General features: G+C 39.1%; 7 protein-coding genes and 2 non-coding genes across 12 annotated transcripts; 4 read left to right on the top strand and 5 right to left on the bottom strand.

The window, feature by feature from the left end:
- The first annotated feature begins 32,482 nt into the window (after positions 1–32,482).
- On the top strand, positions 32,483–66,505 carry LOC134755362 (pro-resilin). Of its 2 annotated transcripts, none has more exons than XM_063691902.1 (4): positions 32,483–32,570; positions 35,631–35,670; positions 62,080–62,143; positions 64,414–66,505. In XM_063691902.1, exons 2-4 carry the CDS (start codon positions 35,650–35,652, stop codon positions 65,691–65,693), a joined length of 1,365 nt encoding a protein of 454 aa, XP_063547972.1. In that variant the 5' UTR covers positions 32,483–32,570; positions 35,631–35,649; the 3' UTR covers positions 65,694–66,505. The 2 variants fall into 2 exon arrangements, with proteins under 2 accessions (XP_063547972.1, XP_063547973.1); XM_063691903.1 differs by having other exon boundaries at positions 32,484–32,570; positions 64,435–66,505.
- Positions 66,506–73,905: 7,400 nt separating this feature from the next.
- Positions 73,906–136,081, bottom strand: LOC134755345 (high-affinity choline transporter 1). Its single transcript, XM_063691870.1, has 10 exons — positions 135,410–136,081; positions 134,655–134,840; positions 116,440–116,547; positions 114,837–114,992; positions 96,658–96,956; positions 95,971–96,100; positions 94,143–94,341; positions 93,732–93,866; positions 81,871–82,143; positions 73,906–74,409 (listed from the first exon to the last, which is right to left on the bottom strand). Exons 2-10 carry the CDS (start codon positions 134,818–134,820, stop codon positions 74,094–74,096), a joined length of 1,782 nt encoding a protein of 593 aa, XP_063547940.1. The 5' UTR covers positions 134,821–134,840; positions 135,410–136,081; the 3' UTR covers positions 73,906–74,093.
- Positions 136,082–136,814: 733 nt separating this feature from the next.
- Positions 136,815–157,515, top strand: LOC134755342 (uncharacterized). The gene is made up of 13 exons (XM_063691866.1): positions 136,815–137,005; positions 139,173–139,296; positions 142,153–142,299; positions 152,237–152,412; positions 152,753–152,947; positions 153,239–153,454; positions 153,703–153,883; positions 154,019–154,232; positions 154,671–154,944; positions 155,306–155,454; positions 155,979–156,219; positions 156,305–156,451; positions 157,329–157,515. Exons 1-13 carry the CDS (start codon positions 136,994–136,996, stop codon positions 157,395–157,397), a joined length of 2,145 nt encoding a protein of 714 aa, XP_063547936.1. The 5' UTR covers positions 136,815–136,993; the 3' UTR covers positions 157,398–157,515.
- Positions 157,516–160,567: 3,052 nt separating this feature from the next.
- LOC134755397 (peritrophin-1-like) lies at positions 160,568–168,767 on the bottom strand. Its single transcript, XM_063691952.1, has 2 exons — positions 168,653–168,767; positions 160,568–161,399 (listed from the first exon to the last, which is right to left on the bottom strand). The coding sequence occupies exons 1-2, from the start codon at positions 168,718–168,720 to the stop codon at positions 161,183–161,185; spliced, it is 285 nt and encodes a 94-aa protein (XP_063548022.1). The 5' UTR covers positions 168,721–168,767; the 3' UTR covers positions 160,568–161,182.
- Positions 168,768–169,281: 514 nt separating this feature from the next.
- Positions 169,282–174,998, bottom strand: LOC134749828 (RNA-binding protein squid). Of its 2 annotated transcripts, XM_063684828.1 has the most exons (8): positions 174,768–174,998; positions 173,708–173,748; positions 173,248–173,522; positions 172,903–173,034; positions 171,969–172,242; positions 170,795–170,857; positions 170,130–170,248; positions 169,282–169,869 (listed from the first exon to the last, which is right to left on the bottom strand). In XM_063684828.1, the coding sequence occupies exons 1-7, from the start codon at positions 174,887–174,889 to the stop codon at positions 170,178–170,180; spliced, it is 978 nt and encodes a 325-aa protein (XP_063540898.1). In that variant the 5' UTR covers positions 174,890–174,998; the 3' UTR covers positions 169,282–169,869; positions 170,130–170,177. The 2 variants fall into 2 exon arrangements, with proteins under 2 accessions (XP_063540898.1, XP_063540906.1); XM_063684836.1 differs by lacking the exon at positions 170,795–170,857 and having other exon boundaries at positions 174,768–174,996.
- On the bottom strand, positions 172,321–172,393 carry LOC134755518 (small nucleolar RNA snR61/Z1/Z11). Its single transcript, XR_010129064.1, has one exon. It is a non-coding gene; the product is annotated as a small nucleolar RNA snR61/Z1/Z11 (small nucleolar RNA).
- On the bottom strand, positions 173,593–173,665 carry LOC134755516 (small nucleolar RNA snR61/Z1/Z11). Its single transcript, XR_010129062.1, has one exon. It is a non-coding gene; the product is annotated as a small nucleolar RNA snR61/Z1/Z11 (small nucleolar RNA).
- Positions 174,999–178,247: 3,249 nt separating the features above from the next.
- On the top strand, positions 178,248–207,843 carry LOC134749083 (ras GTPase-activating protein-binding protein 1). The gene is made up of 12 exons (XM_063683990.1): positions 178,248–178,411; positions 180,671–180,816; positions 193,166–193,307; positions 193,417–193,575; positions 194,353–194,497; positions 194,624–194,864; positions 194,966–195,102; positions 195,414–195,563; positions 195,723–195,893; positions 196,139–196,428; positions 196,851–197,017; positions 203,493–207,843. The coding sequence occupies exons 2-11, from the start codon at positions 180,713–180,715 to the stop codon at positions 197,013–197,015; spliced, it is 1,704 nt and encodes a 567-aa protein (XP_063540060.1). The 5' UTR covers positions 178,248–178,411; positions 180,671–180,712; the 3' UTR covers positions 197,016–197,017; positions 203,493–207,843.
- A 9,369-nt stretch (positions 207,844–217,212) lies between these two features.
- LOC134755366 (SPARC) lies at positions 217,213–248,764 on the top strand. Of its 2 annotated transcripts, XM_063691908.1 has the most exons (9): positions 217,213–217,319; positions 234,451–234,519; positions 235,589–235,747; positions 237,874–237,934; positions 238,286–238,407; positions 239,799–239,945; positions 245,094–245,296; positions 246,324–246,471; positions 248,093–248,764. In XM_063691908.1, the coding sequence occupies exons 2-9, from the start codon at positions 234,457–234,459 to the stop codon at positions 248,153–248,155; spliced, it is 966 nt and encodes a 321-aa protein (XP_063547978.1). In that variant the 5' UTR covers positions 217,213–217,319; positions 234,451–234,456; the 3' UTR covers positions 248,156–248,764. The 2 variants fall into 2 exon arrangements, with proteins under 2 accessions (XP_063547978.1, XP_063547980.1); XM_063691910.1 differs by lacking the exons at positions 217,213–217,319; positions 234,451–234,519; positions 235,589–235,747 and adding an exon at positions 235,975–236,139.
- Positions 248,765–256,812: the final 8,048 nt, after the last annotated feature.

Below are 256,812 nucleotides of genomic sequence, written 5' to 3'. Positions count from 1 at the left end.
ATTATTTCGGTTAATAACATCGTAATAACTCTTTAAAACAAGAGTGAATGGGCTGTTACTGAACCGGTGAGCTCCATCTTAGGCGCTGTCTTCACTTTCCATCAGGTGTGACTAGGGCCAATCGCCGATCAGTTTATAATAAATAAAAAATAAAAAAAACATCGAACCATAATATGTTAAATTGAACAGCAATAAATTGTATTTACATACATACATACATACATATATATAATCACGCCTATTTCCCGGAGGGTTAGGCAGAGACCACGCGAATTTCCACTTGCTACGATCCTGACATATCTCTTTCGCTTCCTTCACTTTCATAACATTCCTCATACACGCTCGCCGGTGTAGAGTGCTCTTGACCTGGCCTTTCTTCAGGATTTCCCCGATCTGATCAGAGAAAGTCCGCTGAGGTCTGCCCCTTCCAACTCCCGTAATAAATTCCCGCAAATTTATCCCGTGTCAAACTGTATTTAACAGCGTTTTACTTGAAGTTAACATACCGAATCATTACAGCACTGTGGGACAGAGGTCAAACGAAAACATCAGGCCTCGAAACGGTATTATAATTATCCCTAGACCCTGACATATCATATCATCAGTAAGACCGACATAGTGAGCGCATTAACATTTACGTACGATTTATTATGGGTGACTCGCGCTCCGAGCGTTCCGTACCATAAACATCAGGCCTCAAAACAGTATTACAATTATCCCTAGACCCTGACATATCATATCATCAGTGAAGCCGACACACTGAGCGCATTAACATTTACGTACGATTTATAATGGGTGAACAGATAAACAGGCCAAGTGCGAGTCTGACTCGCGCTCTGAGGGTTCCGTGGCATGAGAATTATGTATAATCGAGCTAATATCAGGTAAAAAAACCACTCCACCCGCCCAAGCCACAAAATTCACCTTATAAAGTTATATTAAATGTATTAATAACGGGTCACTCACGTATTTTAAGTCGAAGAACGCTCGACATGTTTCACTCCGTACCGAGGAGTGTCATCAGCTGTCATACGTGAGTGACCCGTTATTTAATATGTCTGTGTCTCACGGTCAGTTTTGTTAATAAAGTTATTTCTACTATAAATTGTTTTTTGTACATATTGCACAATCTATTTTGAATTTTTATTGTATTTTGCTTCTGGGGTCTCAGGAGGTTGGAGGCCTCGTAATCATTTCTTTATTTTACTTTTACCATAGAGTAACTTATACTAGAGCGGTACTGTCATAGTAAATTTTGTAACCCCAGTAAATTCACTGCCATCTGTCCACACACTTTAAAACTAAAAATAAATATTTATAAAAATACGATAAAATGTATTTAAATACGGATAAATTTTTTTTTTATTTGCATTAATTATTTTTATATGATTTTGACCCATGTTCTTTCACTGGTATGCGTTAAAATTATAAATAACAAACGAAACAGTCAACGCCCTCTATACGAGTGTAGGCCAAAACTAGTGGCGCCATCTGGTCGAGAATCAAATTTTCGTGATTTTCGAGGCACGTTTTTTTCTTAGACTGTATCCATCTATTACGGAGTTATATCTATCTTTGCTTTTACTTATTAGACAATGCATACAATAAATTTTAACCGTCTACCTATTAACGGACGATTAACTTACTTAAGCTTATTATTAGAGTGCAGATTGTCAACCTACTGGTATACGGAACCCTAAAAGCGGCACCATGTAAAAACGTCAATTGTTGTTAAACTTGTTCCGGACGTTCCGGTGGCCATGTGTCGAATAAAATGGAGTCCGTTTAAGATTCACAGTAAAATTTAATGGTTGGGATGTTGATTGTTGTTAATTTTAACGACTATTATTAACTATAATGATATAATTCCTTACCTTATAATCATTAACATCATACTCGTAAGTTTGGTGCCTGTTAAGGCGGGTCCCTGAGCCAGAAGACGAAAAATCTCCTTATATGATCATGTTTTTCTAAGAGGCGTTGATATTCGTAGACGTGGAAAAAATATGTGTAGTTCCTGACTACAGATGATCTTTAATAACATAGCTTCCGATACACGAATTATGACACTTCGCTCTATACAATTAATTCCCAAAGTAACCTCTAACTCGGACTTTTAATCAAACTTTACTCGGTTATTTATTATGTGACACTATAAACAAAAAAAGAAGAAAAAACAATCTTAACTTAAATAGTAATTTCATAGCTTTCGAATTTCGATATTGTAAGGTCACATTTTTAAAATAAATAAAAATCGATAATATTCGATCTAAATTGACACTTGGCGCATGATCTTTCCCGTTCTTTCTTGCGAAATGTGACAGTGACAGCGGCAAACCGATGGAACGGCCTTAAACCGAACCAGGCCTCATAGACAACATAACATAATAACTCCGTAATAGATGGATACAGTCTTAAGGAAAAAACGTGCTACGAAAATCAAGAAAATTTGATTCTCGATCAGATGCCACTACCTTTGGCCTACTGTCGTATAGATGGCGTTGACGGTTTCGTTTGTTATTTAACATTTTTATCGCATATCAGTGAAAGAACATGAGTCAAAATAATATAAAAATAATTAATGCAAATATTGCAAATAAAAAAAATCATTTATCAATATATAAATACATTTTTTGATATTTATATTTTTAGTTTTAATCGTGTGTCGATAGATAGCAGTGAATTTACTGTGGTTACAAAATTTACTTTGACAGTACCTCTCTATCCTATTATATCCTCTTTGCTATGTGCAAGATCGTCAACAAATATTCATAAATATATTTATTCATATTTGTTTATTCATCCTACCAACACTCAACCTCCCAATAGACCCATTATAAGATAATTTGACACCTGACACCATTGAATTCCGCTGTTATGCAAAAGGTCGCCATGCTTTTGACCCCGCCTTTGTTGACCACCATACATTGCACCATATACCATTGTGTAATGATGTGCGAATAGAGTTAATGATAATTCTCTGTTACTTAAGAACCATTATTATTGAACGATAGTTCTACTTGTACAGCCAAGGGCATAAATATATATACATTCCCAAAGTTTCAAAAATGTGTGTACGCTCTACAACCTTAGACAATAAAGTCGTGTTCAGATATTTTTGAGCCATTTGTCTGGTTCGATATTTTTGCCTTTGACTAAAGCTTTACACACATCAATCAATATCTAGGTATATGTAGGTACCTATAAGTATTTATTAAAATTGTATGGGATGTCTGCTTAGATGAGAATGAATACCTAATGAACGGTAGACATGTAAGCCTAATAGCATAGAGTAACTTATACTAGAGCGGTACTGTCATAGTAAATTTTGTAACCCCAGTAAATTCACTGCCATCTGTCGACACACTTTAAAACTAAAAATAAAGATTTATAAAAATACGATAGAATGTATTTAAATATAGATAAATGATTTTTTTTATTTGCATTAATTATTTTTATGATTTTGACCCATGTTCTTTCACTGTTATGCGTTAAAATTGTTAAATAACAAACGAAACCGTCAACGCCATCTGTACGACTGTAGGCCAAAACTAGTAGCGCCCTCTGAACGAGAATCAAATTTTCTTGATTTTCGAGGCACGTTTTTTCCTTAGACTGTATCCATCTATTACGGAGTTATATCTATCTTTGCTAATAGACTACAAGGAAAGTCACTATGTCAAGTATGGAGCTTATAGGCATATATAGGTAATTAATGTCATTATCGGGTCTAACGCGAATAAATTTCATCATTTAACCTTTTCTTCGACGTTTCAACTAGGTTGCACTAGCTGTGGTCACGGAAGAAAGGAACGGAAGGAAAGGGAAGGTAAAATAATAAAATTTAATCGCGTTAGACCCGGTAATGACATTCATTATGACATAATTCATGTCATGTGTACAAATCGCGAAAGTGTTATAGGGATATGTTAATTCCTTAAGATAAGAGGATATACACTTCGGCCGCTTCTCCATACAAACATAGTCCCCATTTTCCTCTCTGGATATTGGCAATTGACATAGCTATGACCCTTATGTTTGAATTAATTTATGTATCTAATAATGCCCGTGTAAACAAAAAAGTAAAATAATCACCATGGTTTTTGAAATATCGATTTTTCTTTGCTACGGAGTCTAAAACACGAAATCAGTGTTCTAAAAGTTGATTCACTCTTAAGACTTATCCATACTATAATATTATAAATGCGAAAGTCTGTCTGTCTGTCTGTCTGTCTGTCTGTCTGTCTGTCTGTCTGTCTGTGTGTTCCCTCTTCACGCTTAAACCGCTGAATCGATTTAGATGAAATTTGGCATAGAGATAGGTTGAGTCCCTGAGAAGGACATAGGATAGTTTTTATCCCGAAAATCATCCCTTAAGAAAGTAAAAAGCGGGGTGGAATTGAGATAATTAATGAAGTGTCTGCTAATTTGTGTGCATAATATGCTCAAATTGAATAATTGCTATAAAATTTTCTCCAGGCGCTATTCATACTCTAGTTAGTTAGTTATGCGCCTATTTTGCGTGAAACGAGGTAGCGCTACTCTAACCACCCCAGCTTCTCCACGAAGCCTAGCAAGGTCTTCAGGTTGCTAGTTGCCTCTTTTAGTGTGCATGGAATACCTAGGTATTTACTCCTATACACTTCTACCTGTTTACAGTCTAGGAGAATATGTTTTGTTGTTTCTTCTTCTTCCAATCACGCTCTGCACATGGGGCTATCAGTTTTACTCATATTATGTAGGTGTTTGTTTAGTGTGTTATGTCCTGTTATTAATCCTACTATTTTACGTAGTTGGCTTCTTGGTGTTTTCAGTAATATTTTATTATTCTTACTCTAGCTGGGGTTACAAAGTCCACGCAGACGAAGTCGCGGGCAAAAGCTAGTTACTTATAAATGGGTTTTAATCTATGTATGGAGTGAGGAATGAGTACTCTAAGCTTACTTATTTATCTATGGTTATGGCTTAGTAAGAACAGAGCATGCAAGTGTACATCATAAACGCAGCACGTACTAATAGATCATCCGCGATCGACGATGATGACATCGTCGTTAAGAATTTTACTGACTGTTGCTTCAATTGGCGAGAACGTTGAGGTGTTGAGGTCAAGGGAGTTTATTTTCTTGTTGGCTAATATGGTTTATAGTTTCCCTTAAGGAGCCCACTCACTATCAGTCCGCCGGACGATATCGGCCTGTCAGTTAGAACAAAAAAAAATCCCCTCACTAGCTCGTAAAGTTGTCTTTTATCCTTTAAAACAAGCGGGGAAAAACGCATTTTATCCACTAGTGGGGAAAGTAATTTGACCTTGGATGGAGCGTGTTTAAGTAGCTTGACAGATAACAAAACGTAAAACGCTCGTAATAATGATTCGTTTGATATTAATTATCATTAAACAAATGGTTTGAGAATCTAATAAAAAATACCAAATTTAGCTTTATTTAATGATTTTATGTCATAAACCTTAAAGTTCCATAAGAAATGTTTGTTTTTTAATAATGATATTAAATATAATTCTGAACGCACAAGTTGAGTCGATGCAATTTCAAAACGCATCATTGACATTTCATACGTCAGAAATGTCAACATTGTCAACAAAATTTTTACTTAAAAACTTCTTACGTAAAAATACAGAATTTCCAGAGTTTTTTGTTATAATATCGTAAAAAAATGAGTGATTTCAATGTTGAAGATGATCTAACGCCTGTGGATGTTGCACTTTCCTCGCTATAGTGAGGTGAAAAGTTTTGTGTTACACACGGGTGCAAATGTATTTTACTTCTCGTGTGTTGAAACACTTGCTACGCTCAGGATTCTATTTTAGAACCACTCGCTTCGCTCGTAGTTCAACTATAGAATCCTTTCGCTTGCTCGTGTTTCAATTCCACACTCGCGGGTAAAATACAACTTTGCACCCTTGTATAACAAATAACTATTACAGTTCCGAACAACTGACAGGCCGATATCGTCCGGCGGACTGATAGTCAGTGGGCCCCTTTATAGTTTCGTTAATTCATAATAATAATTCATAATTTATTGCTTATTATCATGTGGTACACAACAGATGTTACATTAGGGTACGTTCACACATGAACCCTGTTAGGGCACAGCAAGTATTTCTTAAAACTAAACTATAACTAGGTACATGAATTAAAATTAACGCATTTTCATCAAGGCATAAGATTAAAAGCTAATACTTATTATTTTATACTTATTTTATTATATTAATTACTTATTATTTTATTATAATTTTTTTATTTTATTATATTCAATTAGGTACTTATTTGGGTACATATAAGTTTTGATTTATTTTATCTTTATTACATTATTTGCATAATTTGTTGTTATGTTCGTCTGCCCGTCCGTCCGTCCATCCGTTTGTCTGGACAGATAGACGGAGATGTCACAGCCATTTTATTACCAGATATTTAAATCGAAATAGGTGTATTTCGTGAGCTGCTACTTAGTTTTAAAGTAAAAATTACATAATATGTAAATATCAAAATACGCAATAATCCAATAGGTCTTTAAAAACACACACACACACGACACATTTTAATTTTCATGTAATATTTAAATTTTATTGTTTGTGTTTTATTGTTTTTTGTTGTTTGTAATGTAACTTCCTAATAATAGATATCATCGGGTAAAATGTTCGTGTAAAACCGACTCGGTGCGTCCCAAGATACAGGCTCAGCCTAGTTCGGGACACACAGGACAACATTTGTGCAACTTATATCATGTTTCTGTTAAAATAATAAATTATTCTTATTCTTAAAACAGTTTAAAGGATCCTAAAAAAAGTATGATCAGCCGGGCTAGCACATGATTGGCGCGAGAGTATCTCGCCGCGACATAGACTACCCGTCCCCGTTTAATTCATACAGTTAGTAAAAGACAGGTAGTCTATCACTCGGCGAGATACTGTCGCGTCAATCATGTGCTCGGCCTACAGTAAATACTTTTGAAAATAATCGCTTCCAAAGCTCACGATAATGTGGAGTACGAGTAAATAATACTTTATATGGCAAAAAGTATAAGCACATTGTAAGAATTCCTCCTCTACTTTACTGGTCTAATAAATGTGACGTAATGTTATGGTTGTGTTTTTAAACTGTTTATCACGTACTCGCTAAAAGCTAATCGACACAGCGGCCGTAGCACAGTCGCATTATTATCACCTGTCAGCATGCCTGTCACGTTCTAACCAGTATGTAAGTGCGAAAGTGACAGGCGATAAAAATGGAACCATGCTGCCACCGCAGAAACCCTTAAACACTGTCAACCGGTTACGCGGGTAAACATAACGGTAGTAAAGGCCGGATCACACCGCATGCGTAATCCGGCATGGTTCCGGCTCCCTACGTTACTCGGCTATAACACTAATGCGAATACGCACGTCGCTCCGGTGTATGAACGTGACAGGGCTATATAGCGATGTCCTGCTCGCATACCGGAGGTTCTGCGAATCTGCATCCAATGTTCTGCATGTAATGTTTCGTGGCACTTTAATTTTAATTTTATGTTTTCTTTTATATTATGTAATGTCTTGTTTGTTTGTGCTTACGAATAAAATCTTATTCTATTCTTTTCTATTCTATTCTATGTGAAGACCGCCTAATGATACGTAAGTACCTACTATCAAAGATATCCTCTGGTACTATTTGGTACTATGGACGAATGTGTAAAACACGCAACGCAGAGCAGCTGTACTCACACATAGAGTGTGATTCAGGCTTAAGGCGTCTAGGTGATTTACGCTCGTCAATTGATCCGTCAATTAACAAAGAACTTTCTACGGCTGCGCAGTATGGCCATTATAAAGTAAACCCCGATTCTGCATATACAAGAGTTGGTACAAACTTGAGTGTTACGCAGCGTACTACCACAGGGCGGACACGCTATACATTAAAAATCACTTGCGTTTCTATGTGTGAACAGCACGTCTGTACACGCGTCATGTGTCATTGTGTAAGTTGCTTAAAAACAGTACTGAACGGCCGGCAAACGGCCGTCAATCTGCTGTCGCGGGGCGAGGTAATTCGAATCGGGGCGGGGCGGTGCGTGGCCGTTCTGTATGATAATACTATTACTTATTCTGTGGTACTACGTAGGCGAACAACACGCGAACGCGAAGCAAAGCGATGCAGCGCGGGGTGAATCAATCCTTTGATACCTATAGGTGTTCATTTTTAGTAAGTACCTACCTATTTACGAGTATAGGTTTGCATTTTTCTTCACATCGACATTTCTATGGCATCTATCGTTATCTCTCAGCGTCTCTGTATGTTTCTAGCAGTTCAATCATACTGAGCATAAATTTGAAGTCGATGTTAACCCATAAATTAATATTTATAAATAATAGCACACATCATCTTCTTAGTCGTTTTACTCTTTTCAGTGTCATGGCCAACTGCTGACATCAGGCACAGATGTCAGATGTTGCTTGCCGTACGATTTCTCGCCATTTTCCGCGGTTGGAGGTCATTATGGCAAATGCGTTCCATGCCAGATCTGATCATAGTGAATGTGTAAATTCTATTCGTAAAATACGTACAATCGGAGACAAAAATATCGATCCAGACAAATTGCTCAAAAATATGTGAACACGACTTTCTTTGTTATTTGCCTTACGATTTCTCGCCATTTTCCGCGGTTGGAGGTCATTATGGCAAATGCGTTCCATGGCATATCTGATCATAGTAAATGTGTAAATTCTATTCGTAAAATACGTACAATCGAAGACGAAAATATCGATCCAGACAAATTGCTCAAAAATATGTGAACACGACTTTCTTTGTTTCTTGCCGTACGATTTCTCGTCATTTTCCACGGTTGGAGGTCATTATGGCAAATGCGTTCCATGGCAGATTTGATCATAGTGAATGTGTAAATTCTATTCGTAAAATACGTACAATCGAAGACGAAAATATCGATCCAGACAAATTGCTCAAAAATATGTGAACACGACTTTATTGTCTAAGGTAAGAGCGTACACATACTTTTGAAACTTTGGGAATGTATATATATGTATGCCCTTGACTGTACATTGCGTATGTGTTTGTGTGCTGGTGCAACGTTTATCATCATCCTCACAATGTAAATAGAATCTGGGTAGTTGTGTGCATTTTTTTTTATTTGCCTATTTTTCAACATACTTTCGGCTTTGTCCTACTTAAGAACGTGTTATTACTTGTGATATTGTATTTGTTTTACCTATGTAAGCTGCATGTGTAATATGGCTAACACATCTGTGTTTCTTAATATCAGGAAATGGACATCAAAAACTGAACTAGACTCATAGACTATATATGCCTATATAGGCATTGTACGGAACCACACAGTCGCTTAAAGTGTCCTTAACGTCAGACATAATTGTGGCTTTCTATCAGAGAAGGGTCCTTATGTACATGAAGCATAAGGACCCTAGGTCTCAATGGAAAGGCACTTTTAACTACCTACCTATATAATACATATGTAAAAAAAGTGTATAAGGGAGAGGTAGAAACGGGAGTTGAAAGGGGCAGACCTCGGCGGACTTTCTCTGATCAGATCGGGGAAATCCTGAAGAAAGGCCAGGTCAACAGCACCCTAAACCGGCGATCGTGTATGAGGAATGTTATGAAAGTGAAGAAAGCGAAAGAGGTATGTCGGGATCGTAGCAAGTGGAAATCCGTGGTCTCTGCCTACCCCTCCGGGAAATGTAACGGGTGTGTGTGTATGTATGTAAAAAATGTGCAAGATCAAATCCTCTTGACCTCCTCTTGTCCTCGAGAAAGGCTCAAAAAATGTTATTTCCGCATGGTCTAAGAAATTGCACATGTTTAACAACCACAAGCACCACCATTTTTTCGTAGAATAGCTGTTGTTTGCTGTTTTTTGTAGCATTTTATTACTTCTAGTAAATCATCTTCCACCGTTGTTGCGGTCAGATAATGGCGGAATGAAGTGGCAATTGGGCTAGGATCTTGATCGACATTAAGATTAACTTAGATAATTTTTGTGGTGACCCTTCACTGCACAGTGAACGTCAAAGATTTATGTTAACATTTTTACAACTTACTTCTTTGTAAATGTAAGATCGTTTTCACATTATCCGATTCGATATCGGATGTCGGAAGGAAGTAAAATGTAAGATATGTGTTTCTCTGTATTTATGCATCTAATAAATCATTATTACTAAAAAACGATAAATAACGCAAAAAGGCGGACAATGTCAATGGTACTCTCCTTCAGCTATTTTTGCCATAAACGCCTTCCGACATCCGATATCGAAAAGGCGCTTCCGATAAATTGAGCCATCGGAGCCCCCCGTCAGTTGTCGGACCGATGATATTTGTTTGTGTGCGTATGTGTAGTCATAATGCGAGGTGAATCGGATTGTGCCGAACTGGTGGCGCAATTACTGCGTCTTTTTGTCCCTACGCCGACCAGAATCAACTTCCGGCCTCGGGACCGTGGTCTACTAGTAGGCCCGATATCGCGAACCGTGTCTCGCAGAAAATCCCCACTTGTTCGCCCTTTACCCCTCCTGAATGCGCTCTTAGCATCAGCGCCTGAGTGTGATTTATTTGCTGGCAGGTGGAGCGAAGTGCGAGAGGAATTGTTGAGGTTCTGTGAGAAGATGGATGAGCGTCCTTCAACAGTTTGAATGTGCTTATTGTATAATAATATTATTAGTTTGCCTGTTTTTGTTTTTAATTTGTTTGTAGTTTTGCAGTGACTTTGTATATTTCTACTGTTATGCTGTACAACTATTAAAAAAAATAAAAATAAAAAAAAATAAAAAAAAATAAAAAAATAAAAATGCTTGTTGTAGTGTGCGTGACCGCTAAAGATGGCTCCCGGGCGCGCCCCCGTTAAGCATAGTAAAGTTATTCTATAACAGCAATTTGTATGTGGCGAATTAGTTTATGTGACAAGATACGAACATTACCTACTTTATTATTACAAGTTGGAGGTTTACCATAATTACCATACATTTAACTGTTTAGCGAGAATGACATTGTCCTTGTTCTAAGAAAATAACGTCTTCTAAATCACCTTTATCTACTGTAGAAGACGTACTCGTACCTATCTAACCTATCTTATATAATTTTAATGTTCCTTTTATTTTTATGCGGAACGCGAACTATAATTTTGCTGGCAACAGTCCAGCGATGTGTAATAGTTACTCGCGTCATAAAAACTAATCAATTGACTCAAAAAGTTGGCTCATTAGGCTCATATTAGTACTACGAAAAGTCGAATTCAAAAACAATAAATCGACTTTTAGATTTATTTTTCACATCACTCCCGGGCAACTGGCGGTAGTTATAAGTTCAAATGTCACATTTAATGAATCGCATAACCGGAATAGCGTGAGCGCAACGAGCAACTTTACAAATTGCATTGTTTTTTAATGCATGCATCACGAAAAAGCTTCGGCGGGTTTAATGGTGCGTTTTGTTTATTTAAGACAGTAAATGCTATTATTTTTGGTAAATCACCTAACACCTTACATGCTGCCTTACTCTCGAATAAATGATTTAATATCTTTTCGTCAACATTAATTAGTTTAGACCGCGGGCCAGGAACAGATTTCCATGACCAATTGCCTCCCGGGCGAAAACTCGTATAGTGGTTACCGGCTATGTATAATGAATCCTCGTGAACGTCATCTGCCGCTCCGTTGGTGGGTTGAGGAATGGCAGCAAAAAAAGTCTATAATTTTTTTTTTGTCATCGCCTCCCGCTTAATACTTTTTCAGATGATAGTTTAGATGCTGTTGTGAATAAACAAAATCGTCAGCCAATTGTATCGCTGTGGAAAAACCGTCAGCTGGTCACATGAACATGTAAAAAAGAAAATTCTTTTTAGTCATCGGCGTCATCGCCTCCCGTTTGATACTTTGTCAGATGATAGTTTAGATGCTATTGTTAATAAAACAAATCGTCAGCCGGTTGTATCGCCGTGGAAAGACCGTGTTACGCGTTTCGGTGGCTGCCATTCCTCAACCCACCAACGGAGCGGCAGCTGACGTTCACGAGGGTTTATCATACAGAGCCGTTAACCGCTATACGAGTTTTTGCCCGGGACGCGATGACTGACGAAATTTACGCCTGGCTCGCGGTCTATTTGTTTAAAATACTGGATTTCTTTATTTAAAGTTATACTTAAATATTAAATGTAGGTAAACACTTTACAGTTTCGAGAAGTTAACTACTGACAATGATCTGAGCTATAGAATAAACACGTGAAACACATATTATCTGCTCTCGATTAAATCATACTAATTATCAGTGGCTACCTCTGCACATCGTGAGCATACTCCGTGACTATGATTCGATTGTAATTTTGTACAACCTTGTCATGTCATAAAGTGTAATCGCTTTTGACCATAAACCGATCTTCTATAAATAATATACGAATTTCCATTTTAAACGATAATGCTGTACCTATAAGGAGCCCGTATCATATCATTTTATTCACTCTAAATCGAACCTTAATTTTGTTTAATATCTCTGACATATCGATTGGTTACGATATACCAATAGATGGATACAGTCTAAGGAAAAAACGTGCCTAGAAAATTAAAAAAAATTGATTCTCGTTCAGAGGGCGCTACTAGCTTTGGCCTAATGTCGTATAGATGGCGTTGACGGTTTCGTTTGTTATTTAACAATTTTAACGCATATCAATGTCACTGCTGATGCTAGTGAATCGGACTTTGTCATATCATGCGTTACTTTCGCACTTACATACTTGTTAGAGCGTGACAGGTATGGTGACAAATGAGCAGCGGGGCTAAGATGGACGGCTGTCTATCATTTGTCACCATACCTGTCACGCTCTAAGTATTACGTAAGTGCGAAAGTGACGCATGATATGACAAGTGACAAAAACGCGACCATCATACCGGTGCAGGGAATCGTTCACAGTATCTTTATTAAGTATCCATATTGAGAATGCGGAGTTTCTCATATCGTATAACGTCCATATTACGTTAAAAACGCATAAATAATATAATCTCTAATGTATCGTAAAAAATTGGTACTTGTACTATACTGTTATGGATTCTCATTATTATAATTTAATAGTATTGGGTGCAATCATGCCATAAACGGCGCGCATGCGTCTCCTTGAGTGTGTCGCAACCGAACATCATACCATAGCACTGCACCATTATCAACAGTGTACTGACCATTCGTCAATTTTGTTACAAAGCTATAAGTTACACTACACCATGTGGTTCAGAGTGCTGCAGTTATACTCCATTACAGATAGCATTAGACAGATGTAAGAATGGTTTTTATAGTGAACTTAATTCTTAGGATGTAATTCAATAATAATATCTGACATCAAAGATAGATATAACTCCGTAATAGATGGATACAGTCTAAGGAAAAAACGTGCCTCGAAAATCAAGAAAATTTGATTTCGTTCAGAGGGCGCTACTAGTTTTGGCCTACAGTCGTATAGATGGCGTTGACGGTTTCGTTTGTTATTTAACAATTTTAACGCATATCAGTGAAAGAACATGGGTCAAAATCATAAAAATAATTAATGCAAATAAAAAAAATCATTTATCTATATTTAAATACATTTTATAGTATTTTTATAAATCTTCATTTTTAGTTTTAAAGTATGTCGATAGATGGCAGTGAATTTACTGGGGTTACAAAATTTACTATGATAGTACCGCTCTAGTATAAGTTACTCTATGCTGACATTAAATCATTTTACGGTTTAGACTCACTTGTTTTAGTCACTCGCGCGACATGCAGCAGCGGCAGCGGCAGTACGCAATACACGGTCGTCGTGAACGCTGCTCGCACTATTAGTGCTTGAGAAAGGAGACCTAGGCTCTCCGAAACATGTCGCGCGAGTGACTAAAACAAGTGAGTCTAAACCGTAAAATGATTTAATGTTAGTATGTCTCACAACAGTTTAAATTCAAATAATATCTGAATCATACGCTGCAAACCTAGTTCTAAATAAAATATCGGGGGCATGACCCGTCATTCCGACGACCCAAATAGGCCCATAGAGGCGCAATACCATAGACATAGTATAGTAGTTATAGACATGAAACCGGGCGACCAGGGGTAAGAGAAAGACATATTCATGTATTGACAGGTTAATGTATGGCAGCATAATCCTTTTTCTCTTTCACTTTTATAAATTTCGGTATTTCGCCATCGCCTCCTACCTATGCTGCCATAACTCGACCATGAAAAAAAAAACCGGTCGATGATAAGGACAAAGCATGGCACTATTTTCTCTTTCCTCTTAGAGGAATCGCAATAAGACTATCTTTCTCTATCATAGAGTGTCAGGCCCTTGCGCAATACAAACTTGATGTTGTACAACATATCACTAGCACTACTGATGATCATATATTGATGATGATGAAAAAGGCGGTCTATCGATCACTTTTTATATTCATTTAACTTTCCTGGCGGCCATTACACGGCTAATACAATGCATATAATATGGGGCCCATTTCTCGAACTATATTAGACTAATATTTAGTCCACGAACAGTCAAATCAAATGGGTTGCCGTGACAACACACTAATAATATTAGACTAATATCGTTCGAGAAATGAGCCCCTGGTCAACTATATTACACAGATAAATTTAAGAGTTAGGGATATTAGAAAGAAAGCTCTAACAATCATTTCACCGTCACGTGTCACAAAATTGTTCGCCTAATAGGAATTAAAAAAAAGTAAAATAGTTATTTACCTCAATCGAATTTAAACTGCTGTGAGACATACTAACAACCACAACATACATACTATTGTGATACTATGTATGTCGCGCGAGTGACTAAAACAAGTGCGTCTAAACCGTGAAATTATTTAGTTATTTACCTCTTAGCAATGTCTTAGAACACAGACACATCATTGACTTTATCCGTGTTGGCTTATTTTATTATTTAAACTACATATTCTACGAGTACCTTATCCAAGATAAGTGGTTTTCCTCCAAAGTTCCTCGGTCTACTTATCAACTTTTTTTAAATATTCCATCGTATTTTTTATTGCTAGTTAAGGTTTTTTCCCACTTGTGCTGACCAGAATCTAAATGGATTAATTTTGACCTTTCCTTTACTCTTGTGACATCATTAACCTCTCATCTATTTCACAAATTCGCAATTCCCAGTCCATGGCTATAGAATCTCAATGCCATGACAAGGCGGAACATGTAACGCACTTTTGAAAATTCTTCACATTAAAAAGGCATTCAACTATGAACTCAAGTCTTTTGCCACACGGTTGGCTGTTCTTTGCCAAAGACTTTAATATGAAGCACTTTTTACATTTTGAATCTCCTAAGATTAATAGGTAGCGCATTCAATTTTGAACTCACGCTTTTCGCAATACGGTTGAATTCTCATTGACTTGTGTTAAGAGATAAGTGCTCGTTCGTTCTTAACCTTTTTTTTTTTCAACATTTTGTGCGTAATTAGGGTCCGTGAAGTTCGCGTGAGAGGAATATAAGCTTAATCTGCGATAATGCGTTTAATTTGATTATCTATAATGAATGGATGATTTCACAAATTATAGTTTACCTAATGCTTAGTGTAAACATTGATTATAAATTGTATGTTAGTGTAGATTTTTTTATTAGTTACTGTAGTTACGTTGATAATGAGCTCAAATTATTTTTCAAGCAACTCGGAAGTTAAAATAAGCCCACGGGCATCAATTTGCAATACGTTACCGGCATTTAAGTACTTCGACTTCAAAAACAGATTCTCAATTCGTCGTAATATTTGTTTTACAAGTAACCGCTGGGGCCTATTTCTCGAACAGTATTAGACTAATATTATTAGTCCACGATCTGTCAAATCGTATGAGTTGCCATGACAACACACTAATAATTTAGACTAATATCGTTCGAGAAATTGGCCCCTGTTATCATTACGTGGGCGTGATTCTAGGTGAATAGCAGGAAAAACTAACAAACAATAGTTTAAGTATAAGCTACGTAGGCAACATAATTATAGGTGAGACGAGACCAATAAAGAAGCCATACAATCACGTTGGGTATCAGGTGATCCCTCGTATTGTATGCGATTCTGAAAACTCTATGGACTTAATTTGCATTAATTTTTATTTACGCAATTTGATTCGGAAAATACAAATGTAGCTTGGGTTTCACCATAAATCACTTGGTTTTTCGTTGTTCTATACAAATTGACTAGGTATACTTTTGAAATAAAACTATGAAAACGGATTATATCGCGTACATTGAATTTATAATACATCCCGACGTTTCGAACCCTTTGCAGCGTTCGTGGTCAACGGGTGACTGAGGAAAAACTACAAAGTGCAAAAATACCCACGTACTAAAGTAGTTTCATAGTTTTATTTCATGAGTAACTATCGCGGTAACCGAAGACAATATTAGGTATACTTTATTAGTATACGGTAGATACTTTTGACTTTTCATTTGATCAAATCATATTTCGTACGTAAGTTTCGAAAACTCATTGATCAAAAGTCAAAACCCTGGCTCGTACCAATGAGTTTTTCGGAATGTACGAAATATCATTTGATATTTTACCAGTCGCTTTTGGGTGAAGGAAAACATCGTGAGGAAACCGGACTAATCCCGATAAGGCCTAGTTTATCCTGGGTTGGAAGGTCAGATGGCAGCCGCTTTCGTAAAAACTAGTACCTACGCCAATTTTTGGTATTAGTTGCCAAGCGGACCCCAGGCTCCCATGAGCCGTGGCAAAAATGCCGCGACAACGCGAGAAAGATGATGTGTACTCGTACTTTTCACGCATAGGCCCGTCTACCTCTAGTCCGTTTGCTATGGGGAAACAGTATGACATTTTGGGGTACAGCAATGCCATTTGGCACGAATGTTATACACGTCCACCTAAGCCCAAAACGCCCGGTAGCCAGCTTGAACTCCGCGTCTGGTGGGGGGAGGGAGGGGTCAAAGTGCAGAGCTCCCGGCGCTCAGTAAAAAAAATCTGGCGAATCCGCCGCTTGTTTGGACCTTTGGGTCAAGTTTGGTGTCGTTTTTGGGTAACTAGGTGGTTGATAGGTATGGTATTCCCCATACCAGTTTTCTAGGGTTCCTTAGTAAAATATGACACAATACTTAAAATAATATAAATGCAAAGGACTACTCAACCTATGCTACTTTTGATGCTAAAACTGTACATGTTGACATGTTACAGTATTATATCTCTCACTAAATCTCTGTATGATGAACAGATAAATAACACAGACTTACATGTTTTAGTTGTTATCACAATGGCCATGACTTTACGTCACGCAGAATTCTCACTGTTTCCTCGAAACAAGGGCGAAGTGTGTCATCTCGAGGCTAGAGTCGGACCAAGATAACTCTGCGTGACATTTGCAATGAGAAAGTGTGGCAATGTCATCATTAATGACAAATTCCTATGCAAATAGGGTAAGTATAGTATAGTCCCACAGAAATAAATATACCATAGAAGATGCAAATGCATCTACTTCGCGTGTCCGAACCCCGACCAAGCGTCGAGGTTAGCCGTCGCTCTTTACAGTCCACGCCGCCGGTTGTTGCAGCCGGACGTCCGTGAAAACTTCAAAAATGCTTCGTTGCGTGATAATTAACTGCAACAGCCCAAAAATTGCGAGCACCCAAAGGCAAGAACATATTTCCTATCACAGATAAGTAATTTTAAAATTATATTTGTATTATGCGTAAATTTTGTATGAAAAAGTCGGCACGCTTGGTTTCAATACAAATCGTGGTATTTGCGTCATCTAGCGTATATATTAAATCCGTGGTCCCTACTTACTAGTAGGATAGTATTTATCAGTCATCGTCATCATTATCCACGCTGGCAGCGCGTTAGAGGCTAGTTTTTTTAAATTTGTCTATATCGTTAGTCAGCGACTGAATTCAGAGATTAGTATAATGGCAAAGTAATTAAACTCACATCTTGAGTTATTTTTCAAGTAAGTGTATAAGTAAGAAGAACACTTCAAGTAACAGCACGCTTCACACATAAAGTGGTGAAAAATATACTTAAACATTCAAGAAAGCAACACAGTGAAGAAGGTAATATAATAACATACATTATCTGCTAGTTACTTAAGTTACTCCCTGTAAAGCTCTAGACACCTCTAGCAGACAACCTTCAGCGGCATTCGAACATAAAAATCAAATTTTGATATGTTATTGCACGCAGCTAGCGCATCTCGTTCGCACCAATATATGTATAGGTACGAGCGTGAAGCACAGAAGAATTATAACAAAATGAGATGAAAATGACATCAGTTTGTAAGTTTGAATCGCCCGTAGAGGATAGTATTTTTCCAGCTTCAGACAACGTTTACAATGACTCACGAACTATAATAAAAAAAAAAATATAATTTATTGTTAGGCAACTAAGGCCCATATATACATTCTTTAAAAACTAACATATACATACAATAGTAAAATTCTTACAAGCTTAACATTATTTGTCCGATAATCGAACTACGTCGAAAATTTAAAGGGCCATATGTACTGTAAAACGTTGTACGATACACGTGCGAATTTACTTTTTTCGCACTTGTATCGTAAATGTAACTATTAGTCAGTATTAGTAACATGGATTAGAGGGTAAGTGATCCGTGACGCTGTAGCCATCGTAAAGTTGCCAGAGCAACTTTATTCGCAACCAACACGTTCCCTCGGGAATACCTAATGCATCACTTGGCATCTAAAGCATCATTAAATTGTTAACTAAAGACGTACTTTTTAACCGACTTCAATTTCATAGAAGGAGGAGGTTCTGTATTCGGTTGTGGCTATTTTTTTTATTTTTTTTTTAATTTTATATACTAATACAAAACTCCTCTGAGACTTGCATTCTATAGATTAGATTAGATTAGATTAATTTATTTCTCATTGGGAATTACATGATATTAACAATGTCACAATGTATCTAAATAACATGAACTCACAAAAAGATCGTCAAATTGTAAAAAATAATAATTCAGTAAAATAATTAAAAAATAAATAAAAACAAACAAATCATAACAAAATAAAAAATTGAAAGTCAAATACAGTGAGATAAAATGTCAGAAAGTAATGATAGTTATACTAAACACAATGTCAAAAATTATCTCTTCAGAGTATAAATAAGCGGTCAAAATATATATATTGCTAGGGCACCCTAATTAATATAATGTCAGAATTAATAATAGTATTGCAAAGTCAAATTAAAATAAAATTCTAATTAACAAAGTAACTAAAACAATAAGAAATAAAAAACAACAATAGAACATAAAAATAACAATGTCAGATTAAATTATTATAGAAAAAATATTATACATTTTAATCGCGTTTCAAGTTTGTGTATTCTTTAACAGAATACAGCGATTTTGTTAATAACATTAATAATTATAATAATTATATTACTTGCATAGGCTAATAGTGCTAATACACACCATATGCGTATACAGGGGCCCATTTCTCGAACGATATTAGTCTAATATTATTAGTGTGTTGTCATGGCAACTAATAATATTAGTCTAATATAGTTCGAGAAATGGGCCCCTGTAAGACTCCCGTAGCGTACTCACAACGCTCGTTCACCCGCTGGTTTTAATTTATGAAATTATATTTCACCTATCACATCGGTTTCGTTTCGCGCTACGCGTAAAGGTGACATTCCAATGGCAACTCAGGCTGCATTACTGCTGCGATCCTGTGACTGTCAATTACCATAATCAATGAGTGCGGCTGTGAACGTAACTCATTTTATCGAGGATAATGACAGTAATCTTTTCAGTTAGTTAAAATGCAAGAATTGCCAGACTACCGCAAAAGACCACCACCACCAGATACCAGGTATCGCTGGGGCGATGCTGTTGGAATAGACTTGAGCGATCTCCATCCCGATAACTGGCGGGAGATGGCACAGGATCGAGACGACTGGCGTATACTCGTGTCGGAGGCCAACACTCATTTTGGGTCGCTGCGCCATTAAGTAAGTAATTAGTACCACAAAAGAGGAGAAAAGTCCCTTCTCTAGAAGTTCCTTCTAAGAGTTCGCTAGTAGCAGCTGACCCTGAGGTCTGATGAGATGAAGAGCAGTAGGGAATATTACGCGAAACTCTGCGCAGGGGGCGCCACTACCACAATCTGAGGGTCTATCGCAAAACAAGAAAAACGAAATTTCGTTATCTAACATCTCTGTCACTGTTGCATATTCGAGCGATAAAGAGGCAGATAGCGAAATTTCGGTTTCACATTTCCCGGTGGGTTCTCTGTAAACAAACCGCCTTGGTGCATCAATGTCATATTTTATTATCTCTGAAAACTTGTCAAAAAACTGTACAAGGCACTCTGTATAAGTTACTCTATGGTTTACTAAACGGGCTAGTGTTGCACTCTGGTGGCAGAACATCGCAGTAATACGCCCTATTATAAACATCGTGATATTTTCATTGTGAATCGACCTTTATATTGCCACTTTCACACTTCGTCACTGCAAAGTCTTTGCATTTACCTAATTCCGACTCTACCGCAATAAAATAAACCAAATTAGAAACTTCACTGATGTGCAATTAAATCGGACCATTTTATACGGAGACTTAATGCTTAATGCTAATAATGTATGACTCGCGTATATTATTTCATTTCCGCATACATTAAGTGTGAAATTTCTATTAAAATACATCTCATTATTGTGTTTTATCGTCATATAACGGCAGCGCATCAACTTATGTATTAAAATTAATGGATAAATGCGACTTAATTAAGATTGCATACTCCTTCCTACCTTTCTCCGTCTTAAATGTGTCAAAATTGTAAAGGTTTAAATGAAAATTAAACACAGAAAAAACTGAAAAACATGTCTTAGTAAAATGGTGCACTGTTCTTGCAGCATTACTTCTGGCCGAACTATTGCTATTAATACTTTCAATGCTAAGCGCTTCTTTTCAATACAAAATGGCAGTAAATATGACGCGAGGTTTGAACCATGGGTCCGAAAAATATAAAAACAGTAAACGTAAAGCTAAGTAGACTCAATAAAAACTATAGCGAACATGATCGGTAAAGAATTTTTTTAAGCTGTCGTAAAAAGTTCCCATCTTAGTAAAAAGACGTACAAAACTTAAAAGTACGTGACACTTACTTATGTACCTGAACGGGTAACTACGGAACCCTACACTGAGCATGGCCCGGCATGCTCTTGGCCGGCTTTCTTTACACACGCAAACCTATTATAATTTTATTCTTATGACTTACTCGTACGCGTGTATATCTCAACTACTAATTACTGTAGAATTTAGTATGTAAATTAATATTACTTACGAGTATAAAGGGCTTAATTAGTGGTTACATAACTAAAACAATGGCATTCGACGTTACTTCTATTGAAAGTTTAATTATGTAAAAGTACTTACTTAATTTATTGACATAACGTACAAACAGAGATGAACCAGGACAGCCTAACTACGCAGACAAGCCAGAACAGAGCTCTCTGGCGCAAACGTACAAGGAGACCCGACCCCAAAAGAGCTGGGAAGAGGGTTGACCCAAAGAAGAAGAAGAAGAATTAAACATAACGTAGGTGCGTCTTTTTAGAACGTGAAACATATGGTAAACGCCTAAATAATAAGTTATATTATAAATATGAAATTTGAAATGCTTCAATACATTTGCTTACATTTTACAAGTGAAGTCAAAAGTAAACATACAATGTTATTATAGTAAATATTGTTTCATCACAATCACAGAACTTAAAAGGGAAGTAAAATAGGTACTGTAAATATTTAATTTGTTACATTTTATAGAAATTTTATCAAGACAAAAAAAAATAGTTTTTTTTTTTAATATCTGTTACCAATGTAACAGATATTGCAACACTGGAGCAATCTCCAGTTCCATCATTTTAACAAAAACTTACAGGTTATTTCACATGACATCGTGTCACTCCTACACATCTGTCATTATAGGGGATATTACTGCAATGTTCTGCCACCAGAGTGCAGGACTAGCCTTTTTAGTAAACCATAGAGTAACTTATACATACTGTACCTTTAACAGGTTTTTGACAAGTTTTCAGAGATAATAAAATATGACATTGATGCATCAAGGCGGTTTGCTTACAGAGGGCCTACCGGGAAACGCGAATCCGAAAATTCGCTATCTGCCTCTTTATCGCTCGAATATGCAAGAGTGACAGTGATGTTAGATAAAGAAATATATTTTAAATTAGACCCTCAGATTGTGGTAGTGGCGCCCTGGCGCCCCCTACGCAGAGTTTCGCGTAATATTCCCTATTGGCACGAGTCGATTCATATTACTTTTCTACAAAGTGACAACAAGCTTTGAACACGAAACTGTTGTATGGTTACATTGTATTATGTCATACAAGTGTTTGAATGGTCAATGCTCTATTGATACGCGAATATGTAAGGTGTTGTAGTTTCCCTAATATTTTCGGATTTTTGAATAAAAATTTTATCAATGACTTAAGTATTTTAAGTGCCAGCCAATTGAATCGATTGTCATAATTAGCAATATCAAAATTAATTCAAAATGTTTTTTTTTACTAACATACAAAAACAATTATTTTTATTATACCTACTCCGATAGTTACATAAACGTTTTTATCAATAAAACGAGCACTCTTGAATACAAATTAATTTTGAAATTGCTGATTATGAAACTATGAACTATTGAGTGTATGTCAATTGAAACTAATGTCGGGTAGTTTAGTGTTGGTTACCCTGCTTACCTATATCTCCAATGACATTTTGCTGGGACGTCAGTCTTCCGTGACCACAGCTAGTGCAACCTGGCTGAAACGTCGGAAAAAGGTAAAATAATGAAATTTAATCGCCTTAGACCCGCTCGTAACATTATTTATAGGACAATCGATACAATTGGCCTGGACTTAAAATACCTAAGTACTTATTAATAAAATAATCATTGATAAAAAGTTAACTGTTAAAAATCTAATAGTACCTAGTTATGATAAAAAGGCCACACTTTTATGTGTAATGTGTCGCAAATTTTACGATTGTGTAGTGATAGCATTGAAATATTTATTTATATTATAAATCGTTATTTCAACAAAATAAAAGAAAAGGTTCAGGTCGTGTTATACCAGAAGGTTAAGGAGTTGGCAGAGGACCGGACGAGTTGGAGATTGCTCCACCGACAAAAGCACAGCTCTTAAATATAAAGAAGTAGAGTTATAAGATTATCTACATATATTTAAAACACAGTTACGTCCATTACGTACATAATTATAATTACATCAAAAACAACCACATATATTAGACGAAATGCGTAAATCTTCTCAATAGCTCTTACCCCATCTACCCACCAACTACTTTTCCACGTTAAATGAAAAGTAGCGATCAACGGTAATCAAACTATTACGTGGGCATACATCACTGTGCCAAATACCTAGTTACATACAAGCCCAAATTGTGTGTGGACGACCTTCAATTTGCTAACATCTCGTCATGCATGGCACTTTTGATTTGACTGGAAGATCGCAGTGTCGTGTTGATCAGAGCAGGGGCCCATTTCTCAAACGGTATTAGTCTAATATTATTAGTGTGTTGCCATAGTAACCCATACGACTTGACAGTTCGTTAACTATTAGAGCGTTTTCACATTGTACGATCCGATATCGGATGTAGGATCCTACATCCGCGTAGTCAGGCCGCAGGGGTGCGACCGGGCGCCGTCTTTAGCGATCACGCACACTCCTCCTTGCATCGGTTTCCTCGTCACTGAGGGTCGTGGTCACTTCTAGGGAGCAGCTTCTCTTGGACAATTTGCCGCCACCTCTTTCTACAAGCACACTTCAACAAGCATTATGCCTACACATACGCACACAAAGAAATATTATCGGTCCAAAAGCTGACGGGGAGCTCCGACATGGCTAAATTATCGGAAGCGTTTTTCCGATATCGCATGTAGACACAAACAGCTGCAGGAGAGTGCCATTGGCATTAAGTCCGCCTTTTTGCGTTATTTATCGTTTTTTAGTAATAATGATTGATTAAATGCATAAATAAATACAGAGAAACACATATGTATACGAGTATCTTACATTTTACTTACTTCCGACTTCCGATATCCGATATCGGGTCGGATAATGTGAAAACGCTCTTAGTCTAATACCGTTCGAGAAATAGACCAAATTAAACTTACATTGCATGAAAATTATATTTAAATTATGTCAGTCGCTTGTGTATTGATGTAACACCACAGCAAAAATTATGTCTACATATCTTCGCACACTAACAAAGATTTATCGGGCCGATAGTTGGCATGCCTATCCGATATCGGATGTCGGAGGGTCTCTATGGGAAAAACAGTTTAGGGAGTGCCCTGTGGCATGAAGTTAACCTTTCTTGCGTTGACCTTTTTTTAACAATAAAGATTTCTTAAACTATCGTGAGACATATTTCAAAATATGTATCAGTACGGTTTTTACTCACTATTATTTTTAGTCGCTTTTGGCGACATGTTTCGGATTCTTTGGGAATCCATCCTCAGGCACGAGTGTCCGCGGCGGTTGTACGTCGTGCACTGCCCGCGCCGCCCGCCTAAAAAGCGACTAAAAATAATAGTGAGTAAAAACCGTACTGATAAATATTTCTTAAATGAATAAATAAAGTACAAGACTTAAGTAATACTGGGTGGCCAAAAAATAAGTGCATTCCCGTTGCCAGGGAGGTTTTGGGATTATACTGAGCAACTTTTACTATGGGACCAACACTTTAAAGTGATCAATTTTAAATAACAAATCTCCGCTTATTTGGATGTCGAATCTTGCAACCGAGATGTTACTTACGCATAGCCGTTATTCTAACATATACACATACATGCAGTTCATTTACTTCACATCAACTTGTGAAATTTGAAATAATTAATATCCTTTAAGGATGACTCACGTTAGACCGGACCGTGTCCGGGCCGGAGCTTCCGGCGCTTCGTTTTCTACGGAAAGCACCACGTAATCACCTGTCATGTCATAGAAAAGTAAGCGCCGGAAGCTCCGGCCCGGACACGGCCCGGTCTAACGTGAGTCATCCTTAAACAATCCTAAGAGATGCAGTCACTAACTAGAGATTTGTAACGAATAGGTACATTAATTGCCCTTTACACATTTTTTCGTACCTGGAAGTCCTAGAACCAAACCAAACAAATAGAAAATTGGGTCAAAGGGGGTCAATTAGGTCCAACTAATGGGGTCATGCTATATTAGTTTCCAAACATTGTTAATTGGGGCATTTTCTACGAAAAGGGACGTTATTGTCGATGGCGCTTACGCCGCACAGCGTCGCGCGGTATTGTATTTATATCGGAGCATCGTTTATAATGGCGTAAGCGCCATCGACAATAAGGTCCCTTTTTATAGAAAATACCACAATTTGTGTTGTATATAACTCCCCTCACTTTAGTGATCAGACAGACAGAACTGAAGATTTCCGTTTCTTGCTTAAAAACTTATAATTGAACAGTACAACCCGCTTAATCGGATCACATTTAACATGATTGACTGTATCTATTTGAATTTTTAATATTTATAAAATACACGGGATAAAATTTACCCAGAATATCACGCGACAATCTTACACGACTAACTATTCGCTCCCAAATAAGCTATGTAAGAACTATTTTTAGAAAAACTACTTTTAAAATACATGCTGTTGGACGCAACGTTGGCGCAACTGCGCAGTGACGCCATTTTCCATAGCGCTGACTTGGCGCCGACGCTCAAAAGACGCTAAAGGGCTTATTACACTTTGCTAAATTTAGTGACTAACAAGAGGGACGCCGCTATACATGAGACGCGATTAGAGATACATCCTATCGTTTCTCACGTACAGCGGCGTCCCTCTTGTTAGTCACTAAATTAGGATAGTGTAATAACCTCTTAATGTGGCGTGGCCTTTAGACTTCAATGTACTGAACATCATATTTATATTGTGATCCGATTGCGGGCCAAATTATGTCTAATTTGCCGAAATACGTTCGACTATAAACGACTAGGTATCTTTGTGGGCCCATTTCCACACAATGTATTCATTTTCATTGATGATGGATCAAGTGGGTTAACATAATTTGGATAAGTACTGCTAGTTATCTATAAATTGTGTCTGTCAATTTCCTGAGGTATAAAATATTCATGAATATGACTGGCTATAGTGGCTATATGTAACTATTAATAAGGAAACATTTTTCTCTATATTTCTGATATGGTCATTTATTGTTGTTTTTTATTAAACATCACACTCAGTACTTATATCTATATAAATTCAAAAATTTTAGTTTTTTCATAATTCGTAAATTCTTGTAATTGAAAACTATCCACGTATTTTTTTACATGATAAAAGTATCTGCCACCCTGGAATACTTTTACAACTAGAGATAAATCTTTACGGTTTGCAATCTAAAGTACCGTCAACCGAGGTGAATAGAGATGGTTGGGGTGAATAGGGACAAAACCTAAAAGGTGATATACCTGACCATATCTTCAAAAATACCCACACAAATTGTATCATACAAAATCTACGATTATTTTCAATCGAATAATACAATTTGTCTAAGTATTTTTAGGGTTCCGTACCCAAAGGGTGAAAACGGGACCCTATTACTAAGACTCCGCTGTCCGTCTGTCTGTCCGTCCGTCCGTCTGTCACCAGGCTGTATCTCATAAACCGTGATAGCTAGACAGTTGAAATTTTCACAGATGGTGTATTTCTGTTGCCGCTATAACAGCAAATACTAAAAACAGAATAAAATGAATATTTAAAGCCCCCCTTAAATATTCATTTTATTCTGTTTTGCCATGCAACAAACGTGATTTTTTTGCCGTTTTTTGCGTAATGGTACGGAACCCTTCGTGCGCGAGCCCGACTCGCACTTGGCCGGTTTTTTTAAGTAATTGTCAGGTAGATCATTTTTTATTTTTTATTTTTTATTTTAAAAAATCATATTTTAAGTTGTGTCCCTATTCACCCCAGCCATCCCTATTCACCTCGGTTGACGGTACTTTTGATTGCAAACCGTAGAGATTTATCACTAGTTGGAAAAGTATTCCAGGGTGGCAGATACTTTTAGCATGTAAAGAAATACGTGGATGGTTTTCAATTACAAAAATTGTATTATTTACGAATTATGAAAATGCAACAATTTTTGAATTCATATAGATATAAGTAGATAGACAGATAGATAAAAACTTTATTCATTTCCACAACATACATGGTACATAGAAAACATGCAGCTTAGAATTACACTTAAAAACTAGTTTACAATTCTTGAAATAAGTAAAAGAAAACAATACAAAATACAATAAAATACAAAACCACGTGTCGTCGTGGCAGAGAATAGGCGCTGGCTCAGCATGATGATGCTTACAAAAATGAAGAGACTGTACAACGCTCAATTCTTATAAATCTTATAAATCTCAACTTAGGTATAATGATGCTCATAAATGCTAATATATTTTTCCTTTTTTTTATTGTGGGACGTACCACATTATTACAATCTATAAATTGTTGTTCAAGGTTGTGAACCTTAATATGCAGATGTCGCTAGTGACGTCGTCACAGTTGCAATGAATAAATTCGCGTCGATTGACGGATGGTCAGCTGGCGAAATTGGTAACGCATTGGACCGGCAATCCAAGGATGTGGGTTCGAGTCCCACGTTGGCCAGAGTTGATCATCGTTGATTTTTTCATTGTGATTGACATCTGTATATACAATTTATAGAATGATGCTCATGTTGTGTGTGTAGTTGTGTACTTGCATATGCTTTTGTGGATGAGATGTAGCAGTGTATCTTTTCCCGTACTTGTTTTATAAGTAATGAGTGTGATGTTTAACAAAAAACAATGGTATCAGTTACAGTCTAATCGTTCTACATATAGACATATCTCTTTTTATTAAGTTGTTAGAGAATGATAAGTATATTATACTTTTGACGCGTAGTCTCATCCGCTATTGATTTATCATAATGCCAACGAAATACAAAAAGACTGACCTGTCCAAATCCTAGCCCCGTTATTCGTTTCTTAACTTCGCACTTCAATTGAATATGTAGGATAATATGGCACAGCAAACATACCAAACAAAGCCGCGAGTCAAACTAGTCCAGCTGTGTCGCTTCGTTAGGCCGAATGCGAAATATTTGATCATCGTTGTTTGCCGCGGATTTACATATATGCCGTTATGTCATTTATTACGTGCTGCAGTCTACCTGGGGCTCATTTCTCGTGTGATAACACACATATTTGTTTGTGAGTCGTGGTTGTTTTCTATGTATTCAAGTATTTATATATAAGCTTTTGCCCGCCATTTCGTCTGCGTGGACTTAGTAACAGCAGCTAAAGTAAGTAAGCGCTTGGCAAAATTCTCATAGCAATCATTTAATTTGAGCATATTATGTACACAAATTAGCAGGCACTTCATTAATTATCTCAATTCCACCCCGCTTTTTACTTTCTTAAAGGATTATTTTCGGGATAAAAACTATCCTATGTCCTTCTCAGGGACTCAACCTATCTCTATGCCAAATTTCATCTAAATCGATTCAGCGGTTTAAGCGTGAAGAGGGAACACACAGACAGACAGACAGACGTTCGCATTTATAATATTAGTATGGATATACTTCGTTGTCTGCGTACCCTTAACACAAGGCACAAAAAAAAACCTTGTTGAGCTTACCGTAGGGCTTAGTCAATTTGTGTAAAAATATCCTATAATATTTATTTATTTATGTTTGTATGAAGTTGCCACCTGACGCCAAAACCGTAACTTGTTTCTCAAAGGCTAAATCGCGACGCTGATCTCGAGATTCTTCCTCCGCCGATCCTTCTGTCCATTCCAGCCTGAACGCACAGCACGCCTACAGCCTCTACAAGGGGGTCGCCAGGGGATAGCAGGAGGGGGGCAGTTGCATAGATAATAAAATTTGGAACTAACTATGCCCCTCCCCTTGGCCATCAACTGAAAGCCCATCAACTGGCGACGCCCTTGAGCATCTACTCTGAAGAATCCTGCAGACAGTATTTGTACGGAGTAACCTTCGGCCTGTGTGGTTCCAGTATCCAGTTACCACTTTCATGGTGACTGGTGACCCGGAATCTGCGCTGTGAAAGCTATTTTTACCCCGGTAAGGGAAAACGAGTAGACTTAAGAGTAATTAGATACCGTAAAATGGGGTGAGTAGGGTTCGCGGGGAGAGTAGGGTTATGAATGGGGAGAGAAGGGATGAAAGGGGGTGAGATGGGATTGTAAGGCTACTGCTACAAAAACAATGTATTCCAATTTAAAATAGAGCTATAGTAATACTCATAATGAAAAAAATCGATCCAACAATCTTCCATAATCACCTTTGTATGAAAATCCATCTCACCCCAATTACGAGGGAGGTGGAATTTTCTGTTTATCGTCAAAGTTATGAAATGTAACTACCCAAAATAAAATAAAAACTAAAATACAACCGTCTGGAACATTTATTATACCTATATATACCATTCAGTTTGAATATGTAAAAATAAAATGTTATCGAGGTTTGAATGTCAGTTTTGCTCCTACTCACCCCATTTTACGGTAATTATCACACTAGACTAGCCCCGCATCCAGAAATCACATAATTGTGAAAAATACGTGTACATGCTCTTATTGCCTAGACATTAAGCATAGACATAGACATTATATTATTACCCTTTACCCGTATCCCTATTTTAGACCTTGACCATACAAATCGAATGGCGATCATCCTTTCCAAAGTCGGTTAAGAATGTAGGCCACAGCCACTAATTCGCAGCTTCATAAAACAATACTCGTCATTAAAATCATTGCACATTCCTAGGCCTTCGATCTCCATATGCCATAAGTGTATTCCAATAGCTAGAACGGACGAACTCGAAGTGGTTCTCTTTAAAACCAAAGTAAAGTGACCTCCGTGCAATCACAAACCATAGAACAAACTACCTGTCCTTCGTTATATGACAAGCTTGGTTCACTGCCTTTTCGCCGAAAATTGTATTGCAGAATTTCACTTGGCAACCAACTTTTCGCCAAAGTTTCATTTGGCCGAATTTCATTTCCCAACTTTACATAATCCAACCTAACCTAACCCAACCTAGTACGTCATTTTCATTTCCCAACTAAGGGGTTGGGAAATGAAATGGTTGCGAAATAATTATTTGGTAACGATTGGTTTGTCAAATGAAACTTTGGCGAAAAGTTGGTTGCCAAGTGAAATTCGGCAATACAATTTTCGCCAAAAAGGGAGTACAGCGACAAGCTTGTCGTCAAGGAAAAACAGTGGTTGAAAAAATTGTGACTGGTTCAATTCTAGTATTAATACCTAATGTCTATCATTTGAAAGAAAAGGAACCAAAATAAAGACATGATTACACAGAAATACAAATACAAATTTTTAACTCACACTAATATGATTTCTTCAACCAAAAATGTCACTTTTAACACCTGATAGATCAGTACAAAAATAAATCAAGATCAAATTCATAACTGGTTAATTACAATCAGGATTCTGTAAGCATTTGTATTCATACCGTAGCCATAGCACTTCGCGCACTTGGATGCAAATTACGAAAGGTCCAGATCCGGTAACCGACCGATCGCATTCCACAAGGACATAGTGAATCATCGAATTTAAACTGTTGTGAGACATACTTACTATTACTACATTTAATTAACATGTCGCGCGAGTGACTAAAACAAGTGAGTTTAAACCGTGAAATTATTTAATTATAGTAAATCATAATCAAAATTAAACTATCGTGAGACATATTTCAAAATATTTAGATCAGTACGGTTTACGGATAGTGAATTATCTTTTAAATTAAATCATTTATTCATTTGCAAGAATGTAGTACTTACACAAAACAGGTTCTTACAATATAAAGATGTCCAATACATTCTTACTATATAAAGATGTCCAACAAAGCATGCAAAGAAGGTTTAGATTAAACTTGAATAAATGACAAATATTTATAGTAGTTAACACACATGTCAACTATCAGAATTCCAGAAAGAGAAAAAATTAAGTAATTTTGAATCACACATAATAGAAATATTATGTGATTTTTTTTTTACTTTATATTACGACTGTCTATTGTTCAATATGCAATTGTTAATTTGTGGGCTTTTTAGGGTTCCGTACCCAAAGGGTAAAAACGGGACCCTATTACTAAGACTGCTGTCCGTCTGCCTGTCCGTCTGTCACCAGGCTGTATCTCGTGATCTGTGATAGCTAGACAGCTGAAATTTTCACAGATGATGATTTCGGTTGCCGCTATAACAACAAATACTAAAAACAAAATAAAATAGAGATTTAATTGGGGCTCCCATACAACAAATGTGATTTTTGACCGAAGTTAAGCAACGTCGGGCGGGGTCAGTACTCGGATGGGTGACCGTTTTTATAGTTAATTGTACGGAACCCTTCGTGTGTGTCCGACTCGCACTACTGTTAACTGTACATCTGTGGACATTATGCCTTATGCCTTTTGTAATATGGTCCACCGATGTACAGCTAGGAGTGTTGCTGTTTCTACTATCCGCAAATCAAAATAATGACCGCCGGGTTCTTAAAACTTCTTATTTCAATAATATATGGCAGTGACAGTTAAGTTTGCAGATTTTTTAATGACACCTCATGACATCGTCAAGAGACGTTGACAACGTCGATAACTTCATGAAAACATACATAGTCAAAGTAAAAGTCAAAATATTTTTTATTTAAATAGGCCTAGCAACAAGCATTTTTAAATTGTCAAGTTTTACAAATATTACCTTAGTCTAAATATCAGAGCAATTTATATATGCAGTTATTATTGTTTTTAAAAACATTGAATTATTATAGATATGTCAAACTTAATAATAAGAATTTCACAAAAGGATCGTCAAACACCAAAATTGTATAAAAAAATACTAGTCTAGAAACTTTCTAGAATAAAAATCTAAATGTCAAAAAATACGGATTACCTAATATAGGTATTCATTGAATTATCAATTTCTAAATTGCGTGTTTTCTATACACAATGTAAGAACGATTTTTTTTAAATCCTGAATATAATTACGGTACCTATTTGCACTTCTTTTGATTTCAGGTTATTCTAAAAAAAAATCTGCGGTCTAATTGCCTTGACCCATAATGTTCATACAAAATGTATGAAAAGAGTTGTGGCAATTAGACGCAACTGCAGACAATTTCTCAGAGAATGACCCTTCAATTAAATCAAATATCATTCATCGTAATCATAATAATATTGACTATGATGGTAACAGAACGGTAGTTAAATCCGCATTTCAATTTGGAGAAAAGCCATAAGCCACTTAATATTTTCGACACGTCGCCAATAACATTGTACTTCATAAAATTACCAATAACACAATCTTTAATCTTCAAAAAATATATGACAATCTGTCAAAACCATCTTGGCCCTGTCGGTAAAGTAAAGACGAGAGGGGGCGACGTATATAGAGAGATGCGCCTGCGTCTCGCGCAGTGCGTGCGTGCGCGCAGAATTGACAGCCAAGTTTGAGCGGGTTTCGCTCTGTGACGCCGGTGAGTAAATAGTGCGGTGGATCGGACATGTGGATCGGAGTTTAAATTTAAGATTTTCGTGAAATATTTATTAGTTTTACCAAGAAATGTATTTAGAGAATTCAATCCATATCCTGAAATTCTGAAAAAAAAAACATTTTTTTAAATAACGACGGTTAAAATGATGCGTAACTGTGTTAAGCGCGACCTGCATTGTGTTATAAAAAATTGACAATAAAAAACTTGCTAAGTATATCAATGAATAACCTAAAATAACTGTAATAACTTAAAAAAAATTTTGGTGTAAGCACTAAGTCCAAACTGCGCGATAAAGGTTAATAAAAAAATACTGAGAAGTTACAAAAGAAAAATGTGAGCACCCATGAGACAATAAAACAATATATTTCTAATTTTATAGAAAACAAGATACTTCAACTCATTGGAAATTCATCAAACAATGACAGCTAAAGTGAAAGTGATCTAATGTAGATAATGTTTTCCCGTAAAACATACGATTATGATCTAGAAGACAATAGGGAGTTTCGTGCGTGTCTGCTAAAACGAATAATATAAAAGATAAGATAAATTTAAAGTTCATCAAAATCAAGGAGTTGTCAATTTATACAAAATCACTTAAGAACTATATGCTTAATATACATGGGATTCATTATTTAAAAGTGTTTTGCTGATACTTAAAATAGTTTTAACCTGTGATAATTACATGAGTGTTATAGTAGATTTAAATTCAGTAAAGAAATAACACAAAACCGGAAAAAATGAACCATATCGAAAAGTTGTCTTAATCTTGATACAATGTACATTTTCCTTTAATTAAGTCAAATTATTATAGTTGAATAACTATGTTTGTTGGTTAATAAGCAAGTCGTGCAGAGAAACCTCGGATTCCTCGCAAATAATTTGCGGCGAGGAAATTATTGTTGTAATATTACTGATGTCATTGTAGCTCTCCAATTCAAAAAGATTTTGTCTCAAATCCCATGACAACTTTAAAATACAGACTACCATATCTCTCATCATGTCTATAAAGATGAACTATAACGAAAGGCGTACTTCATCATCTTCCTCGCGTTGTCCCGGCATTTTTGCCACGGCTCATGGGAGCCTGGGGTCCGCTTGGCAACTAATCCCAAGAAGGCACTAGTTTTTACGAAAGCGACTGCCATCTGACCTTCCAACCCAGAGGGGAAACTAGGCCTTGTTGAGATTAGTCCGGTTTCTCACGATGTTTTCCTTCACCGAAAAGCGACTGGTAAATATCAGATGATATTTCGGACATAAGTTCAGAAAAACTCATTGGTACGAGCCGGGGTTTGAACCCGCGACCTCCGGATTGCAAGTCGCACGCTCTTACCGCTAGGCCTTTATTAACAAAAGGCGTACTTACCAATATTAAAAATAAAATTGATCAATCTTATTAGGGTATTATTTTCTGTAATTATCTTGCTCTCACGGACTCAATGAATTTATGTCAAATTGAGAGTTTTGAATACTAAATACGCCTATGAATTTTTGTAGTGTCATAAAAACGCAAAATGCAAGCGTATCAAAAAAGTCCCACCAAAACTTCAGGCACAAAGATTACGACTAAATGCATTTGTTACCAAGCAAAAAGAATTTTACTTGTTTAAAAAAAATCTAAAGATTACATTGTAATTAATGCACCAGTCATACCAGTAATTTATTATATTAGACATGTTTAGTGTGATTAAACGGTTTAAATTAAAAGTTGCCAAGTTTTATGTTTTCACAGAACAATTCAAAGGCATAATAAATTAATATCGTAAAATATTTAGTGTACCTATAAATATTATAGTAATTAAAAAAATATTAATTCACAGTGGTTATAAGTACTCCCAATGGTTATGACTTAATTTAAAAGTACTTTTACCCAGGTAGCAAAATGACGTAAAATGACGTCAGCGACGTCATAATGACGGCATTATTACGTCATTATGACGTCGCTGTAGTCATTTGACGTCATTTTGCTACCTGGGTAGCGTATCAGACTACGCGTCAAATGTATATAAAAGAGATACATGTATGTCTATTTTGAAAAATATTCCAGGATAACAGATATTTTGCACGTTTCATCCATTACTGTTGATGCTGACTGAACTATGTAACAATTTAATCAATTACATTAGTTAATTATAAAATTAATTGATGTAATAATACAATTAACAATTTGTATCTCAAAGTTTTTATCAACAGAATAAAATAATCAAGGTAGAACCCAGAAAATAAACTTTAATTTAATTCCATGCCACTGAGGGCCTTCCGCGTAAATCGAAGTTTCACGGTCACCCTCTGTCAATGTTTACTCGATCCAATTCTGATGTTAAGAGTCCCCGGCAAGCTCGGCCGAATTTCACCTTTCCACACAAACGGAGTTTCGTCCTCATTTTAAAACTACGTGTTGGATTATTATGAAACTTTGTACATACAATGACATGAGGTATATCTAGGTATGTAATTAGTTTATATAGGTCCAGTTTATAAAACAAACGAAATAGAGTAAAAACAAGTCTTGTATAAAAAACTAAATTTCGCTGTAATTTTTTAACTGTGGTATCTGAAGCTAAACTAATTACAGCCATAGATATACCTTATCCTATTGTAAGTACAAAGTTTCAGAGCAAACTTGTTTTAAAATGAGAGCGTAACTACGTTTGTATGGAGAACCGAGCTTACCGGGGACCCTTAAGTTTGTCTTGACTTAATTAAAGTCATTGATTGTTAAAATCATTAAAATGATACATCCCGACGTTTCGAACCCTTTACAAACCAACCAGCCTTAAAGTTTATAGTCTATGATGGTTCATTATTTTTAGTATGTGGGTATTTTTTCACTTTGTAGTTTTTCCTCAGTCACCCGTTGACCACGAACGCTGTAAAGGGTTCGAAACGTCGGGATGTATTATAAATTCAATATACGCGATATAATCCGTTTTCATCGTTTTATTTCATCATTAAAATGAGTTCATTATAAATGTAAGAAAATTCGATAAATGAAACATACAAATAAAGCGTTTAAACTTAAACTTTGTTTATCTTTCGCAGACGCCGTCCGCTCTTCAAGATGGTGCATATAAAGACAATCGTAAGTACAAACATAAACTTATAAGAATCATATTATTATATCATACAAGTAATATATATGTAAATAATATTGTCTTCGGTTACCGCGATAGTTACTCATGAAATAAAACTATGAAAACGGATTATATCGCGTATATTGAATTTATAATACATCCCGACGTTTCGAACTCTTTACAGCGTCACCCGTTGACCACGAACGCTGTAAAGAATTCGAAACGTCGGGATGTATTATAAATTCAATATACGCGATATAATCCGTTTTCATAGTTTTATTTCAATATATATGTAAGTTTATTTAATTATAGTATGTATAGTATGTATATGTAAGTTTATTTTCGGTAGTGTGTATTATTTATCGCTATATTTTTTGTTTTAAGTTACCTATTCTGCTTTTTTTTGTTCAATGCCTGCACCTATCACTGTTTCTGTTTAGCCTGGTGGTTGACTGGTAGAGAATGCCTTTAGGCATTAAGTCCGCCATTTGTACTTTATTTGTTATATTGTGCAATAAAGTTTAAAATAAATAAATAAATAAGTAGTATACTCGTAAAAGTCCTTAATTACAGACTATAATACCGACCTCGTACCTAGATACCTAGGTACCTACTTACACAATTATAGGTACAATAAAGTTAAGGTCTTAAAGGATCAGGAACAACACAAAGATATCTATCTAAAAATACATTTATTAACTGAAATAAATGTCATATACTAAAAAAAAGTGACCAAGGCCTCCAGTGCCCCAGGCTGGAGTCGAACCAGCGTCCTCTGCTATCGCAGCAACAACAACATACAACATTAATTGGTCGTTACCTATCTAATCCTCATTAATTGGTCTAATTTCTGTATTACTAAACAGGCAAACAAAAACTTCACGTTGATCAAACAAGATACTTATCATTATCTTCCTAGTTTGGTGTCGAGACCCACGGTTCGTTAAGGTTGCTTGGGGTCTGATCGGCAACGTAATCCCAAGATTGACGCGGGCACTAGTTTTTACGATGGTGACAACATCCTAATAGGAAGGACGTGTCTCTTCATCGAAAAGCATTGGTACTTAACCTTTGACCGCCAAAGATGGCAACTGACACGCCCGGCTACAGCCCAATATAGCGTAATGTAAGTGCATTTCGACAAGGCTCACGACCCCGTCAAAATGACGTCATAATGATGTCTTTATGACGTAACGGACGTCATAATGACGTCTAAATGCGACCTGGGACGACGACAGGTGTGACGTTCAAAGAGTTAAATATTAATTTAATATTTCGTACGTAAGTTCCGAGAAACCCCACAGAATCACATAAAGTCTTCTACTTTGCCGAGATACCTAGGCATTTGATGCAACATCTTGTTTAAAACTTAATTTCACAATAATATGAATATATATGTATATTATGTATTTATATGTATTTGCGATAATGCGAAAACGTGTCGCGTCCCTGCTGAGACGAATCGCCGGTAGGCCCAACAGTCTCCTGGAAACAGTGGCAGGACGGAAAGATGGTCCCTTCCATTATTACTGGAACCAGATGCACATGTTGGTCACCTAGTTTCTAAGTGTAGGGTTTTTCTTTATGTGATATATAGATTTTATGTTTTAAGTGTATATGGAACAATGTAATTCTGAAATAAAAAATTATATTATAATATTATTATATTAACGCTTTGAACGCCACAAGCGTTAAATATTAAGTTAATATCTCGTACGTAAGTCCAAGAAACCCACAGAATCCCACAAAGTCTTCTACCTTCCAAAATATATGGTATTTGATGCAACATTTTGTTTAAAACTTAATATTTAACGCTTTGAACGCCGCAAGCGTTAAATATTAAGTTAATGTTTCGTACGTAAGTTCAGAGAAGCCCACAGAATTCCATAAAGCCTTCTACCTTGCCATGATACCTAGGCATTTGATGCAACATCTTGTTTAAAACCGTTTAGAGCTTCCTCGCTCACGTAACAATGGCGCCTAATATCCACATTCACCTAGCTATAAGATGATTCAGTCGCTCCCAATTCTCTCATTGTCAGAATTCGACACAGCTTGTCACTTTTCACATGCAAAATAGAGGCAACATTATAGCGTATATGACCCCATTTTGTGCAATCTGCAGATACAGAAAGGCATTTCAGTAAGAGCGTTTTGCGATTGTCTTTTGAGCGTGAATTCGGTTTATGATATCTCCTCTCCCTTCTTCTCAAAGAGGATCGGAATAGCATAATTATAAGTATTTAATTCAAAATTTAAAACAACCCTACGTTAATCATAAGATTTTAAACCATTTTATGCCTAAAACCATTTTAGAAATGAGCTGATACTCCTCAAACTGCGGGGACGATTTTATTCAAAGATAGCTAAAAACTACCGCAAGGACTGCTTTCACGTAAAAAAACTGTATCGAAATCTGTCCTTCCGTTTGAGAGCTAAGATGCCACGAACAGACACACAGACAGACTTCTTTCTGCGACCTTCTTTTTGCGTCGGGGTTAAAAGTATAAAGTACATTAAGTATTTATAGTATGAGATTTGTACACAATATAAAGGTACCCACTGATTACCAGTCCGCCGGACGATATCAGCCTGTCAGATACAACAAAAAGTTGACAGTTCTGAACAACTGACAGGTCAAACTGCTGGCAGACTGGTAATCAGTGGGCCCCTTAAGGTTTACCCACGCCTCAAGATATGCTCAAAACTGCTGGAACATTTATATTTTTTTCTGCTTTACTGCCTAGATGCCCAGATGTCTGTGAACTCAAATTATTCCCTTTGAAAATTTAAACACAATCCGCTCCGCTCAACGCTCCGTTTATTAAACCACTGTAGCTTTACCCTAAACTATTACTGTATTGTCATTTATTTCGTAATATTGCGGTGTTCTCGTTAGAGATGTGATAAAATCGAGTGACACCGCGACATAAAGTGATAATGGATATTACATTAGACTGTATGTTACGATAGTTGTATCATCTGATATTTTGAGATTAGTTTGGTACATCGTAGGTTCAACTATGCTACTATTTCAAGATACATATAATAGGTACTTCCTCTCTTTCCGATCTTCATTTTAAGCATGTTCCTGAAGCGATATTTGTTCTTTATAAATATAAAATACTAAAGGGGCCCACTGTTTACCAGTCCGCCGGACGATATCGACCTGTCAGTTGTTCGGAACTGTAAAATTTTTGTTCTAGTCTGCCACTACTTTTTACGAAACCTACTGCCATCTGACCTTCCAACCCAGACGGTAAACTGGGCCTTATTGGGATTAGTCCGGTTTCCCCACGATGTTTTCCTTCACCGAAAAGCGACTGGTAAATATCAAATGATATTTCGTACATAAGTTCCGAAAAACTAATTGGTACGAGCCAGGATTTCAACCCGCGACCTCCGGATTGCAAGTCGCACGCTCTTACCACTAGGCCACCAGCGCTTTTAAATCAAAATTCCATTATTAGAGTGTAATGACAACATTGTTACTACGTTTGAAGTTGACAGGCTTTTACAATTAATTTTTCACATCACCTATTCGAAAAAGGGCATTTTTCTTCCCCGCTAGGAGGGATCAGTGGCACTTTTCTTCCCTGCTAAGAGAGATCAAAGTGGCACTTATCTGTTCTAGGACATTTTTTTTTTCTTTTTTGCATACAATTTTTTTTAAATTAATATTTTGGAACATAACCATTTCCTCATTGGTGATGTGAAAAACAGTATGTGTCACATGGTAGCAAAATTATTTCAACCTTGGGCGTTAACACTTGAATCCCTCACTATGCTCAGGATTCAATGTACGCCCTCGCCGTAAACATGTCAGTTTGCTCCCTTGTGATACAATCTACTATTTCCATCGGTATGCTTTCACAGCTTCCCGTCACATGATGTAACGTTCACTCAATGCGTGTGTCGTGGACATTAGGTCTAAAATGTAATAACAAAACACGAGATCCTCGATGGATATGCAAATCATAACAACATTAATGCATTTTCTACATTAATTGTGTGAGCGAGATGGGTTTTGACATTATCTTAATGATACTTATGATACTATAAATAAGTTTATGCTTTACGTATGCCTTTTTAGGATTTTGTAGCTAGTAAATGGCAAAAACCCTTAATAGTTTCATCATGTCCGTGTGTTATTCGACCGTCTGTCTTGGTCCGCTTCGCCCAAAAACCTTGTATTCTTATCAAAAAGATGTAAGTGCCATAGTGAATTTTTTAAATAGAATTTTTTTATAGTACTTAATACTTAAATAAATACGAGCAAAATCTTCGCGGCGGTCAAACGCGAAATTTACAAAATTCTTTGATTCAGTAAAAGCACACTGCGTCAACATTTTACAGCGTCCATTTTAGAAACTTATTTTAAAATTAAACTTTAGTTAAAAAGCTTTCCCTCTGACATAATGTGCTTGTCTGGAAAGAAAAAGAAACTAGTTGGAAGTTTGTAAACCCAGTTTAAAGTTTGCCTCTTTTCTCTAGGCTGTAGAATAAAACGAATATTTTACGTGTGCTTTTAATTTAGTTTTGAACTCTTAAGAAATGGCGCACTAAGTAATGATTTCGAATGTAGCTATTTTATTATACAATAGCCGCATAAAAGTCCTTCTTAAGTTGTGTCTTGGTAAACTCTCCCGTACTCCTAGACAACGGATTTAATGTCATAAGACCATTTCCACCACTTAACTATTGCGGTTAACAGAAACTTAATTAAGATAATAAACTGAAATAGATGCCAACTAATGAAAACTAAACTAAGCCCTCCAGTGGCTAGAGGCTGAACTAATTCGCACCGTCTTCAGCTTACGCGGCTAACGCTGATACCTCTAGGCTGCCCCGTCGCGGCGATACCCGTCCCAATTTCTCGAGTAAATATATGCAATCTTAGAGAGACAATGCATCTTTGACCAACTCTAAGGGCGAGCAGATAATTTGATTTGTTCCCAAAGTTGTATAATTAGGATGGTGAAGGGTTTTTCTTTTATTTTCTAAAGGTTTTTTTTTAATTATTTACTTTTAACATAAAGGAAACTATTAACTGTTTCATAAGTCGGCAAACATAAGTCACTAGAACGCGTTACCAGGCGAAAGTCCGCAACAAAGAGCTTACGGCAAAGTTCCGTAAGTCGCTAAGAGCGTCACAAAAGCGTCACAAGCGTTACGTATACGGGTTGCGTCACAATAATGTTTGAAGATGTTACTCTCACACTTTGTAAAGGGATAAATGTAATAACAATAGGTTAAGTTTATTTAAAGTACTTCTGCCCGCCACTTATCGGCGTGGAATGATAATTATGACTGGTAAAAACTGAAACCTGACACTATCCCCATACCAAATTTCATCTAAATTGGTGCAGTGGTTTAAGCGATGAAGAGGTAACTGACAGACAGACACTTACTTTCGCATTTAGGGATAAGTTTACTGTCCTCAAGATTACATTAAACTTGTAAGTTAACTGTGGCATTCAATAAAGATATTAAGATATTTGTTTTTTGTTTGGAACAACCTAAGTTTTTTTTTTATAATACCAAGACTTTCTGCATACAGTAGCGTCCGTATGCAGAAAGTCTAGATTTAATTTAAGAATCATCTCGTTTTTAAAAGTCGATAAATTAAGTCATATTTAATTTTAGCTCCTATTCAAAGGAGCTATAAAATCGCTAACCTACAACAACTACCTCACAATATTAATTTGTGTACGAATCCTTTCCGATATGATGTTCGAAATGCATTGTGAAGAAATTGATAAGACATACGAACTTTCATTGGTCTATTTTCATATTATTTAACAGATGTCAAATATTTAATGTCTCATAGGCGCCAGGACGGCGCCGCATCAACCCAACCCCATGTCCCACTTTTCCAAAACCTGCCAAAGGTCAAGGTCCTTCCGCTTACGTCACCGCGCGCGCGTGCGGAACTAACCGACCGGTCCCGAAGCGCACACGCACCGGCTTTCTTCGCCATTGGCTGCGCCTGCGCCTGTGCCTAGTGATGCGCGGACAATAAAACAAATAGCGTGCGTATTGTTCGTAACCTCGCGTAACATACATGCTTATAGGGACAAAACAGAAACGAAATTATTTTATAAAAAATTTTTTTTAATCTTATTATTTTATTGAACATTATATTATAAGGAATTATTTTATTTGCATTAGCCTGAGCCGGCTGAACACGCCGGTTCGAATCCGGCCTCTGCCACTGGAGGGCTTGGTAATTTTTTCATTAGTATACACTATACATATGACCTTTTTTTTATTCGTAAGCACAAACAAACAAGACATTACATAATACAAAAGAAAACATAAAATAAGATTAAAGTGCCACGAAATGGCCTCATCTCAGCATGTTGCTGATGACTTCCAGCGCTGAGCTTCCGATGAGACCATCAGGTGAGAAGAATCACGGAAGGTAACAGACATGAAGAAAAGATACATAAAATATCATACAATGAACAAATAGTTAAATACAACAAGCAAGTTTTCAGTTTATAATGTAAAAAATATATTTGAGGTTTCGACAATGCATATAAACCTATCTCGGATCCCTTTGTTTGACATAATTATTGAAAGTCATAATGTAATGATTGTCAGATTATCATTAGTCATAATTCGGAAACCGTTAACTTTTCAGGATTTTCGTAAGGTTATCCTATAGATAGGTTAGGTGGTTTGTTTTATGGCAATCCTGAAACGTTACGCGTTTCTGAAAAAAAAAACAAATTATGACATTTATGACTTAAAACTTTATGGGAAACAATAGAGACCCAAACTATGTACTAGTAAATGACCGTTGCTAATTTGATTTAGTATGCTAATGCCTAAGCCTTGTTTTTTTGATGTAAAACCGATCGGTCATTTTGGTACATAATTGGTATAAAAGCAAACTGATTGAGTAGATTGGTCAAATACAGCTAAAAGTAACAGATGTCCGTTCTCTCACTATATGTAGAAGTAGAAAGCATATGTACCCAGTGACCGGGTGGCCTAGAGGTTGTGGCCTTAGCCTTTGAAAGCTGAAGACGCCGCCAGTTCCAATCCGGTCTCGGGCACTGGAGGGCTTGGTCACTCTTTATCATATTACATATGTTTCAGTTTATATGTTACCATCCAGTTATCTATGACTTGTAAAATTTACAGATTGTTGTTTTTTTTTTAACACCCACGCTATGATATTCAAAATGTGCCATTCTCAACCAAAAGGGTTGTATATAGCTTCAATTTGAAACAAACCTTATCGACTAGCGACAATGTGGTACCTTTTAGTTGAAAACGTCACAGATTGAGATATTTGTAAATTTTACAGTATTGTCTAAAATTAAATTAAATAATTTATCACCAATTAATTCATTATTCTAATGTTTCTGTACAAATAGGTAGGTTTTGATCTTGACTTTTTGTGTGGGTTTACCACTCCTACAAAGTCTATTACGTTATATTTAACAGTTCACAAGTATTTTAAGTTTTTTATAAATATTGTAGGTACCTATCCCTATTATTTCTGCTGGGAATGAGTTATTTCTAAAGATAAATATGATCAATGCCACTCTCAACAAGAACGTCGCTTTTCAACAAGATTTATATCTGTTCTTTACAATCAAATTGGCGTAAATATCAGCTGTACGCAGAAATCTGACGAAGAAGTGCTCTCATTGCAAAATTGGGTGACACGCCGTGAGAATAGTTAGTCTTGTGATTAATTCACTTTTTTGGTATATATCGTTTGTCACTTTGTGTTCATATGTATTTTATTAGTGCTTTGTAGTACCTATATTTCTATTAGTTAGTGCTATGAAGCATTGGTAGCCTAGCGGTAAGGGCATGCGACTTTCCATCCGGAGGTCGCGGGTTCAAACCCTGGCTCGTACTAATGAATGTTCGGAACTTATATACGATATATCATTTAATATTTACCAATCGCTTTTCGGTGGAGGAAAATATCGTGTGAAAATCGGACTAAATCGGTCCCTCCCCTCCCCCCACCCCTTCTGGGTTGGGTTGGGTTAGGTTAGAAGACAATATTAGGTATACTTTATTAGTATATGGTAGATACTTTTGACTTTTCATTTGATCAAATCATATTTCGTACGTAAGTTCCGAAAACTCATTGGTCAAAACCCTGGCTCGTACCAATGAGTTTTTCGGAACTTATGTACGAAATATCATTTGATATTTTACCAGTCGCTTTTCGGTGAAGGAAAACATCGCGAGGAAACCGGACTAATCCCGATAAGGCCTAGTTTACCCTCTGGGTTGGGAGGTCAGATGGCAGTCGCTTTCGTATAAACTAGCGCCTACGCCAATTCTTGAGATTAGTTGCCAAGCGAACCCTATACTCCCATAATAAACCGTTTCAAAAGGCCGAGACAACGCAAGAAAGATGATGTAGCACATGTGTCTTATTGCCTTAGTTTGGTTGCACAAACAGAAAAAAATTACCCTCTTTTATTTTCTCTTTTCCGTAATCCACTTGCTTCCTCCCTGTTTAGTTTTTCTTTAAATAAATAAAACAATAAAATTAAATAAAATAAAATAAAAATGAAGCTCTCTTTAAGCGTAAAACAGAAATTCCAAACCTAGCGTAACATAATGTAGCGTAAATAAACAAACTACTGACTCAGAATAATACTCGTTCTAACATAATATTACACATGTTTGCTAATCCCTTAAAGCATTAGAAAGTTTAACAAATTCAGCCGCGACATGTAAATGTGTCGGCAATTTACCCAAATCTTAAGTAGAGCGCTAAACAGGCTTACTATACCACTCTTAAATCGAAAATGTTCAAAAATAAACAAACTATAGAGGGATTTAGTACCTTTTTCGTCTGAGGACGGTCATTCCACGGTTACGTCGCTTCCAAACACCGTAATGTCCGCTAATAGTTATTACTGAACACTTACAGTTTATCTTAAGCTAACAGAGTTGACACTAAAGTCATTAATCATATTTGGAGTTTCTTAAACGAAATTCAAGTGTACTTAAAAGCATTATTTGTGGTTAAAATGGCAAAACGCAAAACATGAAATCTCCGGTTCAGTAATAAATGTTCGTTAATAAAAGTTCAGATTATTTGATAATGTTGCTCCCATTTTCTCAATCCGATAATTGTGTTGGTACCTACCTACAACTGAAATAGGACTTCGAACAACGATCTGGAAACTTGAAAACCGGCCAAGTGCGAGTCGGACTCGCGCACGAAGGGTCCCGTACCATTACGCAAAAAAAACAGCAAAAAAATCACGTTTGTTGTATGGGAGCCCCCCTTAATTATTTATTTTATTCTGTTTTTATTATTTGTTGTTATAGCGTCAATAGAAATACATCATCTGTGAAAATTTCAACTGTCTAGCTATCACGGTTCGTGAGATACAGCCTGGTGACAGACGGACAGACAGACAGCGAAGTCTTAGTAATAAGGTCCCGTTTTTTACCCTTTGGGTACGGAACCCTAAAAATGAATTCCTTCGAAATAACTTATATAAACTCAATTCCAGTAAAAGGTCTACAAAGATAAAATATTCATTGAATTTAATATTTCTCACTTATAATATTAAAACTGAGTTTATTTCGATCTCTGGTAATTTCAAATCTCAAAATTATAATGCTTATAGGTATAAAATTACCTTCTCATAAAAAATGCAAATGGTTTAATGTTTGAAATTTCGCTAATCACATTAAGAGAAAAGGGGGCGGCCGTTTTTCCATACAAAGATAGTCCTCATTTTCCTCTCTGGATATTTATATTATGGAAAATATTTTTGCATAATTTGATGTATAGATATTATGGCCCCTACGTTTGACTTTTTTCGATTTTTTGATTACTATAAAAATTTGGAGCGAAGAATAGTTTTCATACAATTATTTAAATACTCCTAACTCATATTATAATATTAAAACTGAGTTTTTTTCGATCTCTGGTAATTTCAAATCTCAAAATTATAATGCTTACAGTATAGGTACAGAGGGAGACCAAATACCAGGTGGATAGATGATATTGTCCCAATAGCTGGACAAAGTTGGATGAAGAAAGCACAAAACAGAACACATTGGAAAAAGTTGGAGGAGGCCTATACCCAGAAGGGGTCCTTAAATTAAAAAATAAATATAAGTAAAATGAATTGTATACTTAAGGAATAAAAGGCTCTATTATTATTATATAGGTATAAAATTACCTTCTCATAAAAAATTTAAATGGGGCAGGCCGACCTGTTGGATGGGGCATTCTTTTTATGATTGGATTATTTATAGGTTAGTTTAATTTTTATACTTACTGTATATTTAGGTACTTTATTTATTTAATTTTAAATACTTTTATTATTTATTATAATTAAAAATTCGAAAAAAGTATATATATAAGCATGGCTGTGGTTGATATACAACAGATTGTCAAAATATTTCCAATAATGTTAAATCCAGAGAGTAAAATGAAGGACTATGTTTCTATAAAAAGGCGATTTCGCGCGGGTCCTGCACTCGTCATAAATACACGCATTCTCTATAATTCTGGATTTGACTGTACTTTTTATCAATACTTTTCTAATTTCCTGCTAACAAGAGCACTTCCAAACAGATTATTTCCTCCACTTCACTCAGTGCCTTCCAATTTCCGCTTTTCTACCTAAAACTCTGGGAAAGTACAGAAAACCCGTGGGATTCATTGTCGTCAGGTCTATTAATGAACATTTCTACTTTCTTGTACATGATACGAGTAATCAGTTACTGTCTTAACGAGTTGTTCCCGACTTCTTTTGTTTGTGGGTAATCAAGCTGGTATGAAGTAGGGCTCGCGGTCGAATCCGTGTTTCGTTTACACGTTTCGAATACCCGTGTCCGAATAATACGTAAACGGTTTTCTGGCCCGTTCCGCACGTTTAATTAAGAAACGTGTAGTTAAGACCCGTGTACACGGATAAACGGGTATTCGAAGAAACGTATCTTATTTATCCGTGGCTCCGGGACACGTCCTTGACGATAGTAGAGAAGGAACGAACGCCAGCTACAAATGAGTAGACAAAAGATTCATGACGAGTTTCTGTCATATTTAACCTTATTCCGTGGGACATAGAGTCGAAATTCAATAAACGGTTTAGAAAACCCTTTCGTGTGGTAGTTTTTGCTTGCAATAGGTATTATATACGAGTATTCACGCTTCTTATCAAAGTAGTATTTTATATAGCACTTTAAATAGCTCCTTTTTTTACGTTGCAGGTTACCAATATAGTAAAAAAACCTGCTAGTACCTATTTAAAAAAAAAATTAGAACCGTCGAGTTCAGTATGTAGACAGGAAGTCAAACTAATGTTCGAAATTGGCATTAAGTAAGTATTTATAAAAAAAAATACATTTTTAACTTGCTTCTTTATTTTTAGTTTAATTTGAGAACATGATATGAAATTGTATTTCTTGTCTTGTAGGTACACCTTATAAAACAAAGTCCCCCGCCGCGTCTGTATGTTCGCAATAACCAAACCTCACCTATGAATGAAGTGTTTCTTTGGGAATGTTTATGTGTATATTTTGTTAAGGTTTTATTTAAATTGGTAGAAATATGACGATGTTTGCTAATGAAGTTACAATAAATCACGCTGGCTAGGAGCCTAATCGAAAACGCTGCCCAATCTATTTGAGATATAAGCACAATGTATGGTGGAATTGTCTATCTTTCATTGGTCTACAAAAAAGTGCGCGATGGCTGTCTGTCTATATTTTAAGAATAATTAACCCATTATTAACTTCTAAAAAAACCGGAGAAGTGCGTGTCGGACTCGCCCACCGAAGGTTCCGTACAAAATTTTTTTTTTTTTTTTTTTTGTTATGGCGGCAACAGAAATACATCTGTAAAAATTTCAACTGTCTAGATATCACGGTTCATGAGATAAAGCCTAGTGAGTGGTGACAGACTGATGGATAGTGAAGTCTTAGTATTATTAGGCTTCCGAAGTGAATACTTGTTACAGAATGTATTTTATTATGCTTGACTCTCCATGCGAAGCCGGGGCGGGTCGCTAGTTATTAATAAACACTTTAAATCAACTTGTTAAAATTGCACCTTCTCAATAAATTCTAATTGTTTTTGCTCTAGGTACCTCTTACCATAGTAAAACGCTTTTTAGTGGGGTGCGGCTACAAAACAATGGAAAACATTTTCTTGTGCAGATGTTTTGACCTTATTACAACGACATAAAGCTTATAATTGTCGGTGACACTTGTGATAATAGTTTGGGAACCTACATGTTTTCGACGATGATAAACAAAAGGATATTGGAAAACAATGGATGGATGGACCACCGGTCGGCAACGTGCGCATTTAAGTTTATTACCTGAACTCTAGTGAGAAAGTGACCAAAGTGAATTATGAATGATTACCAATTTAAAGATCTATCTTAATGTAATTAGCAATATTATCGCAAGTTATCCAAGGTAGTATGGGTTTTTATGGTTCTTGGGTAAAATTCTGCCTTTCATTTGAGCATGATTACTCGATAATCCCGCTTTTGTGGTCCTAAGTTTTTTGCGCCGTTGGCAGGTTTGTTGTTTTCGCAAAGCAGTAATAGACCCGAGATAAAAATAACCACGAAATCATTAAACTGTTATTTTTATTTAATATTGTATTCTGTCTGCACACCTATTATTAACGAAAATACTATACCATTATGTAATTATAAAAAAAAAACTATGATCGATATCAAATTTATGTCATTAGCTTAGAAGCAATCGGTTTTATTAAATGATATAAATAGTTTAAAATAAAAATTATGTATACCTACTATTAAACACAGGAAGATGGCTCAGTACCTATGTTTTATCAATACGGTTAAAAACAATTTAAAAAAAAGTAATTGTGCGGTTTTATGAAACCACGATGCAAGTGAAACTTTTTTCGGATTGTAGGTATTTAACTAAAAAAATTCGGAAATTAATTCGAATTACGGTATTAAAATCGCGGTTTTAATGTTAACTTAATAAATGGGGGCGATAGAATAAAAGTTTCACTTTAAAAATCGTACGACAAACGAATTCATCTGAAGTCATCATAATAATAGTGGAAAGTGGACCTTGTTACTATTGTACATTGGCTCAAACTGGTTCGGAGAATTCGGACCCGTTCGGAACGGTCTTAAGTACCCGTGTAAACGGAGATACGTGTCTGAGATACGTTTCTTGGGAACGTTCCTTCGAAACGTTTTCGAATCCCGGCGGTTCCGTGTAAACCGGGTTCTTAGTACCGCCGGGCTTAAGAACACGGGTATACGTTTCGGCGTGTAACACGGATACCGGGAGCCCTAGTATGAAGCTGATTACAATTATTATGGCGGGTAAAAACTGGCATTATTAATTCACAGGCAAATGTATAAACACTGTCATCGAAGCTGACAACTTCGTTTACACAAACGTTGTTAGATGATATACATATAGAGTACGGTATATACGTTAGATTTTTATTTTTTATGTAAGTATCTGTGTTTTTTTAAATATTGTTACTTATAACAGTTTTTATGTAAGTAATTCGACATTAAAAGACCTTATACATCTCTAAGTAATTGTAATACGTTAGTTTGAATTCGTAGTTGCAGTTAGTTGTATATTATAGTTATAATTGTTGATGTATTATATTTGCTGAATAAATGTTGAAGTTTGAAATTTTAAAGTTTGACATAATTGTGCAGAAAAGATGATAAATAAAATTTACATTAATTGTATAAAACAAAATTAAGACTTCTTATAAAATAAAACGATTAAAACTAAACCTACCTAAAAAAAATAAAAATCCCTGTAACAAACTTGGCAAAGTGCCCATCACGCAGGCAGCATTCCCGCGCTGTATCGCGATATAATTGTGCAAGTTTGTCGTACAAATAAAAATTGAATAATAGGTAGGTATTGGTACGTGCCTTAAACTAACATAGCTAAGTAAATGACTAAACTTGGATTTATTGATCTAAGTATTAGGTAGGTACATCTTCCTTTTAAATAATTCCTACACTTCTTCAAACCTCCTCAACACTATCGAATTGACCTTTTAGCAACCTAACTCCCTAATCAATAACTATCGACATTAAAATGGAATTATTCAGAACTTGACCTATAGTATCCATTACGTACCTAGTCTTTTATTATAGTAACATACTCGTAGCTACAGAATACCGTCGGTATCCAGGCCACCTCTGGGTCATAGTTCACGTCACCTCATTTGCACTGATTACGACTATTACGTAACCGCAATCCTATCGCAATGTATCACTTGCATTGCTGCTTTACTTGGTCAAACACTTGAGCGTTTGCTTAAAGATTAGTAATGGACATAGCGTTGGGTACGCCATCGTCGCGTTGATAGTAAGTGGAACATGCTTTTACTTTCGCCGTGGGAAATGGCGGTCACGTGGTGTTATGTCACTTATTATTTAAATGTTTTTGCAACTACTTCAATGGGTTTAGGTGTTCTAGAATTTATTAGATTTTAGACGACGAAGTAGACCAGACAAAATTTTAAATAACCCGCGTGGTAAAACTTTTAACAACTTTATCATATAAAACTCTCTTTGCCTTTTGCGCTAAACAGTAGACCGTTGTTTAACTAATACCTATACATATAGGTACAATACATTACTGTGCCTAAAGTCGGACTTGTCATAGAGCAGAGTTTATTCCAGTTATTAATCGTTATCTTCTGAGAGTCACTCAAATCTATTTATATTTGTAGAAATTTTGATCTAGGTACAAGTTTATTTTTACGTATTTAATTAAAATCTTTTTAAGTGTCTACACCATCTGGTAAAAAATCAAAAGCAACGCAATTCTTAAAGTTTCGTCCAAGGCCTGAATGTGGCTAAGACGATCGTATTAAATAGTTATCATCAAGGACTTTCTCGACATAACATTGACCGCAAACTAAAAGGTTTTAAAATTATGGTTACACAACGTAAAATTTTGACACGAAACTATAATAAATGGCAAACCTAAATTAAAACAATTTGAAGATAAACTACGTTTTTAACTTTATTCAAGAGTAAATTGACAGTGGATACACGTTGTATATAAATTTATATAAATTGACTACAAGAATTTAAGTAAATTTGTACATTTATTGTTGTTCTGTATTCGAGAGATTATAATAAGTACCTATATAAAATTTAAGCATTTCGACCTAATATTTCGAATTAATTCTGCCAGTGCCAACTTTGATGTAGATATCAGATACAGAGAAAAAAAAACAAAAAAATTGTTAACGGGTTCTGTGGTTTCGAAAATGTTGTTTTCCATTCAACATGCCACAATGTTTTATGAAATCGAAACAAAGCCAAAATAACGAATAAACTTACACAAAGCTCTGATTTATTGAGAGATTATGAGATGTTGGTCTCTTTGTAGTGAGTAAAATCTTTTGGTCTATTAGGTAAGTAAAAGACGCAACAAATTCAATTGCGAGAAGCAAACCCTTCACACAATAATTTAATATCAGAGTAGATATAGCTAAAAGTAAGGCTTTGTTCGCTAAAAAAGTGAAAATGGCGGGGAAATACGCCATTTCGTAATTAAAAAAAAAATTAAAATTTAATCTGTTTATTTTTTGGAGTTAAGGAGTCTAGGTTGAATTATACAATACTATTACATTTTTTTTTAAATATGTTGTTAATAGGGAAAAAATTATTCTCTCATTTTAAGCATATGTTTCTTTATAATGTATGGATCTAGCTTGCCCACATATTTTACCTTCTAGTGAGCTTATTAGTTCATTTGGAAATCTATTCAATATACACGGTACAATGCATTTCCATATTCTTCGACCGTATTCATAATGGAAAGTGCCATAGCGTCGCTCTAGATGTGTTCTCTCTAGAAGTCAACAGACTTCCGAGAGGACATCATTACGTATGAATTGCAATACCTATAATTACGATAATACTCATTACTCAGATTATTTTAAGAATTAAATATATTCGGGGCCTACGCGAGCTGTCTAATTTTCTTATAATCCATACTAATATTATAAATGCGAAAGACTGTCTGTCTGTTCCCTCATCACGCTTAAACCGCTGAATCGATTTAAATGAAATTTGGCATAGAGATAGGTTAAGTCTCTGAGAAGGACATAGGATAGTTTTTATCCCGAATATCATCCCTTAAGAAAGTAAAAAGCGGGATGGAATTGAGATAATTAATGAAGTGCCTGCTAATTTGTGTGCATAATATGCTTAAATTGAATAATTGCTATGAGAATTTTTCCAGGCGCTATACTTACTTTAGCTGCTGTTACTAAGTCCACGCAGACGAAGTCGCGGGCAAAAGCTAGTTTATTATATACGAGATTTGATACAAAAAAGATCCTCTGATATGTCTGATGATTATGTTTTATGTAAAAATCTTGTATGTAGTTTTCAACATTAAAATCGCCAAATTAGTAGATGTCGATAACGACATCTCTTATATGTGACGTTTTTAACCAAAAGGTACCACATTGTCGGTTGTCGATAAGGTTGATTTTAAATTGAAACTATCTGGAAATGGCGCCTTATTGACAACCGACAAATAAGTACCCTTTTGATTGACAATGGCACATATTATCTTTTTTCACAAGAGTATAAATTGTTCCATTAAGTCGTGTTTCCAAACAGTAATCATAATTATATGTTGTCTGAATAAGCTTGCAAAGTTTTTATAATTACATGTTAGCAAAATTAAAAATGCATTGTAAATGCGCAGGTACACTGTAGTCTTTTCATTGATAATATTGTATTTTTATTCTCACGTGTTTGAAATCATACATGTTATAAATTAACTCTGAATTCACCACTATATCTTTTTTTAATCAGATTCTTTTTTCTGTAGCCTGGGAACTATAGGTCTACCACGTATCTCAGACGGTTGGCAAAGAAGTTGTGCGATGATTTTCTGGTAAAAGGTACAGCTAGCAGCTGACCATAATAACTTCTTACAAACCGTCGCGATTAAACGTTAAACCTATACTTACATTAAATCAATCCTCCTGCACCCAATGAACGGTTCTACTGCCTTGTTCAAACCAAATTGTCAATATAGGTAAATAAGAACAAAAAAAACTATACCTTTTCTTTTGAGTGCTAGTACTAGTGTAAGACAAATATAGTATGATTCTCTCTGTCTATGTTTGAAATGAGATTTCATTTCATTTCATTTATTTATTTCTTTAACAATAATGCATTGTGTTAGAAATCTTACGAACTAATTACATACATGCTTATAACTTAATTAAATTAAACTGAGTAATTATGGGACATGTCAGCAAATAAATATATTTTTAATAATAAAATTAAATAACAAGTGAAGACAAGTGAAAAACAAATAAAATAAAATTCATAATTTGTAATAACTACATACAATTTAATTAATTATTTGATAACATGTCAATCCATACAAAAAAACAAATACTTAACTAAAAAAAAAAACAACGACTCATTTACGATGCACATGTCAAACTTAAATAGATTCTAGAGACAGTCCTTTGACCAACTATAATTATATTATAAGGATAGTTTTCACGTGAACGCTCCGTAACGAACGAAACGCAACTGTCACTGTCGCACTAATATAGAAGAGAAACAGACAGTGTTTCGTTATCGTAGCGTAAACGATTGTCACCTTGGCTAGGTACCCAGATGATCGCAATGGTCAAGCCTGAATGAACAATACCGGATGGTTGCGCAGACGCAGACGGTTCCCATGACAACGGTTCCCGTGAGACGCGCATCTAGCTTTTATACAGATTGTCATCTCTTACGCAATCTGTCAATTTAACTGTTTTATTACATACATAATGTGTTGGTTTAGTTTAACTAGTTTCGTTCATCTCATTTATTTATTTGGTGCATCTAGATTGCCTAGATTTTATTTTAATTGTATGTTACTAACCTTAATTAATTTTAAGTTTTGTTGTACTTACTAATACTTTATGGATCAAAATGATTCGAAATAAATAATTTAATTTAATTGATTATGCAAATTTCACACAGGCAAAAACAATATAATAGGTACTGTAGCAATTTTGGTAATAAATAAAAAATATAAATGCCACAAGATATATATATTGATATTTACAAGCCACGGAAATCAACCTTATTAAATAAAATGCCACGGAAATCAATTTTATAAAAATGCCACGGAAATCAATCTTATTAAATAAAAAATGGCTAAAGCCTACTGGTACCAGTGGGGATCAGCCAGGAGTGAAGGCTGCGAGTAATAAATATTTAACAGTGGTTTAAATTATAAAAGATATAAAAACTGAAATTACTTTTTCACCATCACATCCAATTCCTTCTCACATTGACAGTTTTCACACCTTCCATCTTTTTTTCATTCTTTTGGCAGTTGTCAAAGCAAATCAAAGAATTCACTTGTAAAGAAAAAAGGTTTCTCCTAAAGCGTTATGCTGCAGTACCTATATTTCAGCTTATATTACTTTTCGTATAATGATCATTTGTATTAATAACAACAATTAAAAACAAAATTACAATTAAAATAAGCAACATGAATAAGGTGTATAAATATAGACTTGATAACACGGTTCCTTTTGTCCATAAGTTAGTTACCCTTAGAAAGCTAGCAATACTAGCACAGTCTATAATATTTCTGGCTACTTTCCCTCAAAGTTTTCGGCTAAAGAAACTCTCTACATAAAGCCTGCATTTTGGTTTTTTTTTTTTTGGATTATAACGTCTACTTTCAATGTTCGAATTATTTACCAGATTCAGTTACCTATAAAATTATCCGTAATGCGTGGTAATGCTAATTTGATGAATACATTTTAGAAATTAAAATTCAGTTTTAGAAATCTATAAAAATATTTCCATAGATTGTTTTAATCTGCGATCCACGAGCCATAATCCTTGTCGGGTTGTCTATGGTGAAGTATGGTGTATATGTATAATATAGTTTGTCAAAGGACTGTCTCATTTCAAACATAGACAGAGAGACTCATACTATATTTGTCTTACACTAGTACTAGCACCGTAGCACCAAAAAGAAAAGGATGAGTATAGTTTTTTATATTCTTATTTACTGCCAATTTGGTTTGACCAACTATACTTTCAGTGCTTTACTTACATGTTTGCTGCCTACCTTATGACAAGGCTTTCCCTGTAATCATGTCTCCATACATAAACGTCACAAACGCCAATCAAACGTGAAGTTTATCACCTTCGAGACACGAGCCGACCGCAGCATCAACAAGGAAGAGTTGCATCATACGCTGAAAACCGCGTTTTATAACCAGACAACGATTATATACACTAATGTTTATTCTATTAGGCATCCGTAACACAAACACTACTTGCTTAGCATAATTATACATGATAGCAGATTTAAACACGCTTAAAAGGTGTCGAGTATGACCACGCTAAGTGCACAGACTTGACACTCCGGGCAGTGACAATGTATGGCCGATACATCATGTAAAACTATGTAGTGACTTAATAGCTTGGTAATTTTATACAATGATTATGGCACTTCGAAAGTCTACAATTTTATACATTTCCCGGCAATATACCTGCAAAAAACTGACTTTAAAAAAGATAAAATTAAAATATCATTCCTTTTATATGCTCTAGCAACTGATACCTATGTTTGAACACTTGAAGTCTGTCAACTAAGTTTACATAACTAGGTACATTAATTAAATAATCACGTACTAAATGACCAATTCAAACTGCAAAATATGCAGTTATGGTAACAGTCGTAACAAGTAATTTTTGTTACGACTGTTACCGTACTGTCATAAACACTTACGTTGTTGAATTCTTAATGACCAACGTGTGATACCCATTCAGCAAATTGCATAGACATTTAACCGCTATAGGTAGATAAACACATAATTTTCGCGAACAATAGTTCAGCTCATTATTTATATCTCTGATTATCAGCATCACTGATAAAAACAATGATACGAAGATACGCGCTACAAACCGAACAATGCCAACAAATCCACGCAACTCGATTATCGCACAAACATTACCAGAGAAAGTGTGAGGGTAATCCTTAAACAAAACATTTCATAAACAATAACAAGCATTTAACTTAATGAACTTAGACCCTACAAGTAAGTGTTAAGGCCGCAAATACTACTTGCAAGTTATTGAAGATATTACATGTAAGCCGTAACGAAGTAATAAATTAGTGTCTCACGATAATTAGAAGTTAACATTGTTAGTTCATGAGCATTATGAGCAAGTAGCAACTGAACGAATCAGCCGTGAAACATTCATTCAATTTATACTTTCTATGAGTCACAACAACACAATATATAATACTTTTTCTTAAACGATCATATCATATCAATCTTCTTTAGGTGAGAAGTGAGAATATAATTTTTACAGTGTAAAAAACGCTTTAGATACTTAGGTACTCTCCCTCATTTGTGTCAAGTGTGAATACAGATTGTTCAAGTATTTTGCAATTATTATTATTATTTAATAAGCAGGCAGGCAGTTATGGCAACTGATATGGCCTGTATCCAGTAATCATAAAGATATATAGTTATCATGAACGAGTATTAGATGTTGTGTTATGCTTGTCTAATTTATTTTTAAACTGGTTCACATTTTGTGCTGAAACTACGTCTTCTGGGAGTTTGTTCCAAGCCCTTACTACTCGGTTGCTCAGAAAGTGTTTGTAAGTGTTACTGTGAGACCTATGCCTTTCTAGCTTTAAATGATGACCTCTCAGACGGTCGATGTTGCACTTGAACATCTCTTGAAAATCCTTGAGGTCATATTTGCGATAAATTATTAATCAATTAGAACCGTTTTCCGTGTTTGAATCTATAGGATGTCCCATGTAGGATCCTACATCCGATATCAGATCGGAGTTCGGACAATGTGAAAACGCTAAGTCTGTTGGTAAATTCCTTTTACGAAACTACTTTTGTCCCGAGATGGGCCCTGTGAACGGACCGTAAGAGCTCTGGGAATCCGAATTTAAATAAATTTGCATGTTTTAATGGTTGTCATTGTTTCGTTCACTGCGCAACTCGCGTCTTTATCTGTGGGTTTTTGTAGAATCATTAAGTGCTTGAGCAAGAGCAGAGTACAAGACTAGACAAACATTGAAACAAAGGGGACGATTAGGTGCGTGAGGTGTTAAAGTATTTACGGCTGTTATGGACCTTTGCCGCTTATAAGGTTGGTTATTATGCCTGTCGTTGATGATTTGCCTGCGTGCGACTGGTTTCGAATCTTTCGATACGTTGTTTGTGTGTGCCAAATTTTTAGTCATTTTTGCTTTTTTTAAGTTTTATTTTCTGTTCTATACAGCACAACCGAGGTTCGAACCCGCGATATTTGAACACCAATCATCCATTTGTCGTTATTTTTTTTTCCTATTAGTCATAGTCATAGTCATAGTCATTTATTTTATAAAGCCAATTTACAAGTCAGTTGCTAAATAACATCAAATTACTATACAGTAAAGTTCATCGATTACGTTACATCATATTAAAATAACAGTAAAATAACTTACATTAAAAATTACAATAATTCATTAAGTATATAAATAGTAAAGTCACAAATTCATTGAAATTATTATAACATCCATAATAGCAATATAAAAATAATAAAGTTCCTCTAAGTAACCGCATAATCCTTACATTGTATGTAATTTCAAGTCGCGACAGACATTAAGTATTCGAAAAGCTAAAGTTATTAATTTGTATGTAAATATAAATTAATTTGGTACGCAATAAAGCAGTGTCAAGTTCACCAAAACTATAAATAAATATAAAAATAAAATAAAATCGTTTAATTCAGACTTCTTCATAATGGTCCATACATGTTAGTACTTATTGTACTTAATACTGTCTTAAGCAACTAAAATAAATTATTATAATATCCCGTTAAACGTTTTTGGTAAGTTAAGTGCACTTATTACTACTAAGGCCATTTGCGATAAAATCTGCCATGAATCCCTTTGTCCTCACAAATCTGTTGCGGTGCTTCCAAAATCAGCCCAAGGTCAACCAAGGTCGTACTCATTACCCGTACCCACGCAATGACGAAAGTCTTCTGTTTTGTTTAACAAGTCATCAAGACTATCATGATGACTCAGTGACCTTAGAATCTAGGTTTTAATAATGACATTTGGGACCTAAATGCCATTAGCCCTGTTGTGGTCAAGTTGGATTCAGGTCCCTAATTGGGTTAGCTCATTAGCTATGCTTATTATAATAACAACAGTAAAAGTTACAAAGTCAGTTTAAATTACAGCGCCTTGAAATTTTATATTATATATAATTTTAGCCGCAAAGCCCACAAATAACAAAATTCCTAATATAGATATTTATTTATATAAAAAATATTAAAAATTAGGTATGGGGGTTTTCAGAAAAAAAATACCATTTACTTTTTTTCCAAATAACAAAAATGAAACACCTGTATATATACGCTTGTTTGATACAAATAAACATTCATTCATTCATTCATTCGAAAAACCATCAACTTTTGGGTTATTTAGGTTCGGAATCACGAGTATTGAATGAGACAGAGAATATAGTGTCCCCAGTTTTTCATACAAATTTTGCGTGTCAATTCTGTAACGGTCCATACAAAATGTATGTGAAAAAGCGTGTATGTTTAAGAGCGATACATGAAGGTATAGCCTTATCGTAGCTGTTTTCTATTGTTTGTTTCCGTTGTAGTTCGGCAGTAAGTTTTCCCGCTGTTTCCATTAGGGCCACTATCGCGTTCCAGGGTTAGCCAACTAACTCGATGTTAACCGTTTATACAGTACAGTTTAACCCTGTATAACCGGATAAAACTCCGAATTAGTTGGCTAACCTTGGAACGCGCTAGTGACCCTGAGGTAGGTGAGGTTCAAATCAAATATTACGTAACGCAATTTGGGGAGTAAGGGGGAATCTTGTAAAACGTTACGCTGACTTACAGGGGTGGGAGGGGGTTTCGAACAAGGCGTTACGCAAGATATTTTTATTTATAAAATAAATTACAAGAAATTTAAATCTCCCAAGTTGGCATACTTTTCGTTTATGTTTTACAGGGAATCCATAAAGAGCTTATTAGGACAAAAAGCTAAAATAGGAGAATGCATGAGCAGAACAAGTAGGATGATGCCAAAAATTTATAAAATAAGATATTTTTCCCCTCACTAGCTCGGAAAGCCGTCTTTTATCCTTTAAAACAAGCGGGGAAAAACGCATTTTGTCCACTAGTTGGGAAAGTAATTTGACCTTGGATGGAGCGTGTTTAAGTAGCTTGACAGATAACAAAACGTAAAACGCTCATAATAATGGTTCGTTCGATATTAATTATCATTAAATAAATGGTTTGAGAATTTAATAAAAAAATACCTGATTTAGCTTTATTTAATGATTTTAAGTCATAAACCTTAAAATTCCATAATAAACGTTTGTTTTTTAATAATTATGTTAAATATAATTCTGAACGCACAAGTTAAGTCGACGCAATTTCAAAACGCATCATTGACATTTCATACGTCAGAAATGTCAACATTGTCAACAAAAATTTTACTTAAAAACTTCTCACGTAAAAGTACAGAATTTCCGAGTTTTTTGTTATATCGTAAAAAAATTAGATGTGGATGTTGCACTTTCCTCGCTATAGTGAGGGGAAAAGTTTTGTGTTACACACGGGTGCAAATGTATTTTACTTCTCGTGTGTTAAAACACTCGCGGGTAAAATACAACTTTGCACCCTTGTATAACAAATAACTATATTTTAAAATATTTATGTGTTATTTTTCGAAGAAAAGTAATAGTAAGCATCAAAATGATAAAACAAAACGTATTAAAAGGCGGTTGACCACAATACAGGATGTTTTGAATAATGTGAATATATAGGTCATATAGAGCCATTTTTTTCTATAGTACCAACCCCGAAATCACAAAAAAATCTGATGTTGACATTTTCTATAATGGGAGAGTTAATTAAATTAAATACAGTACAACTCGAGTTTGTCGTTCAATATATTCTGGTAGATTGCCGTTGGCAGCTGTTGGAGGACGTTATATACGCATCCGATCGTTGCCGATCTTCGAATTTCGGACGCAATCGGCCGTTCCGTGACGTCACTTAAGATGCGTTCTGAACAAGTATCATGACGTCATGACATGAGTTGCCTGTTGAAGCTCAGTGGCGCCCTCAAATAAATTTCTTCAATTTTATGTACTACTTTGCGGAACATAATTGTGACCTTAAGGTTAAAATGGTCACTTGGGTGTTACGTAACTTTTAGGTAGGGGGAGGGGGGTACAGAAAAACGTTACGGCGCGTTACACACGGGTGTCAAAAATCTTCAAAATTGCTTTACGTAATATTTGAACGCCCCCTAGTCATTGGCATTTGTTATCAATATAAACCATAATCTAGCTACTTGCCGACATACTTGTCTACTAACTACTACTACCTCCCAGTAACCTACCAGAGCACTGGAAGCCAATTGAACCAGCGTACGTGCTTCATGCTGCGTGGGTTGCGCAAGAGCATGAATATTGCCACCGCGCAGGAGTAATGGCAGATGGACGATAAAAGCTAGGTCGTGCGTACTTTACGATGGCAATACTTTCATTGAAATAGATACTTTATCCTGTATGTAGACCAGAGGTTCTTTTACATGCTTCAAATATATTAAGCGCTTAAATATACCCACTTCCCATTATTCGCTTGAGCTGAAATTTCTTTCGTAAGTTTGGTGACAAAGCAATATTATGGTACCATCAAGTTGACCTGGATAAACACGGGGAGTGGTCATAGGAACTCTGGGATAAAACAATGCAATCTTATCGTGTTTGGGTTTGTAAAAATTTTTTTCACCAAAAAATGTTTGTTCTATACAGTGGCAACTTTCTTGTCGAGACAACTCAAAATAACATCCTACTCCCAACTCCTCGGTTAACCATTAGGCAATTTTACACAATCGTTTTAAATTCTCAAAGCCTGCGATTTAAATATGTTAATACAAACTTTCCATATGCGAGATCGACGTAAAAACCAAAATATGTAGTGTTTTGTCACTGGCGTTTGCACGCGACGCACGCGCCAATTTCACTTTGTTTACTTTATTATCTACTGACTGTTTTGTAAACCGCGTACGCACTGGGGTCACTTTCGCGGAAGACACTTTGATCGTTATCTTAAATTTATAGCTATTATTAAAAGCATGTTAAAGCTTCCAAAAAAAAACACTCTATTGTTTGACATAATTATTGAAAGTCATAATGTTATGATTGACACAATAGTCATAACTTGGTTTTTCTCAGAAACGCGTATAACTTTTCAGGATTGCCATAAAACAAACCTAACCTAACCTATCTATAGGATAACCCGAGGAAAATCCTGAAAAGTTAACGGTTTCAGGATTATGACTAATGATAATCTGACAATCATTACTTTCAATAATTATGTCAAACAAAGGGACCCCTACATTGTCTACCATGCAATTTCCCGTCTATCGAGTACCTAGATGTCCTAGATAATCTGCCTCTGCTAGAATCTAACGGTATTCAAAATGTATAGAATCTGTCATGGTTTAGATTTTTTTTAATTTGCTCACTATTGTACTGCACAGCAGGTTGTGTCATAGGGTATTTCGATGACACTTATTGATGCACTCTGCGAGTCATATTGTAAAATGAAACAACCGTTTCTGGGGCCCATTTCTCTAACGGTATGAGTCTAATATTATTAGTGTGTTGCCATGGTAAGCCATACGATTTGACAGTTCGTTCACGTATAATATTAGTCTAATAACCTTCGCGAAATGCGCCCCAAGGGCCCATTTCGCGAACGATATTAGACTAATATTATTAGTATGGATGGTATAGAAAGGATGCCAATCTCTTATGGCAGAATTGTTGCAAAAGTGACCGCTTTCAGCTTTAAATAATAGTTCCTAATCTCTCCGGTGGCGCTAGGTAGGCTCTGAGACCAAAGAGTATTGTAATATATAGGAGACTCTATATCATGAACCATAGAGGTATAATAATGTAGAGATGAAAGGAGGGGAGGGGCATCAAATAACCCGACCAAATTACGTAGGTTGTTTCTGGTATGTTGTCAGGAATGTTAAAACGTGTTTTTAATTTTGTCGCATTGCGTATGTTCTGTCCCTCACGGTCGCACATCTATATAAATACTAGGTGTATGGTCTAGGTACTTCAGTGTATGGTGGCGCCGCCTATTTACTGTTTTTTGCGGTCACTTTTTGATACATGAAGATTCATTTCCTTACCTCTACCTTCCATAATTATTAGTCCACGAACTGTCAAATCGTATGGGTTGTCATGACAACACACTAATAATATTAGACTAATATCGTTCGAGAAATGGGCCCCTGGCCTTTTATTCCACCGTAGCCGTATTTTGTTTGTTTCTCTAACGCCTCATTTTATTTGTTTCCAGGTGTTCGCGGCGCTGCTGGTGGCCGTCGCAGCCAAGCCCCGCCGGAACCACTACAAGCGGGAAGGTAACGTCGGTTTGAAATACTAAGGGCCTGCGTGAGAGTCGATGTTCACATATATTCGACGACCGGACCGGTCTGGCCTAGTGGGTAGTGACTGCCTGTGAAGCCGATGGTCCTGGGTTCGAATCCCGGTAAAGGCATTTATTTGTGTGTATATCGTCGCCTAGCACCCATAGTACAAGCTTTGCTTAGTTTTGGGCTAGGTTGATAGGGACATGATAGCGGACAGGGTTGGCTGTCCCTACTTGTCGCAGTGTGAAGGATTGCATTCCCCCATCAGTGTTGTTTTATTTTAAATTTAAGTTCGATGTACATACTAACCCCTTATTTTGTAAGTTCTACTAATAAAAATATGTATCCACGTGTTACACGAAATGCCTGGTGACAGACAGACGGACAGACGGCGAGCAGTCTTAGTAATAGAGTCCCGTTTTTACCCTTTGAGTACGGAACCCTAAAAAATTAACTATTAGGACAATTTCTAACAGCTATTTCGCCATAAACACATTATTTCTATTGAAAATTAAACTATACGTAAGCTGTATACTTTCCGCTATTAAACATGAATAGTATTCACTATTAGCCAAGTGAATTTACGTAATTTCTCTTACTCAATTTCTGTAATCTCTCAAGTATTGAGTACGTACTCAAGGATGAGTGTACATAAGAAAGCGCTTCTGTTCTGTGTTTGCAATATTACCTCAAAGATGAACAAATTTATTTGCTAAACCAGAAAACAAACTTAGTTTGTGTGCAAGCGCTATTAGGAGCATTTCATGTTTGAGTGTTAGCTTTATGATTTGTCAATCTCGATATGCCGGATCTTAGAGTATGTAACCAAACGGAGACTGTAATTTTCTGTACAAAAGTCTGCCGATCTTTGCGGGGGAGGGGAACGTCAAATGTATACGTAACGTAAAAATAGCCATGTCAGATAAACGTCAGTCCATACATTGTGTATGACCAATATGACCATTGGCCGACTATTTTCGACAGAGGGGAACGCCTTTTAATGGCTACTCCGTGTGGTCCTTTAAGATTAGTCCCCACATTATCGACATAAGAATACTTTCTTAGTTACTACTAAAGCTTAACTCAAATTACAATAAAAATCATAGCATTTCCACGATTAAAAAAATAAAATGTCCTTAGTTTAGTAACTGTGGTAACTAAACGCTGTCTGCTCCGCCCCTCCCTCTCTTGGGTTAAAGACATTGAACTGGTAAGATGTGCTCTTGTCATTTATTACAATAAAATAGTACATTTTACAACTAGTGTGAAAAGACATTTCACACGTGTTGTAAACGACGTTTCTTAATACAATTGCGAAAAAATAATAAATTAATATATCATTAGTAGAATCATACCACCAAATCAAACCAAAACCAAAAGTACCTATACAGCCCGCGATACGCGAGCTGCCGCAGCCCGCGATACCTTCATACTCGTGCGCGCCCCGGCCGCGGCCGCCGCGGGCCCGGCGCGGGTTGGTCAACGACACCTCCTCATAACTCATGAGGCCCTGGTACCTGCTCCGCGCTAAATTACATTTTAACTGCGTTTCGAAAGTATAGTTTGGAACTAAAAAGTAAAAAGCACTAGTTCGAGAAATTGAGCTTCTCGCACGCTACGCAGCCACAAAAAGTACCACTTTTTGAGCAACTGTATTAAAAAATAGTTAAACAGTCTTAGTATTGGTAATAATTAATTACCGGATACAAATAAACCCATTCGAGCATCCCGACATCACAGTAACCAATTTTGAATTTTCATACTGAAGAAAAGAAAACTCGACGATTGTGTAGAGAAGGCCGTTATCATCATCATTGCCTGAGGACGTAGGTAATTAGAGTGAAAGATGCCCGCACTTTCCGAAGTTCGGTTTTTGCGGTACCTAGGCCCTCTGCTCTAAAAATATAATAACCCACATTCCTTTAACGAGCCCTAACATTATGTGATGATGGGACATAAAATAACATATGAGTTTATAAAGTGTGTATTCTTCTAATGGCAGTTCAAAAATGTACCTTTTTTAGGGTTCTGTACCTAAAAACCTTTAAAATGTACATGTAAGGTTTCCATGCAGTCAAATAATTACTTTATGGCCCTTTTTCAGTCAATTTTCTCCTTCAACTCGTAAAGGTTCTACTGTTTCACTTTTACGTAACTAGGTACGAGATAATGTGCAATTGTGCATGGAGTACCGGCTCAAAACGCAGGCTCTAACACTAAATCTAAGTTGATATAAACAATTTACAATATTTTAAATAAAGCCCCTATCCCTCTCCATATAGCGCCGCTGAGCTCATCCTACCTGCCACCATCGGGCGGCCGACCTTCTAGTAGCTACGGAGCCCCTGCGCCTTCGTCCAGTTATGGGGCCCCTCCACCCTCATCCAGCTATGGCGCCCCTGCGCCGTCGTCAAGCTACGGAGCCCCGGCGCCAAGACCCTCAAGCACTTATGGAGCCCCAGCACCTAGACCATCGTCTAGCTATGGCGCCCCTGCCCCAAGGCCGTCTAGCAGCTATGGTGCCCCAGCACCTAGACCGTCGTCCAGTTATGGTGCCCCCGCGCCAAGCAGGCCCTCGAGCAATTACGGCGCCCCGCCTCCGTCTTCCAGCTATGGCGCTCCCGCTCCAAAGCCCTCTAGCAGCTACGGAGCACCCGCCCCGTCTTCCAGCTATGGCGCTCCCGCTCCAAAACCCTCTAGCAGCTACGGAGCACCCGCCCCGTCTTCCAGCTATGGCGCTCCCGCTCCGCGCCCATCTTCAAGCTACGGTGCGCCCGCGCGTCCTCCAGCGACCAGCTATGGCGTTCCCACCGGTCCTTCCACGACCTACAACGCTCCAGCTCCTAGACCTTCCAGCAGCTATGGAGCTCCCGCACCTAAACCTTCCAGCAGCTATGGTGCTCCTGCCCCTTCTAGCTCCTATGGAGCTCCATCTCCTCCCTCAAGCTCTTACGGCGTTCCGGCTCAGCCCGCCTCAGTCCCGTCTAGCTCCTACGGCGCGCCTTCAAGCTCTTACGGCGCTCCAGCCCCGTCATCGACGTACGGCGCTCCCGGCGGCAGCAGCGGTAGTATCGGTGGAAGCAGTAGCTTCGGCGGCAGCAGTGGCAGCTTCGGCGGACATGGAAGCAGTGGTGGAAGCGGTTTCGGCGGCACCGGCTTCGGAGGTGGCAGCGGTTTTGGAAGCAGCGGACCTTCTTCAAGCTATGGCGCGCCTTCAGCACCTTCGTCCAGCTACGGGGCCCCGGCTCAGACCCCGTCTAGCAGCTATGGAGCTCCAAGCTCTGGCGGATTCTCTGGTGGACATTCCAGCGGTGGTTTCTCGTCTAGCGGCTCAAGCGGCTTCTCATCTAGCGGCAGCGGCTATTCCTCAGGAGGCTCTGGAGGATTCGGTGGTTCTTCTGGAGGCCACAGCTCAGGAGGCTACAGCTCAGGAGGTTCTGGTGGTTTCGGCGGTGGATCTGGTGGTTATTCTTCAGGCCCCGCCAGTGTACCTGATACCATCCAACAAAGCTACGACTCTAATGGCGGCTACTCTTATTAGGCGGCGTAAATGTGCTGATCAGTGCTGTGTGTGATGCTAGGCGGTCAAGTGTTACCTGATACTTTAAAGTAGCGGCAAACTTGAAATAACTTGCTAGGAATATAGTACGAGTCAAGTCAGCAGGTGTAAACGGGTGAGGTATTCAAAATGCTCTTATTTTCTTAGCAAAAAATGTGCTCAGATCATTTCGAACACTTTTTCCTTTTACCGTATTCTGCAAGTATAGTTTTTGCCTGCGAACTAGGTCAAGATTCTTTATTTATAATACATAAAATTAGGTACATCAATGTCAAAAAAAACAACAGGCTTTAGAAAAAATCTTATGACATTAATAATTATCAACTTAAATATGTAAATTACTTAAGTCTGCCATTGATATAGAAATATTAAACAGGTATCTAATTAATAAACCAGAAGGCTAGCAGAATGACCAAAATGTATTTCAACTTCTTATTAATTTTGTAAAACGAGGGCATTTGTTTTAATTCTTCGGAGATTTAATGTATATGTCATATGCAATTTAAGTTTAATGTCAGCCTAAAGTCCGATATCAGAGATTTTTCACTCGATTGAAATTGTATATTAAAAAACTTTGTTTTTAGTCCTGAGATTTCCAACTTTAGGTTTAGGTTCAGGCCCTTCCACCGCCGTTCCGTGGCCGTGTCGTGTCGTGTCGGTCTCGTCTCGTTATACTCACTGTGTATGTATCGTAGCAACGAAAAGTATTAATTATTTAATTTTAATAAGCAATTGTACAAAATTTAGTTTAAGTACAAAATATTTTGTAAAAGTAAAGTTTTGTAAATACCTAAGTGTTTATTTTTCCATCTTTATTGCAAAAGTATCCTTTTTTACCATTAATTCCAAAATATACTTTCTGCAAGTGAATGCCTTGAGTCTGTAGTGTGGTTACTAATCTGGTTCAAAATTTTACAGACTACTTTAGACTAGTTAAGTCAGTATGGTAGGTAAGTCAAAAGACAGGCGCGGACGCGGTAGGTCCAGACGAAGATGGCGGGACGACTTCCTCAACAACTGGCTGGAAGAGACACTAGGTCGTGAGTCGTGGAGATCAAGGGGAGAGGCATTTGCGCAGCAGTGGGACACTAGAATAGGCTAGCAAAAAAAGTCAGGATGGCAAACCCTGACCACCACTAATTGAAATTTAATAGAGCTATATGCTCTATTAAATGTCGATTAGTAGATTACATTGACGGAGCTGAGGATAAGACATACAAAAAGTAGGCAATGTAGCTTCAAATAGATAGTGACGGACGGCCAAAGTGGCCAAATATACATAACACACCTTTGTTCCTGTAGAAATAAAGATGTGTACCAATATATATGGCTACGTGTAAGTATGTATAAAACAGTGGAGAATGCCTATTTCACCCCAACTATTTAATACGGACAAGGAATTTAAATTCAGTACCATTTCGTATCTTGTCACAGTGACAATAGTATGAGTTTCCTGTGAATTTCATATTAATAGTCTCTGTGACAAGGTATGTACGAAATAGTACGGAAATTAAATACTTAATTTAAATTAAATACTGTACAAGAAGAAAAATAAAAACCGGCCAAATGCGAGTCAGACTCGCCTACCGAGAGTTCGGTACTTTTTAGTATTTGTTGTTAAAGCGGCAACAGAAATACATCATCTGTGAAAATGTTAACTGTCTAGCTATCACGGCTCATGAGATACAGTCTGGTGACAGACAGACATCCAGACAGACTGATAGAGCTGAGTAATAGGGTCCCGTTTTTAACCTTTGGGTACAGAACCCTAAAAATTAAGGAGGCATATACAAAAATTTAAGTAGGTAGTTTAAGTATTCCACAATCACAACTCATCATCATCATCTTCCTCGCCTCGCGTTATCCCGGCATTTTGCCACAGCTCATGGGAGCCTGGTGTCCGCTTGACAACTAATCCTAAGAATTGCCGTATGCACTAGTTTTTACGATAGCGACTGCCATCTGACCTTCCAACCTAGGGGGGGAAACTAGGCCTTATTGAGATTAGTCCGGTTTCCTCACGATGTTTTCCTTCACCGAAAAGCGACTGGTAAATATTATCAAATGATATTTCGCACATAAGTTCCGAAAAACTCATTGGACCAGGATTAGAACTCGCGACCTCCGAATTGAAAGTCGGACGTGAAATACGCTCAGCCACCACCGCTTATAATCCTACCCTGAAAATCCTAATTTTGATCACCAAGTCAAAACAGCGATATTTCATTTTGTCAATTAGATCAGGGGTTCCCAATCTTTTCAGTTCACAATCACAACTGGATATATGTAAATCATTAAATCGAGTTCTACGAGCCCCTCACCCCGTAGAGGAAGAAGAGTACAGCGAAGACGAGGAAGAGTTTCATGAGGCAGAATCCGACAATAGGCCGCCAACAGGCGAGACACGGAGAGTGATGCGTCCCCGTCCCAAAATAGATTTAAAAAAATATTACTAATGTTAATTTGAAATTAGGTTAAAATATTAATAGTTTAATATATAGGTGGAGGGATGATATATATGCGTCTAGCGTATGCTTGCATGTGTGCGTGGCTGCGCCCACCACGATACCTATACGACAATAAAGCAGTGCATAACTAGCTACCGGATGTTTCACTTGTGTCCTCGTCTACGTATCTAACAGTGGCATACTTCACATTGGGTGTAATCTGCAGGAAATGTAATAAGTAGACAAAATCTCGACATACTATGTTTATTGCGCCTGTCGGCGATCCACAACGGTACACATTTCACAGTTTCAATATTCAACAAGAACTAGGAATAAGTCAATAGTATATCTAGAATCTAACAGTGGACCGGTCGCTTCCTAACCTAAACGCGCCAACTTAATTTACATATATATTTTTCGATAAATTCAATTTCCTGATATGTAGAGGTCAGTCATATAATTATTTATAGAGAACGATATAGATATTGATTTTTGTCACACATTTTTTTTTCACAATACTTGATAAGAAATAAAATATAAATAATCATAAATATAATAAAAACAATACTGCTTTGTAAAAATTAACAGAAGCTTTTTTACTGCTAAATATGTCGGTCAATTCAACCACTGAAAATGGACGAACAAAAAATATCGATTTATAAAAAAATATCGATTTATAAGATTTGATTACAGTTTTGCATTCGTTAGATTTATATAGATTTTTTCTAGCTGTTATAAATTATAATGATAGCCATTACGGAGTTTTAATACGAGGATGTGATAACACTCACCTGTTTTTCAATTCAAAAATGACTGAGGTAAACCTTAATTATAGCCGGTCAAACAACTTTGTTACTAGAAAAAGGCGCGAAATTCAAATTTTCTATGGGACGATTTTCCTTTACGCCTACATTTTTTAAATTTGCCGCTTTTTTCTAGTGACGGAAATGGCTTGACAGACTATATTTTCAATTATTATCTAGAGCGCTTTATTTCTCGCATCTAACCAAATCAAGCGATTATCAGATAAAAACTTTGTAAAAGTAAGCTACTTTTGACCACCAAACCAAGTTTCATCGCCGCCAAAGGCTAATGCTACATAAACCTAGTTATGGTTAAATCAGGTCGAATAACCATTCAAGGAAGATTTAACCATTCAAGGAAGATTTAACCATTCAAGGAAGATTTAACCATTCAAGAACTTAAGATGTAGGGTATATTTGTAACTATTTATTGCTTCTTAGGATATTTTTTATTAAAATTTTATATACCCTAAATCGAAAGGCTAAGAATGGTCAGGGACATAAAAACCTCAGTAGGATATAATTGGTTTTATGTCCACTGGTACTGGTATGGTATATTCTTGGCAATTATATTTTAAGTTACACTAAGGAAACAATTTCAAAAGTTATAAGGTTAGGTTATAAGGTTAGGTTAGGGTAAATATTTTTTGTATATTTTGGCTTAAAAATAAATATTTCACTTAAATTATAAATATTATAATCATATTTTCTAAACAGGATATAATTTCAAATAAAATATCTTAATACATATTTTGAATCTGATATGTATAATTCGACTATTCTAGTTAGAAAGCGCGGCCGAAAAACAACAACGATCCTATAACTACTTACAATTACTGATATGTATCCGTCTCTATACTAAAGTTAAAAAGTTAAGATATGTTCAATAAGCGGAGCCCGGAATTTTCGCGGCAAAACAAAAATATTTTTTTATCGATATCGATAGTTGAGTAATGGAAGAAAAAAACGGTCCTCCAAATAAAAAAATATTTAATAAGAAAATTTACGTGAGGTTTTTATAAACAGATGCAATTTCTTCTTTGAAATCTACGTCAGTACACATAGCAGCACATAACATGTGTTTGTGATAGTGATAGGAGTAGACATCATCATTAATCATTAATTTCCTTCCAACCTTCTCTGGGTTTCGCTTATCACTATAAAGCCATTTATGTACACTATTACATTACGTATAATAATCGTATCTGTTTATATAATTTTATACAAACCTCACAATTAGTTTTTTTTTATATTGTTTTTATTTGGTTGACTGTCTTTTTCATCTATTACACAACTATCGATATCGATCAAATGTTTCTAACTCTAGCAAAATTGCGACAGTCTTTTGTTTAGCCGCGAAAATTCCGAGCTCTGTCGATAAGTTAACATTAAGTCACATTTATTTGATATGTTTCGTGTCGAAGTCTTAGCAAACTCTATTATTTATACCTACATTATAGGCAGGTGACTTGTATATCACATTAAAAATATACTTTGATATATTGCAACGCAGGTCCTAAACTTCCATATACTATGATATAGCTTTACAGCGTTATATAATTTAGTAGTATAATAACAATTTAAAACAGGTATAGGATACACTTTCGTGAAAAGCGTGAACGAGTATATTAATTTGGACATTTGGTCGGGTAGGGAGGGGACCAAGCCTATAATATTGAACACCGATACACACATAGTTAAAACGTATCCTACGGGGTCGCACATGTAAATCCTGTGTTCAGTCACATGTACTGATGTGCCGTTGGAAAGTTTACAAAATTGCAAAATTTCCACATGAAATATTTCGGAAATTTCTCATAATTTTCTACTCGGATTTCGGATTTTTTTCCGAAATTTTAATTGTTTAATTTTTTGTAAATTTTTTAGAAAATATCCGGAAACTTTTTGGAAATTTTCCACAACTTGCACATCAGTAGCCACATGGCCCTAGTGCGCAGCTATATACCGTGCACACATACAAACATATCAATGTGCAGACTTGAAACAAATACCTTTCAATAAAATTCAATATTCCTAAGTTTCGTTCAGTTTCCATTACTCGTTTCTGAGCTAAATAAATATTTGGAAACTTCTGCAACTTTGCTTCGTTAACTTTTAATATTTATATTTATAATTTTCATAAAAACTAACGCTAATTTAGTGAGAAGCAATCGATATTAGCGATACAAAACAAATATATACAAATAAATTTTCTACTAAGCTAAACATTATAAAACAACAACATCTATATTGCGTCAATTTTTAATAAAAATAATATTGCATCGTAATTTTTTCTATACAGCGTTCATGTTGACAATCATCTATGTGGGTATTTGAAATTGATACAATTTCATGAATACTGTTTGAATCGATTCATATCCCACTCGCTCCACACTACACACTCTATAACAATGCGAGTCATTATACTGTATCGCAATTTAAGTTGAGTACTACGATTACACACTTTTGTTTGTGTATTATGGCGGTCAGCAAAATATTATCGGCGCGCGTCGATAACTTAATATAGGTTAGAGCACGCGCTGATTCGGTTAAGATAATGTCTGTACCGCCGTGTAGAGATGTATAAAACACTTGATTATGGTTTAATAAATCAGTAAGTCTACCCGTCAACGGTACCTTTTACTCACCCAACTAAGTTCCTCTAAATGTATAATAAGTGATAAGGAGATCCTGATCGAAAAATTTTCCTGCTCTATACAGCACAAACGAACGAACGATTTTTGACCACCACACACAGAAATGTTAAAAATTCTTATTCGACTTCAACCGATCCCGCGCAATATTACCTACCAATTATTTCGTAGAGATCCTAATCGTCGTGAAATAAACAGATCTAGCACCAAAATATACCGGCACTTCCAGAAAAACGAGCCAACAAAAGGAGTCTAAACGTGAGCACATGTTACATACGTTAACACAATACGAGATACGAGTCGCGTGTGAAACACCAACTTTTTTTATTTTTTTATACTACGTCGGTGGCAAACAAGCATACGGCCCGCCTCATGTTAAGCGGCCCGCCTGATGTTGAGAGGAGTGTTAGGGTCAGCAACGCGCATGTAACTCCAAAGGACCCTAACACTCCTCTCTCTCGAGCTCTACTTGCCCGACGACAGACAAAAATTCAAAACTCCAAAAGTTTCAGCAAAATCACGTTTTTATTCTTCTTCAGAAGCTTATTTATTGTTGAAAAAGTGAAACTATTTGCTGGATACCCCTGAAGCAAAAAGTGTTTTTTCTCCGAACCGCAACCCTGTGTGAGTAGCCCCAACTTAAAGTGCGATACCTTTAGCTCCCCGCCACTATTAAGCACGCAACACATATGTGCTCCCATCTCTACATTAATTGACTTAAATAAGGAATCTTCTTTAATATAAATAATGTATACAATATCTCTCTAACAATTAAAGTTCATTCTGATATGTATGAGTTGCATTACACGCGATTTCGCGCTACTAGCATTAAGTATAAGTACATACAAACATACTCTATAGACTGCGATCGTATTACCATGAAGAACCTGGTCTATATGCTGTCCCTAGGCTGATATATCTTCGGCTTTTACTCTATGTCCAAAATAAATCCTATAGCATAGATATATGCTAAATTCTCTGTATCAAAATTTCTTCGGTTTAAATTCTTCAGGCCATCATTTTCTCGAAAATCTCCAGCCTAGGGTGGACCAGACCGGTCTACATCGCCTAAGTGCTGGCACTTACAACTATGTCAAAAACGTCGTTGGTTACAAAAGAATCGGAAGAAGACACGTCCTTGATTTGAGCATCATTCCAGTCAATATAGCGTTACCCTAGTTCACAATCGTACTAATTACGATTTGTTTGTTGTAATTTACTAATTACAACAAAACAATTAATTACTTTATGTCTGTGCACTATGGAGTACCATAATAAAGTTGTTATTACAACCAAATTTTCCGCGTAATTAGTACGACTGTGAACTAGGGTATCGATAGGGTGCTTTACGACACTGCAACTTCGCACTCCGAAATACAATTTTAGCCCTGTTATTCATAAAACTTACAAAGCTCTGTTAAATGACAGGAAAAACATTTAATAGCCTGTTAGACTCGACAGACGGTTATAAATAACGCCATTAAAATCTGATGAATCTGAAATACAAGGTAGGAAATTTGGGTCAGTACAAAATCAATATTAACTGTTCATAATGCATGATTATGTTCTGCCCTATAGGGTTCACACACTTATTAATAAGTCTTATGCCTCCTTTACACTATGGGGGATGATCGTTGATAGTATCATCGTTCGAAGTATTTTACAGATGGCGCAAGCATAGGTTTTACGTTTTACCTGTCAATCCTGTGAATAACGTTTTTGTTTTTGGAAAGTTTACGGCCTAGGTGCTAACTCTACCCTTTACCAGGCTGACAGTTCAAAAATGACAATCGAATGTCAGTCTAACTCATCGGAAATAGAACACATGTTTGAAGTGTCGTATGTGGGAAAATGGGAAATATATTAAAGGCTTAAACCAAATCTCATATAACAAAACTAGAGTCATGTAAAACCTACGCTGGCGACAACTGTAAAAACCTTTCTCTTGCCAACCCCATTGATGCTTTAAATTTGGAGTTTTTGAAATTTTTTAGTCGACGCTAAAGACATGTGCCTTATTCCTTTGTAATAAGGCGAAAAATATAAATATATCATTGACGTCCAGTGTAGTTTCAACCAAAATCCAATTATATTGATTTCATATTAAATATATTAATAACGGGTCACTCACGTGTTTTAAGTCGAAAACGCTCGACATGTCTGCGCCGGTCCGTCACCGTCGACGCAAGCAAGTACGGAGTGAAACATGTCGAGCGTTTTCGACTTAAAACACGTGAGTGACCCGTTATTAATATATTTAATATGTCTGTGTCTCACGGAAGTTTTGTTATATTGATTTCAACCATATGGTTTTATAAATAGGCACAAGGCCACTTTTACACGTGAAAATCAATATATCAAATTAACAAACTCCATTCAAAGACTAACAACTAATCAATCAGTAATTTACATCGAAATGCAGTTGCAGTGATATACAGCCAGCCCATCCGTGCTTCTTTAATAGAAGTATGCATCGTCTCAGAAAGCTGTCTGTTTGCCAAGCGGCTGAACGGGTGGGGGGGCAGAGCTCGAGCCAAAGAGGGGGGTGGGTCCGTCGTTGGGGTCATCTAAGTCATCATCAGGTTCCAAGGCGGGGTTGATGCGTCCAGCACGCTCGTCTGGCCCGACCAGTGTGGACGCGGCTCCGTACAGCCGGCCCGGCACGCCGCCGAGCACTGACATCTGCTCGCCGGCTTCGGACGGCTCGTCCACACGGCCCATGTCCTCGGGGATGTTGACTACGCAGTTGAAGTAGTCGGATTCGGGGCTGAGGTAGCCGGAGTTGAAGAGGTACCTGCGGGAGAGAGATGAGGTTGAACAATGGGGGTGGAAGTTGAGCCTTCCACGAAGAGTTGATTTTTTAGCAGCAGTGTTATACCAGGACGTACAGCAGTACCTACGTCCATTTTTTTGTGCAAAAGAAATAGTGGTAAAAAACAATCTTCAACAAATTTTCAAAACACGACCACATTTGGATGCACATTTTATCAAAATATAAAAGTTTCCTTTTTCCAAAATTAACTATTTCAACCATTAATGCTGATTCGCTTAGCAGGGCCCAATAAAACGTCAACCATGCCAGAACTTAACGCGTCGTATGCGTTCCGTTTTGTCATACATTATTTTCGTCGGTATATAGGCGGTGTGACCGATCCTTAACTTCCACTTTGTATACAAATAATACTCGTTTAACAGGGATGTTGCAATCCACCATCAAACATCAAAGTCTTATCTAACCGTCTATATAGTCTGAGGGCCCATTTAGTTGTCATCTCTGATATTAGCGACGGATAATGGTTCAAGCTGCCGGTCGTGATGCGCCGCTTACGTCACGGCGTCACGCGACGCACGTCACGACAATGTCGTCACGACACTGGATCGGTTGCACCAAACCGTCTATCACCGTTAAAGCGTTCGATAAATTTTGGACTAGAGTTGAAGTCAAGCACACAACAATAAAATCGTGTTATATAATAACAGCGAGATTTTCAATTCAATTGAAGAGACTTTATGGTCCATCTTGCAGTTTGCGGTTCAACTTGCTATCGGTACGAAAAAAAATTATAGCAAGGTGAACCGCAAATTGCAAGATGGACCATAAAGTCTCTTCAAGATTTTTTATTATCTTTTAACTTAATATCGGGCCCTTTACTTATTCATTCCTACAATACTGTATTTGCGATTAATACTCTGAGTACCTATGTCTGTAATCATTCACCTCAACTCTCCTGCCGATACCTATACGTCTATGCTGAGTGGTGTTGTCCACCGTCCATCAATTGTGGTTGGTGCAACTGATCCTATAGGGTCTCCCCACGTCTATCGACGCGGAATCAGCAAAAGCTGGTACAAAAAAGCTTTATGTCCACATTGTCCACGCCATAAAAGCTAAAAAGGCGTCGTTTGGCTCGGTCGACGCCTGCCGACGCGTCGACGTATTTTTCGAAAATAGGTATTAATATTTTCCTTCTAAGTGGAGCAAAGTAAAGGTACTCGACTGGCGAATTGTAAGGTCTGGAAGATTCGTGTGATATACATGGATATACAAACTTGATACTTAATTAACTAGTATACTGTACGTTCGTGTCCTATTTTCATACAGAATATCAAAACTTGTTAAATATTTTAGTATCAATAAAACATACTCATATTCCCATCATATTTGGCGTATTCCCATCTTAAAGGCCGGCAACGCACTTACAACCCCTCTGGTGTTGCGGGTGTCCATGGGCGGCGGTAATCGCTTTCCATCAGGTGATCCGTCTGCTCGTTTGCCTCCTATTTCATAAAAAAAAAAAAAAAAAAAAAAAAAAAAAAAAAAAAAAAAAAAAAAAAAAAAAAAAAATAACATAAACGTATCTATAAATTTTAGTCCAACAATTTGAAAGAAATATACGAGAGACATGAATATTTCATTGTTTCGGTCCTTCAATCAAAAAGCGTAGCTAAACCCTTCTGGAAAAAAGTATCTCTCGGAATATACCCAAATAATTCATATTCAAACTTTTGTCAGATGTTGGTATAAATTACATTAATGTCAATATTTGTGTTTTCTTTTAATTCTTTGTGATCTCTTGATAATTTAATTTAGAGTAGTACACTTTGCTTTGTCGGTAGGTATACGACATTTACTATAAGTACTAAATGCTTATGCTTTGGTTAGCTGGAAGACAATTTTTTTTGTACAATAAAGTGATTTACTACTACTACTACTAATAAATGAGGGTCGAGTAGTATGTCAAGAACAATCTGAGAAAGGCGTGTGTTTACTTAGCAGTTTTTGCTCCGCTCTTTTATATTTTATTCTTCGGGCATTTTTGATTTTTAACTTTATTTCAATTTTTTTGAATTGCGAGGTGTTTCTAAACGAATGTCCCCTCAACCCCCTCAACAAGTGCACCCTCTTTAACCTTTCGTATGCTTAGGAGCACATCTGCTCCATATATATTCAACTTAAACATGAAGTTGTCACGATTGCTATTTATATGGCAATTTTTGACATGCGCATACTAAAGGTTAAAAACTTACTCCACTAACACCATAGGCGCCATATTGCAACCTTGAATGCCATAGCAATCAAAATAGAACTTGGTGCAAGAAGAAGATAAAAGCACACAAACAAATCACACAAAACCTTGAGGATAAACTCTACACGATTATTTAGGACTAATCCCGCCATTTATTACCCATAATATTAGAAGGGAATCGTGTATCGTTCTAATGTTTAATCAAAATTATCAAGCGATCAACCGTCATGAGACGTTATATAAATTATGAAAGGTACATTACCAATTTAACAGTAATTTGGTACAAAGGAAAAGGTAAGATCTTTTATAAAATGGACGCATATACCTAGAAAGTATTCTTGGCATTATGAAACGTAGCAATGTGAAGATGAACGCAATATTTCTAGGTTAGTGTGGTGTAAGCAAAAGTTTTAATTTAATTACAGTGGAACCTAACACGAATAGTAAGGTAAAAGATAAAAAGTTTCGTCTAACGGGGAGCATCAACTAAGAAAGCATTGAAAAGCTCTTCTTATTCTTAAAGAGGTCTCAAACTGATAAAAAAATTCGCTGTGATAACCTTGTAACCTTGTGTAATTTCGGAGTCAGATTAAATAAGTGATATAACTTTTGTATAATACATCGCCAACCGGTCCTACACCTAAAAAACTATTAAAAACGCCTAAGGTACAAAGATTTAAAAATAGGTAAAGTAGTAGTCATTTTCATGATTCGTAGTTATTATGGGACATTGACATTCATTTACATACAAGATATATACAGTGGTACTACGTAAACGAAATTAATAACTAGCTTAAATCTAAAATAGGCCCTTGAGGCATTGTACCAAGGATGCTGGCGGCATTTCCCCGCTGTATCGCAATGCTGATACGTTGTGCGAGAAAGCCGCCAGCTCTTCGGTCACCAGTTACGTCAACCAGACGCTTCGCGATTTCTGCAAACAACTTATGCGCGCTGGGACCCCATGGACCTAGAGTTTCAACTCCAAATGGAACGAAATGATACTCTCTACCGAGGCTCTTATATTTATTACGTTTTAAAATTTGGGCGCTTTCCGCCGCTCCGCCCGCTTTTACATTAGTCAATAGTTATTATTAGTTAATAGGTTCAAGGCATTATCGAAATACGTGGGTAAATCATTTTTTTTTTGTTAAGAAAGCTTACTGGATTACAGGAAATCATCGGTTACGTCGCCTTAACGAGGTTACATTATTAGAGTTATGTTGGTTTTAGGCTCAGAACAAGTTATAGGCTGTAATTTGATGCGACATTTAACATGCTAACGAGTATTTCACCTTATCAATTAAGTATTAAACTTTCACCGGCATTCGAGTTATCGAGGTTCCATTACACTGTATTATAGTAACGGGTTACTGCTTCTATAAAAGGCATCGAATACGTCGCTCTGTGAATAAGCAAAGACGATCGTCTCGTTTGATGAGATCCAACTAACAAGTATCATTTCGTTCCATTTGGAGTTGAAACTCTAGGTCCATGGGGTCCCAGCGCGCACAAGTTGTTTGCAGAAATCGCGAAGCGTCTGGTTGACGTAACTGGTGACCGAAGAGCTGGCGGCTTCCTCGCACAACGTATCAGCATTGCGATACAGCGAGAAAATGCCGCCAGCATCCTCTCAGGGGACTATTTTAGATTTAAGCTAGTTTTTAATTTCGTTTACGTAGTACCACTGTATATATCTTGTATTTAAATAAAGAGTTTTAACTAACAAGGTATTACTGGCGCGTTTAGAACGACGCCAACAGCGGCGATGGAGGTACTACTAGACCTCCCGCCGTTGCACCTAGTGATACAATCTGAGGCGCGGAAATCGTTACACAGGCTGGCTTTGACAGGCCTCTGGAGCGATAACAAGCCAAAGACTAAACACACAAACATGGAATGTGACAATTTCATGAAAAGGATTACGAATATGGGCTGCGATAAGATGCAACCCAAGTTTGTGTTCCGTAAGAATTTTAATGTTAAAGTTCCAACAAGGGCTGAATGGACCGAAGGTCTTGAAGCACCAATGTCTGATGAAAATGACATCATATGGTACACAGACGGTCCAAGACAGATTCTGGTACTGGGGCAGGCATTTATGGAAATGACTTTAGTAGTAGCATAAGCATGGGCAATTACGCCACTGTCTTCCAAGCCGAGACATACGCTATAATTGCCTGTGCACATGAGAATATAGTTAGGCAAACCCAAGGGAAGAATATCTATATTCTCAGCGACAGTCAAGCTGCACTCAAAGCGCTTAAGGCGCCTAGAGTGGACTCTAGACTGGTATACAATGGCATCCAAGCTCTGAACAAGCTTGGAAGGCAAAACAAAGTGCAACTGGTGTGGATCCCAGGGCACGAGGGATTCATGGGCAATGAAAATGCAGATGAACTTGCCAGAGCCGGATCTGCAAACAACCTTATAGGTCCGGAACCATTCGTGGGGCTCTCACAGGGAACCATCACAACGGCTATCAAAGACCTGACTAAGACCAAACACCAGGAAATTCTGGTGGGACAGTCTGACGGGTCTAAAGCACTCAAAGCTCTTTATACAAGGGGTAGACTCTGGTTGGAGCAAAAAGCTTTGGAAACTTAGCAAACGGCAACTCCAAATAATAACGGGGGTGTTTACTGGCCATTACGGGGTCAAGGGAATCCTGGCCAAGATGGGGCACGCTGACAACACCGATTGTCGTATGTGTGGCGAAGAGGAAGAGACAATAGAACACCTTATGTGTGAATGTCACGCCCTCGCCAGACAAAGAATGAAGGACTCTGGAACAGGCTACCTGGTACCAAAGGAATTCAAAAAGCTACCCATAAGGTCCATCATCCGGCATATGGAGATGGTGGGGAAGGCTCTTGAGTAGCGGACGGATCTTTCCTAGGGGGTAACTGCACAAAAGATCCCTATGGGTCGAAGTGTATCCGTAAGGGCCCCCGAAACTATAAGATAAGATAAGATAACTAACAAGGTAAATCTTAAAATTTAAAGAGTCAAGTGACACTATTTGACTAATGATGTGTGATCGGAATCACACACAAGTAAAGATAGGAATTCCAAATGTAAAATGACTGACAGTTGCAAGTGGTTGCAAGTCTATACACGATTGTGTATCATATTTTTGTAGGGGGTACGAAATTACCCATTTCCAAAATTAAAGTTTCCTTTGCGTCAAGTAAAATTTTCTTAAAATTTTCGAGAACATTTTCAATTGTTTTTTAACTTTCCTCAACTTGGCCATACACACATCTATATAAAAATATGATGACAATGTCAATTACAATAACTAAAACTATGAAAACGGATTATATCGCGTATATTGAATTTATAATACATCCCGACGTTTCGAACTCTTTACAGCGTTCGTGGTCAACGGGTGAGTCACCCGTGGATGTATTATAAATTCAATATACGCGATATAATCCGTATTCATAGTTTTATTTCATGAGTAACTATCGCGGTAACCGAAGACAATATTATACAATAACAAGCTAAAAATTAAAAATACTTATCAAAATGTTGTGCCCTTGGTAGGGTGCCCATCACGCAGGCTTATATATATATATGTATGTGGCCTCTCTCCACAGCTCAATTCATATAGAACACGCGAAAAAAACTTCACAATAGTTTAATAAACATTAGTAAGTACCACAAACGTAATCCCCCTTTTCCTCCTCCATCAAACTATAAGATTTTCGAAAAATATGTAAAAAACAAATATAGATTTCTTCCTGTGATTACACATGTATAAACATTTAAATTCAAATACACAATTTAACTAATTTCGAATGCCTCATCAAGGTTTAACAATTACGTCCATTAAAAGAAAGTGAATTTGAAAAAGGGAGGATAAAATAAATATCACAAATGCCCCAAATGGCTTCCTGAATTCGAAATAATTATTTGAATGAAAAGGTCGAAATAATATAATCATTCGTTGAATAGGTATCCTCGGAAATTGTTAGTTATTCCCTTTTCAAGTTCCCTTTTGCTAGGTAATTTGTGTCAAAGGTTCTGAATTTTAAATATCTACTTTAGTAAATAATTAGTCAAAATGTTGAGTAAAATGTACGAGAGTATTGTTATAACTGTATTCAGTTATTTTGTTGCAATTATCAGGCCCATAAAAATTAACATACATATTAACATTTTAGGTTATTCTTTTATAAAAAAGATTATTAGGGACGTATTTTTTTTAGGGAATGTTGCAAACATTTATATGTTAAAAAAAAATTTACTTTTTTTATCTGTTACCGTGTGTAGCCATGGACGTTTGCAACTCTCCCTAAAAAAATACGCCCTAAAAATATCAACGACCCTAAAACATACGCCATTGTTAAACAACATACAGTAATTAATGTTTGTCCAAGTAATTACACCCATTTGTGCTCTGAATATTAATTCATTACTGTATATGGCATTGAAATGTGAAGGGAATAAATGAGCGATATTTAGGTACAACCTGAATAATTAAGTTATAGCCCTCTGAATTGTTTGTCCTCTTTTAATGGATTCACATACGACTTCAAAGTGAGCGATGCTAATGCGCCCACCAACCCCCAAAGTAAATTCTGGTAGGTACATTATTATTATTTATTCCTAAAACATGCTAACAAGCACCGTAATTTATTGAAAAAAAAAACGTGAGAACCCAGGAACATACAACCTACCTTTCACCTCTCATAATATGTATCGGTTCCATGTAACGTTATTTAAAGAACACAGTTAAAAGAAAATACTTATCATGTACACCCAGTCAAAAATTGCATGAATATTTTATAGATGAATTTTCTTGTTCACTGTAGGGATATAGAAAATAATATCAAGAGTTGTTTCCAACTAAACCGCCGTAAGAGATACGTGGTTATAATCTTTTAATTTCCTCTCAACCATCCTGTATAATAATTAAACGAGAATCCTAACGTCAAATAATCCTAAAAGGGAATAACTGTTACGCAGTTTCCGGATATCATCCAGGGTAGTGTATCACCGGGGCCAGTCATCTTCCTTAGGGTCACCATATACGCTAAGGAGATTGTAAAAGAGAATATCACACAGACATTACCACAGCCACAGTCCTGAAGGGGAAGACATGTTGTTTATTCTCTGGATCCCATCCATCGGGGCCAAACATCTTTCTTTTCTTCTTCCATCAACTTGTAGGGTCACTACCACCTTTACGCTAGAGAGGTTGTACAAGACAATGTACTTACACGGACAGCCAGGATATGAACGCCAATGTGAATAGCGACATCACCATCGCCATAGTCCTGAAGGGGAACAGCTGCTGTTCAGTGTCCGGATCCCATCCAGGGTAGTGTATCAACGGGGCCAATCCCAGCATCTTTTCGCCTCCCGTCAGCCGCACGAGGAGGGCCACTATATACGCGGAGAGCGAGCCATAAGTGTTGCAGTATTTCTTGAAATGGACCACCATGAGCAGTTGCGGGAAGAGGATCACGTAAACCAAGTCCGAGCACATCGACCTGGGGAAGAAAGGGCGGTGTGAATGGCTGATTTCAATTAGCTACTTAAACTCAAAGACGCCAAAAATCAAAAGAAGCTAAAGACGCCGGTTCGAATCCGGCCCACCACTGGAGGGCTTCGTCACTTTTTCTTTAATATATGACATCTATTACAGTTTTATGGTACTTAACACTTACTGTCCATGCATTACATGTAATGCACCGTCCAATTAACTCTGTCACGTCTACGTGACATCAGAAATATAGCTCTGTAAGCTTATGCATCACATATAATATAGTAGTATAATAGAAAATAGGCTGTGACAGACGGACAGACAGACAGACAGACGCACGAGTGATCCTATAAGGGTTCCGTTTTTTTCTAAAAAGGTTAAAAAGATTTCTGGTTCCCATTTCCGAGTACCGTAATCACAGTATAACGTAAACTAAGCCTGGCTTACAACGTCGTACAAGTTTCTTTAACAGACGCTCATTTAGCAGCGACACGGGGCGAAAAGGTACGCTAATGAGAATAGATTGCCGCAATATAAAAAGAGTAAAGTAAAGTAAGGTAAAGTAAAGTAAAGTAAATACACTTTTCACCATCCCAGCTGGTAAAGGCTCCCTTGATTGTTCAAAAACTGATGAGAAAGTTGCATTTTATCCACATGTGGGGCAAAGTAATCAAATGTAAATTTTGAGTAGTTTCCTTGTGTGGGCTGGTAGATTTGACTTTCAAATTATGATTTTGAATTATAAATATTTAATAACATTCATTTCGAATGGATTTGGTATGATTTTGTTTTATATTTTACAGTTAGTATTTTCCTTGCGTTGGTGTGGTGAAAAATGTTAATGTGTTTCACTCGGGGGCAAAATTTGTTCAGCCCTCGTGCCTTAAAACCCTCGCAACGCTCAAGATTCCACTTTTCGAACCACTCGCTACGCTCGTGGTTTAATTTTAGAATCTTTCTCTTGCTCGGGAATCAATATTAGCACGAGAGGTTAAACAACCACTTTGCCCCCTTGTAAAAAAAAATAACAATTATTGCACCACAAAAGAAACATTCAAAAACAGATTTACAATGTAAACAAGATAGCAACAGGCGGTCTTATCGCTGTACGCGATCTCTTCCAGATAACCTTAGAGAGTGAGGTAAGCGGGACTTTGTTAGGGTTCCGTACCCAAAGGGTAAAAACGGGACCCTATTACTAAGACTCCACTGTCTGTCTGTCTGTCTGTCACCAGGCTGTATCTCATGAACCGTGATAGCTAGACAGTTGAAATTTTTTACAGATGATGTATTTCTGTTGCCGCTATAACAACAGAATAAAATAAATATTTAAGTGGGGCTCCCATACAACAAACGTGATTTTTTTGCCGTTTTTTGCGTAATGACACGGAACCCTTCGTGCGCGAGTCCGACTCGCACTTGGCCGGTTTTCATACGTCATCTGATTGAGCGATGATGGTCATTGGTTTTCAATATACCTGCGAATAAATACATTCAATACCATAAAGCAATTCATATGTGTTTGTGGATTTCAAGAAGTTATTGTTTTCGAAAAATATTTTATAATAAATAAAGGCATCTATTCTGCCTCTACACTTAATCGTGTGTCTGTTATTGTAAATGGTTTTCTTATTTGAATTCCGCAATAAGGAATATGAAAAAGAAAACCTTTTTGTAAAAATATATGAGAAATACCATAGTGTGCTATAAAAGAAATATTTAACAAAAATATAAATGCATCACGTTTTCACACATGAAATAAAATCGTTAACAAATTTTAGAAATCTGCAGGACATTCAGAGAAGTAAATTCAACTCGTCGCCATTGGGAAATCGATATAATACCATGTCACAACGATAAATGGATCCGCTCATGTGCGCACTATAAACACTATAACGTCGCTATACTTACTCAACCTCATATCTGCAACAATCATTTGATGGAAATGTCGCTTTTCTTTCATTCGGAATACGGGTGTTTTTGTCATCAAATGAGTGTTGCAGATACGAGGTTAAGTAAGTATAGCGGCGATAATTAACCTTTGGGGATCCTATGTCAATACGAAACCTACAGACGGCCTAAGCCTTGCTTACGCGCGAAGTGCTAAAAGGTCTTATGTCTCAATGATTTACCAATGGCTTTAAGACTATTTGATTGTGCTTTTAAGTTAAAGATGATCACATACTACAGTACTTCAAAAACGTAGTAAATGCGTTGTACTATTTTAGGCTAGCAGATGTTTTAGAAATATAGATGTAATATGATGTAGATGGTCACCGGTTGTTCAATTTTATTCAAGTGCAGTTTGAAAATAATAATAATAATAAATCCGTTTATTAAAAGACAACATAGGTCCACACGTTACAATGTAAAAAAGCATAATTAAAATTAAAACAGAATAGCAATTTATAAAGAATATTTGGACGTTAATGACATTTAAAAAATCATTAAAATATAAACTATAAAAATTTGTACCTATAAAATAATGTTGTTAAAAAAATAAAAATTATTGTAAAATTATTGTCTTATAAAAATTAAAATATAAATAAGTTAATAATTAAAAATGTCAGCAATTTCAAAACATACAATCAAATCAAAAAATAAATCAGTAATAAAAATCTAGAATAAAAATATACATTTTCTTTAAACCTAATAATCGGATCATGTCGGGGTTAGTGTTTAGACTAATGCGTACTAACACAATTATTGTGTCGCAACGCAACCAAGGTCTGTAAGTGTCACTATGATAGCAATTACTGGCTTATGAAACTAAGGAGCCTAGAAACTGAAAATTGGTTACTGGACCTGGGTGTGTAGCCAACGTGCAATCGTTAACGCTCAGTAGCGAACGAAACGCAACTGTCACTGTCGCACTAGTGTGAAAGTGTGAATTGATAGAGAGAGATGACTACTATACGCTACGGAACGTTAAGTTAAGAACAGATGGTTGGTAACAAAAATAATTATGGAAATAATAATTTTGAGTGGCGCTGAAGTCTTTGATATGTGCGTACTCAGGGTGGCTATGCCAGTCCGTAATTTCTCCACGTTGTAACATTTTATTTTATTTATTATTTATTTTATTATATTTTATTTTATTGGGAAACAAACAGCTTACAATCTTACACAATATGAATTAATATTAATAAAACACAAGCCAAAACAGTTTCCACTAATTAATTAAGGCAGATAATTAATTAAATTAATTTTGGTGGAAAATTTACAATGTTAATATAAGCGCACCGAAATTATTTTCTTTTCTCAAACATGCTATGTAATATTGATATTACGTTCTTTATATTAGGCTGGGAAGTATCACGACTCCGGCGCGGCTAGACGAGGGGCCTGTAATGAAATTTCATACAAAGTTGCAGGCCTAGGCCGGGAAGTGGCTCTTTTTTAATTTCCATATCACATATATTTGTGACACAGCATCATGGCATTCAGCCAAAAAAAAACTATAACCAATATTTGCTTATGGTTCGGAATGACATTCTGCCAATACCCCTTAAAAAAACAATAAACGATAATTAATATATTTTGCAGTTTTATTTGTATCGAATTTACAAAAAATATATAAATAAAACATTATTAACAAATTCCAATAATATTGAATTGCAAATTTACCTACAAATATAGATTTAAAATATAGTTGGTCAAACCAGTTTGTCAGTAAATAAGAACAAAAAAACTATACTCATCCTTTTCTTTTGGGTGCTAGTACCAGTGTAAGACAAAGATAGTATGATTATCTCTGTCTATGTTTGAAATGAGACAGTCCTTTGACAAACTATATTTCATTTAAATATTAGCGGTAAAAATGTCTACTCAAACACGCGTTGGTGTTTTTTTAATCGTTTTGGAGGTAAAGTTGAACATTTTTCATTGTGTATCTGTAATTCTATTTTATTGGATTTATTGTGCGTTGTTTATTGTGTTATTTAATATGAGTTCCGACGAAAATATTAAATGAATACCTGTTAATTATACTCCATGTTTAAGGCAACGATGTATGTAAAGCATAATATCAACATAAAAAACTATGTAATCTTAGTTATGTGGCTAAAACTACAGTCAGAAGGATGCAAGGCGAAAAATCAAAGATACATAAATATACCTTTGAACATTTGTGTAATAAATAGATTAACTACATGTGTACAATATACGACACGTGTGATAAAGATAGGTACAGGTGGTAGTTATATTTTGTGCCTAGTTTACTTTTAGTTTCTTTAGAATTAAAACTTTGATTTCGTGGAGATTTCTTTATTTATTTCATTGCATGTTTGAGAAAAGCACTATACATACATCGGCGTGAAAAGGGGTTGTCGGCCTCATAACTATCCGGCCTCACTACGTTCGGCCGTATATATGCATTCGGCCGGCAACCCCTTACTTCCCGGCCTCTGTAGTAATGTACTATTTCGTTTACGAAACCGTTTCCATTAACCTCTTACTGCATGTAATAAAAATATTAATTGAAATTTGAACTTTAATAATTCTCAATTCAATTGAGTATCATATCGGCCATATATGACTTCGTATGCGGTAAGGGGGTAATTAATTTGATAGACAGCAAAAGCGCCGACACTGTTATATAAAAGCGCGCTTCTGTAATAGTTTTCGCACTGCCGCAACTTACCTGAACCGAAAACGGCGGCGGCTTTTTTTATCGTACGCCGTAAAAGGTGCTAATTGACACTGACCATCACACTAATGGACTTTGACACGTCCGGTACAGTCGGTGACAGGTGAAACCTTGTTTTTATCTTTATTTACTTTCAGGCAACTAAAGCCCATAAATATATCCCGGACCCGGGTATGTCCATAAACTACGTCCGGACCCGGGTATGTCCTTAAACTATGTCCAAAAGAGAGGTATGGGCACTGCGAATGACATCTCGCTTTGTGTGGTAGGGCACAGGACAGCGGATGTCATTCCAGATCTAGAGCAGAGCCCAACTGGGGAAGTACCTCCACCTTACAGAAAACCGCAGCCAAATAACACTAGACCCTACTCATAGTGTTGTGTTCCTGCCGGTGAGTAAGGTTGCCAGAGCTCAACGAGGGAGAGGAGTGTTAGGGTCGGCAACGCACATGTAACTCCTCTGGAGTTGCAGGCGTACATAGGCTACGGAGACTGCTTAACATCAGGCGGGCCGTATGCTTGTTTGCCACCGACGTAGTATTAAAAAAAAAATTCTTCTCCGTCGTTATACCCTTTGCAGTGTTGTGGTAAACTGCTAATATTAAGCAGAAGTTGCTTGCAGTACAATATCTTGCCATTTTCCACAGTTGGAGGATGATTATACAAACAATACACACACAGTCTGTCATACCAAATCAATAAATAAATAAATATATTAAATATATTGAATATATTAAATATATTAAATACATTAAATATATTAAATATATAACATATATTAAATATATTAAATATATTAAATATTAAATAACTTAATCGTATTGTTATAATGTTTGACTTTAATTTGTTAGTATAGACACAAATAAAAAAATCTTCCAAATAGCTTAAGTACGAGTAATGACGGAGTTGTGAGGTACAACAGTGCCACTAGTGAGTTAAAACGTGTCTAAGAACCGTGTCAGCAGAGTAATTTTCAAAACCGCACTTAAATCGATTCATCAGTGGATCTGCGACGCCACAGGCACACAAACTTATTAGCCCCTCTGTCTCCCTCGGAAGTTAAAAAAATATATTTTTCAATAAATCTTCTTGAATTATAATAGGAAAATTGAGATGCACAAAGCTGAACATCCAATTACAGATCTTTTTATAGCAGCTTCCGGAATACGTGATGAAAAAGGGGGGTAATCAGGGTGAGAGGGGGTGAACGGGGTGATCGAATTTCAATTAGCGAGCCCCGCAGACTACATCCGGTTTTGCATGCACGAGGATTGTCTATTATTTGCTCACAGATTAAATGGGAAAATTGCAGATTTATTAAAAAATGTAAAGGCATTTTTCGTTCTATTACAATTGGAATACGACTACATAACTACTGTAATCCGCTGCTTCTTTGCATTAACTTCAGCTGAAAATCTTGTTTGCGATTTGCGAAGTCGTGCTTCGTGCTTTCGAGCTTGACATTCCATTACATTTTAAAATTGGCTGGCTTGGAGCTTAGGGATTTAATTTAAGATTTTCTTTTCAAGCTAACATTTTTATTAAGCTCTTTAGCTGCTTTTTAGAGGGATTCCCTCAGACACTTTTACAAGGTTTCAAGTTTATTAAATTAGAAAGCACATTAAGAACAAGTTTGGGAACAAATCAAATTATTTTATTAAATATTTTTGATTTGTGTTTTTTAAGTAGTCACACTACTATATATAAATTAAAAACTGTAATAGATGTCATAAAGAAAAAGTGACGAAGCCCTCCAGTGGTGAAGGCCGGATTCGAACCGGCGTCTTTAGCTATCGCGGCTAACGCCATGAACCCCTAGGCCATCCCGCCAAAGCGGTGCCCGTCCGAATTTCTCGACTATATGCCATCTTAGTAAGACTAGGCGTCTTTGACCAGCTCTAAGGGCAAGCACTTCACTCACTTTCACTCACTCACCACTTCACTCACTCACTCACTCACTTTCACTCACTTACTCACTTTTTCACTTTTTTTTGTCACTTTTTCTTTAATATATGACATCTATTACAGTTTTTAAGCACATTAAGATTAAAATATAAGTAAATAGGGATTCCACTGCAGCGAAACCAACTGTAAAGAACGTCAAGTTAACTAGGTAGTTTGTGTAAACGAAAAACTTGAGCCAACACATAGCAATGTAAATAGTTAATGAACCACATTTTTGACGATGAATGAAACGCATGCGTAATTTATAAAAGTACAATAAGCGCCACTTGCACCATCACTAACCCTGGGTTAAGAGGTTAAACCGTTAACCCAGTGTCTAATTATACTGTTAACCAGGTTAACTCCAGGTTTAATCAGTTAACCCCGGGTTAGTGGAATCGTGTAAGTGGCCCTAAGTTTGCAAACTTATGAAAGTAGGTATAGAATTATCACGAAAAGTAACCCTTTTCCATTTGAAATCGATTGCAGAGCGGGCAGCCTGGAATAGACCCAAAGAAATTTCAATACCGACCCTTATCAATGCCAATATGGTAAGATATGTTATCCTCACAGGGTTTGAGAGCTAGCCCCGGAAAAAGTTATACAATTAATAGAGCAACGAAAAATTATTTTAGAAAAATCTCATGAAAAAGAATCTCACTTTAGACAAACTACCTAGTTAACTTTACCGTTCTTTACAGTTGGTTTCGCTGCAGTGGAATCCCTATTTACTTATATTTTAATCTTAATGTGCTTAAAAACTGTAATAGATGTCATATATTAAAGAAAAAGTGACAAAAAAAAAAGTGAAAAAGTGAGTAAGTGAGTGAAAGTGAGTGAGTGAGTGAGTGAGTGAAGTGGTGAGTGAGTGAGTGAAAGTGAGTAAATCTCACTCATACGGACAAAATGGAAATTCTTTAGCATTCATACAAAACGTTATATCGCCCTTTACTCGATTATTATATAGGAAATGGCAACAAAATGGAGATAAATTTATAATTTAGGTTTCTGTGCTTTAATATTCTTAGTTCAGCAGCTCCAATTTGGGAGACGCCTGTTCGATTCAAGTCAGATTATATCCGCCGATATTATCTGACTAATTAGGACAGACATAGCTTTTCAATGAAGTCAGTTGGGACAAATGAAGCAAGTGCATCCGTGGGAAACTGTGCCTATTCTATAATGTGTAATAGCGTAACGTTAGATACTAAAGCCACTCCTTTACACTTTCACTTCACCTTTGGAAGATGTTTGAATCATTATATGTGACATTTTCAACCAAAAGGTACCACATTGTCGCTTGTTGATAAGGTTGATTTCTAATTGAAGCTATATGGAAATAGCGCCTTACTGACAAGCGACAATAAGTACCCTTTTGGTTGAAAATGGAACTGTCCGTGAATAGATACTGTCCGCAATTTTGTACGCGTAAATAAAGTTTAACTGAATGCTAAAGTATTTTATCCTGCCCTTTAGTTATTTAAATGTATTGAGGTCTACCTTTAATAATGAACTAGGAATCCGAGTCGTCCTCGAGTTTGGTCCTGTCACCGACCCAATCAGGTCAATCATCATAGGAGTGGCATTAGAACTTTAAAAACCGGATCTTGTTTGTTATTGATTTGACACTACTCGCAGTCTCGTTCGCACTAATATTAGACCGAAAGCCAACAACAGATGTTGACCAAACCTCTCAGGCCCTAGCCATAGCCCTCAAATTAGTTAAGTGTGTATCAAAAAGACTCGAATACGTCAGCTGCTACATTGATGGATTGAGAGTAGCCACCAAATTAAAATAACTTGTTGTTTCTTCCCAATTCATAATTTATAAAATGGTTGCTAATATTATTTAATATTTAAAAGAATAAAAATCCGGCCAAGTGCGAGTCGGACTCGGGTACGAAGGGTTCCGTACCATTACGCAAAAAACGGCAAAAAAAACACGTTTGTTGTATTGGGGCGCCCCTTAAATATTTATTTTATTCTGTTTTTAGTATTTGTTGTTATAGCGGCAATAGAAATACATCTTCTGTAAAAAATTTCAACTGTCTAGCTATCACGGTTCATGAGATACAGCCTGGTGACAGACGGACAGACAGACAGACAGCGAAGTCCTAACCGTAAAAATAGCGTAGTTTGCCCTCTGGGTTGGAAGGTCAGATGGCAGTCGCTTTCGTAAAAACTAGTGCCTATTCCAATGCTTGGGATTAGTTGCCAAGCGCACCCTAGGCTCCCATGAGCCGTGGCAAAATGCCGGGACAACGCGAGAAAGAGATTTAAAAGAATAGAAAAATATCTGCTGATTCTAAGATTACATTAGTTAGTTAATTACAATAATTTAAGATTTAATATATACGCTAGATGACGCAAATACCACGATTTGTATTGAAACCAAGCGTGCCGACTTTTACATACAAAATTTACGCATAATATAATTTTAAAATTATTTATCTGTGATAGGAAATATGTTCTTGCCTTTGGGTGCTCGCAATTTTTGGGCTGTTGCAGTTAATTATCACGCAACGAAGCATTTTTTAAGTTTTCACGGACGTCCGGCTGCAACAACTGACGCGCGTGGACTGTAAAGAGCGACGGTCAACCTCGACGCTTGGTCAGGGTTCGGACACGGGAAGTAGATGCATTTGCTTCTTCTATGGTATTTATTTCTGTGGCTTAGCTCGAAGTCTTTATATTAAATATGTATTAGAGTAACATCGGATCAATATTCTATTTAAAGATTTCGAACGCCACTCATAGAGCACGTGCCATCACGGACCCATTAAGTTTGCGACATCCGAGGTAATGGCGACCGCCGGGGACGCACGATCAGCTTCAGCTAATATGACTAAATTATTGTTATTGTCGGTAAGCAAGGCTGGATTAGATATTTGTAAGTCTAACCAAAAACTAGAAATTTAGTTATTTGATCATGCGTTTTTTTATTTATTTTTTAAATGAATTTGTCATTCTGCAATCTATCCATCTCCATCAACATCATATTCACGTACTAGGGTCAGATGACCATGCATAAAATAAAGCACCAAAAGATTAATAGAGAAATGTAGACAGCAGTTATTTTTAGATACAATTTCTATTTTAAAACCTGTATAAAACTATAAAGAGTAGGTAATATGATTGTGACGTCACATGCTAGTGTTTCATATAAATTTTAAAGTAGAAAAATCGTTTTGACAGTTCGAAATAGGAAACTAATTTTTTAACATTTCCTTTTATATGTATGCTATTTAGTTTTTAGGGTTCCGTACCCAAAGGGTAAAAACGGGTTACTAAGACTCCGCTGTCCGTCTGTCTGTCCGTCTGTTGGTATGGGTATTATCCTTTTCGAAAACGAAATTTTCCTGAAAATCTGTCCTATTTTTGGAAACTTTCTGTTACTTGCACATTTGTAGTTTTTACTTGTTTTCCCTGCACAGTCGGCTATTTTAAATATTCCCCGCACGTTCGAATTCAAACAGATCGAAGCTCCCAGAATAATCCAGACATCCTGACGTCACTTTAAACTGAGAGAAAGGCAACAGCAAATTCGATTGCGCTTATTGGCTTGGGAGTCTGAAGTGCTTCTGCGGAGTAACTTTTTCTTGAGATACTGAACGAAAACGAAGCTTTTGCATGTAATTTAAAACTTTGGTTTTACTGGAAAATGTCAGGAGAACGATTCAAATTAAGCAACTTGTTACGGTTTTGATACGACCTTGACGATTCGCTGGCTCAATATTACAAGGTTCTATGTTACATTTTCGAGATAGTTGAAAATCGACTTAATGTCACAATGATAATGTTCAAATTTCAGTTCGATAAAAGCACAGAATAAGTAATAGTATTATCATATAGAACGGCCACGCACCGCCCCGCCCCGACTCGAATTACCTCGCCCCGCGACAGCAGATTGACGGCCGTTTGCCGGCCGCTCAGTACTATTTTTAAGCAACTTACACTATGACGCATGTCGCGTGTACAGACGTGCCGTTCACACATAGAAACGCAAGTGATTTTTGATGTATAGCGTGTCCGCCCTGTGATAAAAGTTAAACATGACCCTGTAATATTGGGACAGCGGATAGTCTTGGTGATTGGCGCGCACGACTTTCACTTCATGTATGCACAAATCAGTGTGAGTAATATTCAAGGTCGTATCAAACTAAGATCAAATTCGTAACAAGTTGACGTTCACGTTAAACGTTAATGAATCACAGAAGGTTCACAGACGGATAAAAAAAAGTAAATTTAATAGAATATTTCAGCCGTGTTCTGATAATAGAAACACTTTCGCATCTATTACATTAATACATTTAATACATTTTTTTATCTTATCGTCGAGAGGATGGAACCTGGAGACTCCGCAATAACCAGGAGATTGAAGATCTGGTGTCCGAGCCGAACAACATTAGAGAAACGAAAGCCGCCAGGCTCCGATAGCTCGGGCACGTAGTCCGGATGGGAGAAGATCGCGCAGTCTGGAGGACGTACTCTGGAGTACCAAGTGGCAGAAGACCGTCTGGACGCCCTAGGTACCGCTGGAGAGACGAAGTGCAGAAAGACCTCAACGAACTCGGCGCCGTCGACTGGACAGAAACGGCTTTGGACAGAGTAGCATGGCGGTCTTTGGTGTCGGAGGTCAAGATCCACTTCGGGTCGTCGCGCCACAGCAGTAAGTAAGTAAGTTATCGCTTATAACAACTTGTACTGACGATGGTGACTCACTACAGCTCGTAGATAAATGAGATGGCCAGGGCCATCAGCATGAAGGGAAATCCCAGGATCATGAAAGACCAGCTGGTTTTGATGATGGTCACTCATCACAACCTACGAGTTAAGCTACGGCCATCTATGGATGGAAGGGATTGGCAACGCCATCGGCGTCGAGAGGAAGACAGCTTGAGATGATGTTCAGTCACCTCGAGGGAATGGTCCTCATGAATCTAGAGGATCCCACCAGGAGGATACTAATAAAAGACCATCTAGCACTGATGATGATCACTTACCACAAGCCGTAGATGGAGGGGATGGTGAGAGCCATCAGGGTGGAAAGAAAGCCGACCACCAGGATGCTCGCCCGCATCACCCAGATGATCTCCATTTCGGATGCGTTTTGACGGAAGATCAGCTTGTAAACGTTCCTGGCAACAAATTACACCATTAGTAATAAATAAGTACTTAATATGTAGTTATTAGACATTATAAAAACGACTGACAAAATATAGAGAAAAGCACGAATACAAACCTTAAATCTTTGGACAACAAGAAAGTCGATATACTTATCGTACGGGTAAGTTAACTGAACATAACCTTCATGCTTTCATCTCATCGGCTACGCTTGCGCCCGTCATGATCTTGGACAGTGAGTGTCATAGTTGACAGAGATTTAAGGAAATCGTCGACATACTATGACTCACCTGGCAAACATACTAGAAGCGCTCAGCACACTAGAGTCAGCCGAGGACATGACGGCAGCCGAAACGGCTCCTAGTCCGAAGAAGGACACGATGTCCGGCGTCAGATACTGCAGGACAAGAGGTAAGATCATGGACGTCTGGTCTGATGTCAGCTCGCCGTCGGCGGTCAGGTCCCCCTTGAAACCGGTCTCGTTCCATGCTGAAAGGAAGGTTTTTGTTGAACAAACTGTCAATATATACCAAAAAAATTGCAACTATGTATGTAATTATGTAAGTATGATCTTACATCTTAGAAGTGTCAAAGAAAAATAATGCATTGAAGCACAATCATTTATATCTCGGCAAATCATTATTTTGTGAATATTTAATTTATGATGAGCTGAATAAGAGCAAATGGTACGCGTCGGAAAAAAAAATACAAACCAGTTTTCTGAAACAAGAGAATAATAAATAAGGCGGTACATAACTAAATGATAAAGCTCACATAGGCTTTACAAGGGACTCATCATAATAATGGACTAGTATCCAGGCTTCGTTAGAAAGATAACACCGCCTGCCTCGCGGCTATACAAAAAGGCTGTATTCCATAAAATAAACTGTATTTTACGTATAGTTTTTAAGCCATTTACCGACATTAATAAATGCCCTTCATGTCCAGACTTGTTCGAAAAAAGAAATGTTACAACGGAGAACATTTTTCAGCGTGTATCTAGGGCACCTAAATATTCGGCTTGCGCACAAATAGGTTAGTTGTTATTTTTACTAAAAGCAAAATATTTTGGTGGAGGCTTTGGAGATAGCTGCGAGCACTCAGGATTCGTTTGACCTGTTGTTGTCCAATGATTATGTTCTGTTCAAGCAAACTCTTATTTAGTATTTGCAACAGCAAGAAACCCACATATTTGCATGATAAGATGGTCTTCTACCAGCGTCGTATTAGACGTGTACCCCGACTGGTTTGCCCAAGGCACAATACCGCTGCATTTCGTGGCAGTTTTCGTTATGCTGCCACGAAATGCTGGAACAACCTTCCACCTCCTATTTGGGAGAGCATGACTGTTAGTAGGTTCAAGTCTAAACTGAAAACACACCTAATAGCTCAACAAGGTATTGCTGCCTAAGGGCATCATTCTACATAGCTCCAGTTTCTAAATATTACTAACCCCCAAGTCTATTTCTAGTTACCGCAATATAATGAATTTATATGTATAATACGTGTACCTTTGCTGTAATATACAAGTATTTATATTTCATATTTACTATTGACAAATGTTTATTTATTTATTATTACCTGACACACAAGTCGCGCAGTATGCCGTTCCGCACACCTCCTCTCCTCCTGGCTCCACAGAAAACCAGCGCCGTTGACAACGCTTAGTCGTGCCAACTGCATTGCTGAGTGGAGACCATTTCAGCCTCACATCCTTATCTGTTAGTTTTGTATTTTTCACCTTTGTTTTTTTTCTTTCTTGTTGTTGTTAATGTATCTTTGTAATGTAATAATGATGTGTTGCCTGAATAAATATTATTCTATTCTATTCTATTCTATTCAAACTTACTTTGGCGATGGCTCCAATGAGGACGGACGGAATGGCCATAAAGACGCAATGTATAGTTTCCAAGTAGGAGATCGACTTGCTGGACTAGGAGAAGTAGATAAGTGCCTTGGGCAATCTGCTACTCAACATGACTAACCTGTAGTGACGGCTACAATGAGAACGGACAGCATGGCCATGAAGATACAACCTTTAGCTTCCCCTTAGCTTTAGAATATTCTCAGAAAGGCGGATCAGTGGCCCGATCAATGTTACTTCTCAACAAGACTAACCTGTAGCTTTGGCGATGGCTCCAATGAGAACGGGTGGGATTGCCATGAAGATGCAACCGATGGCCGCCACGTAGGAGAGGATCTGCGCTCGCCCCGCCGTCTTACTGCTCAGCACGCGTTGGAAATATACCTGTCACAGGATATTAAAACATATTTATACCATATATACTACTTTATTTTCGACAATTTTTTTATCAAGCCGAAATGTCTGCGAGCGATACTACAAATTTTTATATTAAAGGAAAAAGGACGACGTTCACATGATCATAGTCATGGTCATGGTCGACATATATTACCGACGTTTCACAGTATTCTCGGTAATCTATAATCATTTTATTTTTCTCTTTTTGGACTTTAGACGGTAGTTTTCGTAATTTTGGATAAGTTTAAGAGTATTTGATGGTCAACACAAGGATAAAATAGTGTAGGTGTAGGTGGACAAATTCTAAAGTCATTTTGTGTCCAAAATATAAATGTGTGATGCAAATTGTAATATTTTATTAGGGTTTTAAATACCGCAATATTATTACTTAGATTACTAGCATCAGTAGATTTTCGAGTTTTATTAAATGCCATTTAGGCTAGAAAACTGCAAATGACATCTGCGTCATTCGTAAGCCATAATGTACCTACCGATACACAAATAAAAGGAAAAAGGAAATAATTTGAACAAACAGAACAGCTCACCTGCCACGGAATCCCTCCAAAAATCAGCAACAGCCCGTAATCTATATAAAACCAGTAGTATTTCTTGTCAATATGCCCTATCCAGTCCACGTCCATTCCCCCCAGTGGTTTGACGTAGTCGTTGGCCCAGGCGAAGGGGATGCACATCCACAGGCCTAGGAAGATGCAGAACAGCTGGATGACGTCCGTGTAGGCGACGGAGTAGAGGCCGCCGAAGAGGGTGTAGAAGACGGCCACGCACGCGCTGAAGATGACGGATGTGCGGTGGTCCATGTCGATGATTACAGCGAGGGTGGCACCTGAGGGAGATAAAGGTAGGTTAGCAATACTTCTGTTTATTAGAAAATCTCTCCTCATTCTTTTCCTTCTTCTTAAAACTTCTATGGTTGACTCGCAGAGAATGAGCAAACGTAGATGATTAATTGTGTACTAAACAGACTGCTAATGATACGCCTCCGCTTTAGGTAAACAAAAAAAGTGATACCATGGAAAGATTAGCCGAGATCTAAAAGCTTCGATAGGTACTTTCGGTAGTCAGTCGCTCAGAGCAACTCAACACGTATTAACAACTAAAAAGATTGCCGGTTCGAATTTCGTTCGAGACGGTGATTGTTTATATTTTTGTAAATAATAAAAGTTGATTATTTAGTATCAGTGTTTAAGGATATGAATCTTAATTTTTTTAATCTGCTGTAAAGGATGAAGAACAGCAGAAGGCATATTTAGAAACGTTCAATATGGTACTAATGAGGTAAACCCACTCAATCGGGAATGAGGGCTAACGCGTATGAATTCGCCGCTAGGGGCGCTAGTGTAGATGGTGGTATTTTCAATAGTTTGAAATGTCGAATGTCACTTGTCACTTCAATGACTGACAGCTGTTCTTTAGTCTTTTGGACCACCATCAACAGAGGCGCCAAGTGGTGAGCAAAAAAACGATAGCCCTCATTGCTCGGACATTTTAAAAAGGCTAAATCGATGGACCCAAATGTTTGGTCCGAAACTGCATGTAGGTTTTGTCTAGCTATGTTATGTTGTTTCTTATTATCTATACCAACTAAGTACCTTCTATAGACATTACATTACTAGATAAACAATCTGCGTTCGTATATAAACCTAATTTCTAAAACACAAAAGAACGTCACTCGCTTGGGACCTTTTCTCATTAGGTACTAGATACTATTATTGTAGTAAGTAAATTAACCTTACACAAGCACATAATTTTATTGCTAGTTATTACATTACCCATACGAGACGTTTTCAGAATATTAATTTTCAGCAAGTATACTATGTTATCAGCTGGTTATGAGTCCCCTGGGTCTTCTAAATTTACCAAATAAGATTACATCGATCTTATAGGACCCAATACAGATTTAAACATATATATATATATATATATGAATCTATATAGCAACACAACACACGTAGATCACCATATTTTAGAATTTCACTTTAAACCCTAATTTTAACTGACAAAATTGGCACCATTTAAGGGCTTCTCACAGAATAAGATAATTCTCACAGAATAAAATATTATTATTACCCGACGGCGAGATGTATAAGGTAAGGTAAGTTATAGGATAGTATAGTAAGTTTAACACGCGACCGCGCGAAGTATAAAAAAAAAGTGTTTACCAGTCTACATAGGTATAGTTTCTTTTTTTAAGTCCTAAAAGTCGTATTTATCTCTCTCAGTGTAAAAACATTCCAATTTCACCTAGCTCAACATTAAGTAAATGGAACCTCCCGAAACTTTCCTGATGTTTCACTATCCTAATAAATTTCGAACACGGAAAAGTTGTATAGGTCGCCGCACACACACAGCTCACGTTCGTAGTGGTGTTAAATGTATTACATTTGTGACATAAGAGAGTTTTCACATTGTCCGATCCGAAAAAATATGATAGATTATTTTCCGCTATTGTATATAAAAAATCCTGGTAAAATACCTTACTAATACTTTTTTTGTCTAATTACAAATATTAAAGCACTCGCTCATTGTAAATAATACCCACAAAACAAAACGGCGAGGTTGAATGCAACTGTTAATAGGAATGGCAAAGGCTGAATTATTTTCTTTTGTCTTTTTCATAAACAGATTTTTCCACGTTGCTCACAATGCCCACCAATTTAATTAAAACGGTTTTCAAACCTTGTTTTGATTATTAGATTTGGTGGGCAACAACAATACAAATACCGAAACTGAACTCATTCAATTTTCATTTAATCACCATGTACAAATAATGAATATATTTTGCATGAACCAACAAATTAAATATTCCTAAATTAACCTCCTCTATGTAAATGCTTACATAAAGCTCATTAGCAAGAAAGCTCTATACTTAGCGGGTGCCATTAAGACCCTGTTAATAATTCACAAGTTAGTTTCTCAGCGTTTTACATAAAATATTAAGTAAGTATATCAGGTAAGGTCGTATCATGACCACATTAATAGTACATTATGATACAAGTGTGCTAAGTTGGTCACTACACACGAGGCGATATTGTGCGCGCGAGCTGTAAGCGAGCGCGCAATAAGAAAGCCGATGTGTGTAATGACCAATTCACACGCGTTTCATACGACGTTTTTCAACACACTTGCGAGAAAAAAAAGAAAATAGTTAAAACAGTTAGTATTGTGTATTGCGGGCGGGCCGGCCGGGCCCGGGCCGCGCACCGCGCAGGCGGTCGGGCGCGCCGGTGCCCGCCAGTCCGACCAATTAAAGAAGGCTCCCTTTCCATGCATATTATTAGCAATCAGTTACCTTCTTAACTCAGTCGGATAATATAATGAAAAAGCACAAGTGGAATAATACACTGAAAGAGCACGCGTGTTTAATATCTAGGATTATGAGCCAAAAATCGGTGGAATAAAAACGTCGTTTTGAGCAAGTGTGTTGAAAATATACTTTAACACACAGTTCAATCAGAATATGTCTCTGGAGGGAGGAAATTTTTCAGAACCCGCAGTGAGTCAAATTAGGTAGGTTCATCTTCGAATAGCAGCCCTCAATCATATATATTGAGGATGGAAAAATTTACCCCATTTCACACAGCGTTGTACTCACCCCGCGTGGCAACCTTAACGGTAACATTAGAACTACATATTATCTTACACGACATTTCACCGAAACCACCCCAACCTGCTGGATTATTATAAGATTGTAGCTCGCAACTATTTCATTTTAGTTTTTCATTTATTTGACTAGCCTACATAATACACGCAACAATTTTTACAACCTCATTTAGTCAGCGTGTTTTAAACAAGCCCTATTAGCAAAGATAGATATAACTCCGTAATAGATGGATACAGTCTAAGGAAAAAACGTGCCTCGAAAATCACGAAAATTTGATTCTCGATCAGATGGCGCCACTAGTTTTGGCCTACACTCGTATAGAGGGCGTTGACTGTTTCGTTTGTTATTTATAATTTTAACGCATACCAGTGAAAGAACATGGGTCAAAATCATATAAAAACAATTAATGCAAATAAAAAAATCATTTATCCATATTTAAATACATTTTATCGTATTTTTATAAATATTTATTTTTAGTTTTAAAGTGTGTCGACAGATGGCAGTGAATTTACTGGGGTAACAAAATTTTGTATGACAGTACCGCTCTAGTATAAGTTACTCTATGCTATTAGGTATGTTGTTGTTGTGCCGTAACCTATATTCTGCTTTTTTTATTCCGTAGACTAAAATAACATTTCATGTGGTACTCAGAAATGTCATGTCTTACACATGAAACGTCATTTTAGTCTACGGAATAAAAAAACAGACCTTAGATGACAATCGTAATTTATTTTTATTTTTGTATCGTTTATATTTTGGGTTTGTTGATTTTGTGTAGTTGTTGATGTTTTTCTTTATGTGTGCTTTTAGGATTTTTTTTTATTAACAAACACCAATCGAAAAGTAAAAATGTTTTGTGATCGATCACATAGGTATGTCAACTAATGTCAAGTCGCGTGAACAATTCCATACATTATTTAAATTTGGATTGACGTTTTCTATCAACAATATTCTGTAATCGAAAAAACAAATGAAATTTAGATCCCGAATAATTAAAAACCTTTAAATTACTTTTAGAAGTCGGTAAAAAAAACTTGAAACAAGTTCCATATTGTTTCTGACAGTGAAGCGTCGTGTCAAAGGCCTTTGTGAGAGCCGCCGCGGGCCAACGCTACATAAAATAATGTTTCGTTTAGCCTCCTACTGGCTAATGGCGTTACGATGTCGATAGATTTAAATAATTATAATAAATGATAAATTGCAGGAAACCTAATCGGTAAATGCACTGAAACTAACCTTTAAAATTTAAAAGATTTCAATGCTTATAACTAACCAATCTAACCGTATTTTCTGATAAATTTTGCTCGTATGTTTACATTATATGTGCTTCTTGTGTAAGTATATCCTGATAGCCCAATATGTTGTATGACTTTTTTTCTCCAGGTAGATGTTATTGCCTCCGATAAAACTAAATAGCAAAAAGATGACTAGCGACATCTAAAACAATAAAGCACGCGACGTTGTCTTTACAACCCCATGGTTTGAACCCTATAGTTAGTTAGTTCTAGGCCTTTCATTTGTTTTAGATGGTTTAAGCAGCATCCTGGCATCCTAGTAACACCACTGTGTTCGTGGCTGTATAGCCCTATAGAATAATTAACTATTTCTCTGGTTTAACCTTTCGAATGTTGCCTTGGCTTATCATGAATTATTACATTGAATTTTACTACTAGGGAGGACAGATTTGTAACATAGCATATATCGTAAATATATCATTGTCTAAAGGGGCCCACTGACTATCAGTCCGCCGGACGATATCGGCCTGTCAGTTGTTCGGAACTGTCAAATTTTTGTTCTAACTGACAGGGCGATATCGTCCGGCGGACTGACAGTCAGTGGGCCCCTTTACGCAGATGTATTGTTACAATTATTGTATTTAACACAATGACAATAATACAGCTGTAATAATAAACATGGATTTAATTCTAAGGCCGCCCGTATCCGGAACGGGAGCCTTCATGTTCAGTTCCAATGTCCAACGGTTCATTGTTCAACGGTCGCCCGTATCCGAAGCGATTTTTAATTAAAAAAAAAATTACTAGGGAGGAAGCAGATTTTTTAATTAAAAAAAACCGGCCAAGTGCGAGTCGGACTCGCTCACCGAGGGTTCCGTACTTTTTAGTATTTGTTGTTATAGCGGCAACAGAAATACAACATCTGTGGAAATTTCAAATGTCTAGCTATCACGGTTCATGAGATACAGCCTGGTGACAGACAGACAGACGGACAGCGAAGTCTTAGTAATAGGGTCCCGTTTTTACCCTTAGGGTATACGGAACCCTAAAAAAACGACTAGGCAGGCAGCAGATTTAAGTACTTATATAATATTGTTTTCGGTTACCGCGATAGTTACTCATTAAATTCAATATGCGCGTTATAATCCGTTTTCATAGTTTTATTTCAGATTTAAAATAAAAAAATAAATAAAAATAAAAAAAAATTTTTTTTATTTATTTTCAGATAGCTGAGATCCATAAATTGTTAGTTACAAGACACTTATAAAACTACATTAGTAAACTACCTATTACATAAAAACATAAAAATACTTATTTCCTAGGTCATACGACATGAAGGTCCGTATATCGGCGGAGGATATCCGAGTCCCACCTTTCGGCAATCATTCTCAGGATTTCAGGATGTTCAGAGGGAGGTGATTAGTCGTAGAATACTACCTGCATATTTCTCATTCAGTCATCATTCATTTGTTCGTATTCATTACATCACGATTCGTCTGCGCTATACTTGGCCTCGGTCGATATCCGCCCTCTAGCGTATTTCCGACTCTTTACAGGCTATATTAGGGTGCATAATATATCAACCAATGTTCAACCCCATCGGTGCGATAATTGCCTTTTGAGGTAACTTTTTTGATGGCAGACAAAATTTTAACGGTATCAAAAATTGCGCGTAAAATGTTGATATGATGTGTCATGCGCGGTGATTGAGAATGTAAAACAGCTACAAATCAGAAACTCATTTAGTATTGATTATCATTTAGAAAAAATATTTATACATATGCGTGACCCAGAAATACCACGAATATTTATTTAAAATTTAGGGGACAACATTTAACATACACTCAGTCGTGTCGTAATGTTGAGACTCAAAGTCAAAGTCAAAATGTTTATTTGTAAAACATAGGTAAAACTGTTACAGTGGTGTATAAATTTATAAAATAGGTCTCACTATGTTTTGCCTTTTGGCGTACAAATTTTAAACATGTTCTTAAAATAACTTAACTAACAAGATAAATCTTAAAAATAAAAACATTAAAAATATTCCCAATCTTAAAACTCATTCAGATTAGAAAAATAAGTTTGTACCTAATTTAATTGGTTTTGTAAAAGTCTTATCTTTCTTTTTATCGACATTTTATGTCGTGTTACTTCTACTTGACTAAAAGTTGTACTTTTATTTTATTAGTAAAATAACAACATATTCCTGAGTGAAACCAACTGAAAATTGTTAATATCAATATCTCTTTTGAAAAATAATCCGCTTTTAAATACAAATCAGACGAAGACCCCCCTTGTGTATTGCTATTGAAATAATGAATACCTATATAAATGTTGAAAAATTACTCAGCGCCACTTGCACCATCCCACTAACTCAGGGTTAACTGGTTAAACCGTTAACCCAGTGTTAAATTGTACTGGTAATCATGGTATCTCCAGGTTAAACCGATTAACCCCGGGTTAGTGGGATGGTGCAAGCGGCGCTTAGTAGTTTAGACCTAAATTTATATAGGTACACGCAGCTTTAAGCAGTCCCCGAAGTTAGCGAGATGAAATGAATATCGGCCCCGTAGAAGTTATTTTAAGATGGCACCTAATCCTGCGCTGTCCGTTCCGTGTCACATTAAGTACTACTCTGTGCGACAACGGTCCTGACCAATCCCTCGCAGCTAGCGTTTGAATTAATCGGGGGGCCTTTCAAATCAACCCGCGCTACGAGAACAATGCATTTAGTAACAGTACCTTTGGTAAGCGAAGGATAAATCGAAACAAGTTGATTTTTCGCCTAGCAGGAAGGTACTTAACTATACTATATGTACACAACGAAATGGTAACGAGGATCGAACCGCATATAAAATAATTTGTAGAAGAATTATTTGAACGAACGTTTAATTTAAGTACGGCGCGCATATCAACTTAAAATCGGCTACAATTCACAAGACAAAACTTACCAGAACAAATGCAATTTCGATGTGTCAAAATCAAATAAATAGCAAGCCTTTTAATGGGCCTCTGGGCGATCAGAGGATAGGTGTATTATCCGTGAAATGCTAGTTCACAGTAACCTCTATCACTCGATATCCTGTTTGAAAACTAAAACGGAACAAAATAGATGATTCATTGTGACGGAATTCAAATAGCTTTCGATATATCTCTTGCTTTCCGTATCTCGTTGCATTTTGCGGGTTTTCGTCAATTTGGCGTCTAACGGATGTGCTGAGTGCGACAATGATTGTTATAAAGATCCGAAAATGGTGATACGCGAGAAAATGTCTCCGAGGAGTTATAGACGACACTTGGAGAAGTTTTGGAACAGCCGTTTTTCACCTTCAAACGGCTTTGGTAAAGATTTGTTTTCAGTTTAGATGATTTACCGTGGTGCTTATTCAAACGGAAAGTTTTAAAGAAAAACCGGCCAAGTGCGAGTGGGACTGTCGCACGAAGGGTTCCGTACCATTACGCAAAAAACGGCAAAAAAAATCACGTTTGTTCTATGGGAGCCCCACTTGAAAATTTATTTTATTCTGTTAAAGGGTAAAAACGGGACCCTGTTACTAAGACTCCGCTGTCTGTCTGTATGTCTGTCTGTCTGTCCGTCTCCGTCATACAACAAACGTGTTTTTTTGCCGTTTTTTGCGTAATGGTACGGAACCCTTCGTACGCGAGTCCGACTCGCACTTGGACGGTTATTTCTTGAAGGTAAAATGTCGTATCAATCCGAAAATACCTAAAACACACAATTTAGCTCCGGTTTCTAAGCCGCATAAAACAGCTACCAGAATTTCTAATAAATATAATAACGAGGTACCTAAATATAATATACAGTTTTCTTAGGTAGCTCATAGCTCTAAAATATAAACTAGTACCTACGCCCGTTAGATTCAAGCCGTAAACCCCTTTACTAACGAGTAGGTACAAGTACCTACCCCGACGCCAGAAGTGCCGTGAATCTTTAACCCCCTCCCCTCGTCCCAGACTTGACCTCTAGCGCCCCCAACAAAATGCATTGTCCAGCGAACTCTGTTATTGATGAAAAGAAAATATAGTGCACCTGAGAATATGAGATTTTTATTTGCCTACGGCGAATTGGTTGGTACAGCGACCTTTAGGGTATTTGAAATATTGGTTTTTAGATAAAGGATAATAGTAATTTGTATTATTGAGCGCTGGTGGCCTAGCGGTAAGAGCGTGCGACTTGCAATCCGGAGGTCGCGGGTTCAAACCCCGGCTCGTACCAATGAGTTTTTCGGAACTTATGTACGAAATATCATTTGATATTTACCAGTCGCTTTTCGGTGAAGGAAAACATCGTGAGGAAACCGGACTAATCCCGACAAGGCCTAGTTTCCCCTCTGGGTTGGACGGTCAGATGGCAGTCGCTTTCGTAAAAACTAGTGCCTACGCCAATTCTTGGGATTAGTTGCCAAGCGGACCCCAGGCTCCCATGGAGCCGTGGCAAAATACCGGGACAACGCGAGGAAGATGATGGTAATTTGTATTATAATTTTAGGAAAGTATTAAAATATAGCACATTTGAGTTAACTCTTAGAATAATGTTAGCTTTTTTTTTAGTTTCATTCAAACCTTATTGCTAGTGAAACAGCGGTATTGTCTTTGAGTCTTACATAAAGTTCAGGCCGCGTAGCCAACACGCCATCGCTAACGCTCCGTAGCGATCGAAACGCAACTGTCACTGTCGCACTAATATGGAAGAGTGATAGAGAGACACAAAGCGTTTCGTTGTCGAAGCGATAGCGATTGTCAGGTCTGTCTGTACATTGTTTATGTGATTAGAACTTATGCTTGGTAATGAATTTAGAAGCAATGTGAACATGATGCATGTAATTGCGTCGAAATATCGGGAGCTCACAAATAATACAAAAGGTAATCACGGTCTATATCCCGGTCAATATAAGTCTAGTGAAACTATCCGTGAATCATTCAAAACTCGAATTTAGAAGCACTTTTATAATAAAGATGATTAAATAAGAAGTTAAATTTATTTAAAATTTACTTAATGGTTCATGATATTTGCCGTTTTCAATCAAAAGTTACCACATTGTCGCTTGCCATAAGGACGCTCTGACCGTTTATTCGTATATAGATACAATCGAATTTCGTCCTTGTCGTAAGCGACAATGTGGTACCTTTTGATTAAAAACGTCACAGTCACCGTACCTATAAGATAAGACAAACAGTATGAGGATTTACCTTACCCCGGTGATACTCTTACCCCACCTTACCGTACAATAAATATATCCATACTTAATATTATAAATGGAAAAGTGTGTCTGTCTGTCTGTCTGTTACCTCTTCACGCTTAAACCGCTGAACCGATATAGTTGAAATTTGGTATAGAGATAGTTTGAGTCCCGGGGAAGGACATAGGGTAGTTTTTATCCCAGAAGTCATCCTTTAAGGGGGTGAAAAGGGGGTGAAAGTTTGTATGGGGAATCGATAAAAAGTAGATTGGATAAAAAATAAGCTACCTAAATTACTAACTCCGCGCAGACGAAGCCGCGGGCAAAAGCTAGTACATTATAAATGTTGTTAAAATGTTTATGACGAAGGTGATGCTCACACTTTCCCATACAATTTTCTTTCTTTCTCTTTTTTCTTAAGTTTCTAAGTAATATGTCTGTAAAAAGATCGCTCATTATCCTGATATTCTTTATAATTTATACCGAAGCGGGTAAAATCGGATAGTGACCAATAAAAGGATTAAGACAAGAATCTAATCGCGAAAAGATTTCATCTTAATTGCTTTGAGCAATTTTCTCGGCTGTTATAACAGGTTAATGAAGAGAAGCATCGATTAATCAACTAAGAAAACTTATTTTAAACAGATAAATATACTTCCTTGTGAAAAGATACTTCTAGAATGAAATTAGAAATTTTAGTAGTAGTAGTAGTAAACTCTTAATTGTACAAAGAGACATATTAAAAATAACATACAATAAAAATAACACAAATTTATTTACATACAAGATATATACAGTGGTACTACGTAAACGAAATTAATAACTAGCTTAAATCTAAAATAGGCCCTTGAGGCATTGTACCAAGGATGCTGGCGGCATTTCCCCGCTGTATCGCAATGCTGATACGTTGTGCGAGAAAGCCGCCACTCTTCCGTCACCAGTTACGTCAACCAGACGCTTCGCGATTTCTGCAAACAACTTATGCGCGCTGGGACCCCATGGACCTAGAGTTTCAAAAACAATAAGTAAGAAGTACAAAGACGAACTTATCCCTCTGACATTTACCTTTAAGGTACACCGTGTTCACACATCTTTGCGTTTTGTACATAATATAAGTTTGAAATCATATTTTTAGCGGGTCTATGTAAGTATTGCAAATAAACTTTGTTTACCTGTATTTCTGATGTTGACGCAGGTTACGTTGGTTTTGTTCGCGGGTGACCAAATAACATAATAGGGTATTTGACTACTAGTCAAATCAGCTTCTTTTTTCGAACTGTCAAAACGATTTTGCTACTATGGAATTTATATGAAACACTAGCATGTGACGTCACAATCAAATTACCTACTCTTTATAGTTTTTTACGAGTTTTAAAATAGAAATTGTGTCTAAAAGTAACTGCTGTCTACGTTTCTCTATTGATCTTCTGGTGCTTTATTTCATGCATGGTGTAAAATAATTTATTTTAAATACAGTCAAATACCCTATTAGTGTTACTTCGAAGTAACAAAGTGTGAATCGTCCGTCTGTCACTCTGTAGGAAGGAAGGTATGTAAATATATAAAATAAAAAAATAAAAAAACATTTATTTCGGACGATAATACAATCATATTTTGTTAGTTACAAATATACTTAAATTACTATGTTAGTACCTATTGTACCTAAACTAAGATGTTGGGAGGTCCAGTGCCTAATTAGTGCATTGTCCCATCTCTCTGCCACGACGGCCAGGAGACTGTGTAATACTGTGGAATATATGTCATGGAGTTTTCGCGTATCCACTCAAAGTACAAAGCAAAGAGCCCTCGTCACGAGTGGTGCTCTAATTACAAAGGATTGGGGCCCTTTGATTTTATTTAATAAAAACCTATAAAGGTGTGTTCGTAAAGCGATTTAGTGCCACCGCGATCTGCCACACAGCATCAATAAGGTTTAAGAATAAAAAAATAAAAATAAAAATTATAGGTCATTCTTACACAGATTGACTAAGTCCAACGGTAAGCCCAAGGAGGCTTGTGTTATGGGTACTCAGACAACGATATATATAATAATATATAAATACTTAAATACATAGAAAACACCCATGACTCAGGAACAAATATCTGTGCTCATCACACAAATAAATGCCCTTACCGAGATTCGAACCCAGGACCTTCGGCTTCACAGGCAGGGTCACTAGCCACTAGGCCAGACCGGTCGTCGAATTATCAGATAGCAGTCAATAATATTATAACTTCGGATAGGTTATAGGCGTTTTATAATTGAAGCGCTTAAATTGTACAAATTGTGATAAGTTGAGAAGGAGGCTGGCTCACCTGCCGGCCTAGCCAAGGTGACAATCGCTATCGCTTCGCCATCGAACCGCTTTGTGTCTCTCTATCTCTCTTCCATATTAGTGTGACAGTGACATTTGCGATTCGTTCGCTACGTAGCGTCAGCGATTGACATGTTGTCTACGGGGCCTGGGCTCTGCTGAAAGGAGCTGGAAGTAGCCGCTCAGGATCGCGATAAATGGAAAATTCTTCTGCAAGCCCTATAATATGTCTCTAATGAGGGATAACATGATTACATCATCATCAAATTGTACAAAATGTACTGTTGCTTTTTAGTCGCGCCGTGAAAGTTATAAACTGTGCACGTGCTAACGAGCACAAATAAATACTAACAAACTTATGTTCTACCAGTGTAACAAACATGAATTGTATGCGAAAATTAATCAACAACAAAAACCGGACAAGTGCGAGTCGGACTCGCCCACCGAGGGTTCCGTACTTTTCAGTATTTGTTGTTATAGCGGCAACAGAAATACATCTGTGAAAATTTCAACTTTCTAGCTATCACAGTTAATGAGATACAGCCTGGTGACAGACGGACGGACAGACGGACAGAGGAGTCTTAGTAATAGGGTTCCGTTTTTACCCTTTGGGTACGAAACCCTAAAAACAAATTAATTCATAGATAATGAAATAAATATGGAAGTATTTTTTGTACTCTTTATGTATGAGTATATTAAACCACCTATTGTCATATAATATCTTTGTTAACAGAGCGAACGATGGTACATATTTTCGTCGCACCAGTACTGATGGTAAAAACTGATTGGTTCCATCTGTCCACCTATCCATTAGGCTAATGAATCTAGATCGAGATGAACGTAGATATTGTCGCGTACTAAAAGCATCACTCTTCACTGATCATTGGTGAGCCTTATGCATTTGCAATATAGTTTACAAAGTATCTGTTTTAAAAATGTGAATGATGGTGCATAATTGAATTAAAACTATCGTGAGACATATTAACTTAACTAACTTAGCGGTTTCACTCACGTGTTTTTAGTCACTCGCGCGACATGTTTGTAATTACTGAAATAAATCATATATTGTAACAAATGAAAGTAATCTGTGTCTTCAAAATGCAAATTTGGCTATAAAGTTGCCGAGTTGATAGAAACAAATTAATTTATAAATCGATCAGTTTAGAAATATTAACTTATAGAAAAGTGAAAATAATAAAACGTCAAAATCAAAGTGCATTATACACCTACCTACACAAGAAGTTTTACCTTTTAATGAGAAATAACTTTTTGCCAAAAATAAAATTTTTGGTAGGTACAAGCTTTTATCGCTGACTATACTTTTATTTCCACAGGCAACTAATACTCGTCGAGACAATAGGGGATATTACTGCAATGTTCTGCCTCCAGAGTGCAGCACTAGCCTTTTTAGTAAACCATAGAGTAACTTATACATACTGTACCTTTAACAGGTTTTTGACAAGGTTTCAGAGATAATAATATATGACATTGATGCATCAAGGCGGTTTGTTTACAGAGGACCGACCGGGAAACGCAAATCCGAAATTTCGCTATCTGCCTTTTTATCGCTCGAATATGTAAGTGACAGAGATGTTAGATAACGAAATTTCTATTTTCTTGTTTCGCGATAGAACCTCAGATTGTGGTAGTGCCCCCTAGGCAGAGTTTCGCGTAATATTCCCTATTCTAGCAACCCCAAACACAATTTAGTTTGCGTTGCTCTATCACAGAGCTCCGTAGGCCACCTGTCTCCATCATCATATCAGCTCCGCGTCATCATAATATTGCATTGTCATCAGAATTTACATATGTATGCAAAATTTCAGTTTAATCGGAAATCGGAAAATGGGTCAAATTTAGCTGTTTAATCTTTATATGAACGACCTGATAGAGGAGCTCAGCAGCGCTGCCGTCGGATGTCACGTCGCGGGCGTATGTGCCAACAACTTTAGCTACGCGGACGATATGGTGCTGCTGAGCCCCTCTATCACGGGCCTAAGGATACTAGTGTCGATTTGTGAGCGTTATGCTGCAACACACGGACTAAAATATAATGTTAAAAAATCCGAATTAATTGTATTTAAATATGATAAGGGCCCAGATATCGTTCCTCCCGTTAGGCTAAACGGGACAGAATTAAAAACTGTAAATAGTTTTAAGTATCTAGGGCACGTTTTGACAGACAGACTAAAGGACGATGACGATCTCGAAAGACAGCGGCGGGCCATAGCGATGAGAAGCAACATGTTGGCGCGTCGGTTTGCTCACTGTTCCGACCAAGCTAAAATAACTTTGTTCAGGGCGTACTGTCAGGCGTTCTACACTAGTCAGCTGTGGTACCATTACACGAAACGATCGTTCAATAAGCTTCGAGTACAGTACAACAACGCGTTTCGTGCAATGTTACGGCTACCGTGGCGGTGTAGTGCATCTGGCATGTTCGCCGTGAACAGAGTAGACGACTTTTACGCTATAATGCGTAAAAGGCACTGGTCGTTTGTCGGGAGAGTGAGCGAATCGATGAACAGCATTGTTAGCGTAGTGTACGCAACCTGCTACTGTATGAGCAAGGCCTCCGCTGCAAATATTTAATTAGTGTTAGATTAGGTAATAATTAGTTTAGTTTAGTTTAGAATAGTAAAATTTAATATAGATTAGAATGTATAAATTAGATTAATACAATAATTATTCTTTATGTAATGGGTTGATACCTAAATAAATAACATTTTTATTTTATTTTTATTTTATTTTATTTATTTAGCTACCAAGATTTGACCCGTAGTAACAAACTAAACGGCAAGTTAAATAAAAGCTTGTAAAAACTCGTTTTTAACATACGAAGTGATTAATGTTAAATATAACGACGGCAGCTCCATAAAAACTGTCAAACTGCGTACATCCGAACGCAAAATTACATGGCCTCTTTATGAATGCATTCATTCATAAAGTGGCCATGTAATTTTGCAGCCAGCTGTAACAAGCTAAATTTTACCGAAAGAACGCGAACGAAGTGCAACCGGTCCTCATTAACCCAGGAGCATCGGTGGCATTTAGACAAACAGAAAATTAGGCACCCTGCCAACATACCTCGCTCCACGCTTGGGGACAAATTAAGATAGGGGTTAAACTCGCTATGAAACAATTAAAATCGTGATAAAACTTTATCCACGCCAAGTTGGTCTTTAATGCATCAATAAAGGAAAAATTCGGTTTACGGAGGATAATTTTGCGTGATAACGACATAAGAAAACATTGATGAAAAGGCCGTAACGTTATATATAACACGGAGATCTGTTCACAACGTGACACTTTTTTGGCATGCTACCGGTCTTCATAGATTTATAAGACGTTATCACGTCAAAAAGGTTTCAAGTGAACTTGAACTCACGACCTTAAAGTCAAGGGCCTTGTAGGAGCACCGACGTAGTAGCTCCATCCAACTAAGCTCCCATTGCTCTTTCCATTGCTAGAGAGGCACATGAGCGATATTTAGGTACTAAGTACGTGTAATAACGACACTGCCTTATCAAATCATATTGAGAATTTATCGGTAACAATATGATACCCAATTATTTATATACTAAACGAAACCCGGCCTAAAAGTTCTTCTACCATTATACATGTGAAAATGATTATCTGGCTAAAATAAATGCCACGACATTACGTCCGTTGGTTTTAATTAATTACTCCTAACAATTTAAAACCATTACCAAATTGCATACACGGAGAATTAATTGGTTTCTGAAAGCGGTTTATAATTAGCACCGGAGAAATACGCCTCTGGAAATTGTATATCGTCGGCCTAAATCGCAAACCTCGTAACTCAATTTGACCAAATTTTACAGGAGGCACAAAAAACTTCATTACCAAAAATTTTGCATGAAGACTTACTTAGTATTTTTTTTAGATAATATTAAATTAAATTTACCCATCAGATTGTTAAAACCTATTTTTTTTTAAATCACCTGAACCTGGAAAATTTGGAGTTACTAGTTTTTCTTCAAAATTTCTAGAAAGCTAATCGGGAGTTAAGAGTTTTGCTATAAAAATCCGTAAAAATAGAGGATAATCTTTTGATCTCAACAAGATAATTGTGGATTAAAAAAAAATAACTTGCAAATTAAAAAATGTTTATTAAACTTAAAAACAGAAAAGCCTCCTCTGGCTTCCCACGTTAAAGTGGGAGTACAGAATTGCAGCGAGTCGGTAGTAGGATCCCATGGTTTGGGTAGCCAGAATCATAGGGGGCAAATTTAATGCTTGTCAACTTCCACGAGAGAGGGGCTTTTCTTGATGAATTCGTTCTTCAACCATTCTAGGGCATTTATTTGTGTGATGAGCACAGAATAGATAATAAATTTGTTCCTGAGTCATGGGTGTTTTCTATGTATTTAAGTATTTATATATTATATATATCGTTGTCTGAGTACCCATAACACAAGCCTCCTTGGGCTTACCGTGGGACTTTGTCAATCTGTGTAAGATTGTCTTATAATATTTATTTATTTATTCAAGAAAGGAAGAAAGGTGAAAGGAACATGGAAGTGGACGTGATGGAGCCCAGATACTATGACAAAAAATGAGATCACAAAAAGCATATATATTCAGAGACGTCTCAGTGATCAACAGGTTCAACACAGGTAGTGATCACCGACTTGTTAGAGGCTCTCTGAATACAACCATAAGCTCGAACGTGTCCGTTTGATAAGTCCAGGCTCCGACTTCTGACCTAGGCTACTCCAAACCATGGTAGGATCTAAAGCATTTCAGTCGAACCTGGAGAACCGATTCGCTGCCGTGGAAAGCACAAATGCCGTTGACATAAACCAGACCCTCAAAAATGTGGTTGGAATCCTCAGGAAAGAAGGTATGAGATCTTGCGTAGTACAACGTAAAGCCGGTAGGTCGAAGCTTTCAGAGGAAACCCTCAGGCTCATAATGGAACGATGGGAAAGACCCACCTGCCAAGTTGCAGAAGAAGAAGGAAGGGAGGGAAGGTGGAAGAAGTCTTCACAGCGACGGGCTCTAAACAAGAAGATCGGCAACTAGTACGACGTGACTTCCGGTGCTCCATTACACGCTTCATTGAGCAAGCAATCGGGGGTCAAAAGTTTTTGTCCAGTCCCTTGGAAGAAGCCACCTGACGAAGCTGACCACAACTGATGGGGCTGTTGTATCCTCCCGGTCGGGGATTCTCTCTGAAATCACATCCTTCTATAGCCTACGCTTCGCACGCATCTCAGTCAGATCCCGAAATGAGGATTCTAGAGCCACATTGATCCACACACATTTTATGCGGCAAAGCTTCTGGTTTATGATGAGCGGTTCTCATCACGATGAGCCGATTTCGTGGCTTGAAAAGCGATTTTTTTGTGTCCACAAGGTGCCTCCAGAGGCAAGCTCTTGAAACTAGTTACCAGCAGAAAACCACGTAACTAATCTTCATGAGTAAAGATCCAGGCGAAGCAAACCTCGTATGTCCATGGCACGCAACCAAAGGACATTTTCAATAGTCTAATGTGTTTAAATATGATAAATATCTATCAAGAATAAACAATCAGTAAAATCGTAGAACCTTATACACATACCTGTTATTCAGCACCCGTTTTCTTCCTAAATATTTACGCAAAACTGACGAGCAGTCACAACGCCATCGCAAACTGTACTGATGGGAGTGGCGGCGGGGGGAGATACGAGGTATTTCTTTTACAAAAATGGCGGTCGGGAGTTGCGAGGTTTTCTATTTTGCTTTTTAAACGTAAACGGTTTATTTTTGGTATTTTAAAGTTTTGCCGTTAGATGCGTTCAGAATAGTACTATCTAAAAGTGTCAAAACATGATTTTCAAAAAAAATGGAGTTACGAGGTATGCGATTTAGGCCGACGATATGTACATACACTTATACAGAATCACTTTAGAAGCTGAGTTTTTTAGTGAGTGAGTTCTTCTGAAGACTCCCGGAATTGTTTGTTGTACTAAAGTCAAACTGGCAAACACGCTTCTATAGTTTAAATGCCAATCGTTAAAATCAAGGCACACTCGGCATCAAAAGTAGCGGATAAGACTGGACGTGAAAAGTAGTTATCTATTCTCTAGTAGCTTTGCAAAAAGAGATTTGTCCATAGGGCCAAAACAGCAACCCGTTCGGTCCCACAAAGGTTCGGTTAGAAATGACGGGGGCGATCTTGACGCCTTTGGCAAATCCTGGTTGACTTCACAGGATATAGGTTAATACGTGGAAGGAAAAGAGGAAGGCCTTTGGACATCTGGACAAGGGACTGTCATCATTGGGACAATAGGAACTCGTAAAAAAAACTAAAAAAAAAATATTCAAATAACAGTATCACTCACCCAGTGCAGCTAAGATGCCAGCAGCCCAGAACACCTCTCCACACAGAGCTGGTAAAAACAGTAGGCCGCCCATACGACTGCCGAAGGAGTCTTGCAGCGGATCCAACATGGTCACGTAGCCCTGCTTCCTCATGGGGTTTGCGAAAAATATGCCGCCTGCAATAAATATGTCAATCAATATGATATTCGAAAATCTGTTCTCATCTAGAGGGCTCCAAAAAATGGTGTTCCAAATTCGATCGTGAAGGGAAATCGTATACCTTTAAACGAGCAATTATTGTATATATTTATATATTTTGGGGATCACGGAAACGGTTTTTGGGGGCGATAAATCGATTTAGCTAGGTCTTATCTAGCTTAGTCTAGCATTTTTGAGTTTTTATATGTTTTCCGAGCAAAGATCGGTGTCCCAGATATTCAGAACCTATAAGAGATAACTTTATATTAATAGAATTTGTTAAATAAGTACATAAAGAAAATAGAATTGCTGCCAAATGCATCAATTCTTCATAGGTACTCTTACTACAGAGATTCATTTCCAAGGTAAAATGAAAACTTTTGAATTAGTCCAAACGCCTACGACACTTTAAGGATGACTCACGTTAGACCGGGCCGTGTCCGGGCCGGAGCTTCCGGCGTTTATTTTTCTATGACATTACAGGTGATCACGTGATGCTTTCTATAGAAAACGAAGCGCCGGAAGCTCCGGCCCGGACACGGCCCGGTCTAACGTGAGTCATCCTTTATACTGTATAATCTAGTTCCTTCTTCTAATTTAATCTCATCAAACAAAATCTAAATGAAATTATACCGTATAGATACATCTTATGCAATAATTCCTCTTAGCAATTGTAAAATAGCAGCAAAAATTTAAGCGAATTCGACACAATATCGTTTATGGATTCATAAGGGTGCGCCGGTGGCACGCCGCCAATACCAACCCGACTGGCTCGGGAATACAATTCGCTACCAAAAGCCCGAGCATCGCCAGTCGGTGCTGGTTTTAAATTTATTCAAATTACACTGAACATACCCACTAGATTTTTCTTTTTTTATGCAGTTATAAGTGTTATAGCTAAAGACTATGCACTCCATTCTAGGTCTTGATCAAAACGACTCTCTACTTTCATAGTATGTACGTAAATCAGTCGGGGAAATGCGCCCATAGGCCCAACTGCACCTATTCTGGATACAATCATGGCACTTCCACCGTGATCAACCTACCTTTCTTTGCTGAGAAAAGTGCTATCACGGTAGATGGTTCTCTAGTCCATAGTTTTTGGTAGATTGATGTACTTTTCCTATTTGTGACCATTGACACAGAATAAATAATAGTACTACCATACAGAAAGGAAACTTCCTACAAAACCGAAGTTTGACAGCGGTTCAGGGTCGAATATACCTTTCTAATATATGGTACTATCCCTTTCTGCTATTTAGGGTTGTCAATCTGTGGTCGTGCACGCAAAGGGACGTCAAGTTGTGCCAACCCTTATAATTGCTCGGAGCAATGCTGAGCCGAACGGGGCCGAGTTTGCCCGAAGCGAGGAGGTTCGCACCCCTGCCATTGTAAAATTTCTTAATGTTCAATAGGGCTGCTTACCAAAGACCAGTGAGAGGGCATATCCAAATGGCGCTTGGCACCATACAAGTCCGGATGTGTAGATCGCCTCCGCTGTCCCATTGATGTAGCCTCCACCCACCCATGTCGCTGAAACATAACCTTACGTTAGCATCATCAAGTCATCGTCACCTTTAAAGCGAAGGAGAAGTCTCATTACAAGCAGGTAAAATGGGGATTTTCCGCGCCCGCGCCGTGTCATCGGGCGCGGAGGGCTGCGGCCCGCAGTCTGCGCCGGTCCATCACCGTCAACGCAAGCTCCTGATGACGCTCCTCGGTACGGAGTGAAACATGACGAGCGTTTTTCGACTTAAAATACGTGAGTGGCCCGTTATTAACATGTTTAATATATCTGTGTCTCACGGAAGTTTTGTTATTAAAATGGGGATTAGACTATATTACTTCTATATATATATATTTACTTTTATATATTAGTATGTTTTTCCAAATTATCCTTTAATAATTTAGCATTCGTTTTTCTGGGAAGGAAAATATAATGTAGTAACGATGACTTGCTATTTTCCCATTCGAGCCACCGAAGCCTGTTCGTAATAATTCTATGATGAATGGAAAGTCCCAATGGACCGATTGATAACGGTCGATCTAACCCATACAGCCTCCTACGAGCTACGAACTTTCAATAACGTATCGGGAATTAGAAGTTTACATTCGAGTTTTGACTGCAGCAGCTTTACTGCTGGAGTTTCTGTGCAGCAGGGGCATTCCAGAAAAGTATTGGGTACCTGACGCCATTTTTTTAACACTTCTGATAAAGCTAAGAAGCCGATATTTGGCATGATAACGGTTTATAACTTAGCTTTAAATTGAACAGTATAGTATAATACAATTTTTTCTACTCGTCGAGTATAATCTGTGTATTACAACTTCATATGCAACACTACAACCTTACTCTTTTCAACGTTGGATAGTCTATGGCACTTCCGACTCAAGCATAAGAATTTTATCGATACGGTTTAGTTAATTATAAAATTTTTGGTAAAATAGAACTTCATACATTCGATAAAATATTTCTTGTTTAAGGAGACTCGATTCAATGCAAATTAGCCTACTTAAACACGCTGCTGCATCGCACTGCTTTGTGTTTGGTTGGCCAATAAAAAAATTTCCCCTCACTAGCTCGGAAAGCCGTCTATTATCCTTTAAAACAAGCGGGGAAAAACGCATTTTATCCACTAGTGGGGAAAGTAATTTGACCTTGGATGAAGCGTGTTTAAGTAGCTTGACAGATAACAAAACGTAAAACGCTCATATTAATGGTTCGTTCGATACTAATTATCATTAAATAAATGGTTTGAGAATCTAATAAAAAATACCAAATTTTGCTTTATTTAATAATTTTAAGTCATAAACCTTAAAATTCCATAAGACGCGTTAGATTTTTTAAAATGATGTTAAATATAATTCTGAACGCACAAGTTGGGTCGATGCAATTTTAAAACGCATCGTTGACATTTCATACGTCAGAACAGAAATGTCAACATTGTCAACAAAATTTTTACTGTTCTTCTCACCGACTCACGTAAAAATCAGTATTTCTAGTGTTTTCTATTATAATATCGTAAAAAAATTAGTGATTCCAGTGATGAAGATGATCTAACGCCTGTGGATGTTGCACTTTCCTCGCTATAGTGAGGGGAAAAGTTTTGTGTTACACACGGGTGCAAATGTATTTTACTTCTCGTGTGTTGAAACACTCGCGGGTAAAATACAACTTTGCACCCTTGTATAACAAATAACTATTATTTTATGTTGTAGTAGAAACAACTGCTTCATAAGTCAGAAACGCGCAAGTGACACCCTTCATATAGCAACATCCATACCCTACGAAAAGCGCTTAGCGTTGCTTGTTAGTCTCCATAGGCTACGGTGGCCAAAATCGAGAAAAAAACAGTCTTAAAATTGAATTTAGCAAGGAGCAGGTACCAGGGCCTCATGAGTTACAAGGAGGTGTCGTTGACCGACCCGCCGGGGGCGCCGAGCCCGGCGGCCGGGGCGCGTACGAGTATGAAGGTATCGCGGGCTGCGGCAGCTCGCGTATCTTAGCTGTATACTTTTGGTTTGTTTACCTATATGATAAAAAATAATACTTTCAACTAGTAAGTTGAAAGTATTATTTTTTTGTCTCGTAGAAAAAGTATTGTATACAATAGTGATATAGTCAAGCTTTTCAATCTCGTACCTTACTTAAGCAACTCAGCAAGCTTCGTTGCTTAAACGCGGTACTCGACTGAAAAGCTTTCTATTATATCACGATTGTATAAAATACTATTCTACAAGTTATTGTCTTAGTGACAATGTATGATAGCCACTAGGAATTTTATATTATTACACTGACATAAGGTACGTAGTGGCAAAGTTGTGTAGCAAAATAAATGATTCTGATTCTGAAAGAAATCAGGTTCCTGTCTGTACACAATATCACAACCCATCTCTTGACACCCAAAATGATTGGAACCCTGTCAGGACACATTATTTAGTTTACGGGTCACGAGGTAGTTTTATCCTTGTTTAACGAGTTCGAGGCCGTCCGTAAAGGACCCCTTACTTAGTCTAAATTTCATTCGGTAGCGTGACGTGTGTTCGCGTTTGCGTTATGTCCATTTTTGTATGGGATTTTGAACAGCGCGCCAAGCGGGACGTTTTGGAAACTCAAAATCCCACGCATTATCTTTAACTTACTAATATTTTGTTTATCGAATGACGAGAGAAATAAACTACAGAAAGTTTTTGTTTATATATTACTACTATTGAACTGAATAGGAACTGGTAAATGGTTCCCAGCTGTTACCTTGGTAACACCTTGGGGGTAACAGCTAGGTATAGGCAACCCGTGGGCAACCCACAAACTATCTACAGTCAATCACAAACTAGTGGTAGCCAAAATGTATATGGGATCAACTTACTACGGGTTACGGCGTAGCACTTGGTAGCAAAGCTACGTAAGGGTGGATTTATATTGATCATTTACCTAATTCGGTTGCCGAATGGGTTGCCAGGCAATTAAGTTTTTTTTTTAATAATTAAAAAAAAAATTACATTTTGATTTATGTCATTTAATAATAATTAATAATTTTGACGACCGGTCTGGCCTAGTGGGTAGTGACCCTGCCTGTGAAGCCGATGGTCCTGGGTTCGAATCCCGGTAAGGGCATTTATTTGTGTGCTGAGCACAGATATTTGTTCCTGAATCTTGGGTGTTTTCTATGTATTTATGTATTTGTATATTATATATATCGTTGTCTAAGTACCCACAACACAAGCCTTCTTGAGCTTACTGTGGGACTTAGTCAATCTGTGTAAGAATGTCCTATAATATTTATTATTATTATTTATTATTTATTTACAAAAAAAATAGAAATACCACAATTTAAATAATAAATAGAAATTTATGTCTTCATAGTCGAAACCAGTAAAAATTTATATTAAATAATGTAATAAGTAATGTAACTAACCTATGTACCAAAACTCACGTAACTTCTAAGAAATCTGAAATATGTAGATAACAGCAAAATAACGCAGCGCCCCGATCTATGAATATTGATATACACCGATATTAATGATTAATATGACATACGAAGGCGCCTACAGAACTTCGCTGTATCTACTTAGGTAATTCAGTCACGTAAAACATGGCATGATCTAACGATATCTTCTTATAATAATAAATAATAAATAAATATTATAGGACATTCTTACACAGATTGACTAAGTCCCACGGTAAGCCCAAGGAGGCTTGTATTATGGGTACTCACACAACGATATATATAATATATAAATACTTAAATACATAGAAAACAACCATGACTCAGGAACAAATAACTGTGTTGATCACACAAATAAATGCCCTTACCGGGATTCGAACCCAGGACCATCGGCTTCACAGGCAGGGTCACTACCCACTAGGCCAGACCGGTCGTATTATGTATTAGCTGACGTGAGTAGTCCTCACATTACATATCTGAATCACATGAAAACCAGGTAGGGTGTATTCGGCTAATTTCGTATGTCGAAAATTCCCAAAATTAGATGCAAATCACCTAAAATCCATCATAATAAGAGTCCCTTTTCGAAATTATTTAGGCATTACCCGAATACTATACCCATATATTTTATATTTTTACGGGGAAAGTCAAAAAATTGAATTTGTCGGGCTTTTTATGTACTTGTACATATTTACTAATTTTTTGACGTGAAAAATTCCGCAATTATAGAAACATTACAATTATAAAAGGAAAGCAGCATATTTTGGACACATATAGAAACAATAAATACAACCTACTGAAATTAATAATTTAAGAAAAATTGAAGGGAAGCGTGGTAGCGGTAAAAGGCGCACATCATGGACTGGAAATATAAGAGACTGTTAAAAGTGAAGAGCATAGATAGACTAATTCGCATGACAGAACATAGAGAGACATATTGACATATGGTCGCCGCCTCCTGGACCCGCTGGCACGAAAAAGAAGAAGAAAAACATTACAGTGGGACATCAGTATTCTAACCCAACCTTTATTATATTTTAGATCGCATGTCACAAACCTCGGAACATGTTGTGACAATCAAGATTCATGGATCGCATGGCTGCCATAAACCATTAAGTTGAGGAAGGAAAACATGGAATATCCTATTTCAGGAAGGCGACCGCGAATATAGAGCCTTAGGGATTGTCAATACCCAATATCCACGAAGGGAACGATTTTGCTCGCCCACCTCCTCCACCCTCATCAAAACATACTTTTAATAAATATGTAGGGTAAGGTAGGAAACAGTGGCTCGGAAAAAAATTGCCGGGTACAGTGGCTAACCTAATTGCAACATGATAGAGGCGATATTGGGGCGACTGAGCCACTGTTCGAGCTGAGCCACTTAGTATCGTCTGCCCGCAACTTCGACTGCGTATAATTAATAGGTACTTCCATAGCTCGAACCCCCTTTTCAGCCCATTAGCTTTTTGTAATAAAAACTATACTATGCCCTCTCATAAGACTTGTAGCAACACATATTATATTATGTTTCTAATAATTTTATTGTTAATATTAGTTGCCCGCGCGCCACGCTCCCGCGGCCGAGCGATGTACTTAAAAGTAACGGCACATCTTCGGGCGCATTCGTGCGCTCCCGGTTTTTCTTGCCAGATCAGTCGAATCCGCTACACGATGCCGGAAGGCCGCGCGCAGGCCAATCGCTCTCGCTTATGTTTTAAATACGTTTTACATGTACTTTTCTGTATTTCTTCTTCTATGGTGTCCCGTGCTATTTTCTTTCTTCCGTACTGTACTGACTATCTTCTGTAGACTGTGTTTAACCCTTAATAAACTTTATAAACGTTAAACTGCGTATATGTTATTTAATAGCTCCGTTGCTATAAATTTGGTGACTTTCCGACGTTAAAACTGAGTGCAGTGCAGTGTTATAGCGTCCGTGTAAACTTTAATCGCTATAATAAAGTGCGGAATAGATAATCATGGTAGAAACGACTGCTCCAAGTGCTACCACACCTACTCCACCGGTTGTTAGTGTACCGAGGACAGTAGATTCGACCGTTAGTGCGGTTTCCGTTAAAGTTCCGCCATTTTGGCCCGAGGAACCGGCTTTGTGGTTTGCCCAGTTGGAGGGGCAGTTTAGTTTGGCGAATATTGTGGCCGATTCGACTAAGTTTTACCATGTCGTGAGCAATCTCGAGCATAAATATGCAGCGGAGGTAAAGGACATAATTACAAAGCCCCCGGCGACGGAAAAATACGACAAACTAAAATCTGAGCTAGTTTACCGATTATCCGTGTCCAAGGACAAGCGAGTGGAGGAGTTGGTGTCTCAAGCCGAGCTGGGTAATCGTAAGCCCTCGCAGTTTTTACGACACCTTCGCGACCTGGCCGATACCGACTTGTCGGACGACTTTCTGCGCAGCATATGGGCTAAACGTTTACCGCCGCATGTGCAGACTGTTATTGCTACGATGTCAGATGCCAGTTTGGATAAGGTTGCTGCGCTGGCCGACCGAGTGAATGATATTGTGGGACACACACCTCATGTTGCGGAAGCTTCTGGGTCAGCTGTTCCTGTTCTCGCGTCGTCATCTGTACCTAGCACAATGGAGGAGCGTCTCAACCGCCGTATAGATGACCTTGTGCGGCAAGTAGCCGCCTTAACGACTGGAAATTCCCGTGGGCGAGCTACATCGCGCGCGCGCTCCCGGGGACGTCACAGCTCTCGCTCAAGGAGTCGTGCGGGGAGCAACGGACTATGCTGGTACCACGACAGATTCGGCCCCCGTGCAACCAAGTGTCGCGCGCCGTGCAGCTGGACCGAGGGAAATGCCAGCGGCGGTCACTAATGACGACGAGTGATTGCCAAGTTTCCCCTGGTCGTCTTTTCGTCACCGACAAGAACACTAAACTGACATTTTTAATAGATAGTGGTTCCGATCTTTGTGTTTTTCCCTTTACTTCTGTAAATCCTCAGTGCCGCACTAAAGATAAATATGAATTGTTTGCCGCTAATGGTACTCCTATACCTACTTATGGCGCAATTAGTCTTACGCTTGATTTTGGTTTACGCCGCGCTTTTCATTGGCGTTTTATCTTAGCCGAAGTAACAAAGCCTATTATTGGCGTAGATTTTTTAGCTTTCTATAACCTGTTAATAGATGTTAGGCATAAACGGCTTATAGATTATTGTACTATGCTAACCGCTCGTGCTTATTCAGCCTCTTCTTGCTCTGTGAGCAGTATTAAGTCGATTGCAGGTACAACGGCGTATCACGAATTATTGCAACAGTTTCCTGAAATCACGAGGCCTGCGGGTGACCCGACGGAGCGAGCCGTGAAGCACAATACGGTTCACTACATCCGTACCACCCCTGGCCCGCCGGTGTACTGTCGTCCTAGACGGTTGGATGCAGAGCGGCTCAAAATAGCCAAGCAGGAGTTCGACGATATGGTGCGTACAGGTATAGCACGCCGCTCCGATAGCCCCTGGTCGTCGCCCCTTCACATGGTTCCGAAAAAGAACAACGGCTGGCGACCTTGCGGCGACTATTGCGCGTTGAACGCCCGCACCATACCAGATAGGTACCCTGTCAGGCATCTTGCCGATTTCTCACACAACTTACACGGCTGTCAGATTTTTAGCACATTGGACCTGGTTCGTGCCTACAACCAGATTCCGGTGTTTAAAGATGACATTGCTAAAACGGCCATCACGACGCCGTTTGGGTTGTTCGAGTTCAGCTTTATGGGGTTCGGGTTGCGCAATGCCGCGCAGACATTCCAGAGATTCATTGACGAAATCCTCGGTGACCTGGAGTTCTGTTTCCCGTATTTAGACGACATTCTGGTGGCATCTTCATGCGCGACCGAGCATGAGAAGCACCTTAGGCAAGTATTCGAGCGACTGCGTGAGCATGGTGTCCTAATAAACACCGCGAAGTGCGTATTCGGTGAGGCTGAGGTTACATTCCTTGGTCATCGCATCTCCAGCTCAGGCACGTCACCCTTACCTGAGAAGGTGAAGGCCATCATGGACTTCCCTCGCCCCACCAACATCAAGGCACTCCGTCGTTTCTTGGGTATGCTGAATTTTTATCGGCGTTTCCTTCCACACGCAGCCCAGAAACAGGCACCGCTAAACGGTTTGTTAGTAGGTCATCATTGCAAGAGCTCTGCTAAGATCGAGTGGAACGCAGACCTCAACGCATGTTTTGAGGCTTGCAAGGCGAGTCTAGGTGAGGCTACACTTCTTTTTCATCCACGTCCGAATGCGGATTTGGCTCTGGTCAGTGACGCCTCGGATGTGGCGATCGGTGGTGTGGTACAGCAAATGGTAGGTAACACGTGGGAACCACTGGGTTTTTTCTCACGTAAGCTGAACCCAGCCCAGCGCAAGTATAGCCCGTACGACCGCGAGTTGCTCGCAATTTACGAGTCTGTCAAGTACTTTCGGCATATGCTGGAGCTGAAGCCGTTCAGAATTTACACCGATCACAAACCTATCGTGTATGCCTTTACTAAACCCTTGGACAAGTGCTCGCCTCGCCAGTTTCGGTACTTGGATTTCCTTGCGCAGTTTTCCACCGACATCCGCCACATAGCAGGTGAGGAAAACGTGGTCGCCGACGCGCTCTCTCGTCCTGTCGATGCAGTCAGCGGCAATGCCATTGACTACAACGCGTTAGCTTCTGCTCAGGAACGCGATGCTGAGTTCCAGCAGTTGCTAAAGACCGGATCGTCATTGCAGCTCAAAAGGTTAGTTGTTCCTGGTACAGCTGGTGACGCTGCAGTTTATTGTGACACGTCTGGAACAATGGCTCGTCCGTATCTGACTCCCGAGTTCCGTCGACAAGCTTTCGACTCGATACATGGACTTAGTCATCCTAGCCCTAAGACTACGACAAAGCTTGTAACTCAGCGATATGTCTGGCCTGGAGTAAATAGAGACTGTCGCAATTGGTCTAGAGCTTGTCAACACTGCCAGCGATGCAAAGTGTCAAGGCATGTGCACTCGCCTGTAATGTCATTCGCGACTGACACAGAGCGTTTTGCACACGTTCATATTGACCTGGTTGGTCCACTGCCATTTTCGCAGGGTTTCCAGTACTGCCTGACGGCACTGGACCGCTTTACAAGGTGGCCTGAAGTGATGCCAATTTCTGACATTAAAGCAGAAACCGTCACTCAAGCATTTTTCTCCGGTTGGGTATCGCGATTCGGATGCCCCAAGCGTATAACAACAGATAGGGGGAGGCAGTTTATTTCCGAGACTTTCCGGCGCTTGGCAAAGTCTATCGGAGCTGAGCACATACAGACGACTGCCTACCACCCCGCAGCGAATGGAATGTGCGAGCGCTTCCACAGACAGATGAAGGCTGCCATCAAATGCCATGCGAGCGAGGATTGGGTTGAAGTCCTGCCTCTGGTTCTTTTAGGAATCAGGACGGCATGGAAAGACGACTTGGCCGCTTCCACCGCGGAATATGTGTACGGTCAGCAACTGCGCTTGCCAGGGGATTTCTTTGAATCCTCGGGTCAAGATGCGCCAGCTGATTACACAGACTTCCTCACTCGCTTGCAGCTTATAATGCGCAAGTTACAGCCTTCACCAGTGGCTCGCCATGGTACGCATAAAGTGTTCGTACATAAAGACTTGGCTACGTCGACGCATGTATTTCTACGCAATGATGCCGTACGGAAGCCCCTGCAACCTACGTATTCTGGGCCTTATCAGGTGATTGAACGGGGAGACAAGTTTTTCAAGATCCTTATTAAAGGTAAGCCAAATAATGCCTCCATCGATCGGCTCAAGCCCGCGTACATGCTAGGCGAACCCGATCCTAGTCCGGCTCCTGATCAGCAGCTCGCAGCGCCACAGCCAGCAAAGGCCGAACGCAGAACTCGCTCAGGACGTGTTGTACGTTTCCCTAGTTACTTGTAATCGACCTAAAGGTCTCCGAAGGGGCTGATGTAGCAACACATATTATATTATGTTTCTAATAATTTTATTGTTAATATTAGTTGCCCGCGCGCCGCGCTCCCGCGGCCGAGCGATGTACTTAAAAGTAACGGCACATCTTCGGGCGCATTCGTGCGCTCCCGGTTTTTCTTGCCAGATCAGTCGAATCCGCTACACGATGCCGGAAGGCCGCGCGCAGACCAATCGCTCTCGCTTATGTTTTAAATACGTTTTACATGTACTTTTCTGTATTTCTTCTTCTATGGTGTCCCGTGCTATTTTCTTTCTTCCGTACTGTACTGACTATCTTCTGTAGACTGTGTTTAACCCTTAATAAACTTTATAAACGTTAAACTGCGTATATGTTATTTAATAGCTCCGTTGCTATAGACTCAAACTAAATTATAATTTAAAAAAACGGACAAGTGCCAGTCGGACTCGCCCACCAAGGTTTCCGTACTTTCTAGTATTTGTTGTTATAGCGGCAACAGAAATACATCATCTGTGAAAATGATAGACGGACAGAGGAGTCTTAGTAATAGGGTCCCGTTTTTACTTTTTGGGTACGGAACCCTAAAAAACAACTCAACCTAACAAACAATTCAAACTATTATCTTGCGAAAGTGCTCTTGAGCCCTTACAGAATAATTTTATCCATATTTTCGTCTTTACTAATTAGGTTCAACGGTTTAAGCGTGAACGAACACAATATTAGTACGGATTTCGGTACCTGTTAACTTCGTTAGTAAAGAAAATTAAAATAATTTTTACTGTAATGATTAAAAATTATCCACCCTGACTCCTAAATTACCCTTAATTTGTGTTATCAACTGTTTTAATAAGGGTGGAGTTTCATGACAGTAGGCCGAGCACATGATTGGCGCGACAGTATCTCGCCTCGAGATAGACTACCCGTCTTTTACTAACTGTGAATTAAAGGGGGACGGGTAGGGGAGAGTGGGTAGGATTCGTACACCGGGAGCATTCGTACAGTGGTGATATCCCCGCTATTGAATACAGTGGCGTGTTCACGTGTGTGTGGGTAACTCCCACTCATACGCATACGCTACCCGCGGGGCGGCGCAACAGTGCGGCCGCCAGCTTCGACACGACAGGTTCATTCATGTTTTCGCTCCAGGTAAGTTTATTTTGTATTCACCTTGAAACACGTTTAAATCTTATAAGTTTTGCTCTGATTAGATAAAGTGATTAATATAGTTTATGATTTGATATCGAGGTTTTATATGTAAACAACCATTTTGGGATAACTACAACGGTTATTTTTATTTCAAATTTATTTGTTAATTTGTTGGGTTGGGTTACCTTCGTACAGTTGTCAGTGGGGTAGATTCGTACTGTACGAATGCTCCCCACTCTGAACTGCGTAAGTAAAAAGATCTTATTCCATGAATATTGTTATTATTATTTCAGAACCATTATGCCGCGAGTATATGTAAAAAAAGGGACAAGATCGGGAGATGTAAATGAAGACGCAATGAAGTCAGCGATAGAAGAAGTTTTTAATAAAACATTGTCTATTAGAAAATCTGCGCAAAAATATGGCGTCAAACCAACAACGCTTGAAAGTCGCTTGGCAAAGTTTCATAAGCAGGCGGCTGCTGAAGAAGAAGATAATACGGTACGTGTTTTCAGTTCCAAGTACTCTTCAAACCAAGTGTTTACAGCCGAAGAAGAGACTCATCTTAATACGTACATAATGAACTGCTCCAAATTGCATTATGGAATGACGATCGTTCAAGTCAGGAAACTGGCGTACGAGTTTGCAAAAGCCAAGCAACTACGTTATCCTCATAATTGGGATCATAATAAAATGGCAGGAAAGGATTGGGTAGACAGTTTTCGCAGACGTTGTACAAATTTAAGTCTTAGGAAACCAGAAAACACCAGTGCGGCCAGATGCTTCGCTTTCAACAAGACTGCCGTAAATGATTTCTTCGGAAACCTTGAAAAAGTATATACAAAGTATAAGTTTACTGCTGACCGGATTTACAATTTTGACGAGTCAGGGATATCCACTGTGTTGAATACCCCTAGGGTTTTAGCTGAAAAGAACCAGAAACAAATAGGGCAACTTGTATCGGCAGAGAGGGGAGAACTCGTTACATTCGGAGGAATAATTTCAGCTAGTGGTAATACAATTCCCCCTCTATTTATCTTCCCCAGGGTTCATTTTAAGGACCATTTCATGACTGGTGCTCCGGAAGGTAGCCTAGGGATTGCTACAAAGAGTGGTTGGATAAATGCTAGTATATTTTTAGAGGTTCTCAAACATATCCAGAAGAAATCGTTATGCTCCAAAGATAACCCTATTTTGCTGCTGCTTGATAACCATGAAAGCCACGTCACAATAGAAGCTGTAGACTATGCTCGTGATAATGGCATTGTTTACCTGTCGTTCCCACCTCACACAACACACCGTCTCCAACCTTTAGACGTCGGAATATTTGGGCCTTTTAAGGCCAAATTGAAGACAGCGTTCAATGATTGGCATGTGAATAACCCAGGCAAAACCCTAAACATATACAATTTACCGCAACTTGCCAAACTGGCATATTTTGAATCATTCAATGGGAAAAATATAACAAGTGCCTTCCAGAAGACTGGAATTTGGCCATTTAATAAGCTAGCCTTCGGTGACGATGACTTTGCAGCTGTCAGCGTATACCATTCGGGTTCTACATCAGGTGCAGATGTTAGCGTCGTACAAACTAATACTGAAGACGTAGAACAACAAGATCTACCTCCCGAATTAGCTCATACATCAACTTCTTTACCGCCACTGCCATTAGAACCCGCACAAGGTGGCCAATCAAGTTCTACGGCTGATCAAGACCAAGGTCTCCCACGGAGCTCAGTGCCTGTATCACCTTCTTTGCCTACATCTACAACTCCGCCTGCAACTTTGCCAACTATAGGATTAATAACTCCAGAAGTAATCCGGCCCTACCCCAAAGTGGACAGAAACGCGTCGAAAAAGTCGAATAAAGGAAGACAGCCAGGAAAATCGAGAATATATACAGAAACTCCGGAAAAAACAAGGCTAGAAGAAATAGAGAAAGCAAAACAGTTAAAAAAGCAAGAACTAGAAAAGAAACAAAAGGCCAAGGAGATGAAACAAGCATTATTTTCTCTATCAACCAAACAAAAAAGACTGAAGAAAACTGTAAATACAACTAAATCAAAGAGGCAAAAGAAAACTGTAAAGCCTGACAGTGAAAATGAGACTGATTCTGAGGATGACGCTAATGTAAGTTTAAGAGAAAGTTCTTGCTCTCCCACAGAAGAGATGTCTGAGGAATCGGATTTTCAAGATGAAACTCCAGTTATATCAGTTAACATCAAAGAAGGATGTTTTGTCCTTGTAAAATTCGCGAAAAAAAGGTCTGTTCTATATTATGTTGGGCAGGTGCTTAAAAAATACAGTCCCACTGAATACAAGGTTTCATTTTTGAGGAAGAAGCCTGGTACTTCGAAATTTGTTTTTCCCACCACCAACGATGAGGGCACAGTTTACATATCAGATGTAGTACACACACTGTCGCCATCAAAATCTGCTTCAACAGCGAGAACAGCCCACATCTTTAGTTTCGGAAAAGACTTATCTAAATATAATGTAGGATAATACATCTATTATTACCTGAAACTAAGACTCGTTACTGTAACGGTATAATTTATAATGTTGATTATTTATTTATCCTATTAATAAGAGAAAAAATTATCACAAGTTTTTTGTTACTACAAATAAGAAGTTATTATTAGTATTCAAGTACTTAAAAAAGAATAATCGTTAATTGGTACTACATAAAGGCTGATTTAGTGTTAACTTTATCTCAATAAATGATAATATTACATTGAATAGATGGTTTTTACTTTGATTGTACGAAGGTTCCCCACTATGTACGAATGTACCCTACGGTATGTACGAAACTACCCCACGTGTGGGGTAGTTTCGTACGTTTCCCATTTTTGAGAAAAATCACTGTAGCATCGCCATGCTGCTTAGTATCCAAAAAATACTTAATTATTATTAAAGCCAGATAAGTGATGTATATAGCAGCATTGAATTTATTATAAAATTGTTAACAGTTATTTTTTTATGTGGCTTACAAAAAAATGTGTACGAATCCTACCCACTCTCCCCTAGTCTATGTCGCGGCGAGATACTCTCGCGCCAATCATGTGCTAGTCCGGCAGATAATAATATGATTAAATTCCAGCCTATTCTGCCGTGTCATATATGGCTATCTGCTGTATGTCTAAAAACCCTGTTTGTAGAAAATCGACTTTAAAGTTTTGATACGTTTTTGAGAGATATCTCGAGACCTTGTAAACTAATGTAAAATATTTAAATGCAAAAGAGTCAGAATATACACCGAATACACGGTTTAAAAACAGGGCCGACATTGTTTTTTCACCATATTATTATTATTGATTGATTTATAACTCGTGTATCTATAGTTACATTAATTAGTCATGACACGGCAGTATTGAAATAATAAAATAAATAATAATAAAAAAGCTTTTTATTTCCACATCACATTGAAAAAAAAAATCGAGGCCAAAATTAGTGCTTACATGTACAGCTTACTGAGGTATTGCCTCATTCTATCCAGGATAAGTGTGACCTAACAAAAACTCATTAGAAGCAGAAATCATTGTGACTTTGTGACATTATAGGTACAATGATGCGTTCTGATTAAAGATAGATATAACTCCGTAATAGATGGATACAGTCTAAGGAAAAAACGTGCCTTGAAAATCAAGAAAAATTTATTCTCGATCAGATGGCACCACTAGCTTTGACCTACTCTCGTATAGATGGCGTTGACGGTTTCGTTTGTTATTTAACAATTTTAACGCATATCAGTGAAAGAACGTGGTTCAAAATAATATAAAAATAATCAATGCAAATATTGCAAATAAAAAAAAAACATTTATCTATATTATAAATACATTTTTGATATTTTTATTTCTAGTTTTAATCGTGTGTCGATAGATGGCAGTGAATTTACTGTGGTAACAAAATTTACTATGACAGTACCGCTCTATTTGTATGGATGGTATAGAAAGGATGCCAATCTCTTATGGCAGAATTGTTGCAAAAGTGACCGCTTTCTGCTTTAAATAATAGTTCCTAATCTCTCCGGTGGCGCTAGTTAGGCTCTGGGACATGAGTATAACATGAACCATATAAGGCAACAAATAATCCGACCAAATTACGTAGGTTGTTTTTGGTAGTATTTCGGTGTATGGTGGCGCCGCCTAATTACTGTTTTTTGATGGACACGTTTCATACATAGAGATTTGGCTTCTTTATAATTATAGTCTCCATGCTATTTGGTTCTGATGCAACATCATAGTAACAACTCGTTTTAACGTTTCATAAAGAGCTGATTGATTGCCTAAAACACTATCTGATAATAACCAATAAAGCGGTTTCGCTTGAGACAAATGGTTGTTATGGATGTAACAACGGAATAGGTATTCAAATTTCACCCCTCATTTCCATCCGACCTTTGGTCCCTGACCTCTTTGTAAATAACAACTCGACATTCATTATCACAGAGCATTTTTGTGTAAGCCAAGGGCCTGTCACTCTTTGATAGAGAAAGATAGTCCTATTGCGATTCCTATAAGAGGAAAGAGAAAATAGTGCCATGCTTTGTCCTTATCACCGACCGGGTTTTTTTTTCATGGTCGGGTTATGGCAGTATAGGTAGGAGGCGATGGCGAAATACCGAAATTTATAAGAGTGAAAGAGAAAAAGGATTATGCTGCCATACATTAACATATCAATACATGAATATGTCTTTCTCCTACCCCTGGTCGCCCGGTTTCATATCTATAACTACTATACTATGTCTATGGTGTAAGCAGAAAAGTACGGGAGGCAATCGAAATTAGTCGTCATTCAAATTTTAACCGTCATTGTGGTTGGACAGTGCCTCCGAGCTAGAAAACTGTTTTGGGTACTACGTCGGTGGACAGTGTGGACGAACCATTAGCAAATGTCGTAGTGAGTGTTGTGTGTAACCCATCATTTGACAATAGTGCCGTTAACGAGGGTAGTTTCTCCCCCCCTTCTGCCGCCACCGGCGCCCGCGCCGAGTGATCGGGCGCAGAGGGCTGCGGCCCGCAGTCTGCGCCGGTCCGTCACCGTCAACGCAAGCTCTTGATGACACTCCTTGGTACGGAGTGAAACATGTCGAGCGTTTCGACTTAAAATACGTGAGTGACCCGTTATTAATATATTTAATAAGCAGAAACAGTTGTCATAATAATCTTTAACAGAGAAAAAATATGAAAACGGATTATATCGCGTATATTGAATTTCTAATACATCCCGACGTTTCGAACCCTTTCGTCGTTCGTCGTTCGTCGGGATGTATTCAATATACGCGATATAATCCGTTTTCATAGTTTTATTTCATGAGTAACTATCGCGGTAACCGAAGACAATATTATAGAGAAAAATTACTTCGTAAAATATTTGAATACATTTAATTAATAAACCACCGCCCGTCTGTGTTTTCACGGTTTTCCGAGTAGCTTGTAATTTTGCAAATTTGGTGTTAAATAACCTGACTATTTTTAGTTCATTCATAAATACCGACCAATAAAAGTTAAATCAGAAAGTCAATAGATACGAATTAGATTTAAAAAATACCTTTTTAATTATCTTATATGTTATAATCAGACAATCAGCTTCAAAACAATTACTTACCTACCAATAAATTTCTACCTTTATTTTAACTAATTACGAAAACACTCCTACCATAATTATGTTATAATCGTATTGTATTGTATATATCTTCCGACGTTAAAAGTAACATAATTGGCTAGCCACTCGAATATGACTCTTATTCGATTTGACTTAAGGGTTACTTTACAATTGCACAACAAGCGTTCCTATTACAAAAAAAATGCGTTAGAGCAATCTATGGCGCCAAAACGATGGATTCATGTAGACCGCGGTTGTTCGAAAAATTAAAAGTCCTTCCGTTACCCACATTGTACATTTACGAAACATGTCTCTTTGTGAAAACTCATATTAATCAGTACAACATCATGAAATCTAACCCTAGGTCAACTTCTAAATTCCATGGACTCAATATCAGTTACCCATGTCATAATTCTGCTCATTTTGAAAAATCTATTCTTTTCATGTCTGTCAAAATCTTCAACCATTTGCCAAATGACTTAAAATCCTTGGATTGTCAAGGTTTTAAAACCAAATTATTTAAGTGGTGTTTACAAAAAATGTTCTACTCGGTTAATGAACACTTTGTATCCACCAACGCCTAATAACTGTTATAATATTTTATTATTATTATTACTTTTTAGGTACTGTATTAGCTTGACATAAAATTGTTATGAAAATTATGTGTTGCCACTTTTCTGTATACATGACATTGACCTGTTATTATTATTCTCTATCTGGATTTCACGGGCCTATAAATCCCGGTCTTTTGATAGGCTTGCGTGGGGATACAGATCCAACACGTAGAGGCCCCTTGGAGAGCTTTAATGTCATGTAGAATGCCTGCTGGAACCCGTTCACAGGTGCAACAATAGACACCCATGAACCGGTCGCAGCAGGCATTGGGACTATTGTAGAAAAAGTGAACAGTATACCGGTTTATGGATTGAAGTTTGGCTGGTCAAAAGATTGGGCTATTGCTGAGAGGTCCGGACACCTGCCATAACAATGTCTGTACACGTTATCGAGGCAGGCGGTGACTCGCCGCCGACTAGATGGGCCCCTGAAACTGCCGTCGTAAAGACGACCAGGAGCAACACCGGTGTGAGCGGCTCAGGGGTGTCGAGAGGTGTGCGCCGCTTTCTACCCAGTGGCTGTTACCAGCCACTGTGCCAACTCGCGTCTTATGCATCTTTCACTTCCACCCCTGGAGCATATAGCTCTTACGACTCCCCTCTGGACGGCCAATGAAGGCAAGCCAGAGCTGAGAGTCCTGCGGGTCCCCTTGGGGTCCACTCCGACCGACGAAGACACGCCGGAGACGGAGACCCTGACCGACTCTCTGGAGCACTCGGGTCCGTGGGGTCGTTACTCCCCAACAGCTCGCCACAAGCTGCCCTTATTACTAATACTTATTTTTTGTCTGACATTTTTATACTTTTATTTTAATTTTATAGGTTTTAATGACATGCACATTGAGAGTCAAAGAGTATTGTACGCCAAATTCAGGCTGATTGTGATGTAACCAAATACTAACCCTACCACCATTTATAACCACTCACATTCAAACAATAAAAAAATTGTATTTGTATTTGTATTTGTACAAATTAATTTACCCCTTAACTGATGACCATAACTGTAATATGTACTAAGACCAACAAACTAAAGAAATATATTAAATTAAATACTCATAATCTGACCTGAGGGACGGTCAGGGCTGCTGCTTTCCCAGTCCTAGTAAATATGCCGAAGAACAGCCCGATGAAGCGCCCAGCCAGCATCACCTCCTACTCCGAGTCATTGCCTGGCGGTTTCTTGCAGCCCGCCCAGATGCCCACGGCCAGAGCTCCTACCTACAGCAGTACTCACCAGTCATAGTAAAGATGCCGACGAACAGCCCGATGGACCGGCCAGCCAACATAACCTCCTCCTCTGAGTCATTGCCCGCCATTTCTTGCAGCCCGCCCAGATGCCCACGGCCAGAGCTTCTACCTACAGCAGTACTCACCAGTCATAGTAAAGATGCCGACGAACAGCCCGATGGACCGGCCAGCCAACATAACCTCCTCCTCCGAGTCATTTCCTGCTGGTTTCTTGCGGCCCGCCCAGATGCCCACGGCCAGAATCAGCACGTAGAACAAGATGATGGAGATCACGCCCGCTATGTTGATCATCTTGGATGTTGGTTAACCGTCTGCCGACAAATATGGCTAGTAATGTCACTTTCTGCTAAATTTTGATGCTTTCGATAAGACTTTAATAGTCTAGTAAATTTGAGATACAAATTACCTCGGTAAGAATCATAAATAAGTACTTAAATACTAGAATCACTTTAGAATTTTAACTAACGAAAGGATTTACAGGTATATTCCGTACCTGTACGTTATAAAGACAGATCAATAAGAGGTTTTTGCTTATCTCTTACTGGTACTACTAAAATTTTGGGACATTAAACAAGTTTCTGGTATTAAGTCTAGGTACATAATATATACATATTTCATTATCTGTATATTACATTAATGAAGTTATGAGATTATTTAATTTAACTTTAAGAGGTGTTCAGTCTTTGATATTCATTACAAAAAGTACACTCATCTATAAAGATAGAGTAAATTTCAGTTGCTATGCTACATTTACAGGTAATTCGGGAAGACTAGCCTACTAAACAGATAAATTGAAAAATAGTTAGTTAGAATTTCATGCTGGATCGTAACATGCTATCATCGTAGTCACGTCCGTGTAGCTACTGATAATGTAACTTACTTGTCAGTTTATTCTCGCAAGATTGTCGCAGCCTCCCTCACTAACACTCCACTCCCATATTTAGGATATAAACACGAATCCAAAATATAATCGTCTAAATAACACTATCACCGTGCACGTTTAACGAATGTTCACTAAAGCTACCGGCATGCTAGGCGCGCAGCTGTCGCCCCATCGGAGGGAGGTTTTCTGCGAAGGGCTGTTCCTTGTCCTAAAGCTTAGCCCGCACATGAGCCCTGGGCAGGATGTTCATCGAGGAGGCTTACGTAAGGCTCATCGTGCACGTGCACAGGTGACAGCGGGCCTAATGGCGGACTGCGCAGAGGACCGCGCGGATCGATCCGCTTGACGTCATTGGTTCCCGGCGCGCCGTCGCGCATGTCTCGCGCCTCCTTCTGACCGCACCACTACATGTAAATCCCGCTTTTTACACTTCCTACCCTATCTATCGCTTCTTTTGAAACAATACCAACCTTCCCAGCTCTTAACAACCCATCGTTGGATGCGCAGCGAGCGCGGAGCGTTGGTCATCGGTTTGAATGTCATGCGAAGAGTCAGCATTGGTCGGAGTGGAACCAGTGGTGCTGGCAAAGTCTCTCATTGACAAATTGATTGATGAGCAGTCATAATGGCTGCCCTGGAGTCGTATGCTTGCACTGGGAAACACATTATTATTTTATGAACATTGACCTGTTATACACCCTATGGATTAATAATAGTAATTTATAAAACCAGTAACACTAAACTTACTTCTATTTAGTTACCGAACCCATATTTTCTATGAATGAAACAATAGCTTACATTTAATATGCTCTATGTAGCTATTTTAGTCTTTGTTACCGTAGGAAAATTGTGGGCTGGGCTTTTCGTATACATAAGTGCTGATAGTATTAATACTACTCATATATTGATGGTAATAATTATCATGTACACGTATTACTATGACCCTGGGGGAAACTTTGCTGGCCTTGGCCGATAACTTGTCTTGCTAGGCCCCTCTTTCAGGCATAGGCCGACAAGTTGTAATTAGAAACATGTATAGATGTTTTTTGAAACAAATTCTATTTTTATGTCCAACTTTTCTTTCATATTTATTATCTCTTAGCATAGTAAATAATTAAAAACCTAAGCTTTCTTTTAATGGAAATGTAGAGCTGTTTATAAATATCAAGAAATACGAAATACTGTTTACTACATTCGTTAAACGTCAGACATCAAAGAATTTTCTTTGCCAAAGTTACATGTACCTATTCTACTTACTTTACTCTTTGGTTACAAGCTTGTAATAAAAACTTATAAAATTGAAAAGGTTTCATATCATAGTTACAACCATAGAGTTAATATATTACATGAAAGCTTTTTTTATTACGACATTTCAAGTTCCTTTTTCAATATAACCACCTCGCCTACTTTGACGTTGTCAAAGTCAATTCACGTCTCACAATTTATGTTTAAATAATGTTTATTTACCAAAAAATCCAAGCGTAATACCAAACTTCTCCCCCATGCCGATAAATGAAGTGTCATCAACCATAATTAGGTTATTCTCATTACTTTGACGAAACTGAAGCCTCGAGAATCAAGATGCATGACACGGTAACGGTTTTATTTTCATTTGACAGTCTTTTTGTTCTAAACAGCAGATGTGGTCAACTTTGAACTCTATGTCTTACTATATAAGTGTTACTGGTTAACATGGAAATGGTGATGTATTTTCCTTATTTTCATTAAACGTACTCCACATCCTGCCGCCCTTTTACTTGGTTATTGAATAAAGGGTTTTATGAATAAAATATGTTTGAAAACATGGCAGTGTTCGGTCTACTCCCCTTTGAAAGTGTATTTATTTAAAAGCTGTCTTTTGCTTGGCTTTACGTTTCCTCATTTACTACTTTAAACGCCAGTGCATGACAACCTAAAAGCTATTAGGGTACTATCTATAATATTCTACAAAGCAAGTTTACAAGTATTTTTGTAAAATCAAACATGAGACAAACTATGCTTCAGATGCTGATAAAGTGGTAGTTTAACGTTAAAGTTCGTTCTGGTGGCCGCCTCGCCCGATATGCGACCTCGTAACCCCGATATGACCTCAAATGTTAGTCAAAGGTTGGATCTCAGCAAAGATAGATAGAACTCCGTAATAGATGGATACAGTCTAAGGAAAAAACGTGCCTCGAAAATCAAGAAAATTTGATTCTCGTTCAGAGGGCGCTACTAGTCTACAGTCGTATAGATGGCGTTGACGGTTTCGTTTGTTATTTAACAATTTTAACGCATATCAGTGAAAGAACATGGGTCAAAATCATGAAAATAATTAATGCAAATAAAAAAAATCATTTATCTATATTTAAATACATTCTATCGTATTTTTATAAATCTTCATTTTTAGTTTTAAAGTGTGTCGACAGATGGCAGTGAATTTACTGGGGTTACAAAATTTACTATGACAGTATCGCTCTAGTATAAGTTACTCTATGATCTCAGTTAGGTCATAAAGGAACTTAACTGAAACTTTGTCTGACACAATCTGAGGTATATTGGTGAAATTATAAAACTGTTATAATTCTTGTAAGATTAATAAGATTATATAGGTATTTTACTGAAAACAGCATGTAGTCAAAGTTTGTCTTTACGTACTAATGTACTGTAATACATTTATGAAACATTTTTAAATTGGCTTATTATATTTGTTAGAAAATTATCATCAATCAAGAGAGACTAATTAATTTTAATTTTTTTTTTTCATTGTCATTCCGTACCGTCATTAAATTTCTAACAAAAATAGATAATTATCAGCAATCAACTAATTAATTTTAATTAATTTTTTTTTTTTTATTGTCATTCCTTGCCGTCATGAAATTTTTTATTACGGATTGTAAGCCATTCTGTTTTTCCAAATCAGTATTAGGTACTACAGTTTCGTCAAAACGGTTTTTTTTTTTTAATTTTTGTCATATAGAACCAAAGTCAGCAAAATCTATGTCCTGATAATTTAAAACGAATACGGGACTTAATCGCGTACAAACTTACGTTTATTTATGGCCTGACGTAAACGTAAACGTAAGTTTGTATGCGATTAAGTCCCGTATTAGTATTAAATTATGAGTGAAAGTCGTGTTAGTTTAAATCAGTATATCTATGTCCTGATTCTGACTTAACAATTTGTTATGGTTTTGATCTTATTTTGATACGACCTCGAAGATTGCTCACGCTGATTGGTACAGTCGCCATCAGATATATCAGAGCGACCAACGTGTTCACAAGGCGTTAATTGCGTGTTCAGATATTTTTGAGCACCTCCGCCGCTCCGATATATCTGATGGCGACTGTACATGCCATACCTCCTATATACTTTCGGCGATGATCGTTGATAGTATCATCTTCTATCATCTGCAAGATCATCGTGCAAGCATCCACATGATCGCCTGTACAACGCAAACGCAACCCGGCGATTCTTTTCGATGCGTGCCCGAAAAACCGACAACTCACGGGTCTCAGGTGATCATTGGCGATGATAGACGATGACTGGCGGGGTCTGCCGAGTATGCCCTCTAGTCTACACTATCGTGCCCGCCAACCATCCTCTATCATCGTCGATAGTGTAGAGAAAGATGTAGATGTTTAGTCGTGCGTGAGATGCGCATCAATCTCCAAGTCCATCGTCAGGGTCGTATCAAAACCAGTTTAAAACCATAACAAATTGTTGAATTAGAATCGATCACACCGAAAGACGATAGTAGAAGATCGCTTTTTGTCCCAGATATTGCGCCTTGCTGATGTGTGGAAGACGTGCAACAAGATTCGCGCCGCCGCTTTCCGCGTCGGCCTCAACTTATGGGACTGGTACCGTCCGCTGGACCCTGAGGGCAACTCGCTCATCTCTGGTAAATTCTATACTGCTGTCTTCGTCGTCTGTTCTGTTAGTTCTGATTCATATTGCAGAAATCATCACAACTCAAATGCAGTATTAAGGCCGGATTAACACTTGTAAGTTTTGTTCGCGTAAGTAACTTACGCGAGTAACTTATAGTGAATTTGCAAATGTAAACACCCTCGTAAGTCGCTTATCATATCATATATTTTTTCCCAGTTACGTTAGTTGTAAAAATTGTAAGTGTAAAGAGGCCCACTGACTATCAGTCCGCCGGACGATATCGGCCTGTCAGGTAGAACAAAAATTTGACAGTTTCGAACAACCGACAGGCCGATATCGTCCGGCGGACTGATAGTCAGTGGGCACCTTAAACTGCCTTGAGGTTGCTCACGAATGCATTTCTCGACTTATCGAATTGGATCGATAAGTAAAGTTACTTACGTAGGTATTTGCTGTTAAATAGTCTAAGCAAGAGTCTGGTTGGCATTTCAGGGGGATAGGCTAATTAGGTATTTCTTTTGAATTATATATTTGTGATTTTTAGCTTGTATGATTTTTATTGTACGTATGTTACCAGAACCCGACTACGCTAATTGCTCTCGTAAAATGTCACGCGTGGATTGTGACCGTAATTCTAAACTACTATGAAGCGTCTTTATGCAGAGAAGTACCTAACAAATTAACAAGGATATTTATTTATTTACAAAAACATGTCCGGCTCACAGCGGAGGCCAAACGCCATGACATGGGAAAAAACATTTCATACACAACACAAGACAAGTAAAACACAACAAAACAAACAATTCATCATAAATAACATAATTAAACATAATAAAACAACATTCGGGCATATCTCCCAACCGCCTCAGTCTAGGGACGTGTGACAAAAACATTTAAATATTGGGATATTTTTGAGCACAAAAGACACAACTTGTCATTCATTCAGGTCAGCATCCTGGACCGAGCCAACTAAACCGTTTAGAAGTTCGAGGGCTCTCGACGTGGGCGCTCGGCGCGCGTACTGCGTGCGCGTCACGGGGACTGCGAAAAGCGATATATAATATTGTCTTCGGTTACCGCGGTTTACTCATGGAATAAAACTATGAAAACCACCACCACCAGCTTGAGATCCTGTAGTCCATCTGATAAAGGAACAAGCGACACAGACTGTGAGACCTTTGTGTTGGATGATGTTGGACATTCTGATCATAATATTTTTTGAAAAGATGTGTCCCGCCGAGTTTCTTGCCAGTCCCATATTGGGATAAATAAAAAAAATAAAAAAAGCCTTTTATTCCTTGCTTGCACTTAAGATTAGTTTTCATGTTAGTTATTTAAGTATTACTATTTTCTAATGTTAGTATATTTTTTCTTATTTTTGTTCTAACTTCTATAGACAATTTTTACTTTATAAAAAAATGCTTCATTACTCTGTTTGTGTATATACATTAGTTATTTTTATTTTTATTAATATGGTTCTGTTGCAATATTGGGATACCCTCCTACAATTTAGGAGGGAATTAAATCTTCTCGGGTCAGAGGTGTAGGGTTAGACCCGGCGTAGTTTTATCGCGTATATCTTTACTTGAAGAATAGTTGTATTTTATAACTAGCCCTATGAACCGATTTTGCATGTACCTAGTGTACATGCAAATTACATGTATGTGTAATGTTGTCTATCTATATGTGTAATTCATCTTCTTCGTGTAACAATTGTAACAAACTTGGAGACTTTCATTGTCAGTCGTATGTACGAACTTTCACTTTGGCAAAGTAAACACATCCACTATTTTATATTGTAAGATTGTATTTTTAGTTTTTGTTATGTAATCACGTTGATTTTCTTTTGCTTGTACCAAATACTAGTGTTATATATTATTTTTTTATATAAATAATACATTAATCAGCACATGTACGACATGGCCCTCTATGTCATCATGACATCTCACCGGCAGATTAGAAGGCGCTGATCGCCGCCCATTCGCCGCCGCAAAGTCGCGTTCTGTGTTTTAAAATAGGGCCGTGTCGTACAGCTGCGTTCGTTCGTGGCCCTCAAAATGGTTTCGCCGGAAGATCAGCGCTGACTTTTGGGTTAGCATTATGCTGAGGCGGGACCATTTCGTGGTAAACTATTTATTTTTATGTTTATATTTCTTTGATCTTTTATACTTTTGTATGTCATAGTTTATCACGAATAAATGCGATGATTCTGATTCTGATTCTGATTCTGATTCTGATGTAGCCTTAAAGTTTATAGTCTATGATGGTTCATTATTTTTGTATGTGGGTATTTTTGCACATTGTAGCTTTTCTTCAGTCACCCGTTGACCACGAACGCTGTAAAGGGTTCGAAACTTCGGGATGTATTATAAATTCAATATACGCGGTATAATCTGTTTCCATAAGAAGCGCTGGTGGCCTAGCGGTAAGAGCGTGCGACCTGCAATCCGAAGGTCGCAGGTTCAAACCCTGGCTCGTACCAATGAGTTTTTCGGAACTTATTTACGAAATATCATTTGATATTTACCAGTCGCTTTTCGGTGAAGGAAAACATCGTGAGGAAACCGGACTAATCCCAACAAGGCCTAGTTTCCCCTCTGGGTTGGAAGGTCAGATGGCAGTCGCTTTCGTAAAAACTAGTGCATACGCCAATTCTTGGGATTAGTTGCCAAGCGGACCCCAGGCTCCCATGAGCCGTGGCAAAATGCCGGGACAACGCGAGGAAGATGATAATCTGTTTCCATAGTTTTATTTCATAACAAGGGTATATTTAAAATAAAACCTCTATAAAAGGTTTTTCTCTTTCTTGCACTGTTGATACTGAAAACTACACGAATCTGGTACTCATTATTTTATGTCATCGCAGAATCGATGTTCGTGTCTGTGCTCGCCGGGCCGCTGCGCTCCGTGGTCGGCCTGTCTGACGCCGAGATCTCACAACTAGCTGATTATTTCCGCGCGCAAGATGGACGCGTGCTCTACCACCAGCTGTGTCAGCTTATCCATGGCGAAGGTCAGTCTCAGCACTGAGAATATATCAAGACTTGAAAGCCCCCGCCCCATCAGCGCGCGCGCTACGAGCGACGAGGCGGGCGGCGCGGGCAGTGCACGCGTACAGCCGCCGCGGACACTCGTGCCTGAGAAAGGATTCCCGATGAATCCGATTTATCCGAAACATGTCGCCAAAAGCGACTAAAAATAATAGTGATTGAAACCGTACTGATCTAAATATTTTGAAGACTTTAAAGTTCTATAGTCTGTTTTTTTATTCCGTAGACTAAAATGACATTTCATGTGTTGCTAGTTTTTTACGTCTTATAAATAGTGATGTGCTACAACCGGTATTAACCGAAAATAAACTATTGGGAGGTACTTATATTTGTTGATGAAGACGAGAGTTAACGCACTGAATACATCCGATCACTATACGAGTAAATTAACAAATGTCGAATACGTTAACCAAAAATACCAAAATGGCGTTGCGTCAGGTCGGCGATACGTCAATGTCATTTTTTTAATGTTTGGGTAGATTAGTAGTGAGTATATTTTATTTATTCTTTATTTCCTATCACGTAGCGATTAGATTTCATTGATTGTTTATTTTGAATCTAAAATTAATTTAATATTTATCGTTTATTCACAAACCGAAATCAAAGATCAGCACTGTTTGTTTTAAGCTGGTCACATTATTTCTACGTTTGACATTTGTGGTTGTCATTTTAGTCTTCGGAATAAAAAAACAGACTTTATAGATTAAGCAATTATAGCAACACCACACACCACACGGGCCTAGCCAAAATGACAATTAGGTATTTGACTACTAGTCAAATCAGTTTCTTTTTTCGAACTGTCAAAACGATTTTGCTACTATGGAATTTATATGAAACACTAGCATGTGACGTCACAATCAAATGACCTACTCTTTATAGTTTTATACGAGTTTTAAAATAGAAATTGTGTCTAAAAGTAACTGCTGTCTACGTTTATCTATTAATCTTCTGGTGCTTTATTTCATGCATGGTGTAAAATAATTTATTTTAAATACAATCAAATACCCTATTGTTGATAGAAAACTCCAATCGAAACTAATAATGTATGAAAATAGTCATGCCACTTACCGTGATTTTTTGTATTGTTTTCGACTAACCGTGAATCATTCAAAACAGTCACGTGACTTTTCGTAGCATTCTGTCATCCCGATACATTTTTTCTATTCGTTTGGCGTTTGTCGATGTACGATTGGCATCCTGGCTAGGCCCCCTACGGTGGCAGCATGGTGGCATTTTTATCGCCTGTCACTATGCCTGTCACTTTCGCACTTACATACCTGTTAGAACGTGACAGGAATGGTGACAGGCGATAAAAATGCGACCGTGCTTAGCCCGCTTTAGTTCGTGACCATTATAAGTGGCTCCGGTGATACACCTAATCACAGAATAACTAATAGTACTACCGTACAGAAAATTCACTCCTTCACAAAAGCCAGATTTAGGTACAAAATTATACCTACACTCGCCGCCTGCAAGCAAAATTGAAACTTATAACCGCGCACGAACCGTGAATCTTCGTTGCGCGCCGCAGTTTTATGACCGAGCTGCGAGTGTCGGTACGGGGTTGTCACTTGACAAGTTTTTGTACCTACACCTACTGATTTATTATTTTTAAGATAAATATGTAGGCTTTCTTTTCCCGTCGTTGCTCAGAGTGGACGTGTGCTTGTCGGATATTTTTACTAATTTATTAATTTAATTTGTTCGCGAATTGGTTTATAGTAAACGACTTCAAATTATCGGTACCTCCTTGTCCTTCTTAGGATATTTCGAACTTGGCCTGTCGGCCATATTGAATTGTGTCGGACTTCTCGCTCTGGACCTGTGTTGTGGTGGTTGCTTGTGAATACCTGTGCTAAATATTTTTTTCACTTTTTGCATCTTTTGTGCTCCGCGGTGAGGATTCGAACTCGCGGCCGCTGCGTCGCAGTCCACCGGCCAAGCCGCTAGGCCACGAGTGATTGGACGGCGCGACGCGAAATAGCTATACGACTTCTAACTGCGCAGCCGGCTCTCGGAATTTGGTCCTTATTGCTAACACGCCAAGACTCATATTAGAGTGACAGTATGTCTTGCCTTGCCTGCGATTTACCGATTGACGGCAACAAGGATTTGAAATGTGTTGGGTGCGGAAATAATTATCACTGTTCATGTTTAGGTTTATCTACAGCCCAATGTACAGAACAGTTCAAACAAAATTGGCTATGTTCATTTTGCACATCAGTCAATACACGCCGTCGCAGGAATGACAATACACCAGTCCAACCGACTGCGGAGATGTCATATTTTAACGACTCAGTGATGTCTTATGAGGATGCGTCTTATAGTAATAAGGACGCTACTGACATTAATTGTACGAGGTTATCAATCAACAGCACACTCCAGACCACACCTCCAAACTCGTTCCAGCTTCCCCCTCGAGTTCGAGATGCCAATCATTTTAATGCATCTTGTCCCGCAGAATTATTAAATGATATCCTGTCAAAGGTAACTGCATTGCAGACACAATTTTCCGCAATTCAAACGATCCAAATGGATCTATCCCAAGTCCGAACAGACATAGCCGAAATGAAGAATAGTATTGATTCTAAATTAGATGATTTAGCTGGGAGAATGAGCACTATAGAGTCACGCGTCAGCGCGCTGGAAGACTGCAAAACGGAACTTGATGACGTCAAAAAAACACTCAACGACATCATGACAGACTCTAGGAAAAATGAGCAGTGGGTCCGGCGCTCAAATATTCAGATTAACGGAGTTCCTGAAACAAAAGGAGAGAATCTCTTCACTGTGATAAACAGCTTAGCAGAAGCGTGCGGCTTTTCGTTGAACACGAATACTGATATCGACTTTGTTACCCGGGTCGCCGTGAGAAACGATACGGACAACTCCAAACCAAAGCCTATTATAGTGAAGATGCAGGCTCGCTATAAAAAGGATGACTTTATGGCGTGTCTGCGTAAACTGAAAAATTTAAAAGCCGCTGACCTGGGTTACGGTGCTAGCCCGAATAAAATTTATATAAACGATCACCTGTCCAGCTACAACAAATTCCTTCTCAAAGAAGCGAAGCAACGGGCCGCTGCGAAAGAATATAAATTCTGCTGGGTTCGTAACTGCACTGTCATGGTTCGCCGCAACGAGAACTCGCCAATTATCTATATTACGTCTGAAGATTCTTTAAACAAAATTGTATAAGTGCTATATTTTTAGTATTGCTAGTTTTAGGTTTATACTTAGGATATTCTATAAAAGTATTGATTGTCATCATCGCTCTAATTAACGGAAATAATTTGAAAAATTGCAGAAACAAAGTATACTATAATAAATATAATAATATTAATAATTATTTACTACATCACGCTCTTCATATATCGATAAGAAATTTATTCCATTCGAGAATTAATGCTATAATGTTTGTTTTCAAACCCTATTTACTCATAAAAATTGCCGCTACAAGTTTTTACGCTTACGAGTCTCATAAGGTTACACATAAATATATTATTGGTCTTTATATATTCATAAAAAAATAGATATCTCTATATATTATCAAAACGCTCGTGGATTGCGATCAAAAACAACGGGATTCTTACGTAACGTACTGCGATTCAACTATGACCTTATTTGCATCACGGAAACTTGGCTCCTACCCGGTATTTTTGATGGGGAACTATTCGACTCTCGCTATAACGTTTACCGCACGGACCGCGATTACGACAGGTGCGGGGTGACGCGCGGCGGTGGCACGCTTGTTGCCGTGCGCCGTCAACTCAATGTAGAACAAAGAGACTTTCGCTCTTTATTAGATTTACCAGATGCCGATATTACCTGGATAGACATTATTTTATCTCAGGGTCCTATTGCTAAAAAATTGAGACTATTTGCATGTTATTTTCCCCAAAACAAGTTTCAGGCGGAATCTCAACTCTCGTTTTTTGAACATGTGTCCGACATATACACTGATTCCCCGGATGACGTATTTGTGGTTTTGGGCGATTTTAATATTACGGATGCTGTCTGGATACCTGCGGATAACGGTGAAAACAGTTTGATAATGGTGAATCCCAGTTGTAATTCTTTGACATTACAGCTGTCGGCATTTATTAGTTTTACTGGATGGCATCAATTTAATAATATCCCAAATAAAAATAATAGACAATTAGATTTAGTCATATCAAATAATTTTTGCAAGTTATCATCTGTGGAACCTTTAGTGCCAATAGATGGTCATCACCCGGTATTTTGTGTAAATATTGATTTAAAGTTGATCGACCACTCACTGAAACCAGCTCCTCGCACCGTCCGTCGTTTTTTTGCAGCAGACTACGACTTGGTTAATGCTGAACTACAGAAGGTAGACTGGGACCACTATCTTTCATCGGATAACGTTGAAAAAGCTGTTGATAATTTTTACACAATTTTAAATGAAATAATAGATACACTTATACCAACCAAAACTATTAATTCAAACGAAAGAAAATATCCTATTTGGTATTCGTGTAAGCTAATTAAACTGATAAATAAAAAAACTAAAATGCATAAAAAATGGAAAATTTATAAAAGACAGTCAGACTACATTGCCTTCTCAAAGTTACGAACTACAATAAAAAAGTTAGAAGATTTTTGTTATACTCTGTACATTTCTAGAACCGAAAAAAATATTCGCTTTAATTCAAAATCATTTTGGTCCTTTATAAAATCAAAAACTAATAATAGCGGCATACCAGACTCTCTCTTCTTAGATAATGATATAGGCTCTAGTGGTCAACATATTTCAGAATTATTTAATAAATTTTTCCAGTCAGTCTTTGTAAAAGATATTGATTTATCTATTAACACTACTAATAACAATCCATCCAATAATATTTTAAGCCATGTTAAGATTACATCAACCATAGTTGAAACTTATTTAAAATCATTACAGGTTTCCAAAGGAAGTGGACCTGATGGAATCCATCCAGTTTTTCTTCATAGATGTCGTACAACGTTAGCAGCACCAATTAGCTTTTTGTTCAACCTTTCTTTGGAGACCGGTGTGATGCCTGAGGCCTGGAAAAAATCGATTGTTGTTCCTATCTTTAAAAGCGGTGATAAACGGAATATAAAAAATTATCGTGGTATTTCAAAACTATCCGTAATACCTAAGCTTTTTGAAAAAATTATATATGATACGCTATATCGTGTAATTAGACCAATGCTTATTCCTCAACAACATGGATTTATTAACAGAAGATCCACTGAATCCAACCTTTGCGAATTACTTGATTATTCTCTGGTCGCTATGGATAAAGGTTCTCAGGTGGACGCCATTTACACCGATTTTTCTAAAGCGTTTGATAGAATCCCTCATTCCATACTTATAAGCAAATTAGAATCATTTGGAATTCACGGCAACCTTTTGAGATGGCTCACATCTTATCTTCGTAACAGAACCCAAGCGGTGGCGGTTAAAGGTCACACTTCTAGCTTTGTGCCTGTGTCGTCAGGGGTCCCTCAAGGCTCCCATCTTGGTCCGTTGTTATTTAACGTTTTTATTAATGATGTCATTGATTGTTTTCAGCATTCGGAAGTCTTATTGTACGCAGATGACATGAAGATATTCAGTGTTATCACGTCACATAACGATTGTCTCAATCTACAATATGATCTCGACAGATTGAATAACTACTGTCAAAACAATAAACTAGGCCTTAACATTGAAAAATGTTGTTCTATCACATTTTCCCGTAAACGTAACCCCATAGTTTATGACTACTCCATAAATGACAACCGCCTTAAAAAGGTGACGGAAATAAAAGATCTTGGCGTAAATATTGACCATGAGTTGCGGCTGACCGCCCATGTTGATAAAATTGTTCGGAAGGCTTACAGTATGCTCGGGTTTATATTTAGGCAGAGTAAAGATTTTAAAGATCCTAAAACAATTATTCTTTTATATAATGCTTACGTAAGATCTCACCTAGAGTATGCTTCCACAGTATGGAGTCCTCATTTCTCTATCCATATTAATGCAATAGAAGGAATTCAAAAAAAATTTATCAGGCGGATGAAGTATAAATTCAAAGAATTTGATTCAAATAATATTATACCCCTTCAAATCAGACGCGAAATTAGGGATCAAACCTTACTATATAAAATCCTAAATGGGCTGGTCGACTCCCCCGCGCTACTCGCCCGCGCCTCTCTGCGCTGCGCGTACCCCCGCACGCGCTCCTCTAAATTATTCGCTGTCCCTTTCCATCGAACCACTTACGCAAAGAACAGATTTATCGTAAGAGCGTGTAAAAATTACAATGACAAATATTCTCATGTTGACTTGTTTTTCATTCCGTCAGTACAAAAATTTGTTTCTGCAATTAAGAGCAAATGAACAAATAATATAATATAACTCTGCTACTATTAGGGCAAATAATATAATTGATTTTGATAGTTTACTATTGTAAAATTAAGTTAAATTAATGCATGTCACGTTTGTGGTTTCAAATTCGCATTGTTTAGTTCTTTAGCACTAGATCTAGAGATAGTTTAATTGAATTGTACAAACAAGTCTTGTCTGAGCAACCATAATTATCTAATTTCAGTAGTGGAAACTGTTTTGGCTTATGTATGTATTTAAGTGTAATTATCTATATGTGTCATCTTTCGCTGTTTGTTTCCCATTATCAATAAATAAAAAATAAAAATAAAAAAAAAAATTACAAATGTTGGTTCTGTAAACATAAAATTTTTAGCCGGAGATAGTATGTCTGATTTTCACGGAAGTAGGTATGCCACAGAAGTACTTATTCCTTTGAAAATATGTCGGTCAATATAGTCCGGAATTTAAAAAAAAATGTTTTTTCTGCTTCCTTGTTCTTCCGTTTATTCAGACATCCGTAAACAGAACATTATCTTTTATACAGATTAGATCGCGGTTTAGGTTTCGAAGCCATTGCGTATTTTCAATTTTGCGCGAGCGGCAGCCCACTGCCATACACCTGCCCGGGCGGTGCGCCGGCCAAATATACCTAAACTGCGCAGTGACACCCCCTGACCTAATCTTCTGCAATAGATGAAAGGAGCCTTGAAGTTCTTAGCCTCTTGACCGGGCTTGACGATGGAAATGGTAATTGCATTTTGAATTTTTTTGGCCCCCTTAGGAGGTTTAACTATTTCTTATTGTTATTCTGACTCAGCTATGAGACAATAGTAGCACAGTTTGTTAGAAAAACTATTGTGCCACGTCCTACTATTGAAATCCGTCTGTTCCGGTCCTTATTTACGACATCTAGGTATAGGTACCTATATACCATGGCAACCATTCGGACAACCATTGTCACATGAAATATAAGCAACAGCATATAAAATAAAGTAAACACTTGTCATATTACCTAACGAATGAAATTCATGTTCGACAAATTACAGGATGATAAAAAAGATTCCAATTTAGTTATCAAAAACTTTTTCCGTGAATAGTTTTCCGTTAAAGTAAATATCCGTTTGACCGTAACGAGCATTAAGCATGCGAGCTAAACATTAAGCTACAGCCTACACGTAATACCTGAACTTTGAAAACAATGCCTAAGTACCTAAATCATACGTTTACTAAACTGAACGTTATAAATAAAGATTATAAGCCAATATTTTGACGCATATTTAATTATTTAATATTTAATAATTCGATTTTTATTAAATTTATGTATTAATGATATTATTTTAATTAAGTACATATTATGATTAGTACTAGAAATGTAAAAATACACCTAGATTTAAGAATGTTGCAGTGCCCTACCAGGGTGTCATGTACCTACAAATGTATTTATTGTAACACCTGTATTATGATGAACATGATAGCAATAAAGATATGAAATGAAAAAAAAATATTGTTTTTATAAATATACGATATTTTACGATAATTAAAAATTAACGACTTAATTATATTATTAGTAATTACAAGTTATACACACATGTCATACAAAATTAAACATTACAAAGATCTTAACCTAAACTAGAACCTAACAAACAAAAATGAAATGAAATGAAACTCGAGAACGTTCTTACACCTTGCTACGCTTGGATTTTTTTTTAAGCCTACTAAGTGTCCCACTGCTGGGCAAAGGCCTCTCCCCTTGATTTCCACGACTCCCGATTTGGTGTTTCCTCCGGCCAGTTGTTCAGGAAGCTATCCAGGTCATCCCGCCATCTCCGTTTGGGCCTGCCCCGTCCACGCCCCTCTACCGGCATCCACTTGGTTGCTAAGCTAGCCCACCTCTCCGGATGCATGCGGTAGACGTGACCGGTCCAGTCCCATTTGAGCCTAGCGGTTTTCTCGCCTACGTCAGCGATGCCGGTTTTTGAACGGTTTTTGAGCGCAGCGTTGGAATTAATACCTACTTTATATTTTTGGTAAAATCATAAAATGGTATATTTCAATAAATTAAATAATGGTTGCCATAATCTTGTTTTTAATTACCACCACAGCTCCCGCCAAAGGAGCAAAACTCATCTTGTTAGATACATGCACATCAAAAATAGCGGATACCTTTTCTATATCGTATATAACCTAAAACGTGTTTAAAGTTTAAAGAAGCTAGACTTATATTGACCGGGATATAGACCGTGATTACCTTTTGTATTATTTGTGAGCTCCCGATATTTCGACGCAGTTACATGCATCATGTTCACGGGTGACTGAAGATCACGCGTAGTGACACCGTGAGTGTAGTGTGTTTGGACAGACCAACGATTGTGAACGCGACTGGACCAACAAGTGTGAATGCGACCGTTGGTAACGTTGAAAGTGAACGCAGCCGACGCGCAAGAATGAGGGTAGACAGAGCGCTGTCTACACAACTTTGACACCCACCCGCTATCTTCAGTCACCCGTGAACATGATGCATGTAACTGCATCGAAATATCGGGAGCTCACAAATAATACAAAAGGTAATCACGGTCTATATCCCGGTCAATATAAGTCTAGTGAAACTAACCGTGAATCATTCAAAACTTTAAAGAAGCTACCTCTAGAGGAGCCAAGATACCAAGGTTCATGCCAAGTGCTACGTCAAGTATGGCACTCGTTTAGGATATACCTACGTATACATTTTCATTGCCAAGTTAGTGCAAACTTAGCGAGGGTGAATTTTGCTAAATTCTGGGATGTCTGTCTAGCTTAATAGCTTAACTGTGAATGAGTCGGCAGCCTAGTACCATCGTTGTACATATCGTCAGGTGACAAGCAAAACTCACTAATTGCTGAAAAATAATTAAACAAAAATCAACCTTATTCGGATAATACTACGAATTACGATTCACTATGGCTATGAACTTTTGGTGGTACTTAGTGACTTTTGCTTGTCACCCGACGAAATATGTATTTACCATTCGTAAGCTTTATTGTCACGAGAAAAAGTCAACTAGTAGAAGGTCTAGTGTGTTGCTGCGATAAGAATGCCCTCAATAATACCCTGAATCTATGACGTCATGTCGCTCGTGATATTTGCTCTGCGGCGAGGGCAGTCGCGTCGACGACATAAAAGCTTCTTGCCACTTCACATAACGAGAAATCAGCCAAGAAATCAGTTTAATCCAGTTTTCTTGGAACAAAGCCATTGTTAATTTAAAGCTAAACCCAGTTTTTCCTGCAAACGCGCCGGTGTCATTATTAGTCTCTGATTTTTGATGCAATATATGATTAAGGAACAGTCAGATAACGATAGGATGGTATTAGGGTTTGATCCCAGGAAATACCGGCACCGAAAGTAACGGAAATTTCCCAATATTTAGAGCCAAGAAAAGAACTGCGATCAAAATTAAAATCCTTTCAAATTTCAAAATAAATACTTTAGAGATTTTTGAGAGAAACATCCCGGTTCTTTTTAAACAGTTCCGGTTCTTCAATCCCTAGATGGTATGTTGCAGATGCGGGCGGGCGCGACAAGATATCAGCCGACTGTTTGCTGGAGGCCTGCCCTCCGCCGCCGGAGCCGGAATGCCACCGCCTCGACCAGTGGCAGATAAGGCGCCTCTGCTGCTTGCTGGCCACCATCGCGGCGCGTGAACTGCCCTTGAAACCTTACTTCCAGGATTATGAGCTGGTAAAGCACACAACAGTTTAAAGTCATCTCTGTTACCTAACCTACATCTAATGCTGCAGTAGAGGCGTTGCTAGGTATAGGCGATGTGGGTGACGATCTACGGCCTCACGCCCTGGGGAAAAGGAGTTTTTAAAAAGCCTCGAAAATATACCTACCTACTTCACCGACCCCAAATTTAGGATTTTGCCACTGGGCTAGTGTTCTTAGCTTCGTGCTTGTTACCTATTGTCTAGTTGCCTGTTGTTGCTGTTGGTTAATGTGCCATCCTTGTAGACCAAAGGTCCTGATATGTAAATTAGATTTAGGATACCCTTGACTTTGTATTTCTTTTATTCTCCAGGTAGCAAAAAACGACGGCCGCATCACGTTCGCTCACTTCGCCCGCATCCTCAACTACATCGGCGTGCTGGTGTCCACTGAAGACTTCAATTTGCTGGTGCGCCGGTTCATCAAGGACTCATACACGCTGGACTACGTCGAGTTCCTTAAGGCTGTTGAGGCGGTTAAGAAGGAGGGCATTAGAGGGCTTGGAGTGGTACAGTATAATTTACTACTAATGTTTACTAATTGTTTTCATTAGCAGGGACATTGTCTCTGGTGGTCAATTTCTGCTCATCATCATCATCATGTTAAAAGCCTTTCGCCTTAAAAGCGCCCACCAACACAAAATTTTGGTCCACCTATCGGCATCGGCACTTTATCATTCATCATATCCTGCCCAATTCAGCTTGGTAATTACTTTTCACACGTCTTGCACTTTGATGCAGTGTCGGATTTTGACATTCCTGATTTCTACTAACACTTATCAAACTCTTAACGTCAACAGGAGTACAACAACCCCGTAGCGCTGATCGACACCACGCTTCCAAAGCTGTCCCGTCCCGAGATCGACGCCGGGCGCTCCACAGCGCCCCTCGGGGCCAACGACTGTTTCCACCCGGTACTCAAGCAGCCAAAGCCGACGCGCCAACTCATCGAGCTGATGATGCGCGTCCAGGAGTTCGTGTTGCAGCGGAAGATACGGGTTTCGGAGTTCTTTAGAGTCAGTTCTGCTGGATATATTAGTAGTGTCGAAGTAGAATGGTATTACCATGTATTACCGTTGTTAATATGGGTGATTCGCTGGCCATAGGATACAGAGGATCTTTGTGGCAGCTAAAAGACGGGAAGAGCTTAAGTAGTTTCCAGATCCAATGATGAATTTAACATGAGTCATAGACATATAGCTAGCCAAGGTTCAGCAGCGTGTGATCCCATTCATCAGATTCTTCCATGAACATGATTTTTCAGGACTTCGATCCCCTGAACAGTGGTCGAATCGCGCCGGCGGAGTTCCGTCGCGCGATGGACACGATGGGGCTGGGGACGGTCCTATCGCCGCAGGAGGCAGTTTGCGTGCTTCGACACTACGTGGACCCTAACGACAACAACCGAATCTGCTGGCGGACGTTTGAGGATGACTGCGATCAAGGTAGGTATATCCAGGACGTTTACAAGCTCAGTGTCAGGTTCAATGCTCCGATCAGTGTTAAATTCACGAAGGAACCGAGTATCACCTAGATGTAACAAGCCTTTGCTCATTCTTCTGTATTCCTTTCATGTGCAGTATTCGCCATAAAGGAGCTCGAGAAGCACCCGGACGTACACGCGGGCGCGGTAGCAGAGGCAATAGCGGCGCTGCCATCAATCGGGTCAGCGAGCGAGCGCGGTGGGCTAGGGGAACACGAGCTGGATGCGGCGCAAGCGGCTTTACTGCGTGTACGAGCCGCGGTGAAAGAGAGGAGTATAGATCTGAGGCCGTCGTTTGGAGAGCATGACGAGTGAGTGGCGTTGATTTACTAGTTTACTAGAGAAGCACCCGTGTACGCTGGCGCGGAAGCCAAGGCGTCGTCAGCTCTAGGGAATGCAAACCGGTTATAAGCGATTATTTTTTCAAAATTTCATAACCGTTATTGGTAAATCGAATAATTACCGGTTACGGTTATTTTCGGTTATTTATTTATGCCTTAAATTCTATTGATTTGATATTGGTTATGAGATTTAACCGGTTATTGCATTCCCTAGTCAGCTCCCAATTTAGAGAGACATACCTTCGATCAGAGAGCAGACTTAATAATAACCTTCGGGTTGAGGGATTTCCATACACTTTATTACATCACAGCTCGCAGGTCTGACCACCCCAATAAGGATAATGAGCCCCTGTTATAAATACTCAGACCTAATACAACTTTTTTTACTACAAAAATACGTGTTCTTAGACACAACAACGGCCACGTATCCCGCGGCCAGCTCCGCCGCGTCCTCGCCCGTCTCGGCGTACTCCCCACACCCGAGCAAGTGAGAGCCCTAGAGCTCCGCTACCTGGACGACTGCGGCTTCAGCTACGTGAAGCTCCTGGACGACTTGGAAGAGAGACCGGTGGAGAGCGCGGCTATCTCGGGACCGCCGGTCGCGCCGCGAGGACAGAGGAGCAGGAAGGTGAACCCGCTGGAGACGGATATAGTGCAAATACTGGCGAAGATTAAGGGGAAGGTACGTAAAACCCGGGTAATTTTTGTCTAAAAGTGAATATGATTATCATGTTATAATAAGCATTCGCCATAAAACATGATACCGTAGATACGCAGCGTGGTGCGTGATTCAGAAACTAGACTAATGCCTTTAACAACAAAACATACTCTAGTGATTTATTTTTCTAATAAAGTAGTAGTAGTAGTAGTAGTAGTAGTAGTAGTAGTAAAACTCTTTATTGTTTTGTACAAAGGTGAACTTATCCCTTTCAGGGATCTCTTCCAATAAACCTTTGAGCAATTGAGGGAGAATGTTGTCGTGGTATGATTTGGCACATTTTTTTGCCAAACCATAGAACATAACAAAAACTTTTCATACCCAGATGGTCCGTGAAGGCATACGGCCCCTAGACTTCCTGCAGCAGTACGACAAGCACAACGAGCTAGTGATCCCACGCGCCGACTTCTATCGTGGTCTTGCGTCCGCGGGTCTAGCCCTAACTCCGTTGGAGATGGATACTCTTATGGAAGTGTGAGTACCGACACAAAGGTCTGCAGTTACATCGAGTTAGTAATCCCACGCGCCGACTTCTATTGTGGTCTTGCGTCTGCGGGACTTGCGCTGACCCCGTTGGAGTTAGGGTTATCTACTTATCAATGGTTAGTCGGTAATAAAAAAAATCTCTCAGGACTGACATTTGTCCAACTAGCAACTATAATATAATCGGAATTCATCATTTACCGAAATGCCATATGTTATTTAAATGCAGACTTATCACAGCGGGATTCTAAAAGTTCGCAGCTGCACTGTTGCATACCTAATCAATTTATGAATGGAATTCATTCGTAAAGTGAATAGATGTGCACTTTTGCATCTCGCTGTACAGTGAACTAAATACTGTCCGCGCGCCAATTCCGTGCATTCGGAGGTCGAGGAAGGGGGAGGGTGTACGTACGTCAAAATGATGACGCCCAACATTCCTAACATTCCTCATCCGTGCACGGAATTCGCGCGCGGACAGTAGGTACAAACGATGACACCAATTGTGTTGGCAGGTTCTGCGCACCCGCGCGCCGTCGCTACGTGGAGTACCGCCGCTTCGCAGACACCGTGGGTGAATGCCTCACACAAGGCAGCCTCGAACGAGCCCCGCTCCTCGAACCCATACCTCATGTCCCAACTATCGACTCGCCGCTCAACCACCTCAACTTTGAGGAGCGGAACACCGTGTCCCTCGCTCTCGCCAAGCTGGCTAAGTTTCCTGACCAGCTGTCGAACATTCTCGAGGTGTTTAAGGTAAAATATTCAAACCTTAAGATATAATTAAATGTCCAACCCTAATATGGCCGGCTCTGCACCATCTGATTAACTCTTTTAACAGGATATGGACAAGGAGCGATGCGGCACGATCCCGCGCGTGTCCGCGGACAGGGCGCTGTGTGCACGCGGTCTTCTCTCTCTGGTCTCAGCTCGAGAACGAGATCTAGTTTACAAGGCGTTCGGCTACCAGCGCGGCTGCGGCGATGAGGTACGCGTTGGGTATTTATTGGCGGAAAAAAATGTTGTTTGTTTTACAGTTCTAGTTTAACCCCGCGTTCTCTCATAACCGAGCAAGCGAAAGGTTCAAAAAGTGGAAATTTGAGCGTTGCAAGAGTTTCAAGGGTGTATTCTCATTTGTTTTACCCGCCTAAGAGCGTTTTCACATTGCCCGATCCGATATCGGATGTAGGATCCTACATCCGCGTAGTCAGGCGCCCGGGCGCAGTCTTTAGCGGTCACGCACACTACAGCAAACATTATGCCTACACATACGCACACAAACAAATATTATCGGTACGACATGTCTGAATTTATCGGAAGTGTCAATCCGATATCGGATGGCCTCTATGATATATTTTTAGTAATAACGATTTATTAAATACTTACCTAATTAAATACAGAAAAACACATCCATCCATCCATCCATCCATACTATCCATACTTCCATACTAATATTATAAATGCGAAAGTCTGTCTGTCTGTCTGTCTGTGTGTTCCCTCTTCACGCTTAAACCGCTGAATCGACTTAGATGAAATTTGGCATAGAGATAGGTTGAGTCCCTGAGAAGGACATAGGATATTTTTTATCCCGAAAATCATCCCTTAAGAAAGTAAAAAGCGGGGTGGAATTGAGATAATTAATGAAGTTTCTGCTAATTTGTGTGCATAATATGCTCAAATTGAATAATTGCTATAAGACTTTCTCCAGGCGCTATTCTTACTTTAGCTGGGGATACTAAGTCCACGCAGACGAAGTCGCGGGCAAAAGCTAGTATGTTATAATATTTTACTTCCATCAGATATCCGTTAATCGGATCGGGCAATGCTAAAAAACTCTATATCTGTCTAATGTTGTCCATTTTCAGGTGAACTACCGAGCGTTGTGCAGCGCCCTAGACACCTTATTTGCCACGGCGAGCGGCCCACCTTGCTGACCCATGAGCCGGCTGCGGCTCTCCGTACTTCCACCGAAACGGAGTCCAGTCACCATCACATCAGATATATCGGAACGGTCGCGGTGCTCGCAAATATCTACACACACCGATTTAATCAAGGCGTCAGAGATATGCAGCTTTGAGCTCCTTGGCCGCTGAAAATTTTGATGGCGAATTTGAAAAAAGGTGGATTTGAAAAAAGAGTTTTCGAAGTCGTTTAAAATTGACAAATCGTGTATTGTTTCGTACTGTGATTTGTATCAAAATTTAGTAAATGAATTTTGTATTGCATTCGTTTTTCTTTGTGCACTACATGACATCTCTCTCTCAGGTCAGGATTTTATCTACAGTCTGCCAAAAAAGAGTAGAAATTAAAAAGTGGCAACACTAATAGTGTCGTCCCTTTCAAATCAATCTTAGAAAAACAGACTGTAGGTACTTTATATGGCCAGGGGCGTAGCTAAAGGATATGGCGCCCGGGGCAGTCACCAAATTTGCGCCCCCTGACGACTGACAAAAGTTTCCCTGTTGCTGCCTTTTGCCCATTTTGGCGGCCCCTCTTGGATGGCGCCCGGGGCACTTGCCCCCCCCCCTAGCTACGCCACTGTATATGGCCGATGGCCAAGGGGTGGGTGAGGGGCATACATTTAGACAAATTTTATTCTCTGGAGGGGAAAGCTGCCCAATTCATTCATTCGGTCACTATCATTCATTCATTTATTCGAATATTACGCGAAACTCTGCGCTGGGGGCGCCACTACCACAATCTGAGTGTCTATTTATTTTGTACTATATTTATGTATGCTAGTATTTATTTTATTGTATAATGCTATTGATTACACCATTGACGAATTCTTTTTGTAAATAAGTATTTAGATTGTAATAGTAATAGTTGTTTAATGTATATTTAATATATAATTTAATGTGTAATTGTATACCGACGGACGTATGAAATGTAAAATTTTATGAATAAATAATTGAATTGAATTGATGTATTTTAGTTATTCGTAGACGTTAATATTGTAGTTTTCCTTTTTAAATTTTATTGTACGTTCTGTAAGTTTGTTTGTCTATCTATCTAATTCGAATTTTCCACTCATTAACTTTAAGGTTAGCTGGAAGAGATCCCTTATAGGGATAAGTTCGCCTTTGTACCTAAATTTATATGAATTTCATGTTAACCATACTACAACTATCGCGAAACAAGAAAATCGCAATTTCGTTATCTAACATCTCTGTCACTTGCATATTCGAGCTATTGCCAATCTCTTATGGCAGAATTGTTGCAAAAGTGACCGCTTTCAGCCATGGAGACTGTATAAAGGAGCCAAATCTCTATGTATGAAAAGTGTCCATCAAAAAACAGTAATTAGGCGGCGCCACCATACACCGAAATACTACCAAAAACAACCTACGTAATTTGGTCGGGTTATTTGTTGCCTTATATGGTTCATGTTATACTCATGTCCCAGAGCCTAACTAGCGCCACCGGAGAGATTAGGAACTATTATTTAAAGCTTAACGCGCACTTTTACAACAATTCTGCCATAAGAGATTGCGATCCTTTCTATACCATCCATACTTTCAGCTTTAAATAATGGTTCCTAATCTCTCCGGTGGCGCTAGTTAGGCTCTGGGACATGAGTATAACATGAACCAACAAATAACCCGACCAAATTACGTAGGTTGTTTTTAGTAGTATTTCGGTGTATGGTAGCGCCGCCTAATTACTGTTTTTTGATGGACACTTTTCATACATAGAGATTTGGCTCCTTTATTTAGTCTCCATGATTCGAGCGATAAATATAATAGGCAGACAGCGAAATATCGGATTCGCGTTTCCCGGTAGGTCCTCTGTAAACAAACCGCCTTGATGCATCGATGTCAATATATTATCTCTGAAAACTTGTCAAAAACCTGTTAAAGGTACAGTATGTATAAGTTACTCTATGGTTTACTAAAAAGGCTAGTATGCACTCTGGTGGCAGAACATTGCAGTAATATCCCCTATTAATTCGAAAATATGAATATGCCCCCCCCCCCACGAGTCTTACCGCTGAAGTAGATGGCGCTGTATGTGGCCAAGTTTAATGCCAAATTAGAAACACGAGTTATGAAATGAAGAAATTTATTATTTTTATCTTTTTAGGGTTCCGTACCGAAAGGATAAAAACGGTCGGGACCCTATTAACTAACTTCACTGTCCGTCTGTCTGTCTGTCACCAGGCTGTATCTCATGAACTAGCTAAGACAGTTGAAATTTTCACAGATGTATTTCTGTTGCCGCTTTCAACAACAAATACTAAAAAGTACGGAACCCTCGGTGGGCGAGTCCGACTCGCACTTGTCCGGTTTTTTTTTAAACTCCGGATCGTTCCTGGCGCAGAGGTTGCCCTTACAGTAATAACAATATACTAATCTATGGGTTGCCCATCGCGGTTCAACGCGGAAACGCAGCGAGCTTGATGGGCACCTTTGCGTCGGGAGCGATGCGGGGTGAGTTGTTTGAATAGTTTTTATGGGTTAGTTTTATTTATAGTTTAGTGGTTTAGGTATTTCTAATTTGTTTCTTACTTCTTAAGTATTTTTAGATTGAATTTTTTTCTTATTGTAATTACCAGGCATCGTAAACTGCGAGCAAAATCCATTAAAGTACTAGGGTTGTTACTTAGTCGTCATACGTCATTTCAATGGATTTCGCTCGCAGTTTACGATGCCTGGTAATTACTTTGTTTCACATCCCATGTACCATACCATGTTATTTATTTCCTTTATTAATTGTTTGTTTTACATTTTATATGTGTAAAATATATATATATATATATATATATATATATATATATATATATATATATATATATATATATATATATGTATATATATATATATATATATATATATATTATAGGACACGCGCTTACCTCGAATAAAGAGGCTTATTATAGTTGGTCAAGCAAATCTTGTCAGTACAAAAAGGCGGCAAATTTAAAAAAATGTAGATAGATAATTTGAATTTCGCGTCTTTTTCTACTGACAAGATTTGCTTGACCAACTTTAATTAACGAATTAAAAACTTCTTACAATGTATAAATAAAAGCGCCATCTAGTGCTTTTTGTAAGCTAAACAAAAATTGCAGGAAAAGAATTTTGGAACGAAATAAAATCCAATGTCGTTCGAATAATGCTGTTATATTAATAATGATGGCATCTAAATGAGGGCTAACGCGTATGAATTCGCCGCTAGGGGCGCTAGTGTAGATGGTGGTCTTTTCCATAGTTCGAAATGTCAAATGTCACTTAAATGACTGACAGCTGTTCTTTAGTCTTTTGGACCACCATCAACAGAGGCGCCAACTGGTGAGCAAAAAAACGATAGCCCTCATTTCTTCAGTACCTATCAGTAAGTATCCATTGCAATATCAGGTTGGAAAGGGTCTCTATTGTTTGACATAATTATTGAAAGTCATAATGTAATGATTGTCATATTATCATTAGTCATAATTTGGTTTTTCTCAGAAACGCGTAACTTTTCAGGATTGCCATAAAAGATACCTAACCTAACCTATCTATGGGATAACCCGAGGAAAATCCTGAAAAGTTAACGGTTTCAGTAGAATTATGACTAATGATAATATGACAATCATTAAGGTCTCTCCACACTCATGCGAGAATCACGGCGCAACTCCACACTCGCGTTCGCGGCTTCGCACCGCGTAGTCTGGAGCGAGCTTTACATTATGACTCAATAATTATGTGAAACAAAGGGACCCCGGTTGGGGGTACTATTAACGGCATCCAGAGCGGCCCGGGTGATCGCAGACATGCGTGTCCGGGTTGAAGTGCAGCCCAGCCGGGCACTGCCGGCAGATGGGCGCCACGTGGCCCGGCGGGCAGTAATAGAACAGGTCGCAGGCGTCCGGGTGCGGGTGCAGGCCGTCGCGCGATGGGAACGGGCAGGCTACGGGGGTGACGGACATGCTCCTGCATTTCTCGGGTATATCGCTACAATATAAACCGTTTTCTTAATTTCTTAAATATGTAGAAGTGTCAACGTATAGCTGCGTCCCTATTCGACCGTCCAGTGGCGCCATCATTGGGGGAATTGTGTTTTCTAATAAACCAAATTTATGTATAAACCGAAATATTTTCATAGAAAGTAATTTAATTTGTTCTTAGAATGTATGTATAAAAAAAAAGAATTACTCAAATCGGACCACGTGTCTCGGAATAATCGGTGTACATAAAAAAAAAATAGCCACAACCGAATACAGAACCTCCTCCTTCTATGAAATGAGGGCTAACGCGTATGAATTCGCCGCTAGAGGCGCTATTGTAGATGGTGGTCTTTTCCATAGTTCGAAATGTCAAATGTTACTTGTCACTTCAATGACTGACAGCTGTTCTATAGTCTTTTGGACCACCATCAACAGAGGCGCCAACTGGTGAGCAAAAAAACGATAGCCCTCATTGAAGTCGGTTAAAAATATATTAGTATTGTTTGTCCTATTGATTCCCAAACTTTTCAATTTCAATATCGTTTATTTCACATATGTTTAGGCTTACAGTAAATAACAACCAAAGCGCTTACACAGTAAATACAAAATAACAAATGGATGCTGATAACTGATGCAATAATTTGTTACCCACATAAGCACCATTTTGAGAAAATGGCGCCTAAAGATATTTTCGTGGTTTTTGAGCGTTTATTCTAAAAATTAAAGATTTTGTTCACTGTTCTATTTGTCAGTTTTGTTTAATGCAATGAATACTAGTGATTTATTATTATAATATTTGAAATAAATGGATGTTGAATATAATTCTGAACGCACAAGTTGAGTCAATGCAATTTCAAAAATCGTCGGAAATGTCAACAATTTTTTTACATAATGTTATATTATATTGATGATGATTATAATGTGTACATATCACGAATTAATAAACTAGTGGATGTGAAATGACTCCTATTTAGTATGAAAACCAGTGTCGCTAAACTCACACATTCATAGCCACGTTAAAATACGTCACACACTTACAAAATTGCTCTGATTCGTAGCAACTTTCCATACCAAAAAGTTATTACCGGTGGACATTTCTCGAACGAATATCAACTGTAGGCTACATGAGTGACGGTTTAAATTATAATGTCAAAGCTATATGACATACGACTCTTTCATTATCTCATTCATCTCAAAAAAGCTCGCTCAACGTTCACCTAATACAACTACTCAACACCAGATGGCGTTATTTTATATAATTTTAAAATCACTTACTTAACAGGCGAGAAAAGGGCTAAAAAACCAGTATAAGTAAGGTCTAATTACGCATGGTTTGTTACGGATCTCACGGTCACGTTACACTGGTGTTTTCGAGACCTCTACACGCCTGCGAGTAGCTAACCGTTGGAACTTCTTTCCATTCGACGATATAGGGAGGGGACAGTGTAATCGGAGTGTTTTATCGATATTTGTGTGTTCAGTTAGGTATTGATATTTCATTACCGTATGTTTTAACACATTTAGATGATACTTTATTTATGATTATAATATAGGTAGTGATAATCGTGATTGTATGAAAAATAATATGTAGTACAGTACAACAAATATCTAACTAGAAATTTGTTTCTTATTAATTGACCAACTAGGTTGTTAATGTGAACATTAAATATATCTTAAAGTCAAACAGATAAAATCATAGTTCTTTAAAGGTCTATTAACTCGGTATTGCTGTTATTTTGTGATCACAAATCTGCAATTACTTACATAGGTAAGTATTCGTCTTTAACAATATATTTACTTGTAGCAGCATTTAAGGCCAATCTAGACGGGACAACCTGATTAAATTGTCAAATTAATTGTATGGTGTGAAAGCATACATGAAACTGGCTCATCGATCCCACTTGATTTGATTGTAAGATTGTGACCTATCAAATCAGGAAGGGGGGCGGCAAAATTCCAATATTTCACGCTAGTTTGCGTGGTACACTTTTTATTAATTAAGTGAGCCCGAATGTCACTAATAATTACTAAATTAGTAACTAAGTTTTAGGCGTGTGGACGCTAGATGAGATGTATGGCAATTTTATCCCCAGAAATCTTTCTCTAAGAAATGCTCCTAGCAAATGGTGCTATATTTTTGCGGAAACTAATTTTCTTGCCCAGTAGCATTGACCCATTTATTTTTAATATCGGCATCTTGTGGTAACCTACAATAATTAATAATAAAGAAATAGAAAATATAAAACGTTTATTCATGGCACATTGCATGCATTGTACGCATAAGTGCATTAAGTACCTAGTCTAATTATATTAACGATGAAAATATGATGGGTGTAAAAAACAAAAACGTATGTAAAGGAATACGAAGGTTTGAAAGGTTGCCATGAAATGACCCCGACTTAACTTAGTGCTTGATGACCAGAGCTGCCATATTTACTAAGACATTGATTATCCCAAATAATAATTAGAAACGTGTCTAAAATAATAATTTATTACCGAACTACCAAACATCAAACTTGAAATATCGTAACTTTAACTTTATCGATATAAATATCGACATTGCGCAGCATCTGAGTAGCGAAGTTATTTGACATTTAGGATAGCGAATATTCCAGATAAACGTAAAGAATAGTGACAAAGGATTGTGAACTCTAAGTTCTAACTGATAAAATATAGATTTACTTAACGAACATTCGTAAATAATGCAATAGAAACAGATTTTTCGTATTTATCGGATTATATTTAAATAAATAACCACCGGTGATAGGAAATACCTCCACGTGAAAGATTTTTTAAACCGCTGTGATTTCTGCAGCTTAATACTGCACAATACGGCATTTTAAATTTAATTATCAATTTTTGTTAGACGAGCGTACGTACGACGTGAATGTCATTCGAGCATGAAGTTTACACAACAACTGAGCATAGTCTGTGCATAAAGTGAGTCGGTCGCTACTAACTGTCGGATAGACGGGAACGCCCACTTGCCATCTCCATCCTACTCCGTGGTACATATTTTGTTTGAGCTGTTACTTTGCATGTTGCACTTTCCTCGCTATAGTGAGGTGAAAGTTTTGTTACACACGGGTGCAAATGTATTTTACTTCTCGTTGAATCACTCGCTATGCTCAGGATTCTATTTTAGAACCACTCGCTTCGCTCGTGGTTCAACTATAGAATACTTTCGCTTGCTCGTTTTTCAATTCCACACTCGCGGGTAAAACACAACTGCACCCTTGTTAAGTACTAACATGTATGGACCATTATGAAGTCTGAAATAAACGGTTTTTTTTTTTTTATAACAAAACTATTATTAGTATTACCAAAAATAAAAATTTGATTCTCGATCAGATGGCGCCACTACCTTTGGCCTACAGTCGTATAGAGGGCGTTGGCGGGTTCGTTTGTTATTTAACAATTTTAACGCATATCAGTGAAAGAACATAAAAATAATTAATGCAATTAAAAAAAAAACATTTATCCATATTTAAATACATTTTATCATATTTTTATAAATCTTCATTTTTAGTTTTAAAGTGTGTCGATAGATGGCAGTGAATTTACTGTGGTTACAAAATTTACTATGACATACTGTCATACCGCTCTATCCTATTATATCCTCTTTGGATTATATTTATATCTCTCCGTAATAGATGGATAGTCTAAGGAAAACACGTGCCTCGAAAATCAAGAAAATTTGATTCTCGATCAGAGGGCGCTAATAGCTTTGGCCTACTGTCGTATAGATGGCGTTGACGGTTTCGTTTGTTATTTAACAATTTTAACGCATATCAGTGAAAGAACATGGGTCAAAATCATAAAAATAATTAATATATGTACCTTTGTAAATTTGACGTGTAAAGTGTGTATTTTATCAATAAACCATTTAACTGAATTGAATGCAAATAAAAAAAATCATTTATCCATATTTAAATACATTTTATCGTATTTTTATAAATCTTCATTTTTAGTTTTAAAGTGTGTCGATAGATGGCAGTGAATTTACTGTGGTTACAAAATCTACTATGACAGTACCGCTCTATCTTATTATAACCTCTTTGGTATTACCAAAGAGGATATAATAGGAGTTATATCTATCTTTGGTATTACTAATGGGGTTGGCAACTGTCAAAGGTTTGCAGAGATGGCGCCATCAGAGCTTGCCCCTTTTTCTATGAGATTGACAATTCTAGGGATTGACAGTATGTATGGTATAGAAAGGATGCCAATCTCTTATGGCAGAATTGTTGCAGTGACCGCTTTCAGTATGGATGGTATAGAAAGGATGCCAATCTCTTATGTTTTAATGTTTATTTGGGCACAAACGGTACATGTTTCTTATAACTAGTGTCTTATACATAATTCATAAACCAGGACAGTTGCCACCACTTAATAGCTCATTAAAGAAAAACAAAATACAGGATGACTATACACTTTAAACTTAAAGATTAACAACGAGGGTCGAATTAGGACAGGGGCTAAATTAATGAAGATAAAACTATTTTTATACATTACATTTGCAATTAAGTGTAAAGTTACAGTGTCTTTAATTCGTTTGTTTATTTAAAACCAAAAGTACTTGACGTTTAAATTTAGACAAGGAGTCATTAAATATATCAATTTTTGAGAAAATATCATTATTAAATCTGCAAGCTCTTATCAGAAAGGAGTTTGATTTGTATTTCTTTTTAGTAAAGGGAATACAAAATAATTTATCGCTACGCCGTGTGTTCAAGCGGGGAGTTTTAAAGCTAAGTCTACTTAACAAATAAGGGGAGTCAATTAAATTTCTTAATACTTTATACAAAAATATTTGATCTTTTAATGTGCGCCGGCTTTCAAGAGACACCAGTTTATTCAGGTTAAGCGGTTGAGTTGACACAAGGTTTTTATATTTTAAATGTTTGATGAGCTTCTTTTGAATTCTTTCAATACTATGAATATAACATTTATAGCTAGGGTTCCATACTGTTGATCCATATTCCAGAATTGGTCTAACTAGCGAGTTGAAGAGTGTCAGCAAGGTGAGAGCTTCTTTGAATTCTTTACAAGTTCTCAAGATGAACCCAAGTAACCTAAAGGCTCTATTTATTAAGTTGTCGGTGTGGTCGCTGAATAATAATTTGCTATCCAAATAAATACCTAAATCTTTAATGGTAGAAACTCTACATAATTGCACGTTGTTTATAAGGTAGTCGTAGTTAATAAATTGTTTTTTTCTACTGAACGTTATTATGTTACACTTATTTATATTTAAGTGCAAATGATTTAATTGACAATATATATGCAATCGGGTTAAGTCTTCCTGTAAAGCTTGACAATCACTTATGCTCTTAACAAGTTTCAGTATCTTTTTATCGTCGGCGTATAAAAGGCAGGTTGAAGATTTTAGATGGGAAGTAACGTCGTTAATAAAAACATTAAAGAACAGGGGCCCCAAATGAGATCCTTGAGGGACGCCGGAGCTGGCAGGGACAAAACTAGAACAGAAACCCTTAACAGCTACAGCCTGAGATCGGTCCCGCAGATACGAGGTAACCCAGCGCAGGAGATCGCCATGCACTCCGACTGACTCTAGTTTTTGTAAAAGTATAGGATGAGAAATTTTGTCAAAGGCTTTAGAGTAATCGGTGTACACAACATCTACCTGGTAACCGTCATTCATGCCAGACAAGATTCTATCGACGTATTCACAAAGATTAGTTTCGGTGGACTTCTTATCAACAAATCCATGCTGTTCTTGTACTAACAGGGGTCTAAGAACAGGAAAAATCTGATCATAAATAATTTTCTCAAACAATTTAGGCACAGTGTTGAGTTTAGAAATGGGCCTATAGTTCTGTACATCATGTTTATTTCCTGATTTGAAAACAGGAGTAACAAATGACTGCTTCCACAGCTTTGGCATAGTACCAGAACGCAATGACATGTTAAAAAGCGCAGCAATAGGCTCGGAAAGCTGGCTCCGACAGAGTCGCCAAAAGATTGGAGGTATTCCATCAGGGCCTGCTCCTTTCTTAGTATCGAGCCCTCTCAGGTACTTGCAGACTACATCGTGGTTTAAGTTGACATTGCTTAGATTTACAATGCTTCTGGCAACAGAACTGGTTGACTGTAAGTTAGCTAATGGTAAAGTAGGGGGTTCGAAAACTGATTGAAAGTACTGATTAAAAAGATTGCAAATACTATTCCCGGTTGTAGCTGTAAAACCAGTTCCAAGATGCATCGTGTCCGGTATGCCCGAGTGGTCACTCTTTGATTTAACGAAACGCCAAAAGTATTTACTGTTCATTTTTATTTTTGATTCTGCTAATTTTAGATACTTTTGATAACACGACTGCTGCACAAGTTTTTGTCTGTTACGAAGCATTGAGAAAGTATCGTAATCATCCAAGCGACCATAAATTTTCCATCTTTTATGAAATTTTATTTTTTCTGATATAATTCTTATTAAAGCTTTAGAATACCAAACCGGGTATTTATTATTACAATATACAACTTTTAAAGGTACATAATTAGTTATAATAGTTTCTAAGATATCGTAGAACCGTTTTACACATTGGTCCATGTCATCGAAGTCGAGGCAGCTGTTCCAATTGACCTTTGCAAGCGCAGAATTAACAGCATCATAATCGGCAGCTTGAAAAAGGCGTACCTTTCGGGGTGGTGGCCTTAGCTCGGAAAAGCTTATATTTTTAATTATAATTTGAAAGGCGGGATGGTGCTTATCCTCAGGAACCAGAGGTGAAAAACATCGTGTAGTTTCACATATCATGTTTGCCATTACTAGGTCCAACAGTTTACCATTTTCATTCAATACATAATTAAATTGATGTAAATCATTAAATTCTTATGGCAGAATTGTTGCAAAAGTGACCGCTTTCACCTTTAAATAATAGTTCCTAATTTCTCCGGTGGCGCTAGTTAGGCTCTGGGACATGAGTATAACATGAACCATATAAGGCAACAAATAACCCGACCAAATTACGTAGGTTGTTTTTGGTAGTATTTCGGTATATGGTGGCGCGCCCCGCCTAATTACTGTTTTTGATGGACACTTCATCGTCTCCATGATTGACAGGGCAAGTTATGCTGGCGCAGGCTGGCGCCATCTGCTAATTATTTCGACCGGCCAACCCCATTTTAAAATTACTTTAGGTGCTGTAAATCCAGTAACCTTTTCTTTTCGTTCCTCTAAATTTGCCCATGAGTATAGGTATTTAGTAGCACATAGTAGTATATTAGGAAATAGATACTTACTTCTCGAATTCCTCAGCATAGCTTGCAGCTACCACCAGGAACAACCCCAGAATAAGTTTACAGAACATTGTGGTAGGTTGACGAATATTTTACAATGATAACCAAGGAAGGTGCCAGCGTCATTTTATACGATATTCTTAGACAACTTCAAGTGCCTCTTATAATTACAAGGAAAAGGTATTAGCTAATGACAGAAATCACGAGTGGCACTATTTATCAAATTAAATAATCTGCAACGTTAACTAATGAAGTAATGAGCATTGAAGTAATTAATTAAGAGCTCATTACAGTACATTACTTGATTTGCTTCATAAGACTGAATTTGTAATAGTCAAAAATTGTCAAACACGCTACTACGCTATCCCTATTAGTATGAGCTACAAAATATATATTATAACCTCGCTTGAAATTACGAAGGTTACTTTTATAGCGCACGGGTTTTGGAGCTATGTATAAAACTCGATGAGGCCTTTGATATTGCATAGGTATAGGTCACTTACGTGGCGCACAGTAGGTATAACAAAAATGGTATGACAATGAATGGCTCGGATTTTTCCGAGTGTCAGCAAAATCCACAAATTATCCCACGAAGTCTGGTTCCTTCAATTCCTTAGACACAAAGACAGGACTAAAAGTCAATAGTTTATTTACACAATCGTTTTATTTCGACATACACAATCGTATATCTCCAGAAGTTTGTTCATGTCCGAGACTTAATCTAAGAATTAAAATTCATTCCTACTCAATGGAAGAAACATTAAGGTTTGTATAAAATACATGATTCTGATTCCTTGTAAGATTACCAAAATTAAACATACAAAAGTACAACATAGCGGCAATGAGATCCCAATCAAACAACTGTCAGTGGAGGCGCTCTCGCGACCTCGCGCATTCACACACACACACACGCACGCAGCGAACGGCGGCAGCCCGCGGCCCTAAACTGTACGTTACTGGACTCCAATAAAAAAGGAAACAATTTAAATAAACAAAATTGAATCTAATCAATCTGCAATAATACTCAGTGAATCTATAATCCATTCTATATTATAATAAGTATGTAACGCCGTTCAAGCACGGCACTGTTACAAGAGACATTTATCCTTAAAAATCTTCTTAAAAAAAGATTAATTTCTTATAATAATAATGTGGAATGGAATGAAGTGCCCCCGGCGCGGCAGCGGGGCACGGGGGGCACTCATGACCGGGCACTTAACCTGCAACAACCAACAACCAAGTCACTCATCGTCTACTAACGGTCGGTCCGACCGAGCGTTCCGATACCCGGTCAGACCGTGCACACCGCACTGTCGTCGTCCTACGAGCACCGACACCCCGGGGGGTTCTGCTATCGCTAGCGCCGAGGCCCGCGTCAGAGCTCTCAGACTTGTGCAAGCTTCATCATAATAAAAATTCAAAGTGAACAGGTGAGAAAAGCTACAATTGAATAAGTATAGAGATACTGAGGGATTCTCACCTTACTATTGGACTGAGATGACTATTGGCAGGTACGCGAGTGTCGGGTTCAGTAGGGCTGGTGCCTCTGGTTGGCGCGGCCGCCGCCGCCGCCGCGCTGCTTGCCGCCCTGGTAGCCGGCTGTAACACCACCCACGATATAGCTCCCGCTACACGCTACACACGCCCGATCAAAACATCTCGCACGCACCACTGTTGGCGCACTACTTAAATAATAAATAAACACTACACATCTGACGGTGACGACGCCTCTGTAAGAGCTCTTTTTCCGTCTACTCTATTGCTATACTGTAAATCTAACGTGCACTGTGACTAAGTAACGCTAAGAAAAACCGAAGAAACAAAGGAAAAGCTCCGTGTGCCGTCACTAGTCCGTGTAGTGATGATCGAGGCCATGCAAAAAGCGAACTAAGTCATATGAATGTGTCAAAATAGACTATGGGTTAGAAAACGGTGTTTTAAATTATGAGACTATGCTACGGTACGTTATGTGGAAGCCGGACAGACACTACAACACAAAACACGTATCTACTGGATGCCTTCAAAGACTAGTAAAGAGTGGAAGATCAGTAAACGAATTAGTAGCGTACAAGCCGTTGGTGTAGTAGTATATGAACTAGTAGGCAACAAAACGGTCGGTGCATGAACAATGGGATCGGTGGATACCTTTCCCGCGCGGAGCCGTGCGCGCGCCGTAGCCGCCCTCGTACCCTCCGTACCCGCCGTAGTCTGCCCAACACAATGCCATTAGTGCTAGTGCCTGATGCCTAATGCATAATGCCGCTCGTCCCTACCATACTCACACTCCTATTCGCACCGATTCCTTACACTCCACTTGTCTAATACTCTATCTATAGTCTAGTTCTAGTAGCTTAGTCTGACCTATCCCTGCTGCGGTGTCTAGTTAGTGCTCCTAGTCACTAGTCCAGTGTGCCGTTAGTAATGAAGTTAGCCGATGAGTGGTGTTGGTGGCGCCGCGGGGGGTGCGGGAGGGACGGGGGGTGATATATGGAAACACATTGAGAATTTTCGTAACAGTGCTTTATTAAAAGCTTCATCATATCTTTATCACTTTCACAATGTCTCTCCATATATTACCCCAATTCCCAGATGTAGCATGTGGCGAGAGTGTTAAGGTAAAAACTAAATACCAAAAGAAAATAAAAACTCGAGCGACATTGCTACATATGTCAAAAGTGGTATTACAAATAAAACTTATAAAACATAAGGCGGGTAACATAATGTACAGATAGTAACCCGGTGAACGAGACGATGACAATGGTCCTCGGGTTCGCTACAAGCCTACACCTCACATACACCTCAAGCACGCGGACAGTATACAGTATACACGGCGCCGAGACAGTGTGCCAACAGTGATGCTAATATTATCCTCCAACTAAACAGTTATGCAAAATTAAAATGAATCGCAAACAAGTTATATGAAATGATGAATTCCTAAATACTCAAAAAGATTAGATTGACCCATGGTTATATTCAGATATATACTGTCACCCCGACACATTCAACTACACATTATCTCGATAGAATATTAAAAGTAAATAGTTATAATAGAAAAATAAATATTTTCTACACACTAACATATATAGCTAAAGTTCACGTGATGTCGATCGCTTCGAATCAAATGTAAGATATACATTACAAGGTAAATAGGCATCTCAAGGACGGAGTCGCCCCGCGTGCAACGTTAACCTAGCGCGCCCGGAGGCAGCCTTACTCTACATTTACATCCTAAGGATCAGGTAACATCAGTCGAGGTAATGTGTCGGTGAGCAGGCTAGCGGTGGGTCGCGAATAATCTAGTTCTGCTTGCCGCGTTTACCGTAATTGGGGTATCCGGAGTAATCGTAACCGCCGTAGCCCCCGTAGCCGTCGTAGCCGTAACCGCCGTAGCCGCCGTACCCATCGTAGCCGCCGCCGTAGCCGCCCTGGCCGTAACCGTAGCCGCCGTAGCCCTGGTTACCCCACGCGCCCTGGCCGCCGTAGCCGCCGCGGCCCCCGCGCCCGCCGCGCCCGCCCCCTCGCCCGCCGCGACCGCCACGCCCGGTCATGCCTCCAGGGCCGTCGGGCTTGGGCGTCGCCCTCTTGACGTCGACCTGACAGAAACAACACTTAGATAAGGAAATGCTCACTAGCACACAACAATAAACACTTGCTGGGTGGGTAGTAATAGTAACTCAGGAACGTGGGTAAAGGCTTGCTTCAATGAAATTTCAGAAGCAGAACTGAATAAAATCATCATTTGAATATATATTATGTTCAGTAGAAAACAACCATTGAGACTAGCTGGAAATGAATGTTCAAAGCAAAAAGAAAAACCAGACGAGTGCGAGTCGGACTCGCCCACCCAGGGTTCCGCACTTTTTAGTATTTGTTATAGCGGCAACATAAATATTTAATCTGTGAAAATTTCAACTGTCTAACTACACAGTTCATGAGACACAGCCTGGTGGCAGACAGGAGTCTTAGTAATAGGATCCCGTTTTTACCCTTTTGGGTACACAAACCTAAACAAAGTGTTCGATTAATGGGGTTGACAACTGTCAAAGGTTTGCATAGATGACGCCATCATAGAAGTCCCTTTTTCTATGAGATTTGGCTTATAAAGGGCAGGCATCTAGGACATAAAATTCCTTTAATAAAACAAAAATTTTACACAATTCTAGAGATTGACAGGGCAAGCTATGCTGGCGCAATCTGCTAAATATTTCGACCGACAAACTCCATTAATGAAATTATAATTCAATCATTCTTACCTCCTTTCCACCGATGGTCTGTTTGGGAGTCTTGAGAAGTTCATTGACAACCTGTTCAGACTCAAAGGTGATGAAACAGAATCCTTTTCTTTGGTTCTTTGTCTTGTCAAAAGGCATTTCAACTTCAATGATCTGAAAAAGAAAAGCACATTTTATATCTGCATTTGTATCAGTTACCGCAATACGTATTTTATTATTATATACTCAGTGGCCCGGTTTTATCTTCAATAGTTTCTAGAAAAAATTAAATCTCACCAATTCCGGAGTTTTCATCATTGTAAAGTAGGATCTGTGTTTAAATATCAGCTACCGTGTTGAAATTAAACAAAGTAGCAATCAACTTACGGTTCCAAAGTTGCTAAAGAAGTTCTTGATTTCATCGTCTGAGATTTCACTGCTGAGACCTCCGACAAAGATCTTTCCGTGTCTCGCTTTGGCCTTCTTTGGGTCTACTTTCTTGTTGTTGATTGTGTGGTCTCCGGCAGCCATAACCTTGTCGATGGAGTCAGGTGCCTTGAAAACGATGAAGGCAAAGCCTCGTGATCGGCCCGTGTTGGGGTCTGTCTTGACATTGATGCTATCGATCTCGCCATATGCACTGAAGTGATCACGTAATTCCTCTGAAAAGATAAAATAAAATATAAATCTTTTATCCAAACTTTAGTAGCTGGAATGATGAAGTATTTATATAACTCAGGAATGTGGGTAAAAGTTTTCTTCAATGACATATCAGAAGCAGAACTGAATGAGATCATCATTTTAAACTTAGAATAATTTCATATGAAATAAACTGAAAGATGCTTACTGTCTGTGGTTTCCCAGCTCAATCCTCCGACAAACAGTTTTCTGTGAAGATTAAAATTAGCATTAAAAACACGAAACTGACATCAAGAGTTGTTGTCTCGATTCAGAAACTGACTTATTATTAAACATTAAAGTTTAGAATTAAAACTAATGCAGTACTTGTTTACAGTACTTTACAGCTACTATTTTTGTTCAAAAAACAAACTCCAAGCACTGCAGCAAAACAAATTGTGAACCTGTAAGTTAAAATTAGGAATCTGGAAATTTAACATTATGACAACAAAAAAATGAAAAGATGTTACAGTGATATCGCAAGATTTGAAATTGGCAAGAGAGAACGAGGCCCAAAGTTAAGTGGCCAGATCAATCTAGTCAGTTTGGTCGTGTTTTACTTTAGTGTGAGCCCAGCAGCAAAGTAAATACCATCGTTTCCTCGGCGACAGCTGCGGCGGCGACGCAGGCTCACACCTGCAGAGAGACAGAGCGTTAGTCGCGCCCCAAACTGACCACGGGCGCCGCCTCCCGGGCCTGCCCGCCGGCGACGCCCGAGCTAGCACCGATTTAAAATCTTGCAAGTACCCGACCGTTCCGCGACTATTAGTAGCTCGACACAAATTACACGACCAACCCGCAAATACAATTACCATTTTCATAGCCGACGGACAAATCGATAACGAGAAACCGGTGCCGGGTGCAAGCGACGCGCAAATGCGACGCCATTTTACTCACGCGCCTTCCGAGATAATGGACATTCTGACAAAAGTAGTCTGAAACTTACTTCCAATGAAAACTATGACATCTAGGAATAAATTTACATTGCGAAGATCGAACTGTAAGGATAAAAACGTAAAATTTTGAAAACGTAAAGAGGATTACAATGGATTCGAATGAAGCCGGGATATCGCCGCCATTGCGGCGGGCAAAGATCGTATACTGAAAGGAATATTATAAAGCTAATTTATACTTTACTTTAAACCGCTGCTACTAAAAATTTATAGTAATGTACAAAAAGAAACAGTAAAATTACAAATTAAGCCGGTGTAAAGCAAAAATCAATATACCTGTCGTCATCGCGTCCCGGGGCTTCGCTATCTTGTTGTCCATTATCACCTCCACCGTTCTCTGCATTTCCATTTAATTGATTATCGGTCACGTCTTGTGCAAAATTGTCGTTATTGGCCATGACTTAGGTTTTAGCTAACTGCTAAATTAATGATAAACTAAAAACTAAGGTCCGTACACGACCTTCAACACTGAATGCCAAATGCAGAAGGAAGAAAGGAAATGCGTGATGAGTCGGCGCGAAACGGTTTGTTATGTTGGTAATGACCAAAGAGACGCGCTTTTTTTTGCAACGATTCATCCCTACCACTTGAACAACCAATCAGGAGCCGAGAATAAATAACTGTTGTTGGCAGGTCAATGGCTTCTTGGCCACCAAAGACAGAGATAGAATAAGAAATTATGCATGGACAAAAGAGATAGAAGCAAGCGGTATGAAATCAATAATCTTACCAACATAACCAAATATTTACCGCGTTTGTGCGGAAGTTCAGTTCAGAAATGATTGCATCTATCGTATTTCTAAATTAAAAAGTTTTATAAAATTCAAAATAAGTAAAAAAATACTTGTTCTCGGTAAAACATAACTAATTTCAGTGTATAATGCCCTGTTTTATAAAATTGTTAATTTGTTATAGACAAATACAATCATCTATTAAGCGAGCATTACACTAATGCTTTTGTACTTATACCTGACGACAGAGACGCAGCTATGAATCTAATACTCAGACAACGATATATATAATATAAATAAAATAAAAATAAAAAATAAAAAAGCCTTTTATTTCGAGTCCAAGTTAATTACATTAAATAAGTCAGTTTCGTTACAGTAAAGCATTTATAAATATAATTTTATGTATTTTTAGTATGTCAATTTAAATAAGTTAATTTTTCACATATATTATTAAGTAATTTGATATTATAATCTTATAACAAAAATTTAGTTTGCGGACAAGAACCCCTCATCGGGTGAAGGCCTCCTCCAAGGACTTCCATCTATCCCTATTTGCAGCTACATGTCTCCAGTTTGTCCCGACTGTTTTATTTATGTCATCAGTCCAGCGGCTATTTGGTTTCCCGGAGCGTCGTTTGCCTGCAGGTCCTTTCCAGGTGGTAGCTAGCAAGGTCCAGCGCGAGTCAGACAGTCTGGCAACATGTCCTGCCCATCTCCATTTTTGTGTTTTTGCGTGCTTGAGAGCGTCTATAAGTTTTGTTACAGCCCTTATATTTATATGGGGTATTTTTTGCACTCTTTTTATGTTTAGCAAGCTTCTCTCCATTGCTCTCTGGCATGTAGTTATTTTAGATTTATTTTTTGCAGTGAACAGCCAGGTTTGACTTGCATAGGTCAGTGAAGGCAAAATACACATATCCATAACTTTTTTCTTGATCTTCATATTCATATTACTTTTCAGGATTTCCTTTAGGCTCCAGTACTTATTCCAAGCTATTTTAATTCGTCGGTCTACTTCCTCTTCGTTTCGTTGACTGTTAAATGATATCTGCTTACCCAGGTAGATATAGCTGTCTACATACTCTAGTAGCGTCCCATCAACGGTTATGTTCTTTTGAATGCTATTGGTCATAAGTTTTGTTTTTTGAAAGTTAATTCTTAGGCCGACTTTTGCACTAGCTTCATGTAGAGTTTGTATCATGTATTCTAGCTGGGCGTTATGATATCGTCCGCGAAACGCAGATGGTTCATATATTTACAATTGATGTATATTCCTATATTGTTCCAGTTTAGACTATCGATTACTGATTCAAGTACCGCTAAAAATAATTTTGGAGACAACGGGTCGCCTTGCCTAACGCCTCTGTCAATTGGTATATCTGGTCCTAGTTTGTCTAATTGAACTCTACTGGTGCAATTTTCATAAATGTGTCTTATTATTCTTATGTATATAGGATCTACTTTGCACTGGTTCAGAGCGTCCCATATAGAGGAATGTGATATTGTGTCGAACGCTTTAGCGTAATCAATGAATGCTGTGTACAACGGTCTTCGGTATTCTTGATATTTTTCTATAACCTGTTCCAGAGTGTGTATATGGTCCATGGTCGAGTACCCGCTCCTAAATCCAGCTTGTTCATATATAAATACTTAAATACATAGAAAACACCCATGACTCAGGAGCAAATATCTGTGCTCATCACACAAATAAATGCCCTTACCGGGATTCGAACCCAGGACCATCGGCTTCACAGGCAGGGTCACTACCCACTAGGCCAGACCGAACATAGAGTAATGGGGTTAGCAACTGTCAAAGGTTTGCAGAGATGGCGCCATCATAGCTTGCCCCTTTTTCTATGAGATTTGGCTTAAAGGCTGGCATCCAGGGCATTAAAAAACAAAAATTTGACTTAATTCTAGGGACTGATATAGGGCTAGCTATGCTGGCGCCATCTGCTAATTATTTCGACCGGCCAACCCCAATGGTCGAGACCAGACTTCTAGAATTAACAATAGGGTTGGCCGGTCGAAATAATTTAGCTTGCCCTATCAATCCCCAGAATTGTGTCAAATTTTTGTTATTTTAATGCCCTGGATGCCAGCCCTTTCAGCCAAATCTCATAGAAAAAGGGGCAAACTATGATGGCGCCATCTCTGTAAACCTTTGACAGTTGCCAACCCCATTCCGGATCGAGCTCCCACATAGTTATTTATTACGAATTCAGCACAGCTATGATGATTGACAGTTGACAGCTAACTGACAGCAGCGCCGGCGCTTTTTTTACGCTTGTGAGAACAGATACACTGAGTTCCGTATGCTCATTTCAATTAACGGTCAACGCTCAACGCCGAAAATCGAACAGTGCTCGATAAAAAAGCGCCGCGCTTAAAAACCGCCCCCGTGTGAACACATACATGGTTATCCTTTTGTGACATTTAAACGTTTTTTTAACGCGCGTTGAAAAATTTAACGGCTGTACCTAACCATCGCACCGCACCAAGGTCATGAAGCGAAAGCGATATCTCTTTCTCGCTCTTACTTATGGGTGCGTCCCACAATACATAGACAATGACCTTGGTGCGGTGCGACGGTGTGTTAAGAATTGGTGTATTAAAGTCTAGCAAACACATGGGCAAACACAACTTGTCAGACAGTAAGAACCAGGAAAAGGAAAATTATACTCATCCCTTTTACAATATATCCTAAGCTGTTTTTAATTATATTCCAGCTTGTCTCAAATACTAAAATAACAGCTCGATTGGCCATGTTACACAATACTAACTAAAATAAAATATACATTATACAAGCATAATACAATTTGCCGCGATGGTACTGTAGAACACATTTTATATATTTTATTATGGAAAGCATTTTCATCGATTCCCATCTTTTATCCAAATACCAAACTACTAAAATTAAATTAAAATTTACAAAGAAGTGAAATAAGTGTAATGAAAATTTAACAAAAAAAAACGAAGAACAAAAATTTGATCCAACCTCCGAAAATCACCCTGGTATTATAGTAACAAAAAAAAACCATTTTTACTATAGCAACATCGGTTAAATTGACACCGAACGGTGAGGTAGGCTCTTTTTCTGTTTTCACTCCTTATTTACCGTGAAAATTACTCGAATTTCGTGATATTCCGCCGCAATACACACCAGTTTAATGCCTAAAATTTGCTGAGGTAAGTTTTTATGTATGATAAGTCCAGGTAGGGCGCATATGAAAGGGATATTTTGATTGTCGGCAGATACATGAAGGTTAATCTTTCATGGTATTTGAGCGATTCATCAGCTCCTGCCGAAGAAAAAGCCTTCTAAAGTTGTATTCTTACCTTTTTTCCTGGTTAGTAACAACTTTAAAGGAAATTGAGGCTGTTGCGAACGTTGAGCAGTGTTAGTGGTCGCCATGCGTGCTTGACAATACATGAAGCACTCAGTTGGCATTGGCAGCAGGCCGGGAGCGCTGCGAGCGCCCGCGGACCTGCCCGCTGCGCTCGCCCACTGCTCCGATTTTCATGATTATTTGTGTCCCTGACACTTGCAACCTTTTTGTGTGCACAACATATGTCATTGTGCTGTTGAGTAAGTCAAGGATTCTGACGATTTGTTTACAAATGTAATGCAATTCTACTGATAATGTAACAGATGTCAGATTAAGGTCTGTTACATTGTGTTTATGACTTTATTGCTGCACTTGCAGATTTGCAGGTGGTTTCAACAGGCCTAACACAGATGTAGTTTATTGTTCTTATGAAGTTACCAATTATAGTTTAAGAAGATTTCAAGACTGGATGAAATATAATTAATATGACTTGAATGAATTACCATGAAAGAAGGGAAAACTGATAAATAGACTCATATACATGATGCAACATTGAAAGCTGACTCTTGGAAGTTTTAGTTGTTTGTTTTAGAAAACTTTTTCATTCAATATTCTTTATTGCAACCAGGGACTGTACCCTTTATAATATACATTGTCTCACATGGACTCTGTAAGGGCACAGCATATCAATAGCTTACTCATATTTAACATATTATAATTTTTATTGTATTGTATGTCTCTTCTTCATTTCCTGTTACCCCCTGCTGGGGTGTAGGGCTCGAATCTTGTTCTTCCATTGACTTCGGTCTTGGGCAGCTTGGGTAACCTCCAACCCTTGTATTGTATGTAACAAATTATTAATTATCTAAAAAAAATATCAGGTCTTAAAACAATTCTTCTAAATACTCATTAGATCACTACTAAATATATTAACCTCTAGCCGCCCAGACGTCAAAACTTGCCAAGACAAATGCAATTTTGATTTGTCAAAACAGAGATTCAAATTAGAACGGAACAGGTGACCTTTTTATAGGTCTCTGGGCGGCTAGAGGGTATAATAAATAAATTATTGTACAATATTCATATCTTTTATTGAGAAATCATGAATATGAATATTCAGAAATTAGAAATAGGAACTATAAAGTTTTGCTTTATTTGGTTTGTTTATTGAATAGTTACAAATTAACGCTTTAACATGCTTCTTTAATAGAGAGAAAAATTTATTAATTAAATTTATTACAGTATTTTCTAGTTACTTTTGGAAAAACTGGTTGAATAAGCTGAATATTTGTGGAGATATGCCAAGTTAAAAATAATTGTAGTTATTGACATCTTAAATAAAGTTCGAATTGGCCTCTGTGAGTTAAAATATGTTTTTGCAGAAAATGAAACATCTTTCCCCAGTTAACCTTTCAGGACCATGTGGACCAACAGGCTTTTAAGTTTTGATTTGAATTTTATATTAACAGGTTTCCAAATTCTAATTAATGGCCCTCATAATACAAATTCAGTACTAAAACAAGTGTCAAAATCAACATTCTATTTTTTAGGGTTCCGTACCCAAAGGGTATAAATGGGACCCTATTACTAAGACTCCGCTGTCTGCCTGTCTGTCACCAGGCTGTATCTCATGAATCATGATAGCTAGACAGTTTGAATTTTTACAGATGATGTATTTCTGTTGTTGTTATAACAACAAATACTAAAAAGTACGGAACCCTCGGTGCGCGAGTCCAACTCGCACTTGGCCGGTTACATATTATAAAAATAAAAGCAATAAAAAACAATTGACAAAGAAAGTTATAATAGATACCAAAGTTTTGCTATCTCAGCACATAATAGGCAGAGATGCCCTGCATTGGGTTTCAGATCTATCCTAGATGTCATAGTCATTTATTCATATAACAATATACATTGCGTTTGAATTTCACATTATATCACAATTACAATTTTATAAATAACAATTAAAGATTAAAGTATTTCAACTATACACAATAACAATTTGGCTTATAATAAAATAATAAATAATAATTCCCAAGTCTATGTCAGTTCATCTAAATTAATTATTCGTTACTATTAATTATATGTTTATATGCTCCATACATGTTGTCCTTTTCAGGCTTACAGCAGAGGGCAGTGTCGGGTCTCGTGAACAAGAGCGATGGTAATGGAGGCGTCCCCGTCCCCCTCCCCGCAGAGCGTCGGCCGCGAGTTCGTCCGCCAGTACTACACGCTGCTAAACAAGGCGCCCACACACCTCCACAGGTAACTAGGGTCCCGTGGACAACTGATGGAGCCCCTACCGGGCTCAGCAGAGCAAATAAATGCCCTTACCGGGATTCGAACCCAGGACCATCGGCTTCACAGGCAGGGTCACTACCCACTAGGCCAGACCGGTCGTCGTATATGTATATATATTTCGGGGATCTCGGAAACGGCTCTAACGATTTCGATGAAATTTGCTGGGGGTTTTCGGGGGCGATAAATCGATCTAGCTAGGTCTTACTTCTGGGAAAACGTGCATTTTTGAGTTTTTATGTTTTTAGAGCAAAGTTCGGTCTCCCAGATATTTTGATATAGTCTGGAAAAAAAATATGGGCCCTGGAGGAAAAGTACCTTAAAACCTAAGTTAGCTCATTTTACTTAAAGGAAACATTCTTTTATTTTTAAAAAGAAATAGACTGCATGCATTCAAATATTTTTTTTAATTAGCTTGTCTCGCCCGGGAATTGAACAGATTAAAACTTTCAAATAAACACCCTATTTTATTCTACTATCTGTATATACAGTTAATGTTAATGATAACATTTCTCCAAGAAACATTAGGTCTTACATTCATCTGTGGTACAAAATATCCATAAAATCGAATATTTTGTACTCAAGAATATTTTTAGACAAGCAAAATTGAAAAAAAAAAGAAAAATCTTTGAATGCAGTTTTGATTCTTTTTAAAAATTAAAGAAAAAGCGGAATCCTCCTTCCTTCAAGTAAGTTCGTCCTTTAAGTAAAATGAGCTAACTTAAGGTTATAAGGCACTTTCCCTCCAGGGCCCATTAATTTTTGCTCTGTATATTTTATCAAATTATCTTTAGAGATATTTAGATCAGTACGGTTTCACTTACTATTATTTTTAGTCACTTTTGGCGACATGTCTCACGACAGTAGTTCGATTATCTTTAGAGATGTATAGTAATTTGTGGAAAGTGGGTCTAATTTCGCTTGAAAATCAAATCTTGACCTGAGCAAACATATTACAAACGTTGCAAGTTAAATAGAAGCTTGTAAAATCACCACACGCCACGGTTTTGTTTTATATTACCTGCTTCATTCAGTAGCTGCTGCTTCATCTACCTGGAAGGTCTTTTATGAGTTATGACTGTAACAGATCAATTAATCACCATATGGATCTAAATCTGATGATTTAGGGATAAACTTTCTTCTCAGTAATGAAAACAATAGAAAGAACTTCACTAAGACATGGGCTTTTAAATCGCGAATAAGACAATGAATTATGACTGTGTCAGATAATTCATTGTCTTAACGGGCCCACTGACTACCAGTCCGCCGGACGATATCGGCCTGTCAGTTAGAACAAAAATTTGACAGTTCCGAACAACTGACAGGGCGATATCGCCCGGCGAACTGATAGTCAGTGGGCCCGTTAAGACAATGAATTATCTGACACAGTCATAATTCATTGTCTTATTCGCGATTTAAAAGCCCATGTCTTAGTGAAGTTCTTTCTATTGTTTTCATTACTGAGAAACAAGTTTATCCCTAAATCATCACATTTAGATCCATATGGTGATTAATTGATTATACAGTGTGGAAAAAAATTATGGGCCCTGGAGGGAAAGAACCTCAAAACCTAGCTAATTTTACTTAAAGGAGACATGAAAAAAAAAAACTGCATTCACAGATTTTTTTATATTCGCTTCCCTTGTCCGGGAATGGAACTGACTAAAAATTCAAAAAATACTGAATATGCGAATATATTTTCAATATTTTTTACGACAGACGAGTGTAAAACCTAATGTTTCTTGAATAAATTTTAACATTAACATGAACTGTATCAACTAGTGTAATAAACTAGCAAGTTTTTTTTTAGTTCCAGCATGGTTCGATTCCCAGGCAATACAAGCATATAAAAAAAAACTGAATGCAGTTTTGTTTATTTAAAAAAATAAAACAATGTTTCCTTTAAGTAAAATGAACTAACAAAATTTTAACGTACTTTTCCCTACAGGGCCTATTAATTGTTTCCACACTGTATGTATGTAATTAACTAATTTGTTTTTATTCTAATGAATTAATGATACATTTGTAAAATTTGTCAGATTTTGATTAAAGTTGTAATAGGTAAACCTTACTTAGTTAATTATCATATTATGTAGTATTAATAGCAAAACGCACTAGGTGTTGAGTAAACGATTTATTTTAACTCGATACACAACAATGCTTGACCGACGCTTCCGTGGATCTTGACAGCTCACGCTCATGACAACCGTCCTGTCAGTTAGGGGCGCGTTCCGAACTCCGCTAACAGTAGGTGTGTACTTTTCCTATAATTAATTAATTTGTTGTTATTTTAATGATACATTTGTAAAATTTGACAGGTTTAAAGTTGTAATAGAACCCAGTTAAATATCATCTATGTACTTTTCCTGTTATTCAGTCGTGGTGGTTAATTGTTGAGCCATTAGCTTTGCTTATTTGACTGTTTGATAGGTACTTTTGTTATCTTATCAGATGTCCAATATGTAGACAACCCTAAATGGCTTGATTTATAGTCATGACTATAATACTACGATGTTCAGTATTGTACGGGTTGTACATCTGAGCTGATATGATTCTTGATCTTAATGGTTGATTGATATCTTGATGGAAACACTGATTTATGTATATGTCTTTATTTATAACCAAGGTATATAATGAGTACTAGCTAGGAGCACGTATGTACGTAAACTGAAATATAAATCGAATTAAAGCGTAATCGCATAAACAGCAATCATTCATTATATTAAATGCTGACGCGAGAAATGTGCGATGCTTGCATTGTACATATTCCCCGCCAGGAGATGAGAAGTTGATAAGAGATGCTGAGATATCTTTATATAAAACTGATTGTAAGAGTGAAATAACATTTAAGTGGAATGAAATTATTTGATAGAAGTAAATCCCCTAAACATAGAAGTATTTGTAGAGTTGAGCGCAGTTGCCGCGACGCGATGATCTTGTCTCTCAGGGGGTTGTCCAATGTGATTGTGCTCGGTCGAAAGTTTTGTGCTGATTTTGCATTGATGTTTCAACTCTCTTTAGTAGGTTGGCTTCCGCTTCTATAACCGAGGTTTGATTCCTCCATAACTGTGCCAAGTGTTTCTCATTAGCTCTGGTCAGGTCGATGTCCTTCTGGTATTGTTCGGCGAATTGATCGTCGAGCACGCCGAACAGGCTGTGAGCGACGTTACCGACGGCGTTGAAGTATGTCCTCCTCTTTCGTGGTGATTCGACGCGTTGACCGAGTAGCATGCTGTCGTAGTATTTTAATTCCGAATAGGCGTGTCGCAGTTGATTGAGTACGATGTTGCACTGTTGTTTATTTTTAATGGCGTGACACATATTTTCCAAGTGCTTGATGTATTTGGAAAATAGTTCTGATCCTTCCCAGTATGGATTGATGTCATAATATACTACAAGTTTCCACTCGTCTCGTGCCAGTTTCATATTTGTTATTTTATCAAAGTAAATGCCTTGACCGTCTTTGAAACGTGATACGTCATGAGTGCATTGTGCCGGCGATATAAATAACATAAACAGCATAAGCGTCATAGTGATGTAACCAATGAGTTTGGATTTTGTTGGTTTTCTTTGCTTTGTTTGTCTTGCACGGGGCGTGGCCGATAAGTTTTCTTTCTGTTCTTCACTGATTGATGCTTCATTTTCTGATACTGGCAGTTTTGACAGCTTGATGATGGGCCTTTTGATTATTGAGTTTTTTGTCTTTACTGAAGCGACACGGACTAAACCATCCTTTCCTGCATGAACATCTGATACTCTGCCAAGGGCCCACTTGCCGGCAGGTAGATTTGAGTCGTGAATGATTACGACGTCGCCGATCTCAATGTTGGGCTTGGGTTGCGTCCATTTACAGCGTGATTGTAACTGACACAAGTATTCAGTTTGCCATTTTTTCCATATATCTTGGAATATTTTCTGTGTTAGGCGCCACCGTGTACGCTCGTCCCTTTCAGTCTCAACGATGTGGAGAGTTGGACCACTTGCTAAAAAGTGTGCCGGCGTGATATAGTCCAAGTCGTCAGGGTCTTCGGTCAATGCACACAGTGGACGTGCATTCAAACAACCCTCTATCTGTGCTAATAGAGTCGAAAATTCTTCGAAGGTTAGGTGTTGTTCTCCCAGCACTCGGTGAAGATGATGTTTGAGGCTTTTGACGGCGGCTTCCCACAGGCCGCCCGCGCTGGGCCACGAAGGTGCATTGAAGTGCCAGCTGATGTTCATATCGCTGATGGCTTTGAAGAATGATTCATCTAGCGAGGCAGTGATCTCTTCATACTCCCTTTTTATTGCTTTGTTGGCTTTGGTAAAATTCGTGCCATTGTCACTGAAGATGTGACGGGGTGCTCCACGCCGGGCGGACATTCTGCGTAGAGCGGCCAGAAATGATTCTGAGCTTAGGTCTGAAACTAGCTCTAAGTGCACAGCTTTTGTCGCCATGCAGACAAACACAGCAATGTAGCCCTTAGTCGTTTTGATGCCGCGACCCTTGCTTGCCTTCACTGATACGTATCCTGTATAGTCCACACCGGTATTATAAAATGGCCTTGATGGATTTGACCTTGATTCAGGTAAGTCACCCATGAGTTGTGATAGCTTTGGAGGTTTCTGCTTGAGGCACGTTATGCAACGGCGTAGGAGATTTTTCGTTGCTCTATTACCTCCTACAATCCAGACTGATTCTCTTAGCTTGGAGTGAGTGAGTTTGGCGGTTCCGTGCAAAACAGCTTTATGTGCTTGATCTATAAGCAGCTCCGTCAGGCGACCTCTATGTGGAACGATAAGTGGATGCTTCATTTCCCAGCTGATGTGTGCGTTATGAAGTCGTCCTCGAACGCGTAACATTCCGTGTTGATCCAGGAAAGGTCTTAATTTCAAAATATTGCTTTTTAAATCCACTGATTGATTTGTTTTCAAATTTATGATTTCATTTGAAAACTCTCTTTCTTGCACGTACTTGATTATTCTATTTTTAGCGCTTCTTAACTCGTCAGCTGTTAGGTAACTCGAGTTTTGCTGACGCCGCGAAGCCGCTCGTAGTATCCATGCGAGTACGCGGGTGCAATGAGTCATGTTGCTATGCTTGTTTATTAATTCATTGATAATGTCCCCGTCTGATTGTTTACATGTTACCGCGTGGCATTGTTTTGATGTTTTAACCTCTTGATCCGTAGTGAATGTGGGCCTTTCTTGATTTTCACTGTATGTTGATAGCCAGTTTGGACCATTCCACCAAAGAGGATGCTTTAGTAATTGCTGGGCCGTGATTCCGCGACTAGCGCAGTCGGCCGGGTTTTCTTCGGACTTGACGTAGTTCCAACAAGTCGGCGGTATGATTTTTGTAATTTTCGTAACCCTGTTGGCTATAAATGGCTTCCATTTGCTAGGTTCGCCGTTTAGCCAGCCCAGCACTGCTGTACTGTCCGACCAGCAGACCAATTTGATATTGTTTTCAGATAGGGATTGCTTGATCTTCTCCATGAGGGCTGATAGAAGTAGAGCTGCGCACAGTTCTAATCTAGGCAAGGTCACCGATTTTTTGGACGGTATGAGCCTTGTTTTCGCTGCTATCAGTACTGGCGGCGGCGTTGATTTTTTGTCATCGGTAGAGACGACACGACAGTAGATTGCGCACGCGTATGCTTTAGTCGATGCATCGCAATAACCGTGTAGTTCAAGGTCTTGATTCTTGTAGGTATTTAGCCAACGCGGGATTTTGATTTCTTTGATAGTTTGTAGGTCTTGTGAAATTGTGTACCATTCCTTCTTGATATTAGGGGGTACTTGATCGTTCCATCCAATGTCATTTGATATGACATTTTGAAACAGTAACTTCAATTTTGTGGTTACTGGCGACAGCCACCCCAGAGGGTCGAATACTTTCGCTATACTCGACAGTAACTCTCTCTTTGTCATTGTGATAGATGTTTGAGTTGATAGTGGTGTTATTTTTAGTTGGAAAGTAAATATATCTTCTTGGGGGTGCCAGCGTAGACCCAGTGTTTTCGTTGTTTCTTGATCTTTGAATTCGAAAGTTTGTTGCTGATCTTGAGACTTGATAGCTCCTTGCAGTAATTCGGGCGTGTTTGATGCCCATTTGCGAAGATTGAACCCTCCTGATTTTAATAGGTCGATCAAATCTTGTTTCATTTTCTTTGCTGATTCGAGATCGTGACAGCCGTGTAGAAGATCATCCATGTAAAAACTCTCTTCTACGACCTTAGCCGCTTCGGGGTAATTGTTGCGTTCGTCCTTGGCCAGCTGTCTTAGCGTCATCATGGCTAACCAGGGGGCAGCTTTGGTGCCGTAGGTTGTGGTCGTTAATGCGTATTCGCGAAACCTTTGATGTTCGTTGTCTCTCCAAATGATCTTCTGATATTTTTGATCTTGAATGTTTATACCAATCATTCTAAACATTTTTTCTATGTCTGCAACGTACGCGACCTTATATTGTCTCCACTTAATGATGAGTGACAATAATTCGTGTTGTAAATTGGGTCCGCTGAACATGATGTCGTTCAGACTTGTTCCATTTGACGTTTTGGAAGACGCGTTATACACAACTCTAAGAGATGTAGTTGCTGATTCAGGTCTTTTCACGCAGTGATGTGGCAAAAAGCACTCTATTGTCGAATTGGGTGGCCCGTCGATTTCGTCTGTACATTCGCGCATATGGCCTAAACTTATGTATTCTTGAATAAACTTCTTGTACTCTCTCTCGATATTTTGATCCTTTCGAAACTTGATCTCGAGTTGCCTGAACTGTGCTATGGCCATGTTCTTTGAATGTCCTAGAGCATTTTCCATCTCTGGCTTCAAGGGCAATCGAACGACGTATCTTCCGTCCTCTTGTCGAAATGTAGTTTCGCGGTAGAAGTTTATACAATGTTGATCTTCTGATGATAAATTTGATGTTTCATTGATGTCTTCTATAGTCCAGAAGCGCGAGATATCAGTCATGTTGTTGACGACGGTGCAGCATTGATACGATGGCAATGGGACCTTCCCGCTTATGATGTACCCAAGTTTTGTTTTCTGGGCTACAGGGAGGCCGTCGCCTTCTATTATTGTTCCATTTTGGACGAATTTAGCGTAGATTTCTGTTCCTAAGATTATATCGATATGGCGGCTGATGTTGTAATCCGGGTCTGCCAGTGGAAGGCCTCTTAAGTGCGACAGATCGGGTTTGACGAAGGTTTGATTCGGGAGTGGAAGAGTGAGTTTATTCATGATAAATAACTCGCCATCAAATTGATAGTCACAGTGCATTGATGACATGGTGACGTTTATAACACCGTTGCAGGTGTTTCCATTAATGCCGAGGCCATACATAGTATCTTCACAGCTTTCTCGGGGTATTTGTAGAAGTTGAGCCGCAGCCTCCGTGATCAATGACATCTGTGCTCCAGGATCAATAAAGGCTCTCAGAATGTGATAAGTTCCATCTACTGCCCTTACTTTGATGAGGGCGGTTGCTAATAAAACTTCTATATTATTCCTAAATTCTTGCGTAATTGTTGCAACAGTTTTCCGTTTATTAAGTAGGTCGGAAGTATCTTGTTTCTGACTGTAGGCATCATGTACGAGCGTATTATGTTTTCCTTGACACGTGCGGCATCGACTTGTTGAAATACATTCTTTATCGTAGTGATTGTAAAGGCAATTTTTGCATAAATTCAAACTTGCAATAATGCCTCGTTTGCTTTCTGGCTTTGCACCTTGAAATGTTTCGCAATAAAATATGCCGTGATTCTTATTACAAACTGGGCAATGTTTTCTTTGATAATAACTTGATTTAACATCATTTGAATTATTTTGTGATAATGATGTATCTTTAATGCCTACAAATGATTTGTAGTAAGGCTTTCTTGATGCTTCTGATTGTTGGAGTGTTTTTGGTGTGTCCAACTTGCGGCGGCTTGCTTCAAATGATGTGAACTTCATTTCTAGGAAATCTAGAAACTCCTTTAAGGTCGGCAAGTCACGTGGGTTCTTCAATGATTCGACATACTCCGTATGAGTTTCCGCGTCCAACTTTTGTGATAAAATATGGACGATGAGCGGATCCCATGACGAGATGTCCACGCCGAGGTTCCTGATGGCGTTTAGGCACTCGTTGGTGGTGTCATGTAGACGCTTGATTAGTTGATACGATTGTTGTTGCATTGTTGATAGCGACAACAGGTTATTGAGGTGGGCGGTGAAAATCAGTTTTGTGTTGTTGTACCTGTGGTTTAGGATTTCCCAGCAGGTGTCATAATTTTCTGAGCTGATGTTGAGATGTTGAATGAGTTTTTCAGCTTCACCTCTGACCTTATTTTTCAAGAATTGCATCTTTTGTGCGTTGGACATGGAGCGATTTTGATGTATGGCTTCATTAAATAGATCCTTGAATGAAACCCACTGTTGGTAATTCCCACTAAACGGCGGTATGTCCATGACGGGGGTTGATTTCTCCCGTTGAGCCATGGACCATATTTTCGAATTGATAGATTTTTTGATGTCTTGGAATTTCTTCTCATATTTGCAGAACGTTTGATTGTAGGTTTCGTCATCTTCGAAAAGTTCACTGTCGATGTCCCAGTGAAGAGTGTCAATTGTTGTCTAACGAGACTGGACTGATTTGAGTAAATCTTCCAATTCCCACTTTTCATTGACGGTGGAGAGGTCGATGTAATGTAAAGTACGCGCGAAGGCCTTGAAGTTGCTCTGTTGTTTTCTCATCTTCTCTGATAATTTGGCAGCATCGACGCTTGGGTTTTCGGTGAAATTGAAAATAGGTGGAATTGCGAACCCTGGATTGACTGGAGCCCGGATGTCCGTCTTTTCTTGATTCTCAGATTGTTGTGGCTGAGGGACGGCGCGGCTCTGGTGATTTGATGGCTCAGGATGCACTTCTTCATTTTTAGGGTTTTTTAGTTTTTCTGCTGCCCAATTGGACATTTCTGGCGAAGAGTCTGTTGAACGTTCTGCTGGTTTCGGTGAGATTGGCCTAGGCCTCGGTGATAGAGGAGCCTTTTTAGCTGTATCCAAATGATCTAGCAATACAGACCGAGCTGATTCGTAGAAGGTTTTGGTTTTGTTATAAGTCTTTTCGGCATAATAAGTGCAATCTTCGTTCTGGAATGCTACCAACCTTGCATGATTGTTTTGAAACTCTTGCCAAAATCCGTCGAGGCCGGTCAACTTGTTATTGATGTTAGACACAGTTCGGCGGCTTGGACCATCTTTTTTGTAGTTCTCAAATAGCCTGTTCATACTGGCCATGAGCTGATTTTGTTCGTTGCGAATCGTTTCCATTTCCTTTTCTAAACTCATCTTGATTGATTGATAGGTATTGAAGTTGATATTGATAATAAGTATTAATCAACAAATAATTGATAATACTGTGGCCACTGATTTGATGTTTGATATTGATGTTTGATATTGATTTTATTTGCCGTAGCAGATTTCTCTTACTTGGCTTGATAGCAGACGTCTCTTGATAATCTTGATAATGACGATCTTCGATGATGAACTGATACTCCTATGACAATGACAATCCGCACGGTGAGACCCGCTTGTGGGAGGCCGTTTGGACGAACTCACTGCCACAGTCACTGATAAGCTTCGAAGGACCAAAAGATGTACGGGTTGTACATCTGAGCTGATATGATTCTTGATCTTGATGGTTGATTGATATCTTGATGGAAACACTGATTTATGTATATGTCTTTATTTATAACCAAGGTATATAATGAGTACTAGCTAGGAGCACGTATGTACGTAAACTGAAATATAAATCGAATTAAAGCGTAATCGCATAAACAGCAATCATTCATTATATTAAATGCTGACGCGAGAAATGTGCGATGCTTGCATTGTACAAGTATAACATTTTCATTTTTCATTTCATTAACCGACCACTAAAGTGGTCATGGCGGACGCTGTCAAAGCAATTGTCCTGCTGACAGATAAGGTTTATATTCGTTATTCACTAGTTAAGATATTGGCGTGTAGGCCACGTCTTGACAATTGAGGAAAAGCGTTCAAAAGGTTAAAGAAAGGGTTATGATTTCAACCGTGTAAAACATTATTAATATGTTTCTTGTTAATTCTATATTAAAGAAAATTACATACAGTGCGAGTCGGACTCGCGCACCGAGGGTTCCGTACTTTTTAGTATTTGTTGTTATAGCGGCAACAGAAATACATCATCTGTGAAAATTTCAACTGTGTAGCTATCACGGTTCATGAGATACAGCCTGGTGACAGACAGACAGACGGACAGCGGAGTCTTAGTAATAGGGTCCCGTTTTTACCCTTTGGGTACGGAACCCTAAAAATGGAAAAAGTACGCTTTCAGCAGGATTTGAACCCGCAACCTCCGCAATCCGTGCGTTACTCTTAACTAATTGAGCTACGGAAGCCTACCAGAACCTTGCAAATCTTTCCATTCCTTTCCTTATGTATACAGGCCTTAGGGGCTTAGGGGTCTTGCTGGAAGCGTAACTTTTTCCATTTTTTCCCTTAATATAAAATTAGGAGTATCGCTCGCAGACGTATCTGCATGTAAAAAAATTATGTTTATTGTTATTCTTATTTTTACTATCTCTATTGTTTAATAGTTTAGTAACTTCTGTGATCTTGATAAATTAGGTGTGTATGTGTATGGTGATAAAGACCATTTTAACCACCGATTTTAAACATGAGAAATTATATAGAAAAGTTGTAGTTTTTAATCATTTGGTGCATTTTATATGGAAAGGGACCTTATTGTCGATGGCGCTTACGCCGCACAGCGTCGCTCGGCATTGTATTTATATCGGAGCATCGTTTCTAATGGCGTAAGCGCCATCGACAATAAGGTCCCTTTTTATAGAAAATACCACATTTGTATTTGTTTAATCCTTTGCGATATGGTTGTAAACATGACTGTTACTCATTGTACACCGTCAACAGTACACGCCTTGAAAACTAACAGACATGATTTTTTGAAAGTTGCCCAGCCATAAAAAGACTTGTATAAAACCAAGGCTGTCTGTGTGTCAGGCGGTCGACCTGAATGAAACTCAGTGATCTTTATAAAGCGAGGTTTAGACTAGCAAGAACTTTCATGCAATTTTCGTTGCATTGCGGTATCTGATCAAACTTTTGAATACAGTTTACTTTAGTACTTGGCAATGTAACTTAAATTGCATGCAGGTTCTTGCTAGTCTAAACCTAACATTACATGCCATAGTCTTGCTTTAGCTTTTCGTTGAAGAAAAAACATCGTAAGGAAACATGCATACATCCGCGAAGAAATTCAAAGGTTTATGTGAAGTCCCCAACCCGCATTGGGCTAGCGTGGGGACTATAGCCCAATCCCTCTCGTGAACGAGAGGCCTGTGCCCAGCAGTAGGACGTATATAGGCTGAAATATTAATATTATTATAATCTTGCTTGTCATTGGTCGATGACAGAGCTGGTTCTATTTTAACTGTTTTGGACTAAACCACATCAAAACCAAAACATATGAGACTGAAACATAAATAATAGTACATTTCGATGCTAGTGCGGAAAGTATGTCATTACTTCACGAGTACCGAGATATCTTGCCACGAGCCGTAGGCGAGTGAACAATGACATTTCCGGACGTGTATCGAACGACGTTTTTTTTTTTATGATGAATAGGCAGGCGTTTGACCACGATCACACCTGATGGTAAGTGATGATGTGGTCTACGGTGGAACACGCTTACCTATGAGATACCTATTAACTCTTGCCTTGAAGAGCCCCAAATTGTACTCATGCGGAAACACAGACTCGGGCAGGGCGTTCCACTCGTTACAGTTTTTTAATACAGTTGCGAAAAAATAATAAAAACAACAAGTAAGAAATAAAAACTTTGGAAACTTAAAACGCCTCTTAGTAGGTAGTAAAAGTAAGAAAAAACGCCTCTTCTTCGACAGGCGTTTCAGCAGCTATTCCGTTCCATTCAGACAACTTATTAAGAACGGTTTTTCAATATTCAATATTAAAAAATAAACGTGATATAATGATGATGAGGTAAGTAATTAAATTATAAAATATGTATATTTTTCGTATTCTTACATTAACAGTAGGTTTTAATGTTGATTACGACGTTTAAAGGAAACTAATATTAACACTCATCAATAAGTAGTCATGAATTGGAACAGGTATAAATTTAAAAAAATTGGAAAAGTAAAAAGCACTAGTTCGCGAAAACCAACTTTCCGCACGCTAAACAGCTACGTAAAGTAGCACTTTTTGAACAACTGTATTAAAAAGTTGTTTTTTTTTACGTTCTTATTATAGAACTTTATTTTTTCCGCAGGTTCTATAACAACTACTCGTCGTTCGTGCACGGCGGTCTGGACGCGCCGCACCGGGAGACCCTCCCCGTGGTCGGCCAGAAGCAGATCCACAACCGCATCCAGCAGCTCAACTTCCGCGACTGCCATGCCAAGATCAGCCAGGTAACCATGACAACCGGGCTGGACAGCATCAGGAGATCCTCCCCGTCCGACAAATTGAGAAAGAAATTGGTCTAATATTAGATTTTTATAACTTTTTTGTAATTGGCAGGTGGACTCGCAGGCGACGCTCGGCAACGGCGTGGTGGTGCAGGTGACGGGCGAGCTGTCCAACGGCGGCGCTCCTATGCGGCGCTTCACGCAGACCTTCGTGCTCGCGGCCCAGTCGCCCAAGAAGTACTACGTGCACAACGACATCTTCCGCTACCAGGTGGGTCTATTGTGATGCGAGTTGTAGATAGAGGGCAGCGCCCCCATGCGGCGTGGTGGTGTAGGCAGTCGAGCTGGCCGACGGCGGCGCCCCCATGCGGCGCTTCACGCAGACCTTCGTGCTCGCGGCCCAGTCGCCCAAGAAGTACTACGTGCACAACGACATCTTCCGCGACCAGGTAGGTCTATAGTGATGCAAGTTGTAGATAGAGGGCAGCGTCCTCATGCGGCGTGGTGGTGTAGGCGGGCGAGCTGGCCGACGGCGGCGCCCCCATGCGGCGCTTCACGCAGACCTTCGTGCTCGCGGTCGCGGCCCAGTCGCCCAAGAAGTACTACGTGCACAACGACATCTTCCGCTATTTAGCTATCGTGCTAATCTGGAGATGGATACTACTGAGCAATAATACTAAATCCACCTAAAGTCTTCTACAACTTTGTATATGTATGTCTAAATTTCTTGAAACATTCGTCTGGTTCAGGTTACATTCGGGTTCACATAGAACGATCTGAAGCCGTTCCGAGGAATCACGACCGCCATTTTTTCGTGACGTTATTCGTTCTGTGTTCGGGGCTTCATTAGAATAGAACTACTTGCATATTGTGCCTCTTCTTTTAGACACTAATATTTTTGTTTCGTCGCAAAGAATTTGTAAGCATAGCCTTCTTATGGCATTAACACAAAGAGCGAGATAATGGATGTGTGTAATGTAATAGTAAATTTGGACATTGCAGTCTGTCACTTGTGCAGTACGCAGTAGTAACGTGTTTGTGTGTTCAGGACCTGGTGCCCGAGGACGAGGAGCCCGGCTCGCCCGCGGAGCCGGCCGGCTACTTCCCCCCGCCGCCCTTCCCGCCCGCCTTCCCCGCGCCGCCCGCCCTCGACGAGCCCACACTCAACGGCCACCAGCCCGAGCGGCTACACGGTCAGTATACACGAGGGGACTGAGGGGGTACTCCCCCCGCCGCCCTTCCCGCCCGCCTTCCCCGCGCCGCCCGTCCTCGACGAGCCCACACTCAACGGCCACCAGCCCGAGCGGCTCCACGGTCAGTATACACGAGGGGACTGAGGGGGTACTCCCCCCGCCGCCCTTCCCGCCCGCCTTCCCCACGCCGCCCGCCCTCGACGAGCCCACACTCAACGGCCACCAGCCCGAGCGGCTACACGGTCAGTATACACGAGGGGACTGAGGGGGTACTCCCCCCGCCGCCCTTCCCGCCCGCCTTCCCCACGCCGCCCGCCCTCGACGAGCCCACACTCAACGGCCACCAGCCCGAGCGGCTCCACGGTCAGTATACACGAGGGGACTGAGGGGGTACTCCCCCCGCCGCCCTTCCCGCCCGCCTTCCCCACGCCGCCCGCCCTCGACGAGCCCACACTCAACGGCCACCAGCCCGAGCGGCTCCACGGTCAGTATACACGAGGGGACTGAGGGGGTACTCCCCCCGCCGCCCTTCCCGCCCGCCTTCCCCACGCCGCCCGCCCTCGACGAGCCCACACTCAACGGCCACCAGCCCGAGCGGCTACACGGTCAGTATACACGAGAGGACTGAGGGGGTACTCCCCCCGCCGCCCTTCCCGCCCGCCCTCGACGAGCCCACACTCAACGGCCACCAGCCCGAGCGGATACACGGTCAGTATACACGAGGGGACTGAGGGGGTACTCCCCCCACCGCCCGGGGTGCTTTGATCCTATTCGCTTATGACTAATAGCATAATTTCTATCAAGTTTGAGTAGACTAGGGATCTCCAAATTTTCTGTTCAGAGACACATAGACTAAACAGGCTGGCCAAGTATTCATACTCGTAGCAGCATGAATAACGTTAAAGTATTATTTCAGCGGCTGCACCCGCAGCCCCCGTCGAGCCGGAGCCGGAGCCGGCGCCGGTGCTCGCACCCGCGCCCGCGCCCGCGCCCGAGCCCGAGCCGGAGCCCGAGCCGCCGCGCGAGCCCACGCCGCCGCCCGCGCACCAGCACCAGCCCCAGCCCGGTACGTCACTTGTTGTTGCGCCGGTAGCGCCCGCCCCCGCCCCCGCCCCCGCTTTGGTGAAAACATCACGAATTTTATTGATTCCAATTAGAAAATGATCTCACTGTTTAACGAAGTCTTCTATTTGTTAAAAGATGTCTAATGTATAATTGTCCACAGCGGTCCCGCCGGAGCCGAAGACGTACGCCAACCTGCTGAAGTCGTCGGCGCCGGTGTCGTCGGCTCCCTTGCCCGCCCCCGCGCCCGCGCACGCCGCCCCCGCCCCCGCCCCCGCGCCGCAGGAGCCGCGCCCGCGCGTGCCCCGCCCGCCCCGGGACTCGCAGCCCAACGGTAAAGCACACACTCGGCCCAACCTGCTGAAGTCGACGGCTCCCTTGACGCCCTCGCGCCTGCGCACAGTGGATGGTGTAAAACAGTGGTTTTATGCCATAAATAAAAAAAAAAAATCCACATGAGATGGCTCATTTTGTATGGATTCGCGCAGGAAGAACGCTTTAGAGCTAAAAGAATTTGAAGCTTCCTAATACCCCGATTTAAGTTACTTCCAGCTTACTAATATTGAGTACTAATTCCAGAAGGCAGCCGCGTCGAGCGCGGCCCCCGCGACAGCGACCGCGAGCGCGGGGAGCGCGGGGGCGAGCGCGGGGAGCGCGGGGGGGAGCGCGACTCGCGCCGCTACTCCGACTCGCAGCAGCTGTTCCTCGGCAACGTGCCGCCCACGGCCACCGAGGAGGAGCTGCGCGCGCTGTTCTCGCGCTTCGGCCCCGTCGCCGAGCTGCGCGTGCTGGGCCGCGCGCCGCACCCGCACTACGGCTTCCTCACCTACGAGAGCGCTAAACATGCGCAGGACTGTCTCGGCGCGCAGGTACCTACACGACCACACGATACGTGCAAGAGTGAGGGAGTGAAACTGCATTACCTTTACCCTTTAGAGATCAAATTTCATGAAATATTCTTTATATTAACAACAATAAAAATAATAGTAAAAGTGTTTGTATAAGTTTCGAAATCTAGCGAAGACCACAGGTCCACCCGAGCACGCGAGGCCCGAGGCCGAGTTGCGGGAGTGCAGTGCTTCCAGGCGATCCACTAAATTAAGTCAGAGCTTCGCGTAGGACCGAAGGCCCGAACCGTCACCGGAGAGGCTCGCCGGCGGGAAAGCTCCTACTTCCCTCAAATCCCCAAAGTAACATTGTGTAGGCTGAAAGCCGGTCTCCGTGTAGGCCCGGTTCTGAAGTTTGTTTTCTGTGTGTGAAATTGTAGTAACACTAGATAATTTCCCCCCAGCCGCTGTACTTCCCGGCGGACAGCCCGGACGGCGTGAAGTTGAACGTGGAGGAGAAGAAGGCGCGCGCCTCCGCGCCCCGCGACGGCCGCGACCCGCCGCGTCGCCGCCCCACCTCCTCGCACCGCGCCTTCCCCGCCCCGCCTCGCCAGCCCTACCGCCGCTAACGGTACGTATACTACACGCGCCCCCGCGTCGCCGCCCCACCTCCTCGCACCGCGCCTTCCCCGCCCCGCCTCGCCAGCCCTACCGCCGCTAACGGTACGTATACTACACGCGCCCCCGCGTCGCCGCCCCACCTCCTCGCACCGCGCCTTCCCCGCCCCGCCTCGCCAGCCCTACCGCCGCTAACGGTACGTATACTACACGCGCCCCCGCGTCGCCGCCCCACCTCCTCGCACCGCGCCTTCCCCGCCCCGCCTCGCCAGCCCTACCGCCGCTAACGGTACGTATACTACACGCGCCCCCGCGTCGCCGCCCCACCTCCTCGCACCGCGCCTTCCCCGCCCCGCCTCGCCAGCCCTACCGCCGCTAACGGTACGTATACTACACGCGCCCCCGCGTCGCCGCCCCACCTCCTCGCACCGCGCCTTCCCCGCCCCGCCTCGCCAGCCCTACCGCCGCTAACGGTACGTATACTACACGCGCCCCCGCGTCGCCGCCCCACCTCCTCGCACCGCGCCTTCCCCGCCCCGCCTCGCCAGCCCTACCGCCGCTAACGGTACGTATACTACACGCGCCCCCGCGTCGCCGCCCCACCTCCTCGCACCGCGCCTTCCCCGCCCCGCCTCGCCAGCCCTACCGCCGCTAACGGTACGTATACTACACGCGCCCCCGCGTCGCCGCCCCACCTCCTCGCACCGCGCCTTCCCCGCCCCGCCTCGCCAGCCCTACCGCCGCTAACGGTACGTATACTACACGCGCCCCCGCGTCGCCGCCCCACCTCCTCGCACCGCGCCTTCCCCGCCCCGCCTCGCCAGCCCTACCGCCGCTAACGGTACGTATACTACACGCGCCCCCGCGTCGCCGCCCCACCTCCTCGCACCGCGCCTTCCCCGCCCCGCCTCGCCAGCCCTACCGCCGCTAACGGTACGTATACTACACGCGCCCCCGCGTCGCCGCCCCACCTCCTCGCACCGCGCCTTCCCCGCCCCGCCTCGCCAGCCCTACCGCCGCTAACGGTACGTATACTACACGCGCCCCCGCGTCGCCGCCCCACCTCCTCGCACCGCGCCTTCCCCGCCCCGCCTCGCCAGCCCTACCGCCGCTAACGGTACGTATACTACACGCGCCCCCGCGTCGCCGCCCCACCTCCTCGCACCGCGCCTTCCCCGCCCCGCCTCGCCAGCCCTACCGCCGCTAACGGTACGTATACTACACGCGCCCCCGCGTCGCCGCCCCACCTCCTCGCACCGCGCCTTCCCCGCCCCGCCTCGCCAGCCCTACCGCCGCTAACGGTACGTATACTACACGCGCCCCCGCGTCGCCGCCCCACCTCCTCGCACCGCGCCTTCCCCGCCCCGCCTCGCCAGCCCTACCGCCGCTAACGGTACGTATACTACACGCGCCCCCGCGTCGCCGCCCCACCTCCTCGCACCGCGCCTTCCCCGCCCCGCCTCGCCAGCCCTACCGCCGCTAACGGTACGTATACTACACGCGCCCCCGCGTCGCCGCCCCACCTCCTCGCACCGCGCCTTCCCCGCCCCGCCTCGCCAGCCCTACCGCCGCTAACGGTACGTATACTACACGCGCCCCCGCGTCGCCGCCCCACCTCCTCGCACCGCGCCTTCCCCGCCCCGCCTCGCCAGCCCTACCGCCGCTAACGGTACGTATACTACACGCGCCCCCGCGTCGCCGCCCCACCTCCTCGCACCGCGCCTTCCCCGCCCCGCCTCGCCAGCCCTACCGCCGCTAACGGTACGTATACTACACGCGCCCCCGCGTCGCCGCCCCACCTCCTCGCACCGCGCCTTCCCCGCCCCGCCTCGCCAGCCCTACCGCCGCTAACGGTACGTATACTACACGCGCCCCCGCGTCGCCGCCCCACCTCCTCGCACCGCGCCTTCCCCGCCCCGCCTCGCCAGCCCTACCGCCGCTAACGGTACGTATACTACACGCGCCCCCGCGTCGCCGCCCCACCTCCTCGCACCGCGCCTTCCCCGCCCCGCCTCGCCAGCCCTACCGCCGCTAACGGTACGTATACTACACGCGCCCCCGCGTCGCCGCCCCACCTCCTCGCACCGCGCCTTCCCCGCCCCGCCTCGCCAGCCCTACCGCCGCTAACGGTACGTATACTACACGCGCCCCCGCGTCGCCGCCCCACCTCCTCGCACCGCGCCTTCCCCGCCCCGCCTCGCCAGCCCTACCGCCGCTAACGGTACGTATACTACACGCGCCCCCGCGTCGCCGCCCCACCTCCTCGCACCGCGCCTTCCCCGCCCCGCCTCGCCAGCCCTACCGCCGCTAACGGTACGTATACTACACGCGCCCCCGCGTCGCCGCCCCACCTCCTCGCACCGCGCCTTCCCCGCCCCGCCTCGCCAGCCCTACCGCCGCTAACGGTACGTATACTACACGCGCCCCCGCGTCGCCGCCCCACCTCCTCGCACCGCGCCTTCCCCGCCCCGCCTCGCCAGCCCTACCGCCGCTAACGGTACGTATACTACACGCGCCCCCGCGTCGCCGCCCCACCTCCTCGCACCGCGCCTTCCCCGCCCCGCCTCGCCAGCCCTACCGCCGCTAACGGTACGTATACTACACGCGCCCCCGCGTCGCCGCCCCACCTCGCACCGCGCCTTCCCCGCCCCGCCTCGCCAGCCCTACCGCCGCTAACGGTACGTATACTACACGCGCCCCCGCGTCGCCGCCCCACCTCCTCGCACCGCGCCTTCCCCGCCCCGCCTCGCCAGCCCTACCGCCGCTAACGGTACGTATACTACACGCGCCCCCGCGTCGCCGCCCCACCTCCTCGCACCGCGCCTTCCCCGCCCCGCCTCGCCAGCCCTACCGCCGCTAACGGTACGTATACTACACGCGCCCCCGCGTCGCCGCCCCACCTCCTCGCACCGCGCCTTCCCCGCCCCGCCTCGCCAGCCCTACCGCCGCTAACGGTACGTATACTACACGCGCCCCCGCGTCGCCGCCCCACCTCCTCGCACCGCGCCTTCCCCGCCCCGCCTCGCCAGCCCTACCGCCGCTAACGGTACGTATACTACACGCGCCCCCGCGTCGCCGCCCCACCTCCTCGCACCGCGCCTTCCCCGCCCCGCCTCGCCAGCCCTACCGCCGCTAACGGTACGTATTCTACACGCGCCCCCGCGTCGCCGCCCCACCTCCTCGCACCGCGCCTTCCCCGCCCCGCCTCGCCAGCCCTACCGCCGCTAACGGTACGTATACTACACGCGCCCCCGCGTCGCCGCCCCACCTCCTCGCACCGCGCCTTCCCCGCCCCGCCTCGCCAGCCCTACCGCCGCTAACGGTACGTATACTACACGCGCCCCCGCGTCGCCGCCCCACCTCGCACCGCGCCTTCCCCGCCCCGCCTCGCCAGCCCTACCGCCGCTAACGGTACGTATACTACACGCGCCCCCGCGTCGCCGCCCCACCTCCTCGCACCGCGCCTTCCCCGCCCCGCCTCGCCAGCCCTACCGCCGCTAACGGTACGTATACTACACGCGCCCCCGCGTCGCCGCCCCACCTCCTCGCACCGCGCCTTCCCCGCCCCGCCTCGCCAGCCCTACCGCCGCTAACGGTACGTATACTACACGCGCCCCCGCGTCGCCGCCCCACCTCCTCGCACCGCGCCTTCCCCGCCCCGCCTCGCCAGCCCTACCGCCGCTAACGGTACGTATACTACACGCGCCCCCGCGTCGCCGCCCCACCTCCTCGCACCGCGCCTTCCCCGCCCCGCCTCGCCAGCCCTACCGCCGCTAACGGTACGTATACTACACGCGCCCCCGCGTCGCCGCCCCACCTCCTCGCACCGCGCCTTCCCCGCCCCGCCTCGCCAGCCCTACCGCCGCTAACGGTACGTATACTACACGCGCCCCCGCGTCGCCGCCCCACCTCCTCGCACCGCGCCTTCCCCGCCCCGCCTCGCCAGCCCTACCGCCGCTAACGGTACGTATACTACACGCGCCCCCGCGTCGCCGCCCCACCTCCTCGCACCGCGCCTTCCCCGCCCCGCCTCGCCAGCCCTACCGCCGCTAACGGTACGTATACTACACGCGCCCCCGCGTCGCCGCCCCACCTCCTCGCACCGCGCCTTCCCCGCCCCGCCTCGCCAGCCCTACCGCCGCTAACGGTACGTATACTACACGCGCCCCCGCGTCGCCGCCCCACCTCCTCGCACCGCGCCTTCCCCGCCCCGCCTCGCCAGCCCTACCGCCGCTAACGGTACGTATACTACACGCGCCCCCGCGTCGCCGCCCCACCTCCTCGCACCGCGCCTTCCCCGCCCCGCCTCGCCAGCCCTACCGCCGCTAACGGTACGTATACTACACGCGCCCCCGCGTCGCCGCCCCACCTCCTCGCACCGCGCCTTCCCCGCCCCGCCTCGCCAGCCCTACCGCCGCTAACGGTACGTATACTACACGCGCCCCCGCGTCGCCGCCCCACCTCCTCGCACCGCGCCTTCCCCGCCCCGCCTCGCCAGCCCTACCGCCGCTAACGGTACGTATACTACACGCGCCCCCGCGTCGCCGCCCCACCTCCTCGCACCGCGCCTTCCCCGCCCCGCCTCGCCAGCCCTACCGCCGCTAACGGTACGTATACTACACGCGCCCCCGCGTCGCCGCCCCACCTCCTCGCACCGCGCCTTCCCCGCCCCGCCTCGCCAGCCCTACCGCCGCTAACGGTACGTATACTACACGCGCCCCCGCGTCGCCGCCCCACCTCCTCGCACCGCGCCTTCCCCGCCCCGCCTCGCCAGCCCTACCGCCGCTAACGGTACGTATACTACACGCGCCCCCGCGTCGCCGCCCCACCTCCTCGCACCGCGCCTTCCCCGCCCCGCCTCGCCAGCCCTACCGCCGCTAACGGTACGTATACTACACGCGCCCCCGCGTCGCCGCCCCACCTCCTCGCACCGCGCCTTCCCCGCCCCGCCTCGCCAGCCCTACCGCCGCTAACGGTACGTATACTACACGCGCCCCCGCGTCGCCGCCCCACCTCCTCGCACCGCGCCTTCCCCGCCCCGCCTCGCCAGCCCTACCGCCGCTAACGGTACGTATTCTACACGCGCCCCCGCGAAGTGCGTAATTTATGCTCAGTCAAAAATTAAAAAGTTAAAAACAGTGCGGTCTCGATTTCGCAACGACTTCAATGTTGCATACAAATTTCATTATTTGTCGAGTTCCAAACTTTAAAAAAAGTTGAAGTGATCATATCAAATGAAGGCATAGGTCCATTAAACAGCCAAACACATGATCAGTACTTATTATTATAATGTTGGTACCGCGACTATTTAGGTTTCTCAAATAGATTGGCGTATTTTCAGCAGAAAAATACACTTATAAATTTAATTAAAAAAATAAAAAGGCGGCATAGCAAATCTTTTCAATTGTTTTTAAATACTTTTTTCTGTGAAAATATATACATTAGAACTTTGCATATGTAAAATATTTCAATTATATTTATATATCTTGCACAAACACACACTTGAGAAAAACACTATATATGACGGCTGGAAGGCTACTTGCTGGCTGAGGAATTCGTTTTAATCGGTTGGGAGTCCGTTTAAAACGAAGAGGGTATTTGATTGTATTTAAAATAAATTATTTTACACCATGCATGAAATAAAGCACCAAAAGATTAATAGAGAAACGTAGACAGCAGTTATTTTTAGACACAATTTCAATTTTAAAACCCGTATAAAACTATAAAGAGTAGGTAATTTGATTGTGACGTCACATGCTAGTGTTTCACAAAATTCCATAGTAGCAAAATCGTTTTGACAGTTCGAAAAAAGAAACTGATTTGACTAGTACTCAAAACCCTATTCTCAGCCAGCAATTAGCTACTTCCGAGCCTCAACAATAATGATTTTTTCTCAAAAATGGACGGCAAAGTCGACGTTGCCGGTTAAAAAGTTGGTCGCGAAGTGCGTTGTTTATGGTCAGTCAAAAAATTAAAAAGTTAAAAACATTGCAGTCTCGATTTCGGGACTGCAATGTTGCATACAAATTCCATTATTTGTCGAGTTCCAAACTTTTTAAAAGTTGAAGTGGCCATATCAAATGAAGGCATAGGTCCATTAAACAGCCAAACAGATGATTAGTACTTATTATTATAATGTTGGTACCGCGACTATTTAGGTGTCTCAAATAGGTTGGCGTATTTTCAGCAGAAAAATACACTTCTATTTTTAATTTCAAAAAAAAAACGGCGGCAAAGCAAATCTTTTACTTTTTTCTGTGAAAATATATACATAAAAACGTTGCTTCAGTAAAATGTTTCTATTATATTGGTATTTATTGCGCCATTTTTGAGAAAAGCACTATATATGACTCGGCTGGAAGGCTACTTGCTGGCTTCGGATTCAATTAAACGGACTCCCAAGGTCGTCCGTTTAAAACGAATCCTCAGCCAGCAAGTAGCTACTTCCGAGCCTCGACAATAATGTACTATTATTTTCCTATTTACAGACGCACTTCGGCGCTCCTCCCTCCATGCGACCGGCGCCCCCGAGGCCCCACACAGTACACACCTGTCACTGTCACCCGCTAACCGTATCACTTCACGCTTAACTCAGACGGTCCGTGACAACTACGCTTCAACACTTGGCTGACTTTGATTAACTATAGAGTTATTTATTGTTGTGTAAAGACTAAGAAACCGTGTTTCCTAGTTTGAGAGCCGATACAGATGGCGCTGTTATGTTTTGTTGTCACTGAAATGTCACTTTTGACAAAGTGCGCTCAATGTGCGCATCCTTAAGGGCATCCTTAACAAGAGGGACGCCGCTATACGTGAGACGCGATAAGAGATACATCCTATCGTTTCTCACGTATAGCTTCGTCCCTCTTGTTAGTCACTAAATTATGTGTAATAAGCTCTTTAGCACCATCTTGGTGGGAGTACATCGTTTATTCTAGCTAATATAATTTATTTTATTGATATTCTCTACCTCTTACTGTCTGGCCGGGGCCCTTGAGGCTGTCATTTCTCTAATATAATAATAATAACGCCATCTACATCTGCTGTCAAATTCGAAGTACGAATCTTAGACCGATCTCCGATCAATGGATATTTGGTTATATTAACTGATGGGAGCACCATTACTTAATATAATCAAACTAGCTGTTGCATAACGTTATATTATAACATTATGTCTCAGCCGGGCTAGCACATGATTGGCGCGAGAGTATCTCGCCGCGACATAGACTACCCGTCCCCCTTTAATTCATACAGTTAGTAAAAGACGGGTAGTCTATCTCGCGGCGAGATACCGTCGCGTCAATCATGTGCTTGGCCTACAGGACAACATAATAAAACTATCAATATTATGTTGTATAGCATGTCACACGAAGTTAGTACAGGGTGGCTAAAAAATAAGTGCATTCTCGTTGCCAGGGAGGTTTTGGGATTATACTGAGCAACTTTTACTATGGGACCAACCACGAAATCGCGTAAAAAATATTACCCATACATAGAAAATGGACCAGCCAAAATGTATGAAACAGCCAAACTTTTATTCGCGATTTCGAGGTTGGTCACATAGTAAGTTTTTTTTTTTTTTTATAAACTGATCGGCGATTGGCCCTAGTCACACCTGATGGAAAGTGAAGACAGGGCCTAAGATGGAGCTCACCGGTTCAGTAACAGCCTATTCACTCTTGTTTTAAAGCTGCTCAGTATAATCCCAAAACCTCCCTGGCAACGGGAATGCACTTATTTTTTAACCACCGTGTCTAATAGCCAGTGAGAGTGCACCACAAGTAATAATTAAACAAGGTTATATAACCACTTAGAAATACCTCTCGAGCCGTCTAAGTTAAATCGGAAGGTATTGAAGTACCCAAACTGTTTAGACAGTACTCAACTGTCCTCAAACATTTGACCATAATTCAATTTTAATTTGAGTACGGTATGACACTATGCAGTTTTCGGGCGAAAGTAGACGTTATGTCAGTTGCGTACGGTTCATATTTGAGCCTCAAATGTACTTAGTGATTAGTTAATTCGCTGTAAATTCAAGTCTAATAACATATTGCAATGTATATTCCCACTTTTAACTCTTATTAGCAATAATAGTAATAAGTTTATGTGTGAAGAAAATATCTACATTTTAAAAATAAAATTATTTTCGAGATATAATTACCCCTTCTAAATATAAAGTGGAAATACACAGGGCAATTTAAAATGAACTTATACCACAGCCTTATGATAAAACTGCCCTTTGATATATGTGAGTCGCTAATATCTGTATTTGTATAAACGTTAAATATAAAGACTAACAACGCTATATAAAGTAGCACAAAGCTTCTATAAAATAGGTGTTATTAACTCGGACGGTTAGTGAGTCGCTATGGTTTAATGTGTTTAAAGGTAGATTGGTTTTTAAATGAAGCCATAAAAACCAACGCGCTCTATATCACCAACCATCTGAGTTAAGTGCTGTAGCATTATATTGTTTATATCAATATAATATTAACCGATTAACGCCAAGAACCATTAAGGCGTCGTAAGGTGCTAGTGGCGCCAAGAACGTTTCGAGCAACATCGGCTTCCGGCACGGAAGGGAGGAGCCCAAGCGATTAATTACCGTAAAAATCGTTCTGCCATTGTTTGAGGGAAACGTGCACACAGGCGCACTTCTCACTCACTACATACAAAATCCAATTTTTAATGACGACACTAATACATAGAAAATGATACGTCAAAGACAAATCTTGCACACCTTGATCTCTTTTTGTGTATTCAAGAGTCACAACACGCACCGCCATAGGCACTGTTCAGGGATGTAACGGATATGGTGTTATCGGAACCAGATGTTTTAAATTTAGTTTATCGGAATCGGAACCGAAAACGGAACCAGAACCAAAATCGAAACCTGAGTCGGTACTGTCAGTAGATACACATACAACACAGCACATACGAATAGGTATTTTTAATTCAATAACACGAATAAAATAAAACAATTAATTAGTGCAGCACGTGGCAAGCGGGAAGATGAGCGAATGACAGGTATAAACCTATTATTAACGGGTCACTCACGTATTTTAAGTCAAAAAACGCTCAACATGTTATTAATATGTTTAATATGTCTGTGTCTCGCGAAAGTTTTGTTAGGTATAAACCTGTTTGTTTTTGATGTACGCCGCTCATGTCCCGCCGCCGCGCTAAGCTTTGACATCCGATATAACTTCCGATTCAAAAGTAACGGAACCGAAACGGATGTGTAATACCAATCGGAAGTTCCGACTTAACGGAACCGGATCTCCGTAACATCCCTAGTGCGAATGCCGTCTCCCTTCCCGATGTTGCTCGAAGCAAGAACGCTTATAAGTACTGTGACGTACGTTTTCAAAGTAACCTTCAACTTTTCCAGTACGTTTTATATTTACTACCTTGTGCGTGACGTTCTTGGGTTAGTCAGGATAAAAAGTCTGTAAACGCAATTTAATTTCTCTCACAGTCAAATTCAATTGCACATTTTAGTTTATAGTGCTAGAAGTGACAGTGGGTGTAGGTGACGGTGCCCGCGCGGGCGACATTAACACGCTTCGCATATCGCTTCTCTTATTATTTCCTTTAAGTAGTTAGATAGTAAATTAATAATAATTTCGTTCGGGCTCGCCCGCGTTAACTTTAATCACCGGATTTGTCGTAAAATGAATATTTATGCTCGTTTTGATAGAGGCGCTCGCTCGGCTCGGCCCCTAAGGTTCCTCGGACTACATTTCAAACGAAGTTCACTGCGGGACAGTTCTTCTAGGATACCCACGACGGCATTTTATCAGCTACATAGATAATTTAGCTTGTGTCTCCACTTCAATTTTATGAGCTATAATTATGTTCTGCATTTCAGTCGAAAACTGTAAATATTTATTTAATATCTTAAAGCGTCGTATGATGAGATTAATCAAGTAAAAGCATTATAGATTCTAAAGATTTATACATATCTGGCAAATGTGCCCGTTTGCGTGCGTTACTTAAAGTAAGGTCGCTAAGCACGAACAATAGGGATGATGACACATGTTGAATTTTATAACAAAATCTAGTACAATAGATGACAAATGAGCAATTTATCGCAATACTGTGGATATTAAAATAATACATGGAAATGATAAAAAATACAGGACCTAAGTTTTAAAATTTAAAGTTTTTTTTAACTTCCAAAAAGGAATAAAGGAAAGATACCATTCGATTCCTTGCATTTTATCCACAAAAAATATTTATAGCAACTATATGCATAAACGTAATATTTCACCGACAAAATCGCAATTTTACTTATTTTCCATACATTCAAGATAGGCTCTCAGTGAACTTGACGTCACGTTCACTTATCGGTTTGTTAAGCGTTTCGCGGGTGAAGTACGACTGTCGTACTTTGACTATCATTTCTGACTTTTGTATTGCTTTAATGCCCACGGTCCCATATAGACATTTGATCCTAAAAACAAACTTGATCTATTAATAACATTAATAAAAATTTGACATCAAGCCTATTGTCACAGCAATATAATTATGCGCGTGCGATGGAGACAGGAATCCTTTGCTTGGCGTCCTTACCTTAGGATTCATCCATTAATTACGTCACACGAATTTAGAGGTTTTTTGACCACATTTTTTTCAATGAAATCGGGCAAAACTAATTAATATATTATCAAAATATTTCCGACAAAAAAGATATATTAATAATTTTATAACCCAAAACAGATTAGGAAACAAAATTAAACGATTAAAAACGATTATCGTTCCAAACTTGTTATTTAACTGTACAGCAAATAAAATTATTTAAGTAAGTGACGTCACAAAGTTTGTGAACCCCCCCCCCCCAAACGTGTGATGTAATTAATGGATGACCCCGTACTATATTCAGTGTGTGCAAATGGCGTATTCGCCAGATCTGGACGCACCTTACAAAGTTATTACATTATCGAAGATTCTAAGATGTTACTTTCAAAATGAATAAAAGTAGTCTCGCGTCATAGGGGCAAGTCCGTTCCAGCGCAGTATGTATGTCACGGAGAATGTCTGTATTCTTTACGTCACTCGGCCGAATCTAGAGCGAAGCGAGGGCTCCAAACCGCCCAGATCCGGCCCTGTGACCCTTGTACCACTTCCATAAACGTGCTAAATTAAAAAGATTCTTTAAAACTTGTGTTTATAATTTAGCACGGGCGTAATGTCGCGCTTAAACGTTACTATGGGGTTAAAAACGCTCAACGCAGATGGCGCTACGGTGTAACGGTTCCAAAATGATTTCGTGAGTCCGAACGCTACACGCTATTTAAAAAAAACTGTAATATGTCATGTTTAATGCTATCAATCCGCGAGATTTCGTAGGTGGGTGAATCAACTATTTCTTGTTGTTATTGTGTCCCGTCAGCCAGGGGACAATATTAGCACAGTTTGTTGGACGGAATGTTGTATAAAGATTCACAAACGTGCTTATTAGTCGTAGCTCAGTGGAAAGGCCTTATATCTACCACAAAAATGCATGTTTGGTTAATTTAATTACCATAAAATCGGGGATTTAAGAGTGACCCAGGAGAACGTAACCATGGCAACGAGTGACAAGAAAAAGTTGATTCACCCAGGTATATCTTTTTTTCATCTGTGAATACACTATATCTAATTTAGTTTTTTAAAACTCACTGGTGTCCAGATAGCGGCACCAAAGATACATTGATTGAGTAAGATGCGTAATATCTAAGACGTGCTTGGAATTTGACAGGTAAACGAGATGGCGCTGTACAACTCGATACATTTTGCCGTAACACTGATTGTCAAAAGTTGTCGTTTGACAATTCAGTGACCGCAAAACATATGACGCAGTAAAGCTCCATCTGTTTTGGATGTCAAACTAACGGGTACCTTTTTTCTTAGACTTTACCTCTCTATTACAATCAATTCTCTTTGACGGAACAGACAAACCATTGACAACAAATATCAAACTATCGATGGAAGTTCCTTAAAGCGCCCTCTATGGTGAGTAATTGTTAAACCACGACAGTTTTTAACCCCACTGTTACGGATCCTACGGCGGTAGTTGCATAATTCCCATAAATGTGACGTTTTCAATCAAAAGGTACCACATTGTCGCTTGTTGATAAGGTTGATTTCTAATTGAAGCTATATGGAAATAGCGCCTTACTGACAAGCGACAATAAGTACCCTTTTGGTTGAAAATGCCACAAATAATGTTCAGTATTCGGGAAAAGTAGCCTTTACTAACTCGTTCGCGTTGTCTACTATCTTAATGGGACTTTTATAAATATTGTCTGTCCTAATGTAATAGTTCTCCCAATTTCGTTACTTGGAGTTTCTAAATATGACCTTCTCAATCAAAAGGTACCTTGTCGCTTGTCATAAGGATGCTGTGACAGGTTACTTGTATAAATATACAAGCAAATTTCGTCTTTATGGTAAGCAACAAAAGTAGTACCTTTTGATTGAGAACGCCACATATTACTTATTTCAAAGATAGATATAAATCCGTAATAGATGGATACAGTCTAAGGAAAAAACGTGCCTCGAAAATCCACGAAAATTTGATTCTCGATCAGATGGCGCCACTAGTTTTGGCCTACTCTCGTATAGAGGGCGTTGACGGTTTCGTTTGTTATTTATAATTTTAACGCATATCAGTGAAATAACATGGGTCAAAATCATATAAAAAGAATTAATGCAAATAACAAAAATCATATATCCATATTTAAATACATTTTAACGTATTTTTATAAATCTTCATTTTTAGTTTTAAAGTATGTCGATAGATGGCAGTGAATTTACAGTGGTTACAAAATTTACTATGACAGTACCGCTCTATCTTATTATATCCTCTTTGCTTATTTTAACCATAAAGTAACTTATACTAGAGCGGTACTGTCATAGTAAATTTTGTAACCCCAGTAAATTCACTGCCATCTGTCGACACACTTTAAAACTAAAAATAAATATAAAAATACGATAAAATGTATAAATATGGATAAATGATTTTTTTTATTTGCATTAATTATTTTTATGATTTTGACCCATGTTCTTTCACTGATATGCGTTAAAATTGTTAAATAACAAACGAAACCGTCAACGCCATCTATACGACAGTAGGCCAAAGCTAGTAGCGCCCTCTGAACGAGAATCAAATTTTCTTGATTTTCGAGGCACGTTTTTTCCTTAGACTGTATCCTTGTTTTAACCCTTCGATGCATAAAGTATCAATGCTCATACTAAAACAACTAAAGACAACCAAATTCACTTTAAATTATGAATTTATATCTTACGTAATAATAATTTCAAGAAAACTTGGCACTTGGTCTATTTCAGTATCATTATTGATAATTCATGCATCTAAAGCGAAGCTTGAACTAGCAAGGACAAGTTTGCAATAAGGGCCGACGCGTATGAATTCGCCGCTAGGGGCGTTAGTGTAGATGGTCTTTTCCATAGTTTGAAATGTCACTTGTCACTTCAAGCTTCAGCTGTTCTTTAGTCTTTTGGACCACCATCAACAGAGGCGCCAACTGGTGAGCAAAAAAACGATAGCCCTCATTTGGGTGAATCAATTTTTAGAACACTGATTTCGTGTTTTAGACTCCCTAGAAAAAAAAAAGATTTTTCAAAAACCATGTTGATTTTTTTACTTTTTTGTTTACACGGGCATTATTAGATAGTATTTAATTAACACATTAGAATAAAAGTTACATTTTGTACGGTAACGCAGCAGAAAGTTACAAAAATGGTGTCCCTGATTATTGTATGGGAGGAAATTTTTCTGCTGCGTTACCGTACAAAATGTAACTTTTATCAGATCAAGTTGTTAATTTTTATGTGTTAAATTAATACTTATGGATCTACTAATGCCCGCGTAAACAAAACAGAAAAAAATCTATTTGGTTTATGTAAAATCGAGTTTTCTTTGATGAGTCTAGGGACACGAAATTAAGTGTTCTAAAAATTGATTCAACCATTTACGTTACATTGCCGACTACTAAGGTTAACTCCATTGAAAAGTTTGATCAGACACTGCAATGTAATGCTAATGAATGAAAATTGTATGCAAGTTCTTGTAAGTCTAAACCTCGCTTAAGACTTAAATTGACCAAAAGTTGCATTAGGACAGACATATTCAAATAGATCACCCATAAGAAGTATATTGACTGATTGTTTCTGCAATTAACAATTATTTTCTATGTCAAAGTAATAAAGTTATTTTTCGCGTATATTCACTTACGGTATTATTAACTTAGTTGAATACGAGATATTTAACACGAAAATTTTGTCTTCTAGATGTAGGTCTTGTTTATTTTATGATTTCAAAGTGGTCCTATACGTTCGGTGACAAAACGCACATATATAAATTATATAGTCTCTTGTTTTAAGTATTTAAAAGAATGTAAACAATCAAAATTATAGTCTGCATCTTCTCAAATGTTTCTTACGCTTAAGACGGTAATCTGTTAAACAAAAGCCATTGTCTCTTTTATGTGAGCGCCGCACGCGCCGTGGCACGCGCCAACACGCAAAGGCCGACCGCTCGCACAAAACAGACAATGGCTTTTGTTTAACAGATTACCGTCTTAAGCGTAAAAATCATTTGAGAAGATGCAGACTATACATGACTCGAACGTTTAGACAATGATCAAATACGATAGATACAAAAACTTGTGGTTGTGTTTATGATTTATGAATTTTATTATTGACCGAGTCAAATTGTTTATTGTTTACTTTTTTAATTACCAAAAAGAAGAGAATAAGTTCTAATTAGAGAACTATTATTAGTGAAAACGTATACCTGTGCAATTTAAATCTTAATGTATATGTAGGGTCCATTTTGTTTTCATTCTGTATATTGACGTGGTTCAACTAATGTTATGGTCGAAATAATACGAGAACGGGTTTTCAAAGTATCTTTCTACCCTAAGTCTATAAAGAAAAGTTTCAAAATGCACTGACTGTGGAAAATAATATTAAAGATTTCGACCATGGGTAGAAAATAATTATGATGAGATTCCATAGATATTACTCGTAAAGATCTTGATGTGACAATCATAAATCTATGGATGATTTCGTTTATTCATTTAATTTTATGAAAGCAAGTAAAGTTAGTAGCACATATCTATAACGAAAAGTCAGTTTACAGTCGAGTTATATATATATTTGTGACGTTTTCAACCAAAAGGTACCACATTGTCGCTTGTCGATAAGGTTGATTTCAAATTGAAGCTATATGGAAATAGCGCCTTATTGACAACCGACAATAAGTACCCTTTTAGATGAAAATGGCACATTACACAACCCTTTATTATTGTCAGAGTCTCAGAGGCGTGTAAATATGTTAGTAAGCTCGACTGTACTAACACTTAACTAACCAAAATTAGACCTTATATCCATTTAATAAGGTTTAAAATTGATGATGTAAACGTGTAGAAGTAACTACTAAAATGTACTTGTCGTTATACCGGTTACCGCAAGGTACCGTATAAGTATGTATTTAGAATGAGTTCGCGATTACGCGTAATGTTACAGGGGTCTGCGGCTAGGACAGAGACAAACGTATTTCAGCGGTCTCTTTCATGCAACAGGGAACTGTGATAGTTAATCATGATACAGCGGGACTATGTATCGGCTTTCGGACTGCTGCAGTGTAAGGCAGAACGCACTGCGGTTTCAGTGTTTTAAGTGCGTGCGCTTATAAAGCATACCGTACGTTACATTTTCTGCGGTTGCGGAACCGCTTTTTGAAAAAACCGCAGTCTAAGCCTAAAGTCGGCAACAGCAATGTCTACGGGGATTTTCAGAAAAATGGTACCATTTACTTTTTTTCGAAAAACCATCAACTTGGGTTATTTAGACTCGGAATCACGAGTACTATTGTATGAGACAAAGAAACAAAGTGTCCCCAGTTTTTCATACAAATTTTGGGTGTCAGTTTTGTAACGGTGGAATGTATGTGAAAATGCGTTACAAAACTGTAATTTTTTTGAGGACATTTTTTTCTTTTTAAATTGATAGTCCACGTAATTTGGAGTAGAAATAACCCAAAAGTTGATGGTTTTTAGAAAAAAAGTAAATGGTACACTTAAGTTAAAATGCCTCTACACAAGATGTTCAAAATGATCCACACTCTTAAGGGTTCATCCATTAATGACGTCACACGAATTTCGAGGTTTTTTTTACCCCTTCCCCCCTCCCCCTCCTTGTCACACTTGGTCACATTTGGCAAACCCCTCCCCTCCTGGTGTGACGTCACATTTTTTCAATGAAATGGCAAATTAAATTAAAGTATTATTAATATTTTATCAAAATATTTATAGAAATATTAGTAATTTTATAACCCAAAACTAATTAGGCAAGAAAATTAAACGATTAAAAACGATTATCGTTCCAAAAACCCCCTTATCACAACATGTCACATTTTCTCGATAAAGTCGGATTCAGATCATTTTGGACACTACGTCCGCTTAGCTACTTCTGACGTTATGCAGTCATTTGCAAAGCCTAGTAAGAAAGAGATAATGTAATAATTATTGGTCTCTTTTGACAAAACTTTCGATATGTTTGTAAGTTAAGAGTTTTGAATGATTCACGGTTTCAATAGACTTATATTGACCGGGATATAGACCGTGATTACCTTTTGTATTGTTCATGAGCTCCCGATATTTCGACGCAGTTACATACACAATACAGTACAAAAGGTAATCACGGTCTATATCTCGGTCAATATAAGTCTAATGCTTGTAAGTTATTTTTATTAGTGTTTTTTTTACTAAACAAATTGTGTATGTATTTCGCCCGCAGGCCCCTAACTCTGATCATGAACTTATGTGTTAATGTTTTGTATATTTTTCATTTTGTACTGAATTGTGTAAATGTCCGATTGTGACATAGTTTCGGCTTGTGGTGGGGCCCGACATAACCCTTCTGATGCCCACGACCGATATAAACATTATACAGGAGGTTTCCGACCATGGGGCTTTAAATTCAGGGCTCAATTCTACTCGCTAAACTGAGCTACTTTTATTATGGGACCAACCCCAAAATCGCGAAAAAAAAACTTTGCTTTTTCATACATTTTGGCTGATCAGATGTCGACGTTTTCTATGGAAAAGCGAAAAATAATTTCGCGATATTAGGGTTGGTCCAATAATAAAAGTAGCTCAGTTTAGCGAGTAGAATCGAGCCCCGAATTTAAAGCCCAATGGTCAGAGACATACTGTATGTATGCAATAAGTAGGTAAAAGTTAGTATTACATGGACAGAAAAGTAACTGGACTTATATTATAGCGAATCATAAGTTATAAGGGAACTTAGATTGTATGACTAGTTGCCTTTAAGTGTTAGTTAAAAAGTCGGCAATGCGCATGTTACACCCTAAAAGCCCTAACTTAGTTGACCAGCAGACGATCATTTCTTTGATACATAAAAAAAATTCCAGTTGCATTTCTGACCACCATTCATTTCATTTCATAACTTTACAATACTAAGCCAGATATAGGGACCACTACGTTTACCTTTTTGCAGGACACTACCATTTATCCGCAAAGAGGGATAAGGAAAAAACATATACGTTTCTCTGTCCCTCTTAGCAGAAAGTGTCTGGCGAAAATATAGATGTAATAAGTATAGTTGGTCAAGCAAATCTTGTCAGTAGAAAAAGGCGCGAAATTCAAATTTTCTATAGGACGATAACCCTTAGCGCCTACATTTTTTAAATTTGCCGCCTTTTTCTACTGACAATATTTGCTTGACCAACTATAATAAGCCTCTTTATTCGAGGTAAGCGCGTGTCCTATAATATATTTTTTTTTTTATATTTCATGACCATGGATACCGTGTCCTATCAATCACTTCAGTGTTGCCAGTTTAGACGTGTATAGTTGTAACTGGCATATTTATAAGCTTGTAGTTGGCTGTTTATATCGGTCGCAGCGTTTAAGAGTCAATATCAGAGTTAATATCTCCTTGATTTCTTTGAACAATTTATGAGGAAGTGTTTCGACATTTTGATGATATTTTTAGTTGGCTAATTGAGGTCCACCAGAAACAAAAAGATCAGTACGGTTTCACTCACTATTATTTTTAGTCGCTTTTGGCGACATGTTTCGGATTCTTCGGGAATCCTTCCTCAGGCACGAGTGTGAATCCGAAACATGTCGCCAAAAGCGACTAAAAATAATAGTGAGTGAAACCGTACTGATCTAAATATTTTAAAATATGTCTCACGATAGTTTAATTTCGACCACCAGAAATATCATTGCACATAGTCAGCGCTATAAAAAATCGCGTCGCTGCGCATTTGCGCCAACGTTGCGTCGAGCCATAAAGTTGACTGGACGCTGACGCCCGGGAGACGCTAGTGCGGGGTGTCTCTGAAATCTAGAGACACGTGTATAAAAATTAGGCGGAGGGCATTTTTTTCTGTAGTGATGCACTGGACTTTTTTTAAAGATTTGTAAATTTAACGTTATATGTGACCAGAATCATGAGCTGACCATGCTCCTAGGAAAGAAGCAATGTTACAAAATTTTCATACATTTTAAGTACTTTCCATTTCGTTACCGCCGTACTCGGCCGTGCAAAGTGTTTGAAAAATGGTAACGGAAAGGAAAAATAAAACTTGGGACGTTTTTTTTCTCCTAGTAGGAACGAAGGATCTCGTGATTCTGAGTAGGAAAAACATTAAATTTACCTATTTTGGAAAAAAAGTTCAGTGCATCACTACAGAAAAAAATGCCCGGTTGAAACGTGATATTGACCCTTTCAGGGCCCCGTCGTGTTCCAAGCGACAGATTCCAAATCGTTAGCTTACCGTTCTGTTCTATGTATTCATAGTATATTATATCGATCGAATATGTTTTGGATTGTTCTAAATATTGTACAATTATATATATTATAGTCCTGGACCCCGTCTCAACCGTCGCTGGCGAATATAATAAAAATTCATAAGTACATTAATGTTTGTCTCATTTGGTGAATACCTTAAACCACAGTATTTCCTATCCAATAGCCTAAACTTGATATAAATTAGAAATTACTTTGCCAATTGTGCCATTTTCAAACAAAAGGGTACTTATTGTCGGTTGTCAATAAGGCGCTATTTCCATACATCTTCAATTTGAAATCAACCTTATTGACAAGCGACAATGTGGTACCTTTTGGTTGAAAATGTCACAATTAAAGACAATTTTTTTTACTAAAACATCCATTTGAGGATAAAGTGATTTGCCAAATTAGATTAACAATTGGCCGTTTGAAAAACTCGCTAAATTCAAAAATATGATTAAAAGATATTTAACCAAGTATACATTATTAAGTAAGATTTCGTCCGTAAAATACACTACGTGTCTAAGGCTGCCTTTCCAATGAGGCGAAGATGAGAGGAATCGACCCAGTGGCAATGACAATTGTGAAGACATTAATTACAGATTCGATTCGAGCGCCTAAAATTGATACCACCTAGGGAAAATAAGAAAAAAAATCGGAGAAGTGCGAGTCGGACTCGCCCACCGAGGGTTCCGTATTTTTTATTATTTGTTGTTAAAGCGGCAACAGAAATATATGATCTGTGAAAATTTTAACTCTAGCTATCACGGTTCATGAGATACAGCTTGGTGACGGACATTGGAGTCTTAGTAATAGTCCCGTTTTCACCCTTTGGGTACGGAACCCTAAAGGTATGTTGGTGGTAATTAGAAAACTCACCATTCTGATGGTAGGTGCCTATGTGATAATTCTTTTTCACTTCAGCAGCTCGAACAAGCCTACTTTCGTCACTCCCTGGAATTAGGAAAGTGCGACTTTCCTCACTCCAGGGAGTGACGAAAGTGTGAGCAAAGTTATTTTACATCTCGTGTTTTTAAGTTCACGTTTAAGTTTAAGTTCTACGCTCAAGATTCTAACTTAAAATTCAATTATATAATCTTTCGCTTTCTCGGGACTCAAAATCAACACTCGCAAGAAAAACCAACACAGTAACACTTGCAGACTCTGTGCTACCAGGCTAAGCCTTAGCCTGACTCTACCTACAGTCGGCGATAAAAGCCTCTGTAATAAAAAAATGAATTATAATAAAGATTTTATATGCCTACATATAAATATTATTTGTATAAATAATTAATTAGGCCACTACAAACGATCACCATCTTAGGCAGTTTTATATTTCAGCGCCCGCAGCGCATATATACGATACGAGCAACTACACAAACTCGCTCTAGCCGCTCGGAACCGCCGCCGCCGTCCGGTGCACATCGTGGAAGCCAGTCGGAGCTCCACGGCCCCCGCACGAGGACGCCGCGAAAACGGTGAGTCCAGTCTACTTTGTCGTTATAACTTTTTTACCACTTCTATGTTTAAAACAATCATTGTTGATGAATTATGTAGAAACTAATAGTTGTGATTGAGGTTTTTAAAGTGTTTAGTTTTTAACAAACTGAGAAGTTATTTCGAGTCTGAAACTGGCACTGGATCTTAATTTGACCCCTGGAACCTAGTTTTAGCGGAAAAATCGAATTGACATTAAAATCAGAGCACCGAGCATACACCGACCACGGAAGCATGCACCCAAAATAAGACATAAAAATGTTCAATTTTTAATTACATACGCATGCTTATTTTGAAGTAATTAAATTTGCATTTACCGGTCTAACTAATAAAACACTTGCTGTAACCTAACACCTAATTGACTACATATGATTTTGAAACTGACACTACGCGGTGAATGTCTGTGAAGTTAGAAATAATAGACTGTTTAGAAAAACCTAATTTCTAAACAATAATTGAAAAAAAATCCTTCTATTCATTTCATTATAATTTATAATATCGATAATCACTTAAAACTTAGTAGGTATTTAAGAATTTAGCAATGCCCTGACAGGGTATCATGTACCCCTTACTTTAAAAATTACACCTGTGTATTGTAATGTACCTACCTACTTGATTATGCAAATAAATAAAATGAAATGACTAAAAAAAACACATTAGGCTTTGCGTTCCAGTCGGTTTATACCACAGTAAACCAAGAATATTTTTAGGGTTCCGTACCCAAGGGGTTAAAAACGGGACCCTATTACTAAGACTCCGCCGTCCGTCTGGCCGTCTGTCCGTCTGTCTGTCACCAGGCTGTATCTCATGAACCGTGATAGCTAGACAGTTGAAATTTTCACAGATGATGTATTTCTGTTGCCACTATAACAACAAATACTAAAAATTACGGAACCGTCGGTGCGCGAGTCCGACTCGCACTTGCCCGGTTTTTTACAAGTATTTTCTGACAACGATGAAAGTAAGGAAACAGGAGTTTACGTTTTCTAATTTAATTTTTTGCGGTTTCTATTCAAAAGTATTTTTCAAGAGCTTTCATCTGGATTAAAGTATGAATATTAAGTAAGTGTCATCGTACACAGTTCACTGTTCTTTTGTATACCTCATCACGATGAAATAAAGGTCCACTGGGTGTCTATTAAATTAACCCATTCAGCGCTAATCACGACACGTTGTCATTTTGCCTCTACGAAGCATTTTCGCTACATACGGAGAAACCCATGTTATCGGCTACGATGTAGCGCCACAGAATAAGTAATAGTATTATCATACAAAACGGCCACGCAACGCACCGCCCCGCCCCGACTCGAATGCCCTCGCCCCGCGACAGCAGATTGACGGCCGTTTGCCGGCCGCTCAGTACTATTTTTAAGCAACTTACACTCTGACGCATGCCGCTTGTACAGACGTGCCGTTCTCACATAGAAACGCAAGTGATTTTTGATGTATGGCGTGTCCGCCCTGTGGTAGCGCTACGACCGTAGCTCAGCGGTGAATGTGTTAAGTGTGTTCCCGATTGTAAGTGTTCATGTTACCCTAAAATTACCAAACTATAGTCCAAACGCTCGCAACTATAGTCCAAAACTAAGAATATCTTCGTTCAGGTTGGATTATTAATTATTATTCGAATGTCGTATTTATATGGCAACTTAAATAAATATTTATAAAAATGGAAGGAAAAAAATCCAAAAAGTATGCTGCAATTCATACTTTTACATATTGAACGTGTGCACTGGACTATAGTTGGGTACGTAGTTTTAAGGCACTTTACATTTTAATCGGGGAAATCCTGAAGAAAGGCCAGGTCAAGAGCACCCTAAACCGGCGAGCGTGTAGGAGGAATGTTATGAAAGTGAAGGAAGCGAAAGAGGTATGTCAGGATCGTAGCAAGTGGAAATCCGTGGTATCTGCCTACCCCTCCGGGAAATAGGCGTGATTATATGTATGTATGTACGTATGTACATTTTAAACAACAAAGACAACAACAAACAAAGCTAACAAAGAGAGTGTATAAGGGAGAGGTAGAAACGGGAGTTGGAAGGGGCAGACCTCGGCGGACTTTCTCTGATCAGATCGGGAAATCCTGAAGAAAGGCCAGGTCAAGAGCACCCTAAACCGGCGATCGTGTATGAATGTTATGAAAGTGAAGGAAGCGAAAGAGGTATGTCAGGATCGTAGCAAGTGGAAATCTGTGGTCTCTGCCTATCCCTCCGGGAAATAGGCGTGATTATATGTATGTGTAAACATTTTGAAATAGGTACCTATTGATATCAATGTCAAATAATGCATAATTTGTTAATCTCTATAGGTAATTTCGTATGTACGAGTACATCTCCCGTTGGACCTTCCTTGATCGGAGTACGTTCAGCGTTCGAGTCCTGCTCTTTTTTTGCCCTCTAAGGTTAAGGAATCTGGAATGCCGCAAGCGTCTGCCAAATCGACTTACCGAGCTGTCTCGAGAACACGCTTAAAGAAACCTTATAACGACTAAATAAGTTCTATAATTATACGACTTGTTATGGAAACTTACGTCGTTTCAATGTTAATTCGATAAAGTGGTTTCGTCGGGATAATCTTTCGCGATCGTCAGCCATTGGCGATATAAAACCTGGTAAGCTGTTACTTTAGTCAGGGTATTACTTTTCTAAACAAGGGACTAGCTGCATTGATTTAAATTTAACTTAGCGGCTCGAACAACGATGTGAAATAACAATGAGCAAAATCATATTTCTAATGAACTCATAAAATATACGGCAGCAACATGATTTTTATCCCAGGGAGGCATTTGAATATCTCGCTGTACGCTCAAGAATTCAAGATGTCCTGCTAGAATCCCTAACTACGGTTAGGATTTGGCTCCTATTTATTTTGTCTCTGCTCAGCCGGAGCAAAATGCTAATTTGCTCACTTTTTTTCATAAGGAAATTATGATTCGATCTGCTGAAAAGAAAATGACTAATGTTTGCTAGACTAATTTAGCAGGTCAGGGCTAGTAATAGGTATTAGGCCCAAGTCTAATTATAAATGGGATTTAGACATTTTTGACATTCCCCGTCCTTAGCTTAGCGAGTAGTACTTTACTGTAGTCATTCACAGAAACTCCAACTTTTTGAATTTAATATTTATTGCTCTCAATAAAATATTTTAGCTGCGAGTAGACGTCCATTCGCGAGAAAAACGTTAAATATTTCATGAGTGCAAGCTAGATTTGTTCAGTTGATGATGTTTTAACCCTTTCAATGCCGATGACGCTTAAAGTTATCTGACGTTTTAGAATTTAGAACAACTAAAATTGTCCTTTATTCGCTATCTCAGTTCATCAATTTGGTTCGACACAATACTTGGATCATGGATTATTTTACCTCCAACGGAACCGTGACGGTGAGAGGCTGCTTGTTTGTTTGATTATTCTTCTTTCTCGGTCCCTCATTGCTGAGGATCGCGACCACGTGTGATTTATCTCCATTTTGTGCTGTCATGCCAACTAAAAGCCATGCGAACCATGCCATGATGCCATGTTGTAAGCCATGTGAACTGCACGGTGCAGACTGCCGCCATCGCCAGCCAGTGGCGTAACTAGGGGGGGGGGGGCTGGGGGGGGGAAGTATAATTCTAATTAATTTAAATTCTTCATGAACAATAAAGATTGTAAGCCAATATTTTGACGCATATTTAATTATTTAATATTTAATAATTCGATTTTTATTCAATTTATGTATTAATGATATTATTTTAATTAAGTACATATTATGATTAGTACTAGAAATGTAAAAATACACCTAGATTTAAGAATGTTGCAGTGCCCTACCAGGGTGTCATGTACCTATAAAAGTATTTATTGTAACACCTGTATTATGATGAACATGATAGCAATAAAGATATGAAATGAAATGAAAGGTTTATATGAATTATAATGTATAATACATCAGCATTGCACCCGTGCGAAGCCGGGGCAGGTCGCTAGTATATAATAGATGACAAATAAATCTCTGCAGTTATGGTGCCAATTCTCTTCCAAACAACAAATAGAGATGCATACTTGCACTCTGAAACAAACAGTCTAAATATTTATGTTGTGTTTAGATGTGAGAAACATTTGGCTCGTGAACTAGTAGTTTGTAAAACATGTCATTGTATTTTATTATTTATACAGGATACATACACACACACGTAGGCTTACTTATAGTCGGAGTTCAGTAAGAATTGACTTTTGACAGTTATGATTTGACCTTTATATGTATTTTCCCCTCACTAGCTCGGAAAGCCGTCTTTTATCCTTTAAAACAAGCGGGGAAAAACGCATTTTATCCACTAGCGGGGAAAGTAATTTGACCTTGGATAGAGCGTGTTTAAGTAGCTTTTGACAGATAACAAAACGTAAAACGCTCATAATAATGCTTCGTTCGATATTAATTATCATTAAATAAATGGCTTGAGAATTTAATAAAAAATACCAAATTTAGCTTTTTTTAACGATTTTAAGTCATAAACCTTAAATTCCATAAGAAACATTTGTTTGTTTAAATGATGTTGAATGTAATTCTGAACGCACAAGTTGAGTCGATGCAATTTCAAAATGCTTCGTCAGAAATGTCAACATTGTTAACAAAAAATTTCTCACCGACTCCCGTAAAAATACACAACTTCCAATCGGGATCTTCTTTTTATCGGGAGCTCACAAATAATACAAAAGGTAATAACGGTCTATATCCCGGTCAATATAAGTCTAGTGAAACTAACCGTGAATCATTCAAAACTCTAACAACTTCCAAAGTTTTCTGTTATAATATCGAATTATCGTAAAAAAAATAGTGATTCCAGTGATGAAAATGATCTAACGCCTGTGGATGTTGCACTTTCCTCGCTATAGTGAGGGGAAAAGTTTTGTGTGTATTATTGGCATGTATTTTACTTCTCGTGTGTTGAAACACTCGTTACGCTCAGGATTCTATTCAACTGTAGAATCCTTTCGCTTTCGTGTTTCAATTCCACACTCGCGGGTAAAATACAACTTTGCACCCTTGTATTACAAATAACTATTATTAATCTATGGTTATTAGTTAAACAGTCAGTGGTTGACTCACATTATTAAATTGAACTTTATATTCAGATTCGGACGCAACAGCAATCTGTACAATAAACAAGTGCATCAAGACCATCTGTTATTAGCTTAGCTTCAATTAATATCGACCATGGTAATGAAACCAATGAACCAAACAATGAAATTGTAGCGAATGCTCTACATATGAATTTAGGTCGCCTTGAGCAATTAAAGTAAATGGACACATAAACATTCGTTGTATGATTATTAGTTAGACCAAGCTAACTCTGCACATACCTTTTCAGTGACAGAGTGTGGAAATGTCCCAATAAACATCAAAGTACTAGTGTCCGATCGAAACCGGATTTTCGGACACTACCGAAAAACACCTACAGTTTCCGCGCGGCCGAAAGATTCAGCAGTTTTTTGGTCAAAACCGAACCTTCGGCCGAAATATGATTTTTATGCCGAAACTTCGGTCGCGCCCTACAAATTACTACGAGTGTGACGTTTATATAATTTATTTAGTTTTTTTTTGTCAAATGTCGGTTCAAAATTAGTTAGTTAGTATAATTAATAACGGACCGAAACTTCGGTCGCGCCCTACAAATTACTACGAGTGTGACGTTTATATAATTTATTTACTTTTTTTTTGTCAAATGTCGGTTCAAAATTAGTTAGTTAGTATAATTAATAACGGACCGAAACTTCGGTCGCGCCCTACAAATTACTACGAGTGTGACGTTTATATAATTTATTTAGTTTTTTTTTGTCAAATGTCGGTTCGAAGTTAGTTAGTTAGTATAATTAATACGGACCAATAACCAAATATTTAACGTGTGCTTAGCTAGGGTTACGATCCATATTCAACACATATACCTATCCATGTATTGGACATACACGTCCACATTTTAATTTTAATCCAACTTAGCGCCGGTATTTATTGACACCCTGTGTAAATACATCCGCAGCACGCGTTATTAACCGGCAGCGGAAACAAATCCTGAGTAATCCTGACCAAATATTAGCAACAAACACATTCTAATACTCCGTATTGACAAAGGACGCACGTATTCAAACTATCGCACAGGGCAATTTGGCCTTATTTGCTTAGGCCTCGGGCCTTAGTCGACCCGCCAAGACATATGACAACAAATACAAATACAATACAAATCGTTTATTTACCAAATATTTTACTAATTGACATCACAGATTGAACTTAACAAAAATCGGCCCCAAACTAGGCGCAGCACCGAACGGTGTGTTAGATTTTTTTTTGCTGTAAAATGTAAAATATTAGCACATACTTCTAAAAGGGCCCACTGACTATCAGTCCGCCGGACGATATCGGCCTGTCAGTTAGAACAAAAATTTGACAGTTCCGAACAACTGACAGGCCGATATCGTCCGGCGGACTGATAGTCAGTGGGCCCCTTTATACTAACACCGCGTCCGTATTGACAATAAGGCGAACGTAAACTATCGCGCAGGGCAATTTGGCCTTATTTACTAATAAGGCCTCGGGCCTTAGTCGACCCGCCAAGACATATTATGATCTGACGGTGTTTTAGAATTTTTTTAGCTGTAAAATGTAGAATATTAGCAACAAACACATACCTAAATATGTACTTCTTAGCATGATGATGAGAAATTGCATTGAGAAATTATGAATGAATTCATTGCTAAAGTCGCCACGCACTTTTAACGGCTGATGCCACAGTCGTAGATAAAAGCTCGTATCGAAAATTAAAATTAAATGGCAAAAACTTCTTAATATTTTATTTTATAAGAAGAAAAATATGACTTCGGTTACCGCGATAGTTACTCATGAAATAAAACTATAAAAACGGATTATATCGCGTACTCGTATATTGAGTCACCCGTTGACCACGAACGCTGTAAAGAGTTCGAAACGTCGGGATGTATTATAAATTCAATATACGCGATATAATCCGTTTTCATAGTTTTATTTCAAGAAAAATATGGCCTAGATAAATCTATCCAGGTTATTTTAAAGCTAACGCCATAAATTCGTAAAACAGCAAGCCATAACTCCTTCAGAACGTGTTGGACATAACATAGTAGGTATATGTCTCGTCGCGTGTGCTCGGACCATTATCGTGGCTGGCGATATGAATTATGCTCTTCCGATGTTCTTATGAAACTTGCCATGTGTTGTTGATCGTTTGGTGATTTGGGCGATCTATTATTTTATATGTCTTGTATATATTTTATGTATGTCCAAGTATGTATGTAAACACTTTATTGTACATAAGACAGATTACAAACACAATAAAAACAAAATATATACAATATATAAGGGATCTCTTCCAGTCAACCTTTGAGCAATTGAGAGTGAAAAAATAAATAAATCAAGATAGACAAATAAACCCTATGAACAGAAAGTAAATTATGGTTCAATTATTACAAACGTAAATAAGTAAAACGTAAATCTAGAATATATATATTATTATTATTATTACAAGCCTATTGTGTCCCACTGCTGGGCAAAGGTCCCCTCTTCTTCCACTCCTCCCGGTTTTGAGCTACATTTGGCCAGTCGCTCAAAAAGGAGTCCAAGTTATCCCGCCATCGCCGACGAGGTCTGCCGGATCCCCGGTTTGACTCATGGGGCACCCACTCTGTGGTTATTTTGGCCCACAAGTCATTTATATTTATATAAACACAAACATGTCTATAAATATACATACATTATCACAACTAAATAAATAAACTTAGTTCTCAATTTGAACACAAGTCGTGAGAAAGACACAACTTATGTAATTATCCCTTGAGTGATGCCATTATCCTTGACAATCCCAGTCGGACTGTCAGGGATAATGGCAACTTGTTCCACAACTGTACCGCACTGTGAAAGACTTCGCTATGACCGGTCTTGTTAAACGGCACAGCGTCAGATTCGCACTCGATCTCAAGATTCTCAAGCGATGACTACACTGCCATCTGCCAGAAGTAAATCTCTCAGAGATATATGAGATCGGATTGAATAGGACGTTGAACAGTAAGAACATCGTTAACTTTAAGGGGCTACCTGAGGTTTTCATCGATTTTTGACAAGTTTTGAATCGTATCTCCTACTTTTGCACTACATATAGAATTATAAGGCAAGCGGCTAACGGTTCTTAAATCTTTTATCTCCATTTTTGTCTACCGGATTGTGAAAAAAATGAATACTTATTTATTTATGATTGTTTTAAACATTGTCTAAAAAAACACTTTTTTCGTATCTCGATTGCTGTGAAAGATCTTACTTATACGAAATCTACATATTTGGGTTCGTCTTAGACGTCTCTAAAAATTTGTCTAAGGTTTTAATTTTAAACTAATTAACACAAAAGTTATGGCCAGAAAACCAGTTTTTTGGCCTAAAATTGTTCAACTTTGATGCCAAATATTTCGCAAACAATGAACTTTGAAGTAAATATGGGATATTATATTGCTAAAATCCGTTGCTGTTAATATGATAAGCTACAAAAAACATTAGAAAACTAAGTGATTCAAATCGAAGGTCATTGGGGCATGGGATCCCCTTAATAGTAGGCAAAGAATATAGTATGTATTAGTAAAACATTGTATTGGTAGGACTTGTAAGTTGTTAAGACTGTTTGTTTGGTAAGGGTTGTTTACGTTACGTTATAGATCCTTCCAATTCCTTCTAAATTTAGATTAAATTCCATTACGATTACAATATCAATATAAATTTATTTATTTATTCGTATGGCATATACAGAGTCGCTAATTATTAATTACAATATGATATCTAAATTCTTAACCCATTGGGCAGCGTGTGCATTAGGTGAGTGAAGATCTAGGGCCTCTCCGATAAATTTCCGTATCGGACAATTATGCATAATATGGTGTATGGTCTGTACCGGGGCCCCGCAGTCGCACGCTGGTGAGTCTCTCCAACCACACTTAAACAGGTAGTCCGCACAGCGTCCATGTTCGGTGCGAAGTCTGTTCAATTGGCACCATTCCTTCCTAGATGCTGAAAAGCCATACGGCTTTTTGGTAGGGTCATCAATATAAATAAAATATCAATATGCAAATAGGCTTTTACTTTAGTTTATTTTTCTTCCGGGTTGGAAGGTTAGATTAAAAGAGCCTGTACCATGTTCTGTAATTACGTTGCGGACCCCGGGCTCCCCTAAATGAGTCGTTGCAAAAAGGCGGGACAATGCTAGGGAGATAACCAACTTATGGAGCATAACCGGGCAAGCACCCGTACATACGGGGATCCACGGAAATTGCATTGGATTGGGCATATCCTCAGGAAACCTGACGGCCTGACATCCACCTATCCAAAGTGGCAGTCACCTGGAAGATGCCCGGCAAAAGGAAACATGGTCGCCCTAAATTTACTTATGGCGACGTTCCGTGGAGCAAGAGTTGGGTGTATTGGAGTTGGTGTGGGAGGAAGTTACCCAAACTGCTCAGGACGGAGTCAGTGGAAGATTATGATTCGAGCCCTTCACTCAAACAGAGGGTAACAGGATCATAAGAAAAGAAGACATATAAAAAAAATTAAAATTTATAAAAAAATATAATTATTTATTTTTGCAAAATTGGGAAAATATGCGACTGGTTAAATAACGTGACAGGAAAATAAAATTTATAGGAAAAAATGCGATTGGTTAGAAATGCTTTCGGGAAAGGAAGCTATTGAGAAAAAATAAAATGGTAAAAATTGCGAATGGCAAAAGTTGCGATCTGGAAAAAACTATTTTCGGAAGAGAGAGTACACACTCAGCAGAAGACATATTAGGTACTGATTGAAGCAAATTCCCTTATTGAACCTCACATCACATTATACATAATATGACACAAAAAGCTTCGATTATTTTTATCTCCGAGAGGTCAACCAGATAGCAGTTTCCGTCGCGAATACACCACATTTACAACTACATAAAAATTATATATCTCTCCCACGTGATTCTATTATCGCTGTTAAAAAATGTTGACCTATTTAATTTAAAACGGTTTTGCAAACAAGACTGCTGAGCGAATCAATTTTGGAAGGATCAGCAAAATTGTGAAATTGACAATTTTAGCTTCAAGGTTCTTAAATGGCGGTGTATTTTTATCGTGTTTTGATGTTAAATTTCATTGGGGGTTTTCGTGTACACGAAAATTTTACGGCGCGTTACACAGGGCGTCAAAAATCTTCGAAATTTGAGCTACGTAATATTTGAACGCCCCCCCACCCTACCTGCTCCCGATACCAGGTATCGTACTACTGGTAATTTGTAATAATTGTAATAAGTTAACAATGTACGACTACGAGGAACAAGCCCAAAATTTATTGTAAATTCTGGCAACATCGGAAACAGATGGACATCCCACAGGTTTCCGCGCCAATGTTGCCAACATTCTTAATACACACTTGCATGGTGCACTAAAACGAGTTGTTTTACCCACGTTTGACCTAAAATCTATCTCCGTCTCTATCGCAAGATAAGATAAGATAAGATAAGATAAGATAATAATTTATTTCATTTCAATCTTAGTTGGTAAATACATAGTGGTCGAGTCCTCCTATTAGGTATGAAGTACCTGTATCAGGAGACCAGAAGAGCGACAGAGATAAATGATCTTCGAATTTTAGATGTCGCCTTCCAGAGGACCCAGCCACGATGACACTCGTTGATAGTTGATAGAAAACGCCAATCGAGATTTATTGTTGGCCGCCAATCTTGTCAGTAGAAAAAGGCGCGAAATTCAAATTTTCTATGGGACGATAACCCTTCGCGCTTACATTTTTTAAATTTCCCGCCTTTTTCTACTGACAAGAAGAAGAAGAAGATTTGCTTGACCAACTATAAATAATGATGATTTATAGGGTTCCGTAGCCAAACGGTAAAAACGGGACCCTATTACTAAGACTCCTCTGTCCGTCTGTCTGTCACTAGGCAGTATCTCATCAACCGTGATAGTCAGACAGTTGATTTTTTTACAAATGATATATTTCTGCTGGCGCTATAACAACAAATACTAAAGACAGAATTAAATAAATATTTAAGTGGGGCTCCCATACAACAAACGTGATTTTTTGCCGTTTTTTGCGTAATGGTACGGAACCCTTCGTGCGCGAGTCCGACTCGCATTTGTCCGGTTGTCGATGTACGATAGCCATTTGGCTAGGCCGCCAGGCCCGCATGACACATTCAGGTGGCTCCAGAAATAATTTCAGTCATTCCGGGAACTGTTTTTATGTTCGTCGTAAACTGTAATGTAACCAACAGTTACCATGCGCACGCGCATGCACAAATTGAGATCTTATTAGCAACAGATAAGGATTAAATTTGATTGTCTATCGATAGCACGCGCTAACTTATATGTAGAATTCTAGCCTTTATGCATATTTGGTTAAGGTCTAAATATCATAAGTTGTATATGTTAAATGTGAGTTGTGCTTGGTAAATGGGGTCGCCTCGCTCCTGAGGTTATCAAGAGTGATATCGGTTTTAAAATATTGACGGTATCGTATGGTAAGTTTTTTAACTTAGTGTGAGACGTAACACGCTCTTGTTAGACTATTCGCTATAATAGTTAATTAATAGACAGAGCCTGCGTGTAAAAATATACAAAAATAAATTATTTATCAATCAGGTTATCTAAAATAAACGAAGGTTGATTGGTAGATAATGCTCTTTCTATACTATTCTATAGCATTACTTTTGTTCTATGATTTCCTTTATTTTTTATTCAATAAGTAAAGATGAAATACAAGTCCTTCCATGCTTGCTAAACTTTTTCATTATGAATTATGACATTGCTATAAGATTCACAAAATTTCAATGAACAGTGTCAATGATATGTAGGTACAGCTAGGGTTCGAAATTATCCAGATAATTATAGTCCTTAATAATTATCGCGATAATTATCCCAGGTATGGATGGTGCTATATTTTTTTTTCAATTCTTTAGTAAATTTTAAAATCTCGTCTTAGAATCTTCGTAAATTTTAGGTTATTATCAAATCGATAATTATTACTTTTGAACCCTGGGTAGGTATGCAATTAGATCATTCTCCTGGCTTCTTCAAATGTTGGTTGGCCATGGATGAGATATGATCCCCGTTGCAGCTGTGACATGGTCTGTAACGGTCATCAAATGATCTCATCGTTCCAAACAAAGTCGTCCATTCAGCTTGGTCTCGCATATCCTGCTAGGATTAGTGTTGGGTATAGACTATTAGTTTATATTAATGACAATCGTTTGAGGAAACGAAACGAAGAGCTAAGATAAACGTAAATAATGTATGGATATTGTAGCGTTTTGTTATCTTGGCTAGGCCCCCTCTAGGTAACTGTCCTTGGCGAAATAGCCATAATCAATCTTAATTCGAGATATTATACCTCTACCTACACGTATTGAAATAAGGCTGTCAAACACTAGGGAGGGAAGTTTACGTTTTGAGAGTGTGTACCCTCTCTTCCGAAAATCGTTTTTTCCAGATCGCAATTTTTGCCATTCGCAATTTTTACCATTTTATTTTTTCTCAATAGCTTCCTTTCCCGAAAGCATTTCTAACCAATTGCATATTTTTCCATTAATTTTATTTTCTTGTTACGTTTTCTAACTAGTCGCATAGTTTCTCATTTTTTTATTTTCCAGTAACTTATTTTCCTGTTTAGGTTTCCTAACCATTCGAATAATTTCCCACTAAGTATATATTTCATTTGTTTACAATCACGGAAGACAAAAAATAGATAGGTGCGATAGAAATGTTTACGAGAAAGGAAGCTATGGAGAAAAAATAAAATGGTAAAAATTGCGAATGGCAAAAATTGTGATCTGGAAAAAAACGATTTTCGGAAGAGAGAGTACTCATATTTAAGAGTCCTCTGGGAAATCTGCATATGAAATATCCCCAAAACGCACATTACCCTTGTCAAACAAACAAGACGTGGCGGACTGGCGGTTTATCTGTCCATTTGAACAAAGGGATGTATGCTTTTTACGTATCTCCGAAATTGTACCGAGTTTGCCAACGTTTTTATACTACCTATGTTGTTGGCAAACAAACATTCGGCGCAGGCCGTACAAATAGTACATACAATTTTTGTTACACCTACCTATACTTAGTTTTTTTAGCATTAGAAAAAACTTCGCAGGAGCAAGCTTGAGGTTCCAAATTGGCCAATATTTGCGGTAAAATTTTGAAATAAATTATAAGAATTATACGTTTGACAATGCTATATTAGATAATTCCATTATTATTTAATTAAAGAGCCTGATAAAAACTGGAGTTCTTTCTAATGCTAAAAAATACGAAGATAGATATAGTTCGGTTCAGTTCGGTTCGGTATGTCAAACTCGCGGGCACGATTTTTTACACTTCTGCAATAAATACCAAATTAGTTCTAATAAAATGGCACTGCAGTACCAATTATATAACTTGTGTTGCAGCATCCCAAATTGACGTGTGGCATAAGTTTGACCTCAAATAATTGGGTCAATGGAAACAAATAGCGATGCAATGCCAGTTGAGATCAATTCAGCAATTATTCGGCGGTGGGTGCCAGCCAAAGGACGGCGGCTTCTGAAGTTTCTGGACTTTAGGTCTTAATTGAAACAAGTATCGATCGGGGTAGGTCACTGGGACAAATGTTGGTGCAAACATTTAAATAGATGACACTGATTTAAACTTTCACGATTTATACTCATTATTATTCACAACGACGGGACTTACCCAGTACCCACCACCAACGGACACCACGACGGACGGGACTAGAGACCATGGGGACAACGCCGTCCTCGAAACGTCGGAGGTAAATTTAAAACCTATTTTACACGAAGTCCCGTCGTTGTGAATAATAATTAAGATGATGAGTTGGCCGATTTCAGCTACAGTGTGCGTGTTTTGCGAAAGACACTTTTAAGATCTTTAATACAGGAGTAGTCCTGGGGGGCTGGGGGCCTAGTCAAGATGACAAACGTTGATAAAAAGTATAAACACTCGAAATGGAAATATGGACAATATGGTACCAGCCAGCGGCTTTAGACTTACCAGTCTGTTGTGGATATTTATATTTATCGTAACGAGAATTAGAGACTTGTGCCCTAGGCTTCGCCTGTGTGGAATTATGATGATGATTGCGAAACTATCATATGTCTGGCCTCAGGCAAATTTCATCTAGAGATAGACAGACAGAAAGACATAAAAGAGTTACTTTCCCATTTGATATTAGTAGTGATAGCGTCCGTTTTTCTAAAGAAGACGCCATTTCTAGGGTTTATTGTAACTGTTTCATAAAGATTGTTGCTAAAGTAAGTATGTTGTTATTGCCCATGATATCATCCCAGTTGATATCAGTCCCCGAGGCCCCAAGGCCTGACCGTGCCGTTTGCCCATATCACTTTGTACAATATGTCGGAAATAGAACATAGATTGCAATGGCACGTTTATTAAAACGTATGTTATACATATACAGTGGTATATGGAGATATTAAGTGTAACATTGACCAACCAAAAGAGGCTTTAAGGAACTGTCAAATAGGAACCATTATAAAAATAATGCCTGAAAAATCACTTTAAAGAGCTAATTTTTTTAAATAAAGTGTAGGTAAAACACTGATTTAAACTTTCACGATTTTTACTCATTATTATTCACAACGACGGGACTTAATCGCGTAAAAAAAAAGTTGAAAAAATCGAAAATATTGTGTGTTGTGTGTCAATCCGGTGACATCCCTAGTGCGCAAAACATTCAAGTTAATAAACCAGACCAAGTGCGGGTAGTTCGAAAAACTCGCGCGTCTAGAAGATGTTGATGTCAACTTTAGCCAGTCTTCTCCGAGACCACGAGGACAACGCCATCCTTGAAACGTCGGAGGTAAATTTAAAATTTATTTTACGCGATTGTGTCCCGTCGTTGTGAGTTGTGAATAATAATAAAATACTAATCACAGTAACTCGTGGCTCGTCACATCGACTGATACCTATATAATACTCGCAGTGGGTATCCAATATATTCTATTACATTACCATTACTTATTGCAGAGTAAGCCAACCGCTTCTGTAAGCACTTACTTGCAGATTTCATTTCGCTGACTCAAAGCCGGGAGCGATGCCCGGCTTAAGTACTCTATAACTCTATATACAATGCTAGGTAAATACATTCTTAAATATGCACTTTGTAGTATTGGAATATGTAAAGGGATTGGGTATTTCTATTTAAAGTTGTACCACCAACTTGTGTTTTAGAATTGAGAATACCTACTTAGCTTATTCGAATGGAATCTTAATGATATGGTTTGAAAATAAGATTTATTTCATGTTACTGAAAAATATCCGTCAAAGGAAGTTTACCTTTGTTTACATACATTTGCCATTTAATTAGACTTTTGTACAATAAAGAGTAGGTATACTACGTTAAACGATTCAATAAAACATTTATTCGTTCATTGCGATTCGGAAAACCTAAGCTGTGTGCTAGTTTATCTCGCGAGCGCTATGCATCCAGCTTTATCATGCGAACGGCTAAGGAGTGGAATTCACTTCCTGCAAATATATTCCCAGTCCACTATAACTTGGATCTTTTTAAATCGAGAGTGAATAGACATCTTTTAGGTAAGCATGATCCATCCGAGACTGCATCAGCACTTACCATCAGGTGAGATTGCGGTCAAATGCTTGCCTTTTTGTAATAAAAAAAATAAAAATAAAAAAAAGGTTGAAAAGTAAACAGAGGGCTTTTTTCATTTCTTTTGTACGAGTGAAGCTAGGGGTCGCGCGAATGACCGAATGAATTTTGAATGGGAGTAGCCGGTGCCTACGGTGTACCTGCAAGAAATACAACTGTTAATGTTTTTTAGACTCTATTTAATTGTCGTGAAAGTTCAAGAATAACCATGTTTTCTGTGTACGACATTACAAAGGCAGTGACATCTTTTATGGCTAGTAAAGGAGGTGTTTCTTAGGGTTCCGTACCCAAAGGGTAGAAACGGGACCCTATTACTACGACTCCGCTATCTGTCCGTCTGTCCGTCCGTCACCAGGCTGTATATCATGAACCGTGATAGCTAGACAGTTGAAATTTTCAGATGATTTAGGTATTTCTGTTGCCGCTATAACAACAAATACTAAAAACATGGGGCTCCCATACAACAAACGTGATTTTTTTGCCCTTCTTCGCTTAATGGTACGGAACCCTTCGTGCGCGAGTCCGACTAGCACTTGGCCGGTTTTTTTAACCCTTAGGAAAATTTTGAGAGGTTAGCAAATAGGTCATACTGAGCAACTTTTGCTAATATGGGACTAACCCCGAAATTGCAGAACAATAATTGGCTCTCCAATAGAAAGCATTAATCTGATCAGTTAAAACAGTCAAAAGTACGAAAGAGCCATTTCTTGGTTGGGTTGGGCCCATTAAAAATAGGTATGGCCAAAGATACATTGATTGAGTAAGATGTGTAAAATCTAAGACAATTTCGTGCTTCGAATTTGACAGGTAAACGAGATGGCGCTGTACAGCTCCATACATTTTGCGGTAACTGATTGTAAAAAGTTGACGTTTGACAATTCAGTGACCACAAAACATGGCATCTGTTTTGGATGTCAAAGTAATGGGCGCGTTTTTTTCTTAGACTACCTCTCTATTACTTATGGCTAAGAGTGGAAAAATCAACTGTATTTAAATATTGTCTTCGGTTACCGCGATAGTTACTCATGAAATAAAACTATGAAAACGGATTATATCGCGTATATTGAATTTATAATACATCCCCTGGGATAAAAAAAACCGGACAGTAATGCCTCATTTACAAAAAAAACTTAAAGCACTCCTTATTGACCTTGCGTGCTACAATGTAAACGAATTTCTGGAAAAGGATCATTGATCCTAACACTACAATCAAACCCTGTAAATAAAAATAATAAAATGTGCAATTTAATATAATGTAACTTTATAATTTAACGTTTACCTTATCTTTGAATATTTTGTATTTTTGTTTGACATGTAAATGAGTAGCGCAGTACGCAGTAGCGTGAAAACATTAAATATTATAAGTAGGTCCCTACCTAATGTTAGTTTCTGTTTGTTCCAGTTAATCATGAAGGGCAACCTGCTGTTGCTGGCCTTGCTGGTCGCAGCCATCTGCGCCGTCGACGCCCAGGTGAGACAACAAGACAAACTGTTGGTATTTATTTATTTATTTTAAACTTTATTGCACAAGAACAAGTACAAAAGGCGGACTTAATGCCTTGAGGCATTCTCTACCAGTCAACCACTGGGCCAAACAGAAATTAGTTAAGGTGGGTGCAGTGCGATGCGAAAAAAAATGTTCTAAATATAAATTCTAATATATACTAGCGCCAATATACAAACTAGTAATATTTATATACTATAATATATTGTATTATTGTTGTTATTGTATTGTTGTTGTTATATATATTGTTGTCGCTGTCCTGCACCCCAGACGTGCATAGAGCATCGATTTATTCTAAATCGATGGCATAGGGCGTTCATAAGCTTTCGCGTTCCTTTTCAGCATCTCCGTTCCGCCCCAGCATAACGTATCTTTTAGTTGTTGCTTTGATTTGAAGAGGCATTGAAACATTTGAAACAGTGCGATCCTGCACTGCACATTCTCTAATAAAATATCTGATAAAATAGGACACCGATAGGCAAGCTACGTATGACGGCATAGACATAGTATATACAAGTAGTTATAGACATGAAACCGAGCGACCAGGGGCCCGTTTCTCAAAAGTTTGTAGCTTGTAATACAAGTGGAAGTCCCTTTCTAACAAAAGCTGTCAAAAAGTGACATCCGCTTGTATTACAAGTTACAAGCTTTTGAGAAACGGGCCCCTGGGGAAAGAGAAAGACATATTCATGTATTGACAGTTTCATGTATGGCAGCATAATCCTTTTTCTCTTTCACTCTTATATATTTCGGTATTTCGCCATCGCCTCCTTGCTATGATGCCATAACCCGACCATGAAAAAATGCGCGGTCGGTGATAAGGACAAAGCATGGCACTATTCTCTCTTTCCTCTTATAGGAATCGCAATAAGACTATCTTTCTCAGGCCCTTGTATGACGGTGTTCAAAGCTGTAGCTGTGTCATTTTGAAATAGAGGTTTTTATCTCATGTGTTAGCCTGGGCGATTACGTGTTTTTAAACCCAGTAAAGATGTCACGAAGTGAAACGATTTTTTTTTAATCCGCATTTCCACAGAAACACCGTAGACGTCACAAGCGTCTCCGCACAACGACCACCACCACCGTAGCACCGACGTCGGAGGAGCACCGCGGTGACGCCGAGGACAGCGAAGACGCCGAGGCTGATCATCTCGAGATGGGCATGATAGAGAGGGAGGACGAGAGGCGGTACCAGGTATGATAGATAAAGACGACAATACTGGCCCACTCTGCAGAAACACCGTAGACGTCACAAGCGTCTCCGCACAACGACCACCACCGTAGCACCGTTGTCGGAGGAGCACCGTGGTGACGCCGAGGACAGCGAAGACGCCGAGGCTGATCATGTCGAGATGGGCATGATACAGAGAGAGGACGAGAGGCGGTACCAGGTATGATAGATAAAGACGACAATACTGGCCCACTCTGCAGAAACACCGTAGACGTCGCAAGCGTCTCCGCACAACGACCACCACCGTAGCACCGACGCTGGAGTAGCACCGCGGTGATGCCGAGGACAGGGAAGACGCCGAGGCTGATCATCTCGAGATGGGCATGATAGAGAGGGAGGACGAGAGGCGGTACCAGGTGCGATAGAGAGAGACCACAATACTCTTACAGGGGCGTTGGCGCACTGTGGCGATGCCGAGGACAGGGACGACGCCGATGCTGATCATCTGGAGATGGGCATGATAGAGCGAGAAGATGAGAGGCGGTATAAAACCAGGTATGATAGACAGAGACAACAATACTCTTACAAGGGCATTGGAGCAATGCTTGAGTAAATATTAAGTTATTTTTAGATGAACAATAACGCCTCTGTCTCCCGAGTTTGTTGACTGTTATGACGCAACGCATCAATACTGTTTCTCGTAAATAAATTATGTGGTTCAACACAACAGCAACAGTTTAAATTCGACTAAATTATGTCTTTAGGTACCTATTTCCGTAATTTGTAATAATCATAATAAATAAATAAATATTATAGGACATTATTACACAAATTGACCCACAGTGAGCTCAAGAAAGCTTGTGTTGTGGGTACTCAGACAACGATATAATATCCTCCCGCCAAAGGAGCAAAGCTCATCCTCACTTCTTAGACACATGGCACACCATGAATAAGCGGGCATCCCGCTCGTTTCTTCCCAGAACGTGCAGAATGTGGAATGAATTGCCTCCTGAGGTATTTCCTTTGTGCTACTACATGGGATTCTTTAAGAAGCGGGTATTTAGGGTTCTCAAGGGTTGGCAATGCTTAAGTGGCTCCTGTGATGTTGCTTACGTCCATGGGCGACGATGACTGCTTCCCATCAGGCGGCTCGTTTGCTGAATATCACATAAAAAAAAATATATATATATTACATATAAATACATAGAAAACACCCATGACTTAGGAACAAATATCCGTGCTGTTCATCACACAAAATGAGAAATAGGTATTTAAAGCCTGACCATATATGATCACTAGCTTTTGCCCGCGACTTCGTCTGCGTGGACTTAGTAACAGGCAGTAACAACACCTAAAGTAAGTATAGCGCCTGGAAAAATTCTCATAGCAATCAATCAATTTGAGCATATTATGCACACAAATTAGCAGGCACTTCACTAATTATCTCAATTCCACCCCGCTTTTTACTTTCTTAAGGGATGATTTTCGGGATAAAAACTATCCTATGTCCTTCTCAGGGACTCAACCTAACTCTATGCCTAATTTCGTCTAAATCGATTCAGCGATATAAGCGTGAAGAGGGAACACACAGACAGAAAGACAGACAGACAGACTTTCGCATTTATAATATTAGTATGGATTGTCAAGAGGGCGCTGTTTATTCTCGTGTATAGGGTGACAGTTCAGTATAGTATGAAAAAATTAGTTCCAGTGAAATTCCGCAACATGGCGCATGATCATTCCTGGTCGGGCTTTAATTGTATAGTCTAATAAGTGTACACACAACTGACACAACAGTTCCGATATTATAGTTTGACAGACATACACATGTAGAAGTTTTAAAGTTTAAACATAATTGATTACAATCTTCAATTGTTTTAGAGGTCCACTAAAGGGGCCCACTGACTATCAGTCCGCCGGACGATATCGGCCTGTCAGTTAGAACAAAAATTTGACAGCTCCGAACAACTGACAGGCCGATATCGTCCGGCGGATTGATAGTCTGTGGGCCCCTTAAGAAATTATTTCAACGGGGTTATTTCAATTTTTTTATGATTTCTATACAGATGAAGTCACAGGTAGGACTACTACTACAGAAAACTAGTTATACATATGTAGGTACCTATTAAAATAATTATACATGTTCGCAGGAAGCACAGCGGAAACGTCTGAACGAGATTGGAGCCGACATCAATGATGTATTCCCCGAAGGTGAGTCTTTTTGTCCAAGAAATCGAGGAAGCTCTTCAAATCATAATCACACTAGTACGAAAAGCAGAATGAGGACCGGGGTCGTAAAACTTCTCATTCGCGCTCGCGTGGTCGAAGGTAGGGTGAGAGAAATAGAGATATTGTCAGGTGACAGCCAAAAATCAAAAAAAGCGGCGAGCGGCGGCCATAGGTAGGAGTGAGACACAGCGAAAGGGCTGGCATCCAGAGGGCATTAAAAAAACAAAAAAATGACACAATTCTAGGGACTGACAGGGCGAGCTATGCTGGCGCCATCTGCTAATTATTTCGACCGGCCAACCCCATTGATGCTTATGATTTTATTTTATGCAGGTGCCGATCCGTGCCTAAAGGTCCACTGCAGCGCTGGTCGTGTTTGCGAAATCGATGAACACGGCGAGGCCGTCTGCAACTGCATCAAGGAGTGCCCTGATGAGACAGACCTGCGCCGCAAGGTAAGGATAGAGTATAGTGGTATTTGTAGCTGGCCCCGAACGGCTAACCCTTTGTCTATTAATAAGTAAAACCGCACGTTCTTACACCTGCAAAAAAGGGTCGTATAATTCTAAGTAAGAGAGAACGAACGGAAACGCATTGATGCTTTGGAAATGTGGTGCTGGAGAAGGATGCTGCGGTTGTCGTGAACTCAGCGCCGCACTAATATATCCATTCTCCAGGAACTCAAGGTTACACAACGACTTTCGGCAATCGTTCACTCTCGTATCCTTAGATACTTCGGTCACGTTACGCGCAAGGAAGCCGACGCCATGGAGAGGCTTGTTGTCCAGGGCAGAGTTGATGACACAAGACACAGATTGCGGCCCTCAATGCGATGGACCGACCAAGTCAAAGCTCTCACCGGGTCACCTTTAAATCTGTGCGTGTACGAAAAAAGCCGTACAACGACATCAATGACCACGACTGCTCTGACAAGAGTATCCGACTGAGAAGAAGAAGAATTCTAATTGGCACCTGAGCGCGAGCTAGTCCAACGCTCAAAAAACCAATGTAGCGCGCTCTCCAATAACGCGCCTTTGTTACGCATCTAGATGACAAATTTTAGACTGGTTCTGTAGCGTTCGACTCGCCGGCACTCACTAACCGTAGAGCCACACACAGCCTCGCAAAATATTATTCCATTAGTTCATTTTGAATCTTATTCAAATTACCATAGTCGTAATTCAGTAACCGGTTAAAGCGACCCAAACTTTTTTTAAGTAGCACGTGAGATTTTACTTAACAATAGACAAAGGATTAGCCGTTCGGAGCCAGCTACAAATCGAACGACTACACTTTTAAAACATGATTTTGACTCTATCGCCTCCATTATTAAAAGAAGTTAAGTCCTCTAATTGATCGTTGTGAGACCGGGGTCGACGCTTATCAACACACACTGCCTTCTGTGTTCCCAATCAGTATACATTTTTCCAGTCATTCATCTCTCCTTCGTACTATCTTATCTTATCTTATCTTATGGTTTTCGGGGGCCCTTGCGGATACACTTCGACCCATAGGGATCTTTTGTGCAGTTACCCCCTAGGGAAGATCCGTCCGCTACTTAAGAGTTTTTCCCACCATCTCCATGTGCCGGATGATGGAGCTCATGGGTAGCGTTTTGAATTCCTTTGGTTCCAGATAGCCGGTTCCAAAGTCCTTCATTCTTTCGTGATCGCTTTTTAGCGATAAGACCGCCTGTTGTTACCTGGTTCTATTTTTTCTTTAGATATTTCTTTGTATTACATGTATGTAAAATGTATAATTTTGGTGCAATAAAGAATATTTACTTACTTACTTACTTTGTCTGGCGAGGGCGTACTAACTATTATGGTATGTTTCAAATTCAAAGGTATGCACCAACCACAACGAGACCTGGCCCTCCGACTGCGAGGTCTACCAGCAGCGCTGTCTCTGTCTCGACGGCTCAGAGGTCTGCAAAGGCCCCGAGTTCCACCATCTTCAGATCGAGTACTACGGCGAGTGCCGCGAGATGCCCGTAAGTTTTTCAGCTGTTTCAGATCTATAGCTCTTATAGCGCTTACACTTGAGTTCTGCTGCTTTAAGGTACAAGTACAATAGTACGAATAGTCATTTATCCTTCATATTTTGCTGTGTTGATCCAATCTTACGTTTAGATACAAGGATAGAGATTTCAGGGGACCTTTTGGGACAGTCTACCTACGGTTTTCTATTACGAAGTCAAACGTAAGCATCATAAACAAAAGCCTCATAGCATAATAGCATAAAGTAATCATATATAGAGTAGCCATCAACCCATATAATTCAATTAGTTCCAGAAAAATTCAAGAGATGTCACGTGACTTCAAAAATAGTATGACACTATTAACCTCATTTTTTAATTATTTTAAATTTTAATACTTTTTTAAATAATTATCGCAAGAAAATAAATCAACATCTGTTGATTATTAGTAATCGTTGACATATGTCTAGATAACTTACAATGAAGATGTATAGATGTCGTTAGGAGTTCTAATATTACATGATACCAGGGGGGTGTCACTGCGCAGTTTAGGTATACTTGGCCGGCGCACCGCCCGAGAAGGTGTATGGCAGTGGGCTGCCGCTCGGCTCGCACGATAGTCGTGTCACGTGGCGCTCGCACAAAATTGTAAATACGCAATGGCTTCGAAACCTAAATCGCGATCTAATATGTATAAAAGATAATGTTCTGTTTACGGATGTCTGAATAAACGGAAGAACAAGGAAGCAGAATTTTTTTTTTTTAATTCCGGCCTATACTGACCGACATATTTTCAAAGGAATACTTCTTCTCTTTTTTCTTTCTTCTTCTTTTCTTCTTCTTCTTCTTCTTCTTAAGGAATACTTAAGGAAGTACTTCTAGGGATCCCTTATAGGGATAAGTCCGCCTTTGTACATTGTATATATTTTTGTTCTTTTATTGTGTTTGTAATCTGTCTTATGTACAATAAAGTGTTTACATACGTACATACATACTTCTGTGGCATACCTACTTCCGTGAGAATCAGACATACTATCTCCGGCAAAAATTTTTATGTTTACAGAATCAACGTTTGTAATTCCTATATATTTATCTTAAAAATAATAAATCAGTAGGTATAGGTACAAAAACTTGTCAAGTGACAACCCCGTGCCGACACTCGCAGCTAGGTCATAAAACTGCGGCGCGCAAAGAAGATTCACGGTTCGTGCGCGGTTATAAGTTTCAATTTTGCTTGCAGGCGGCGAGTGTAGGTATAATTTTATACCTAAATCTGGCTTTTGTGAAGGAGTGAATTTTTTGTACGGTAGTACTATTAGTTATTCTGTGATGATACTGATGATATTTCCTAAGAAGTGTTATGTTTCGGATGTGACACTTAGCGCCATCTGGTATCCAATGATAGGCAACAGCGCATTTTCAGTGACGCCATCTGGTAACGACGCTCTTTTAAGCTGTCGCATTTTTAACCGACTTCAATTTCATAGAAGGAGGAGGTTCTGTATTCGGTTGTGGCTATGTTTTTAACCGACTTCAATTTCATAGAAGGAGGAGGTTCTGTATTCGGTTGTGGCTGTTTTTTTTTTTTTTTTTTTTTATGTATGTTCACCGATTATTCCGAGACCAGTGGTCCGATTTGCGTAATTCTTTTTTTGTTCGAAAGGAGCTACTTCCAAGTTGGTCCCATATTAATCTGGTTCTGATCTGATGATGGGATCCCTGAGGAATTGAGGGAACTCCTCAATTTTTAAAGGCACATGTATGGTGATTTGGGTGGTTTCATAAGCAACTTGAGCATTTTCTCTCGAAAACGACCAATTTGATAAAGTGGACCTGATGATGATGATTGTTTTGAAGATAGTGATGATGATTCTTTTAATGTAGGATGTTCAGCGATTACTCCGAGACCCGTGGTCCGACTTGAACAATTCTTTTTTTGTTTGAAAGGAACTACCTCCAAGGTGGTCCCACATTAATCTGGTGCTGTTCTGATGATGGGATCCATGAGGAATTGAGGGAACTCCTCAATTTTTAAAGGCACATGTATGGTGATTTGGTCGTTTTCTTAAGCAACTTGAGCATTTTTTCTCGAAAACCACCAATTTGATGAAGTGGAGCTGATGATGATGATTGTTGTGATGATAATGATTTCAGCGATTACTCCGGCACCCATGATCCGATTTGAGTTATTCTTTTTCTGTTTGACAGAAGTTACCTCTCCAAGGTGTTTTCGTAATATTTTTGGTTTTGATCTGATGATGGAATCCGTGAGGAATTGAGGGAACTCCTCAATTTTTAAAGGTACGTGTATGGTAATTTCGGTGTTTTCTAAAGTAACTCAAGCATTTCCTCCCCAAAACCACCAATTTGATGTAGTGCAAGTGTAGCCTAACCACGAGTTTGACACTAATTCATAACTTACTTTGTACACTAATATGCCAGTACGAGCGAGATGCATAAACAGTAAGTTACGCACACGATAGCGAATATATCAATGTCAAACTCGTGGTAAGGCTACTGATAACTTCCCTCGTATGTGTATTATGATTTTTGATGGTAGGTAGGTAGTGTTGGAAACAACCAAAGAGACTGAGAGGTGAAGATAGAGGGTGTTAGTGTTTGGGGGGTTTGAGGTTGGGGGTTGAGGGGAGGTGAGTTGATGGGTCGGGGACTGAGGGGTTGGGAGTTAAGGGATAGGGGGTTAGGGTTAGGAGTTAAGGGGTCTGGGGTTAGGGGTCGGGGAATGGCGGTTGAAGGATTGGTGGTTTAGGGTCGAGGGGTTCAGTGATCAGGGGTTGATGTGCTTTGAGGTTGAGTGATCGGGGGGTTTGAGGGATTGGGTCAGTGGCGGGGCGGAGAATGGATTTAGTGACAGGAATGATTTCCCAGACGGACTCGAGGAAAATTCTGATTATTTAATAAAGTTTACGAATTTACTATTTATTAATTTATTTATTTATTTTTAATTTTTTTTTTGTTTTTTTTTGTTTTTTTTTTTTTTTTTATATTACGTCGGCGGCAAACAAGCATACGGCCCGCCTGATGTTAAGCAGTCACCGTAGCCTATGTACGCCTGCAACTCCAGAGGAGTTACATGCGCGTTGCCGACCCTAACACTCCTCTCCCTCGAGCTCTGGCAACCTTACTCACCGGCAGGAACACAACACTATTAGTAGGGTCTAGTGTTATTTGGCTGCGGTTTTCTGTAAGGTGGAGGTACCTCCCCAGTTGGGCTCTGCTCTAGATCTGGAATGACATCCGCTGTCCTGTGCCCTACCACACAAAGCGAGATGTCATTCACAGTGCCCATACCTCTCTTAAAACTTGTTCAACATGATTATGTTTTTCATTCATGCGTCACGCTCTTAACTATTTCTTAAAACTAAAAATGGAAAAATAAAAGCTTTTATAAAAAAAAGATAAACCGACTTCAAAAAGGATGAAATAAAATATTATCCTTTTTAGGGTTCCGTGTTTAAGTATATGCGTTACCAACTGATATGTTTGAAGTCGGTGCCAAGCCAAGTACTCCAAGTAGTAACAATACCAGTCAAAAATAATCAGCTTTATGTCTATAAATCCCATTATAACTGTACAAATATTATAAACGTGAAAGCAATTATGTCTGCGTCTTTGTTACCTTTTCATGGCTAAACAACTGAACCGCTTTAGCTGAAAATTTGCATGAAGGTTCCTTGAATTGTTTTATATTTTGAAATGTAGTCCTCTGGATAAGCGACAGAAAATAACTCAGTCCCAATCCCACACTTGCGTGCTATGACTGTTCAAGAATTAGTATGAAATGGTTTTTAAAAAAATACGACGAAAAAACGTATTAGATTTACACAAACGTGCCGACAAGCATGGTACGAACTGCGCCAAGAAGGTTCAACCGTGTGTTCTGTTCTGAGGTATACAGAAAGTTCGTTTATTGTCGTCGTGTACGCTGCGTCTTACATAGGCGAACACTCGCGAACGCGAAGCGAAGCGACGCGGCACGGCGCGGCCGGCCCAAGGCGTTCGCGTTCGCAACAAGATCGCCCACGTAGGACAATTCTATATCTATGTATCTTTATCGAATTGCACTGCAAAATTACTATGAATATATGGTTTAAAATTTGGCTTGGCACCGACTTCAAACATATCAGTTGGTAACGCATATACTTAAACACGGAACCCTAAAAAGGATAATATTTTATTTCATCCTTTTTGAAGTCGGTTTATCTTTTTTTTATAAAAGCTTTTATAATGTATGGGATGGCAGCGTCTTATTAATATGTAGTCTGTGATAATAGCAAAGATAGATATAACTCCGTAATAGATGGATACAGTCTAAGGAAAAAACGTGCCTCGAAAATCAAGAAAATTGGACTCTCGATCAGAGGGCGCTACTAGTTTTGGCCTACTGTCGTATAGATGGCTTGACGGTTTCGTTTGTTATTTAACAATTTTAACGCATATCAGTGAAAGAACATGGGTCAAAATCATAAAAATAATTAATGCAAATAAAAAAAATCATTTATCTATATTTAAATACATTTTATCGTATTTTTATAAATCTTCATTTTTAGTTTTAAAGTGTGTCGACAGATGGCAGTGAATTTACTGGGGTTACAAAATTTACTATGACAGTACCGCTTTAGTATAAGTTACTCTATGATAATAGTCACTATCACTTAGATGCCCAAAAACATCTGAACAGTCCGCTCTAACGTTTGAAGAGACAACACGGGCGTCTTAACTTAACGTACAAGACGACGACGGTAAATAGGTTTGTAGTTTTTTGACACATTTACCTACTTTTTTGGGGTTCCGTACCCAAAGGGTAAAAACGGGACCCTATTACTAAGATTCCGCTGTCTGTCTGTCTGTCTGTCCGTGAACCGTGATAGCTAAAGTTGAAATTTTCACAGATGATGTATTTCTGTTGCCGCTACAACAACAAATACTAAAAACAGAATAAAATAAATATTTAAGTGGGCTCCCATACAACAAACCCAAACGTGATTTTTTTGCCGTTTTTTGCGTAATGGTACGGAACCCTTCGTGCGCGAGTCCGACTCGCACTTGGCCGGTTTTTTTAAGGGATAACAAGTGTTGATAGATAGTGTTGCCTCAGAGTCTAAGATTCACTGTTACAAAACACGCCTTGTATGTTTACAGGAATGCACTGAAAGCGAGATGGCCGACTTCCCCCGACGCATGCGCGACTGGCTCTTCAACATCATGCGCGACCTCGCCGAGCGTCGCGAACTCTCCGCACACTTCCAACGTATGGAACGCGAGGCCGAAGCCAACCTTACCAGGAGATGGACTAATGCTGCTATCTGGAAGTGGTGTGACTTAGACGCCCATGACAATGACAGGTAATAAGCTAACAAACATAACTTGCCCTACACTGTAAATAGCTGTTTAACATGTGCGACCTGGCTGAGCGTCGCGAACTATCTGCGTGCTTCCAGCGCATGGAACGCGAGGCCGAAGCCAACCTTACTAGGATACTAGGAGATGGACTAATGCTGCTATCTGGAAGTGGTGTGACTTAGACGCCCATGACAATGACAGGTAACAAGCTTACAAGCATAACTTGTCCTACACTGTAAATAGCTGTTTAACATGTGCGACCTTGGCTGAGCGTCGCTAACTACCTGCGCACTTCCAACGCATGGAACGCGAGGCCGAAGCGAACCTTATTAGGAGACGGACCAACGCTGCTATCTGGAAGTGGTGTGACTTAGACGCCCATGATTTTTTTTTTAAATACTACGTCGGTGGCAAACAAGCATACGGCCCGCCCGATGTTAAGCAGTCTCCGTAGCCTATATACGCCTGCAACTCCAGTTACATGCGCGTTGCCGACCCTAACACTCCTCTCCCTCGTTGAGCTCTGGCAACTTTACTCACCGGCAGGAACACAACACCATGAGTAGGGTCTAGTGTTATTTGGCTGCGGTTTTCTGTAAGGTGGAGGTACTTCCCCAGTTGGGCTCTGCTCTAGATCTGGAATGACATCCGCTGTCCTGTGCCCTACCACACAAAGCGAGATGATATTCACAGTGCCCATACCTCTCTTTTGGACGTAGTTTAAGGACATACCCGGGTCCGGGCGTAGTTTAAGGACATACCCGGGTCCAAAATGACTGGTAAGACATAAACAAGCTGTATACTTAAATGTATATGGACATGACATTTGGTGCAGTAAAACCGTTGGTGAAGACCATAAACTCATACTTAGCATGGTTTTGTGAAGTTGATTATTTTTTGAAGTTAACCATCAGGAATTATGTCCACAGGCATTTAACCAGTACACGTGCTGTTTTTACTACCATTCATAAAGAATGCGAGCGCAGTGGCCAAACTTCTGAAGGGCCTCACAAAATTTTATTTTTACAGATTTGTGTCCAAACACGAGCTCTTCCCAATCCGGGCTCCGCTGATGGCCCTGGAGCACTGCATCGCGCCCTTCCTCGAACTGTGCGACGCGGACCGCGACCACCGCATCACCCTCGCCGAGTGGGGCAAGTGCCTCGAGCTGGACGAGGTACGGTCACCTAACCCCTAGAGCACTATATACCCTCCATTCCTGAACTGTGCGACGCAGACCGCGACCACCGCATCACCCTCGCCGAGTGGGGCAAGTGCCTCGAGCTGGACGAGGTACGGTCACCTAACCCCTAGAGCACTATATACCCTCCATTCCTGAACTGTGCGACGCAGACCGCGACCACCGCATCACCCTCGCCGAGTGGGGCAAGTGCCTCGAGCTGGACGAGGTACGGTCACCTAACCCCTAGAGCACTATATACCCTCCATTCCTGAACTGTGCGACGCAGACCGCGACCACCGCATCACCCTCGCCGAGTGGGGCAAGTGCCTCGAGCTGGACGAGGTACGGTCACCTAACCCCTAGAGCACTATATACCCTCCATTCCTGAACTGTGCGACGCAGACCGCGACCACCGCATCACCCTCGCCGAGTGGGGCAAGTGCCTCGAGCTGGACGAGGTACGGTCACCTAACCCCTAGAGCACTACCCTCCATTCCTGAACTGTGCGACGCAGACCGCGACCACCGCATCAGTCGAGCTAGATGCGACCTACGGTAACCTAACCCTTCGACGCCATAGAGTATTATTAAGTAAGACACAAACATACCTACATGGCACAATACATCGGCACCAAAGACAGATATAACTCCGTAATAAATTGATACAGTCTAAGGAAAAAACGTGCCTCGAAAATCAAGAAAATTTGATTCTCGATTAGATGTCGCCACTACCTTTGGCCTACTCTCGGATAGATGGCGTTGACGGTTTCGTTTGTTATTTAACAATTTTAACGCATATCAGTGAAAGAACATATAGGTCAAAATAATATAATAATAATTAATGCAAATAAAAAAGAGCATTTATCCATATATAAATACATTTTATGGTATTTTTATACATTTTCATTTTTAGTTTTAATCGTGTGTCGATAGATGGCAGTGAATTTACTGTGGCTACAAAATTCACTATGACAGTACCGCTCTATCCTATTATATATTATCCTCTTTGATCGGCAATGAACAGGTTTCAGTCAATCTTCCATTAAGGGCTGGGTGAAGCATCGCCTTCTGTATGAAATAGGTACTATTACTGATTCGTATGAGATCTTGGAGAAATAGAGAGAACGCTTCAACTATTATAGCATGTAAAGCATGTTACAGTTTTGTGTATTTTTACAAGCTTTTTATTAACTTGCAATGTACCTATGTAAGTAAGTATGTATGTAATATGTATGTAACTATGTTTGTATACGGAAGTTAAATTTGACGAACTTCCCAGTTTCCGATGAAACTGAAAATTTGCATACATATGTAAGTCGGGTGACAATGTAATAATATGATAATCGAGCTGATCTGATGATGGAGATGATAGGAACTGTGATAAAACAACGCAACCTAATTGTGTTTGGGGTTTTTAGTGTCTCGATGAGTATTAGTTGCCTATGGAAAGAAGATTAGAGTCAGCGATAAAAGCTTGTACTAAAAATGAAATTTTTGCCACAAACTAATTTATACTAAACTTCCTTTTTCTCTAGCGATATTTGGTAAAGTGAAACTGCAAATGAAGACAACACAGTTATGGCTTTTTAAACTAAATCTCATTGTCTGCATGTTAGACGGAGCTGGAGGATCGCTGCGATGAGTTCATCGGCGACGGCGAAAGCGTCGAGGAGTCATAAGCCGCGCTCAACGCAACGCTGCTATGGACGAAGAATATCAAGACACCACGTCAGACGAACGAAGCTGTGACTTCATCAGTTATCGGGTTTGTGCCAATCACCGCTCGGCCCTCGAATCGTGAATGTGTGCGTGCGCTCGTAAATATAAATCGGCATGTTATGGAGTCACAGTTTTGTCATGGCGACATTATCCGTGGTGTTTTAGGTCCATGAACACTGCCATACTTAACTAAGTTATAACCTCACGAGCAATGTACAGAAGTGCAGATTTTTTTTTAACTGGAAAGTTCTCGAACCTAAAGAAATATTTAAAGGCAATTTCTAGAGTTAAATTTGGTAGAAATATTTTGTATTGCCTTGTCGCGTCGAATAATATAAATTCTGAGAACTTTCAATAAAAAAATATCACAGCATTGAAAACTTAATCTCAGTGCATTGCTAGTTAATACTTAACCTTAGTTATTAGCTCTTGAAGTACCCTAGGTTACTGTACAGTTCATTTAAGAATACTCGACAACATTGTCTTTATTTTGTAATACAATTAATGTACTGTGATGCCACAACCAAAAAAGGTTAAGATTTTTTTATTAATATACTTAAAACTACAAACTGTGTTTTACTCTACCCTCTTCAAGTGACAAGTAAGTAGATAAGTCAGTAAGTAAAATGGCGTTCTTCATTATTGTTTTAAACAATTACTGTATAATATGCTTAATGTATCATATTTTACTTTCAATTAGCGCCCTCTAGTGTCTAAATGGTTTTCCAAAAAAGGCCCATACCCATAGATTAGTATTATGTTATTACTGCATAGGGCCAAATAAGGGCACATAAGAGGACCAAATTATTTTTTTATCACAATTTGACGCAAAAAAGGGTAACTAACTCCTGTAATTAAATGAGATCAAAGTTACTTACAAAATATTACAACGTCACGAAATACAAGGTATTAAAGACTACCTATACAATGGTCTACAATCTCTATTATTTGCTTGTCTTTTCTTTCCTTCGTCTTGAAGCAACTTAAGGTGGTTCGATTTACATACAAAATTCAATCTGCTTTAATTAAGGCACTACACACTATTACTACACAAATATTTGCTCATTTATATACTTTCGAATATTCGTTTGCGCTAAATTAATAGAAAAACTTTGTTTCATACAGAAATCATACATAAATCAACGTAATTTTTTCATCAATTTTACGTATGTGTGTGTCACAAATGTCGTGTACAAATACGTTGCGTGCGGCGTTGCCACTCTATGACGTTGGCGACGTTGCCTGGCCAACCTGGCAGGATTTGCAGTGCCGTCATGTTTAGTGCATTTTTATTTGACAGTGTTGACACTGACACATAGGGTCATGTTTATTGTGTCAATTTGTTTGTATAAATTGAAAATGATAGCAACGTCTAAATCAAGTTACAAAAATCATCGGTGTTCTGGTCCGCGAAAATCCAGAAAAATTCAGACTCAATTGAAGCGGAATTCATGATGGTGAAGTTTCGTAAGGTAGGTACAGTTTCATTCCTTCATTGTACATTGTAATTTTCTCGTGCCGATCTTTTTAGAAAATAATTCTCACTTCTTCCGTAATGGTAGATATAAGCAGTGAACAATACCTATATAATGTAATTATTACTGTTTTGGTTGCCAAATAGTCAATGTGTCACTAACTCTAGGTTTTTTTTAGGTATTGTGCAAAATGAAGAGGCATTCTTGGAAATAAAATGTTTTCCTTCATTAGCCAGAAAAAGGACATCCTCACTGCAATAAAGTAAAATAAAACATTTCCTGGGGATGACAATTATGGAATTTTGTCTATGAATGAAAAACACAATTATTACTAGGTAAGTAAATGATAACTTTATTAGAATCCGTATTGTTGCATCATCTTTCTTCCTATAACATTAGAGATTTTGTGCTATCATGATATTATTTTTCTTTCAGGTACAGGGACAACTACGGATAACAAATATGAAAAAATGTTATTTCATTTGTTGTGTGAATCCATCTACACCAAGAAGACATCCACTGCTGGACATAGGCCTCCCCAGGGATCTCCACAACGACTGGTCTTGCAAGACCGGCCAAAATATCGAGAAATAAATAATATAAATAAACATGATAAATATCCCGTTTTCTATAATAGTTATAATTAGAAGGCCATGCAATGTTGTTACTCACTGTACCTACTTGAATCCAAAAAAAATATATAAAAAAAGTTTTAATTTTATTTTACAATTACTACTTTATTATTAGTACATTACGATACAAGTGCGAAAAGTAGGAAATTGGCAACGAGTGGCGATAAATTGAAACACGACCGAAGGAAGTGTTTTAATCGACACGAGTTGCGAATTACCTTTTCGCACGTGTATTGTACAACGTTTTACAGTACATAATTATGGCCCTTTACATTTTCGACGTATCCACGTATTGTACTAATTACCGCACTAGGGCGGTAACGTATATGTAGCACCATATGTACTAAAAAGTATTTTACAGTACATATGGTGCAACTTTCTCGCCCTAGTGCGTAAAGAGCACTTTTCATGCATATGTCGAAAGTTTAAAGGGCCATATGTACTGTAAAACTATGTACGATACACGTGCGAATAGGTAATTCGCAACTCGTGTCGATTTAAAACACTCTGCGGTCGTGTTTTAATCTGTCGCCACTCGTTTCGAATTTTATCTTTTCCGCACTTGTATCGTAAATAACTATTTCAAACTGCAAGGGTACGATGATAGATCTCAATTCAATATAATTTTGCAACATTTGGCATTATTAGGTTATAAATTGTATGGAGATGAAATCTATCATCGTACCCTTCCAGTTTGAAAAATACTATAGAGGCTGGGCAGTAAGGGATTGCTTTACTTGTAGAACTATATTTAGCGCTTTAAAAAAAAACTGATACCTGACACTTACAAACCTGGACTTCCTTGGGCTAGTGCTACTAAGAATCGTCAGTATTCTCCATCCTTTCTGAGTTGGAAGAACCCAAAAAGGTGAGATTTGTGAAAGTCAGGTTTTCAATATATGTGGCGTTTTCAACCAAACGGGTACCTACTTATTGTTGTCATATTTCCATAAAGCTTCAAAATGAAATCAACCTAATCGACAACCGACAATGTGGTACCTTTTAGTTCAAAACGTCACATATTTTTATAAAACGTTATAAACTAATTTATTAATAATACTGAATATCTGGGAGAAAAAGAAAACATAAATAAAAACTCAAAAATGCTCGTTTTCCCAGAGATAAGACCTAGCTAGATCGAACCCCTTACACATCGAAATCGTTAGAGCCGTTTCCGATATCACTGAAATATATTTCGGTTATATCGGAATTGGACAAGAATTCGAAGAATAAAAGGTATAAGAAACATAAGATAACACAAAAAGGACAAAAAAAGTACCCCTGACGTACCAGTCTCGAACCCGAATCCTCTTGCACGTATTTCCACGAACATACCGCAACGCCATTGCAGCATACTTACACTGCATGAAATTGTCTACTACAAGCATAGATTAGTATATGTTATTACTGTAATAGATAAGAAACTCTCGGACATTTCACGTTCACGTCTCTACTAGTGCTGCCTCTAGCGGTCCTGCTCTCAACTAATGAGACTATAGTAGAAAACACGCACACATGTACACACTACACACACACCCACACACACATGCGCATACTCGTGGGCTCTTTACCTGCAGGTAAGGTGAAGGGGGCGAAGTGCGCCTGCCGTGTAAGTGCGCCTACCCCTATATATCTATATAGACTATATAGATAGGCACACTTACACGGCAGGCGCACTTCGCCCCCTTCACCTTAACAATTTTATTATTGGAAACTGATTTATGTAGTAATCTTTGTCGTCCGTTGCACAGAAAATTACATAAATCAGTTTTAATTTTCAACAAATGAAAGAAAACTGACATTAGTTCAAGTATAATATATTATACAATATAAGTGATTATTTACACACGTTCCCAGTCACTAAGGCAGCGCATACTGTGTATACTATATTACTTTGCTAATCCTCGAAAAGTTAACGTGCTAGTCAATCAGTGGTCACCCGTTATACTTGCGCATTTTTACATGCAATTAATGTTCCCACCGCAAAAATAAGTACGCAAATAAATATTTTTGTATTAATTAATATGGATTTTCACAAAGTAACGCCTGATTCTATTCATTAAGGGGCTACTCGAGGTTTTCATCGATATTTGACAACTTTTGAATCATATCTCCTTCTACTTTTGGTTCTTCAATCTTTTATCTCCATTTTTGCCTACCGGACTTTGAAAGAAATGAATACTTATTTATTTATGATTTTTTTAAACATTGTCTAAAAAAACACTATTCTTCTAGTCTTTGACGTCCCTAAAAATTTGTCTAAGGATTTTAAAATAATTAACACTAAAATTGTTCTTTGATGCCAAATAGCTCGAAAACAACGAATTTTGAAGTAATTATATTGCTTAAAGCCGTTACTGTTAATATGATAAGCTACAAAAGACATTAGAAAACTAAGGGATTTCGATCAAAGGTCATTGGGGCATGGGATCCCCTTTATCTATCTCCTGACTTTGTGTTTTAAATAATATTCATAGGCGGTCTTTTTCATCTCGTCCTCCTGGTCCCAAAATGTGGTTTTGCCCATTAAAATCTCATTTATTTCTCTGCACCAATTATTGATAAAAAATATGATGCTTCGTTTTAACATAAACTTCGTCAACTCCTCGCCATGTTTTTCACATGTCAAAAAGGAAAAATCTAAATGTATTGCTGCGATTAATAAATGTATTCGGTGAGCCTTCTTATGTGGCAAGAGACCTTTAAAACTTTAAGAGTAATATTCTCCATTTGGCAAAAAATATCGAAAACCGGTCTCGTTGGATATAAAAGCCAAGTTTTGTCATGCCTGTATTCTCTTATTTTGATGTATTCGTGAAATACTTGTAAGTTGTCGCTTTCTAAGTCGCACTTGCATTTGGGGCAATTTTTGTATATTTTCTTTTTTGATAATTTTATTAGCCATCCGCTACAATATGCCACTGCTGCAGATTTCTCTTTTTGAGTTTTAATTAAATTTTCTGTGTCTATAATCTCAATCATTAAATGAGCATTGTCTACAGTCAATTCACCTAAGTCAGGAACTGCTATTTTCTCAGTTAAGAAAAATCTTAAAGACTGAAGACAATAATTATCGTCTTCCTCACAATTGGACCCGATGGAATGAGGTGAGGTCAAATTATTAATCATTAGGGCTTTATATGAGTTTATAAACGTGTACACACTTGGTTTAGTGTTTCTTAAACCATGAGCCCTAATTGCACCAAAAAAGTTTTCTATGGGATCCTGATTAAAGTTTCGCAGCAGCAATGAATTCAAGCCAAGTGAGTGCAAGTATTTTGTGATGGCTTGAAAAGCTTCGATAGTTTTGATCCAACTTGATATTGATGGAACTACTGATTTCGACCCATTTTTGGTGACATATTTCATGGTTTTAAGGACTTTCAGGCTCTTTATCCACAATTTTCGGTGCGGTGACCTGGGTTTCACAGCGCATCGGTATATCTTTCCTTTTTTAGGCTCACTAAAATTACCATTGACAGAGTCAAACAGCTTGTCGAAGAAGAGCAGGATATCTGCCGTGTCGCAGCTTTCTTTCGGCAGTTGTTTAACACCTGAAAATGTTATCTACAATTAAGATCTTGTCGAATTACAAAAAGTTTTTTTTTATATAGAGGAAAAGGAAGAAAATATGCCAATTTGTCTAATTTTATGTTTACCTAAAAATCTGTACCTATATAAATATATATGTTTTTAATATATATTTATATCGGGTTAAAGATATTTATTTGTCTCAAAAGAAAAATTACATTTTACTTATTGAGATAGGTCGGTACATTTGAGGACACTATAACTAAAATCATTTTTTAATTAGCGCCATTTCAATATACTTAAGCATATAAATATTTTACAATTTATTCAATACATTAAACGGGTCACTGTCAACTTTGTCTGACCGAGATTTAGTCAACGCGTGTGGAAGCGTCATCGTTGAAGAAAATGAACGAAAGTACGTGAGTGACCCGTATTAACATTTTAAGAGTCCCCGGCAAGCTCGGCCGAATTTCACCTTCCCATACAAACGGAGTTTCGTTCTCATTTTAAAACTACGTGTTGGATTGTAATGAAACCTTGCACATACAATGACATGAGGTATATCTAGGTCTGTAATTAGTTTATATAGCTCCAGCCGGGCTAGCACATGATTGGCGCGAGAGTATCTCGCCGCGACATAGACTACCCGTCCCCCTTTAATTCATACAGTTAGTAAAAGAGGGGTAGTCTATCTCGCGGCGAGATACTGTCGCGCCAATCATGTGCTCAGTCTACAGTTTATGAAACAATCGAAAAAGAGCAAAAACAAGTTTTGTGTGAAAAACTTAAATTCGCTGTATTTTTTTAACTATTGTATCTGAAATTACATAAACTAATTAAAGACCTAGATATACCTTATCCTATTGTTAGTACAAAGTTTCAGAGCAATCTAGCTAGTCGTTTTAAAATGAGAGCGTAATAACTTTTTTTTGTATGACGGCGTCTTATTGTTTACTACGATGTATTAGTTAGACGTATAATTACCAGGTATATTCAGAGATGGAATTGCCAATTTTGTAAGTCTCTGATTGGGAAAGGTATGTCTTTCTTCAAAATGCCGATGGCATACGCGACGATTGTTGAAGATATCTTCATTTTTTTCGCCAACGATGGTGCCACCGATTTTCATAACCCACGTGCGAAACCTTTCGATTTCATCGGGCTTACCAGGGTTCGGAAACCCATGCAAAGGTAATCCTAGAAGCATAAAACAGGTATGTATACATTTCAATAAGTTTCAGTAACGTCTGTCATATTACAAGCGTCTGTCAAACCTAAGTCTAGTCTTATTTTCAAATGGTATTTTCATAATGTATTGAGCAATATATCCAACTAGCTTCTACCCGCGACTTCGTCTGCGTGGAACGACGACGATACTGGTCGATAAAAACTGTTTTGTCCTTCCTTGGGCCCTAAACTATCTGCATTCATTTCATCTAATTCGGTTTAGCAGTTTAAGCTTGAAGAGGTACGTAACAGACAGACAGAGTTGCTTTCCCATTTATAAAATTATATTATATGACATGAAAATTACATGAAATGTAATGAAAAAGCAAAGCAATTTGTATTACTATCCATTGAGCCATAAAAGTAGCTGAAAAAGTTTAATATTAAGAGAATGGCATTTAGTATTAAGTCCGCCAGTTGTATAATTTTTCTTTGTTTTTAGTATTTTAAATCTATTATTATTATCCCAATCTACCTTACACAAAGGGAAATAAGCACTAGTCCTAGCTGCTCATAATTTTGAAGTATTACAATTACAACTTACAATATAAATACCTACCACCGCCAACAATGTATAAATACATATTGTGCTTTGCCCGAAGCTACTGGTACCTAGAGAATGCGCATATCAAAGCTGCCTTTTGCAGCCTGTATTTTTTATGCGACAAATATTAAATAATAAATAGATGTTCAGGAGCACCACGATAAAGTAATTACTTGAAACTTTACTTACCTTGTCCTTGTACCGATGTACAAGAAGGCACACAGCATCGGCGCGGTGCCATTTCTTTTCTTTCGGCTTGCCGGCGTTTTTTTATTCGTATGAGTAAAAGCTTGGCTTTATCACATATAAAGAAATATTGGGAATAATATTAATTTTGAAAATTCCCGTCAAACCAAACGTCAATTGGTTTTTTTATTCGTCAAAATACGTCAATCTGTCATTTTACGGTATTTGCACTATATATTAAAAAACCTACTTACGTTTCAAATTTAATTTGTTTCCTAGTTCATTTGCAACGTAAGGTTAGTAACACTATCAAAACATTTCTTATTAAAATATATTCTTCTAGATTTAATTACATACGATTAAGTTAACTGCTTAAATATTTGTTTGGTATATTTTGTTTTCTACCATCTACATACAAGAATTATACCTAGCCACACTCAGCCCTCCTTATGCTAAAAGGCATTATCTCAAAAACGAATGAACTGGAAATGGAACTTTATTCTTAAAATTTAAGGTACTTATTTGCATTCAATTTTCAATTGAGATACCGCATTTTAGCAAAGCAGGGCACCACGGTTGAGGAATATATGTCAAGCATAACCCAAAGATGGCATTATTATCAGCATTACATTACTCTTCTTCAGAGATACTATACCATGACTACAAGCATCACGGAAACACTGTTTACATGTGTGAGTAATAGTAGGAAATAGCATGACAGAAACACTCTGTCGACTTTAAAAGTGTTTTTTGCACTAATGAAGTATTCAATGTTTATTATAATAGTTCAATATTTATGTAAAGAGTGCGCTAAACATACTTTTAAGTATACAGATACCAACACTATTCCACAAAAAAATAAAACCTGAAAATTTGCGAAAGTGACGCCATCTAGCGGGGTTTAAGCTTTGGGTAACCTAGTCGAACCACCTTAAAGTAAATGTAACCGACCTCTTTTATATTATAGCGCCATCTAGTGAAACTCGCAATGGCCCACAATAGTATTTTTCCCCAGTGTT

Source organism: Cydia strobilella, chromosome 2, assembly GCF_947568885.1.
Source record: "Cydia strobilella chromosome 2, ilCydStro3.1, whole genome shotgun sequence".
NCBI classification, from domain to species: Eukaryota; Metazoa; Arthropoda; class Insecta; order Lepidoptera; family Tortricidae; genus Cydia; species Cydia strobilella.
Note: the sequence above shows the minus strand (reverse complement) of the source record. Positions and strands in the feature narration are given on the sequence as shown.

What these genes read in the sequence shown, in the direction of transcription:
- LOC134755362 (XM_063691902.1), top strand. Translation starts at nt 35,650, where the DNA reads ATGGTGCATATAAAGACAATC. An exon ending in TGGTGCATATAAAGACAATC is followed by an intron (nt 35,671 to 62,079) that starts GTAAGTACAAAC and finishes ATTTGTTTCCAG; the next exon opens with GTGTTCGCGGCGCTGCTGGT. An exon ending in GAACCACTACAAGCGGGAAG is followed by an intron (nt 62,144 to 64,413) that starts GTAACGTCGGTT and finishes TTTTAAATAAAG; the next exon opens with CCCCTATCCCTCTCCATATA.
- LOC134755345 (XM_063691870.1), bottom strand. Translation starts at nt 134,820, where the DNA reads ATGATCAACATAGCGGGCGTGATCTCCATCATCTTGTTCTACGTGCTG. An exon ending in TGGCATCTTAGCTGCACTGG is followed by an intron (nt 96,957 to 114,836) that starts GTGAGTGATACT and finishes TATCTCCCTCAG; the next exon opens with GTGCCACCCTCGCTGTAATC. An exon ending in TTGGAGGGATTCCGTGGCAG is followed by an intron (nt 96,101 to 96,657) that starts GTGAGCTGTTCT and finishes ATCCTGTGACAG; the next exon opens with GTATATTTCCAACGCGTGCT.
- LOC134755342 (XM_063691866.1), top strand. An exon ending in TCGTTTGGAGAGCATGACGA is followed by an intron (nt 154,233 to 154,670) that starts GTGAGTGGCGTT and finishes ACGTGTTCTTAG; the next exon opens with ACACAACAACGGCCACGTAT. An exon ending in TGGCGAAGATTAAGGGGAAG is followed by an intron (nt 154,945 to 155,305) that starts GTACGTAAAACC and finishes TTTCATACCCAG; the next exon opens with ATGGTCCGTGAAGGCATACG.
- LOC134755397 (XM_063691952.1), bottom strand. Translation starts at nt 168,720, where the DNA reads ATGTTCTGTAAACTTATTCTGGGGTTGTTCCTGGTGGTAGCTGCAAGC. An exon ending in TATGCTGAGGAATTCGAGAA is followed by an intron (nt 161,400 to 168,652) that starts GTAAGTATCTAT and finishes TTTATATTGTAG; the next exon opens with CGATATACCCGAGAAATGCA.
- LOC134749828 (XM_063684828.1), bottom strand. Translation starts at nt 174,889, where the DNA reads ATGGCCAATAACGACAATTTTGCACAAGACGTGACCGATAATCAATTA. An exon ending in GAGCTGGGAAACCACAGACA is followed by an intron (nt 173,523 to 173,707) that starts GTAAGCATCTTT and finishes TTATCTTTTCAG; the next exon opens with AGGAATTACGTGATCACTTC. An exon ending in AGACCATCGGTGGAAAGGAG is followed by an intron (nt 172,243 to 172,902) that starts GTAAGAATGATT and finishes TGTTTCTGTCAG; the next exon opens with GTCGACGTCAAGAGGGCGAC.
- LOC134749083 (XM_063683990.1), top strand. Translation starts at nt 180,713, where the DNA reads ATGGTAATGGAGGCGTCCCCGTCCCCCTCCCCGCAGAGCGTCGGCCGC. An exon ending in ACGACATCTTCCGCTACCAG is followed by an intron (nt 193,576 to 194,352) that starts GTGGGTCTATTG and finishes TTGTGTGTTCAG; the next exon opens with GACCTGGTGCCCGAGGACGA. An exon ending in AGGACTGTCTCGGCGCGCAG is followed by an intron (nt 196,429 to 196,850) that starts GTACCTACACGA and finishes ATTTCCCCCCAG; the next exon opens with CCGCTGTACTTCCCGGCGGA.
- LOC134755366 (XM_063691908.1), top strand. Translation starts at nt 234,457, where the DNA reads ATGAAGGGCAACCTGCTGTTGCTGGCCTTGCTGGTCGCAGCCATCTGC. An exon ending in AGGACGAGAGGCGGTACCAG is followed by an intron (nt 235,748 to 237,873) that starts GTATGATAGATA and finishes ACATGTTCGCAG; the next exon opens with GAAGCACAGCGGAAACGTCT. An exon ending in AGTGCCTCGAGCTGGACGAG is followed by an intron (nt 246,472 to 248,092) that starts GTACGGTCACCT and finishes TCTGCATGTTAG; the next exon opens with ACGGAGCTGGAGGATCGCTG.